The 255000-nt window shown below is 44.0% G+C and overlaps 7 protein-coding genes and 2 long non-coding RNA genes across 10 annotated transcripts in view; 3 read left to right on the top strand and 6 right to left on the bottom strand.

Moving 5' to 3' along the window:
- Nucleotides 1-17196: 17196 nt before the first annotated feature.
- LOC130111805 (CD151 antigen-like) lies at nt 17197-49461 on the bottom strand. Its single transcript, XM_056279093.1, has 9 exons — nt 49155-49461; nt 48149-48409; nt 43513-43597; nt 31930-32121; nt 23916-23990; nt 20605-20709; nt 19087-19245; nt 18811-18897; nt 17197-18687 (listed from the first exon to the last, which is right to left on the bottom strand). The coding sequence occupies exons 3-9, from the start codon at nt 43594-43596 to the stop codon at nt 18628-18630; spliced, it is 762 nt and encodes a 253-aa protein (XP_056135068.1). The 5' UTR covers nt 43597; nt 48149-48409; nt 49155-49461; the 3' UTR covers nt 17197-18627.
- Nucleotides 49462-50126: 665 nt separating this feature from the next.
- LOC130111807 (uncharacterized) lies at nt 50127-71828 on the bottom strand. Its single transcript, XR_008810173.1, has 3 exons — nt 71648-71828; nt 54071-54160; nt 50127-50660 (listed from the first exon to the last, which is right to left on the bottom strand). It is a non-coding gene; the product is annotated as an uncharacterized LOC130111807 (long non-coding RNA).
- LOC130111804 (solute carrier family 25 member 44-like) lies at nt 60726-65127 on the top strand. The gene is made up of 4 exons (XM_056279092.1): nt 60726-60883; nt 61507-62174; nt 62346-62473; nt 62971-65127. The coding sequence occupies exons 2-4, from the start codon at nt 61547-61549 to the stop codon at nt 63160-63162; spliced, it is 948 nt and encodes a 315-aa protein (XP_056135067.1). The 5' UTR covers nt 60726-60883; nt 61507-61546; the 3' UTR covers nt 63163-65127.
- Nucleotides 68633-74902, top strand: LOC130111806 (cellular retinoic acid-binding protein 1). Its single transcript, XM_056279094.1, has 4 exons — nt 68633-68768; nt 70081-70259; nt 70948-71061; nt 74273-74902. The coding sequence occupies exons 1-4, from the start codon at nt 68699-68701 to the stop codon at nt 74321-74323; spliced, it is 414 nt and encodes a 137-aa protein (XP_056135069.1). The 5' UTR covers nt 68633-68698; the 3' UTR covers nt 74324-74902.
- Nucleotides 74903-75894: 992 nt separating this feature from the next.
- Nucleotides 75895-118317, bottom strand: LOC130111803 (paired amphipathic helix protein Sin3a-like). The gene is made up of 21 exons (XM_056279091.1): nt 118196-118317; nt 103625-103841; nt 102384-102566; nt 100025-100131; nt 98833-99148; nt 97136-97387; nt 94614-94766; nt 94282-94437; nt 93618-93704; nt 93411-93529; nt 88305-88515; nt 88069-88185; nt 87360-87598; nt 84043-84226; nt 82790-83375; nt 82365-82534; nt 81583-81756; nt 81296-81388; nt 80930-81024; nt 78239-78425; nt 75895-77438 (listed from the first exon to the last, which is right to left on the bottom strand). The coding sequence occupies exons 2-21, from the start codon at nt 103817-103819 to the stop codon at nt 77214-77216; spliced, it is 3849 nt and encodes a 1282-aa protein (XP_056135066.1). The 5' UTR covers nt 103820-103841; nt 118196-118317; the 3' UTR covers nt 75895-77213.
- A 3520-nt stretch (nt 118318-121837) lies between these two features.
- On the bottom strand, nt 121838-136423 carry LOC130111863 (uncharacterized). The gene is made up of 13 exons (XM_056279161.1): nt 136305-136423; nt 135150-135254; nt 134686-134824; nt 132970-133111; nt 132530-132662; nt 130189-130341; nt 129934-129971; nt 129701-129730; nt 125589-125755; nt 124353-124825; nt 124077-124176; nt 123324-123603; nt 121838-122827 (listed from the first exon to the last, which is right to left on the bottom strand). Exons 4-13 carry the CDS (start codon nt 133049-133051, stop codon nt 122763-122765), a joined length of 1521 nt encoding a protein of 506 aa, XP_056135136.1. The 5' UTR covers nt 133052-133111; nt 134686-134824; nt 135150-135254; nt 136305-136423; the 3' UTR covers nt 121838-122762.
- On the bottom strand, nt 136421-139345 carry LOC130111864 (uncharacterized). The gene is made up of 3 exons (XR_008810175.1): nt 139278-139345; nt 137111-137264; nt 136421-136495 (listed from the first exon to the last, which is right to left on the bottom strand). It is a non-coding gene; the product is annotated as an uncharacterized LOC130111864 (long non-coding RNA).
- Nucleotides 139346-139699: 354 nt separating this feature from the next.
- Nucleotides 139700-164696, bottom strand: taldo1 (transaldolase 1). The gene is made up of 8 exons (XM_056278771.1): nt 164521-164696; nt 159886-160009; nt 158383-158490; nt 149528-149659; nt 142359-142534; nt 141363-141560; nt 140390-140535; nt 139700-140238 (listed from the first exon to the last, which is right to left on the bottom strand). Exons 1-8 carry the CDS (start codon nt 164618-164620, stop codon nt 140206-140208), a joined length of 1017 nt encoding a protein of 338 aa, XP_056134746.1. The 5' UTR covers nt 164621-164696; the 3' UTR covers nt 139700-140205.
- Nucleotides 164697-210388: 45692 nt separating this feature from the next.
- Nucleotides 210389-255000, top strand: part of tspan4a (tetraspanin 4a) — a 99944-nt gene continuing 55332 nt past the window's right edge. The window contains exons 1-2 of one of the 2 annotated variants that reach the window (XM_056278630.1): nt 210389-210525; nt 240044-240123. In XM_056278630.1, the coding sequence (XP_056134605.1) occupies nt 240061-240123 (63 nt within the window). In that variant the 5' untranslated portion in view covers nt 210389-210525; nt 240044-240060. Of the gene's footprint in view, nt 210526-239802; nt 240124-255000 lie in introns of those variants that run through there. The other variant, XM_056278629.1, reaches the window with a different exon arrangement.

Consider the following 255000-nt stretch of genomic DNA (forward strand, 5'->3'; position numbering starts at 1 on the left):
CTGAAGGATGATGTGAGATCTGGCATCCTCGTGAGATAATTTGCCAAACAAGCTAATGGGAGCACAGAGCAGAAGATATATTGTGATCGTCGGTCCAGCCAAAGAAATTGACCCATATCTGTCAGCTGCCCAGTAGATCATTTGCCGAGCAAGCCGCGCCAGGTTGTGATGAATGTACCTGTTCCCTCTAACTCAATATGATGCCGGCCAGCTTGCTGTCCATTGCTGGGACCCCAGACAACATCAGGGGCCTTCGCTAAGCAAAACCTAGCAAAGGCTCACAGCGATAACAGTGTGGCGGTGCTATACTTCAACTGGTTTTGTTTTTTTTCCCAGCTAATTTTGCATCCACAATATATGTTGATGTTGTGTTTGCGCTTGCATCTCACATACATGGTGATATATTTAAATAAATAAATAATAAAAATAAATAACATAAAAATAGATAATATTTATTTATATTTGTCTTCATATATTTTGGGGTGTCCTGACGGGACGACCGAGGTGAGGAGGTGAGGTTCATATATTTATATTTATAAACAGATATATTTATATAAATACATTGTAAATATACAAATATTGTTATAAATATCTAAAAAATATACTTATATTTGATGCTTTTCATACACACCTTTAACATGCTGTTTAACTGTATTCTACATTAGCTGTGTTGTATGTCTGCTTTTCATATATATTATTTTCTGTATTATCTTTATTATCTTTTTCTACATTATTTGTATATTCTGTATATCATTTATTTTTTGTTTGCTCTTGTTGTTCTTGTATTGTATATTAACTATGTTGTATGTTTATTTTTTACTTTATTTTTCTTTTATTTTTGTACCATTTTATTATCCTAGGATGCCTAACAACATCAGGCAAAGGGGCTGCCAATGGAAACTAGCCTGTTAGTTAACTCGGGTACATTTACATTTGTTTTGACTGTTGATTAATGTGCATCGTCCCTTCCCAAATAAACGTTTAAATTTAAACTTAAAAAAATCCACTGAGGGGTTATGAAAACAGATTAAGATGGAGGGGACAAAAAAACAAAACAACACAACACAATGCTTAGTGGGACTAGGGGGTGAAAATAAACCAATATCCATGACTATGAGGGGCTTGGGTGTGGACAGGTATCCTACATAGGATGTGGCGGTGTCATGACCGCCTTATCAGCTAATAGTGGGTGGTCGCTAACACTGTCTAGCATGATTAGTGTAGAAATTAAAAAACAGTATATCTGTCTTAATTTCATAATTAGTACAGCAAGAAGTACTGTGAGTCAAAACTAACAATATGCTAGTTACGTTTTCTCCAAAACGTGTCTGGTGATATGTGGAGGGGACAGACGTAGGCTACATTAGCCCATTTACTACAAAATGCCCATCGAGACAAACGTGCTCGTCTCTTAAGCTGGCTGAGCTTCCTGTTGCATGAAGTGGACTGTCCATCGATTGGTCCTCTGCTGCACGGCCAAGCCCCTGTTATTTTGTCCTCTACCTTTCACCTTAACAGTGTTCGTTGGCTGCACAGAGGCCAGGAGTGGTATACTGGTGTTTGGTGACAGTCGGGTGACCTCTGGATCACCTGTGGGTGGAGGAGTTGGGCTCTTTGTGTAACAGCGCTTTGGCCTCTCGGACCACTCTGTGTGACAAAGCAAGCGAATGCTCTTGAAAATACATCCACCACAAAGCCCGCTTGTGGAAAAAAAAATATGACTGAGGTCCAAACCCTTCGTTTTATTGTATAAGGTTAGGATGCAATGGACACTGGAGGCTAGCATACGTATTTCCAACAGCACCTTCATTTCTATCACTATACCAGACCGGATCCTAATACTGGGTATATAGCCAGTACACTTATAAGATGATCACAGAATGAACCATGTTCATTATGCATGTAACGCACAAAAACCCATGTCCTCCAGCCATCCTGGCCCACTCTGCAGTCAAATGTGAAAAGGTGGCATCTCTGCTTAGCTGGATTTGTGAATCCAGAACGACTCAAAACTAAGCTGCTCCTAAGCTCGTGGCGGATATGATGAGGGGAAGATGAAGGAAAAAAAAGTCAAATTATTGCCAGCTATGTATACTGACTGATATGCAAATTAAGATGAGATATGTGTGAGTTTTAGTGGGATGATGGGGAGTTTTTACTGTGTGAGTGGGGGGGGGAGCCAAATTTGATGGCGAGTCCACTTGCTTAGCTCCACGCTAGTTTGCACTGCTGCATCTGTTCCTCGCGCTCATAAAACACCACAAACGCTCCCAAAATGTGATGCTGTGAATATGTAAGCAGGGAACTTTGCGTTTGAATCTGCAAGTGGTGCATTTTGCTGCCGGAGTGTATTCTCATGTTGTCAGGCTGCCAGTGTACACGCGAGCTCAGGATTCTGATACCTGCTGCGTAAGGGAGAGGTGAGGAAAAAAAAGATGTGCCTGCGTCGGTAATTCATTTTAATTAAAGATGCAAAATAATGCTGAAGCCTAGGATGTGCCAAAGTTTGCCTCATGAATCCCCAAACAAAGAAAAAAAGATCCTAATCAATCAATGTTTTGATTATGAGCCACATTGTCAACATGAGGAGTGAAAGGCATAGCTCAAATGGGCCTTTCAGCGCCGCCCGCGAGAGCCGAGAATAACAGAAAAGTGGGAAAGGACATGTTTAAGCAGAGGACTGTGGGAAATCGATAAAATGGAGGACAAGATAATGAGCGTTGCTTAGGCTCTGGACTTAATGTGATTTTAAATGAAGTTGAAAGTTACAGAGGTTTTTGTCAGTATTGTATGCATGAGTGTGCATGTGTGTGTGTGTGTGTGTATTTTAGCATTCAAGCAACTGTCAAAACAACTCCCTTACCGTGGCCATGTTTGAAAAAGCCACTCAAAATTAATTTGTCTTGGAACCAGCTCATGCCAGATTCATAAACATTTACTCGTGCGCAAGATCTCCCCCTTCACCATCAGCTGTCCGGGCAGCAACGACAATGCCCTACGTGCCCTAGAATACACCTGACAAGCTATTAATCATATCCGGCCATTTATCTGCCGGAGTAGACTCTGCCCATGGGTACTGGGACAAGGATAGACAATTTCTCACAACACAATCAGACAGAAGCACCTCTGGCTAGCTAACTGCCTGACCGCCAGCTCCCTGGACGACACGTTTCCATATTTGGTCCATCTGAGAACACCAGCTTTCTGACTCAGGCCTTGTTTTTCAGTTGATGATGACGACGATGATGATGATGATGATGATGATGTCACTAGGCCGATCTGATGTAAGCACCGCAGTCTTGTGCAGAGGAGCAATGTGGTGCAGCTCCTCTATACAGAGGTTTGAGTTTGGTTCCCAGACCTGTTCTGCCTGCAGCAATGCATTTTGTGTGTGTGTGTGTGTGTGTGTGTGTGCGTGTGTGTGTGTGTGTGTGTGTGTGTGTGTGTGTGTGCGCGCGCGCACGCGCGTGTGTGTGTGTGTGCGTGTGCGTGTGCGTGTGCGTGTGCGTGTGTGTGTGTAACACAGAGCATTTTTTAAAGGTATGCGCGTCGGCTGGAAACACCATTATAATTTGCAAAGCCACTGCAGCAGTGCTTCGTCGAATGAAAATCAATGCACCGTACTTGCATATGATTTTGTATATATATATATATATATATATATATATAAAAAAAAAGCTTCAAACTGCAGACAGTGAGGTTGTTGGATAGCTGAGGCCACCGTCAACACATATATGCAAGCAAATAAAACATCTGTTCCCCTGATCTGGATTTAGCAGAACCCTCTGAGTTCGCACTTGCGCTTTGAACGCCAGATTTCCCCTTCAGGTAGCGTTCAGTTGCAGTTTATTGCGATATTAGACCTGTCAGAACAATAATAACGTGTAAGACGCTTTCGAAGGGTGGTGCACAAACACACTTGCGTTCCACCCCGAGGTAAAATGAATCACTGCACAAAAATAAAAGACAGGCAGCACCAAAATAGCATTCATCATGAATATAAATAACTTGTGTAACTGAATACGAGTCAACGCTCATCAGGTAGAGACTCGGTTATCTCCGAGTAAGTTGAGGAGATGTTACATCAGCAGACACGGTTCCTGGTTAACCTTATTGCCGTTACCACCAAGTTGTGTATTTGATGTAAAAGATGGGTAGAAAATATATAGCGTGTCAAAGTAGATATTGAGAAATGCTCTAAAGTGTTTTGTCTTGCTTGCTTCCTTGCTTGTAAGTGCTGTATGGAGGACACCGGTGTTGGTAGCCTCCTGACACTGGCCAGGAAGTGGATGGTCAGACCATGCTGGGTTGTTTACAATACACAGACCTATGTTCCAGCCAACTAACCATTGATTTCTTGGGTGGGGGCGCCAGTTGTGCAGCCACCTATTAAATGGCACATTTATGATTCCAGTCCTCTGTCATCATTTCAGACCCATCAGGATTAATCTGATCACATCAGGATAAAACCAGTCAATCAAGCTCTAACATTGTGTTGATAGGACAAAATGTTCCAGTCCTGCAAAAGCAGGAGGCCAGAGGGGGACACTGTGGTCAGACGAGTTTACACACAAGTCCTGGGGGCTGGTGCAATTAAATGTTCAGTACTAATCGATGCATGCAAAGTGAAGCATGAAAGTGTACTAACTGGGATTCTACAAAGTGTTGCAAAACAGCACGACCGATTTGATGTGGAGATTCAACCAAATGCCATGCGACCAAGAGGGACCCCCATTTCCCTCCCCAATTGTATCCGACCAATTACCCCACTCTTCCGAGCCGTCCTGTTCGCTGCTCCATCCCCTTCTGCCGTTCCGGGGAGGGCTGCAGACTACCACATGCCTCCTCCAATACATGTGGAGTCGCCAGCCGCTTCTTTTCACCTGACAGTGAGGAGTTTCACCAGAGGGACGTAGCGTGTGGGAGGATCACGCTACCCCCCCCCCAAACAGGTGTCCCAACCGACCAGAGGAGGCGCTATTGCAATGACCAGGACACATACCCACATCCGGCTTCCCACGCCCAATCAAGCCAGGAGCAAACACGTGTTGGTAGGCCACGGAATAGACCGCTACGCTAGCTGGGCGCCCCACAGGACATCTTCTAAATACGCTCGTATCCTCAAGGTGTTTCGGAATAACACCACACAAGTTCGCTGGGTCTGAATTTGATTTCTCTTTCTATGTAAAATCAATCACAGGTTCGTTTTAACGCTAAAAAAATATGCAGTGTTTCATCGCAATTAAGTTAATCAGTTGTCTCATGTTATATTTACTTAAGTTGTTTTCTTTTGGGGTGGCGCAGAGGTTAGTGCGGTCGCCTCATAGCAAGAAGTTCCTGGGTTTGAGCCCCGGGGTAGTCCAACCTTGGTGGGTCGTCCCGGGTCGTCCTCTGTATGGAGTTTGCATATTGTCTGCTTGGGTTTCCTCCCACAGTCCAAAGACATGTAGGTCAGGTGAATCGGCCATACTAAATTGTCCCTTGGAATGAACGTGTGTGTGTGTGTGTGTGTGTGTGTGTGTGTGTGTGTGTGTGTGTGTGTGGTGGGGGGGGGGCCCTGTGATGGCCGCCCAATGACTGCTGGAATAGGCTCCAGCATCCCCGTGACCCTGAGAGCAGGATAAGCGGCTGAGATAATGGATGGATGTTTTCTTTTGAAAATGGGGCAATTTCATAACTTCACACTGAGAAAGAAACATGTGGTTTCGTGATTTCGTTCTTAATCTCGTAAGAAAAAAAGACAAAAAATCTCCATGTGCAGCAAGGGGCTCAAATCCAATTTCTCCTCTCTTCTCTCAACTGCAATCTGGAATCGAGACGCCGAAGAGCACTGACTCTCCGAGAGCAGCTTTCACATGAAAACAAGAGAAAATGTAGTGTATATTCTAAGCAGTATCAGATAACACGTCCTCCTGCAGCCGCAGACAACGGTAGAAATGTGGTTTTGCTGGGGTAACAGGTTCACGCAGCGATGTCAAGTCCCATCCAGCTCACTTGCCTTGTGGATAGCGCGGCCTCCCTGGGACTGAAAGTTAGTAAGGTCAGCTCCTGCTTACATCACTGCTTGGCGCTCAACCACATGAAAGCGCCGCAGGGCCGAGGCGCTCCAACAGACAAATGCCCTGGAAAGGGAATGTACATGTAATGTAACTATGAAACTATATAACGCCGTGTAGTGTGTATACATTTCATAGCAAATCCAACTTTGTTGTTCAGTGTTCTGGCACAGAGGGGGTTTCAAAGCATGCAGTCTGGAGCTGTTAATACGTTCTCCACAAAATGGTTTTCCGAAGCACAACGTCATGTGTCAAAGCTTGTGCCACAGCACAACATTTATGTCTAAAGAGGAAAAAAAAGAGCCTGCATTAGTGTAGTGTAGTTGCCAGTTGTCACTATCCGGGCCACAGAACACAATAACAATGATGTTGTGTCTGCTGTAGCATCGACATTATGCAAATGAGCATATCTGGACATAGATCGAGTAGTTCACCTGCTGAGCAGAGCTGCTGTCTCTCTGCAACGCTGACAGCTGGGGGGGGGGGGGCGAAGAGCAACACTTGTCTTTCTGCGGGGGTCTCTCGTGGAGCCACTGATGTAGACCTAACCCAATTCCAAATGAGCATCCAGCGCAAGACCCTTGTTGTCAAGGCAGATAACATGGCTGCACAAAGTCGTGGACAAATGGTGAGTGCGCTGAGCTGAAAACAGAGTGAGAATCAGCAAGAGAGACAGGGAGAGATGCTGAGAGAGAGACAGGGAGACAGAGAAACAGAGAGGGGGGGGGGACAGAGAGAGAGAGAGAGAGGGAAACAGAGAGAGAGAGAGAGATAGAGAGGCAGAGAAACAGCAAGAGAGAGAGAGAGACAGAGAAACAGAGAGAGAGAGAGAGAGAGAGAGAGAGAGAGAGAGAGAGAGAGAGAGAGAGAGAGAGAGAGAGAGAGAGAGAGAGGCAGAGAAACAGCAAGAGAGAGAGACATAGAAACAGAGAGAGAGGGAAACAGAGAGAGAGAGAGACAGAGAGACAGAGAGAGAGAGACATAGAAACAGAGAGAGAGGGAAACAGAGAGAGAGGGAAACAGAGAGAGAGAGAGAGAGAGGGAGAGAGAGAGAGAGAGAGAGAGAGAGAGAGAGAGAGAGAGAGAGAGAGAGAGAGAGAGAGAGAGAGAGAGAGAGAGAGATGCAGCGGGAGTGAAAGGGGGGCTTCACGCCGGCTAACACAGCTCTAACACGTTTGGCGTGTCCATATTGTGATTTTGTTTCGTGTGATGAATGAGTGTGTGACCCACATGTGAGCGCGAGGCTCAGAGAACACTGAACAGATATCATTAGTTGGCCGCTTTCCTCCACTTGTTCAGCACTACAGCCATTAAATGGCCATCCTTCAGGGAGGCCCCCGCTTAGCTAGCTGTGCGTGTGCGCTCGGATGGGTCCGCCTCCCTATCCGTGCGCTCGTCTCCGTGCGCGTGTGTTTACGCATGCGTGTGCACATGTGTGCGTTTGATGAGAGGCACATTACGGCTCGGGTGTGCGTCGCAAGAGTTTTGGGGGGGGGGGTTGCGATAGCCGAAGTTTTTCAACCGCAAGTCACTTGACCCCATAAGTCTCAAGACACACATGTCATGCTGTTGATTTTACCCTGATTTGAACGGAGAACGAGAAGAAGAAAAAAACAACTTTTAATTCGCGACTGCGTACAGCGTTTGACCCGCAGGGGGTCGGTCTGCAGCGGCGGACACGGACGCACAGGAGAAGCCCTGAGAAAACTGTCAGTTAAGACACACCGACGCCCCGCCTCGGGAGCTGAGCGGCTCGTCGGTATTTCAGGACTGGCCAATTACTTACCATTAACGAGACGCTCGTGTATCGTGACGTCTACGGATGGCAAACATGTTGTCGCGGGCCTCCCCGAGGCGCCACGCGGATAAACTGCGTCTCCGCGCGCGCACTACATCACCGAATTAGGTTTGGCTTAATTTGCCCTCCTGGAGAGTCACTATTCCCATCATTCATACGGCGAAAGGCTGCATGAAGTCCTTTAATACAAATGTTTTCAATGGGCCTGCAGTTGGAAGTATGAGCGCACCACTAGAGACCGGGAGCGGGGGGGGGGGGGAGTAATGTAATTGTGGGAAATATGGATTGTGGTAACCCAATGCTTCCCAGCCAAAAAAAAATCATATTTGAAATTATGGAGCCGCCAGAACCTTCAACAAAACATAAACAACCACACATATATACACACACACACCCTTGCGGCTCACCCAATGCTCCTGAGCCCTGCACATAGCCAGATCTGGCAGCTTCCATCCCTCCAGCTAGAAAAGCAGCAGTGCTGCCAAACAACAACAACATGCCATCAAAAGGATGAATGGCGTTACTCATGGCCACATGGAAGGAGACTCTCCCCATGGGCTACCCAGCAAGAGCAATGTGAGAACAGCCCTGGGTATACAATGGCAACGGTTGTCGGTTCGACGCCAGTTTGGTATAAGCGGCCCTTTGAATGAGATTTTGTGGTTGGCACATCCAGGCGCTGAAGTGATGCGGACATGTCGGATGAGATTAATGAGTTGTGAATACAATATGGCAGATGGGAGGCTGGCACAAGGCGGCAATATGGCCCTCGAAACCCTGAGCTGACCTGTACATGTCCCCTGTCAGCCATAGCTTGATGTCATACTTGTTTGTATTCATGGGTGCCCGTGTGTGCCCCCCCCCCCATTTGCACCAAGGACACTATAAATACATGCACAAATAAATAATTTATCCACTTAAAAAACAAAAAAATACTCAATACTGATCACTGGGAAATGTAGTCCTGCTACGCTCTGCTGTGGAAAACGTGATGCGAGATGCAACATTAACAAATTACACAGGCTGCTGAAAAACTATTGAGACCCCATAAACTTATTGAAAAACCAAATGGTTCCAGTGTAGGGTCAGTGTACCTCTGAAGATACTGAATCAAAATTCATTTTCTCTGGGGCGTCCGGGTGGTGTGGCGGTCTATTCCGTTGCCTACCAACACGGGGATCGCCAGTTCGAATCCCCGTATTACCTCCAGCTTGGTCAGGCGTCCCTACAGACACAATAGGCCATGTCCGCGGGTGGGAGGCCGGATGTGGGTATGTGTCCTGATCGCGGCACTAGCGTCTCCTCTGGTCGGTCGGGGTGCCTGTTCAGGGGGGGGATAGCGTGATCCTCCCACGCGCCACGTCCCCCTGGTGAAACTCCTCACTGTCAGGTGAAAAGCAGCGGCTGGTGACTCCACATGTATCGGAGGAGGCTAGGAAGAGTGGGGTAATTGGCTGGATACAACTGGGGAGAAAATGGGGGAAAAATCCCCCCCCTAAAAAAAATGTTTCTTCTTATTTTCTCCCACATTGTATGATATAATATAAAAGCTTTGTCCTACTATCTCAGATGGCTCTGCCTTTTAATGAGGAGAGGCATGTAGCTAAGCGTGGCTCTTTGGTTCAAATGAGGCTGGAATACCAGTCAGGTGCAAGAACATGCTTTATAAATTGATGTGCTGCCACACATGTACGGTGCACCAAAAATGCAATGTAATCTTCACATAATTTGCATACAAACTCATTTACATTAATAACGGTGGCAAAGCTTTCGGTTAAACCATTACCACATGTGGATATAACACATTTTCAGTGATAAGGAAGAGTCTGATTTCTGCAAGATTAAAAAAAAGACACCCAGGACAGAATTAAGAATGATGACCTTTAGAAATGATACTCTTTGAGGCAATCTGCCACCTCCATAATCCTCAAATGAGCAAAGTCAGGATGCAACTGTGAATAAGAAAAACTCAGCTATAGCACCCACACACACCCACACACACACACACACACACACACACACACGCACACACACGCACCGCACATACATGTCCTCTTCCACTCTCTCAGTTATATAACCTTAATGCAAGAGACAGCTTGACTAAGACGTGCCCATGCCCGTCTTGTGATTGCCGTTTAATTCAGCATGCTGAGGAATTCATTCATTCATTACCATGTTCAGCTGATGATGACCTGTGTGTCAGGAAAATGAGGAAATGAATCATGTGGAAAGGAGGGACTGGCCTGGGGGGAGACTAGCGTGCATGTGCGTGTGTGTGTGGGGGGTCTGTCTCCTCTTTATCCCGGCTTCATTATTATTTGTAGATGTATATTTGAATGCATTTGGATTATTATTAATTTTTTACCTTTATTAGAGGAAGACTGTGAAAGGCAGACAGGAAAAGAGAGAGAGAGAGTGAGAAAGAAGTATGACAAGCAACAAAGGTCACAGGCTGGGATCGAACCGGCGACGGCATGTGGTATGCCCCGTAACGATTCTGCTGTGGTGGCGCCCGAGTGTATTTGGATGAATGTATTCTTGAGTGCATCAGGTAGCACAGGTAGGTAATTATTGTGATGCTCTTTACACACACACACACACACACACACACACACACACACACACACACACACAAGCCCCTCCCTGCAGTGGCGAGCAACAGGCGCTTGGAGGTTCCTGTGTGGCAGATGCGCACAGTGAGAAGCAGGGCTCCCAGAGGCCTTTGCTGCGGCGGGCATGCGGGCGCCACTGACAGCCGGGCACCGAGTCGACGGTGACAAATAGTAGTGGACTTGTTCCGCCCCAGCAACTCGTCCCCCCTGCCCCCACTCCACTCCCTCCCCCACTCCAACCCCCCGCAACCGACCTCTTCCATCTTCTGCTCCAATGATACAAACACAGAGATGGGAGGTCTGGCCTATCAACGGCTCCTGGGCTGCAAAACAAATACCGTTAAAATAAGAAGCACTGGAAATATACACGAAGCACAGTCCGAGCCCGCTCTGCCTATATGTGGGAGTGCAGTTCTGGGGTTATGGTTTCAGGCAGGCTGAGCTACAACGAAGGTGAAACACGTGAAGCAATACAGAGGGGGGGGGACTGTCTTTCAAATACAGCAAATACAAATACAGCAAGCTACTATCAGCTCGGTGTATGAAGAACTGCAGATTTGGTAATCCATTGCATGTAATAGCGTGCATACATGTGATACATGTGATGCGCATGCACATGCATCACATGTATGCATGCACGCTATTGCGAGCCAACCCCATAAGGATCAGAACCAGAACTCCCTAATCTCAGTGCTCCACAAGAAATAGAGAGGAAACTGCAAGGGAGACAAAAGAAAACAGGAAAGAAGTACACGTTCCGATGATGAAGCATGCATAAAATATTAATTCATTATTTTGACAATGTTGTGGGGTTTTCAAGTCGGACACCCTGTGGGGATTTGTATCCCCTTGTGCGGTCACAGACGAAGACTGCGAAAATAAAAAGCTTTGCACTGTACGCCACTACTGCCTGTTTACTCAGCTAGACCACAAAATAATCAAATGCAAGCGAGGGGGATGGAGGAAGATGGTATCGGGGTGCTGTAGTATATGAACGGTATCATCTTGAAGGCTATTCTTTATCCATCCATCCATCCATTATCCAAACTGCTTATCCTGCTCCCGGGGTCGCGGGGATCCTGGAGCCTATCCCAGCAGTCATTGAGCGGCAGGCGGGGAGACACCCTGGACAGGCCGCCAGGCCATCACACACACACACACACACACACACACACACACACACACACACACACACATTCACACCTAGAGACAATTTAGTATGGCCGGTATCTGGTATTGAAGTGTTCTGGTTTATATTTCACTAGGCATGGCAGATCGATGACAGTATTCCTCCGGTCATGCATTGGGTTTGCCTTCCTCATGAACAGCATTTCTGGTGGCACCAAGACCTCAAAGGTAAATTAACAATCTGCTATATAAAAAATGCAATTATAATGTGTCAAGCTATATCTAAAGGCCCACACACCAGTGCAAAACCCAATTTTCAGCCATCTGGGTGATTTGGTGGCAGTTTGGGTGTTTGTGCACTATTTTGAAAGAGTTTCCAAAACCCAACTTTTTAACCAGTCTGAAATCTCTGCTGAAAAAAAGCAGATTGGCGTCTTTGAAATGGGTGAAATTTGTGCAAATGTGTTCAAAAATGTGTTCAAAAATGCAAGGAGCTCAGACACGGCTGATGTCTGCTGTTGGCTGATGCCTGCGTGTCAAGCTACTGTACCCCAAGAGCTGGTGGGCACGACATTTCCAAAGAGGGAATTCTGCAGCAAGTGTGTGTATCTTTGATGGTAAAAACATTTGATGAATCCTTCTGAGCCAGATCCCTTGCAGAGGAATTGCATTTTGTCAACACCACACAAGGATTTGCCAAGTGTGTGAAATTGACGCACGATGTCAGTTTCTCCAATCTGCTCTAATGATGATAATGAGTTACAACTGGTATGCCGCCAACTCTTGAGCCAAGCATTATCCTGGAGCCATCATTATCTACAGCTCTGTACATAACACGCGGTGAAATGGCCCACTAGCCTATAAGTTTCATATTTACTATCGTCTACTCTCATTTTGGTTGCCATTTTTGCACCCCACCACCAAGCTGTGCATTAAGTTGATATTCACCCTCAAAGAAAGGACTGTTGATCCAAATCCATTTTAATCAATATCATCATCATTATCATCATCGGCGGTCACACGGGGTCGAGTATGACCATCCTCCCTCTGGGTCCTTTTGGGTCTTCAGGTGGGCGTAGAGGCCGATCCTGGAGCCGCATAATGGGAGGGTGCCTGCACGTGACAGCTTTTTATGTGGAGAGGCTTGGCTGATGCGCCTGCAGCCACCACATGGTCCATAGCAGGGGGTGGCTAGAGTCCAATGGCATGGAGAACCAAGATGATTGGGGACCACCCACTGTTGCAGCCTTCACTGCCTTTGCAACCTGGAGACATCTTCCACCAATTCCACCATTGAGATCTTTGTTGGATCGCACTTAATCTCGAACCTCCCCCTTGACCAGTCCGCCATGGGTGACCCTACCAGGAGCCCAGCTCCCGATGACATAGCTATTGGGATCATTGGTAAACGCAAGCTTCTCCACCACGGCAAGGTGGAGATCCAGGAGAAGATCAATGTACAACTTCTATACAGCAGTGGCGCCCAATGATGTACCCCGAAGGGCTGTGTAATACAGGTTTTCATTGCAAATCAAAGCTAACCAGCCGATTTAATTCAGTAGCACACCTTCATCCAAACAGGACAGGAGTACTCAGTGAACGCTGGTGTGGTGCTGGTTTGGACTGATGGAGGGTCATACCAGATACCATCGCTACAGTACATGCAAGATGTCCTGTGTTTACCACTTATAAGTGTTCCCCTCGAGTGTTTGACTCGCCGTCAACTTGTAAATCAAGTCGCAGGGATACGAATATTTTTGTACATGAGAAGTTACAAAAAGTCTTATCTTTATAAAAACAAGTGTTCTCGAGTTGAACAACACTTTTGCTTCAGTGATTTATTGTGATACTGAAGGGAGAAAAAAAAACTATTCCAAAGGAACAAATTATGGGAAAAAAAATCCAAGTCGAGTCCTCTCTGAAGGCGTTGCACATGAATACAGACCCACAGACATACATACAGTCACACATGAGAAATACATTACAACTTTATCCCATAGGTCTGGGTATTACAAGCGTTAGAGGCTCCATCTGCACCAACTTCTTTACTTGCGGCATGGCTCAGGAGGTAGAGCGGGTTGTCTAGTAATCAGGTCGCTGGTCTGATCCTCGGCTCCTGCAGAGAGCATGTCAAAGTGTCCTTGAGCGAGACACTGAACCCCTAACTGCTCCTGATGAGCAGGTTGGTGCCTTGCATGGCAGCCTCCACCATCAGTGTATGAATGTGTGTGTGAATGTGAGGCGTACACTGTAAAGCGCTTTGGATGGTCGGTAGACTAGAAAAGTGCTATATAAATGCAGTCCATTTACCATTTACTCCCCCCTCTAATTAAAGCTGCCCATCTCTAAGTTTGGCCACAATGACAAATGCAACACTGTCTCCAACCCCGAGGAGCCACACCCGCAAACATCCACACACCCTTGAGGAAGATGGAAAGCCAGCTGGTCAGACCACCTTCTAACCTCCTCAGCATTAAAAACCTCCTCTGCCCGGGATGTGACCCAGACAAGGTGGAGGGGAGAGCCAGATGTCATGATGGAGCAGTGCTTCACGGGGGCGAGCGAAGCTGAATGAGTGCGAGTGCCGGGGTGGAAGATATGTGATAACCTGAATTTGCGAGCACGAGGATAAGAACCAGCGCCGCTCCCGTCAGCATTTAATCCTGATCAAAAATGCATCCCTGGAGCAGCTTTCCACGGCTGCATCGGTGACATCTTCGGAAAGCTGAGACGGGGGAAGTACTGTAGGCAGCTCGGTGAGGGAGTTTCATTTCATAGCATTCATAAAAGTCTTTGGGGGGGTTGAAAGCTGCCAGTGCCTCAGAGCCTCTGACTTAGCTGAGCCAATCACTGTCAAACTGGTGAAAATGGAAATGACTTACATAATCAGCACCAACCCCCCCACAAAAAAAGACAAAAAATTTGAAGTCAGCATTTAAAAGCATTCGTGATGAAGGGGTAAAAATAGCCAAACATAATCAGTCGTGTGCAGCGAGTCAATTTGCAGTTTGATAAAGCGAGAAAAAGTAAATTCATGCACCTTTCTGACAATAATGACGTAGTAATGAGACCGAACATCACGTTCATCATGTGACTGAGGTATCACTTCCTCGTCAGACTTTGCATGTGTTTATTCCTTCATGCACATTGTGGATTTCAGCACGAGAAAATATGAAATGTCCACTCTCTGAATTAAAGGTATGGCTTCGTAACTATCAGTACAGACCTGTAATGGCTTCCCTGGCTTTAACACCGCATAATGAAAACCCACTGCCAGCATGGAGATCTACTTAAGTGTTGCAGGGGAATGTTATTTTACTTTGGCTTGATTTTTCAATTAATTTCAATTTTAGCCTGCAAATCTTGACAGCCCAAACAAAAGCCTTTCTTGATGCTGTCGAGACAGGTTGGCCAAGGCTGTTGCTGCCATCTAGGGACTGGAGCGTCCACTTTGTGCACACAAACACAAAAAGCACACAGTCAAGGTCTTGTATGAAAATGAAAAGGCTTGAGTCCTACGGGCACTACAGTGTACTGACGGCAGTAAGGATGATGTGCAAAGAGCCTGTGGATAAACACGAAAGCGGACCACGTTTGTCACCCTTGTATTCACCTGGGTCAACAGAGGAACAGCTCGCTGAAAGCCATAATCACAGCTGTGCAGGTTGTGCACATAGTAGGTCTGGCCTTGTCGCTGAAGTGTTTTCATTCTTACACACCCACCCACACACACACACACCCACATACTCTATTACCAGTTGTTCCCTCTTGACAAGACAATCGTATGCAACTGCAGATTCACACAGTCTCTCTCCCCCTCTCGCACGTGTACCCTTGGATTCCTTTGCCTTTGGGTCACCCTGGTAGTAAATGCCTACATGATCCAGCTGTCATCAGCCACAGACAAACTATCAGAGCAGCCTTTCTACTCGTGTGTTGCAAAGCCACCGCAGGAATCAAATCACCTCTGGGAAAGGTGAAGGGTTTGTGGGGGCCCCAATTCAAAATAGCATACGATCCCTTGCAACTTATTGGGCCTGCAGGAAGAGACTGACTATCGGGCGTTGAGTGGACACGTGCTCACGGAGTTATATTAGCATTTGGGAAATATCATGCACGAGCATTGTTAGCAAGCCGCCTATAGGCAATGTGTCACAGCGGGCCAAGCTCCACACTGGTGCTTTGCTGAACAAGCAGAGGAATACGCAGTGTGTTTTTTTTTACCCACAGTACTTCACTCTCTGACAAACCAACCAGTGGTTTAAATGATTGTTTTTGTTGTTGTCAGCCATTTACACTCAAAATTTGGATAACAACTTAAGGCAATGATAGCTTGTGTCGAGAGACAGAGAGACAGGCCAGACGTCTGTCTGGGAAAAGCACCCCGTTAAACTCACCATGCATTGCAGTATCTTCACTGCGATGGAATTGTTCAGTGCTGTATTTCCAGTCCCAAAAAATAAAAAAACAGGTGACTCAGCTTTTACAGCATGCGTGCCACTGAAGGCACATTAAAGTGATGACATTATAAACTGACCTGTAATTTTACTTTGCCATCTGCAAAGTAATGCATTGCATAAAGAAGAAAAAAACAAAACTATGCCATTGCTCTCCTCACTAACCAAGCAACAGCTGTGCTTGGGTTATCTGGCATGTTTGCATAATTTCGGTTTGATGCCTTGCTTTTCCTAAAAAACGTGACAAGACAATGCGTCCTTAGGCAACAGAATGGCAAGCAGGATAAGTTAAATGGCCAATTAAAATTATCTTTTGCAGCACTTTTCAGAATTTTTCCACAAACGCATCGATTTTCTCTTCGGCGGTGTGAGAAGCGGCACACTTGATTGGATTTCTGCCACCCTCACGTGGAAAAATCAATGAGGGCAGACCGGCGGACACGGCGTGAGCTCGTCATCACAGGGCTCAGAGGATGGTGTGAAATCTTTCTCTTTCCAGTTGTTGTCATCAGTCTGTGCCTGCTTAAGACAAAGCGCATGGTGTCACAACCGTGAAAGCCTGGCAGGTGCTGCCCCCCTGTGTTTACCCGGAGCAATTGCTGGGAAATACAACCGTGAATACAGATAGGACATTAAAGCATAGTCATCCTCTAAATTATGAAGGCTGGAACAAGCCAGCCTTGGTGTTTTATGAATATGAGAATAATTCAGATAACAGGCTATACAGCGGTCATGGTAAAAGCAGTAGTCTGACATAGCCGCAAAAACTATCGTAGGGAATATGGGCGGCATCCTGAACCTGCATCACCAAAGCGGAATAACATTAGGGAATTGATTTTGAGTTAATATGCTAATGCACTAGTAAGCTGGTGCCAACTGTGTAAGGGCCACAGGTTGCATGTCTTGGTTTGTTTTTCCCTGTGTAACGACGTGACTTAATGTTAAAACGAAGGACTTTTCTTGTCAATCATTGTGCAGCACCGAGGCTTTGGTGGGGTAATGCAATGCACAGAATTATTTTGTAGTTTTTTCAAATCAATATTCATCCTCCCACAGCCTGCCCGAGTGTCAAACACAGCAAAGACAACAGCGTATTTGTTAAGTTGCAAACCCTGCAATGGAGAACATACAGCGAAACAAAAGAATCTCGTGTCGAGTTGTGTTTATTCAAACTAAAACATCTGGTGAATTATCACAAAGATGCAGAAATACAGAAGGATTTTTTGGATTCAGTGATATCTTTTTGAGGCACACGTTGGAATAGCTCATACCAGCAGTAAGTGACAATCATTCTCCCGTAAAAGTCTGTTAAATAAAACAATATTTACGGTTTATACGAAAAGTAAACAAAATCTTGATTAAATAGACATCAGAAGACGTAACAGGATAGCAGAGCATTTGATACAGTAGGACCTTAAGCAAAGTTACTGTTATGAACTTTGGCATCAGTGGATCGATCCCTCATATAAAAAGATAACATTAAGAAATAAAAAGAGGCACCTTCGTATGAACAATATTATTGTTGGCATTGCGTTATCGTATCATGACTGTAGTCGTACATAACAAGGAAAACGTTACAACATCAACTCTAATTCCTTGTGGCTACCGTGACCTTAGGCCGACTGAGCATTATTCTGACGTTTGCAAGCATGAATCCTCGTGCCAAGGTGGGTAAGTAGTGAAACTGATACACACTGGCAATAAAGAGGCTGTCTGCAATGCATTACACAGTAGTCAACCTCTGGCACTGTGCCCTGGAGCAAAGCACTGAGGCACTTTTTTTTTGCGGCAGCTGATACTTCGGTATGTTGCTCTCAACATGTTGTGTTTACATAATGAAGCAGCAATGATTGGAAAAAAGGCTGACATTACTCACTGATATTGCAATTACCACAAATTAGGAAATGAATTAGAAAAAAAAATAGTTCATAGGGAAGCACCTCAATCACTACCGGAAAAACATAATTTACAAAACCCCAAAAATGTAGTTCAAAGATTTAAAAACCACTAAAAAAAACAAATAATTAAAATGCACGGTTGGGTACTTGAAATGGAAATTAAGTGTTGTTGTGGTTATGACGGAGCCCAGAGGTGGTCTCTAGTTTGTAAAATTATGCTGGTAAATAATCTGTTAGTGCACAGCACAGTACAGTTTCAGTCCACAGACCTGTGTACAACTCTCTGGTCTCTTTGGCCCACAGCCATTTACATTAAGAAATCAGTTGGAATGAAGAACACTACAATTTTTTTAGCCCCATATGGGCTGTCCCACTCAAATATCCAGAGCCAAGTGTGAGAGTGGCCCATCACAGCTTCTCTCAGACTACACTGATCTTGAAGATCTGGTTGGGACAGCAACTTGGGTGCCATATTTACTTCAAAAACATCTTGTAGTTTATTTCCAACCTCTGCTTGCCAAAATAAGATCTTCAAAGGTTGCACTTAATCTACAGCTAGTTTTCTCTCCTCTATCTGAACAGCAGAGAAATAAATCTAAGGCTACTTGAGCATGGGATGTGGTGGGGAAGACAAGTTACCTCTCTCTTCCACAGAAAAATAAAAACATTCTTCTTTCCTTAGTAAGGCTCTGCCTTCAGGCTTCGATAGAGGCAGCAGGTAAACACCATCCCTATGACCTGAGGTTGGGGTAGGAGAGTATGAAACATAGAAATCACATAGCCTGCTATGGCAGCATAGTTTACATTTCAGTTTTTTGCAAATGTATTGTCAAATTCAGCCAAAAGGCCTTCTGCACTTACCTGTACACAGGCAATCCCAATGCCCACCGCTCCAATAATCTTCAGGTGGTCCAAGATGAAGTTCTCCAACTTAGTGATGCAGCCACCCTTAAGGCGGGGGGGGGGGATACATTAGAGAGGTTGTGTTAATTGTTAATTACTCCTCATCTGTAGCTGGAACAATACTGAATGCTTCATTGAAAGAATGCATGTTTTTTCACTTGGATCTGGCCGCTACCTCTGAAGATGCAACCGTTTCCATCCCAAACCCTTCCCCTGTGACTGCATGTCGCTCACCTCCACCTTGTAGATGTTGGAGGGGTGGTCCCTGTGGCCGCAGCCCTCAGTGAGGGTCTTACAGCAGCTGTCAGGCACCATCCTGCCGTTTGCCTCACTGGAGCGGATCCAGGTGCTCTCAGCCCAGTCGGATGAATTGTTGCTCCCGCAGCATTTGAACTAATAGGAGAGAGAGGAGGAAGGTACATTTTTAACAATGGGAGGGAATCACTCATTTTAAATGGACCAAGAAGGGTTGATAACAGCAACTGATCACATTACATCACTACTAATTCAAAACCATTTTAAAAGGGGACATATGGAATATTTTAGCTCTCCTACATCATAATCTGAGGAGTAAATATCAGCAGGGTTTCCATAGCAGTCGTGATTAAAAGAAAGTACACGGCTCATTTAAGCTTCTTACACAGCCTTTTCAAGGCGGGAACATCACGCCATTAATCCGCCTCGCTGTTCTGTGTAAAAGGTACGAACACGGAATTGGGGGGGGGGGGTCATTGTTGCTCCGGCGTTAAGCAGGCAGTGGAGGCAGTCACAGAACCGAATCAACGTCTGTGTAAAAAGGAGGGCCGGCAGGACAGGAAAGCTGACGCTGTTGTGTTACCCATCCACGCTGCCTCTGCTTGCAGAACGCCGGCATGCTATTTAAAAAATCACACACTGGGGCACGATTATGCCGCCTTTGTTTGGTTCAGCATAAAAAAACAAAGCCGGTGTAAAAACGGGTCTTCATTACTGCACTATTGTGAGATCTCTGTGTACAATCGCTGATTGTCTCACCATTTTCTACATTCAAAAACACAGGAGCCAAGCCAAAGAAATGGTTTGTTGTTGTCTGACAACCCGTCCTGGAAAGACTTGGCTCACACTCACAGTCCTCAGCAAACTATGCAGCAATTGCAGCACAGATATCTACTGAAGGCGTGTGAAAATAACAGATGGCTAACGTGCTGGGTATCCGCCACTTTTCCATTGGAAGTTACTTACCTTGTCCTATTTTGATTTGTAGTTGTTCAGGAAGAAATTACACAGGGCCTCAAAGAAGTATGTGATTAAGAGCTATCGAATACTCACAAGCAAAATGTCCCATCCAGTGTGCAGCTGATATCATGAGAAAGGGACAACTATTCCACAGTAAAGCTTCAACTGCACTTCCATGAAATCCATGCTGCCGTGGTGAATATAGCAAGCTACTATTCCATAGTCTTCATTTCACATACATTGCTCAAATTTGCTCTTCCTGTTTTACTAAACATGATCAGGCTGACATGTTCTCACGTTGTGACGATGCATTTTGAGACTCTGTGAATATAATTATTCATATTTTCTCACTGTTAACTGATTAACATGTTTACTGTGTGCCATTTTGGTTGCATTAACTCTGATGTCCCTTTTTGCCTTCATTCTATCTATATCCCGTCTTCCCTTGAGTGTTTCCCATTATTTGCTGCCGTGATGATCCAATTTCTGGTTGGGGAATAACTGCATTTTCATCTCATCACTTTGCATCTATCTCACCTCCTGCTGCAACTTGTCCACAGCCCTGGTGATGTGGTCCTGGTCTTTCTGTTGGTACTTCTTAACCAAGGTCTCCCTCAAGGTCTGCTTGAGCTCTTCATTCAGCTGTTCCATAACCACCACACATGCACGATTGTGCACACATGTATAAATACACACAGACATGCACATGCACGCAGACACGCAGACACACACACACACACACACACACACACAGTAGGGAAAGGGGAAATAGCACAGACAATCAAGAAAGAGGTATCACATTTTTGTTAAGCTGAAAGATGATTTAAAGAGCCAATAAGAGATGGATGAAGGCAACAAGAATCAAATCATCAACAAGCAAAGAGATGGATCTTACAGCTACATAGTAGCAGCAGACTACCTACTAATAGCAAAGGTCATCATCACCACAGTTCCATGTAATAAATTATTAGCTGCCATTTTTGGTTTGACGGCCGCTGAGCTTAAGTTCAGAACACAGCATCTGAGACTGAAGCCGATATGGATCCGCTGACGTCCGACTGGTATTTCATCGACTGGTGATCCAAACCCAGCGGCGAGCAATAAGGGAGATTGCTGGGTGAGGGTAAAACGAAGTCAGGCTATTTTGTTCTCTGGACCAGAGGCAGAACAGTCACTGGGGGAACTAGGGGGTCTGGGGGGGGGTGTTTCTATGGCAACAAGCCAGCTGGGGAAATCACAGAAAATATCAAAGCATGAAGTAGAGATCAAGGAAATGAGTGCTGCAGAGATGGAGGGAGACAGGGAGGGATGAGAGTTTAAAAAGAGAAAGACAGGAGGAGGAGGGGAAAGGGTCTAAGAGAAATAAGGGAGGGATGAAGGAAGTATGGGATTTAACCTGTTGACAGTGTGCAGGGACATACTGTGCTGATGAGATGACTACAGATATGCGGTGTGGGGCGATAACTCAGCCGTTGAAACGGCTAACAAACGTACAAGATGGCAGGTGGGGTGAGCGAGCGCCGCCATTATGACTATACTTAGCGATGCTTGCATTAATCATACCCGAGCAGTTCCCCGTTCATGTTATTCATGCCATTTGAACACAAAAGAAAGCTGAAGCGTGGTGAGTTTTGACGCAGCAGGCAGAGAGCAAGCCAAGACAGATGAGGGAAAGTAAGATGCTAATGTACCGTCATCACAACTCATTACCACGGCATTAAGAGGAAGAAGCAAAAGGGAAAATGAATGAGCGGTAACAACAGGAAGAGATGAACAGAGGGAGGGGAGCTGCTTTGAAGATGAAAGAGGGACTCTTTTTGTAGAAGCCCAACTCGGCACCAAAAGACGAGTGAGAAAGAGAGGGAGTGTGTGAGGTAGAGTGAAAGAGACAGGGGGTCGTAGTGCTCGATGGCTATTCACGTTCACAATAGTTGTGTATTATGAATGAGGCAGTTATTACGGCAGTGCACCTTTAGATAGGGAGGAATATTTTGTTGCGGGGCTATAAGCCACCAGGCACTGGAGACAAGGGTGGAGGAGAGTAACACCAGTGTTGGTGTGACATCATGTTGGGTGTTTCATTCCTATCTGTGCTAATATGTATTTACACATGAAGCTGGAAGGCACTTTGGATTAAGCATCCACCGAATTGCATTGTTGCGTTAATACTGTATAACATCTTCTACAACTGAATAAAAACGTCTCCTTTGAAATGGTTTCCATGCACTTTCCTCTTTTGCTTGCGCTTGGGATGCATTCAGCCTTAAACTGCACCACTAAAGACGTCACACATATAGAAACTTGTTAAAAATTACACTTGAAGGGGGCGCCCCCGGTGGCTCACCTGGTAGAGCGTGTACAACAAAGGCTGAGTGCTTACCGTAGCGGCCTGGGTTCGAATCTGGCCCGGGCCCTTTGCTGCATGTCATCTCCCCTACCTTTCCTGTCTCTCTCTCCCTCTCTCTCTCTACTATCACTATCCAATAAAGGTGGAAAAATGCCAAAAAATAATAACAAAAATACACCTGAAAATATTGCTAACATTTTAATGAGGTACACGAATAAAGCAGTGGTATACTGTCACATAAAATCAGGCGTTTTAGTGTTGCAACAGAATTAATAGGATTTTTTTTTTAAAAAGTGCTCAGGCCTTAAACATCTGCCCTTGTTATGTACTTAACTTGAGATTTGTTTTCAACTCCATTTTGCCCTTGGAAATGTACTGCAAGTGACGCAGTTACCCTGAAATTATCTTTTTAGTAGCCTGTCTCATATTTCTTTCTCTCGATGTAATTTTTCATGGTGGCTTTTTCCTGGCCGAATTTATAAGACTGCATTTGCATTAACCGTAGGAGAAGTAAGATAGTTGCTCCGGGTCATTTGGTATAAAAGTGTAGTTATTCATGCTACTTTGATGGGGTTTAAGCAGGTGATGGTTGTTGAATGGCTTTGCTCCAGCCAAGCGCAATTACATTTTCAGGAGACTAGCTATGATCTGACAGGGCCTATATTCTCACGTCAAACTTTTTGATTTTTCAGCCTGCTGTAATTCATTCCTCTTTATTATCCATGTTTACATCAACAGTTAGTAATTTTTTTTCTGGGAAAATCTGACAAGTCTCCAAAAAATCTTGTCTAATCTTAAAAAAAAAAGTTCATTCATTGTCAAAGTTAATTTGGAAATCTATCTAAAATTACTATCTTGAGAAAAACCCAAAATCTAAAAACCATGTTCATATTAACTGTTTTTTTGAAACCATTCGATTTTGACAGGAAGCAGCAATTGCTGGGCAATGAACGGTGCCATCACAGCACCTCTGTATTTTCTAACAGGTGAAATAACAGGACATTAACTATTAAGGTACTTATCTCAACTTAACATTAGATGACATGAACAAAACATCCACCCATACAATATCATATCCACCGCGTTAATATCGCATGTCTGATGATACCGATTCAGCTGTCTACATCTGAAACTCCCATTCTCACACTGAGAAAAACATCTGGAATCGTATCCAAATCCTAGCAAACGTTTGTGACGTCTCAAAAGGTGGATGGAAATCAGATAATAAGGAATATTTCTTTAAATGTGAGTGGATGACCTTTGGATTCTGACAATATGCTAATATCAATCATAAGTCAATGCATTTTTCCCCATTTTTAATACCCAAATTAGAGCTTCTATCCGACCCATTTGACAAATTTTTTTAGCCGTCAGACATTCAAAGTGTGTTTCCTGGACCTCTGAGGCACAGCTGTGGAACTGTCTGCTAAAAAGCATTTTCCTCCCATGGAAATCATCTTAGTGGTGAGGGGGGGAAAAAAGTGGGAAAAAATGCCATTACCTGTTGGTAGTAGATGTAAGCCAGGACACCAGCCAGGATTTCCAAAAGGAAAATACACAGCAGCAAGACAAAGTACTGGGGAACAGAGATGAAGAGAGGAGAGAACAGATCATTAGAATCGAATCACATCAAAAAGCGGAGAGACGGACGACTTCACATGCTATTGTGGATGAACTCTAGTCTGGAACTCGTATTTACTTAAAGGATGGGTTCACCACCTCCCCACAGACCTAAAGAAAACATTGTCGATATCATTTAGAGTCGTACAGACATCATCACCAATAACTTCGGTACTAAGAAATTCCAATTTGGTGAATCTTTTCGTTGCAACAGTCTATGGGGGGCAGTCATTAAAACCTTCAAATGATGATGTGTAGTATATATATCTCCATCCATCCTTTATCTAAACTGCTTATCCTGCTCTCAGGGTCACGGGGATGCTGGAGCCTATCCCAGCAGTCATTGGGCGGCAGGCGGGGACACACCCTGGACAGGCCATTACAGGAGACACACACACACACAGACACACACACACACACACAGGGACAGTTTAGTACAGCCAATTCACCTGACCTACATGTCTTTGGACTGTGGGAGGAAACCGGAGCACCCGGAGGAAACCCATGCAAACACAGGGAGAACATGCAAACTCCACACAGAGGACGACTCGAGACAACCCCCAAGGTTGGACTACTCCGAGGCTCGAACCCAGGACCTTCTTGCTGTGAGGCGACCACACTAACCACTGTGCCGTCCCAAAAAGGAGACGTATACGCCTCCCATGTTTTTTAATGGGGATTTGAAAAAATAGAAAAGAAAAGAAAAAGCAGAAAAAGCATCAAGTTAAAATGACAATTATGTACTTGAACAAATACATTACCCTTGTTAAATCTGGGAAGCAGTGTCTGGAAGAGGTGACTATAACTATCACTACCGGCCCGCCTGCTCTAGTCTGGAAGCTTACAGATGGTTGGGACGTTTCAATTGTAAAATGTCGTTCCAAATCAAACTGATTTTTTTCTCCTATTAAAAACATATTCTGCATCAACATAAAATAAATGAAAATGTGTGTAACTGTACCACAAGCTTCCTGTATTCGCAAAGGAGACACATCATGGTATTAGCAGGCTTGAACGACTGTCCCAGTGGACTGTGTTGAAAACCTCCAAGAAGATTCTGCAAAGTGGTTCCTATATAGTGAGGTGATGGGTGCAGTTTTTCTGTCTGCAGCATTTCAGATGATCCCAGACCAAGTTGTAATGGGGAGTAATGGTTCTGATGGCTTCAAAAACACCCATCCTATCTTGTCAAACAGACATACTGCACATCAACTTCACAACAGAGCTACAAAAATAAAACTGTAAAAGCAATTACGTAATCAAGTCAGCAAGGTTGAAGGGAATATGAAATAAGTCAAAAAGGGACAGAAACATGTATCAGATGGGGGAGCAACGAGTACAAATAAATAAATAAATAAAGCAATTTATTAAGAAAACATTTAAAAGCCACCCTGAAATTTAAAAAAAAGAAGAAGAAAAGAAAAATGTTTTATCTGTGTCTGGGTAGCGTAGTGGTCTAGTCCAGTGTTTCTCAACCGGGGGTCCGCGGACCCCTAGTGGTCCGTGGTGCAATTGCAAGGGGTCCGTGAAAATAAAATATCTTTAAAAAAAAGATCTTATGACATTTATAGAAATAGGATTATTTTACTCAAATGTGACTGAGACCTTCATCTACCTAAACTATAAAGGGTAACAGGACTTTTTTCTCTAATTACATCTGTTTCACAAGTGTAATTTATTGTATTTTAATAAGAGATCTCGCTCCTGTTTGCATTGTTAAAAGTTACTGCATAAAAATTCTGTTGTTACATATATCTCAAAGTTACTGAATACATATTCTGTTTTGTTACGTATATCTGAAAGTTACTGCATAAGAATTCTGTTTTGTTAACTATATCTAAGTTACAACTGAAAGCTCTTATTTTTGCCCCAAAGAGTGAATAAATGCTATAATGCAATTTAAAATGCAGTTTCTACTGTTTCTATCAAATTGCAACCCTCCCCCAAGATCAGGTGGAGGGGTTCTCAGGGTAGATCAAAAAATACGCAGGGGGTCCAGGACCCCAAAAAGGTTGAGAACCACTGGTCTAGTCCATTGCCTACTAACACGGGGATCACCGGTTTGAATCCCTGTGTTACCTCCAGCTTGGTCGCGTGTCCCTATAGACAAAATTGGCTGTGTCTGTGGGTGGGAAGCCGGATGTGGGTATGGGTCCTGGTCACTGCACTAGCGCCTCCTCTGGTAAGTTGGGGTGCCTGTTCGGGGGGGGGGGGATAACACGATCCTCCCACACGCTACGTCCCCCTGGCCAAACTCCTCACTGTCAGGTGAAAAGAAGCGGCTGGCAACTCCACACGTATCGGAGGAGGCATGTGGTAGTCTGCAGCCCTCCCCGGATCAGCAAGGGGGTGGAGCAGCGAACAGGACGGCTTGGAAGAGTGGGGTAATTGGCCAAGTACAACTGGGGAGAAGGGGGGGGGGATCCACAAAAAAAAATGATCGGATGACACCGATCTGAGCTCCACTTTTGTTTTTTAGTTGGGCAGCCAGTAACAAGAATTTGGACCAAAAACAAGATAAAACAAAGCAAAAAACTATCCTGCCCTCCTATGGTAGTCACAATGACTAGCAACTGTAACGCGTCTCACAGAGTTAATGAGCTAAAACCTACAGGTATCCAATGCACGGGGCACACTGCACACACCACCTCTTTAAGGTCAGCTGTCTGCAGTTTTATCAGCAGTATCTGCCTGATGAAGCTGACACATCACAGTTAGAGGGCACAGGGGGGTACAGGTCCGCTTTTCACACCAAGCTCCTTCAGAATTACGGACAGGATTAGATGTTATCAGAGGAAAACCTTGAATCAGATTCCTCTGGCCCCCGTTGCTATCAGGGGGAGAAAATCAGCCAGGCTGAGTGGACTTGGTGTTGATTTGTTAGCCGGAGCTGATTGGATCTTTACGTGGTTCTGGGGTTGAATACTGAGCGGGCTGTTTACATGGGGTTTGATGCAGTGTCAGGAGTTTGATGGAGGAGACGGATAACAGAAAGACATCTATAAACGCACACAAGTCTGGACAAACAAAATATAGTTAAGACGTAAGCACTGGCATACAAGCATCGAATCACACATCTCTCTCTCTCTCTCTCTCTCTCTCTCTCTCTCTCTCTCTCTCTCTCTCTCTCTCTCTCTCTCTCTCTCTCTCTCTCTCTCTCTCTCTCTCTCTCTCTCTCTCTCTCTCTCTGTCTGTCTGCCTGCCTGCCTGCCTGCCTGCCTGCCTGCCTGCCTGCCTGCCTGCCTGCCTGCCTGCCTGCCTGCCTGCCTGCCTGCCTGCCTGCCTGCCTGCCTGCCTGCCTGCCTGCCTGCCTGTCCTGAGTGACAGTGATCTGACGTGAGAAAGAACTTATGTGTAGGTTGAAAGCCGGGCTAGCAGAGTGTTTTTTTAAGGCCGGTTTCTATGACACCCCCCCCCCCTTGATACTTGCAGTCTCCCTCACTCAATCTCTTTACATCTCTCACTCTCTGACTTAGTCTCTTACTCCCTCTATCTCCATGTCTCTCACACTCGCTCCGTCTCTAACTCTCAATCACTCAATCTGTTGCTCCCACTCTGGATGTCTCTCTCACATTCTTTTACATTCTGCCCATCTGTCTCTCCCCTTCACTGCCCCCCCCCCACACACACACACAACCCCATTATATTCTGCCTCCTGAGCAATCGCTTGCCAGTCTCCTCCTACCTGACAATTTCATTTCTTCAATGTGATTCATCGCCCTAATCTCAACTCTTCAGGATGCACTTTCCATTCTAAAACACACACACACACACACACACACACACGCGGTTGTATGGAGATCTCAATCTCAACAGGAATACTAAAATACAAACCTATATGTCTGAATAAATATTTTCTTTAAGTAAAAACGGCAGCATTTTCTGATAACCATTGAAAATGTTGTTAGTACAACAACACAAAGACTCCGTTTACACAGAGTTTGGGAACAGCTACTTGGAAAGTGTAGTATTACATGTAACCAGTTACTTCACACTGCAAAGCTGCCCTCAAAAGGTTGCAGTGTAGGCTGCAAAAGATGATTTTAACCACATTTGCAATGTCAGAATACAAAATCAAATACCCCTTTTTTTAGGATGTTGACAAGAATTGTTTTTTTTATTTTATTTTATAAAGTTAAACAACTGTAGCAATTAAGTCTGGATGCAAATGCAAAAAAAAAAAAGTGACTCTCAGTTCATCACAGTAAAGCTGTCCACCAGAAGCTACAGCGTGTTGAACTAAACCCGCATCCGATACCCTTCTTTGTTTGCTTTGCAGGAACACTGGGGATGCAGTTTCTAACACATCAATACAAATAAATAAAAGGGAGAGAAGTGCTGTCTGAGGAACAGCCTCTGCTCCACCTAAAATCAGATGCAGGAAACCCAGATTGGGAAGAGTTCAAGTACATTTTTTCCGGCACATCTTCACAGCGGAAAGAAAGAGGAGAAGGTCAAAACGTGGTGGAATCAAGACAATAAAGGGCTGAGTAATGAAAAATAAGTACCTTACAAAACACAGATGAAAACACGCAATTCCCTCCATTCCTTCACAGCCAAAAATAATTGGTAGTTGCAACGGTTCACTGTGTGGCAATAGAATAATTTTTTAACAACAAATATTTTCAACGACAAAAAAAAAAGCGAAACTAACAAAATGTGAACTATATTCAACTTCCACCAACGTATGACAGAATGTATAAGTCTGCTGAATACACTCAAAGGAGCACACAGAAACATCTGCATGGGCACACATGCAGACACATGGCTCACTTCACTTACGCAGCCCTCCAATCTCTCATAACCGGCATTAACTTTGCTGTCAAAACACAGAGCTCATGACACAACAACCCATTTGCAACTTCATGCCCTGCTCTTGTGCCGCCCTGACACCCCAGGGTCTTTGTTGCAAGAAACTCTGTCATGCAGTTAAATGCGGTTAAAGGAATGTCCCATGCTGACGAGGGGAAGTCATAACGAAGTCATGAAAGGCTCATCAGGTTGCAGAACAATTACACGACGCGCTTCGCTCCATGACACAAATGAACTATGAAACCGCGATCCTTTAATCTTTGCTTCCGTGTGCAGCCTTGGCTGAGAGGAATGGGGAGTGACAGAGAGAGAAAGAGAGAGAGAGAGAGAGAGAGAGAGAGAGAGAGAGAGAGAGAGAGAGAGAGAGAGAGAGAGAGAGAGAGAGAGAGAGAGAGAGAGAGAGAGAGAGAGAGAGAGAGAAAAGTGTCGGGGAGGGAGACAAACAGAGAGACACTGAAAAGCAAAGACGGACTGGGGGAATACGAATACAGACGAGTCAGGAGAGGGAGGGAGAAAGAGAGACAGAGAGAGGAAAAAAAGAGGATGAAATGGCACCTATTCCGTTGCCTACCAACACAGGGGTTGGGGGTTCGAATCCCCGTGTTACCCCCGGCTTGGTCAGGCGTCTCTACAGACACAAGTGGCCTTGTCTGCGGGTGGGAAGTCGGATGTGGGTATTTGTCCTGGTCGCTGCACTAGCGCCTCCTCTGGTCAGTCGGGGCGCCCCCCGGATCGGCAGAGTGGGGTGGAGCAGCGACCGGGACGGCTCAAAACGAGCGGGGTAATTGGCCAGATATAACTGGGGAGAAAAAGGGAGAAAGTTGGAATAAAAAAAAAAAAAGAGGATGAAAGACTGCAAAACAATAACTACAAGTAGTGGTGAGAAAGATCGAAAAAGCACAGGGCCAGAGCGATAGACGGGAAGAAAAAAGGACAGACAGAGGGAGACTTTGGCTAAATTGTGACCAACGGCAACACATGAGGTCAGTTTCTCCACAGGTGAGTCAGGCCTCCACTTTCCATTTGGCCCTGAAGTTCCAACGAAAACAACTTCCTCTGGCCGTCCCGCCACTTCTCCCCTCCAGTACACTGGAGCTATGTGTTGGTGCTCACACATCACACCTCTCCTACAGTGAGTCAATTTCTCTTTTCCTCTTTCCCTTTGTTTGTCTTTCTCACCTTATTCATACCATCACAGGTGCAAGAAAAGGGCTGAAGAGACGTTTCATAGAAAAACCCACTGCAGTCGTGAACCCTTGCAGCTCAGTTCAGCTACACCAGGTTTACAAAACTCACATTTAACTAATGATGACTTGAATCCCCCCCCCCCTTTTTTTTCTCCCCAACTGTATCTGGCCAATTACATACCCACATCCGGCTTCCCATCCGCAGACACGGCCAACTGTGTCTGTAGGGACGCCCGACCAAGCCGGAGGTAACACAGGGATTCGAACTGGCGAGCTCTGTGTTGGTAGGCAACAGAATAGACCGCCATGCCGCCTGAACACCCAATGACTTGAAAAGTAGGTGTTGTTTCTTTTGGTAGGAGGTTGTTTTTTATTTCCTAACTTTTTTTTTTAATAAGACAAATCTGTATGGCCATATGCTGGCTTCAGCAGAGGTCAACCTTGTGTATTTTATGCTAAAGGACAGTGTCTAATGGCTACCCCCCCCCCCCCCGCTCAGCACTACATTTTCCAACAAATGCTAAACACTCATTAAAAATTGAACCGCATGCGTGCACGCCTGCTCCTGTATGCCTGCGTGCACATCCACACAAACACACATGCCTCCCATATATAAATATTCCTTGTTTAGCAATCTCAACAACAGCTCTCCCTTGCAGCAAGCTCTTTTCATCAACATGATTCATTGCCCTAATCTAAACTCTTCGGGACGCACTGCATCCAAAGTACACAAACATGGCAAGTTATGTCAAGATCTCAAAACACGGAGAGTTGGGTAGAGATCTCAATCTAACAGAAGCCTTCATCTAAATAACCTGGGAACAAGCTGCAAAATTAATAATGGGCCTTTTTCTGGACAGATATGACAATAAATCACATTTCGGGAAGTTTGATGACTGATTCAGCTCTGTTAAAAGAATTTGTGTGTCACAAGAACTTGACAACTCTTGCAGTACAACAGCATGTAAGTGACACTGACCTTGAAGAAAGGCACGGGCACTTGAATGGAAAAGGAATTTGGGTTTACTGTTACTGTCTTTATATGATGCAAGGTTCACCTGTAGACAACTGTATGCTAGCTCCCCTGAAAAAAAATAAATGGTAGGCACTGTGGACATTATGACCTCCGCCCTTTCCCAAAACAAAACACATCTAGCTCCACTACATCCACTTTGGACTTGGTCTACAATTTACAATTTCATTTAGCAGATGCCTTTATCCAAAGCAAAGTATATCTGTCTCGGGTGAAAAATGGAGCAATGCCGGAGATGACACATATATGGGCAAAATTGATGAAATACAGTCTGTGCAACAAGCTGAAATGGCGTGCTTGAGCGAATTTCTTATTTCTAGATGCATGGATGAGGGCCAGTAATGCATATTTATATATGTTTGTGTTCGTGTGTGTGTGTGTTCAGGCTCTAACAACGCCCTGCAGTTGTGGTTGTCAGCACAGCCATCTGCTGTGTCTGTATATAAATATGTGTAGAGAAAACACTAAATCAGTCGTGGGCAACAACGGTTACACAATATTTATGTTAAATTGAGAGGTCAAGCTGTTTAACAATTTTTTTATGTTATTTCAACACATGCTCATAGTATGTTAGTGTTTTTTGAACCACTACTTTGGAGGAGCTGTAATTATGTCCCATGTAGCAACAAGCACTGTTGGACATACAGCAAAAAAAATGCTTACCACATCAGTTGAGGGCTTAGTTTTGTTAAATGATTAGTTTACATTTGCCTCTAGTGCTGTTTAGTTTACAGTACACAAAGCAAATGTTTAATATTCAGAGCAATTTTTGTCTTAATAAGTTGGGCAAGTGCTATATCAAGTGCATTTGTGTGTGTTAATCCCCTGTTAGATTGGTCATATTGACTGAAATGGTGTCTTACCACTCGCAGCAGCCTCCTCTGCTCCTTGAAGGTGGCACAGCAGCCCAGCACGCCTGTTACCATGACAATAGCTCCAGCCAGGACCAGGATGTAGGCGGAGGCAGCGTAGGTCTTTGAGGACAGGAGGCTGATGTAGTCGCTCTTTTCAACCAAGGTCCAAACACCCACAGCCATCACTACGCCCCCTGCCAGCTAGGAGAACACATGACAGTTACAGATAACATCTGTTAGTTGATCATCCTGACACGACAGAACCGATAATATTGTCCCTCAAACAGCCAACATGGCCTCTCTGGGACCTGAAGGAGACTGGAACAATGGTTAGCGGTGACAAAAAAAGGTTTTGCTCATCACTCATTACCCTGGACTACATCGAAGCGACAGTGAAGGAGCCAGAAACCATTAGGTATCAATGGAGGAAAGTGACCTGGTAGTCACATGCATCCCCACCTTAGAGGTCATTGTCTGAAATAAGTGAGTCTTGCATCAATATAAGCTGTGGGATGATTGTGAATGAGATGATTTAAAGGGTGCTGGTTAGTGATGCTAAGTCATTTTTATTCATATTTTGAGGGGCTTAAAAAAGATGAAACTATCTATTCATTCGCAGTTAATAAGCGACAAGGCTAAGCTTCCGAGAAATGTTTTTGATTATAAGGTATGAAGTTGGATGCATTCACTGAGCCCAAAATTAGTTAGGATGCACTAACCACCATCATATCCCCATGATAACTTGAGCAAAGTTTGAATTTAATTTACGATCAATGGCCTTATCTGATGCCTTGCTGCTACAGTGCATTTCATCTTCTTCGATATTATCTACTGCTTTAAGACTGAGGAATGATGAAATAGATACACCATCGCAATGATTGAGTCAGTACTGCAACAAAAACTTGTCTCCATGCCAAACCAATCCTTTTAACAGCCCACTTAATTGACATTTAATGTACAGGGGAAAACTTGGGAAAAGACAGCCAGGCAGTGTGAAAATGAGAGGTTTGAACTTGTGCAGCCAAAGACAAGTTGGCATTAAAGCTGCTGTAGCTAACTTTGGAGAATTGTGCATCCCCCCTCCTCCACAAAAAAAAAAATTCCCCCTCCTCTTCTCTGCCTCCTCCTTCCCTCATGCAACCCCTCCCTCCAAACTAGGTAAGTGCACTTGCATGAGTTTGCCCAAAGTATCTTGGCAAAATTCTTATTGTCGTTGGTCATCTATCTATGCATGTACAATGTTTTTTCACAGAACATTTCTTAAAACAATATTCTTGTGAAGCACTGTTTTACTTAGAGGTTAAGTATTTATAAAGCTCGCTACTTCCAAAGTACCGGCAGAACCTTGTGTGGTGACATCTGTCCTAAATCTGTACTGATGCTGTGAAGACAGTAAAATGGATCCCATTGTTAACCTTTTTTTTTTTTCAGCAAATCTCTTAGAGAGCCAAAAAAAAAGTGCTTTTTGTGAACCCACATTGTTCACAAAAACCACTTTCTTTTTTTGCTGGTCTGCTGCGTCCGGTGGGCCCAAGGACCCCGGCCCTGCTCGGAGCTGTGCCCGAAGAGGAAACATTGAGGGTGGTCCGACAGGACGTGGAAGCGGGGCAGGCTAAGCTAATGGCTAGCCCACGCAGACCAGCAGTTCCAACAGTTCCAACAGTCATCCTGGCTGGTGTTCGTTCTCTATGACAGTGTATTTTTTTTTTTTTTTGTGGATATGTTGGATATATGTGTCTTTGTAGTTTTGTAGTTTTTTGTTTTAGTTTGGATATATGTGTTCTTGTAGGTTTTGGATATGTGTTTTTGTCTTTGTGTTGCACTGCTGTGGGAAATGATATTTCATTTCATTTCATGTACGGAAGCACATGAGATGAAATGACAAATAAATGTTCCTGATTCCAGATGATACCTGATTTTTTGACCAGCAGTGATTGGATGGGGATGTGTGTGTGTACACAGTGTGATTGGCATCGAGTTAGGGACACTCCTTAGCGGTGATTGGTTGTTTCATTGGGACTGAATGGATTTTTGCGATCAGAATACAGCCCAGAAGCAGCCAGAGAGACCGGCCTGTTTCACAGTACAGTTACTTGATGGATTCCTGTCGGTATGTCATGGGAATTTCACCAAACATGACAAAATGGTTTTAAAGGAAAGTTACCTTCTGCAGCTTGAAAACAAAAATAGCAAAGTGGTATACATTCATTACCATTCAATACCAAAATATTCATAATCACACACACACACAACCACACACCCCTCATTCTTGATCTGATCATGTTTCGTTGATGTTTGTTGTTCAGTTAGTCAGTAATAGTAATTATTTGTTTCTAGAAAGTGGCCCTCCTTGCAAGTCAGGTTAGCTGTAGTGCACAGCATGTTGCATTCTGGGTAATGAAGTCTTATATGACATGAAAAGGCATAACCTAAATGTATTTTCTAGTTAAAACAGTGTTATCAAAATGAAGAACATGAATCGAACATACACATAAAACAGTGTTGTAATGTGTAAATGAAATTACCATTGTACTGTGAATACTGAAATCCAATAATATATGTGTATATTAAAGCAAGTTGTGACTTAACATGATGAATACTTAAAGCCTTAAAGTACAAATATTAACCAAGGTAGCTGAGATCTTTCATAATTAACACAAACGCAAGTAGTATAAAAATTAAAAGTGTGATTATAGTGTTTCAGTATCAGATAGGCTTGTCCTGACGGGGGCCCTTGGCGTAGGATATTAGAGCAGCATCTGTAGTGTTAACTGAAAACCCTCAAAACCTGTATAATGTTACTACAAAATCTACTACTACTTTCGGCTGCTTCGGATCATCAGTTTCCATTTTCCCTACAAAATGAAAGTGCATATTGTTACTCCAGCACTAATATTAGATGTCTAAGTTCAATTAATTCATCGGTGCAACAACTTCACTAACATGTTCGCTAATCAACAACAGCGCAAGACATGCAGTCACTTTTGTCACTTGCTATTATCACATTATAAGCCAATTATGGTTTCACAGGACGAGAGGTGTTGCTAAACTTTGACAGTTATCATGTGACACACTATGTGGCAAGATTGCAAAAAAGTCCAGTAATAATGATAACAAATGGCATTATGGCGGGCGTCCGGGTAGCGTAGTGGTGTATTCTGTTGTATACCAACATGGGGATCGCCGGTTCGAATCCCCACGTTACCTCCGGCTTGGTCGGGTGTCCCTACAGACACAATTGGCCGTGTCTGCAGGTGGGAAGCCAGATGTGGGTATGTGTCCTGGTCGCTGCACTAGCACCTCCTCTGGTCGGTCGGGGCGCCTGTTTGGGGGGAGGGGTGAACTGAGGGGAATAGCGTGATCCTCCCATGTGCTACGTCCCCCTGGCGAAACTCCTCACTGTCAGGTGAAAAGAAGCGGCTGGCGACTCCACATGTAACGGAGGAGGCATGTGGTAGTCTGCAGCCCTCCCCGGATCGGCAGAGAGGGTGGAGCAGTGACTGGGACAGCTCGGAAGAGCAGGGTAGCCAGCTAGATACAGTTGACCTTTCGCAAAGTACTGCTCCAGAACGGTGCTTGTCCAATCCTACCTTAGCAACGGTCCGTCAAGCTTTCAAACACACAACAAAATGCTGAAACGGTGTGCCTATGGGATCTGCAAATCGGATACTAGATATCTGAAAAGTTTGGAGGGGGTGTCATTTTCTTTCCCTTCCCAAAACCCAGAATGCAAGAAGCGCAATGTCGGCAATAGATTTTGCAGTATAGCAGACCCCATGGCCAGCTTAATCCATCCAAAATCAACAAAAATATCTGTCTGCTCCAAGCTAAGCTTGCTACTAGCTATTATTGATAGCTAATACAGCTAACGTATTATTACTGTTACTTTTACCCACACAATGCGCTGATTTCTTCCTTCATGTTTTGGTGTTTTCCGGCTACTTCCTGGATAGTTCTGAAATGCTTGACGGGCATAGCAACAGTAACTAAGGGGGGCAGGACTTTGCGAAAGGTCAGTTGGGGAGAAAAAAAAGGGGGGGGGGAATTCCACCAAAAAAAGGGGCATTATGGGGCAGCATCGGTGTATAAGTGGTACCACTGTGACAAGTTTAGTCAGAGCCAGATTTACACATCGACTGAGTTTTCATATTATTGCCGGGAATGCTCTGTAGGACAAAACAGAATCTGTACTTGTACAAATGTACAAATTAATCTCTTCAAGAACACATGAAATGTAGATGACTGAATGACATTTTATTTTTTTTTTTATAAATTTATTTCTGATTTTTCCCTTTTTTCTCCCAATTTAGTGGCCAATTGATCCCTATTTTAATTCAAACACCCACCCTCGTATTGCATGCGTTCGCCAACTGCATCTCTCCGGCCGGCAGTCTCGAAGGAAAGCGCCTCCCCACTTTCGTGACAAGGCGAATCCAGGCCGAACCACTGTTTTTCCGGCACACACAGAGACGCATTCACATGACGAACACAAGCCGACTCCGCCCCCCTCCCGAAGACAGCGTTGCCAATGATTGCTGCTTCATCGAGTCCGGCCATAGTCGGATCTGACGAGACCGGGGCGCGAACCCCAGTCCCCAGTGGGCAACTGCATCGACTCCAAGCCGATGCTTAGACCGCTACGCCACCGCGGACGTCCTGAATGACATTTTAAACCCCCTTATACAGGAAACACTAAAGCCATGACACAGAAGTTGTGTCTCTTTCAGCTTGTGGACTGCATGTGCAACCTTGACCTCTGAACTCTCTCAGCTTTGACTGTGATTTATGTGAGATGGACTTAGATGTATGGCCACAAGAAACAGTCATACTGTATGCAACTTGGTGTGTCATATGGAGAAAAATCATTAATAAAAAACACAAGCATGATCAGCAGATGCAAACACACACGAGAAAATGCAGCCATACACATATGCAATATTAAGTGACAAACAAGAGAGACTGAGTGCACAAATACAAAGGTCAAAGATGCATGCATGGATGGAGTCACATTTGGCTAATTTTACACCTTATAATAACTATATAAACCAAGTTATATGGGTTTCTCTGAGTTTTCACAATATTTTTCTCTTAACTTTGAAAAAAGCATGTTGAGTGGATTTTCAGAGAGCTCATTAGAGAAAAATGTCAAATGATTGCAAAAACTGGCAGCCGGGTGGCCTTCAACCAAATAAAAACCATCGAGCGGCATGGCTCACGAGGTAGATCGGGCCATCTAGTAATCGGACGGTTGCTGGTTTGATCCTTGTCTCCTCCAGAGAGCATGTCAAAATGTCCTTGAGCAAGACACTGAACCCCCATCTGCGCCTGATGAGCAGGTTGGCACCTTGCATGGCAGCCTGTGCCGTCAGTGTATGAATGTGTGTGTGTGAATGTGATGCATACAATGTAAAATGCTTTGAGTGGTCGGTAGACTAAAACAGCGCTAAATAAATGCAGTCCAATCACCATTCAAGTTCCAGCAGCTGTGCTCTGTAGCTGACCACATGCTCTGACCCCATGAAAAGTTTTTGCTGCATGGATTAATAGGGTCTCACTTTAGTTACCAAGTAAACTTTTGAGTAAGACTATAGATGAGTCTCACAAACACAGGCCAATTCAGCATTGGAGCTCTAGTCAGGATGCTCAACAGAATGAAGAGATTATCATTTCCCGTTCTCCAGTTAACCTACAAAATCTTGAAGCAGAAATTTCTTCTGTCCATTCAAACTCGAGGTGACTGGTCTGTGGCAAGCCAAGGCTTTTTAATTCAATAAACATCCACTTTCCTGATTGGAACGGGTGCTTCAAAGTCTCCCCGAACTTACACAAATCTAGTTCTATCAAATCTATACCAAAGGAAAACAAGGAAAGCATATTGCATGTTAGTCCTAATATGAACAGACAGCTGTCATGTAGTAAAATCCTCAGAAGAACATTGGCAAGGGCAGATGGGTGCATCACAGAGTGTTGGTTCTTACTGGGGTTCAACATGGGATGATTGGCAGAAATGTGCTGCAGCATCATTGGGATGCACACATTGGTACACTGGACTTTTTTTTCCCCCCAGAGTGTATCAATTCTCTTGCCGTACAGCACAAATTAAAATTTTCCCTGGCATTGTTCTTTATGGAAAGGCTATTTCCACAAAAGCAGCATAAGGGAAATAACTGCAAGGTAAAGGTCAATGGATTTGGACCCAAACCATTCATATGGTTGTAACTTGTGCATCTGGCATTGAAAAGGCTCTCTTTGTCAGCCAATCTATGACCTAATCAAGTCTTTTGGCAGGCAGATGTGATTATTACATACAGTGCTGCTTGAAAGTATGTGAACCCCTTGAGCAGTTTAGATTTTTCTGTTGTTTTACCATGATTTTCTTATTCCATCATCACCAGTTTTTATGTATGAAATGTCAGATATATGTTTATCAGTTGCAGGTACTTGTTTAGTGGGACTTGTTTAAGTAGCCCAAAAACTACATGAAACATGGAATTAGTGTATGTGCAAAAGTAAGTGAACCCCCAGCTGCATTGGTTAAGTCAAGCAGGTAACAGACTCGGGTGAAACACATTTGGGTGCTTAATTAATCATTTAAGCAGACCAATGAAATGAGACATCCTTGGGAAAGGGTTTGGCCTGCACTAATTAAAAGAGAGAGGAAACCAACCAAACCACTGTGGTCCCATACAAATCAACAATGCCAAGAGCAAAGGAGATATCCGAGGACATGAAGAAGAGGGTAGTGATAGCCCATCGGTCTGGGGAGGGATATAAGACCATCTCCAAAAGATTTCAGCTCCATCCATCCACTGTAAGACAAATAATTTACAAATGGAGGGCCTTCAACATGACAGCAACTCTGCCTAGAAGTGGACGCCCATCAAAACTATCACCCAGAAGCACCAGAAAAATAATAAATCAGGTAAAGGCCAACCCACACATCACCTCTAGAGAGTTGCAGACCTCTCTGGTAGCATCTGGGACAAATGTGCATGCGTCTACAATCAGACGAAAATTGGATAGCCATGACATTCATGGGAGGGTTGCTAGAAGGAAGCCTCTGCTCTCAAAAAAGAACAAAGCTGCCCATTTCAACTTTGCCAGAGAGCACTTAGACAAACCAGAGACCTTCTGGAAGTCCATTCTCTGGACAGACGAGTCCAAAATAGAATTATTTGGTCACAATCAAAACCAACATGTTTGGAGAAAAGCCAACACTGCATATGAAGAAAAGAACCTCCTCCCAACAGTGAAGCATGGTGGTGCAAATGTGAAGGTCTGGGGCTGCTTTTCTGCTTCTGGACCTGGACGACTCCATATTATCCAAGGAACCATGGATTCTCTGGCATATCAACAAACTCTTGACCAGAATCTCCTGCCATCAGTCAGGGAGTTGAAGCTGGGACGAAAATTGATTATGCAACAAGACAATGACCCAAAGCATTCCAGCAAAACTACAAAGGAATGGCTTCAGAGAAAGAGGATTCGTACTCTGGATAGGCCCAGTCAAAGTCCGGATCTTAATCCAATTGAAATGTTGTGGCGAGACCTGAAGAAGTTGGCACATACCAGATGTCCCTCCAACCTCTCTCAACTGGCGGAGTTCTGCAAGGAGGAGTGGGCAAAAATCCCCATAAGCAGATGCGAGAGACTGGTTAGTGGTTACAGAAGACGTTTGGTTGAAGTAATGGCTGCAAAAGGAGGAGCCACAAGCTACTAATACAAGGGTTCACATACTTTTGCACATGTTAAATTTTCAATTTTTGTGAAATAAACCACCTTTGTTGAATTAAATAATGAAAATATATCTCTTTTTGTGTGTGTGTCCATTATTTGAAAGGTGTGCTTTACAAATTGGGATTTGGATGTATGTGTAATAAGGTTATTTTAATGTTTTTTACAAAAACAGTGACCATGTCTGGAGGGTTCACAAACTTTCAAGCAGCACTGTATGGGCAATTTTTCAAAAACAGGGTTTTTCCTGAATCCTGTGTTCTCTGTTAAAAAAAACAAAACAAAACCCACATTCATTTAGTTGTAAAGGGCTTGGACAGTTTACCAGTTAGCTGTTGCCTAGATTAAAGAAAATAAAACTAGACTGAGGATGTCAAAGGATTTGCCAGAGCCAATACTTTATACCATGTAAAAAGTATATTCATGATTAATGATGAGCCGCCTATCATCGATGTTGAGTGACGGTCTGCTGTACTCAATGGCCATGGTCCATTTTGTCTTTCTATACAACCCCTGCCAGACACCCAGCTACATAACTTTTCTTACACACTTCTAAAGAATTTAGCATCAAAAGTTATAACATAAGGGTTTTATAGGCTTATCTGGCCCACTCAGCTTGTTTAGTTACAATACAATAAACAGACTAATTTTAATCCATTAGGATTAAGTGGAGCATGTCTGAGAGCAAATGATGGTAGGGTCAATTCATGTATGTAGCCAATCAAAATACAGATTCACTCAATACCTAATCTGTGTCAAGATACAGTTCCCATTTGGTTAGTCATTCGCCCCAATATAATTTTAAATAATTATCTATTTGATGGAAATCAGTTCAAATTATATTAACTGATCGAACCCAGGCTGAAACTAAATGCCATCTTAACTGAGATGTGGAAAAACAATATAATTATAGGCTGTGAAGTGTGTGTAACTTGAAAATTATAAAACCATATTAATGACGTAATACCCTTAGATTTTAACACCTTTGAAATGAAACAATATTCATTCATTTTATTTCCACGATTCATCTTAGATTACCGTTTTGGGTTTTTTTTTCCACCCTTTTTCTCCCCAATTGTATCCATCCAATTACCCCTCTCTTCCGAGCCGTCCCAGTCGCTGCTCCACCCCGCTCTGCTAATCCGGTGAGGGCTGAAGACTACCACAAGTCTACTCCGATACATGTTGCCCTTTTTACAACTGAACAAAGACAAGACAGAAATACTTATTTTTGGTGCAAAGACTCAGAAACAGAGAATTGCAGCTCATCTCAGCTCTCTGTCTCTGGAGTGCAAAGGTGAAGCTAGAAATCTTGGTGTAATCATGGACCGTGATCTAAATTTTAAGAGCCACATCAATCATCTCACAAGATCAGCCTCCTACCATCTTAAAAATATTTCAAAACTAAGGGGCTTTCTATCAATATCAGACTGTGAGAAATTAATCCATGCATTTATAACAAGTAGACTAGACTACTGCAATGGACTATTCACCGGCCTCCTAAAATCAGTGGTGCGCCAACTACAGTTAATTCAAAATGCGGCAGCACGTGTTCTGACCAGAACTAAAAAGTATGAGCACATTATACCAGTTCTTAGATCTCTGCATTGGCTCCCCATCAAAACTACAATTGATTTTAAAATTCTGTTAATTGTATACAAAGCGCTAAATGGCCTTGCACCACACTATATAAAAGACATGCTAATTCCTTACAAACCAGCAAGAACTCTCAGGTCCAATGGCAGTGGTCTTTTAACCATCCCTCGTGCTAGGTCTAGAGCAGGGGAAGCTGTATTTTCTATTTACGCCCCAAGTAGATGGAACGCCCTGCCTGAGGACCAGGGAGAGGCCCCCACACTGGACACGTTTAAAAGCAGGTTAAAAACCTTACTTTTTAAAACAGCCTACAGCTAAATTCATAGTGTGTGTGTGAGTGTTTTATATATAATTTGCTATTTTCATATATTCTGCTCTGTTGTTACTTTTAATTAATCAGTGTTTATGGCACTTTTATTTATTTTACTAACTCAGTTTTAAACTTGTCTGTACTTTTATAAAATTTGCCTGTACTTTTATTTATTTATTTTTTGTGTGTGGGGGGGTATTGATTTTATTGTTTTACTGTGTGAAGCACTTTGTGTTACATTTGTTTGTATAAAAAGTGCAATACAAATAAAATCTGACTGACTCATTGATTGATTGATTGATAGATTGATTGATTGACTGATGTGGAGTCGCCAGCTGTTTCTTTTCACCTGACAGTGAGGAGTTTGCCAGGGGGACGTAGCATGTGGGAGGATCACGCTATTCCCCCCAGTTCCCCTTCCCCCCTGAACAGGCGCCCCGACCGACCAGAGGAGGCACTAGTGCATTGACCAGGACACATACCCACATCCGGCTTCCCACCTGCAGACACGGCCAACTGTGTCTGTAGGGACGCCCGACCAAGACGGAGGTAATGCATGGATTCGAACCAACTAGCCCCGTGTTGCCCTAGATTACCATTTTTAAAGGGGTAGCTGGCCTTTATTTAACACTTTTTAGAGATGAAAACAAGTTGTTATGGGCCTACGATGGCAGAACTGATCACCGTCATGATAAATTCAATAAAATACACGAGATGTAACACATGTCCACTTTGAAGGAGAATATCTACACTTTCTCTTACGTCCTGGGAAAAACACATTATGATCAACCCCCTCTGGTTTGTCTACTTAATACGGGGAATCAAAGACCTTGAGACCCATGTGACGTAGGCGACCATCGTGGGATCCAGTGTGTAAGACCAATAAAATATGAGTAGAAAGGCGACACGCCGGCATTTGCCATTTAATCTCTCTGGGTAGACTTGTGAGCAGCTGGGATGAGGTTTTCTGCTATAATACTCACTGCCACCGTCAGTCTAACCCACACCACCATCACTGTCCTCTACAGCTACACCCATTTATCCTTTTTATACATGCGAGTAGGTGGACATGGGCTAAACACAAGTGCTCACTCACTCGTTAAACACCAGGTTTCTCCAAAATACAAGGTGTTTTTGGTGCAAACCAGTAACAGTGCAACACGAGGGAAACTCCTTACAGGGGTGGCAGTGGTTCAGGAGGTAGAGCAGCTGAGCAGCAATTGGAAGGTTTTGCCGGGTCGATCTTGGCTTCTCCTCACCTCGTGTCATTGTCCAAGACACTGGACCCCTAACTGCTTCCGGCGAGCTGGCTGTCACCTTGTATGGCAATATGTGTGAACACGTATTGTGCGAACTGGTGAATGTGATGCATTAACTGTGAAGCTCTGCAGAGTAGAAAAACACTATATATAAATGCAGTCTTGATGCATGCTCAACAATCCAGGTAAGGAAATCCCAGAAAGTTGAATCCGTTCATCTGGACACAACGTTTAGTGGACCTATCAAGGATGAGGATGTGCACGTCACTGAACCAAGGGGGGACTAAGAGTACATCTGTCGCCATCTTACAATGCTGTGATTTCCAACTATTCCCATATCCTCTGTGAATAGTACACATGGCCATTGTAACTCTAGTTAATGGTCAAGGCAATTTGCATATGAAACCAATCGTTGGTTTGGGTTGTGACACAACTGTATTGTTTATAAGGATGGGGATACCTGCAGTCAGCTGAGACTTGATGAAGTCACTCAAATGAGGAATTAAACATTTCTTCCACTAAACGCTGTGTCCAGATGAACTGATTTAACTTTCTGGGATATAAATGCAGTTCATCTTTACACACAACTGCTGTGTGTTAAACAAAAATGAGTCTGAGTACTGAATACAAACATGTACGGTTGAGCTCCATCAAATCCCAACTTTGTGGACTAAAGGCGACCAAGAAACTTACCCAGAAAAGAAAGTTGAAAGTAAAAAGGAGATATTTCAGGCAGATGGTTCCACATGTTTCCTTTTTCTCTTCATACACCCCCATGCTGTAAAGGATTAAAGGATTTCAGGAGTTATAATACAGTTAAAGTGACAGTTTTGTACAAAAAACAAGTCAGTTATGTAAAAAAAAAAGAATTCCAATCTATAGGTTGTTTGCATACGACGTCACGAACTACAGATGGCGAGCAGGAAGTGATTTTCTACATAGGAAGCACTATCACAAACTTTCGAAATGTCTACGTTTGGTGTCATTAACTGAGCAACCACAAGGAGTTTTTATTGAGTACCAAAAGTTGTTGTTCATGGGGGGGGGGGGGGTGCAGGAAATTGACCAAACCATCATCTGCGGTCGGGAGGAGCAGAGTCAGGTACCACACGTGTGCAGTGACCACTTCATCAAAAAAAAGAAATCACTCTTCATAACATAAGGACCATGTCCAACATATCTAACTTTCTGTTTATACCTTTCCCTCATAATATCGTCTAAACTAGCACAGCTCGGGCTAAACTAGCTCCATCTCGTCCATTCTGCTTTTCACTTCCTGCCCTCCGTCTGAATCTCGCGCATCATCAGAATCACCTGACTGCAAACAAGCTATACACATTATTCCTGTAACAGCCCCGTCAGTTGCTGCAAATATAACAAATCTTGAGCTGCTGCATAGAGAATGAAAGACTGGAAATCTTCAAGGGATCTTCTAGGTAGTTTAAGGGAACATTCCTTTAAATGATAACTGATAATATTACAATATAATTAAATTCATTTCTTCTGAAAATCTCAAACACTGCATCCAAAATTAATGCTCCCATTTATAAAAAACTATTTTAATCGGGCACAGGAGTAACATGTGAAATAGTTTCTCCTTATAAATTGCTTCCCTTCAGGTTTCGCAAACTACCTCAACAAAGCAATTCCATTTGAATGGGAGACAACCTATTTGTATGAATGCAAAAAACCAAGAGCAGAAGTGAGAGTGGCATATATCACACAGAGCCATCTAAAGACCTGCCTTCCCTTTATTGTTTGGTGCCGTCAACAATGGAGAAGTTACGGGGATAATGTGGACCCTGGGGGAGTTGATATGAGATCAGCAGTGTGGGCAGAGAGAGTGCGAGCCAAAACCAAGCTAATACTTGTTTATCCAGAGACATCCATGACTAAGCACCGAGTAGGAGCTGAGAGACTGCCAAAGGCTAGGAATCACGACCAACCACTGCCCCGGTCCAACTTACAATACACTGCTTGGCATCCCCCTCATCACATTTTCTTTTTGTGTATCTTATAAATCCATGTAATTTGGTTATCCTGTTATAATGTTACATCCTTCTCTCACTAAGATGTGTGACTAATATATATGTGTGTGTGTGTATATATATATATATATATATATATATTTATTTATTTATTTTTTTTAATTTTTTTTTAACATGATGATGCTGATCGCATGGCTCGGGTCCTGGGCTGTTCCATTGGCGTTTGGACACTGCTTGGCATCCTCCTCATCATATTCCTCATATATTTTATAATTCCATTATAATTGTTATCCTCCTTCAATTGTTGTATTATGTAAATTGTGTAAACACAACATACATTGCACATTGTCTGTCTCAGGTGAGAGAGCCCTCCTCTGTTGCGCTCCCTGAGGTTTCTTCCTATTTTTTAGGGAGTTGTTCCTTATCCGATGTGAGGGTCTAAGGACAGGATGTTGTGTTGCTGTAAAGCCCCTTCAGGCAAATTTGTAATTTATGATATTGGGCTAATACAAATAAAATTGACTTGACCACCAAAGGCCAAGAAGTGAGGTCTTCTTTTAACACCGTCAGGAAAGTTTCAAGCAAGATAGGTTTCACAACTGATATGAAATCTTCGCATTGTTCTTATCATGCAAATAGTCTTTCAAGCTATTGTGCTAAAAGAATGGAAGTGGTTCGCAATGCAGACTGTCAATGCAAGCTTCTAGTTGGATTAAGTATCTGCTTTGTTTTCACATACCTGGAACCTACATACAAAAACAGGTATGTGGAATTTGGATTTTCATTTACAACAATTCTGAATTCTATATGTATTAGCGAAAATATTACAGCAGATGATGCCAATAAAATCTATGTGAGCACTAATATAAAAAGCCTATAATAGCAAAAATGGAAAATAGATCGTCTCTACCATGGATTACTCACTATACAGAGTTCAACATCCACTAGAAACGTCAATGAAATGCTTATAACAGACACTAGCGACACTTCTCACCCTAACAACGGACTGTTCAGGCTACTGAGGTCTGGTAGACACCTCTGTAGTCTTAGGGCCAAAACAGAGAGACTAAGGAGAAGTTTATATCCACAGGCCATAAGAACTCTCAATATATATGACCTTTCACATACTTGAGACAGCTAGGTTTTTATTTGTTTTATTTATTGTTTGTTTATTTTGATTTAAGAATGCACTGATCTTTTGTCTTTTATCTCTATACTAGGCCTATGTCTTTTTTCACACAGTGATAGACTGAGTACCCCCTTTCATTTCACTGCATGTTTTACTCTGTATTTCTGTGCATGTGACAATAAAGTACTTGAACTTGAACTAAAATACACTATTATTTACAAGTACATTAAAACTACGTTATTTCCAAAAAAGGCAAACTCCCAAGTAGAGACTCCCACAAAGTTTGAATGCCATGTGAAAAATCCACTGATAACCTCATACAACAGAACATGCCAACACCGTCTTCACCTGACCTCCCCCCAAAGTCTAACATCTTTTTTACTCCACAAATTTTCATGCTTACTTACTAACCAGTCAGGTCCAGGCTCGCCTTTCTCAGGATGCCACTCAATTATCTGGCTAACCTCTTCTCCTGAACTCCCTGCTGCCTGCTCCCTCACTCCTACATTGTGTGTGTATGTATATATGTGTGTGTTGTGAACTTGTGTCTGTTGACCATCTGCTGAGGTGGACTCTTTTAGCGAGCTCCTGTTAATTCAGTTCAAACACGGCCTTGTTGACAGTTGGCCATTGTGGTGATTCTCAGACTCGACAAAGCCGTAGCTATATTTAAGGTCAAAAGTTTCAACAGGAGGAATATTCCTTTCAATTTTGAATTGATGAAGTTAAGATAATGTGATTAACACAAGTGATGGGCTAAATGATTCGGGAACATGACATCAGACAAGACTACTGTCAAGTAGCAAACAAAGCCCAGACATCCCGCCTTCCAACAGACACGGACCTTAAATTCCACAACTGTGACTGTAATTCATGAAAGATCACAGTAGTGGAGGACTTGGCAAAAACTACTCTGCTACTTTTACCCTGAGAAGTGGCTGTTATTTAAACAGAGGCAGACAAATTCATAGAAACACTGCTCATTAGTGACCCCCAAGTTAGATACAGTATTTTACATCCCAATGGCAATAAGCGGTTTAAAAAAAAAGTCATTTTTTTTAGACAATCCAGTAGATTGGAGATTTGTGTTTTACTTTCAAACTGACAATTTTATTTGCCAGTGATCAGTGACATTTTATCTGCAAAGACATGTAAAAGTCTCCTTTGTATCTCTATCAGGATTCACCACACTTGGCTCTCTGCAAGGCTCTGAACACCACTTCAGCTTTAAAAGCATCCATTATGACCCAGGTGGAGTTTAAAACATTTTCCTCCTGATTTTCCAATACAAACACTAATTTACTTGTGCTCACATGTATGAATGGACACGGACACACAAAAGAATACAGAAAGCTTGTATTACACACACATTATATCCTATATCCCAGTTTTTCTTTTTTTGGAGGTGAGGGGGGGGTGAGAGACACAAATATATATATATAATCCTAAATAGAGAATATACTGTATCGATCAAATGTTTTGTAAATGACCTTAGTCCATATTCATACTTGACAGATGAATCACTGAAAGACGAAGAGTTGCCTGTTAATTCACATTTATTTGTGAAGCTCGTTTTACACAGAAGCGTTGCACCCTTGCCTTGAACCCCCATGTTACCATATAATCACAATAATCAAACGGAAACGTACACGACGCCAATATAAATCGTGGTATTTGTGCTTGATTGAACTGTTTGATCGTGTTAAGTATATCAAACCAAAACTAGTTTTCGAATAACAATAATCCCCCAAAGAACGCATTTTGTGTGAGAAATAAGATTCTCGTTATCATTCATTAAGACGGCTGAAGTGTATAACACGATGTGACAATATCCGAATTTCATCCAACGACCGTCTACAAAAGGACAGATTGTCACTGACAGACAAACGAAACCAGTCTGACATTACTAAAGAAAGCTAATCTGCCGTTGCTAATACAGCATCGGCTAGCCGCTACGGACGTGGATGGGTTCGGTGGTCCCGTGTGTTGGTGCACCGGGCACCCAAAAAATCGGAATAACGCTACGACTTAGACGGGGTGGTGGACCATTTAGTTAAGTCTCATATATACATGTAAACAAAAAGCAAGGACCGGGACATTAAAAAAACAACAACAAAAAAATCAATCAATCAAAGACAATGTTCGCTTGTTTGAGCAATGCGACAGCGCAGCCCCCCCACAATAGCCGGTGAAGCACTTCCTGGTTACGTACCTGCTGTTTCTCCGGTCCTCCGTCGGCTGGAAGAACTATTGTCTAAGGTAAAAGTACAGACGGCTTGTTTTCATCCCAGGGTGTCTCGATAAAAGTCCTTCCCGACCGTATAAAAGGACTTGATAGAGAGGCAGAATAGCTGAAGCTGAACTCACGTTAGACCCGTGTTGTGTGCCGTTGACTCCACCCCAGGCCACCTTTTCCCTTTCATCCGGTTTTCTTTTTTTCTGTCCCGGGGCAATTTCATTCCTCACCGTCCTTCTGGCGGGACATGGTAACGGCAAGCAATCGGAAGAAAATCAGAAAACGTGAAAAGTGGAGGAAAAACTTTTTTTTTGAATTAATCTTATCGATTTTTTGCTGACATTTTTATTGATTTGTATTTTAAAGTATTGGTAATCGGTTTCTCAGTCGTTGTGAGAGATACAGGTGAAATATAATGTAACGATCACGGATGAATGGGCTCGGTAGCGCTCGGCTAACGGGTCGGACCCTTTAGTCGACTGCGCTAAACGTCGTTGCTTGCGGAGTGGGAGACATTGGTTCGCGTCCCGGCTGTGGCGACGGTCTCCCAGACTGCCCCCCGAATTCGCTACATTGATGTCAGAAGTGGGATACGCGCGGACGCGCTTTCCCGAAGGAGGGGGATAGTGTAACGTGCATGGATAAGTAGACACGTTGGTCCTTGACTAACGGGTCTGAGCCTTTAGTCGACTGATTAACGTTGTCGCTTGCGGAGCGGGAGCCCCATGTTCGCGTCCTGGCTGTGGCGATTCGTAGGGACGCGAATCCCGAAGGAAGGGGGCAATGTCACGATCACGGAGGAATAGGCTCGGTAGCCCTTGGCTAATGGGTCGGAATCTTTAGTCGACTGGTTAACGATGTCGCTTGCGGTGTGGGAGCCACGGAATCCCCCCATGTGGTGCTGTGACTTTTGTGCCCAGTCTCTACACTGGCTCAATCTCAGATCGAGAACTCACTGAACGGTGTGGAGTACTTGACTTACTGGAGCTGGGAGATGCTGGCTGACTGTGGATCAAAGCTGATCATACCCCCTGTTAAAACCGCAGCGCAATTCAGCAAAGAAGATACCCTGAAAAGACAAGCCAAAGATCAGCTTCAAATTCTTGTTGAAAGAGCAATCAGAGGAGTAAAAGACTCAGTGTACTCGAGTCCAGGACTCGGACTCGAGTCCGACTTGAGTCCTGATTTTCAGGACTTGTGACTTGACTTGGACTTGAGCACTGATGACTCGGACTTGGACTTGGACTCGGTCATTGACTGCATTCGGACTCAGAAGTTGGAGACGAGGACTCAGACTTGTTAATTGATAAAGACTGTTATTTTTTTTGTAATAGGCCCCAGTAATTTGGCATAAGATATTGATAGCTATATTAATACCGTAAAATTATTCAATTTCGTGCAAGGGCAGGCACTTGTGTTTTTTACAGTGCCAGAGTGGCGCACTGGAGCCCATCTTGGAGCTCGACTCAGACTCAACCTTGATGACTCGGACTCGGACTCAGGTAATGGGGATTTGACTCGGATTCTTCTTTGGGGACTTGGACTTGGACCCGAACACTGGGGACTCGAGACTCGACTCGGACTTGAGGTTAAGTGACTTGACTACAACACTGAAAAGAGTACCATATTTGGGACAACACTCTTCCTCAAACTTCGTCCAGGACAGTCAACCAGCTGAGGACCAACTGCTGCTTGATGACCAACTTTCAGGGACCACTTGATTTTAAAGGCTACATACCTGTTGCATAGAGTATGGATGCATTATTGTTAAATATTATAGCCACTAATGAATTATCCTTTAAAAACAAAAAAAGTTTTAATTTATTTATGGTGTAATGTGTTGATTGATATATAAGTTAATGTATCTACAGTAAGCTTAATGCTCGTTAGGCTAAGAACATTTAGCTAGTGCAGTTTACCCATTTGTTTACAATTGTCTTTATGTAGTTCTGCAGTAATACAAATACAATAATACAGTAAGTACAATTGTGTGTGTGTGTGTGTGTATATATATATATATAAAAACTGTCACTCATGTGAGCTATAATAGCTTTGATATGAATTCTCTTTGAAGAAAAAAAAAAGGGGGGGCGGCATTGTGGCTGTTACTCAGCTGGCGCATTTCTTTCCATAATGGACACTCAGACTGCTTTCATGTGCCCTCTATCATAGCGGCAATCCCCCGTGTGACAGGCTCTCCAAATGGAGGAACTGGTGGCAGTTTGGGACAAAGTCTAAGACAGTGGAAAATGTGGCACCATCCACAGGGAGTTTGAGGAATACTGAGGCATCTGGGTGTTTGACATGACTGGTGGCCACAACAGGAGGACACTGATATGACAGTGGTGAACCTCGTGGCACAGATCCAAACCTGGAGTAGACCAGTGAAAGCTCAGACAAGCCATGCAGCACTGAGTATATTAGCAGTTGGGGTCTGAGACTTTTTAGTCCTTTCCCAAGGGTCACGCTGATGGGTCAGGGAAGGATCCTGAAACAAATGAAGCATAAAAAAAAACATAAACGTTAGAAGTACACATAGCCGTGGGAACATATTTTGAGCAGGGGGAGGCGAGAAAAAAAGAGGGGGGGTCGAGTTTTGCCAGGATTGACGTTATGACTGTGCATAGCCTAGACGCTTAAGTAAAACATTGATAAATGACTAGAATGTGAGATTAGTTGCTGCCGAGTGACAAATAGACTCTCTCTCTCACACAAACACACACACACACACACACACACACACACACACACACACATACACACGTGGTGGTGACAGGCCTAACGTTATGGGCACTGCTTTTCTATGCAGAGTGCTTGTACGCTGACCGTGATGCTGAACATCAACACTCATTTCTGCATGACACACAAAAGCATATCACCACTTAATGCAGACTGCTCAGCGGCAGCATAAAAAAACAAACATAAACACACGTAATATGTATGCCTATAGCCAAAGCACAATCTCCAAAACACAAATGCAGGCTCCACGGCAGCAGCACATAGCCTAAAATCAACCTACAAGAACACATGGGCCTATCAGCCACATGCAATCTCCAAACACAACTGCAGGCCGCACAGCGACAGCATATAGAAATCAATTCATACACGTAGACCTATCAGCCACAATCTCCAATCAAGAAATATATAATTGCCTTGCCTTACTGCCGGCCTGCATGCAGAACTCCAAATGTGGCCTTTCTCTCCAGGTTGGCATTGATAAAGTCCCTCATGAGGGCATCAATGTCCAAACTGTCCAATATATCTCCATGCATCTGAGCAAGGTGAGTCAGTCTTTTTTGTGCCATAGTTGTGCGTAACTATGTCTTCAGACGACGGAGAGCGGAAAATGTCCTCTCCGATGAAGCAGCTGAGATGGGGAGACTTAGGCGGAGTTTGATGAGGTTTTCAGCTTCGTTGAAAAGAGCCCTTGTTTGTGGATGGAGTTTAGACATGGTTGTTGCGATGTCTTTTACTGTCTTGGGAGAATCACTGCAGAGTTCTCCCATCATTTTCAGCTGGCTCTCCAGTCGGGCTTTGTCAAAGTGCAAGTGAAGGTGAAGGGAATCTATATCCACTATTGGTTGTTTGTTGGCTGCCTTAATAAGCACCTTTTCTCTCAGAGCTGCTGTTTTCATGCCATCTTGATCAAATCTCCTCTTTACTTCTGCTGTGACCAAGTCCACAGCTTCGTAGAACTCTCGTCTCCATGAGTGTTGCGCAACGTGTGCGTCTGCCTCTGGCTCTGCTGTGTGTCGATAACAGGCTGGGGTTTGTGTCACCCTGTGCTCACCTGGCATTTTAAGTCCCACTGTGGATAGTTTGTTATAGCATGTTATCCACCACTGTATCATCCAGAAGGGCCTCCATGCACCTTCCAATCAGTTTGGCACACTCAAGGGCGCCCGGTGCGCTGGCTTTGATATGCTGCAAACTCCTGGACACCGACTCACATGGCTCAAATATTGCTTCACAACAGAGGAGGCCATAGTAGGTTTTAGCCTTCATTGCTTGCTTTAGCAGGCCTCCGATCTTAGCTCTGGTCTCTCCCCTCATACTTCTGTCATCCTTAAGCTGCTCCAGTGCTTTGATGATTTCTCTGTAGGCACTACACACACGTTTGAGAGCTATTGTTTGTATGCACCATCTTGTTGGATATGTGGTCAGTATGGTAATATCTCATTGCAGCCAAACATGGACTCAGAGCTCCTTGAGTTTTGCTGATTCAAGGATTACCACAGCTACAGTGGCTTGCAAAAGTATTCATACCCCTTGAACTTTTCCACATTTTGTCACATTACGACCACAAACATAAATATATTTTATTGGAATTTTATGTGAAAGACCAACAGAAAGTGGCACACAATTGTGAAGTACAAAGAAAATTGTACATGATTTTAAAAAAAATTTATAAATAAAAAACTGAAAAGTGCGGTGTGCAAAAGTATTCAGCCCCCTTTTCTCTGAGTGCAACCAATTGCCTTCAGAAGTTGCCTGATGATTGCTGAATGATCGAATGTTGACCTAATGACTAAATAGAGTCAACTTGGGTGTAATCTAATCTCTGTACAAATACAGCTGTTCTGTGATGGCCTCAGAGGTTTGTTAAGAGAATATTGGGGAGCAAACAGCATCATGAAGTCCAAGGAACACACCAGACAGGTCAGGGATAAAGTTGTGGAGAGGTTTAAAGCAGGGTTAGGCTATAAAAAGATGTCCCAAGCTTTGAACATCTCACGGAGCACTATTCAATCCATCATCCGGAAATGGAAAGAGTATGGCACAACTGCAAACCTACCAAGACACGGCCGTCCACCTAAACTTACAGGCCAAACAAGGAGAGCACTGATCAGAGATGCAGCCAAGAGGCCCATGGTGACTCTGCACGAACTGCAGAGATCCACAGCTCAGGTGGGGGAATCTGTCCACAGGACAACTACTGGTCGTGCACTGCACGATGGAAGAGTGGCAAGAAGAAAGCCATCGTTAAAAGAAAACCATAAGAAGTCCCGTTTGCAGTTTGCCAGAAGCCATGTGGGGGACACAGCAAACATGTGGAAGAAGGTGCTCTGGTCAGATGAGACCAAAATTGAACTTTTTGGCCTAAATGCAAAACGCTATGTGTGGCGGAAAAATAACACTGCACATCACTCTGAACACACCATCCCCACTGTCAAACATGGTGGTGGCAGCATCATGCTCTGGGGGTGCTTCTCTTCAGCGGGGACAGGGAAGATGGTCAGAGTTGATGGGAAGATGGATGGAGCCAAATACAGGGCAATCTTGGAAGAAAACCTGTTGGAGTCTGCAAAAGACTTGAGACTGGGGCAGAGGTTCACCTTCCAGCAGGACAACGACCCTAAACATAAAGCCAGGGTTACAATGGAATGGTTTAAAACAAAACATTCATGTGTTAGAATGGCCCAGTCAAAGTCCAGACCTAAATCCAACTGAGAATCTGTGGCAAGATCGGAAAACTGCTGTTCACAAACGCTCTCCATCTAATCTGACTGAGCTTGAGCTGTTTTGCAAAGAAGAATGGGCAAAAATGTCAGTCTCTGGATGTGCAAAGCTGGTAGAGACATACCCCAAAAGACTTGCAGCTGTAATTGCAGCAAAAGGCGGTTCCACAAAGTATTGACTCAGGGGGGCTGAATACTTTTGCACACCGCACTTTTCAGTTTCTTATTTGTAATTTTTTTTTAAAATCATGTATAATTTTCTTTGTACTTCACAATTGTGTGCCACTTTGTGTTGGTCTTTCACATAAAATTCCAATAAAATATATTTATGTTTGTGGTTGAAACGTGACAAAATGTGGAAAAGTTCAAGGGGTATGAATACTTTTGCAAGCCACTGTATGCCCTGAACAAAGTTCATTGAATCAGCAATGAAACCCACCTCATGCGCAGCCTCCTGAAGAATTAGGTCAAGTGAATGGTTGGCACAGTGGACGCAGAGGGACTCAGGGCATGTTTCTTCTAGCTGCACCTGAACACCCGAAAACAGTCCTGACATGTTAGAAGCTCTATCAAAACAATGGTGTGGAGCATGAAATCAAATACAATGCTAGTAAGTGTTGTCATGATCTGCAGAACCAAAGAGGTCAGTCATCTAAAATTTCCTGATTTTAAATTGTCTGATAATAATCTTGGGGTATGTAATAAGGTGAAATATCTTGGGCACTATATTACTGAACAAATGACAGACAATGATGATATTTATAGGCAATGCTGCATGATGTATGCACAAGCAAACACTCTGTCACGCAAGTTTGGTATGTGTTCAGTTAGTGTGAAGATGTCTCTGATCAGAGCATATTGTACACGGCTTTATACTGCACACCTGTGGTCAAACTATAAAAAAGCAAGCTTACAGAGGCTTCAAGTAGCTTATAATGATGCTACGAGAATACTACTAAAAAGACCTAGATGGTGTAATGCAAGTGAAATGTTTGTGGCTGCAGGAGTCAGTACCTTTCAGGCTCTTCTAAGAAAGCTCATGTATAAATTTATTTGCTGGATCAATGACTCTGATAATGTAATCATCAACAGTTTAACTAATATAAGATTCAGTGCCATATGCTACCAATCCCGGCAGTGGGACCACTGGTATAGCTGCCTCCTTATAAGACACTGATTTAATTCCATTTGTTATTTATTGTGTTTACTCTTTGTATTGTCTGGGGTTTGTCTTTTACCTATTTGTCTTTGTCTGTTATGGACCCTGAATCTGCAATGAAGTTTTGAATTGAATTGACTTGAGTATCCATGGAGACGCTCAACTGGGATGTTCAGCCTGAGAAATACATCTTTGATGCACTTGAACAGGGTCTTTCCGCTCCTGTCAGGGGCATTGTAAAATCCAGTGAATTCAGAGTGAAACTCCAATTTCTCATCCACATACTGCAGCATCAATGAGAACTGCTCTGTTGTACTGGAGTCGGTGGTACCATCAGCTGTGAGTCCATAGTACGGACTATTTCTGGCACGGGATACAATCTCACGTTGAATAGCGCAGGCACATTGCTGAATGACTTCATTCTGGATTGTGCCCGAGAGCCAGTTATCTCTCCTCTCAATCCACTGTCTCTCTCCTGGGAGGTTGTAGGTACGTTCAAGCATCAGTTCATACAAAATGCCATCACGGGTGCTGTCACCCCGAAAAGCCACCCCCTTCTTTCCCAGGAAGAGCACTGACTTGAACATCAGCTCCAAAACATGCCTTGCTGTGTCTTGAGTTTGGCGGGCAGCGTCAGATAAAAGGGCAGTAATTGGGGTGTTTTGTTTAGAATGGTATCACTATGAAGTTTAGACTTTTCATGCTCGTTGAATTTTTCTATGGCTTTCCGCCAGTTTGTGAAGCCTCCCTTGACAAAACTCAGCTTAGGCTCCAAGTCTGCTTCCTCCTCCTCCTCGGCTTGATCCGCCAACTCGAGGCTCAGTCTCTTTTTGTCTTTTTTGGGCTTCCCAAAAAACTCAGAAATGCGTTTTTGTGCCATCTGGACTGGTGTTCAGACACTTGACTTGACTGAGTCACTGACGGGTGCCGTCATGAGACAATTGTTGCTTGTTGTCATAGTGGCTTAGGCCTCTTACTTTTTAAAGTCAAATCATTAATGTTTCCAATTAATTTTAATGAATAGAAGAATGAATGAAATTAATTTTATTTATTCATTTGTTATTTTTTTTAAATTTATTTATCCCCCCAGTTTTTCTTGGGCTCCCTGCCAGGGGGTGCTGCAGCATCCTCAGGGCCCCTACTTCCCGGGCACTGGAAGTACAGGTATTAAATGCATCGTCCTTCCACATGTCTCTTGCAAGTTCAAATTGGTATCATAAAATTATATTACAGCGAATTCCGGGGGGGAGCAGTCAAGAACCGCCACAGCCAGGACGCGAACTCGTGTATACCGCACCGCGGGGGACAACGTTAACCAGTCGACTAAGGGATCTGATCCGTTAGCCAAGGGCTAACGTATCTATTTATCCGTGCACGTTAAAATATGATCATGAATACACAGTAGCCAACAATACTGTACAATAATAATGGCCATCTCCTGTGTATGTTTGATGATTATTTCAATACATACAATAGTTTATGAGGAAGTGATTATACTGATAATAATGGTGCGTTGATTGAAGAAATGATTGACACAAATCTTGTATGTATAAACAATGGTAGAGGAACAAGATTTTATCTCATCTCATCTCATCTTCAGCCGCTTCTCCGGGGTCGGGTTGCAGTGGCAGCAAGCTAAGTAGGGCACTCCAGACATCCCTCTTCCCAGCAACGCCCTCCAGCATCTCCTGGGGGATCCCAAGGCGTTCCCAGGCCAGATTGGACATGTAGTCCCTCCAGTGAGTTCTGGGTCTACCCCGGGGTCTCCTTCCAGGTGGCCGTGCCCGGTAAACCTCCAAAGGAAGGCGCCCAGGAGGCATCCTAATCAGATGCCCGAACCACCTCAACTGGCTCCTTTCGATGCGAAGGAGTAGTGGCTCTACTCCAACTCCGGATGTCCGAGCTCCTCACCCTATCTCTAAGGCTGAGCCCAGACACCCTACAGAGGAAATTCATTTCAGCCGCTTGTGTCCGCGATCTCACCCTTTCGGTCACTACTCAAAGCTCATGACCATAGGTGAGGATGGGAACGAAGATTGACTGGTAAATTGGGAGCTTTGCCTTCCGGCTCAGCTCCTTCTTCGCCACAACGGCCCGGTACAATGCACGCATTACTGCTGATGCTGCACAAATCTGCCTGTCAATCTCCCTCTCCATCCTACCCTCACTCGTGAACAAGACCTCGAGATACTTGAACTCCTTCACTTGAGGCAACAGCTCATCCCCAGCCCGGAGGGAGCAATCCACCATATTCCGGTAGAGAACCATGGCCTCAGACTTGGAGGTGCTGACTCTAATCCCGTCCATTTCACACTCAGCTGCAAACCGTCCCAGTGTGCGCTGGAGGTCGCGTTCTGATGAAGCCAACAAAACCACATCATCTGCGAAGAGCAGAGATGCAATTCTGAGGTTCCCAAAACGGACACACTCCTCACCTTGGCTGCGCCTTGAGATCCTGTCCATGAATATCACAAACAGAATCGGAGACAAGGGACAACCTTGGTGGAGTCCGACACCCACCGAAAATGTGTTTGACTTTGTGCCGAGAATGCAGACACAGCTCTCACTTTGGTCATACTCCCCCAGTACACCCCCCCCACACACACACACACAGAGTGCCCCGGAGTACACGGTCGTAAGCCTTCTCCAAGTCCACAAAACACATGTAAACTGGCTGGTCAAACTCCCATCCATGCCCCCCTCAGCACTTCCGCAAGGGTAAAGAGTTGGTCCGTTGTTCCACGGCCAGGACGGAATCCGTATTGTTCCTCCTGGATCTGAGGTTCGACAATCGGTCGGAGCCTCCTTTCCAGCACCCTAGAATAGACTTTCCCAGGGACGCTGAGCAATGTGATGCCCCGATAATTGGAGCACACCCTCCCTTCCCCTTTTAAAAACAAGATATATATATATATATATATATATATATACTATATACTATATACTATATATAGTAACTGCCCCTGGTTCTCGAAAGCAAACGCGGAGAGTCTCGACTGGTGCTCGATAGGGTGTTTATTTTTTCCTCTCTCTCCCGCTCTCCTTCACCGTCTCGTAACACCGTGAAAACTAGACAGATACACAAAATGGCATCAATATACCGTCCTATCTAGCTTCACATAACAAGAAACATAAAGGGAACATAAATTTCACTGTACAAAACAATTACACTGAAATAAATTGTACATGAACACGTTTCCATATTACAGCAGACAACGTAAAGTAGCTAGCACTGTTAGACAGATCCTGAATATGAAACGAGGCGAAATAGCCATTTACCTTATTCCGCAGACCAAGGGTGTTAAAAGAAAAGGAAATCTGCTGCTTTCTTCGTGAAAGAAGGTAAGTAAAAAACATTTACGCTTGCAATAAACTTAGGTAAGTCTCTTTTTTAAAAACATAAAGGAAAAGTTTGTCTTTTCTTTTTAGGTTCGTTACTTGCCATGTAGCATCTCCTAGCCTTCACGTGCCACCAAGCTCTGACTCAATGACACAATTCCGCTCTACAGGATCAACAACAAGGAAAAGATCGCCCTCACGTGGACATAACAGGTAAGTACATGAAATAAATCAATGTATATATTGTGCCAACAGCTTGCGAACAGGTAAATCAATAACAGGTAAGGGAAAATGTCCAACCACCGTAAATGCAAATCTGTATATTAAACATAAATATGGCACCAAAAAATGGCAGATCAATAGTTGCCATTTACATATATGAATAAGATACATTGATTTAACATTGATTTCTGCAAATATGGCTACCCTATGTGAATGGAAAATATGCAATAATAACATGGGTAGTGACCATTTTCAAATTAAATACTGATAAACATACCCAAGAAAGTGCTCCTTTAAATAGCTGGAGCTTTCAAAATGTTCAATGGGACAAATTTAAAGAATGCTGCAGGGAATTAGCTAACGGTGTTAAAATGACTGGTAATGTGGATGAATGCACTAGTTAAGTTACCTATATGATAATTAATGCTGCCTCAGAAAGTATGACTAAAACTCTGATAACAGGGATTACGAGAATTGTGCCATGGTGGAATTATGTGTGTAGCTTAAAGAAAGAAATAGTGCTCTCAGAAACCTCAGAAATAACCTAAAGTTTGAACATTTTGATAGAATACAAAAGAAAGAGAGCCACAGCATGCAAAATAACCAAAAGAACTAAAAGGAATACCCGGAGACAGTCTTGCTCTTCTATTGGAAGAGAGAGAGATGTGGGTCATGTATGGATTATGGTAAAAAAGATGAGTGGGAGGATAACTAACAAAATACCAGTACTTGCAGATGGAGACAGTCTACTAATAACAGAAATGGAAAAAGCCAACCTTCTAGAAAAAGTATTTGCCAGTTGTTCATGATGGAAATCACCTTACTGATTGACATACATAAATAAAGGAAAGAAGAGCTCCTAAAAGATAATTAAATTGTGCATGGTGAAAAGGTAGACATCAGCTCAGCTATGGATAACTTCAACTTGAGGGAAATGAGAAGGGCATTAGGGGGCAGTAGGTGCTCTGCTCCGGTATAAGCTCTATTAAGTTATGTCATGTTCAGACAATTACCAGAGGAACCATTAGAAATAGTGTTGAAACTCTGCAACAAGATATGAACAGAGGGAAGATCACCTGTTAAATAATGCTGTGTCCAGATGAACTGATTCAACTTTCTGAGCGTAAGGGTAGAGATTATTACACAATTCAAAAGTCTGCCAGAGTGAGCAATAATAGAGGTAAATGATAGAAAGAAAATTCTCTTTAGGTTGAAATTAGGACATGCAGGATTCAATGTTACTTTATACACCATGAAAAAGACCGTGTCAGATAAATGTGAGACTTGTAACTGCAAAGAAACAGGTGAACTTGTGCTGATAGGTTGTAGAAGGTTCAATGTAGAAAGAGAAAGACTGAAAGGCAGGGTGGTAGATAAGAGATGGGGGTGGAGCATCAAAGGTCTGTTAGAGACAGGGGGCAAACAATTACACGAAACAGGTTTACTATCCATAATATAACTTCTTTATAAAGTCATGATGTTGACATGATGTTAACATAAAGTCATGATGACATTACCTGTGGAGGCATGGAGGTGTTTAGGAGATGCAGTGGAGTTTTTAACTAAATAGTTTAACACAATCTCAGTGTTAAACAAACATAGGTTAAACATAGCCGTGGACTATGATGTTCGCAGATGATATTGTGATCTGCAGTCAGAGTAGGGTGCAGGTTGAGGGGAGCCTTGAGAAGTGGAGGTATGCACTGGAGAGAAGAGGAATGAAAGTCAGTAGCAGCAAGACGGAATACCTATGCGTGAACGAGCAAGGAAAGCGAAATGGTGAGGTTGCAAGGGGTAGAGGTGTCGAAGGTGAATGAGTTTAAATACTTGGGGTCAACTGTTAAAAGTAAGGAGGAGTGCGGAGGAGGTGAAGAAGAGAGTGCAGGCAGGGTGGAGTGGGTGGAGAAGTGTTGGGGAAAGACAGGAGGTGGGGCTGGAGGTGGCAGAATTGAAGATGCTAAGATTTTCGTTGGGAGTGACGAAGAAGGACAGGATTAGGAACGAATATATTAGAGGGACCGATCAGGTTGGATGGTTTGGAGACAAGGCAAGAGAGACAAGACTGAGATGGTTTGGACATGTGCGGAAGACAGATGCTGGGTATATTGGGAGAAGGGTGCTGATGATGGAGCTGCCAGGCAAGAGGAAAAGAGGAAGGCCAAAGAGGAGGGAGGACATGCAGGTGGTTGGCGTGACAGAGGAAGATGCAGAAGAAAGGAAGAGATGGCGACTCCCAACGGTAGCAGCCGATAGTTATAGTAGATAAAGTCATGACGTTACACACTACGGTACAGTAGGTGGCGGCATGTATCTTTAAAGTTGGTTTGTAGTCCACCAGTAAAACCGACAAAGAAGAACTAGATAGCCCAGCGAGGTTAGTTGCTAAGGAAGGGGTTGGTATTCCAATATCATTCATTTTTTGTTGATCCTTAGTCTTGTCTGCATTGTTATTTTTTCATGACCCGTCAACATGAAGTTGCAGTGGAGACCGACATCGAGGGCATGGCTTTGAAACAACACCTGTCCAACAAGGTTAGTTAACGACTAAGGGCTTGCTAAACTATGTGCTACGGTTAGTCTGAGAAGCTAGCTCAGCATTTAGCTGAATTAGCTAGCTAGCCTTGGGCGTGAGCCACCGTTAGACGCTAATATGTGCCATGTGTTTCCAATTCTTTTTTCCCTACATTCACACGGTCAATAGCTTTAATCAACAGGAGTGTATTTTAGCGTGGCATTGTTTTTTATGTTGAATTTCATTTTTGCCTGTAGCGTTACACCGAGCTGGAACACGATGTCCCACGACCTGTGTTGTAATTAACCTGCTCAGACGAGTATTATAACATTCATGAAACGACTCATTTCGAAACTTGCCTACAATATAACGACAAACAAAATTATCTTGATAAAGCAGCTTATACCCGAAGCCAGTCGATTACGGAGTTAGCTAACCTTGTCAAGTGAAACTGTGACCTTTAAACCTTCTAACACACACTAAATATGTATAAACATTGCTCTCTCCCACTCCTCTCAATTGGAAATGGGACACAACAGTTAATTTCAATACAATACTAAAAAAATACGTTTGCCTTTGTTTTCCTGACACGGTGGGTTGGTGTGCACAGCATTTGTTGACATAATGTGTTTACCTGTTCAAGCACCAGTTTGTCTAATGTGGGGCCTCCCCGAGCTGGAAGGATGCAGCAGAAGAGGAACATCCAGATTATCGAATGGGAGGACCTGGACAAGAGGAAGTTTTACTCCTTTGGGGTGTTCATGACTATGACCATCAGGGCAACTGTCTACCCAGCCACGCTTATCCGCACACGGCTGCAGGTGCAGAAGGGCAAATCACTATACAGTGGCACCTTTGATGCCTTCTTCAAGATTCTGCGGACCGAAGGCATACGAGGCCTGTATCGTGGCTTCATGGTCAACACCTTCACACTGATCTCAGGACAGGCCTACATTACCACCTATGAGCTAGTGAGGAAGTATGTCTCCAACTATTCCACTGACAATACATTAAAATCCCTAGTGGCAGGTGGCTCCGCATCACTGGTGGCCCAGAGCATCACTGTCCCCATCGATGTCATCTCTCAGCAGCTGATGATGCAGGGCCAGGGGGAACACCTTACTCGCTTTCAGCTCCAGCCCAGGGCAGAGGTGGGAAAGCCCAAAAGGATGTTTGGCCAAACCAGGAACATAATAACACAAATTTTTGCAGCTGATGGTTTCAGTGGCTTCTACAGGGGCTACGTGGCCTCTTTGCTCACCTACATCCCAAATAGCGCTGTCTGGTGGCCTTTTTATCATTTTTATGCTGGTAAGTTGGAATTTATTCACTTCCACGATAAGGGAACAGAGCATTATTTCCCAAGTCATTAGGCATCTGTTAGTTGCGTTATCCACTTTTGTCAAGATTAAGCCCTCATTATGTAGCTTTGACCTTTGTCTAAAGATGTTTGATATAAGCTTATGTTATAATGATTAACAGAACAGCTCTCCAAACTGGCTCCCAGTGACTGCCCTCATCTTGTTTTGCAAGCCATGGCTGGACCATTAGCCGCTGCAACTGCCTCTACTGTTACCAACCCAATGGATGTTGTCAGAGCCAGAGTGCAGGTAAATTCCAAATAGAACAGAGAAGGATGGTACTCACAAGGTGTGCCATTGTCATCAAATACTTTAAAGTGGGGTTCACTTGGGTTAAATTGCTTAAACGCCACTGCGGTTATCATATATCACCATAAGTATAAGGGAGTTAAACAAAAACAACTGTTCTCTAAACTAACTTGAAAAACGTCCTTACTTCAAGAGGAATTTTTTTACATTGAGCAGTCCCTGTAGTTTGAAGGTTCTGGATAATTTTTTTTTCTTTTGCTATTTATTAATCAGTGTTTTTACACATTTGCACATTTGTTATCCTCATCTAAATCCAAAATCCAAATCTGCTGATTTGACATGGAGCCTGTGAGCAATGGTGATGCAAAATGACTCAAATGAGCACTCAGTGGAGGTGTTACTGAAAAAAATCCTGTACCATACAGTGTTTTTTATTTTTATCCTGGATAAAGTTACCCAGTCATGGAGTTTATGTATTCTGTCTTTGTATCAAACAGGTGGAAGGGAGAACTTCAGTGATTGAGACTTTCAAGCAGCTGATTGCAGAGGAGGGTTTCTGGGGGATGACCAAAGGACTGTCGGCACGCATCATTTCCTCCACACCCACTGCCATTGTAATGGTGGTAGGCTATGAGACGCTAAAGAAATTGAGTTTGCGACCTGAGCTGGTCGACTCAAGACACTGGTAGAAGATATCTGGACATAGATGACATGGAACAGTGTGCCATTTTACCCCTCACCCTGAGTCTGAATAGGTTTGAAAGAAAGCTATGTTGTAGAATATTAGCTTGAGGACCAATCTAGACCCAGGCCGCTTTGCCTATATTCTCACCTCTCCAAACCGGCTTTCATATCTACTGTGTTCTTCCTTTTTCTCGGCCTTTTTTTTAAACTGTTGCCTTCCTTGTGTGAAATCAAGATAAGTACTGTAAGAACTCACCAAATGTGATCAAGAAGAACTGTTTTTTTCTTTTTTAATGTAAGGTATAAAATGCAACTTTTTGGTTTATGTTGGTACATTTGCTTGGCATTTGGCTTTTACTGTACAGAACCTGTCCATCCATCCATCCATTATCCAAACCGCTTATCCTGCTCAGGGTCACGGGGATGCTGGAGCCCCCGCGACCCTGAGCAGGATAAGCGGTTTGGATGATGGATGGATGGACAGGTTCTGGTATCTGTACAGTAAAAGCCAACTGCCAAGCAAATGTACGAACATAAACCAAAAGGTTGTCTGCATTTCTCTTTTGTTTATATTATAGGTAGCAAAATTGAGGTGCTGCATTTGTGAGCATTTGATTTTCAGTTAGTGGCTAAAACCGCAGTATTTTACTCCACGCAAATTGATAAGCCTGAAACCCAGTGAGCTAAAATTATTTGCAAATTATAAAATTATGCAAATTATATTCATAGAGGAATTATGATGATAAGCATTGGTTTAAAATTGTTAGTAGCTTTCTCCCAATTATTTTTTTCTCCTTTATAATAAAATAGTGGTGTAAGAAATGGAGCCACATTAAATGCCTATACAAGTTGCTTGTCAAGCCATATACATGTTAGAGGTGTTGAAATATAGCTTTGCTTACTGGCAAGCTAAGTGACAATTTGCCAGTAAATTGCAAATCTACAGCATCATGGGTCTCTAGGTAACAGTCTAGCAGGTTCAAGTGTCCAGCATTTTCCTTGAAGGTGTTGGGCCACCAGCTAACAACTCTGAGTGAGGGCAGCTATGGGAGATAGAAAGGCATCAGGTTGAAACAATGCTCTGCTTTCTTACTGTGGCAGTAAATCTTCTGAGTACAAGCAATGTTTTCTCTTTGTTTAACACAAAATGTGATTGTATATTTCTTGTCAATTGTGTAGATATGTTTTGTCAAAGGAAGGCATTCATTTCTCACTAAATATTTATTTTGTTCTTGTTTCTAGTCTTTGTAACTTGAATTTGGATGAAGCCAGCAAAACATCCAACCACATCTGGATTTCATTAAGATAGACTTCTTAACTTGGTGAACCATCACTTTAAAGAGCCCTTGCACTAAAATCAAAATGTGATGCTCTTTGGACCTCTAATCCTATTCAACAAGTAGACTGCATTGCTGTCTGAGGGAAGTTACTTCATTTTATATAAGAGGATGTTTTGCCACCATTGCAGTGCAGACTGCATTTTAAATTATTTTGTCGTGGAAAAACATCCCATTCGATCAATACCCGCACCTGATCATTGTCATCCAGCTAAATGCATTGGTCATGCTTTAGAAATGAATAGTTTTTAACTAAGAAATGCCTTGTTATATGATGGACTCATACAGATTCATGGCACATGGAGGATAGCACACATGTCATCTTAATTTGTGTAAAGGCAAATTTCAAGCCTGAGAGAGTGTTGGTAATTGCCCAGAAAGAAGCCAATGTGTACGTGCAGAATATTTTGAATTTAAGGATTCACCTTTTCAGAGTCTGTCATAACTCCTAGATTGTGGTCATGTTGGGTTGACGATTTGTTACAGCTTTAGCATAGACACTGGTTCAGAATCTGTGGTAGTAGTCAGCAATCACAGCGCTGTATGTCATTGTGCACAATACATGTGGTTTTCTGTTTGCCCATCTGAATAGGTCTACTTCCTCGGTGGTCAATAAAATACCACAACTTGTAAAGTCAACTTGTGAATTCTCTCTGCAACGCAGGCAAGTCAAACTTCACATTTGACATGCATTTTACTCATCCTTAATGTACCAATTCTTTTGTTAGGCATACACTACCGTTCAAAAGTTTGGGATCACCCAAACAATTTTGTGTTTTCCATGAAAAGTCACACTTATTCACCACCATATGTTGTGAAATGAATAGAAAATAGAGTCAAGACATTGACAAGGTTAGAAATAATGATTTGTATTTGAAATAAGATTTTTTTTACATCAAACTTTGCTTTCGTCAAAGAATCCTCCATTTGCAGCAATTACAGCATTGCAGACCTTTGGCATTCTAGCTGTTAATTTGTTGAGGTAATCTGGAGAAATTGCACCCCACGCTTCCAGAAGCAGCTCCCACAAGTTGGATTGGTTGGATGGGCACTTCTTTGAGCAGATTGAGTTTCTGGAGCATCACATTTGTGGGGTCAATTAAACGCTCAAAATGGCCAGAAAAAGAGAACTTTCATCTGAAACTCGACAGTCTATTCTTGTTCTTAGAAATGAAGGCTATTCCATGCGAGAAATTGCTAAGAAATTGAAGATTTCCTACACCGGTGTGTACTACTCCCTTCAGAGGACAGCACAAACAGGCTCTAACCAGAGTAGAAAAAGAAGTGGGAGGCCGCGTTGCACAACTGAGCAAGAAGATAAGTACATTAGAGTCTCTAGTTTGAGAAACAGACGCCTCACAGGTCCCCAACTGGCATCTTCATTAAATAGTACCTGTTAGAACCTGTTTGTGCTGTCCTCTGAAGGGAGTAGTACACACCGGTGTAGGAAATCTTCAATTTCTTAGCAATTTCTCGCATGGAATAGCCTTCATTTCTAAGAACAAGAATAGACTGTCGAGTTTCAGATGAAAGTTCTCTTTTTCTGGCCATTTTGAGCGTTTAATTGACCCCACAAATGTGATGCTCCAGAAACTCAATCTGCTCAAAGAAGTGCCCATCCAACCAATCCAACTTGTGGGTGCTGCTTCTGGAAGCGTGGGGTGCAATTTCTCCAGATTACCTCAACAAATTAACAGCTAGAATGCCAAAGGTCTGCAATGCTGTAATTGCTGCAAATGGAGGATTCTTTGACGAAAGCAAAGTTTGATGTAAAAAAAATCTTATTTCAAATACAAATCATTATTTCTAACCTTGTCAATGTCTTGACTCTATTTTCAATTCATTTCACAACATATGGTGGTGAATAAGTGTGACTTTTCATGGAAAACACAAAATTGTTTGGGTGATCCCAAACTTTTGAACGGTAGTGTACATTAGGAAAGATTCAAATATATTTAGTTTTTCCCTTCTTAATTCATCTAACATCGTATGACTCATCTGGCTCAGTTTGAGGTTTCTTGATCAGAGCAGGCCACCCTGTTATGGCTAACAAATAAGCCAAAAAATAACACATTCACAAAAAATCAGAACTGCAAATTGCACTATCTACTACTGCTGCATCAAAAATTGACTGAAACTGTTTTGGGTTTTTTTGCAAGCTGCAGAATCACTTGCTAGTGGCGTGTATGGGTTATTTGCCATATTATAAGCCATATTATATCAATGTTGTGCAGTCCTGTTCCGTAGTCTGTTGTCCAAATAAAGAGATTTAGGAGGGTTTAATGTAATTTGGCTGTCTCAGTGGCTAATGCCTTCTCTTGATACTCTTATAACCAGGGGGGGTGTGTACCAGTACTTCTTATTGGGGCTGACATTTTGACACCTAAGGTCACATCTCATTATGCCACTTTGGCAGTAAGATGAAGAGATCTATTAGTGAGAAATCAATTTTGAAGGGGAAAAAAATTTAAAAGGAAAATTAAGGCCAATAAATGTAATAACAGAAAAAAATCAAAAGCAGAATTATAGTATGTATATATATATAATATAAAGTCTTAATATTCCACTCATTTGTTGAGCACTTTTATCTACACCATTGATGATTTCTGGGGGAAAAAACGCTATATATATGAGATAAGGCATGAAACAGGCTTTTACTGTCTCATAAAGATATAATTTATAATGCCAAAGCTGCTTATTAGCATTTCGTTTTAAAGTGATGTGCGATGAAGGGAATGCGCCAAACAGTTTCTTAAAATGTGGTTGTGTTTAGAAGAAAGAAAAAAAAAATTGCTGTCTCTGCTGAAAACATTTCATGATGTTATAATGGTGGAAAAAAATTATTATTTTTTTTTTTTTGGTGACATCTGGCTTTCAAAAAATAGCACGCCAAAACCGTGATTAATTTCAGATTCTACTCGTTTAAATGAAAGTTATCTTTTGCAGGGCGACAGATGGAAGTACACTATACACAAATGGCAGTGCACTATGCGCTCAGTAACCCATACGTTATTGCTTTTTCACTGCACCCCCTCGCGGCTTTTCCCCCCTTTTACTTGATCCAAATTCTGAAACTTTCTTCACATGAGGCCACATGTGCTTCTTCTACCCTTTAGAGGTAAAATCACCCCAAAGACTGACAGACAGATGTAGTTGTGAATGAGACAAACTGGCAGGCCGGGTGAAGTAGACAGAGGGCTTTTCTTAAAGCTGACACATCCTGGTGGGATGACGGAGAGCTCCTTGCTCTGCTCTATACATTAATTATCAAGCTGCTGTCTAGAAGACACTCTGTCAGAGAGACGGATGAGGAGCTGTCACAGGGGCAACAAACCTGGCTTGGCTGGGGTTAGGGAGGGGCGGGGATGGAGGCCAGCCTCTCATTCTCATGGGATGTGATGATAACATTTGTGTGTGTGTGTGTGTGTGTGTGTGTGTGTGTGTGTGTGTGTGTGTGTGTGTGTGTGTGTGTGTGTGTGTGTGTGTGTGTGTGTGTGTGTGTGTGTGTGTGTGTGTGTGTGTGTGTGTGTCTCCTGGTGGCGAGGTGGGGTTAATTTTTAAAAAAATATCTTTTAAGAAACTATTATAAAGGCAGTGTAGTTTGATCTCCTAGCCATCGCCACACCCTCATATTTAGCAAGGAAGACGGACAATGTGTGTGTGTGTGGGGGGGGGGGCAACATAAGAAAAATGTGTAGGAAATTAAAATAATTGTTGCCTTTTTATTGCACAAGCTATTAATAATTAATACAGGCTTTGACAAACTACCACTTAGTGTGTAAATACACAGTGTGTTTTTATAAAGGATTGCTGCACAGTTCTCTGGTGGCTTCATTGACATTGCAGATGATATATCGATACTACTTACAAGCCCGGCTGAACTTATGCACAAGTCACTTTGACTGGCCATTGGGAGAAGGGCGTTTAATTCTCTAATGAGAATAAACCATTAAGGGTGTGTGTGTGTGTGTGTGTGTCAGGAGAAGTGATAGAAGGGGTGAGATTTGTGGTGTGGGATCATTACACATGGAGAAAGGGAGGAGATAGGGCCCAGGCAAGGAGGGGCAGGTTATGTGTGGGAGGACTGGGGTGGGGGGTGGGGGGGTTATAAGAGGGGGCTGAAGAGAAAAAGAGACTTAGAAGCACTTGAGGAGGCGAAGGCTGGTGCAGGGAGTCAGACGCACGCTCATCAACCCACAAGAAAATGCCCAATTTTGCAGGCACTTGGAAAATGAAAAGCAGCGAGAACTTCGACGAATTGCTGAGAGCCCTTGGTAAGAAAAAAAAATCATCCTTTATTTTTGCCATTTTCAGAGAGATTTCTCGTGCATCGCTTTTCGCTCCAGTAGCAAGACATTAAGTTAACTTCGACTGATTCTTGTTAGTAAAGGAGAGTTTCCAAATAAATGTCCCTCTCTGCAGGAGTTGTGTCAGATTCTGATTATTGGTTTAGATTGTAATACATTTTTGGTATGGTTTCATATGGTCTTCATTATTTTTAATGCCATTGCATGGTTTTTGCACTGCAAAAATAAATAAATAAATAAGACCGGGGGGGGGTGTGTGTGCATGAGATACATCAATATGGTGGTACGCGTGTCATATCACATACTGCACGGGTTTTAAGGAAGTTGTGAATTAGTTACAGCTCAGCATAAAGTCTGAATATATTTTGGCAGCTGGTGATAAATGTGTGATGCATATCACTTCATCCATCCTCTGTCCCAAATATTTTTTTTTTTTAACTCCTCGTGAGATTCCACTGGATCCAATCTGTATCTAGATATCACCATATTCAGCATGGACAAAGCAGTTTTTTCATCGCAGCGGTTTTCCTTTCCTCGTAGGAAACAAGTCGCAGCAGACAGAGTGAAGATTGCGAGTCTCATATTACTGGACATGCCAGTATGAGTATATGAATGAGGATCTGTAAATGAGGATGAATGGGAAACAGACCCAAGTGTTGTCTCGTCTAATCGTTTGTACTGTAACTGTTTGACAGGGAGGGTGAAGAGGGTTTGCAGTCATTTGCAGGACAAAAATCTATCATGAGAGCTAAACAAAGAGAACAGCGCCAGCATTCCTCTCTCTCATCAGCCTGTCACTGTGCTCCCTCCCATATTTGCAACATCTACTGATAACCATCTCTAATGTGGCTGCTGGAGAATCCTTTCATATGAAAACTGACAGGATAAATGCTGCAATATCTTCCTCTGGCTCCCAAAAGGTGACATGGATAGCTTCTTTTCACCAAGGCCTGGCTGCCTGAGACACATGCCTCTGTCAATATTTCTCCCCTGCGAAAATAAGCCAAATTTCCCCTCCGCAGGAGAAAACTCTTGTCTTTCACCTTTCCGGGACCCTGAGGAGACATGCTAAATGTGCAGCCACTCACACTTATCATCAGACAATAAAATATGGAGCAAAGCGGGGCTCATAAATGAGTCCGAGCTTTGAACTTTTCCATTTTTCAATGCGCCAAGAAATGCATGTATCAATTACAACCTTTCACTTGCTTTCACAACTCATCGGTTGTCCTGCCTGATAGCGATGCACTCATGACACAGTCCTTGCGTGTCTTCTCAGGAGTGAATGCCATGCTTAGGAAAGTGGCAGTGGCGGCTGCGTCCAAACCCCATGTGGAGATCAAGCAGAACGGTGAGCAATTCTACATCAAGACTGCCACCACCGTCCGCACCACTGAGATCAGCTTCCTCATTGGCCAGGAGTTCAACGAGGAGACAGTGGACGGCAGAAAGTGTAAGGTAATTATTCTGTGCATAAGAAGTCTGTGACACACTCCTTTTTTTCCCAAGAAATTTTGCCTTACTGCAGTTTTATATTTTGATTTCATTGGTATTATTTTCTATATTTCAAAGCAGCTTTCCCCTTTAGTACCTGCTCGTTTTATTTTATTTTATTTTATTTTAAATATATTTGAGGCTTAATGCAGTAAGGGAGGGTACACAACCCATGTCAATTCATCTGTCTCTACACTGTTTACTGCTGCCATCTGGTTAGCTATGAATAAGGTAAATATTCTGTTAGTTAGACATCTGGTTAGCTAGGAGCTATGCATAGTTGTTCTGTTAGACATCTGTCTAGTTATGCGTAAGGTAAGCTATTCTGTGTACACAAAGTCTGTGATATGCAACTTTTTCTGAGCAATTTTGCCTTACTGCAGCATCTATTTGGATTTCATCAGTGCTATTTTCCATTTATTTCGAAACACCATTCCTCTTTGATACCCGTTCATGTGCTCATATTTGAGGCTCAGTGCAGTAGAGGAGGGTACAGGAAGATGAACAAGAGTGTTGATACATAACAAATGTTGGCCCATCCTGTTTCTAGTCAGTTGTGCTTGATAAAGAGGACAGTACAAATAAATGAATGATTACATTTGGGAAATTGCAGACTCAGGGTCTCACTCAATCCGACTTATCTGTCTAACAGAGTTTGGCAACGTGGGAAACAGAAAACAAGATGTTCTGCAGACAAACCCTTCTGAATGGGAGCGGCCCGAAGACTTTCTGGAGCCGAGAACTCCGAGGGGATGAACTCATTCTGGTGAGGAAGACACTTTTTGTCTGATTTTTTTCCCCCCTGCAATTATTGCATACAATGGGATTAGGGAACAGGGTGCATGCTAACTACAAGTGAAAGTAGTGATATATCTTATTGAATGGATGGGATATTTGGAAAGAAGGTTGAAAACTTTGCAACAATTAATTGGATTTGACCGCTCGGGCCATCGGGGGGCCTTCTCTTTGTCTCCAAATAAGTGCACACAAATGGGCACACTGCTGAGCAGATAATGGCATTGGGAGATTTATTGTAATAGGAACAAGGACGGGGGCACATTTTTGTGGGGATCCGGGACGAGGAGAAAACGATTTCATAAGCGCTCGGTTGAACTTTTTACCCAAATAGTTTGAAGAATATGTACGAGTTGTTCACAGAGTTTTGGATTTCAATGAGAATGAGCGACAACATTGCCAATTTGTCATCGTCACTTCTTGTGCCACACTGAAGGTGTGTGTAGGTGGTGTCTGCATCTCTGAAGGTGCGATCGAAACAGATCTATACTGTTTTCTAAAAGACCGAGTTTCTGTATTATTAGCTTTGTAGGTCGAAGAAAAAGAGAATTATTTACCCCAAAAAAGCCGAATCCTCAAATGAATTCGTTCACACCGTTGCTCCAAACACTTTCATCATTTGCTGCGACACCTCTTCATGGACTCCGTGGGATTTGAACGGCTGTGGCTGCGCTGGCTAGATGACATTACACCAGCAGACGTTTGCTATTAGAGCAGCCAGCAAGGACACTTCTTTCTCCGGTGAACAATCCAAATGTGGGGGTTTTGTGTAAACATCTGGGACTGCTTGGTTTTATAGGCCAGATGGACAACAATATCCGGGTCCAAAAAACTGTTGAGTCCGGTTTATGATGTGGATGGAGATGTCCTGTCCTATCTTCTCTGACTGACCGCAGTGGAAAACTAATCAAGAAAACACCGAGGCTGTTTTCTTTGGACTGGATGCCAAGCTGACACACAGGGAAACAAAGGCCTTGGACAAGTGTGGAGCCCACCTGTTTCTGTTCAAGATAAGGGTGTGCGCTTTTTGTCTGCACTGGAATGATCAAATGCACCATGATTGGCCCCGCAGAGTTATGTCACTGGGAAAGTTTTTGATTTTTCAAAATGCACGAGTTTATTAACTCTGATACCAGAGAGGGACGATAGGTCAGAGGAGAGGTCTTTATTCCAGCCCACTCTTGTAATGTGAAACTTTTTTTTTCATCATGTCACACTTCTTTTTTTTGTTTGATTTTTGGTGGACCAAAGGCTAATCGCTTTTCTTGTAGAGCGTTGGTTTAAACACGATGGATATGTGGAAAGTACCTTCTGGTTTTTCCGACTGTGTCATCATCAGTGAACACCCTGCTTGTTAAACTGTGGCAAGCTCCAAGTTTCATGCCTCATCCACCAGAAATACAGTTCTCATCTCTTGTCCAAACCATCCCGAATGCACCTACAAAAACACAACAATGCCTAAAGGCTTAAATCCTAACATTGGCTGGTAGTTGACGAGGACAGAAAGCTTTGGAAGAGTGCATAATGTGCTGCAATCAAAATGCAAGAGCTTATCCACAGTGAGCAGACTGCAGAATATATTCACAATAACCATTTACAAGAGTCTGAGGGATGCGTGGACGAGGGTATAAGGGCTGTAGGAATGAGCTACATGCTTGTTCTGGGACTTGTGCATTTTTTGGATTTTCAGTCAAGCCATGAGTTATGGATCTGTCAGATTATTTCTCTTCTTATAATTACTGGTGTAAAATGGGACGTGTGTGAGGTGAGAGGGCTTTGTGTGTGTGTGTGTGTGTGCGTGCGTGCGTCTGTCATCTGGCCCTGGTCCAAGTCTACATGCTCCTGCGGGCTTTAATGGGCCTCATTGATCATGCAGTTGAGAAATGCCAATGGACCCTGATGCTACCTCCAGTTAATGTCTCCCCCGGCATCACCGCCGCACGCCAGATGGAGTCATCTCAGCCCCATTTTTTATAGCCTCGGCCTGTCCTCCCTCACTCTCTCACTTCACAGCTCAGGATAATGATGATCTGTGGCGCTGACAACTTCAGATGCTGTATTGCTACGCTCCTGAGACCCCCATAAATCTTTAGGATTTGGACCCACCCCTAACCCCAGGCACATAGCCCATTCCCCCTCTCTGACACCTTTTCTGTCACTCTGAGTTCTTCTTCTGCAGCTACCATATTCCTGATTGAATACAGCATCCGACTGGAATCAAATCCTTAATCTGACACTATCCCATTTAGCGACAGTGATCTGACTTGGTGAAAGGTGAGGTTTACGAAACCCTCTGCAAAAGCCGTGCAGCGAAGGTCTACAGCACACGAGGCTGAGGACAAATCAGACTATTCAGAAGACTAGTGGAAGGTAGAAGGTGTTTTTTACATTTTACAGAGGATAAGAAAGGCGGGAACCTTCGAACATTTGGAATATCGCAATATGTATCAAATTGGTATGAAATTATTGGTTTGATATGGCTGAGTGGTTAAGGCGATGGACTGCTAATCCATTGTGCCCTGTGCGCGTGGGTTTGAATCCCATCCTTGTCATCACATTCGGTTTTAGTGGTTAGTGCGGTCACCTCACAGCAAGAAGGTCCTGGGTTCAAGCTCTGGGGTAGTCCAACCTTGTGGGGTCATCCTCTGTGTGGAGTTTGCATGTTCTACCCGTGTCTGCGTGGGTTTCCTCCCACAGTCCAAAGACATGCAGATCAGGTGAATAGGCCGTACTAAACTGTCCCTAGGTGTGACTGTGAATGTGTGTGTGTCAGCCCTGTGATGGTCTGGCGGCCTATCCAGGGTGTTTCCCCGCCTGCTGCCCAGTGACTTCTGGGATAGGCTCCAGCATTCCCACAACCCTGAAAGCAGGATAAGCGGTTTGGATAATGGATGGATGGATGAATTATTGGTTTATTGTGGCAATTAAATCCAGTTGTATTAGCTGAGAAAAGAGTCTGTTTGAGCTTGGTTCTCCAAAATAAAACAAAATTGGTTGTCCACTTTTATTGTATTTTGAAAGGCCGAACAGCTTTATTAGTTTAAATCAACCACATCCGTCAGAGGTGGAAAATGTTCGATCCTGATGGGGCACGGTGACTGAGGGTTATGGCTGCAGGCAAAGGGAAACAGAAACTATATAGACCGAAACAGTATTTACAGATTTTTTTTTTTCTGTTTCAGATGTTTGGAGCCGACGATGTCGTGTGTACACGGATCTACACACGGGCATAGTGGAACTTCTACATCTCACAGCCGCCAGCGTCCTTCAACAACATCCCAGTTAAACCTTCAGAAACATCCGGGTGAAACCTGACAGTCGGTGCTGAGAGATTTCAGGAAACAACCTGCTATTCACAAGTCAATAACAGCGGTCCAGAAATCATAATTTGTCCAGATATCATACCTTTCCTGTTTGTATTTAATTTTATTAGCTTTGGAAAATGAACTCTAAGAAGTGTGGTTTGTTTAATTATTACAATATATGGCATAAAAACATGACAGGGTTGCAGTCCATTCAAAGGATCTTTTAATGCCAAACACCATACTATACTCGTGTACAACATCATAAAAGTCAAAAAAACACATGGCAAAGAGTAGAGACACAATAAATTGGGTAGAAACACAGTCTTTATGTACAATCTAGCTCCCCGGTTGTTCATGTAGTATTCAGTATTAAACACGGTCAATAAAAAAATAAAAACCCAAGTTATAAACTGCTCCGAGATTGTCTGTAGCTGTTTGAATTACTGACAGTTGCCTTTATGGACCTCCTTGAAAAGGTTGCAGGGTATTTTTTTTCCTTTTAAGTTGGGTATCTTCATTTCGGGAGAGCGATGCCAGTCCTTTGGGTCACACCAAACATCTGGTGGTGTTGCCTGCAGAGGTTATATGGTCCATGCATGACACTGTTTTGACCCAGGAAGGTTTGAACAACATCATTCGATGGGCTTTGGCGATGTGGGGAAAAGAACCGCTGTTTTCCTGTCGATTTCCATTGCTTCATATACTTTTATCATTCAATGTTTTACATAATGCCCAGTTTTACAATTCAAAATCAAGGTATTCTATGGACAGATATGCAAGTTTTGATCAGGCAAGGCAAAGAATAAGAGTATAATACGACGTAGCCCTGACTAGCCCAGTAGCCCCGGATCACAAACATGCAAAAGGTTTTTGGTCTAATCCAATGTTATGCAATTCCACACCATCGATAGGTCTTCACACCTACCAAACACTACAACAACCTATTTCAACAACTAGCACATCTTCAAATCTGAGAAGGGAGGTACGAATTGGTACAAGATGGCGCTACTGACGATGGAGCTAAATAATACCAGGTGGTTTTAATATATGGTTGGAATGAAAACTTGAATTCTCTTGGGCCTGGATGGCACAAGGTAAAAGACCCCTGGTCTAAAACTTTCCATTCACCTTCACCCACAATATCTACAGTGGCATTTATACATTTACAAAACAGACTGCTGAAGGGACTACAGCAATAATAAATCATTGACATCCCAGTTTTCAGGGAAAATAACATTCACATTTATACTTCAGCAAAAACAAACAGGTTAGACATACTGCAGTTAATCTGATTATTGCTTGCATGTTGTCCTGATGCTACAACTGTGCAGAAGTTGCATGTCTGACATTCACATAATGGCCTTGTTGCTGTTTGGTGACACTTGGTTATAAAAAAAAACAAACAAAAAAAAAACATACAACACACAAAAATATATAAATCATGTACAGATTTCATTGGTCACACATAGCAAGTTCATGGTGTCTGTAAATTTGACAGAGGGATTTTACGAGCCTGTCCTCTTACACGACATAACCGTTTGGTAAGGGAGTCAGGATCACCACACACGGAGAAAATAAGAGTACTTAACATCAGCACTTTGAAAAAATGCTTTCAAAAAAGCATCAACTGTCGCTCAGCTACATTCAATGTCCATAAAGCCACAAAAAATAAAATAAAATAAAATAAAATGCAGAAACAGAAATGGAAAAAGGACAGTATGGCCTTGAAAAATGTATAAAATGAGTATTTTCAAGAGAATGAAAAAAGCTATTCTAGCAATGTTAAGGACAACGCGTTCAACAGACCACAACAGGGAAAGGGTCTCTAATAAACATCCTTTGGTAAAAAAATGTAGTTAAAATGTCCACAGTTTCTTAATATATTTCTCAGCAACCTCTACCTAAAAGATTGATACTAAGTTTGTTAATGTATGCTACACATCAATGACAATCTCTGATATATTAATAAAAAAAGACTATATCAACAAGTTATTTACAGGAAGTGTTTGGGCAGTTGGAACTTAATGTCCTTAATACACCGAAGTGGCATTGTATTATTGCCAAATATCAATCCAGCACTTGCAAGAAATATTGAATATATAGTGTACTACTGCCTTATTCACCAAAAACAAAACCTTGACAAGCTATACAATTTTACAGCTGGAAGCCAAAATAAGCCACAAGTCCTTGTACAAATACATGTTCATAGCGGTCACAGATTTGTATTTGATCTTGTTACTCATCACAAAGAGCTGAGGTTATTCATTTTTCTTTTGCTTATTCTCAGAAACTAATTGTGAACTTGGTGGTCCGTAAAGAAAAAAAAAAGCATTTTAATTTGTTTAAACTTGGTGTGTGGTCGTCACAAAATGTTTTGTGAGATATTTTGCTTTCAAAACAGAATTGCTATAAACAGGAAGATATCACAATCCTGGCAACATAAACTAGTGTTTGATTTTCCTTGCGCATAGTCTGTTGACCCATCTCATCCGAAGCATCTGCATCAAACCTTACTGGACTGTTCAGATAGGTGAGATTTTATCAACATGCTACTGCAATTATTATCAAATTATAACCTCAGGAACGTTAGTACATCGTTTCTGAATAGGTTACACCATATAATGAAAAAAAAAATAACTCAATAGACTGGTGATTTGTAGATAACCAACAACCACCTTAAAGTTAAAGTTTTGGCAATTTACTCCAGCAATGGCAGCTTTGAAAAATCTATATGAATATGTATAATAAACTACTATTGGCTAGTAATATTGTCTCTTGTGTATACCCTCTTCAATTCTTGAAAACAGAACAATGTTGATTAGGGTGTCTCTGTCCCATACCTCACCAGGTACTTGTTTATGCTGAGGTAATGAAGGACCTCTGGCATGCAGGTGGTAGTGCAGGACACCAGGCCCTCTCCTCCCAGTCCCATCAGCCACTTGTGGTTCTCATCTGCCATGTCGCTGGTCACATGCTCCTCAGCCCAGGCATCCAGCCACACTTGGAACTGTCTGTGCAGTCGATTGTTGACCCGCTGGTGGGACTGGAAGAGGTATATGTGTGGAGATGCACCTCTGAATCTCAGTTTGTTTCCTTTTTAAGTTTCTCCTCACTGACATCAGACTATCTTGCAATCTCAGGTAATACATTAACGATCAGGTTTGGGCTGCCCGCCAGGAATAAATATTTCAATGTAAAGAAGAGCGGCACAACTATGCTTTTTTTCCCCCTCATTGAAAGCAGTTTGTTGAATTTATCTCGACTAATACTGAAATTATGTTCAGTATTGAAATGTTTCATAAGGTAAAAAGCATGTCAACATGCTCACAGCTCAAAAATTTTGGTTTGATTACAGTGATTGCCAGTCCACAAATATAGTAGTTGCTCTTTTTAATGTTTACTTCCGGGTAGGACTTTGGCGCAAAAACAAGAGCAAAGTGCTCCGTCTTCAACATGGCAGCCAAATGGAGAGCAAGAAGATATATAGCAGAGAGCTTGTAGAGTAAAAAAGTTGTTGTGGCTAACAATCAACTCATTAACACTTGAGTAAGCTAAGGGTGAATGTGCCATTTTTGCACCTTTTCTTAGGTTAAAATCCAAATAAGTATACTGATATTCCGCTCCTCATTAGTTGAGCACTTATAACACCATTGACGGTTTCGGGGAAAAAAAAAACGCCCTCTCTCTCTCTCTCTCTCTCTATATATATATATATAAAACTAGCTAAAATGGAAAATTTGTAATTGTTTTCTTAACTGGCTACACTGGCTCAGAATGACAGAACAACAATGCTGTTATATGAATATGAACAGGTAGCATGTGTTACTGATCATCTGTGCTTACCTGATGAGCCCGTGTGAGTGCTGTATGTCTGTACATGTAGTCCTCTGACTTGCAGACATACACCATCTTGTATGAGTTGAGCTTGAACATGCACTCTATCTTTGATTGGTCAGAGGTCGCTTTGGTCGTCCTTTCCTGCTGCAGCTGTTCCCGCCCTCTCTGGCACTTCCTGATCCTCCTCAGATTTCTGATGGCCAGAACAGATGAGACTTCCATGATTATACTGGCTGTTTCAAGAAAAATCCTGTTTGTGCCCCTTTATCCCCACATAATATAGATTACATCACGTTTCGAGGGAAAGTTCGCACAAATTTCTATAAATTGTCAAACTTTTGTTCTTTATCCTTCATCGTACTATACAGCATTATTTTGTTTGAAATTATTATCATGAGGGATTTTGTTGGCCTATATGGGCCTATGTGACATAATCACTCATATTACACACAGATGTTTAAAAAGCTGATTTCCCAGTATGGCAACATTGCAAAATTTGAGAGGACTGTCCCTTTAAACAAGTGTTTTGAAACCCATGCATTGCAACTCACCGCGTTATAGAATTAGATAGGGAGTCAAATCATTCGTGGGAAATGTGGATCTATAAGAGCAGCAGAGGCAGCAGTAGTAATATTTCTATACAGTGCACTTCCGTTGCACATCTAAGTAGTGATTCTCTTGGTTAATTTCTAAATATGCTTCGCAAAACAATATTTTGTTTAGTTGGAAATGATCCAGATTTTGTGCAGGCATTAAAAATGCAATTATTCACCCCGCCTGAATGAAAGTCTTAAAAGGTGTACTTACCACTGAGGGTTGAGCGAGGACTGAAACCATGAAGTGATATATTTTTTTTGCATTCAGGGCTCCACTTAAAAGACATGACAGTGAGGCCAATTTCATATAAAAACTCGAGAAACAACACTTAGAAATATTGCTGCCAGATGGGCTACCAATCAAATATATGAGCTGAGAATGCGCACATTTTTTTCACCAACAATTTAAAGGCGTTATGATCATGCAATGAAGACCAAATGTAACTGCACAAGAAAACTGCCAGATTTTCAGTGCTGTTGAAAAATCTTTTGGGCAAGTGTCAGTCTACTGACTTCTTGAGCTGCTGACCTCATAGATTTAATGTAAAGGGCAAAAAAAGGACAAAACGTGGGTGAGCCCACTGATAAATCACAGCCAGACAAGTAACAGATTTATGCAATGGGTTAAATAAGAGGAACATTAAAAGCAGGAGTTTTTTTCTTAAGGCTTTTTTTTAAAGGGTCTGTATGAATGTTTATGGTAATGGACAGCCATCTCAAAAAACACAACAACAACAACAACAACAAAAAGAACAAAAACACAACAACAAAAGAACATGTCAACAGGCACTGACAGCTAAAGACATACTCTGATGTGCAACACTCACTTTGGGCTTTAATGACAGAGAGCACCCAACTACGCTCCCACCCCAAACCCTAGCCCCATGCAAAGCTCTGCGATGTCTGGAAAGAAATACAGCAACATGTGAACATACAACTCAGACTGTTGTTTTATTTACAAGCCCCACTTTTCTCTGTACAAGTGTTGCAGATAATGTGCTTTACCAGTGTTTTGAAAGACATATCAGCACGCATCTCGTAAACCTGTGGAAAAAAAAACCTCACCCACAACAAAATGTTGCAACGGGAGTGCACTGTATCCACTGCAAATGATCACACACACAATACTGAATATATTAAGCACTCAAACAAACGGACATTTGAACATTTACATTTTGTCTGAACAGCGATTAAATAAGTCACATACAGGACCTTCTTCTATACGAATACAAATCACAAACACAAGGTATGGTAAGGCAGATAATTAAATGATTGCTTTCTTTTATGCTTAAAAATATCACCTAGACAAGGTCCTGGTCAGGGGCCCTAGCTTCTCGGTCTTATATCAAAGTCAACAGAATTAAATTTTCAGAGTGAAATAAAATGACAAATAGGTATGACTCACTGTTTTGTTTTCAGCTTATGCATTCAAGCACTATGTCTTGAGTTGTACAATGAAAATAACGTATTTGAAATGCAATACATTGTGAATATTCAAACCCAACACCTCAACAACTGTGTGCTAAGATGAAAATCCAAAACATGATTAAGCCATCGCTGTTTAAAAAAATGATATTCATAAATAAAGCGTCCCGTTAAAAAGGAACTTGATCTACACATAAATAAATTCCCTGTTTTAAAAAGATGGACATAAAAAGTGCAGTCTTCATGTGAGAAAGAGGTTGGAAATGAAAAAAAAAACAACAAAAACAAAAAAACAAAGGAGCTCTTCAGTTCATAGCCAATGACATTCTTTCCAGACAGAAGGGCAGTCAGGCACTGCAAGCATTGCACCTCAACCTCGGAGTTATTCTTGTAAACCACCCTTCCAAACCCTTGCCAAGATTGGCATCTGTCCGTTACAAGTAAGGCAGAACTCTTGGACCCAAAACATTTATGATTACAGGGGGCCACTTAAGTTGGGCTTGTGCAAAAGTGCCACTGGCTCTAGCTCCAAAAAATGAGCTGTATTTGGCAGCTGGTTTGGCTTGTCAATAGTGGACTGGACTGGACTTGACTGGCTGGCTGGCTGGCTGACTAGCGCCTTAGGACAGATGCTTAAAGGTGTGTAGACAAGAGGGACACACAGCTGGGGCCTCACCTGGGGAGGAACACAGGCTTCTGGGCCAGGTGTTCGCGCAGTTCTGGGGATGCAGTGTCTGAGTTCAGGTATCTGCCTACGTAGTCTGACCACCTCTGTAGAAACAAAAACAAAAGGAAAATTAGTCAGAATGCATAAGTGCATCCGACTTCTGATCAGCTTGGACATGGGGATGCAATCTAAATTGCCTTTCCTTAGGACATAGTCTTGTGATTAAAAATTCATTAAATTTCAACCCTCACCATCATACAGTCAGGATCTTCATTGGGGATATGTTATTGATGTATAATTGATAATGCTTGATGGATAAAACCATTTCCCCTGTGGACAGAGTGCACTACACTTGAATTCTAAACACAGCCTTACCTCTACCTCGGCTGGCTCATCAGAATTATCCTCTTCTGTGTCCAGCAGCTCCATTGACAGAGTAACACTTCCTCTGTTCTTCACAAACATCAACTGAAACAGGATCACAGACAGGCAAAAATATAGCATATATAAATACTATTGCTAAAATGGAGGGAACCGGGAAGATGGGTCCAGACAGCAGTATAGAAGGCTTGGTGGCACAAAGAGGGAGTGCATGTGTAATCACACGTGCAAATTCCACAACTATACAAACAGACAAAGTTCCACTAATGTGCTTATGGTACCTTGAAGCAGTTTTCATCCGACATAAGCTGTTCTGCCTTGCGCTGGTAGCCCCCTTCTGCAGCAGCCCTGGATGCCTGGGTGGACAGTGTGCCCCCGGTCGCTTTGCTGCTACTCTCACTCAGGTACAAGTTGGTCACGCGTACACAGACATCATCACTCACAATGTGTTGGAGCTGTGAAACACACAGGGGTCAGTATGTCTCCACTGCATCCACTGAGAACACACTGTGAAGTGTGCTGACATTTCCATGTCATGTCATGCTGAACAGTTTGTACAACAGCATACAGAATGGAAAGTATGGATAAGGGTTACTATAAGGATTGTTCATTTACTTGCAAACAAATACAAAACCTCTGTATGTTCTCAAACCTCTTCACATATCACCCAAGGTCTGGCCCTGAGCATTCACCTTTTTGGTTACAGGTACTGTGTTAGCATTTGTATCTCAGGGCAATATATGGAAAATAAATTTCATTGTTATGATAGGTTGTAATAGTTACAATTACTGGGTAGTCTACCAGTTCTCAACTTTAGTCCTTGGGGAACCCCAGCAATGTTGGTTTTCTATTGTACTTGCTATCGAGCCATTTAATTAGGGAGTTTTTAGACTTGGCGTTATAGGCGAACATAATTAACTACCTGCCAGAATTGGAAATAAGCAGCACTATGACTCCTGTGGAGTCAGACGAACCACTGCTCTAGAGTTTTAGTTCCAATAAAGCTACCTAAGGATTTTGTCTTTAAACTCAGAATTTCTAATAAAATGTTTGATGCACTGACCTGCCGTACTATGCTCTGAATAAGCTTGTCCATAGTGAAGGCAATGTAGGCATGGATGGTGAACATTTCCCTCAAGGAGTCCTCATACTGAGCAGGCTCCATATTGCCGTCCAGAAGATTCCGCACCATTTCAAGAAAGGCTGAGTAGTAGTCTTCCACATCAACATCCACTGGAATTAACATTTTAACAGTCAGTATAGTTAACAGGGAGAAGAAAATGTACCCACTTTGAAATTGGGCAATGAAAAAAACACCAAGTTATATTTTGGGATCAGTAATCTTGAGGACTGGAAAACATTAGTGAACCAAGTACAGTTACTGTAAGATTCTAAAATCAGAATGAGAAAAATGTATTAAACCTAAATCTTTAAAAGACCGAAGATGAAAAACACACAAGTCTTGTCTCTCAAAATTTCTGTACTTACAAGGCTCTTTCATCCTCAATTGGACGGCCGGATTCTCATTTTTCTCCCGTTTGAGCCCTAAGACTTCCCTCTCCCACTCTCTCTCACGGGCATCTTCCTCAATCTGCCTCTCAGCCTGAGTATAGATACGCAGCAACCGAGAGCAGAGGATCTGGTGAAGACGTAGGAAGATGTACCAGTTGTTGTTGACATAAAACAGGTTGTAGGCCTCATCCTGGGCTCGCAGCTTCTGGGCCCCTGTGTTGCTGAAGAGAAGCTTGGACTTGGTCAAGCTGTTGCTCGGGAGGCCATTGTGCTTCTTGCTGCTGATTTGGTCCATCTCCGTGTCCTCTTCCTCCTCTTCTTCCCCCTCCTCTTCCACCTCAGAAAGCTCACCCCGCCGTGCGAACAACATGTCTGGGATGAAGTGGTGAATAATCTGTTTGATCTTGTACTTGTCCTCCTTCTGGATGCCCACCTGTCTCTTGACATGGTAGATGATTAGGGCAGCGGCATCCTCTAGAATCTGGCTGTCCTCATATGGCAGGGTCATGTGTGGGCCACTGGCTGGTGGTGTGGCAGTATCCTCAGATGCCCGCTCCTGACGCTGTAGGACACAACCAGGGGAAGAATACACTGAATCATCGGACACTTCTCTGCTTTGAAAAATATATTTCTGACGACTGACTAACATTATCCTTCTGACAGCAACTGGTGATGAAAGCTCCAGTCTTGAATGTATTCTGCAAAACAAACTTGGATAAGTTCTCTTAAAATGTTTGAGGATAACATTGTAAAAATTAAACTTTTTTCTAATCACCATCACTCAATAAGATCTAACGTGCTTACCTGTTTAAGACCATACTATGACCTGCTTGAGGGGTGCATAAACATGCTTTGTTTGTTAAAGGGGAACATGAGAAAATCGATAAAATCTTGTTACTGTGTGTTAGCCTGGGTAAACGTGGCCATTGAAAGAAGTTTTCTTCACAAAAGTCACTTCTATATTCTGCTATTTTCATCAGAAAATAAAGTAGGGAGTTTTTACTTATTAACATTACTAAACCTTTAATATCTTCAGCATAATTTCAACTATTGTATTTAACTGTTGCATAATGTAAATTCTTACATCAAAACTGCCGGTCAGCTCAATCAATAAGAAAAAGGATTTAATCATCTTTTACGTCTGTGCCCTGTCGTTAGTCACCCTCTTCTGTACCCATCAATCTGCAAATTAAAGTCAACAGAATGTCATAAGACTTTTGTTTCCCTACCTCATCATACAGCATCTCAATTTCATTGAGCAAGGTCTTTGAGCGAAACACTTTGGTGTCATTCTGCTTAAAGTTGATGCCTTGATGGTCGAGTGACTTCAGATAATACTTCTCGTTCTGGTCCCTCCAGATTTTGTTGAAGCCTCTCTGAGCTTCTCTCCATTCCTCCTCTTTCATTTTTAATCTAAAATAAAGTGGTAAGAACAGCACACACAATGTTTAGGGGTACAAATTTGAAACTAGAACCAAGTTTGTCAATTCTCCAAAACCTTGAACCACATGGTGACCAATAAGTGCACTCGCTTAACCCGTTTAATCCCACCGGTCACAATTGTGACCGCGCGTTAAAAAAACTACCTACATCTCCAATAAAAATACTTTTGTAAAAAAAAAAAGCATAAAAGTTTTGTTGTTGGTTTGGGCAAGAAATTCAACTTTTAAATTAAAAAATAGATTGGCTTGATTAAAATGTATCATGTGACTAGGCATGTGACTAGTGTGAAAGGTCACATGAACAGATCAGTTTAGTTCCTGCTTGCGCCTCTGCAAGATGTCTTCCTCAGACTTCTACAAAAGGAAACATGTAAAACACCTTAATTAACAGACAGAACTATCATATTTTTACATATATTCTTTAAAGGCTCTTCTACTGGTATATTTTGAGAATTATACTCCTGCATATATATTTTGCTCACAAGTGGTGTACATTTGTTAATGATCACAATTGTGACCGGTGGTGTAATCACAATGAGAATCAGAAATACTTTATTCGACCCAGAGGGGACTAACACAGTGTTTCAATTGAAAACACAGGTTCTGGCTGCTAATCCTAGATATCATTTGTTTTTTCTTACACAGTTTAAAACTATCAGATGTGTTGGACCTCCAAGACCCAGGTAACACCCCAAGTGCTGTGAGCAGCATCGCCATCATTCCTACACTTGAAAAAGAGATAATTGAAAGTGACTGACAGCGATGGCTCAGCTAGGGAGTACCAGGGTGAAACGGGCCATTTACCAGGTAGACTACTGAATGGTGATGCAGAGGTGAACTATCTGGAGGATGAGTCAGATGTCCATGAGAACCAATTGGTGCGCCCCATCCCCCCCACCTCCCACTGCTGCTGCAGCCAGTGTTGAAGCAAACTCACCACCACTGCCATAGCTTGGTGAGTCTCCCACTGTGACCAGCCCAAAAAGGAGATGCCCTGAGGAAAACGAGACACCACGACGCCACAAAAATCAGAAAACATCTCTTGAAAATATCCCAAATAGGTACACGGTTTTTAAATGATCAAAACAACCGGCTGCGTCCACGATTCCAGATTTCGTGACCTATGGCCCAACCGCAGCAGAGTGCATAAAGCAAACTGAACCTGATCCAGTCGATTTGTTCCTGTTGATGTACCCTGCTGTTCTGAGGGAGTTCACTGTTGAGATGTCAAACTATTCAATGCAAACCAAAGAGAAGATAGTTGATCTGACCATGGATGAGTTGCTGACTTGCTATGGGGTTCTTATGACATCTGGCTACAGTTCTGTGCGGTGGCGCCACATGTTTTGGTCATATGACACTGATGACCACAATGTAGCCATCTCAAATGTAATGAGAAGAAATTGCTTTGATGAGATAATGGCCTCAATTCATATCCATCTGGTAGATAACTCAACAACAACCCTCTCTACAAAGTACAGCTCATCTTCAGTGCACTGAATGAGTCTTACAAATTGTGCCATACTCAAAATGGTTATCAGTTGATGAAAGCATAATACCTTATTATGGCAGGCATGGTTGCAAGCAATTCATCAAGGGCAAACCAATCCGGTTTGGGTATAAACTGTGGAGCCTTGCATCACCTACAGGGTACATGAATCATATGGAGCCCTATTGCGGAGTGCACACGTCTCCCTGAAACTGGGCTAGGACAGGGCCAAATGTAGTCCTTGGTCTAGCCGAACAAGCGGAAGTTCCTCCAGGGTGTAACTTTGTACATGACAATCTTTTTACCTCACTTAGCCTCCTTTATGAAATGACAAAACGACGTTATGGATGTTTTGGCACTCTGAGACAGTGCTGCCTGTGTGATATCCCTTTCACAGATGTGAAGAATTTCCAAAAAATGCCTCACGGAAGTTCTGAGGTCCTTACACAGGGGGAAAAGATACTGGTATGGTGGAAGGATAACAGTATTGTAACCATGGCAACAAATGCTGCTGAGAAGCATTCCGAGGTGCCTGTAAAAAGGTGGAACAAAGAGAAAAAAGTCTATGACAAAGTTCCACAGCCTATGTGTACCCTCACATACAACCAAAACATGGGGGGCGTGGATCTGCATGATCTTCAGGTGTCAAAATACAGGGCTACAATAATGTCAAAGAAGTGTTGGTGGCCAATCTTTCTTGGTCCCTTCACAGTGCAGTAGTGAATAGCTGGTTGTTCTTCAGAGATGTTGTTGGTAAGGAATGTGACCTCCTGGCCTTTCAGTGATCTGTGTCCCTGTCTCTCCTAAAAAGATACGGAAAACCACCTCTTGGCAATGGCAGAAGATCTCTGATTGCAAAAACTGTCACTCAGGATTCTGCAAGAGGTGATGGTCAATCTCACTGGCCTGTGAAGGAACTGTTTCCACAGATACAGATGTTGTGACAAGCGCACTGTATGTGTGTGTGAGAAGTGTGATGCACTCTCCCCATTGAGCGCTTCAAGCGTTTTCATGGCCAAGTAAAATTGGGGAGAAGGGGGGGGGGTAAAAAAATGTTGAAAATGTGTTATGAGACTGTGAAATAAGTACATTGTTGTCACTGGTAGTACCTTACTGTATGCACTGCCCTCGTACATTTTGCACTATACTGTTAAAATTTTACATTATTGATGAATGTTTTCCTGTTATAAAATGTTCAGAGATGATGTATTTTATTTTACTTAATGTTATTTTAAAGTGTTAATTCTACATGGTATATAGTTTCTATGTCCTGGCTTCTGTTTGTCAAAAATCCCTCAGATGAGTTTGCCAACGGCAGTGTTTGTAAGTTCAAACATGTGTTACATGAACAATAGTAATAGTCATGTGTTACATAAACAATAGTAATGGTGCATATGTTACTGTTATTTTATGATTTTAAATGTGTAAATAGTTCTAACTGAAGAATTTGTATGAATTCTGACCATGCTGTTTTCCACCGGTCACCGAGTATAAAACCTAATATTTCACTAATTTAACCAAAATAAAATAAAATCAAAAGGGGCATAAAGTTTGCGTGGGATTAAAACGGGTTAATGAAGTATATGTCAAGTAGACAATCACTGTCACCACAAACCTCTTGAGCACTATGGGGACAGAAACAGCTGGGTTCTTCTTGAGTCCGTCAATGATGTCGTGAGCTTTATCCCCGTATATCCTCTGGATGGCCTTACGGTGGATGACCTCAGAGCAGCCGCCAATCGTGTTGTCCAGCCTGAAGCGCAGCTGCTCCTCAGCAGACATGCGTGACAGCCTCCGCTGCACAGTCTCAAGGGCTCGTATTGTGGCTAGATTAGTTTCCAAGACCACATCCAGCTGAAGGGAGGGTGGGGTAGCAACAGTGTTACACAGAAATCCCTGGCCTCCCAGAATGTCCCCAGGTCTCCACAAAAGCATTCAAATTTTAATATTATATTATTAAATATACCCAAGGGAATGCCCGAAACTTGTCCCAATGTGGCCAATGACTCTCAAATATCATATTTTTTGTAACACTGCCATTTGGTTATCTGCCAGTTTTAAAGCAAACTAGGTGATGCTAATGAAGCAACAAGACAGGAGGACTAAATCATTCCAAAAGCAAAAGTTGTTGTTTTCACTGAGAAAATACTAAGTACATGTTTTCATTCAGGTAACTTGAAGACTACTCAGTCTCAGAATTTGTATTGGCAATATCATGACCAAATCTGTACATAGTCCAAATCCAATGTGCTCAAATTGATAAGTGCATTTGCCAATCAGAGTTTATTTAGGGACGGACTAGATTACTGGCCTGTCAGTCTCACCTCAAAACGCTCATCCTCACATCTGTAAATGTGCTCTTCATACTGAGTCTTCTTGGAGCTGACAAATGTTGAATCCTCAGACCAGGATGGAAACGATACCCAAGTGTCATTCAAAACCTGCAATGGCCCATTAACTTGTTAGAATGTTCCCTTTTGCATTCGTTAATATTTAAAGAATACTGTCATTAGCAGAGAAAAGAGGTTCAGACTTACTTCAGTGTAACTAAAATTCTCACCTCTTTGCAAAGCGGGGTCCTTCCTGTGCATTTAGGCTGCTGGTAGCTCTTGGGCAGTGCTCTGTAACTGGACCCTAGTCTCTTGCAGGAAGCGTAGTCAATCTCCATGGCTATGCCCTCTGTAGCCCGCTCCTTGGGAAAACTTTCCACGTGGCTGGACTCTCTATAGCCCAGGAAGTTTTTGAACCAAGTGAAAAGCTCTGGGAATTTCCTGTCAATCATAATGTATGTGACATACATAGATAGCTATTATTGTTACGATGGCCTCCTGTTTGATATATATATATAATAACCAAGGACACTGCAGGCCAACATTTAGAAATTTCTGTTCCATTATCAGCTTTGGCTAGAATCCAGAAACATAGTTTTAAGTACAAATACATCAAAAATAGTATTGTATTGTGTTATGCTAACTAATGTAAACACAGAATGAAATCAATTGTCATCACCATTTTCCCTTAAAATACATTTCAGTGAGTGACGCAAGGATTACAAATACATGTAAATCAGTGATGCAACAGCAACCACAATATTGTTGATTTCAGAGTAATTGGTAATATTGCACCATAAATACTAACCATCAGCAGATGATTAACTATATCGGCAGGCAAGCGTAAATAATTTGCCTCTCCGGCCCTAACTGTCACAAAGTTGTTGCAGTATTAGGTCACCAACGCTGTCACACCTGACAGTGATTAAATCCACTTTAAATACAGAAGGCATACATTTAGGACTTCTTGTAATAAACAAGTGCAGCTCATCACAGTACCATCAAGAACATTAGCAGACAGGATTTTCAAAACTGCACATTATCCTGTGTCGTTCAGCCAGTAGATGTTATGGCGCCATATACCTCGAACATGTTACCGATACTGCCAAATGTTAGGGGTTTGACTCCTACTGGGTCCACTCATGATGTACTGTGACTAAGTTGTTTCACTGTAAAGCACTTTGTGTCCTTGGACTAGAAAAACACTATAGAAATGTTGTCATTTAATTTAAAGTCAAGGCGTGCCATCTTTGGAAAGAGAGAGTGGCACATACCCTATATTTTCAGGAGGTGTTGGCTAATGGTGATCAACTAATAAAAAGTCAACAGACAGTTGCACACTCATCATCTGCTCCAAAAATCCAATTTATTTAAACCAATGTTTTCGCACAAAATGCCTTTGCCAGGGTATGTAGAATAAATGCTTAGTGTAGCCTTTTTAAAGCACTGTTGATGAGATGACAGGTGTAACTTCTTGGCACAAGTGAAGAGGAATAATACTGAAATCTGTAAATTAATATGTGAATAAATAGCTGACAGTTAAAACTATGAAACTGTATATATAAAATAGATACATATTAAGGTCTGTCAGTCAATCTTTATTCTACTTAGTGACATGAAACATAAATGTGTGTGTGTTTAAAAAAAAATATATATACACTACCGTTCAAAAGTTTGGGATCACCCAAACAATTTCGTGTTTTCCATGAAAAGTCACACTTATTCACCACCATATGTTGTGAAATGAATAGAAAATAGAGTCAAGACATTGACAAGGTTAGAAATAATGATTTTTATTTGAAATAAGATTTTTTTTACATCAAACTTTGCTTTCGTTAAAGAATCCTCCATTTGCAGCAATTACAGCATTGCAGACCTTTGGCATTCTAGCTGTTAATTTGTTGAGGTAATCTGGAGAAATTGCACCCCACGCTTCCAGAAGCAGCTCCCACAAGTTGGATTGGTTGGATGGGCACTTCTTTGAGCAGATTGAGTTTCTGGAGCATCACATTTGTGGGGTCAATTAAACGCTCAAAATGGCCAGAAAAAGAGAACTTTCATCTGAAACTCGACAGTCTATTCTTGTTCTTAGAAATGAAGGCTATTCCATGCGAGAAATTGCTAAGAAATTGAAGATTTCCTACACCGGTGTGTACTACTCCCTTCAGAGGACAGCACAAACAGGCTCTAACAGGTACTATTTAATGAAGATGCCAGTTGGGGACCTGTGAGGCGTCTGTTTCTCAAACTAGAGACTCTAATGTACTTATCTTCTTGCTCAGTTGTGCAACGCGGCCTCCCACTTCTTTTTCTACTCTGGTTAGAGCCTGTTTGTGCTGTCCTCTGAAGGGAGTAGTACACACCGGTGTAGGAAATCTTCAATTTCTTAGCAATTTCTCGCATGGAATAGCCTTCATTTCTAAGAACAAGAATAGACTGTCGAGTTTCAGATGAAAGTTCTCTTTTTCTGGCCATTTTGAGCGTTTAATTGACCCCACAAATGTGATGCTCCAGAAACTCAATCTGCTCAAAGAAGTGCCCATCCAACCAATCCAACTTGTGGGAGCTGCTTCTGGAAGCGTGGGGTGCAATTTCTCCAGATTACCTCAACAAATTAACAGCTAGAATGCCAAAGGTCTGCAATGCTGTAATTGCTGCAAATGGAGGATTCTTTGACGAAAGCAAAGTTTGATGTAAAAAAAATCTTATTTCAAATACAAATCATTATTTCTAACCTTGTCAATGTCTTGACTCTATTTTCTATTCATTTCACAACATATGGTGGTGAATAAGTGTGACTTTTCATGGAAAACACAAAATTGTTTGGGTGATCCCAAACTTTTGAACGGTAGTGTATATATATATATGTGTGTTTGTGTGTGTGTGTGTGTGTATATATATATATATATATATATATATACACATATACACACACATACACACTCACCGGCCACTTTATTAGGCACACATGTCCAACTGCTCGTTAACGCAAATTTCTAATCAGCCAATCGCATGGCAGCAACTCAATGCATTTAGGCATGTAGACATGGTCAAGACGATCTGCTGCAGTTCAAACCGAGCATCAGAATGGGGAAGAATGGTGATTTAAGTGACTTTGAACGTGGCATGGTTGTTGGTGCCAGACGGGCTGGTCTGAGTATTTCAGAAACTGCTGATCTACTGGGATTTTCACGCACAACCATCTCTAGGGTTTACAGAGAATGGTCCGAAAAAGAGAAAATATCCAGTGAGCGGCAGTTCTGTGGGCGAAAATGCCTTGTTGATGCCAGAGGTCAGAGGAGAATGGCCAGACTGGTTCGAGCTGATAGAAAGGCAACAGTAACTCAAATAACCACTCATTACAACCGAGGTATGCAGAAGAGCCTCTCTGAACGCACAACACATCGAACCTTGAGGCAGATGGGCTACAGCAGCAGAAGACCACACCGGGTGCCACTCCTGTCAGCTAAGAACAGGGAACTGAGGCTACAATTCGGACAGGCTCACCAAAATTGGACAATAGAAGATTGGAAAAACGTTGCCTGGTCTGATGAGTCTCGATTTCTGCTGCGACATTCGGATGGTAGGGTCAGAATTTGGCGTCAACAACATGAAAGCATGGATCCATCCTGCCTTGTATCAACGGTTCAGGCTGGTGGTGGTGGTGTAATGGTGTGGGGGATATTTTCTTGGCACACTTTGGGCCCCTTAGTACCAATTGAGCATCATGTCAACGCCACAGCCTACCTGAGTATTGCTGCTGACCATGTCCATCCCTTTATGACCACAGTGTTCCCATCTTCTGATGGCTACTTCCAGCAGGATAATGCGCCATGTCATAAAGCTCGAATCATCTCAGACTGGTTTCTTGAACATGAGAATGAGTTCACTGTACTCAAATGGCCTCCACAGTCACCAGATCTCAATCCAATAGAGCACCTTTGGGATGTGGTGGACCGGGAGATTCGCATCATGGATGTGCAGCCGACAAATCTGCAGCAACTGCGTGATGCTATCATGTCAATATGGACCAAACTCTCTGAGGAATGTTTCCAGTACCTTGTTGAATCTATGCCACGAAGGATTAAGGCAGTTCTGAAGGCAAAAGGGGGTCCAACCCGGTACTAGCAAGGTGTACCTAATGAAGTGGCCAGTGAGTGTATATATATATATTTTATATATCAAGACCAAAGTATTATTGAAGTAGAGCATCTGACCTTGTCATCGGTTAGCAGAGAGCAACAGTGCAAAGACTGAGGAGCATCTAATTATCTAAGTGAAGCCGCATTTTAACAGGCTTGCACAACTCATATTACTCTTAATGCTATAATGCCAGAATACATTTAGGAAACACTCGTGTTTATTTCATGTCATTGCAAACTATGATTTTTGCAGTATTTTGTCTTCTGCATTTACTTTACTCTTATAAAGAGACTGACATGCCCTTTCTGAACACATTTTTTAACACGGAGTTTGAATCATAACCGAAAATAGGTGTGGTTTTATGAATTCAAAGCTATTGGCTACTGTCTTCCTGGGTGGGTGGAGCTCGGCACTGCTCATCACTTCTTATTTACAAAAAATGTCAGATAGCGAACGAGAGGGAGATCCTCTGTGAGGATTACAGTTTTGAGGAGGAAGATTCGGTGATAAAAATAACTGTTAGATAGATAGATGATATATATTTATATAAATAGATAGATAGATAGATAGATAGATAGATAGATAGATAGATAGATAGATAGATAGATAGATAGATAGATAGATAGATAGATAGATATCAATATGTCGTAGCAAGATCGATAATAATGTCTCAGCCAAAATAGCACAAACTCGAGCCAAGTAACTAGCAGGAGGGGGTGAAAGAACGGCTTCTCCGTGGTTTTATAGCATCTCGCTACGGACACACCTTATATGCAAACTGACTGGTGTCTATGTATCCGTCGGCACAATTTGTAATTGGACACCATCTACATTCAATCACAGATCTCTCTCGTGTGGCCGCAGACGTGCTGTTTTGGCCACTGACTTTTTCCGTGGTCACATTCCAACTTGGGAATATAGCCTATCAATAGGAATTTTCAGATTTTGATGTCAGTATCACTTTAACAGTCAAAGCTGGCACAAGTTTGACTTGAATCAGTACATGACACTAAAGAGAATCCAGTGCATATAACAAAAAATGTCAGGCCTACATTATCAATAACAATAACGAGGGTGAAGTTGTTAACCAACAAATTTCCTGCAGGGAACTCATGAGCAACCAGGGTTTAGGTCAGCAATGTACAGATAGATTGTTTTTGTGTGTGTGTGTGTGTGTGTGTGTGTGTGCTTACCCAAGAAATGGGATGACTAACTGTACCAGCTCAGTACGTGAAATCACCTCCTGGTTGAATAAGAGCAGACAGCGCAGGAAGTTGTCATATGCCTCGGAGCTCCTGAGGGCTTTCTTCACCTATAAAGAACAGAACATTTGAAATAACAAAAAGTAATATCATCACCATCATCATCTTAGTATAATAAGACTAAACAATAATACTGACCTTTTCAAAGAACAATGTTTCAGTGCCAGTACTGTGTTTGCTGGCTTCAGCCATGGCATGGTCCTTCCCTAACATCTTGGGTTTCTTCTACAGGGGTTAAAGAACAAGGATAAGGTTAACAAAAATATCTAGGGTTATTGTACATTAATTTTTTAAAATATCCTAGCAAACTATAAATATCACAGGTACTCACATTTTATCATGAGACCGCACATGAGACACACAAGTTCTTTATATCATGTTGTTTTAGAAATAGTATACTTCTATATCATTATTTACGAACATACAAGTTTAAATGTAAGAAATCATTCAAATTATCCTTCATATGTACAAAATGCAAAATTAAAACATTTAAGTGAATAACTAATTGAATTTTCTGAATACATTGTTAAATACCGTTTACATAATACTGTTAAGTTTTCAGTTTTACAAATAAAGTTTCAAAAATTAGTCAGTTTTACAGATTTTTTTGACATATTTCAGGATAATTTTTTTTAGCCTGTGCAGTCATAGAAAACCTTTCTAAAACATGTACGTGTTCAATCTGACCATTAGCTTCAAAGTTCTCAATATAGAATATTTTCAGATTTGTTGTGGCGGAAACAATTATTGCACAAGCAACATGAACACGATCTCTGTTGTCAACATGAACAGGGATCTATACCTTGACAGGGGGGGTGGCTCCTACTCCAGAAGGTCTCCTGATTGGCAAACCGTTCTGGTTCAGCCTCTGCTTGCTGGTTAACAAGGGTCTCTTCACTGTGCCGCCATGGTCGTTACGCACCGACTCCGCTCTGTCAGCTGTAGTCTTGCTCAGCAGCTGAGGAGAGGGTTTCAAATCATAAATAGTTCTGATAACCTGTGGAACAAGAGGGGAAAAGGAACTAGGAGCTCTTTGGAGTTCTGAGCATGACCACAGCACTAGCCACAATTATTTACTTGATAAAGAGTCTACTACGACTATTACAATGGGTCAAGTGTGTGTTCTTCACTCACCACTGAGTTATTTGCATCTGGCAGAAACTGTCCAAACTCCGAGAGCAGGTCCTCCTGGTTCTTGAAGAGCCTAGCCACCTGAGCATAGACCTCCTGTTCCGTCAGGGCTGGGGTGTAATTGCCACCTGCTTCTTTCGCATTTCGCTGCTCTTTCTGGAGGAGAGGAGTTGGAATAAAGAGAAAGGTTGTGAGATTTTTCCTGGAGGGTAAGTCTTCTTTTGCACCAGTTAGTAAAACTTGGAACTTACATTATTATTGTAGTAGTTTTCCATTAAATCAACAGTTTATGTATACAAACTCCATGAAAACTCTATCAATCTACATCGGTAAGCATGTATTTATCTATTTCAGGGCTCCAGGCTAAAAAATAAAACAAAAACAAAATCTAGAAGCCAAAATATTTAGGAGCCAAATCAAATTTTCAGGGGCCAAAATATAGTAATGTCATATGCTACACTGTTAAAGTACTGCCTTACATTGCCTTTTCTTTCCCCTCTGTACTGTCTGACTTTGTTTGCTCTGCATTCCATAGCCTTTTTCCCCCCCTTTTTTTCTCCCCAATTGTATTTGGGGTTTGCCTTCCATTCTTTACATATACAATATTTGCAATACACTGCAATCATATTCTTTTATTTATTTATTAACTTTTTTATTCAACTATGTACAGTTAGTTGTTTCCTGTTTATTCAGGCTCAGAGTTCGTATCTCCCACCACCACCGTGTCACAGTGTCACTTGGCCAGCCAGTGTAGTCAGGTCTGCGCCTTTTTTTGCTTGCAGACAACCAGCGCATCACACTGGGCTCTGGGTCAAACTGCTCAAGTGAGGGGCCCGCAGTACTGATCCTCACCAAGTCTTCCAGTGTTGTAACACTTAGGGAATGGCGCACTTTTGATTTGATTCTATTCTGTGCTGAGAATCCTCTTTCGCACTGAGCTACAGATATGGGAAGCACCAGCATAATCTCAACTAAGTGAAGAATGCTCTTAAAATCTGTGCAGAGCGGCTCTTTCCTTTGCATCACTTTCCATAACTCAGTGTATGTCTTATCCATGAACTGAACTTTCATTAATGTTTTCAGCATTTTCCACTCCCTTTGGACAGCTGTAACATCACATCCACTGTTTGTCAAAGCTCTCTGTACCAATTTACTAATGTGTCAATCTGCTCCTCGCCATAGGTAACAACATCTTCTGGCCATGCATCATGACAGAACACTAAAAAGGACCCGATGACCTCTGATCCCTTTGAATGTCCTTTCTCTGTAACATTCATCAGCATGTTGCCAAACTTTCTCTCTAGTTCTTTAACAGTAATATCCATAGTTTTATCAATGACTGCTTTCAGACCATTTGTGAATGTGGCATGACTTTGGGGGCCCTTACTTGCAGCTCTCCGCCTCTTGCTTACTGACAGAACTTTCTGCTTCTCTATACCTTCAGAATCTTTCCCTATGTGCTGTAAGAATTCCTGGCGCTTCCCTTCTCTCAGTGGCTTTACCTCAACTTTTTAACCGTCTCCAGACAACTCTCAACTGCTGCAACCGCTTGTAGGAGGATCAGAGAATTTCTCTGAAGTGTGAGGCTGAGTTTTGAGACCTCTGAAAAAAGATCATGCAAAAAGTGACAGAAGGCAACAAAAGACAGGCTTTCCATTTGCATGTATCGCAGGAGGTATGTGGTAGTCTACAGCCCTCCCCAGAATGGCAGAGGGGTGGAGCATTGACTGTGATGGCTCGGAAGAGTGGGGTAATTGGCCGGATACAATTGGGGACAAAAATCCCCCAAAAAATTTAAAAAGTCAGTCGCATTGGCAACCATCTTAGTCACCAACTGGATCCCTGTATTTCAAAGGGATAATTTAGGTTTCCATGGTTTTGTCTGTGCGAGCAGCTTGAAGGTAGTTGAAAAGTGAGTTTAGCCTATCTTCATTGCTGAATGTCCACTGGGATCATTAGCAGCTTCACTCAAAAGAAGGGAAATACACCTTCTCTGAAACCAATCGTAAACATTTTTTACTTGTTGGCTTAGTGTTAACAATTTGTCCGAACCAGCATTTTCACAAGTTTATGCAAAATCCTAAAAATAAGATTATACTTTAAACCACATTTTCTGTAATAACAGATATCCATCATCGTTTCACCATAGAAGAATGCCATATGTGTATTAAGGAAAATGTGATCTAGTTTTTAGGATTTTCCATGTAGGATTTTTTGGATTTTACTTATGAAAACGCTGGTTCAGAAAAGTTAACACTAAGCTAATGAGTAAAAAGTATCAACAATCAGTTTCGGAGAAGGTGTAGTTCCCTTCTTTTGAGAGGAGCGTCTTATGATCCTGACAGACGTCCAGTATTTGGGCTAAGCTAGGTTAAACTCAATGTTCAGCATACCTTCAAATTGTATGCACAGACATAAAAAAAAGGTATCCAAGAGTTTGTCCAACTCTATGCAAGCAGGACACATAGTAAAAACCCCGGAAACCGAACTACCCCTTTAACTGAATCAACAAGGGGTACTTTTACCTGATAGGTGTGCAGGATCTCCAAGAAGGCTTTGTAGATGTCTGGCTGGCCCTGGAAGCGATTCTTGATTTTGTTGACGTAGTTGATGGCATGGTTGAACTCCACGGGCTGGTTGTTCTGCAATGGCGGGCCCCCAGAGGGTGTGCTGCTCACTGGAGTGTGGGGCTGGACTGAAGGTGAGCGGGGAGAGGCATATGATGGGATCGAAGGGTTGGGCTGGCTGGTGGGGGTCAGGGCTGGAGACTGCACTGGCTGTTGGGGAAAGGTTTAAGTCAAAATAACAAAGTCATCAGTTCTGGTGCACATGTGACACCAGGGCAAAAATGTGACATTGTTCAGTCAGAAGTTGAATGCTTGTGCAGTACAATAAGCTTAACATAAAAACTCAAGACTTTTAGGATCCTGAAAATTTCTATTTTTGTGTAACTAGCTGACATCTATCGTAAAACGTGCTAAACACATTGGTGTTTGAGCAATCAAAATCTCAAGAGATCCATTGGAAATGAAACCAAGCCACTGATCCCGTTGCCGTTTTAGCTGTGGATGTTGTGGCATATGTTAATAAAGCTATTTTACAAGCTGGTTCAGCCATATCTGCTTGCCAGTCAAAACACCTGTGTCTCTTCTTCAAATTGCCACTACTGTCTTCTTCCGCATTTGACTGCTGCATTTAAGACATAAATGTAGAACTTTTTTTATGCATGCTCAATAATCCAGATAAGAAAATCACAGAAAGTTGAATCAGTTCATCTGGACATACCGTTTACTGAAAGAACGTGATTCTGTGCACTGTATCATTCTTTCTGGGAGTATTCAACACGGCAGTAATCAAAATGAAGCAAGTACAAAAATGTTCATGATTTTGAAATTTATTGGATAGTGACCATAGGTGGTTAGATCTCTGGTCAAACTATATTCTGTTAACTTACCGGTGTCTCTTTCATTTTATTTTATTGATGTTATTCAGTTAGTCCTCGCATAAGGCTATATTTTGATCACATGATAATCAATGAGTTGATCCGAGTTTTTTCTATGCTGCACCCAAACTCTGGAACTCCATTCCCCGTCACATCCGCTTACTGGACTCCATTACAGAATCCAAAATTGCTCTTAAAACCCACCTTTTTAACTAGTACACTCATTTTAACAGCATCAGATTCATTTTTGTGTGCTCCATTGCCTATTGTGTGTTTTATTGTTGATTGCACTAAAATTTTTACTGCTCTGTTTTATTGTATTTGATGTAAGGTGACCTTTAGTGTCATGAAAGGTGATTTTAAATAAAATGTTTATTATTATCATCATTATTATTATTATTATTATAAGAGCCCTGTGATGGACTGGCAGTCTGTCCAGGGTGTCTCCCCACCTGCCACCCAATGACTGCTGGGATAGGCTCCAGCATCCCCGCGACCCCGATTGGGATAAGCGGCTTGGATAATGGATGGATGGATGGATATTTGTGTTAAATATGCCAGCAACAGTAAGTATCAAAAAAGTTTTTTCTTTTTCTTTTTTTTTTGCATTTAAATCTTAAGGGCAGTGGCTATTTCAATACTTGGTTCAGTAAAGACTCTCATTGACACAACCGTGGAATCTCAGACCATGTAGACTTTGTGTTAGGTAAAATAATTAATCTTGGAAACAGGTCTATTGTCAGCCAATATAGGGGCCTGAGATAGTTAACTAACGCTTACCTTGCTGGTCTTGGCTGGCGTGGGCTGAGTGGGCAAGGCAGGCGTGGTGGTTGTGTGTGTACCAGCCTGCGGCAGACTCTGGTGCTGGTGGTGGCTCACAGGCTGGCTGGACGCTCCACTTACAGGGATGTTCTGGACGGAGATGCCATGGGGGGTGATGTAGTGAATTTGGCCTGGTGTGGTTACGTTCACCAGATCATTAGTCTGCACCTCAATCTTGTAGCCCGGTGGCAGGAAGGTGTTGAAACCCATAATGAGGTCTGGGTGGCCCTTGAAGAGCTGGGACACACGGTTGATAACTCCAGGGGTGTCTATGCTGTGGTGAGAGAATGTCAATCACTATTTCAGAATCATGTTTATTGGCCATGTAGGTTTACACATACATGGAATTTGACTCCGGTTTTGTGGATCTCTCAGTGTACTTAACATAGAATAACAACACTACAACACAACAATTTTCAGATATACATACACAAGGATTGACTTTCATTCAACATCTACTTTTCATAGTAAACCGAGAGGTCTGCTCTGTCAAATCCGATCTCAAATCAGTCCATTTTTTGGGGGGGGATTTTCCTCCTTTTATCCCCAATTCTATCTCCCGAGCCGTCCTAGTAACTGCTCCACCCCCTCTGCCGATCCGGGAGGGCTGCAGACTACCACATGCCTTCTCCGATACATGTGGAGTCACGAGCTGCTTGTTTTTCACCTAGCAGTGAGGAGTTTCGCCAGGGGGACTCAGCGCATGGGAAGATCACGCTATTCGCCCCAGTTCCCCCTCCCCCTCAAACAGGCAACCTGGCCGGCCAGAGGAGGAGCTAGTGCTGCGACCAGGACACATACCCACATCCGACTTCCCACCTGCAGACACTACCAATTGTGTCTGTAGGGACGCCCGATCAAGCTGGAGGTAACATTGGAATTTGAATCGGCGATCCCCATGTTGATAGGCAACAGAATAGACCGCTATGCTACCCAGATGCCCCAAATCAGTCCATGTTTAACAAGACAACACTAACATGCTATAAATTAAAGCAACCTGTGGTTGGTGTTGTGCTGTAATTATATACATGATAAAAAAAATTAGATCACACTCTTACCATACAATGTTAATGCTACAAATCATCAAAAAAAAAAAAAAGTACTAAAAGAGGTTTTCAGGAAGGAAAATGGTATCAAAATTTGAACTGACCTCTGGGACTTAAATTCTTTCATTATATCAAGGAAGTCATTATAAACTTGAGGCTGGTTCCCAAACTGCAGTTTCACTTGGTCCAGATAGGACAAGGCATCTTCAACCTACAATAAAAAAATCATTACTTGAGGGAAAAAAAGCTTTTGCAACTTGAAGTAAGAATTAGACACTGAATGACCATTGCATATGTCTTCAAAACTTAATTCATTAAAGAGAGACTGACATGCCCTTTCTGAACACATTTTTTAACATTGGGAGTTTGAATCATAACCCGAAAATAGGTGTGGTTTTATGAATTCAAAGCTATTGGCTACTGTCTTCCTCGGTGGGTGGATCCACGTCAAACGTCACCGTGCTACTGCTACCGCTCATGTCCGCCGACATGATAACTGACCGATAAACGTCGATTAATATCCCAATTCGGCGAGTACTTTGACTTCATAACTCAAAATCTGTTACAAATGACAATAACACACAGGTACGTGGATATAAAGTTTTTATTTTAGGGTTTTAAACATGAGCGGTAATGCGGTGACGTTTGACATGGATCCAGTTATCCACAGCTCTCATACATAGTATATATAGAGGGCTGTGTAACCCTATATTCAAATTGACTAGTGTCTAAGTATCCACCGGCACAATTTGTCATTGAACACCATCTACAGTCAATCACAGATCTCTCGAGTGGCCGCAAATGCGCTGTTTTGGCCACTGAATTTCTCCGTGGTTACATTCCAACTCGGAACATAGCTTGTCAATAGGAATTTTCAGATTTTGATGCCAGCATCACTTTAATGAATTCAGAAAATGACTTGGGGCAGCAAATCAAATTAAATTAAACTTTTTTTCTAACATGCAACAATCAACAGGTTCCAGTTGTACGAGCATTTGCTTCACTACCAGCATTAATTTTGCCTTAGCCTGCATCTTTCTGCAGGTATGCAGCTTGGTTCAGGGCATAATCATCAGAAAGTTCTGAATATGCGTGGTAATAATTGAGTGGTTTCATCCATCACTTCTTTAGTTACCCATTACCCTTCTTACCCCTTACTCTGTTAAGGGATATACCCTTCCTGCTCGGATAAGATCTCTTAACAAAATATGTACACCCAGTATCCCATACTCTGCCTTACAACTAATGGAATGAAAAAAAAATACTACAAAAGGTAAAGGGAGAGAGCTGGCTGATATGATGGAGAGAAGGAGGTAGGTATACTAGTATGTGTGCAAGAGACCAGGTGGAAGGGGAATAAGGCCTTACATGGATTACTGAGCATGCATAAAGACATTTTGACTCATTTCGACGAGGACTGCCTTAAACTTGTACGCGAGTTCGAGTGAATGGCATGTAAGATGGCAGCTGTCGCCATCTTACATTGCTGTGATTGCAGCCATTCCCAAATTGTATGTGAATAGTACACATTTGCCATTCAAACTCTACTTAATGCTCACAGCAATTTGCATATGGAACTGATGGTTGTTTTTGGTCATTATGCCACTGTATTGTTTATAAGGGTGGGAATACCTGCAGTCAGCTGAGACTGAAGAGGTCACTTAGATGAGTGATGAAACATTTCTCTCCCAATAAACATTGTGTCCAGATGAACTGATTCAAATTTCTGTGATTTTCTTACCTGGATTATTGAGCACGCATCTCCTGTCTAGCTTACTGTAACTCCCTCTACTCTGGCCTCAACCAAGCTATTTTAAATCGTCTACAGTTAGTTCAGAATGCAGTTGCTAGACTACTAACTAGAACTAGACCTAGGTCCCATATCACCCCTATTCTTGCATCCCTCCATTGGCTTCCTGTAAAATTCAGAATAATCTATAAAATCTTATTTATTGCATTTAAAACACTGCATGATCTTGCCCCCAGTTACATTTCTGATCTTCTCATTCCACTTCCCGACCACTCCGATCCTCAAACCTTGGTCTTTTATCCATCCCTCAATCCAACTGCAAAACAAAAGGTGACCGCGCCTTTGCAGTTTTAGCCTCAAGCCTCTGGAATAATCTTCTTCCATCCATTAGATTCACTGAATCTTTGGACTGTTTTATGCGGCTTCTAAAAACCCATCTTGTCAGGCAAGCCTTTTTATAGTTTCCCATCCTTGCCTTCTGTTTTGTTTTGTTTTTAGCTTGGTCATTACTCCCTATGCCATATCTTATATTCATTCAATTTATTTTATGTATTTATTCGTATTTTGTGTATTGAGTGTAAAGCACTTTGCAACTATGTTTTTAAAAGTACTATATAATTAAAGTTTTGCTTGCTTGCATAAAGACTACAAAAAGTGAGGAGAGCTAATTCTAATACTTTGAATGACATCAAGGAAGGTTTGTATAAAAGCACCTTCAGCCGCTGAAACTGCTGCTGCCCCTGGGTAGGGGTCATAGGAGTGGGCGGATGAATGTGGCCTTGGACCACTGCAGGCCCTTGGGATTGAACTGCTGGGCTGTGAGAATGGGGACCAACATGCGCAGCAGAACTATTGTTGTGTCCATGTCCACTGGAGCCCTGAGGCATTGTAGGCACCTATAAAGGGAAATGACACTGGCATTTAAGATCTGAAAACATTAAAGCAACAATTAACAGACTGAGACAAAAGTTCAATTTAATGCAGTTACACAACAAATGCACTGCTCTGTTTGAAAACTTATTTATAAACTTATTTGTCATGGAATGAGATCCAGTCCATCATAAAACCTATATCAGGCCAAAAATGTTGGATGATTTCATCTGACCACAATTAAGTTATTTTATTTTTGTATTTATTCATTTACTTATTTGAAGGGGGAGTTCATTGTTTATCATAATTTGCTTACAGAACACAGTAGTTCATCATCGTTATCTGGAAGGCAACATAATATACTCAAGCAACATTTCACACATGATACATTGTTATTTTTATGAACAAACACACCACCCCTGCACCTAGGTCAACATCCTGTGATCGTTCGACATGAATCTGAATGATGTCATGCAAGGGTATTACATGGAATAAAGTCAGAAGACAGAGAAAAGGGATCACGGTATTTTGACCAGGTTTGTTAAAACCAATGATACTCCAATAAACTTCTTTTTCTTTCGGCTTACTCCCTGTTTTTAAGGGGTCGCCACGGTGGATTTTATTGTTTCCATCAGTACCCTGTGAGGGCATAGCACCAATAGCGGCCGTTGTTAACCCGGGACTCGGCTGATCCGTTATGGAGCCTTGATCCGGTATGGTCTTGTCAGCCTGCATACTGATTTGGCCAAATTTTACGCTGGATGCCCTTCCTGACACAACCACTAAACCCATGGACAGGACACAGGTAAAGCGCCGGATGCCACCCCAGTATTCATGGACTTGCACCCATGCCTGTCGCCAATAATACTCCAATAATGATTTGATTAAAACTGATGGAGATAATTACAGTGAGGAAGTTACTACATTCATTATGATGCTTCAAGATGACAATTTTTTTTTTCATGGTTATGGACTCTTCCCTCCACAGCCATGACATAAATTGTCATGTTACTTGGAAAGAACATTTCCTATTAAGCTGTTTTGCAAGGCAACTACAAAAAAAAAAAGAAAAAAATTCCCGTACCTGGTAGCCCTGTGGGATGGAATACTGAATGCCAGTGGAGGGCTGCATATTGTCTGCAACTGCCTCTACCGCAGCAGGAGCTGGAGCTAGGACACGGTGCTGGAAGTTCTCTGCAGTACCTGAAACTGGAAGGCGGCGCGATTGCTGTTGCTGGGATGCAAATATTGGTTCCTGGTCCTCCACGCGCCTCTTCATTGTATACTCATACTCAAAGAAGCTAGAGAGGAAAAGCAGAGGGATCCAGAGTTTTATATAAAATAATAAAAACTAAATCTACACAAAGAGCAAAACTAATAAACAATTTCACAAAACAATATCAGTGATCATGATATACAGCCCTAGTCAATAAGTCAATAACAGGGACATAATCATCATTATCAGATCAGCATCTTTGGTTTTATTCAACTTTCTCTGAATCTGGGCCTGCCCCTTTCTCAAAAAGGACCAACAAAATTAAACAATTATACTGTCTATACTACAATCATTACTATTTATTGTCATGGTTATGTTTTTATTTCCTGGTTTACTTTGAAGGCTCACGGTTTTGCCATTTCTGTTTCTGCCCCTGCTTTGCTCCCCTGTTCCCCATTCCCTGATTGGCGTACCATTTCTGCTCCTGCCCTGATCACCTGTTCCCCATTTCCCTGACTGGCTCCCCAGCAGTTACATTCATCCGGCTTGCCCCGACTCTTTGTCAGATAATTATGTTTAACTTTTGGGAGCCGGATGCATCACGTCTCATCTCGAGCCCTCCTTGCTGCCTGTATCTACGTTTCTGTTGTTGCAAGTTTGCTTGCCTTATTAAAGCATTGTTGTGACCAGCCTGTCTCCACTGTCTGCATTTGGGTCCTCAATTCCTGCTTCTGGCGTGTCAGTTATCACTTATCAAGCCATGTTTACTATGGTTTGACAGTTTTACATTTGATTTTAACAACATATCTAAACATTAGAGATTGAGTTTATGGTACATCTGTCCAAATCATTTTATGAGATGAGACTGCATGCTACTGTTTCCATTTTCTGATTTTTGTTAGAAGATATTTTGTCAAGATAGGGCTTACATTCACACTCTCACATTTACACATTACTACCTTTTAACAGTTTCTGTAAGTAAATTGCTATTTTGCTGCTGTAACAATATCATCATACTCAAAATATGCTCGAGTTGTCTGTGTCAGCAATGTAGCAACAAGAACGGGGATACCCGTCACTGAAGTGTAGGAGACTACCCTTAAGTGGTACACTTTGCGGGTATCACTTAACAAAATATTTCATTGTTGGTAAGTAAATCCAGCACAAGTTACATTTTCAATTAACTGACATTTAAAACATTTCATTGGACTAAACCAGAGCAACTAACAAGTGAGCAAGTATATGAGAATAAAAGGTAGGTATATGTAGGCACTGCTGTCAATTAAAAAAAAAAATTAAAAAAAACAGGCGTCCAGGTAGCATGGCGGTCTATTCTGTTGCCTACCAACACAGGGATCACTGTTCGAATCCTTGTGTTACCGCCGGCTTGGTCGGGCGTCCCTACAGACACAATTGGCCGCGTCTGCGGGTGGGAAGCCAGAAGTGGGTATGTGTTCTGGTCGCTGCACTAGCGCCTCGTCTGGTCGGTCGGGGCACCTGTTCGGGGGGAGGGGCAACTGGAGGGAATAGTGTGATCCTCTCATATGCTGTGCCCCCCTGGCCCCCCTCACTGTCAGATGAAAAGAAGCGGCTGGCGACTCCACATGTATTGGAGGAGGCATGTGGTAGTCCACAGCCTTCACTGGATTGGCAGAGGGGATGGAGGAGTGACCGGGACGGCTCGGAAGACTGGGGCAATTGGCCAAGTCGAATTGGGGAGGGGGCAAAAAAACCCAAAAACCACAAAACCTTGACAAGCAATATACATAAACACATACTTCAGAAAGTATTCAACCATCTTAAATCTTTATTTTGTTCCTGTTACACCTCCAAATTTTAATGCATTAAAATATTTTTCTCCCTTCAATGACAAAATAAATTGAACATGTTCATGAATCAAAATATACTTTTTATTCAAGATCATTTGCTTTACTTTAACCACAGTTTGTCAACACGTTGTATATAGGCCTTTGGCATCAATTACAGCTGTATATCTTTGTGAGTTTTGCAGTTACATTTTGGAGTTTTTGCTCATCCAACCATGCAAATTTGTTCCACCTCTGCCAAATTAGATATGAGTGTGTTGGTGAACACTAGAATGGAATTTTCAGGTCATACTACAGGGATTTATATGTGGGCTATTCCAGAATATTAACTTTTTTAAAACCATTCCTTGGTAACTTTGACATTTGCTATGGGTTATTATTCTGTTGGAAGATTAACCATAACCATAACAGCATACACTATATGGCCAGAAGTATGTGGACATCCCTTTTAAGGAGTGGATTTCCCTATTTCAGCCACATCCTTTGCTGGTTGAAGCATAAAATCAAGCATATAGCCATGCAGTCTTGATAGACAAACACTGGCAGTAGTATGGTGACTTTCAACGTGGCACTGTCATAGGATGGCACCTTTCCAAATAGTCAGTTCATCAAATTTCTGCCCTGCTAAAGCTGCTCTGGTCAACTGCAAGTGCTGTTATTGTGAAGTGGAAATGTCTAGGGGCAGCAACAGCTCAGCCGTGAAGTGGTAAGCCCAACAAACTCATAGAAAGAAACAGCCGAGTGCTGAAGTGTGTCACACATAAAAATTGTTAGTCCTCGGTTGCAACACTCACTACAGCATTCCAAACTGACTCTGGAAGCAATGTCAGCACAAGAACTGTTTGTCAGGATCTTCATGAAAGGGGTTTCCATGGCCGAGCAGCTGCACACAAACCAACACAGAAGATCAACATGTGCAACGGCAACAATCATCTGGAGTGGTGTAAAGTAGGCCTGAGCGATAAAACAATAGCGATATGTACTGGCGATAGACACTTCAACAGCAATAAGAAAGTTGTTCGATAGAATGTTTGACAGTTTCGCACTATGCAAACCACCATAAAAGCACACAATGGACACACGGGATCTGTCCATGGCTCATAAACAGTCTATCATCATTATCATCTTTCTTTGGCTGCTCCCGTTAGCGGTTGCCACAGTGGATCATCCATTTCCATTTCTTCCTGTCCTCTGCATCTTCCTCTGTCACACCAACTACCTGCATGTCCTCCCTCATCACATCCATAAACCTCCTCTTTGGCCTTCCTCTTTTCCTCTTGCCTGCCAGCTCCATCTTCAGCATCCTTCTCCCCATATACCCAGCATCTCTCCTTTGCACACGTCCAAACCATCTCAAACTCGCGTCTCTTGCTTTGTCTCCAATCGTCCAACCTGAGCGGTCCCTCTAATATATTCATTCCTAATCATGTCCATCTTCGTCACTCCCAATGAAAATCTTAGCATCTTCAACTCTGCCACCTCCAGCTCAGCCTCCTCTCTTTCCGTCAGTGCCACTGTCTCCAAATCATACAACATACACTATATGTACCAAAGTATTGGGACACACCTCTTAATCATTGAATTCGGTTGTTTCATTCACACCCATTGCCACAAATGTATAAAATCAAGGAGCTAGCCATGCAGTCTGCATTTACAAACATTGTGAAAGAATGGGTCGTTCTGAAGAGCTCAGTGAATTCAAGTGTGGTACTGTCATAGGATGCCACCTTTGCAATAAGTCAGTCAACTGTAAGTGGTATTATTGAAAAGTGGAAGCGTTTAGGAACTACAGCAACTCAGCCATCAAGTGGCAGACCACGTGAAGTCACACAGCGGGGTCAACGAGTGCTGAGGCGCATAGTGCGTAAAAGTCATCAACACTCTGTTGACTCAATAACTGCAGAGTTCCAAACTTCCTCTGGCATTATCATCAGCACAAAAACTGTGCATCGGGAGCTTCATAGAATGAGTTCACATGGCCGAGCAGCTGCATGCAAGCCTTACATCACCAAGCAAAATGCCAAGCATCGGATGGAGTGGTGTAAAGCACGCTGCCACTGGACTCTGGAGCAGTGGAAACGTGTTCTGTGGCGCGACAAATCAGTTTCTCTGTCTGGCAGTCTGATGGAGGAGTCTGGGTTTGGCGGATGCCAGGAGAACGTTACCTGCCTGACTGCATTGTGCCAACTGTAAAGTTTGGTGGAGGAGGGATAATGGTATGAGGTTGTTTTTCAGGGGCTGGGCTAGGCCCCTTAGTTCCAGTGAAGGGAAATCTTAATGCTTCAGCATACCAACACATTTTGGGCAATTCTATGCTTCCAACTTTGTGGGAACAGTTTGGGGAGGGCCCTCTTCTGTTCCAGCATGACTGTGCCCCAGTTCACAAAGCAAGGTCCATTAAGACATGGTTGGGTGAGTTTGGTGGGGAAGAACTTGACTAGCCTGCACAGAGCGCCGACTTCAACCCTATCGAACACCTTTGGTATGAACTAGAATGGAGACTGCGAGCCAGGTCTTTTCATCCAACATCAGTGCCTGACTTCACAAATGCTCTTCTGGATGAATGGGCAAAAATTCTACACAGACACACTCCAAAATCTTGTGAAAAGCCTTCACAGAAGAGTGGAAACTGTTATAGCTGCAAAGGGGGGACCGACTCCATATTAATGCCTATGGATTTAGAATAGGATGTCATAAAAGCTCCTGTAGGTGTAATGGCCAGGTGTCCCAATACTTTTGTACATATAGTGTAGCTGGTCTCACTACCATCTTTTAAACCTTCCCTTTCACTCTTGCTGCCTATCATATCCCTTGATAATGGGAGCATGCTACGAGTGACACGCAAACAGCCATTCATTTAAAAGGTGTGTTGTGGTGTCCGGGTAGCATAGCAGTCTATTTCGTTGACTACTAACATGGGAATCGCCAGTTCGAATCCCCGTGTTACCTTCGGCTTGGTCGGGCGTCCCTACAGACACATTTGGCCGTGTCTGCAGGCGGGAAGCCAGATGTGGGTATGTGTCCTGGTCGCTGCAATAGCGCCTCCTCTGGTCAGTCAGGGCACCTGCTCTGGGGGGAGGGGGAACTGGGGGGACAACCTGATCCTCCCATGCACTACATTCCCCTGGCGAAACTCCTCACTGTCAGGTGAAAAGCAGCGGCTGGCGAATCCAGGGGGAAGCATGTGGTAGTCTGCAGCCCTCCCAAGCTTGGCAGAGGGGGTGGAGCAGTGACCGGGATGACTCTAAAATAGGTTAATTGGCCAAGTACAATTGGGGAGATAAAAGGGGGGGGTGTTTTTCAGCTGCACCATCGACATGTGACACAACAGAAACAGCGTGGAGTGAGAAAATTAGTGCAGATGGTGAGGGAATTGTTGATAAAAAAGGACAGGTCAGCTTGCCAGTATGACAGTTTGTTTTTGTTTTTTTTATTCTGACCGATATCAGAACGCTGTGGTGGTTAAATTCAAAGTAAGGCGGTTAAATTCAAAATAAAGTGGGTAAATTCAACCTTTTTTTGTCCTGGTCAATAACTGTCGATATTGACCGAAATGAAACATTTTCCAACCTAGTGTTAAGTGGACTCTGAAGCAGCGGAAACGCGTTTTCTGGAGTGATAACTCATGCTTCACTATTTGGCAGTGATGGACAAATCTGGGTTTGGCAGATGCCAGGAGAACGCTACTAGTCTGAATGCATAGTGCCAACTGTAAAGTTTGGTGGAGGAAGAAAAATGGTCTGCGGCTGCTTTCATGGTTTGGGCTAGGCCACTTAGTTCCAGGGAAGGGAAATCTTAATGCTAAAACACAAAATGACCTTCAAGAGAATCGTGTACTTTTGACTTTGTGGCAACAGTTTGGAGAAGGTCCTTTCCCGTTTCAGCACGACAATGCCCCAATGCACAAAGCGACGTCCATAAAGACATGGCTTGCAGAGTCTGATGTGGTAGAACTTGACAGGCCTGCACAGAGTCCTGACCTCACTCCCATCTAACACCTTTGCGATGAACTGGAACGCCCAACTGCGAGCCAGACCTTCTCCCCTGCATCGGTGCCTGACCTCACTAATGTTCTTGTGGCTGAATGGGAGCGAATCCCCTGGTCAGCTGCCATTTTGGCATAGTCAAGACCTATGTGGACAGCCCCCACAATGGCCCGGGAGAGGCAGTCGGCAGTGAGGCTGGTTTGCCAGCAACATGCTGTACATCCATGGTGAACTCCGAGATGTAGGAGAGCTGTCATTGCTGGCGGGCAGATCACAGCTCAGCCACCTTGGCCATGGCAAACATCAGTGGTTTGTGGTCCACAAATGCCGTGAACTGGCAGGCCTACAGCAGAGAACGGAAGTGTCAAATGGCAAGGTAGAGAATGAGGAGCTCCCAATCAAAGTTGCTATACTTCCGTTTGTTGGGGCATAACTGTCTGCTGGAAAAAAGCGAGCAGCTGCCAAATGCCGTTCACCCACTGCCCGTGCACTGCCCCAACTGCGCAGTCTGAAGCATCTGTGGTAATGGTGATCGGAGCCTTGGGTGATGAGTGCGCCAGCATTGTTGCATCAGTCAGAGCAGTCTTAGCGTCCACAAATGCCTTGTCCATGGTGTGTTTGATGGCCTTGCCTTTCAGGGCCTCATAGAGTGATCGCATGAGTTGAGCAGCTCGGGGGATAAAGCAGTGGTAAAGGTTCACCATGCCAAGGAACTCCTGTAGGGACTTGACTGTGAGTGGTCACAGTAGCTTCACGATGGCGTCCACCTTTGACGGGAGGGGTACTGCCCCATCTTTAGCGACTCGGTGGTTCTGCAGTGCCGTGATCTCTTTCTATGTGACAACTGCGGAATATCTCAAGACAAACCTTCCACTAGGTGATGAGCTGTTGTCACACCCTCAATTCATTGACTTTGATCACCGGGCCTTACATGGTTTTGAGTGTGCGCAGTTCATCGCACACAAATTCAAGATGCATCTACAGTGGGATGACAGCGCCATTGACAAGCTGTGGGAGGAATTTATGGACTATCAAAGTTTGCGAAAAGAGGAAATTCCACAGCATGTTTGGAACAAAGCAGAGATCAAGCTGGAGACTAAAGATGGTAGTAACCGCAGTGTATCATCAGATGGATGTGGTATGGGCTTTTCTATCGCAAGGTGCCAGGATCCGCTATTAATCGATTTGGTCGTCTATCGCAACTAGCACGCTTGTTGCTTGCGAATCCTCACAGCAATGGGGACGAGGAGAGACTTTTCAGTCTCGTCCGTAAAAACAAATCTGACTTCAGAGCTAGCTTTGACATGGACAGAACACTCAGCTCGGTGATTGCGGTCAAGGTCAACAACAAGGACCGCTGTTTTAAATTCGCACCCGATCGAGAACTTCTAGAAAAGGCTGAAAAGGTGACCTGGGAACATAATAACGCAAAAAGCACGACCACAGCGACAGCATCAATTTCAGCGTCCATGCAGCCTTCCTTATCATAGGTCATGTAAGTAACTCAGCTTTATTACTCTGCTGCTATAGCTTATCTACTTGGCCATTGTTTGTTCTGCGCGTTATGGGTGTACTGTGTGCGTGCCGTCTATGATGCAGTTTTCTCTGAATGTACGGACTGTTTTTACTGTCTAAATGTTTGTGTAGTATATGTTACTTAAAAAAATAAAATGTATAATAATAATTGCATTCTTCGATTTTTGTTAATAAAACAAACAATAAATAAATATTCTTTGGTCTGTCCGTCCATGCTATGTAGTCATGTTCACGAAGAGCTGTATATGGAAACGTCCGGCAAACAAACGTCGGGGTCACCAATGTAGAAATTGCAGGAAAGTAGAGACGGACAATTTCTCTCACCGACCACACGAACGCGTGACATTTATTTCTTCATACAAAACCAACAGCCCCGGCAACATGGCGCTGCCCCGACCAATCATCGTCGTAGCTCACCCTGTCAACCGGGAAACACTTTCTTAATGTGACCGGAAGTGATTACGGTGAATTACGTCCATAGACTCCGCCAGCGTCCGCTACACTATCTGTTTGGGCACGGGACAGCCCTCTCACGCACAGCAGTGACGTCACGCTTCAGTTTACGTTCGCCTTTAAAGGGGAAAATAAAATGCTGAAAACCTCAGCTGTGCTGCTGTTATTATAAATGCGCTACCTTGTCTTATTTATTACAGTTCGTTCATTTATTTTTTTGTTCTTTACTGTGTCGGTAATTGGTAAAAATAACCGTACTTCTGAGTGATGTATTTGTCAGAAACACATGTCGTAGTATTACACCATTAAGCCCACTGTTACAGCTATCTCATTAAAAGTATTGTTACAGCAGAAATAAGCGTGCTTTTGTATCTGTTTGACTATTGTTGGGTCCAGACAGGCTATGCAAACAATACTAACCACGGTTAAATGTAAAACTAATGCAAATACCCAAAACGTTAGTCGACGCTTTGCCAATCTGCATGGGATTCGGGTGGCGACTACAAAGTACAGCACATTCTTGAATCACAGAACAAACAGAGATGAGAATAGCGGCTCACAGCATCGCAAACATATTGCGAAGCCCTCTTCCCACTTGCAACGGCTTACCAACAGGAAATGAATGTTTGTTTCAGAGCAAATAATTTAGTGAAATATGGGAATATTTTAGTACAACCATCAGTTTAATTATTTTTCAGTATGGGCATTCTAGCTAGCACATTTGTTTAACGATACACAATGAAACAATGATTTTGATCATAAGCATCGAGTTTGCGCTATGTCGCTTTGTTGCACTCTCGACGCTACAATGTAAACACGAGGCACATGTTGCACTCTTTAATTGCTACAATGTAAACACAAGGCGCAAACTCTTCAAACCGGCATTGGGACACATTTAGAAACCACCCCCGACATATTTAGTACGTTTATATTTGTAATATCTATGGCTACTAGTCCCTAGCATACGAAAAAGGCTTCTGCTTCACCTCCAGGTTTCTTACACTGTCTATGTCGCAGACTGTGAAAGTATGATGATGTTATGGTGATACTACACAAGGTTAAGTCACTCATATAATGCGAATTGTTTGAGTCCGATTATTTCAGGTCACTTGCATCAATGGAAAAATCAGTAGAGACAGTAGCTTGGGGCCCCACATCAATAGAGACTTTGTAGCTTGGGGCCCTGCATCAGTGGAGACCGTAGCATGGGGCCCCCGCATCAATAGAGACTAGCTTGGGCCCTGCATAGCGACGTAGGGTTGGAACAAATGCCCCTTGTAGGGTATGACTGGGGATCCCTACTATATGCGAACACAATACCCCTGACCTTTTGGGGGCCCTTGTGTTCCGGGGCCCCGAGGCACTCGCTCGGCCCATAATCCAGCCTTGGTTATAGATTTAGGGTCATAGCTGACACAATGTGGAATTGGAGTTGGCCCCGCCCTCCTAGTGTGTAGGAAGGGTTAAATGCGGAGGACAGATTTCATGTCAACGTATGGGAATACTAAGAAATGACAATAAATTATAATTAAATATAAATCTTAAATCTCAAATTTGTCAGAGCCAGTGAGCTGTTTCTGTGCTTCTGTTTCACAGTGCTTTCTTGGGTGTTGTCTCGGATTCAGAGCCTATTATAATTAGCATTTATGTAGGTCTATAATTTATCCATGATAAGAAAAAATTGTCGCAAGCTTCCATGTCACTAAGAAGTGCACAGATAGGACCTCGTTTAACTAAATCCCTCGGGATTACAAACATGCATAAAACATACCAAACCTCTAGGAAAATGTTTTTTATTAACAAATGCCGAGAACAATACTGTTGAATAACAGAATTCTTAACAATATCTTTAATCAAACCGAAAGGCACATGTTGCACCGCTATGCCGTCCATCTCAGCCAACAATGGAGAAATGTCTGGCTGACTCCTTCGACATGTGACACAACAGAAACAGCGTGGCGTGAGAAAATTAGTGCAGATGCTGTTGATTACTACCGGCGCTCCAAAGCCCCCCCCCCCAAAAATGGTATTCAGAACAGCCCTAAGGCTGTTATAGCAGAAAAGGGGGGGGGGACTCCATATTATAGTCCGTGTTTTGGAATGAGATGTTCAACAAGCACATATGGGTGTGATGTTCAGGTGTCCACATACATTTGGCCATGTAGTGCATCTCTTGCTGACAACTGGCTTTCCTCAAGAATTTGCTTGTATTTGACTCTATTCATCTTGCAATAGATCGCAACATGCTTTGCAGTCCTTTCTGCTGAAAAGTAAACTCATAGCATGATGCTTCCACCACAATGCTTTATGATAGGGATGGTGTTACCTGGGTGTTGGGACTGTTTGGTTTGTGCCAAACGTAGCTCCTTGCTTTCGCATCGCAGATCAACTTTAGAACACAAAATCTTCTAGGCCCTCAAATTTGTCACACCTTCTAGCCAACTTCAGGCATGACTATGCTGGCCAACTTGGCCTTCCTCGGAAGGGTCTTCCCTCTAGCCACTCTCCCAAAGAGGCCAAAGCAGTGCAGAGATCGTTTATATCTGTGCAGTTTCTCCCATTTCAACCAATGAGCTCTGTGACTCTAACTGTTGTCGCCAGTCTGTCACTTCTTTGACAATCACCCTATTCCATCCAATTGCTCAATGGATGGCCTGATATTGGTAGTCTGGTTTGTGCCACAGTTCTTTAATTGTGTTATAACAAACTTTACAGTGCTCCTTGGAAAGGTTCAAAGCTTTGCCAATCTCTTTATAACCTTCTCCAACCTATCTGCCTCCTAAAAACTTACTGAGGTCCCACAGGCAGCTCCTTGGTCTTAACCATGTTGAAGTCAGCTGACAGCTCTAGCAGCAATAGAGCTGAGGAGACTGACCAGCAGCCCAATATATATATATATATATATATATATATATATATATATATATATAATGATATATAAAATCATTATAAATAGCCCTGTGATGGCCTGGCAGCCTGTCCAGGGTATCTCGCCATCTGCCGCCCAATGACTGCTGGGATGGACTCCAGCATCCCCGCAACCCTGAGAACAGGATAAGCGGTTTGGATAATGGATGGATGTTTCAGATGTGAGACCTCACAGGAAGTGATATTTATTGTGCAATCATAAAAATTAACACAAATGGAGTTGAAATCAAGATAGGCAGACCTTATTAACATATGGAGTCTGATCAGGATGACAGAACACACCTGGCCAAATGTATGTTGTTAATACGAAGGAGGTGAATACTTATCAACTAATTTCTGGGTTTTTATTTTTAATACAATAGTATAATTCGCAAGACTAATATTTCATTTAATTTTGACATACAAAATTAATGATATAAGAGCACAAAAAAACATTTAAACATTTTAATTTGACTTTGCAGAACAGCAAAAACAAGAAATACTCATTGGGGTGAACACTTTCTGAAGCCACTTCATAAATACAATGTGTGTAATGTATGTATATATCAACCTGAACCCACTTGAATTAATTAGGCTACAAAATGATAAAGCCAGCTTCTTAGACATATCACTGAGAAAAATACCAGAACAAAGGGCAAAGTGTATATCAACTGTTAGTCCTAAATTCTGGTTGCATTACACAGACTCGGTCCTCTTCGGGGCTTCATGTGTCACTTTCTGAACAAGCTAATCTATTAGGCATAGGGCCTATGAACATAATTTACTGGCACATCGCTGTTTTGTTCCAAGACAGCTAAACTGGGATTGACTCTTGTGTTAATTGTAATTGGTGTAGCCAGCGACAAAATTGGCACTTGTGTTAAATTGCTTCTGATTGCTGCAGGCTGCTGCAGGCTCTTGACTTCTGCCCGAGAACCGAAATCCTACCTCTCACCATATTCTATGATGTTGGTTAGGGCTCGTAAATAGATGTAGTTAGATAGATAGTTGACTTGATTAATCTCCAGAGGGGAATTAAAACCTCACAGCAGCCAACTACATTAAAATACAAATGACAACAGATAAGGCTAATAAAAAATCTAAGTTTCAGATGTTCACAAGCAGTTCAATGTCAGCAGGCCTGGAAAACGCCGATGAATTGTAAAGTCTGATAGCCCCCGGCAGTTATGACCTCCTGTGTTGTGCCTTAAAACACCGGGGTTGGATGAGTCTGTTGCTAAAGGTGATCTTTAGCTTGGCTAACATGTTGTGTAGCGAGGGTGGGAGGCATTGCCCAGGTAGACAGTAGTTCAGCCAGCATTCTGCCCAAGGTAATATGCACTATTTTACAACAACATATGCAGAAGCCCGTTTCATATCAGCTGTATGAATGAAGCCAATAAGCAATATTGTAGACAGTTTCAATCAATTACTGCTCATTTTGTCATTCATGCATGTAATGTAAATAACTGATGGTTCCGTCACTAGGTAAAACTTCCAAGTTACATGAATTACAAATCCCAAACAAATTTCAAACTAGCTGGTCGAAGACAAACATCATTCATGGTTTTGCTTTTTTTGTAAGTCATTTGTTTATACCATATAATCTGCCAATGTTAAGATTTATCAGAAGATTCAAAGCTAGATTACCAACAAATTCAAACGAGTAAAAAGTATTATAGCGAATTCGGGGGACAACGCAACCACAGGAACTGCCGCGGCCGGGAAGCGAACCCGTATCGCCCGCACCGCAGGAGGCATCGCTAACCGCTCGACCTGCGAGCCAGCGGCCAGCGTGTCTTCTTATCCATGCACGTTACAGTATTAAGAAGTTGGATGAATTCAAACATCATCCAAAACATTAAGTTTTAAGATTTTAAGTCACATAGTGTATTATCTATGCACAGGAAAGGGGGGGGGATAATTCTCAAAATTCACCTGCCACTTCCGACTCACATGCCGGGCCTATCAAAATTGGCTTGTTAACTTCCAAAACCAACATTTTCCACCATTTGGCTGAACTTGCACATCAAACAGGTGCTAAAGGCTCAATAAGGATGCAAAAATGAGAATAAGTTTATCTCGAGTCAATGAATTTGCCAAATTGTGTGAAAATTACAGCTTTTTTTAACAGCCTCGGTCCATTTACCATTTGCTGAAGACTCCAAACTTCTCAAAACGTTCATTTAGAAGCCACGTTCACGCTACATTTTTCAGACACGTCGTTAATGTCACATTAACATTTTCCAAACGACGTGGAATCTTACACTCGATTAATCTTATCGAGTATCGCAAAGAATACAATTTCTGCTGTTGCGACCGGATGATACGCGCGCACAAGTGGCTAGCTCTACCATCACATCAGGTACGCTAGCTTAGCGCTTTCACCTTTCACCGTTAAGTCTCGACATCTAATTCAAAGCTCTGCTTCCCGGTATGGCAACTCTCACCGGCGTCTCAGTTTGAGAGAATCAATAACGTGAGATATGAGGAAATTCAGCCAATACTCAAAAGCGCACACCGTTGTCTGGTCACCCCCTGACAACCTGTAACAGTAACCGGCCAGCGGCGACATTGTGTCTGTCTCTCCCTATCTGCCCACCAAACAGTGACAAAATGTGCGTTTGAACCGCAGAGCTCGTGGGATCCGAACATCTGGCAGGTAGGCTGCTACCTCAACCGCGTTAACAGCTACTTTGCTAATAAAGTAGACCGCAACTAACTAACGAATAACCCCACAAACGCTAACTTTAGCTTGCCACCCGCTAGCACTAAAACGTCTGCAAGGCAGAAGCTGTAGCCAGCTCCGTCCCCTCCCCCTCTCCGCCATCCGTTCTCGGTGAGGTTACTATTCGGCCGTCGGATCGCTGACGTTGGCTTTCGTCCGCGTACGAAGTTATGTGGCAGGTTAACTAAAACACACGCAAGCTAGCCAACACGCCCCGGGCGTCTCGTTTGCAGCTTAACTTACCTTTATCAGAGGCATGTCAAAAAGAGCTGGAGACACCGCTGCCGACCATCGGTTCAGGAGGAAAATCAGAAAGAAAATATAGAAATACTTATGTACAACTGGCCCGAGCGATTTGAGAGTCTAAACTCGGCTAAGAAGAGGCGGTCGCCGGATAACTCAACATTATCAGCCGAGCGGTTGTTACAGTAGCGCAAGGACTGTAGTGAAGTGTCGGACGCCAGCTACGCTAACCATTCTTAAGTTAGCTAACGTTAACATTGCGCTACACATCATTCTATCAACCTAGGTTATTACCTCGATAAAGAGATGGGACTTCGGCTTTCAAATGAAAACAGGCATTTAAGTTAATGCCGGCCTGGAAAATTTCAGTCATGCACCCGACTAAGTTAACCCCTCGAACAGCAAAATGCAAAATGTCAGAACACAATTTGATTAGCTTTAGCATCTCTGCCAAATGGTCGCCGCAGTTAGCGGGCTAGCCTCAGTTAGAAAGACTAGATTGACAAACTTATTGACGTTTCAAGCACGCAGAGGCACAACTCGCATTTCACGAGTTATTTCGCTGGCGAGACCAAAACGTGTTGAAAATAATGCGATTTGGGAAAGGTGATCGGCGTTTCCTCTCCGGTTGCCAGCTTGTGCGACAAGGTTATGTAGCTAACTAAAAGCTATATTAGCACAACAACCAACCCCCATCATCATTGGCTACCTCTGGCTGGGTAACGTTAATGTTGACGCTAGCTAATACTAGTTAACTTACCTCGCAAGACAGCGACCAGCAACAAATTGAAACGCCAAACTGTTGGAGCCCTGACCAGCGAGCAGTTACTCTTCCAATCACTTGACTCTACCGAAATATTAAGTTCGATAAAGTAATCTCGGCTGGAAATGTCAAAAAATGAATTGCCCGTGCTAGCTACGGAGCTAACAACAATCTATGAAGCTATGTTCCTTGAACATAGAGGCGTGGTTTTGATGGAGGCGGGCTAGTCTCCTCCCAGACCAAATTACGATTGGTCAACCATCTAGAATGAAAACAAATAGAACATGGGCGTTACATAGCACTGACTTATTTGCACCGCGCCACGTTTGATGCTACATGTTGCTTCTCTGCTATCGTCAAAAGACTTTTTTCTTTATGAAAAACAGGTACGAATGTTTAATTCTGATTTTTGAAATCATTCAAATGCGGATGTTGCTATCGCATGTATTTATAAGGATCCAAGTAAATCTAAATGCTTACTAGACTTATAAGTCCAAAGCACCGGGATTGTGAAAAAAACATAACAAGTAGCTAGTTCGCAAAAGACTAGGACAGAACTATTTACAGTACCAAATGTCATCAAAGGTCCGACCTGCTCCCATATAGAAGTATGCTTCAGAACACCCTGGTACAGTAGACCCTAATGGAGATGGAGGTAATCGTTGGGACATCGAAGTGGGTTGGTAAATGATGTACAAAGAAACTCATCTCCAACTTATCATGGCGTGTATGGACGATATAATAGCTATGACCACATCGAAACCTTTTACGAAAATGTATCTTGCTAAATTAAAAACTAAATCTAAAACAAAGCTTAACAAGGTGGCATGATTTGACTTTTACAGGCAAAGAGCACATCTATGGATTAAGAGAGGGCAATATTTAACCAGGTCAGCAAAAGTTTTCACGTTTACAATTCATGCTGACATCATGCTCATTATAGCCATTTGAGTTACCCTGATATATGGTTATGAAATGAAATTATCATGAAATGGCAAATACACTTCTCAGTGTGGAGAAGCAGCCATTGGTAGAAGAGGCCCCTAATAAAAGACCCCTTCCCTCTTTAAAAGTGTCATTAGCTTATATATACCTCGTGGGGAATGACACTGTGTATGGTCTTCCTCAGTGGACAAAACACAAACATATAGAGCAGGGGTGGGTAGTCTTATCCAGGAAGGGCCAGTGTGGGTGAAGGTTTTTCTTCCAACCAAGCAATTTACACACGTGTGTCTCCTAATCAATTTCTTCAGCAGAGACTTTACTGGTTGATTAGTGGGATCAGGTGTGTAACTGCTTGGTTGGAACAAAAACCTTCACACACACACACCAGCCCTTTTTGGATAAGCTTGCCCACCCCTGATATAAAGGACTGTTAAAATGTCAAAATGCTGAAAGTCATGTTCAAACATTGAAACAATTTCCCCCATAATGTGGGCCAGATACATGTTGAACAGTCCCGGTTAAAAACAACTTCAATGCTTCCTGAGATTTATGCAAAAGCAGTACAGTGAAAATGGCAGCTTTGAAAGAATGCGGCAGCGTTCAGTTGAATTTGAAAAGACCGCTGGAGAAGAAGTGGGCGGCTTCTGCAAATATCCTGTTACGGGGCCCCTCCCTCTGAGCTTATGGGGGAAGAACCTTCAGCCAAGCGCTACGCTGGTGCAAGGAGTCCAACAGTGTCTTGGTGGGATCACGATATAGGAAGAGATCTTAGAGTTTACCTCCATCTATCTCAACGGGTGAATTTAAATGTGCACAACTAAGGCTGGTAAAAAAAAACAATCATAAAAGCTAAGTGGCTACTCTTGCAACTGCCTGGGAAAGAAGCAGTTTAGTCAGTGTCATGGGTGTGTTATCTGGGTCATCGGGGCTTGCCTGTTCCCCATCCCCTGATTGGTGTTTTGGTTCACCTGTGCCCCATTTACACGAGTAACCTTGATTGCCCCTCATTGCCCATGCGTTACTCACCTGATCCCCAGCCCCTTATTTGGCTTGTGGTTCTGGTTCCTGCCCTGCTCACCTGTTCCCCATTCCCTACTTGGCGAGCCCGTTCCTGTCCTGCCCTGCTCACCCCGGCTTCACTCACCTATTCCCCTTTCTCCGATTGGACGCAGGAACAGCGCAGCCAACCTCCCTCCCCTTTCTCTGATTGGCTGTTCTGTTCTTGCCTTGCCCTGCGCACCTGCACCCAATCTCCCTGACTGAGGAGCCAATGTATATTCCCCCTGGTTGCCCGGGCTCCTTGGCGAATCGTCTCAGACACACACACACACACACGCACGCACGTGTTGTGTTGACTCTTGGTTCCGGGATGCGTCACGTCCTGTTGCGGGCCCTCCCCGCTGTCTGTAAATTCTTTGTTCAATTAAAGCGTTGTCCAAGCCCAGTCCATCTCCGAGTCGTGCACTTGGGTCCTCCATTCCCGCTCCCGGCGTGACAGTCAGCAGCACAGAGACTCTGTCTTTGTTAAATAATGTAAAGGTAAATTCATTTTCATCAATTCACAAAGTGTATTTAAAATTCAAATACACAATGGAATCCCTTATTTCCCTATTGGTTAGTTTGAACTAACCGAATATTTTTTCTGTTTCATACTAGGCCTATGGATGCATTGCTCCTTTAAGACTGTCACCCTGTATAGTAGGTTGCAGTATCACGAGGAGGCAAGATATAAGTTTACTGGTTTAATAGAGTAGTCCCACAACACACATCCCAGTTTTGAAACCCTACTTTTCTCTCCATCCGTCCTCAAACTGTCATACACACACCACACTAACGCTATCCAAGACACATGGGAGCTTAACAAAGTATTTTGCCATTCAACTCTGGTGTGTGTAAGCCGTACCTACACCAATGAATACGCTACTTATTACAAAGGAGTTGTTGGTAATGCCTTATTGTATTGCGTACTTTGACCATATGAAAATATATTCTTCCATGTCACATGCACTTGAAAAGACAAGGTCACGGTGGCCAAATCCCTAAACCTGTTGGGCATAAACTAGTTAGAACCACTCATACAGCGCAAGGAGATGAGAATTTTGATGGAGGAGCAGTGGTTGCTGCACTTTCTCAATTAGATTTCACTCTGTGCTCCCCCATTTACAAAACAACCTTGTGCAAATAGTGTGGTTTTAATATATTGTACTATTACAAGACATTTGTGCTGTTTGTCTGACATTTATGTTTTAGGAGCTATGTTATTACCTGGATTTGTGATTATAATATGGTTATAGTGGTTACATTAGGCTTCCTACATCCATCCATTATCTGAACCACTTATCCTGCTCTCGGGGTCGCGGGGATGCTTCATAGTCGGACGAAATGATAATTGAACTGATTAGGTGCACAAACAGTTAAAATGCTCAAGACCATGGCAACACACCATCAAATTGAAGGGAAACTGTGAATAGTCAGACTTGTTAGAAATATAGGTCTAAAATTATATTTAATGTGCCAACTCGTATCAATTCAAATGATTGTACATTCACACCCATGTTGTAATTGCTTTGGAAGGGGAAAAAATGTAATATTACATCAAAACTGCTTGATTTGGACAAAGGTAAACCAAATGCTATGCATGTTTATAATACCTGAAAAATGCTTAATCCTTTAAACAATGTACCCAACTCTCCCATCTTTTTTTATTTTTATTTTAGAGCAATCAGTATTCCTCCACAGAGCTTTAACGTATACAAAAATTTTATTAACTGCAAATAGACTCAAGATAAGGAATAGAATGAGGGAGAGTTGTGCAAGAGCATCAGCAATATGGTTGGCAGCTTGCATTACAAGGCAATGCATGCCTTGGCTGTTGAACAGGAGGGTCAAAGGTCAGAAGCACAAAAATAGAAAGCAAGAATGGTATATATTTTATAATTGTCAGGGTTTCTGATCTGATGCCTCTCAGATTACAGGGGTATTTAAAGTGATACAGAATATGAAGGAAAGATGCCATTCACTTGACTTTCAGAATAATGATCAATTTCTGAAATGTTGGGGATCTCGGATTTTTAGATACATTTTCCTTCATCGTAATATTATTTCAGCAACTGTTCTCAAAAATCGTTCCCTCTTTTGCTTGGTGTAGTGGTAATCGAATTTCTTAAATTTGTTTTTAGCCTGTATCTGCCTTGCTCTATTACAAGGCAGGAATATAAAATTTTTATGGTGTCTACCTGATCAAGCGTTAACTATAATGAGGAAAAAATATTTACAAATTATGACCATAATTTTTCATCTGTCACGTTGACACAAGGTATTGCATGTACACAAAATTACACACATTTTGAAGAAATATATTAGAGATTTAATATTCAGTAAATGGTTAACAAGGTCAGTTTAGGATGAAATGGCTCTCCAAAAAGGTCATCCTGAAGAAAGGAGCTCTTATAGGTAGAAATGGATAATCAATCAAATATTGTTTCTCTGCAAATGATTCAACTTGCCAGGGGTTCTCTCATTGTAGCGTTCAACCCTTTAATGTATCAAGAAGTCAAACGGACTGTTGCATTTGCTTGATGAATTTCATCCTCAGCTGTGCTTTGCGAAGGAGAATGTTTCAAAGAGATATACAAATGACTGTCAAAATCACTGCCATAGACATGGCTGAGGCCTCTTCTGGAGCTGAAGAAAGGGGAAAAGAACATGAGTTGAGTCGATGTCAGAGAATGAGTGTATACAACAATTTCCAAGTGAGCATTCTTCTTGTTTTGCCATCAGTGATTACTATAAAATGAATGCTTTTGACTCTCATTTAAAACATTTTCATAGACTTAATGGTAGAACTTGGCAGGCAGCTTTTCTTTCAACAGAAATGATGGTTACTGGAAATTCGGGTAAAAATGGTGAAATTAACACAGTGCCAGTCCCTACAACCCTGAACCGGATTAAGTGTGTATAGATGATGGATGGATGGAGGGAGTGCTTTAACTCCACCTCCAACACTCCAAAAATGACATTCAGCACAGTAAAATGTGATGCAAAGGATGATGTAAAAAGGTACTAATTGACAGTCATAATTACAGTTCAGCAATTTCTTGTAATCGGCTCACACAGCTAGATGAATATGGTTTGGGGAAAAAATAGAACCATGTTCTTGTAAGTTTACAATATAGCTTACCGTTTGAAGTGGCTGTTGTTGTCGTAGTAGTCACAGTAACAGCAGGTGTAGCAGTATTAGCATTCATAACTTGGTGAGTAGCAGCGGTCGTGATGACTGCCGTTGGTTTTGGTGTAACATTGTTGACCTCAAGCACAATGGCTTCCGATTGAACGGTGTAAGTCCTGCTGAAAATATTCTCAGTCAGCATCCTGCTACTATGGGAGGCAGCACATGGGTCAGGGCACTTCTTGGACGGCATGGTGGAGATGCAGAGATACACCGTACACTCCAAAAACATCTACAGAGCATAGAGAAATGAAGAGATAAGCATTGATATAATGTTGGGAGAAAGGGTAATTTATCAGTTCATGAAGGTGGATCACTGCTTAATATAACTACACATTTTTATCACTTTGAAAAACAGTCAAGCTAATTAAACTGAAATGAGCAGATTAGAAAATGGATGAATGCTGAAAGAAGAAAGTAGCCATGGTAGGCAGGTGTAAGATGTCGATGCTGGGAGAAAATGATCATGTTAGATTCAATTTTGACTAATCAAAATTTGTGTGGGCTGGTTTGACTGTGGCTAAATTGGATTAAGGTGTTTGATAAATGAGAAAATGCAAAATGGATATGGAAATTCAAAGGTATTAATCCACTTTCCTTCCAGCTTTAAACTTTTCAAGGTATAGTGAGAATCAACAGGCAGCAGAGAGGGAGAGTTTGACATGTTGGCATGTACGAGTGAGAAAAAAGATGGAGAAGACACACCTTTGATCCCTTTGCGTTTATACCGCTTAGGTCAATTCTGTAGACCCTGGCAGTGGATGTTACTAGAATAACCTCTAGTGTGCTATTGGAAGCCATACATCTGAGAGAGAGAATATGAGAGAGTGGTCTACATGGAGGAAATACAGTGATGTTTCAAACATATATTAGTGTATGAGTTGTGCACAAATAGCCAATCCCCTCTTAGACTATTTCAGATTCATCGCTGAAGCTGTCATATTGAACTTTTCCAGTAAACTCGTGAACTGCCACACTGACCCGTTTTCCAGAATGGGGTGGGGGTCAGCAAAGTCCTCCGTCTCTGACTCCATACAATTGCCAATGAAGAGCTCTGCACGTCTCACATGGCAACTGGACATCACGTGGAGATCCAGTTTATTGCTGCTTGACCCAGTGGAGCCACTGAAGAATCTGGGGCTGTCCACTGACAGGGCAGGCATTGCTTTCCTGTGTACATGACCAGGCAGGAAGCTGTGGAGTTTATGAAACCTGGGGATGCGTGTAAATTCTGAAAAGGGGCCCTCTCCTGGCATGTGAGTCTCCAGCCAGAGAGTAAAATTGCCAAAAAACTCCTTTTCTTGGGGCATGGCAATCTTGTACTTTGGTCCCGTGGCTTTGAGTCCTGGTATCCGGCAGGCCAAAGGGAGGACAAGGGAGGGCAGGCGGCTGACCTTGGTGTATGGGCGCACACTTTTCAGGGTGTTAGTGTAGATCAGCTCTGAGCCAGAGTGCTTTTGGGCAGGAGGGGAGAGGTTGAGGAATCATTCTTGTGTGTGTGTGTGTGTGTGTGTGTGTGTGTGTGTGTGTGTGTGTGTGTGTGTGTGTGTGTGTGAGAGAATTAATTGTAAAGCGCTTTGAGTGGCTGTTGTAGCTAGAAAAGCACTATATTGAACTTGATTGATAGATTTAAATCCTTTTCTCATTTTAAATCGCTACTAAAGTCCAAAATGTTGTCATTTTAAATACCGATATGACCAAGATTTAACTTTAGAGGAGACCTAGCTTGAACCAAGCCAAATACTTAACTGCACTTTTTTTTCTGTTGTAACCCCAACAGCAAGGATAGAAGGAGGGGTAAATAAATAGCAGGGAACGGATTTAGCTTTTGTATCTTGGCTTCAATCACTGCATTCCAGCATTCACAAGCACTTTTTACTATTTTCGATAGCTAGATTATTAGAATGGAACTGAACTTCCAAATAATAGTTGGTTACCTGCTGAAACGGCTTGTACAAAGAAAATTAACAGCAACAAACAAAATTTACGACCAATTTGCTAGTGCCTAGCATGAACTTTCCACCTTGGTTGAGTAAATGAGTGAATCAAAATCAGGGCATTAACATTGCATCCTTTTGCGTCCAATTTGCATCCAAAAAAAGACAACACTTTCATGAAATAAAAACTAGATGAGAAAGGTAGCAAGCATGCTGATCAGTTTAAATGACTAAGGAATGCAGTGTCAATCTGTATTGAAGCACAGGTGCAATAACCTACCACTTTCTTAGTGCCGCAGCCTGTAAGGGGGATACGTGCAGTCAGGTGAGTGTTGTTGTAATTGACAGGACAGGTGGGGCTGTTGAGCTTCAGTTCGGCCAGGTTGACGTTCTCCAGAGTGGCCAGTGGGAGCAACAAAGTCATCTCCGTCTTCTCACACCTCAGCTCTGATGGTAGCGTGAGTATAAATCAACAAATAAACAAACAAGGATACAGTTAGCACACATGGCCAGAAGAAATGAGAGGTATGTACAGTGCTGTGAAAAGGTATTTGCCCCCTTTCCTGATTTCCTCTATTTTTGTATAGTTGTCACACTGAATGGTTTCAGATCTTCATACAAAATGTAACACATCGAGAACCAGAGTAAACACAAAAAAATGTTTTTAAATGATCATTTCTTATATTGAAGGAAAGACGTTATCCAACACCCATATCACCCATGTGAAAAATTAATTGCCCCCCTGAACTTAATAACTTTGTGCCACCTTAAGCGGCACCAACTACAACCAAATGCTTCCTATATTAGAAGATCAGTCTTTCACATTGCTGTGGAGGAATTTTGATCCATGCTTCTTTGCAGAATTGCATTAATTCAGTGACATTGGGGGGTTTTCAAGCATGAACTGGCCATTTAAGGTCCTGCCACAGCATCTTGATGGGGTTCAAGTCAAGACATTGGCTAGGCCAATCCAAAACCTTAATTTTGTTTCTTTTGAGCCACTGTCTACTTCTACTACTTCCGGCTGCTCCCGTTAGGGGTCGCCACAGCGGATCATCCGTTCCACCTCTTCCTGTCCTCTGCATCTTCCTCTGTCATGCCGACCACCTGCATGTCCTCCCTCACCACATCCATAAACCTCCTCTTTGGCTTTCCTAGTTTCCTCTTGCCTGGCAGCTCCATATTCAGCATCCTTCTCCCAATATGTTTATATTGTAGCAAATTTGGGGGGCAACCACTGGAACTGCCGCAGCCGGGACGCGAACCCGTATCTCCCGCGCCGTGGGAGACATCGCTAACCGCTCAACTAAAGGGTCCGACCTGTTAGCCAAGGGTCAACGTGCCTACTTATCCATGCACGTTACACTATGTTAGGCGGCATGGTGGCTGAGTAGTTAGCACTGTCGCCTCACAGCAAGAAGGTCCTGGGTTCGAACCCCGGGGTTGTCCAACCTTGGGGGTCATCCCAGGTTGTCCTCTTTGTGGAATTTGCATGTTCTCCCCGTGTCTTTGGTGGGTTTTCAGTGGGTGCTCCAGTTTCCCCCACCATCAGAAAAACATTCAATTCAATTCAATTTATTGTCATTAAAAACAATGTGCAGGCACATGTTAAAAATGAATGTCATCAGAAAAACATGCGTGTTAGGGTTAATATTCTTGTCTGTGCCCCTGACTGAGGCATGGCAAGACAAACGAGTTGGTCCCCGGACGCTGCTCACTGCTCCTAGCTACACAGCTAGGATGGTTTAAATGCAGAGCAGAATTTCCCCACGGGGATTAATAAAATATATCAAAACATTAAAAAATCAACAAAAAAAAACATATACCCAGCATATCTCCTCCGCACATGTCTAAACCATCTCAATCTCGCCTCTCTTGCTTTGTCTCCAAACCGTCCAACCTGAGCTGTCCCTCTAATATACTTGTTCCTAAGCCTGTCCTTCCTTGTCACTCCCAACAAAAATCTTAGCATCTTCAACTCTGCCACCTCCAGCTCCGCCCCCTGTCTTTTCATCAGTGCCACTGTCAAAACCATATAACATAGCTGTTCTCACTACCATCTTGTAAACCCTCCCTTTAACTCTTGCTGGTACCCTTCTGTTACAGATCACTCCTGACACTCTTCTCCACTCACTCAACCCTGCCTGCACTCTCTTCTTCACCTCTCTTCTGCACTCCTTGTTACTTTGAACAGTTGACCCATGTATTTAAATTCATCCAACTTGGTCACCTCTACTCCTTGCATCTTCACCATTCCACTGTCCTCCCTCTAGTTCACACATATGTATTCCATCTTGTTTCTACTGACTTTCATTCCTCTTCTCACCAGTGCATACCTCCACCTCTCCAGGCTCTTGTCAACCTGCTCCGTACTCTCACTACAGGATCACAGTGTCATCCACGAACATCATCGTCCACGGAGGCCCCTGCTGGATCTCGTCTGCCAACCTGTCCATCACCATTACAAACAAGAAAGGGCTCAGAGCCCTTCCTTGATGTAATCACACCTCCACCTTGAACCTGTCATTCCAACCGCACACCTCACCACTGTCACACTTCCCTCATGCATGTCCTGCACCACTCCTACATACTTCTCTGCAACTCCCGACTTCCTCATACAATACCACACCTCCTCTCTTGGCACCCTGTCATGCTTTCTCTAAATCCACAAAGACACAATGTAACTCCTTCTGACCATCTCTATACTTTTCAATCAACATTCTCAAAGCAAACATCGTGTCTTGTAGTGCTCTTTCTTGGCATGAAACCATACTGCTGCTCGCTGATCATCACCTCCCCTCTCATACGTAGCTTCCACTAATCTTTCCCATATCTTCATGCTGTGGCTGATCAATTTTATACCTCTTTTGTTGCTACAGTTCTGCACATCGCCCTTATTCTTGAACATTAGTACCAGTATACTTCTCCACTCCTCAAGATTGTGTTAAACAATCTAGTTAAAAACTCCACTGCCATCTCTCCTAACCATCACCCTGCCTCCACAGGTAATGTCATCTAGACCAACCATCTTTCCAGAATTGCTTTAATTCAGCAACATCAAAGGGTTTTTTCGAGCACGAATTGCTCATTTAAGCATCTCGATGGGGTTCAAGTCAAGACTTTGACTAGGCCACTCCAAAACCTTAATTTTGTTTCTTTTGAGTGAGTTAGGTAAACTTATTCTTGTGTATTGGATCATTGTCCTGCTGCATAACCCAATTACGCTTCAGCTTCAGGTCAAGGACTTAGGACCGGACAGACATTGTCCTTCAGAATTTTCGGATAGAGAGCGGAATTCATGGTTCCCTCAATGATGGCAAAGCTTCCAGGCACTGAGGCAGGAAAACATTCTCACACCATCACACTACCACCACCATGTTTGGCTGTTGGTATGATGTTCTTATTGTGAAATGTGGTGTTTGCTTTAAGCCAGACATAACAAGACCCATGTCTTTCAAAAAGTTCCATGTTTTACACATCTGTCCACAGAACTTTATCCTAAAAGGCTTGGGGGTCATCCATGTGCTTTTCTGCAAATGTGAGACAAGCACTAATGTTTCTTAGTTAGCAGTGGTTTGCGCCTTGCAACTCTCCCATGAATTCCACTTTTGCCCAGTCTCTTTCTTATTGCCGAATCATGAATGATGACCTCAGCTGAGGCTAGTGAGGCCCACAGTTCTTTAGATGTTGTCCTGTATTTTTTTTGTTTGTGACTTTTTGTGACTTTTTGGATGAATTGTCGTTGCACCCTTGGAGGAATTTTGGCAGGCTGGCCACGCCTGGGAAGATTCACTACTATTCCAACTTTTCTCCACTTGGAGACAATGTCTCTCACTGTGGTTTGCTAGAGTCCCAGAGCCTTAAAATGGCTTTGTAACCCTTTCCAGACTGATATATCTCAACTTTTTTTCCATCTCTTTCGGAATTTCTTTTGATGGCGGCATAGTGTGCTGCTAGCTGAGACCTTGCAGCCTGCTTCACATTTATGGTGAGGTTCTATATAAACCATGTTTAGATTCAAAAGGCCTGGCAGTAATCAAGCCTGGGTGTGTCTGGTCTAACTGAGTCCAATGATAAATTAAATGTGGTTAATTGGTTGACTGAGTAACTAAGGGGGCAATTGCTTTTTCCACACAGGGTCAGTTGGTGTTGGATAACTTTTTTCCTTAAACTAATAAAATTACCATTTAAATACTGAATTTTGTGTTTAATCAGATTCTCCTTGTCTTACATTTCGTATGATGATCCGAAACAATTAAGTGTGACAAATATGCAAAAAGAGAGGAAATCGGAAAGGGACAAAAACTTTTTCATGGCACTTTGTGTACTGAGTTGCATACACTTTTTATGCTACATGCAAGACTTTATAATAATGAAGTTTATACTCTCAACCTGTTCCAGCAGGGAGGGTCTTCATTTCCACTAGAATGGAAAAAGAAACATGTCTTTTAAAATCTTCAGCATTTTATGAAATACCTATTGATAATTACAAACAATATGAAGCCTTTTGCGTCTTTAAACAGCCCTAGCCCTTAACAGTCTTCTCAAAGTGATCCCAATGTAGGAGTTGTAATTTCTAATCAAAAGCAAAATTGTTATTTCTATGTAGTTGCTAAAATTCTTACGTTGGAACAGCCATACACATCTCGAATGTGACTGCAAACTGCACAGACAAAAGGTAAAAATCAGACCCAAGCTTCAGAAAATGAATATAGTTTTGTTTAGACAGATCATTCATTTCACCTATGTCTTAGTTTATGTGTGTGTGTGTGTGTGTGTGTGTGCATGTGTGTGTGAAAACAATCTATGTATGAGTACTGTGCACATACAGTGAGTGTAAGTGCTATTCTCTACTCATTGTGCTGTACAGGACATCTTACCTGTTGGTATTTGCAGCAAAGCAAATGGGCAAGAGAGGAGCCAACTTGTTTAGGTCGCGGACCCATGCGGTCATCATGGTAGTTATGGAGCCATTTGTTATGAGCCCCGATCTAAAGAGGTCAGGTGGGCCCACCACTGCTATTTCTGAAACACTGATAATAAAGAAAGATAGTCTATCAACTGTATTTCTATGCAACTTTTTCTTAACAAAGTTGAAAAGTGCAATTCAATATAGAGCTATATTTTTTTCAGAATTAATTAATAACAGAATTAAAACATTGCTATAATCTAGTCTTTATATCTTGGTCTTTATATCTCCTGTTGCAGGAAACAATGAGGGCTTTGTTCAGCACAGTAACATGTGCTCTCATACCCATATACAGCATCATTTGCAGACTGATATTATAAAAAGTAACAGTGACCCCTTCCCCAGATCCCTTCATGCACCTAAAGGTAACCTTTCTTGGTAAGTACTTCCTCAACAGTTTTTCTTGCCCTAAAGCCATAGACCGAATTGGGGTCCCAATAATTTCATGTGGAACAACTCTTGGCCCCGTTTGGTTTAATATCACAGGTCACTTGCTTTTGTAGTGTCCAATTTACAGTTATTGATTTGTTATTGTCCTATGTCCTATAACAATATAGGAATCTTTTGTACACTTTAAATCCAAGCTCCTTCCTGTTTCACATCAGGAACCAATCTGAGTCTCTTGCTGTTACACTTCATCTCATCTCATCATCAGCCGCTTCTCTGGGGTCGGGTCGCAGTAGCAGCAAGCTAAATAGGGCACTCCAAACATCCCTCTCCCCAGCAACACCCTCCAGCTCCTTTTGGGGGATCCCAAGGTGTTTCCAGGCCAGACTGGACATGTAGTCCCTCTAGCGAGTTCTGGGTCTGCCCCGGGGGTCTCCTCCCAGTTGGACGTGCCCAGAAAACCTTCAAAGGAAGGTGCCCAGGAGGCATCCTAATCAGATGCCCGAACCACCTCAACTGGCTCCTTTTGACACAAAGGAGCAGTGGCTCTACTCCAAGCTCCCTCCGCATGCCCGAGCTCCTCACCCTATCTCTAAGACTGATCCCAGACACCCTACAAAGCAAACTCATTTCAGCCACTTGTATCCGCGATCTCACCATTTCGGTCACTATCCAAAGCTCATGACCATAGGTGAGGGTTGGAATGAAGACTGACTGGTAAATTGAGAGCTTTGCCTTCTGGCTCAGCTCCCTCTTCACCAAAACGGTCTGGTGAAACATCTGCATTACTGCTGATGCTGCACCAATCTGCTTGTCAATCTCCTGCTCCACCCTACCCTCATTCATGAACAAGACCTCGAGATACTTGAACTCCTTCACTTGAGGCAACAGCTCATCCCTAACCCGGAGGGAGCAATCCACCATTTTCTGGTAGAAAGCCATGGTCTCAGACTTGGAGGTGCTGACTCTCATCCCAGCCATTTCACACTCAGCTGCAAACCTGTGCAGTTGAGTGTGAAAAAGAAAAGTGTGCGCTGGAGGTCACGTTCTGATGAAGCCAACAAAACCACATCATTTGCGAAGAGCAGAGATGCAATTCTGAGGTTCCCAAAACAGACACACTCCTCACCTTAGCTGCGCCTGGGGATCCTGTCCATGACTATCACAAACAGAATGGGAGACAAGGGACAACCTCGGCGGAGTCCGACACCCACCGAAAACGTGTTTGACTTTGTGCCAAGAATGCGGACACAGCTCTCACTTTGGTTATACAAGGACCGGATGGCTTGTAGCAACTGCCCTGGTACCCCATACTCCCAGTGTCCCCCACAGATTGTCCCGGAGTACACAATCATAAGCCTTTTCCAAGTCCACAAAACACGTGTAGACTGGCTGGTCAAACTCCCATGCCTCCCTCAGCACTTCCACAAGGGTAAAGTTGGTCCGTTGTTGCACGGCCAGGACGGAATCTGCATTGTTCCTCCTGGAGCCGAGGTTCGACAATTGGTCAGCGCCTCCTTTCAGCACCCTAGAGTAGACTTTCCCAGGGAGGCTGAGCAGTGTGATGCCCCGATAATTGGAGCACACCCTCCGGTCCCCTTTTTTAAATATTACACTTGTGGAAATGAAAACAAGTTTTTATTCACTCTTTGTCTGGAGGTAAAAAAAAAAGGAACTAGGGTTGTAATCTGTTTTGTGTCCCAAGTCTCAGGTTTGACCAACTAGCTGGGGTTGTTAGCAGATAACCCATCCATAAATACGATTGAAATTTGAACCACATAGTATGTGAGAATGTCCCTTTGAAGCACTGCATTTTAATCTGTCGTCACATCACAATAGTAAGTACATATCAGAATCAGTCGCACCTCTCCAGCTCTGAGACGAAGCTGACGGTTATGTCTGTCTGCATATAAGGGAGAATGTACAGCATCGTGCCCTCTCTGGGGGTTTGACCTGAGGGAACAGGTGCTGCACTGCAGCTTGAAGATCCTTCCTCCACTGAAAGGCACAAAAGGAAAAGGTTTATGGATGATTCAGTGACACATTTAATAAATGCAGTGAAGGTCAAGCATACTAAAAGCAGGTGCTTCAAATTTGGGTAGATGAATAGGGTGTGTGTGTGTGTCTGTGTGTGTGCGTGCACGTGTATCTATCTATGATATACATGTGTGTGTAGAGAGGTAGATAGATGGATGGCCACAAAGATAGATGGAAAGACAGACAGCCATGTTTACACATTCTGTTCAGCTATGCAAATGTGAAGCTGCTTCCTATACACAGCACATACTAGGCTTGCCCCACATACCAGTGAGAGAGAGGTGCACAGGGATGGAGCTAAGAGGTTTGACGTCTTTAATGCGGTTGGTTGGAATGAAGTCTTCTACCATGACCACGACCGAGAACCGGCCTGCAGACACAGCTCCGTTGAATGCCAGCACACATTTTTCCTGGTTAGGAGGTTGGGTGAAACACATTCTGACTTACAGTAGAAAATTATTTGGAAATGAATAGGAAAATTAATACCAGAAAACTGCAAGTTTTCAAACGCCTTCCTTGAATTATTATATTCAAGACTTTAAAAGGTCTCCAAAGGAGTTCATATATTTATCCTTAAGTTTTATTTGAGTTCTGTTCACTTTGGTAATGAACAGGTAGAACTGGTATTTAGGTCTTGAAATATTTCAGTGGCTCAAATCAAAGTTGCAACAACAAATGCAAACCCTGTGGATAAATTCACTCCAAGGAAAATAAAAGTTAGCAAAATGCATCTAGAAATAGAAGTTGAGGATACAGAGTGTGTGTGTGTGTGTGTGTGTGTGTGTGTGTGTGTGTGTGTGTGTGTGTGTGTGTGTGTGTGTGTGTGTGTGTGTGTGTGAAAGAGAGACACCACAACTAGTCTACTGAGAAGTCAGGTGGCGAACTGCCACTATGTCAATGGGTCCTCCTCTGTATTTTAATCAAGTCCCCCCTGTTGGGTATGGAAACCCACTTTATGACAATAAAGAGCTATGACATATTTTAGGATAGCATAGCTGTGCTGGCCTTTCAGCATAGTCGATAGGTACCTGCCGATTTTGAGAAAAATACCGAGTGAAACCAAGGTGTTTTCTGTCAAACTGGCATGCTTTTGTTCAGTCAGAGGGAAAAGTAGATCTTTGTGGCAGCTTGCATTATAAAGCTGTTTTATAGCCTTACACAAATTCTACCCACAAATTGCCCACTCCCCTGAATAAACCGGTGGTAGACATGCTTAAAAAACATCAGTAGCCACTGTGGAGGTTATATAAATACCAGAAAGGTGAATCAATTCATCTGGATACCAAGTTTATTGACAGAAACATTTCATCACTCATCTAAGTGACCTCTTCAGTCTAAACTGACTGCAGGTATCCCCACCCTTATAAACAATACAGCGGCATAACGACCGAAACCGACGAACATTTTCATATACAAATTGCTGTGACCATTAACTAGAGTTTCACCGCCATATGTACTATTCACAGAGGATTTGGTAATGGTTGCAATCACAGCCTTGTAAGATGGCTACAGATGTACGCTTAGCCCCCCTCGGTTCAGGGATGGTCATTCCCTCTTCACATAGATGGCCTCTTTGAGCACCCATTCAAGCCAGCGTTCCTACCTATCAAGGATGTGCACATCCTCATCCTTGAAAGAGTGGCCACTGGCCTGTAGATGTGTGTAGACTGCAACTATTCCCCAATCCTCAATAGTACATATGGCCATTGTAACTCTAATTAATGGTCATGGCAATTTGCATATGAAACCCATTGTTGGTTTTGGTTGTTATGCAGCTGTGCTGTTTATAAGGGTGGGGATACCTGCAGCCAGTTGAGACCGACAAAGTCACTTAGATGACTGATGAAACGTTTCTCCCACTAAATGTTGTGTCCAGATGAACTGATTCAACTTTATGGGATATCCTCACCTGGATTATTGAGCATGCGTCAAGACGACATAATATAAAGTTAGATTTGTTGATACACAGAGAGTTTGGCCTCACCTTGTCCAGTTCTAGAAATGAGTGCTGAGTGCAGTTAAGGCACTCTCCCTGGTCAGCACGGGCAAAACGACACTGTACTTTATCCCTGTCCAGGTCCTTTACCGAAAGATAGAAGTATTCAGGACAGTTCACACGGGCCCTGGTCAAATGACAAAGGCCTTGTGTTAAGTACAATCATAAACTGCAGAAATAAAGAGAATTGCAGGCCCCAGAAAAGTGCAGTACATTTGCAACAAGGAAAACGAACAGCAGTGTGTCTATATCTAAAAAGGGAGTTTGGAGCAATACTGTGGGTACATACAGAGGTTGAGGATAGCATGGAAAGATCAAGGGGTAACATAAAGCACTACCTACAGTTAGCACAGCTTCGAAGAAGCAAATGAAATAATAATATAAATGTGTTCATTGCACCTTTTCAACATCACAAAAAGACATTTTTGTTGAAGTGAGGTGTACTGACTTACCTCAGAGGGGGTGTGAGGGCAACATAAGGAGGTTGGTTGAGTCTGCCATTGTTACTCCGAACCTTGGGTCCTGCTTTCACTGATACATAAAATTCCTCTTTGGACCTAATTGAAGAAAAAAACAACATAAAGGAGAACATTTTGAAAAACATTTCTAATGATTTGACCTTAAGTGGTACATACTCAGAAATCAGGAACACTTTGTCATTTCATATTGTTTCCCCCAGCCCACAACAGTGCAACGAAAAGAGGAAAACCAATCCAAAAACTACAAGAACACATATGTCTAAACTAACGCATATATCCAAACTAAACAAAAAAAAATCACCATCCAACGGAACGAACGCCAGCCAGGATGACTGTTGGAACTGCTGGTCTGCATGGGCTAGCAGTTAGCTTAGCCTGCCCCGCTTCCGCATCCTGTCAGACTGCCCTCGGTGTGTCCTCTTCGGGCACAGCTCCGGGCAGGGCCGTGGTCCTTGGGCACACCGGATGCAGCAGACCAGCCTTCCTCAGTCAATCCAACACCAGCTCTCCCAGCCAGACACCTTCAACACACCTCCCCGCACTCCACACGACAACACTAAAAACACAGTCAACGCTACGTGAGGCCGCCGCCAGACCACCCTCGGTGTTATCGGAACTGCCATCTGCATGGGCTAGCAGTTAGCTTAGGCTGCCCTGCTTCCGCATCCTGTCAGACCATCCTCAGTGTTACCTCCTCGGGTGCAGCTCTGGGCCGGGCCGTGGTCCCTGGGCCCACAGGACGCAGCAGACCAAACTCTCCCAACCGTTCCAACACCAGCTCTCCCAGCCATCAAACAAAGACACAAACTTAGACGTGGACAAAGACACTGCACGGGCAGTGCTGGGTGAGGCCGCCGCAAATGGGAATTCGCACTGCCACCTTCCCACACCAGTACTGGGTGAGGCCGCTGCAAATGTAAATTCACGCCACCATCTTCCCACACCAGAAGTGGAACCCACTTCTCACATCTAGCAACACATTAAGCTAAGGAAGTTCTAGACGTTCTAGATAATCATTGACTCGTGTCTTTCAGAACGGTGTATCTCAGGCGAAGGTGTTATATGAATGAAAGGTTTTTATGTGTTTGCGCACAAAGACAAAATTTTCACATTTAGCGAATCACGTACCCCAAATTGACTGTGGCATTGTAGTTACTGGGGATGGTCTTCTGCCACTGGCGGACGCACCATCCAGCGCCGGGCTTTGTGCCTGTGAAGGGCAATGAGGTGAGATGGACTTCACAGTCCTCTCCTGTGGCACACACGTCAGACAAATCTGGGCAAGGATTGGACACAATCACACTGAAATGTGCCCTCACCTGCAATAACAGACCATCACAAAGGAAACACAAATTCAGCAAAGCAAATGGAATTCAACTAATGTCGATGGGTCTTGGATAGAATGTCATTTTCCTCTGTACAATGCAGCTCATCTGAATGAGAAACAGAGGCGTTGTATTTGTTTATAATCAGGCCAGTGTATTGCTACTTGTCCCCATACATAATATACTGTGGAGGAACTCTGGCCCAGCTTCAATCAATAAGATCTTAAGTGATACAACATGTTGTTGAACAGACAAAATAACACAGATACTGATACCTACACACCTGGAAAGAAGAAAAAAAAGGGATCTAGTAAATGGTGGAATACCATGCATGACTGTGGTTTTCCATGTTGTAAAGGTGCCAGCAATGCAATTTCCCCTATCTGAAAACAGCCAGGATCAGACTTTTCAATGCAAAAGAAACAAATCTATAAAATTAAAAGCTATTTCACCACTTGTTCTGAACCTGTGTCGATTTCTGTCCTTCACTGCACTCACATTTATTTCCTCTCCTCATTCTTTCCCTTCAACACACAAGACTTGGGGGAGCTCCGGGGAAACATAAAAACGAGAATAACGAGGACTGAAAAAAAGAAAAGTGTTGCTTACTGTTTTTCCTTCGGTAGCTTGCAGGGGCACAACATGTACCACTGCTCCCATGGAGGCGGCACCGCAGGTCACGCCTAGCAAGAATATAGTCAGGCCCTGCAGCAGGTATCTCAGCATGGTCCTGTCCCACATCTTAGGTCTTCTTCCTCAGGCCCTGTGGGAACACGTAGAGACACATTCAATTGTCAGTGCTCACTACATAAAGCCAGAGCAACCGTGATATTCAAAACTAATTTTCTGCATGCAGAACAAAGTCTCACGATCAGACTGCTAATTACTCATTTTCTCTAATGCACCTTAAACCAAACGCAATGCCAATTTGATTATGTAATATAAAACCTGCCAGACATACGGATGCCGTGGTATCTTTGTAAAAAAAAAGAAAGAAAAAAAATCAACTTAAACTACACTTATGATTACAGTAGAGTTGTTGGCCTTTCCACGGTATGTCCGCATATTTTGGTCTTTTAATTCTAATTTCTAAGGACAATGATTTGAATGGGTCTTCAGTCTTCATGACAGTAATAGAAAACAATGTCTACCAAATGTTTTGAGATACCCATAAATGTTCACTTAACATTATTTCTAGTTATTATCACCAAAATGATGAACTGCTACTCTCCAGGAGAATTTGGGAAGGGTTGATTTTTACAGGTAAAATCAAAAGACAAAATTATACCTGGTCGTCTTAATCATTAATGTCTCTCCCTCGTCACAGGCCATGTCCCATTCTTTTTTGAATGTTGGTTTGTTTTTTGAGCATTCTCAAGAAAATTGGCAGCACAAACTAGATGATTGCCATTTTGTAAGAAATCATTTTGAAAATAAGATGTGGACGGAAGGACTGTCCCATGTGTCTCTGCTGTCTTCATAAATCTCAGGATGTGCTTGTTGTGGATGACAGATTTCCTCCAGTCCATCAGTAAAACCCAAAGCCATCCCATCAGATCCAACTCTTGACTATAATCCATCTCACCTTTAGTGGCACATCCCCCCTGTTCTCCTCAGCCGCCGACGCCGGCTTCAGATTCTACCTTCGCTTCTCAAAACAAAACACAAACAAAAACCATAGAAAACCCCTTTTTACCATCTGACATTTTTAAAACTCTTTTCTACACCACCTCCAGCTGACTGAGGAGGCGCTGGTGCGATGTAACTCTAGTGAATTGTTGGCAAGAGGCTCCTGGAGAGAAGACACATACAGGAAAGCGATGCCAGGTGAAACACCGACATATTACACCCATCCTGGCTTAAACCACACTTTCTCCTGACCCACAGAGTGAGTTTAAACCCCTCTCCTGACTTCCCAGCGGGGCCATTTGGATGCCCTGTCACACTTCGAGGAAATAATTACTCCACAAAAAAGCCACTTGCACCTTCGTGCCAAGCAAAGGCCTGTTCCTCCGAAACTCGGACTTTACTTTTGCACCTCTGTGATTGTGTGACTGACTGTGTGATCACCCTGGACTGGACTCATGAAACCTTGTAGAAAATGTATTTTCCTATGAATCGACTGCCTCTTCTCTGCTCTGTACCCCGCCATCTTCTACGTTTCAGGGTTTTACCAGTTATGTTTTCTGTAGGAAGTCTGAAAAAGTCTCATTAAGTCTTACTGATGAGATGATTGTGTAGTAATGAGCTCAGATGACGTTAAATATTGAGAGTTAAAATCTCTGAGCAGCAAGGCCTTATCAGATACAGGACTTAGCAAACTGTTCTGCTTCGAAGAAAAAGGTACTTAAACCTCAGAGCATAGCTACCAAGATCAACACAAACACATTTCAGCTGATCAGCCCAAGATTTCAAGAGGAAAATTGACTACATACAAAAAAAATAAAAAATAAAAAAATGTGGCTAATAATTTTCCTTTTGTGAATACCTAATGATATATCCTAATGGTTTGTGGACATGATCGGTCTCATTTATAAATGCTGACCATTTTCAATTTTTGTAGGCATTACAACTATAAATATATAATCAATATATAATCATGACCAGACAATCAAAACAAAACGCAACATCTCAGAAGGATCAATGCTTAATCAAATCCTTGCAGTCTACTTTGAAATGGATGGTAAACTCAAACCTACACACATCCAACACATTTAAATATACCAATGGCAAAAACCAGGCAGACTTGGTACAGAGATGAGAAACTTCTTGTTACCTTAGCAAAAAATTGCCAGCTGCCAAGTAGGTTTCTTGGGACACTTTTCTCCAAAAGCTCAATATCTCGCTTCATCCCAGGGACTAAATTAGTTTAACAAGGATGGCTAGGGTTAAGAAAAGTTTTTCTTGGCTTCGCATCCGCATACTTTTCCCACATCACTTTACACAAATGAAATGGGTGGAGTTTATTTTTGGCATTCACAGATTGAGGTTAAACTGGTTTGTCCAGAAATGAAGGGGGAAAAAAGTAAGACAACATAACAATGGTCAATTTCCAGGAAACCAAAACCAGTAAATTCTTTGCTTCAAATTAGTTTGAAATTTTAAACAGATTTGTTTAACTGAACACCTGAGCAATTTCATTGTTCATGGATTTATTAACGTCTATAAACTAGAAATTAAAAATAGAGAAAAGAGACATTTTCACCAAGGAAAAGTTTAATTAGTGAAACAGCAAAAGTTTTTAAAATAGGAATGATGTATTTCTAAGTCTCCCCATCAACTCTACTCAAATAATCTTGATCTTCAACTCGGCGTTGGTCCTTTCCTGTCAAGAGTCACATGGTCCCCTAGTTTATCGTCTAACACTATCAAAACAACACAAGGCCCTGTCTGATTAAGAAACTACTTTGTCAATGACTTATTCTCCTTTTCATCTTACCAAAATCTCAAGTCAGACAATATCTCTCAACCAGAACATTGACCATTTACATTATCCATGACCAGAATACAAGAGGAAAGTATATCGGTCAATCGCAGCTTTAGCAGTCTCCATTTAGTGGGGAAAACATTTTGAGGGTGGTGGGATCAAAGCAGAAAGGTTCCCCTGATGTCTTGAACTCATTCCCTTCGGTCGAAGCAGACGGCGTCATTCTCTGGACACGTCACAGCTCCAGTCAATGGGCTGAGCGATGCTTCACCCCCCACTACTGGCCGTTCTTCACATTAAGCATTTTCTCCTGTGGGAAAGAAGACAACGATGAGAGCCCTGCAGTGTCAGTGGCACAGAATCAGACAGAAACATCTGGAATTAAACCCTTTTATGCAGGGTGAGCCCACAGGAGTCTACACTCCCGTTAATGAATGAGAAATCTCATTGCCTTCTTTTACCTTGATCACTGTCTCCAGTTTGACAGCGTCAGCAGCAAACTTGCGGATGCCATCAGACAGTTTTTCAACAGCCATGCGGTCCTCGTTGTGCTGCCAACGGAAGGTCTTCTCGTCTAGGTGCAATTTCTCCAGGTCACATGCCTTTGCTGTAAAACAAATAAATTAGGAGTTACGGGGACAACACAAAAATGCTTGAGGCCCTTTCTTTGAGCTTTCATTAAAGACAATAGTAGGTGACACAAAGTAAGCAAGTTAAAAATCATATTTACAATACAAAAGAGACTATGGCAATTCTACCAACATTAATACCAACAATTTCATTTTGCTTTCACTGCAGGTTAACTTCACATTTGGCATGAAGCCTACTGCAAGAGCAACCATTATAATGTGTATTTGTATAATTCAACCCCAACTTATCCATTTATGTGCCATCCATGTTCAGTCGATAATTTTCATAACTAGGTGAGTGAGAGAGCCATTCTTGTCTAGAAATCTAATTTGTTAAGGTGTCTGCAACATAAAAGGATATTTACATCCAATTGTCTTGGTTGACACCAAACTTCCAATGTCAACACATGTCATAAAAGGGTGCCATTTTCCCTCAATGTTAAAGCAGCTTTTGAATATTTTGTAGTATAGTTCAAATATTCCTCATGATGCATCCTGGAAAACCCTTTTTTCATTTATTTGAACTAAATGGACTGTCTGGTCAAAACGGAAAGCAAAAGCTGACTGAAATGATTTGAAATTAACAAAATGAGAAGGATTTAGAAAGGAAAAAAAATCCCAATTTCTAAATTAGAATACAGTGTTTCGTGTTCAACAGGGAAGATTACTCCGTCATTTCAATAAATTGAACCTACAGACTTTTCCTTACACCATACATGATCGTGAAATGCCAGCGAAATCAGCATAAAACAAGACTGTATTCACCTTATAACCAAAAAGCACCATTTGAATTATAGGGAAATACCTTTCTCCAAATTAAGCATTTGTGTGACAGAGGCGTGGTCCTGGTTGAGCTCTCCCAGCAGGGCAGGGGAGATGGTGAGCAGGTCACAGCCAGCCAGGGCCTTCACCTCCCCTGTGTTTCTGAAGGAGGCCCCCATCACTACTGTGCTGTAGTCAAACTTCTTGTAGTAGTTGTAGATCTTGGTCACACTAATCACACCTTGTTAGGTGGAATTAAGGCATAAAAACAGAAAGAAATTAGAAGTGCCAGTTTTGTACATTGAACAGATATTACACAAGGAAATTAAGTCAAAACATCTTGGTAACCAAATCTGGGTGTGACAGGTAGTCTTCAAATATAGGTTGTTGGCGTCAAAGTACTTTTTTACTTTAGCAGACTAAAAACTTCACTGAGTTGGAAATAAATGCAAGATAGTTAGCTTCCAAAAAATTCAAAATAAAGGATAGCACACACCCCATTAGTCAACTGAATTTATCATTCACTCAACGAAGTACTTTTTTCCCCTCACGAAGTGCTCCTCACAATAAAATATAGCGCTCCTGTATACAACTTCCAGAAAAAAAAAAAGGTAAATTCCATCCATAACCAAATCACTTTATCCTGCTCTGAGGATTGCAGGAATGCTGGAGCCTATCCCAGCAGTCATTGGGCGGCAGGCGGGGAGACACCCTGGACAGGCCGCCAGGCCATCACAGGGCTGATACACAGACAAATTCAAAACTTCAATACTTCTTGACATTTTGATCTAAACTGCTTCAGTATGCCACCCCCCCCCCCAAAAAATAAAAATACTGAATAAGGTTGCAATTTTACTTAGTTGATTAAATGCCCCTAATAGCAAACTGATGGGATCAAATTCTCATCGAACATTTGTGAAACACATTCAGGGGACAACATGCGGGAGACAATGCAGATTCAAAGGGCCCACATGCACGAGTGTTGATGCTACCAACTGCTTGGCCTATTTTTCTTTAATAAAGGAATTCACTTTCTTACCTGGGTCCTCATGTGGCTCATAACTTTTGCGGTCTGTATTCTCCTTGTGCCAGTCGAGGATGCGTCCCACAAAGGGAGAAATGAGGGTGATTTTGGCTTCTGCACAGGCCACAGCCTGAGCAAAGGAGAACAGCAGGGTCATGTTGCAATGGACACCATGTTTCTCTTCTAGCTCCCTGCGCGCACACACACACACACACACACACACACACACGTAAAAAAAGATGTTGCACATTTCATTTAAACCAAACAGGGGTATTATGACAACAAAAAAAAAGAAGAAGACACAAACGCATACTTCCCGTCTTTACAGCACTACAGCTGTGTACCCCACTTGAAATGCAAGATAAGCCAGCAGATTTTGTCATTTGGGCTGCAAATACTTATGCCAGCTGCTGCTCAGCCCACAGTCCTTTTGGTCACCAGAAGGCAGGTACAACTGCCTTTTTAACTTGATTTTATATATATATAAAATTTTACAAGACTGGGAGAAACAGTCTAGTTGAAAGAAAATTATATTATCTGGCGTAATTATAATTATCCACTCCGTCGTAACGTATGGTCACCTCAAAAATGTAACTGCGTTGAGGTGATGCGGACACCGCAAGAGTCAAGTCAAGTTTATTTGTATAGCCCAATGGTTTATTATTTGGGCTTCTACAACTACAAAACAATCCCATATCTTTACACACTGTTACTGACCAACCAACTGTCAGTAAAGAACATCCGGCTATGCCATCATGAACTCATTGTCTAACTGGTAGTGAAAGTCACTATAGTTACTCAAGCCATTACAGGGTTCAGTGTGCATGTGCAGACACACCAATGGGGTTATCAATTGGACACATTCACTGATGTTTTCCCAGTTTAGGAATCAGGAACATTTATTTGCCATTTCATTCCATGCACCTCCATCCATCCATTATTTTAACCGCTTATCCTGCTCCAAGGGTCGCACATGAAATGAAATAACATTTCCCCCAGCAGTGCAACACAAAGACAAAAATGCATATCCAAACTACAAGAACACATATATTCAAACTACAAAGTATAAAAACTACAAAGCACATATAGCCAACTTATTCAACAAAAAAAAAAAAATTCTCTGTCCAAGAAAGCGAATGCCAGGATGACTGTCGGAACTGCCAGTGTGCATGAGTTAGCAGTTAGCTTAGCCTGCCCTTCTTCCGCATCCTGTCAGACTGCCCTAGGTGTTTCCTCTTCGGGTGCAACTCTGGGCAGGTCCGTGGTCCTTTGGCCTACTGGACGCAGCAGACCAGGCTCCCTCAGCCGATTCAACGCCAGCTCTCCCAGCCAGACACCTTCAACACACCTCCCCGCACTCCACACGACAACACCAAAAACAGTCAACACTAGGCGAGGCTGCCGCCAGACCACCCTCAGTGTTATCGTAACTGCCAGTCTGCATGGGCTAGCAGTTAGCTTAGCCTGCTCCATTTCCATGTCCTGTCAGACTGCCCTCGGAGTTTCCTCTTCTAGCGAAGCTCCAGGCAGGGCCGTGGTCCCACAGGATGCAGCAGACCAAGCTCTCCCAGCCATCAAACGAAGACACAAACTTAGACGCAGACGTGGACAAAGACACTGCATGGACGGTACTGGGTGAGGCCGCCACAAATGTAAGTTTGTGCCGCCATCTTCCCACACTGGTACTGGATGCGGCCGCTGCAAACATGAATTCGCGCCGCCATCTTCCCACACTGGAAGCGGAAGGTTTATGGTTACGATACATCAATTACAGTTAACAGTGCATTCAAGGGTCCCGCATCTGCACTTTATACAAGTGTTTAGCGTTTTTTTCCTGGAAACCATCAATGGGCTTGGTAAGAATGCTCAACAAATGAGGAGCAGAATGATAGATGTAGGAAAAAAAACAAACTTTAATACATAGCAGAACAAGCCCAGTGATGTGCAGTCAGGGGAGGCAGGGTAGGCAGTGCCTCACCCAGGCTAACAATAAAAAATTAAAAAAAAGAAATATCATGATAGTCAAAAAAGATGTATTTATTTATTTATTTTTTATTTAACTTTAATTTGTTAAGATTGTTGTAAAAAATAATAATAATAAAAAAAATCATGTAAAACTTGTTTTGTCAATAAAAGGCATGCCCCATTCAGGATGGCTTGCTCCCAAAGCTAGCATTCGTGAATGCAGGCTGCTGAGGCAGAGTCTGCTTGTGCCTCTCTCTGGCGTGTGGAATGAAAGCAAATGGTTTCGGAGTTTTGCGCATGTGTAGTCTGTTCTTACAGTGTCAGTATCAATGATGAGGCACATCGCTAACCCGCCTCGCGTTTTGTGAACAGATGTATTTTGACTCCCTCCCACCCTCTGGCTTGCCGTCTTCTGCTGTTCACGTGCGTAACGTTTTCGCTAGCTATTATTTCAGTCTAATTTCACCAGTCAAAATGGATATTACATACTTAAAAAGATTTTCAACATTTACTTTTGAGGAAAAAAGGAATGTGATCGCAAATGGTAAGCCAACACCTGACCTGATGCATCTCACCCAAAAGGAAAGGATAATACGGACTTTTCAAATGGAATGGTATCAAAAGAAGGACTGGTTTTATGGCTGTGGCCAGGCTAGCAAGCTGTTCTGCTTCCCGTGTCTACTGTTCTCGACCAGTGACAGCGTGTGGGTGAAAGGGGGTTACTGCGACTTCAATAATTTACCAAGGGCTTAGCTGAAGCACGAAAATTCCACATCCCACATACACTCTCAGATAGCCTTGAAAACATTTGGTAAAAGTCGCATAGACATGGTCCTTGACGAGCAACACAGGCTGAATGTTACTGCACATAATAAAAAAGTAAAGGCTAACAGGGAGGTATTAAGGTGAGGTTATAAAGTTTCAAAGCGCTATGCGATCTGAGCACTGGCTGCTGCGTTAATTGACTATCATACGCATAAATATAGTTCACCGCCTAACCAGCAATGGACCTCACTGAACAAGCCTCAAATAGCCTTCTGCCATGTCCATCCATCCATTATCTGAACCGCTTATCCTGCTCTCAGGGTATGCTATGTATTAAAGTTTTTTTTCCTACATCTTATATAATATACAGTGCATCCGGAAAGTATTCACACCCCTTCACTTTCCCCACATTTTGTTATGTTACAGCCTTATTCCAAAATGGATTAAATTCCTTTTTTTCCCTACACACAATACCCCATAATGACAAAGTGAAAAAGTTTTTGTAGAAATTTTTGCAAATTTATTTAAAATAAAAAACTGAAATATTGCATGTACATAAGTATTCACACCCTTTGTTATGACACTCAAAATTGAGCTCAGGTTCATCCTGTTTCCACTCATCATCCTTGAGATGTTTCTACATCTTGATTGGAGTCCACCCATAGTAAATTGAATTGATTGGACATGATTTGGAAAGGCACACACCCGTCTATATAAGGTCCCACTGTTGACAGTGCATGTCAGAACAGAAACCAAGCCATGAAGTCAAAGGAATTGTCTGTGGACCTCCGAGACAGGATTGTATCGAGGCACAGATCTGGGGAAGGGTACAAAAAAATTTCACAGCTTTGAAGGTCCCGAAGAGCACACTGGTCTCCATCATTCGTAAATGGAAGAAGTTTGGATCAACCAGGACTCTTCCTAGAGCTGGCCGCCCAGCCAAACTGAGCAATCGGGAGAGAAGGGCCTTGGTCAGGGAGGTGACCAAGAACCCGATGGTCACTCTGACAGAGCTCCAGCATTCCTCTGTGGAGATGGGAGAACCTTCCAGAAGGACAACCATCTCTGCAGCACTCCACCAATCAGGCCTTTATGGTAGAGTGGCCAGACAGAAGTCTCTGCTCAGTAAAAGGCACATGACAGCCCGCTTGGAGTTTGCCAGAAAGTACCTAAAGGACTCTCAGACCTTGAGAAACAAGATTCTCTGGTCTGATGAAACCAAGATTTAACTCTTTGGCCTGAATGCCAAATGTCACATCTGGAGGAAACCAAGCACCTCTCATCACCTTGCTAATACCATCCCTACAGTGAAGCATGGTGGTGGCAGCATCATGCTGTGGGGATGTAATTCAGCGGCAGGAATTGGGAGACTAGTCAGGATCGAGGGAAAGATGAATGGAGCAAAGTACAGAGAGATCCTTGATGAAAACTTGCTCCAGAGCGCTCAGGACCTCAGACTGGGGCGAAGGTTTACCTTTCAACATGACAACGACCCTAAGCACACAGCCGAGACAATGAAGGAATAGCTTCGGGACAAGTCTGTGAATGTCCTTGAGTGGCCCAGCCAGAGCCCAGACTTGAACCCCATTGAACATCTCTGGAAAGACCTGAAAATAGCTGTGCAGCGACGCTCCCCATCTAACCTTACAGAGCTCGAGAGGATCTGCAGAGAAGAATGGGAGAAATACCCCAAATATAGGTGTGCCAAGCTTGTAGCTTCGTACCCAAGAAGACTTGAGGCTGTAATCGCTACCAAGGGTGCCTCAACCAAGTACTGAGTAAAGGGTGTGAATACTTATGTACATGCAATATTTCAGTTTTTTATTTTTAATAAATTTGCAAAAATTTCTACAAAACCTTTTTCACTTTGTCATTATGGAGTATTGTATGTAGATTCATGAGAAAAAAAAAGGAATTTAATCCATTTTGGAATAAGGCTGTAACATAACAAAATGTGGGGAAAGTGAAAGGGTGTGAATACTTTCAGGATGCACTGTATATCTGGTGATTCAAGTAAATTCTGTATGAGACAGTACAAGCCTGTTTCATGCCATAAGCAAACATCAGCTGGCATGAAACAGGCTTGTACCGTCTCAAAGAATTTACTTGACTCACTGGATTAACAATGTGTGTGTGTGTGTGTGTATATATATATATATATATATATACACACACACACACACATATATATATATATATATACATATACACACATACATACATACATATATATATACACACATACACACACACGCACGCACACACACACACGTGTGCATGTAACATCTTAGCACAATAGGGACAGCAACGCAACAGCTGAGAAGCATTCACAACCTAAACGAACAAAGGACACAACTTTATTAAAACACAACCAGCTTTTCAAATGAGGAGCGTGGCATTCTAAGGCATTTAGAAGAGGTCCAACAAGACTTCAGGATGAGCAATTTTTCTGCCACCTGTTGAGGGCCCCACCTTTGACATGTTATATGCAGTACTGCCTTTCACCAAGGGGAATATAATATAAGCAATCCAGTGGGCCTGTAGACTGTTTAACAAAAGTCATTCAACTACAAGAAAAATCAAAAGCTCCATCTACTTACAGTGTGCTTTCAATACCCTAAGGAAGAATCCATTTCATTTCTCAGCCAGCAGCTGAAGCACTAGTCTGGTCTTATTCATGTTATTGAACCATCTATTAAGTTATAGACATTGGAATGTCTGCACACGGTATGTATGCGTAGGTCTGCCAACCTCAGATCAGACCACTTGTCTGTATTGGATTGGCCATTGGTAAAAGCATTAATATAGCAAATGAAAAAGCATCAATTTCAGACATCCAGACTACATTTTTCACCAAGGGGCCACTGGATCCTAAACTTAAAAAGTAAAGGAGTGCCCTCTCCAAGTCTTTCCAGGGCCAGTATTAGTGGTAAATTCACCAATTCAATTTGTTTTTTACTCCCCTTTAGCCTAGTTGATCTTTTGTTCTGTCAATCTACTTTCTTCTTCTATTGATATTTATGTCAATGAATATTACCTCCCTTCTTAAAGGCAAGTTTATTTCTATAAAATAAGGGCGTCCTGATTATTAATTAATATTATTATTATAAGGGACGTCCTGACAGACGACCTAGGTGAGGTGGTTATTTATATAGCACATTTCATTCAAAAAGGCATTTCAAAGTGTTTTACATAAGTCATATAAACATTAAATAAGACAGAGAACGATTAAAAGTAATTCTAAAAATAAAAAGAGGGAAAACAAATAGACCAAACTGGTCACAATAATTTAACAGATTACAACTGGCTCCTTTTGCCAGATTCACTTAAACATTCTGCCATCTTGTTCAGCATCTCTGAATAATGAACTTCAATTTGCAAAGAGGGGTTTTGGACTGTTGCTGATTTTGCATGATGCTGTGAACAAAAAGACACAGTGTTTCATGGAAGAATGATTTCACTGTTGCCAAGCTCTAGAGTCAGTGGTCTATGTTATAACAGTATATGGTTTTATTTTCCTGGGCAACAATGGCTCGGAGGTAGAGCAGGTCGTCTGGTAACTGGAGGTTTGCCGGTTGAACCTTGGCTCCTCCCTGCAAAAATGTCGAGGTGTCCTTGAGCAAGACACCTGACTGCTCCCATTGAGCTGGTTACCTTGCGTGGTTGCACCACTCTCAGTGTATCAGTGTGTGGGTGGGTGAATGATTGTGAAGGGCTTTGAGTTGCTGTTGCAGCTAGAAAAAGTGCTATATAAATACCACCCATTCATTTACATTCACCTCCTGGTAGCTTGAGCAGTTGCTTTGAAGAGAAGAGTGAGAGATGTAAGGTGTATTGCCCAGTTAGCTGGTTAGCCCGCCCAGCTAACTGCTAGCCCATGCAGACCGGCGGTTCCGACATTCATCCTGGCCTGCGTTCGTTCCCTTGGACAGTTTTCTTTTGATATATGTGTTAGTTTGGATATGTGTGTTCTTGTAGTTTTTGGATGTGTTTTTGTCTTTGTGTTGTACTGCTGTGGGGTGGGGGGAAACAGCATTTCGTTTCATTTCATGTACGCAAATGCATGAAGTGAAATGACAAATAAAGTGTTCCTGATTTCTGGTTAACTTTTGAATATGATGGAGAGGTTTTGAAAGAGCCTAATTATTAAAAACAAAACATGTAAACATGCGTTTTAGAAAAATCATGTTATTTCCAATCACATCAAAAGCAATTTGCATGCAACATCTGGTAGACACAGGTGAACCCTCTTGCGATCTTGGTAATTGGCAAACCATATTGGAGGTATTCCCACACTGCCAATCTACAAGGATGAAGGGTCCCCTAATTCAGGATTGTAATCTCTACTCACCATCAACACTTCAAATTAGATTTCATTTTGTTAATTTGGTCCAAAAAACATGATCCAGAAAAAAAAAAAGTTTAAGCAAGAACCACAGAAATCACATGCTTACTTGCCAGCCTGGATGCCTTCCCATGTCGATGACAGCTTGATAAGAATGCGTTCCTTGCTGATGCCCGATTCCTCATACAACGCGATGAGCCTCAGGGCCCTGGCAACCATTTCATCTTTATCAAAAGACAGCCTGTTAGGAGAACGGAAGGATAGAAAACTTAACCACTGAGTGTTAACAATGTAGAGTAACTTCAGGATGCACAAGTTATTACATTTAGACAAGCTGTACCTTTCAGTAAAGGGAAATAAATATCGGAATGGTCTACTACTCGCAATAAGGAAGTGCCCTATATATCCCACCTTTAAGACTCAAACAATAGCTCAAAGCAAACAAGAGCTGTGATCACTTTTGACCGGACATGTGTACAATGTAGTTTTGTCTTTTTTTGACTTGTCTATTTGTATTTTGCATATTGTTACCTATACCGTTTGTTACCTGCCTACAGACTATGGATGTAAATGCACTCTTGCCAAGTCCAGCATGTTTACATCTTGTATTATACTGATGTTCATTAATGTGCTCTGTCCCTACCAAATAAAGAAAATAATTTTACTCACATCTGCTGCTGAAATTATGAATCTCAGTAACTGATGAATGGGCAATAACACAATATAAGCAATATAAGCTAAACACCCGTGTGTGGATACCTATATCAACATTCCCTCCGATACATAAAAGAGGCATCTTTTCCTGACAACTGCTGGTTAGACAGCCCAGTGCCGATCTTTCATAGATCTTATTGAGGTTCAAGCCCAAAGGGCTTAAATCCTATCGTTTTTGTGCTGGTTTATCATTTTTCCTCAGAAATGTTTGCACAAATTCCTGTGAGACGGTAAATGGTAGAGAGATGACCCCAATCGACCTGACGGGGGCTAAAAGTCAACTTTGAAAAGTCATAACTCCTACGCTGCAAGTCCGATTTACATGAAACTTGGTACAGACATCCATCTATTCTCGCTCTACAGATTTGCCATAAGAACCACTAAACCCGACTACATTTTCAGCCATTTTGAATTTCTTGAAAAACATATTTTTGACATCTCCTAAACCATAGGTCCGATTGCTACCAAATTTTAGGTGGATCCTTATTGGACCAAGCTTATCACCTTATTTAGTTTTCATGATACTGACCAATGAACTTCAAAAAGGCGTGGCTCAGGACATAGTGCAATGTCAACAACCGTTGGGCCAATAATCACAAAACTTGCAGGATATGTCCACATAGTAAATACCTGAAACCAGGTCCAATGGCAGTGGTCTCTTAACCATCCCTTGTGCTAGGTCTAGAGCAGGGGAAGCTGCATTTTCTATTTACGCCCCAAGTAGATGGAACGCTCTGCCTGAGGACCTGAGAGAGGCCCCCACACTGGACACATTTAAAAGCAGGTTAAAAACCTTACTTTTTAAAACAGCCTACACCTAAATTCATAGTGTGTGTGAGTGTTTTATATATTTTGCTATTTTTATATATTCTGCTCTGTTGTTACTTTTAATTAACCAGTGTTTATGGCACTTTTATTTATTTTACTAACTCAGTTTTAAACTTGTTTGTACCGTTATAAAATGTGCCTGTACTTTTATTTATTTTATTTTTTGGGGGGGGGGGGTTATTGATTTCATTGTTTTATTGTGTGAAGCACTTTGTGTTACATTTGTTTGTATGAAGAGTGCTATACAAATAAAATCTGATTGATTGATTTACTGATTGAAACATACCCTGCAAGATTCATTGAAATCAACCACTAGGGAGCGCTACAAATGCAAAAAATTGGCGTGGCATAACAAGTGAAACTATAAATCAGAAATTGTTTGTTTAGTCATTACAAAACTCACAGGACATATTTCATAACAATGTTATACTACCTGTGTAAAACTATTTCACTCAATAGGGGGCGTCACCAGTTCCAAACACATGCATGGGCCGGGCGCAAATTTGGCCATAAATCAATGACAGTTTGTCCAAATATCACCAAACTTGGTGGATATTTTTATCATGAAGCTTTGAACTTCTAATGGCCTACGTTGGCTTGAATCCCAGAATCGCCACTTCAGGATGTTTTTTTTTTAAACTGAATTTTTCCATTAGACACTTTCTACACATTTGGCATGCAACATTTGTCAGGCCTTCAAAGGGGTTTGCTACCATTGCATCTCATCCAACTCAGAACCTCCTAAAGTTAAGATGAAAGTGAAACTTGTGAATTTGCAATTCATGCATCTTTAAACACGATGGAATAGACAGTAACATGACATAAATTGTCAAGTATGTTAAGCCAACTTAAACTGTGTGAATGAGTGCAATACCACAAAACAGACTTGCACACTGCCACTGCTTGTCAGTTCCAATTGGACCCACTGACCAGATAAAAGACAAGGACAATTAGACAAGACTTGATACTGTTATATTGATGTTAATTATAGTAAGTGCTGTGTTTTGCCAGGAACAATAAGACATCTCTTGCAAGCTCACCTGGCTTTATTGCCTTACCAGGGAAGACAATTCAATTGGTCATTACTTTGTGACTTCAGAAATCCCATCTTATCCAGAAGAAACATGTAAATGATTCCTACCAGTTACCCCGAATTTCTGCCTTTAAACCACTATCAATTCTGACTCAACTCTCGATGTCCTAGAGTGATTTTAACCCCATCTTAGCTTTTACCTAGGGTTTCATACAAACAACTGTGTGCACCTCGATGCCTGACTAAAAAACACCAAATAACCAGAGGTGGGGTACAGAACAAAAGTTCTTACAGTCAGTGGAGAGATAGCCAATTTTTAATGACATTTATAAATACAGGTGTTTGGATCGTAAAAGTAGGTGACAAATTTGCATAAGCTTGTTCTTGTATTCACGGTTCCCAGCTCCATTATTTTACCCTCCAGATTACTAAAATTGTCTTAATGCACTTGGTACATGGTAACCTAGAGTATTTCTAAGGTAGCCTGCTTTCTTGCATCAGTGTGAATTCTGGTATTTCAACTATGTGCTTACTAGAAGAAAAGATCTGATGGCACCAGTTGCACAAAGACAGAAAACACACGGAAAGGTACAATAAACTGTCAACATGCCAAAGTATGATTGGGTATTAAGGAGGAAAGCAATCAATGATTGTGCAGAAACTATTTGTGCACACACCTCTACACGCAGAAGGTCAAACTCTTGCCACAAATATGTAGCTAACTGATAGCTTACGCATGCTCAATAATCCAGGTAAGGAAATCACAGAAAGTTGAATCAGTTCATCTGGACACAACATTAACTGAGAGAATAACTAACTGATGAATTTGGGAATAGTTGCAATCACAGCATTGTAAGATGGCGACAAATGTACTCTTAGCCCCTCATCAGTTCAGGGATGGTTGTTCCCTCTTCACATAGATGGCCTCTTTGAAGAACACATCTGTTGCCATCTCACTATGATTACCACTATTCCCCAATCCTCTGAATAGCACACATGGCCATAGTAACTCTAATTATTGGTTACAGCAATTTGCATATGAAACCGATTGTTACGGCCCTAGTGCCGTGTGTCTGTAATTTTCCCTCTCCAGGTGATGCCCCGCCTCCTGTGGAGCTGCTGATTGAGCCCAGGTGACCCCAATTCCTCATCAGCTGGGTATATAACTTGGAGAGAGACACCCAACAGTGGGCCATTGTTGGTAGCAGTGTGTGGAGAGAGATGGCCAGGGGGCCACTGTTGCCAACCAGAGAGCAAGCTCTTGTGTATATACTCCTTGAAAAAGGATGGTGAAGCTTATTAGTGTCCTTGTTTCGGTTTGGTTTGACCTGAGTCTTTGTTAAAGCCTGGTTAGTTAAGAGCCAGCATCTTTAGTTGCCTGTTTATCTTATAGTTTGACTAAAGGGTCTTTTTATTAATAAATCTGTTTTTACACCTGGTTCCGCCTCCCACCTTTCTTACCCCCCCCCCCCCCGGGATACTTTTATTTTCTTTGTTACTTCCCCTGGACCTTTAACGGGGAACGTAACAAATGGGGGCTTGTCCGGGATAATTTTCTTTGAATAAGACAGTAAGGAGGTGGATACCTATTAATTGTTGCTGTGTGCAGCTTGTCTCCAGTGGCGGGTACGGTAAATTCGTTTGGTGTTTCAGACAGCTTCCCTGGTTAGAATAGGGGAGTGTCCAGCTGCACTGTGACCAGTCCTTCCATCGGACACTCTTTTGTTATTTTGCCTTTCTTGTTTTAGGAGTAATCCTGGGTGGGGACAACGCTCCCTGGCGGGGGTAGGTTTTTCGGGGCTCAGGCCGCCGAAGTTCAGCCTTTAAAGCCGCCCAGCACGCTCCAAGAAAACAGATAGGCGAAGCTTCAACAAGGTAGGAACGGGGGAAGTTTGTTTGTTTGGGCTAGCCATACGTCTAATTTCAGCTTGCCGTAATTTGCCACAGGTGGATGTGACCTTTTGAAGGTGTGAGGTTGAGTGGTGGTAGCTGAGGCCCGTACATGGTGTTATCAACTATGGCTACGTTTGATTTGTGAATTTACAGCTAATCCTACATTAGCTCAGCTGGATGATTGTAGGGAAAAAAAGAGCTGTGATATTGCGGTGCATTATGGCATCTCCATCTCAGGTTCTCTTTCTAAAAGGGACCTGAAAGCTGCGCTTATAGATGCGTTAATTGTTGGAGGGATTCTTAGCTTACCGGCGCCTCGTAGTGAAGCCGCATTGTTCTCGGCTGACAGCCGCTCTGATTCTCCGGCAGAGGAGCCGGCTGAGCAAATACCAATTAGTTTTACTCCGGGTTCCCGTGGTGTGACAGAAGAAACCGGTTACCCTACCCCCCTTTGAACCTTTCTCCGTAGAGTCCACGCCTGGTTCTAAACTGGAGGTGCGGTTAAAAGTCCGTCTTGCTCGTCTCCAGTTGGAAAAAGGGAAAAGGAGAGGGAACTTCAGCTTCGTAGGGAGTTGGAGGCAGAGACAGCCGTCAAAATGCGACAGAGCCGCAGTTAGGACCGGGCTTGGCTGTTATGAGTGAGTTGCCGACACCAAGCTCTACCGCCGCTTTTGATGTGAGCAAAAACATCACGTTGGTCCCTGTGTTCCGTGAGGCCGAAGTTGAAACCTACTTCGGTGCGTTTGAGCGCATAGCCGCCGCTTTGAGCTGGCCGCAGGATGCCTGGGCTATATTGCTGCAGTGTAAACTAACTGGGAAAGCTCTGGAAGCTTGCGCCTCACTTCCCGCCGCGGGTAGCATTGTCTATGAAAAACTCAAAAGTGCCATTCTGCGGGCATATGAGTTGGTGCCAGAGGCGTACCGACAACGTTTCAGAGGCCTCAGGAAAAGCCCAAGTCAGATGTATACTGACTTTGCGTGGGGAAAAAGCCTTCTCTTTGAACGATGGTGTTCAGCTTGCAAGGTCCACGACTTGGCATCCTTAAAAGAGCTGATGGTGTTGGAGGATTTTAAAAACTGTGCCTGACCGCATTGTTACTTATTTGAATGAACAAAAAGTGTCCACTCTGCATCAGGCAGCAGTGTTGGCGGACGAGTTCGCGCTAACGCATGTGTTTTTGTGCCACGTAATATTTCTTCCCCCGGCGGCGGCGACTCACGAAATCCTAACCTGCATGTTACCCAAACGTCGCGTGTCGGTACCCCTCCAAATCCTAGGGTGGAGAAACAGTGTTTTTTTTTTTTTTTTTTGTCAAAGGTCTGGACATGTGGTGGCAGATTGTGAGGCCTTGAAACGGAAGCAGCAGGCAGCTGCCCTGAGACAGCCAAAAGGGGTGGGGTTGATAAAAACGATGTCCACGTTCCCCCTTAACCAACCTTCCCTTGCCGAGGGGCCAGAGGAGTGTTTCGGCCCTTTCATCTCTGAAGGGTTTGTATCGCTCACCGGCAGAGCCGAAGATCAATGTCCGGTTACTATCCTGAGATACTGGTGGTTCCCAATCATTCATTCGTGCTACTGTCTTGCCTTTGACTAAAGACTCTGCCTGTGATGTGAGCGCTGTTGCGAGAGGAATCTGAATGAGTTTTGTGCCTGCACCGCTTCATCATGTCCATGTGAAATCGAAACTCGTTAGTGGTTTGTTTCCCATAGCTGTTCGCGCCTCTTTACCAGTCAGCAGCGTTGATTTCATCATGGGGAACGACATAGCAGGAGGGAAAGTATACCCCACACCTGAGGTCATGGATGTTCCCTTGTCTGTGACAGAGTCTGATGACTTGGCAAAGAAACATCCTGGCGTGTTTGGAGTCTGTGCATTAACTAGAGCTCAGGCCCAGAAACAGCCAAAAGAGGTTGATCTGGCTGATTCGGTGTTTGTTTCAGCCTTGTCTGAGGACAAGTTGTCCTCTGTTGGTGAGTCAGCGAGTGATGGGCCCAAAGCCCACAAGAATGCAACATTACTGGTGAGAGAAGCCCTTTCCGCCTCCCAGGATAAAATGAAAAAACGGTTTGACCATAAAGCAGTGGCGCGTCGGTTCCGTCCCGGTGACCAAGTACTCGTCCTACTGCCGGTGCCTGGATCTGCCCTCACTGCATGATTTCTGGGTCCATATGCAGTGGAAAGAAAAGTGTCTACAGACTATTATTCTCACTCCTGAGCGTAGGAGGAAGACCCGGTTATGTCATGTCAACATGCTTAAACCTTACTTTCCCAGGAATACTCCTAGGGTGACACAGGCGAGTCCCGAAACGTCTGCTTCCTTAGTATGTGTGGGTGTCTTACCTGATGATGGACTCCACCTGCCCTCTGGTGGCCAACTCTGACTTTCTATCTGATAACTCCCACCTGTTGTACCTCCCTGTGGAGCAGCGAAGTGACGTCCTCAGTCTATTTCCCACTTTATTTGGTGATGTGCCGTCCTATACTAGTGTCTTACAGCATGACTTAGACGTTGGTAGTGCTGTGCCCATCAAACAGCATTCCTACCGTTCTACTGATAAACATGAGGTAAAATGCCTGTCCGGTTACCATACAAAAAGGTGTGAATTTGAAAAACGGCAAATGTTATCCCCATCCATACTTACGAGGAGTAAGTAATTAGCAATGGTGTAATTTGTTTTTGTGTGCAAATACCCTCTTACAGATAAAAACCTAAAGTTTGTATTTATAAGAGGGGGTGTTACGGCCCCAGTGCCGTGTGTTGTGTATGTAATTACCCTCTCATATATACAAACCTAGGGTTTGTACTTATGGGAGGGGGTGTTACGGCTCTAGTGCCATGTGTCTAATTTTCCCTCTCCAGGTGATGCCCCGCCTCCTGTGGAGCTGCTGATTGAGCCCAGGTGACCCCAATTCCTCATCAGCTGGGTATATAACTTGGAGAGAGACACCCAACAGTGCCAGTGGGCCATTGTTGGTAGCAGTGTGTGGAGAGACGGCCAGTGGGCCACTGTTGCCAACCAGAGAGCAAGCTCTTGTGTATATACTCCTTGAGAAGGAGGGTGAAGCTTATTAGTGTCCTTGTTTTGGTTTGACCTGAGTCTGTGTTAAAGCCTGGTTAGTTAAGAGCCAGCATCTTTAGTTGCCTGTTTATCTTAGATTTATTAACGAAAAGACCCTTTACTCAAACTATGTTTTTACACCTGGTTCCGCCTCCCACCTTTCTTATCCCCCCCCGGAATACTTTTATTTTCTTTGTTACTTTCCCTGGACCTTTAACAGGGAACGTAACACCGATCATTGACTTCAGTAGTTATGCAACTGTGCCGTTTATAACATTGTGGGATACCTGCAGTCAGTCGAGACTGATAAAGTCACTTAGATGATTGATGAAATGTTTCTCCTACTAAATGTGTCCAGATGAACCGATTCAAATTTCTGCGATTTCCTTACCTGGATTATGGAGGATGCATCAAGACAAACAAAAGACAGAGATAATGCTACACAAGGGGAAAAAAAAATAAACAGAGCAACTGCTGCTCACCAAGCTAAAAAGACTTAGTCCGGGTGCTGGAGTCAAACTCCTCAGGGGAAAAAAAAAAAAACGACACACACCTATGGCCTTAAAGAGTTATCCCTTTGGGTGAGATTTATTTTGGATTATCAGGTGTTCCAACTATTTTTAGGAAATCTTGTTGCCAGGACATTTCCCATGATGCTTGGATACACATGATAGCACTGACTCACAGGTCATATCACATATTCAGTCAGTATTAACCATCTAGAGGAGGTCTCAATTTTCTCTGCTCGGAGTGTTAACTTTTATCTGGTCATGGAACAAATCCCTCAAACTTCCAACTTCATTTGCGATCTCGGCTGAAAAAAATATGGATAGAAATGTCATCTCAGCTAAAAATTACCCTGAAAATACACCCAATCAGCAGATGCTTTTATAACCTAATTTTCCATGACAATATTTCCAGGATATCTGATCACGTGTATCATTCTCCAAGTGTTTTTCATGTCTGGAAAACTAGTGTAGAAATTTCTGGGTTTTCCAGGATATTTGTTAACCCTGATTATGCACTGTAGTATGACTCCAACATGATCTTATTTTACAAAGAATTCTTAAAAAAGAGAAAAAGCATTGATCAAAGTGTGCTATGCACCACTTCTTAGAAAAGGCAAAAAACATAGCCATAGAGGTGGGGCTAACAATATACAAGACTAACTGAAGTAACAGGACAGGAAGGAAGAGAGGGAATGTGTATGTCATCTTGACACTGCAACTTGTGCATGTCTGCAAAAAACCTCAGCTTGACTACTGGAATATTTAGTGACCTTTTAACTTTTAGAAAAGTCACGTTCTTAAATCATGCCCAACTTACATCTTTCCTTGCTTTTAAAATTAAAAACACAAGGAACTGTTTTGAAAAGATAGAAAACATCACCATGCAGCGGTTCACCACAGCCTTGTAACACGGTGCCTTTACATACCTTGCATCCACCTCAGTGGAGACCCTGCCTGGGATCTTCTTGAGGATCTCTTGGCCAAAATTCACAAACAGCTTGTCCATGATGTTGGTCACCTGCTCCTCCTCAGCACTAAAATCAAAAAGGAGGGGAAAAAAGTGATGTATTCACACCTAATCTACAAAAATCGACATGTAATAGACTTTAAGTATGAGATCAAAAATGAATAACAGAAACGCAAAGAATATTCACACAACATATAAGATGCATACAGGAGGAAGAAAAAAGTTAGATGAATAGAAATGCTGGTCAGGTTAAAGGCCAAGTGTAGGAATGTAATGATTCTTTGCGAGACAGTAAAACCGCACCTTTTCAAACTGGCATATTCAGTCTGAGCCACTCTTCATTGAGTTTTGTGCAGATTTTATACTTGTCTGTTATATTAACTTTTTATTGTCTACCCTGCTTTGTTTTGATTTTATGCTGTCTGATACAGTGCCGATTGTTTTTAACTGTATTCTGTAAGGTGTCCTTGAGTGCTCTGAAAGGTGCCCACAAATAAAATGTATTATTATTATTAGTAGTAGTAGTAAATTCCCGATACAAATATGTGACAATTCAAATCGGTGATGAAAAATGACTCGCAATACTCTTTTACAACAGCAGAGGGTGCCATCTAATTTTGAGGTCACTTCAACTCATCATTCACTCAGTAGCTGTATCAAGGCACAAAGACATGGCAGCCACAGGTGGGACATGGTGAATGTCCAGAGATCTCAGCTTCTGCTGAAAATTTAGACATTCCTTAAAAAAAAAGAAGTAAATTCCAAGCTAGGAACACAGGCCAAGCCTTGCTTTGTTTATTTCAAGAGATTTTCTTTGTATTATACATTTGTTTAGTTGATTTGGGATTTGTTTTAAAATGCACTTTAGTTTTTTTATTTAATACAACAGATATTTTCAGTTTCACTTTTACAAAGGAAATATGAACGGTTTTGCATAGTTTATAACCTACCTCAGAAATAAAAAAGGATTCTTTAATTTGACAAAGACAGAAAATGTTTTGTAGATTTTTTTTGTCTGAGGAATTCAATTTAGTTTTTATGTTATTTAAGACAATATATTTTCAGGTTCACCTTTACAAGGCAAATGAAATATGCATTGTTTTGTATAGTTTATACCCTACCTCAGAAATAAAAAAGGGATTCCCTAATTTGATAATGATAAAAGAAACTATATTTTTTTAAGATTTTTGTCTGAGAAATACAGGAATCTTTTTCAGTCATAATGTCTTTAATCTCATTTAAAAAAAAATCATGGGAAAATATTGTGAAACCAGTATCATGAACTGTATCAAATTGTGAGTTCCCTAACCAAATAAATGTACACAAGTGCGATGATGGGCAGTGTTGGGCAGAATATGGACGGGGGTTGTGAGGGGCATCACAGATGAGGGAGGAGTGAATGCCTTCTTGGGATAATGCATGTATATTTGTTTGTTATACCTCAGTTTTAACGGCCACTTACCCGCCTTTGGCGATACCATATTTAATGGCCTGGTCCACAAGGTGCTGGTAAGCTGGCATCTTGGAAGCAGCCAGGATGAGAGACGGATTGGTGGTGGCATCTTGTGGTTTGTACTCATCAATGGCTAAAGGATATGAAGGTAAAACTGATTAAAGATGGTAAATAAGAATTCCTGCTTTCATTACTAAACAGCTTGAAACTAGTTATCTCAAATGGCCATGCATTAGCATTCAGGCGCAAACTGTAGGCAGAAATTAAAATGCCCTGTATTAACATATCAATAAAGTACTGATACATCTGCTGACTCTATATCTGTGTTTTTGCTAGAAAAGTTCTATTTTTTAGGTGGGGGTGGTGAGATGTACTTATGGTGTGGACCAGGGAGAATATCATTCAAATTTTTGCCTGGCTCACTTCCTATAGTCCATTTCAGCAGCCTTCCATTACACTACACTTACAAGTAGGCAGTATCTACATATTGTGACTAGATATTGTTGTCACCAAGTTTGTAATATCGATATCACAATATCACACAATTGTTAATAGTGATATTGGGCTTTACAAATAAAATTGACTTGACTTAAGTAATAAGCCATCCGCCGCAATCCACTGAACCCTATGTGACATCTGCACTGTCAGTGCTGCAACTTTGTAGGGCGTATGCTTCGGTACAGCAAAGTAGAAAAGCTAAAGAAAAGCTCTAGCAGCGAGGTGGCACACGGTAATCCAGCGCCATCTACTGCACAATAAGAGTGCTACAGCCAAACTCCAGCTGATCCACATCATTCACAGGAAGTCCCAGACCTATGTATTTTGGCCCTTTCCTAATAACAAATATCTTCAATTTCTTCATGATCCTAAAGCACATTTTGTGTTTAGTATTCTGGACAGTTTTATTAGACTCATGGACATTACAGAAATGTTTGTTCTTTGCTGTTGGAAATTTAGGTGTCGTAGTAACCATGGCTAGGGGGGGAAAGAAAGAAAGAAAACTCACTGACTGGCAAAGAGTTTGATACATGCAACCATCACCTAATAAACATCTCTTGTAAAAAATTAATTAGTTAAAGAGAAAACATTTTTTTTCCAAATACTTAAAACATAAAAATCTGGGAGCTGTAAGATCTTGTTTCCAGCTGAAAATATGAAGTTCATGTAAACCATTGCAAAAGCTGTTTAATAATGACCTACGGTGTAGCAATAGAATCTTGTTTCTGTTTTTAAACTATAGGCTACATTTATCTAGATGTTTAAAATTTATATATTTTGAAACCAGGCAGGGGCAATTGGTCATGCACAGCAACTTTGCATGTGCAGAAAACTACCTACCGAGCAACATCCCACAGTTGTCTCACTGGGACTTGGCACTCAGTTTGGGAAAGAACAAAGCCTTCCTCTGTTCTCTAAAAAACAGTTCCCTCACCAACAAACCAGTTGCTTCCACTGCATTAGTGGGTATGGATAGGATCCAATTAACAATAAGCACAATACATTATGATGATGATGGATTACATTTATATAGCACTTTTATCTAGAAAACCAAAGCGCTTTGCAGTGAAGGGGGGAAACTCACCTCAACCACCACCAATGTGTTGCACCACCTGGATGATGCACGGCAGCCATTTTGTGCCAGAACGCTCACCACACATCAGCTTGAGGTGGAGAGGAAAGAATCATTGAGCCAATTACACAGGGAAATGATTAGGTGGCCAGATGGAGAGCCAAGTTGGGAATTTTGCCAGGACACCAGGGGAACCCCCTACTCTTTGCGATAAGTGCCATGGGCTCTTTAATGACCACAGTGAGTCGGGACCTCAGTTTAAACGCCTCACCCGAAGGATGGCATCTCCTACAACAGTGTCCTCGTTAGTAGATTTTAGGTCAGTCAGTGTTGCAGCAATAACTCCAAGAGGGTGTGCTCCGAGGACTACCTGCCCAAGGGTGTCCAGCACTGAGGACCATAAATTCCTCACCATAAATCATTAGTTCACCCAATATTATATATTTTCTATTGAGGGAATACAACCATAACTATGGATTTCACTCCCATCATTTTCATTAGTAAGCCTCATCTTCATGGGAGTTTGTGAATAAAGTCAATTCAACACTCCCAAAAGCCACGTTCAGAGAAGGCTCCTGAACAACAAACAGATCCACACATTAAATCTGCTGGCCCTGGTTTAACTACAAAGAATTGGGCTATGTTGTGTGGTGGCCTATGATGGACCATGGGCCTAAAGAGGGTAAGGGGCTTGTCACCGACAGCACATAACTACAGTAGATCTAAATAACAATCCAATAGACTTGTTTCACGACAGTCATATTGACATGAAATAGCAGGTAAACACAGGTTTAATTAGTAAAACAAGTAGGATTTTCCTAAAAATTAATGTATAAACTTGTACATAAATAATCCCTCCCACTAGACATGTGTGGCGGTGTCTGTATCTGCAGAGACCCTGTCCTCTGCCTGCATTTCCTTATCTTGCTGTGTACGGGACATTTCTGGGCCTTAACCTTTGGGTGCCAGATCAAGATCGTAAGCATGCACCCAAGAGGAAGCTACGACAATGACAGACAGCGCCAAAAAGACACAAATATAGTGAGGCGAAAAGCCATGCGGGTAAAGCTCATTCCAAAACAAGAGTGAACCAGGGTTGACTTTCAACCACTGGGAAGCACTGAAATAGGACAGGAATGAAGCGCGACACGGAGTTTGCCTGTACACAGGGATGTGTTCTGGCAACTGCGGTCAGGGGTGCGCGCTTCCTACTTGGTTCTACCTTTAAGGTTCCGTTCCATTTACTGTAGCAGAGCCTTCCCAATGAAACAACAGACAATGGAATGGACTCTTATTAGCTGGTAAAACCTGTTTATCCTACCATTTCATGTCAAAATGGCTGCTGTGAAAAAGGTCTATTACATTTATTCAAAGCAGCAGGAAAGGAAAGCAAAATATTACCGACGGCTTTGTCAGCATGCCTGTTTTAAGTGTCTTGTGTAGTGTGTATTTACATTACTACATCACCTACTTTCAGTTACCGTTCTTTAATTTTTGTTTTGAAGGCTCTTCTGTGGGTAGTCAACCTGACAACTGTTCAGCAGACCAGCAATTTTAAGAAGAAAAAGTGAACGAAGACAGAAAAAAAAAACCCTCCGGAAATCTTATTTTGAACATTGTTATTAATGGTTAATCAGACAATCCTATCAGTCCAAATTTTCATTAAGTAATAATATTTAGCAAGAGACTAAAATATTTTAGCCACAAGTGTGTAAGCCTACACAGCATGTAACATTGTAGACATTCAACACCTGATGCCCTTTAACTGCGTCATTAGCTTACTTACATTGAAACCTTCCAGATGAATTGAATGCTTTCAAGAACCTGATAAAATTTACATACCTTAGACAAAGGACATCCATGTGGTATGTCAGCAGTCATAATCAATAACTATGAGGGCCCATTAGTCAACAAATAAATCCATACGCCTGTGTATCATGTCAAAGCATCAGCTCAGCAACTTGTCTACTGCAGTGGTTCTCAACCTTTTCAAGTCACGACCCCCCCCCAAATAATCAGGTTGGTGTTTTTGGTCTTCAAACTGGTTCTCAGGAAACTACAATACTGCCAGCTTCTCTTTTTTTGGGGGGGGGGGTGTCAGATATTTCAGTCATCTTACCAGAGAGGTTTTAGCCCTTGGTGCAACAGACATTATTCAGTACCTTGGCAGAATAGAAAACCGGCAGTAGTGTGGCTCCCTGAAGACTGGAATGAAAAGCAATGCTCAAGACCATTTGTGTATCATGTATGATGCATCAAGAGTTCACAAACCTCGAATAGTACACCACTCCTTAGGTAACATCAGTGGCTGTTCAAGGGGTCACGCCAGGGTAACATTACACAGCGTGAATGGGGAACCATTTTTGTATTGTCATCCTGACTTGCAAGCCAGACATGAGGAAATTTGTTTGCATCACTATCTGACCACCCAGTTCCTCATCTGACGACACGCCTGTGTTGACACTCTGAAGACAGTCGTTTGCAATAGCTTCTTTGAGTTGAATAATCAAAAATATGGGGTTTGGCTAGAAACTGAAACACAAAGTTACAGGAAAGTTACTTATTAGATATCTATGCCACTTGAAATCTGCAGCAGTTCCAACACGGGCGTGCAATGACATGTTGAAAAAAAGGAGGCTAACATCGCCACCGTCTATCCAACGAAATACGCCCATCACCACTTTACCCGACCAATCAATAAAACCGGTAGTCAAGATCAAGCTCAACTTACTTTCAATTTAGCCGCCTGCTTTGTTCGCAGAAAATCCTAACGTAATTCACTAGCGGAAGCACCCAAACCGAAGGAAGATGCTACTTTAATAGCTAGCAGTGGGATTATGAGATCAGACGTCGTCGTTCCGGCGACCACGCAATGTTCTGATAACATCAGCTATGGAGATAAAGTAGTACAAGTGTGCAACAAAGTTTGCTGCTGAACATTTTGAGGCATCGTCTTTACTAATTAACCGTATTGATATCGTGGTTCTCGTTACGCAACTCGGGTTAGTTGGTGACATGGCGGTCACTCACATTAACGCTGGCTAGACCCTCCGTCCTACATTTAATCATTTTACCGTTGAAATCTCCGGTGTCCGCGACAACCACGGTGTACTTCTTCAGCTGGTGCAGCGCTGTCTCCATTTTCCTCCGTTTGTCGGGTGATACACTAGACATGGTGGCGAGAGACAGGGACCCTTTTATACACAGAAAACACGTGAGTCCTGGAATGTGAGACACACGGACGCGCAGGGGAACCGGAAGCAATTGACGGGAACGGAACCCGCAGGAACAGGTGGTCCGCCGAGTTCTGCCTGACCGCTGAGAATTGCATGCACCTCGCGGGAGCGCGCACAGCGAAAGGGAACTAGACGTTGTAATGATGTTTAAGGCAAAGTACTGTTTAAAAACGATATAATCTTTGACATGTTTATCAGTGACGATAAATGGTCTGAGTTCTATAGTTTCTGAACGTTTAGAGTCATCAATGTTTGATGACTACTACTACTGAGTCATGACTCAGTAGCATTTCCTTGATAAGATTGGTCTGAAATTTGCAAGGTTTCCTTGAATCTTCTACTTCCGGAATCGGCTCAGAAAAAAAATTCACAGACCGTCAAGATCAGAAGTGAATGACTAGGTCTAATTTTGCATTTATCAGTAAAGGAACAAGAGGGTAGATTGTTCTGAGTAATATTGTAGCGAGCTGGCGCGGAGAAGGAGTCGAGAGGCAGAGATCTCTTTAATGGCAGCTTCCGTGTGCCATACACCGCACGACCCTGGGAGTGCTCTTTTATTTGCCCCAAAAATGGCTGCCGAACAATGCCCCCCCCTCGACTATTAAAAATATTAGTCTTAGTCATCGTTGTACAGTCAGTCAGTCAGTAAAATTGTCATCTACTTTGTCCAAGTCGAACCCCCAAACAACATATCCCAACATGAACCAAACATTGGAACAGATAAATTATAACAATTTCAACCCAAACATTAACAGCCCCATGAGCCCCTGCGCTCCCCCAGTGCAGAGCCACCGACAGACAGAGCAACCCCCTCCTCCAGTCGCTACATAGCTCCAACCTGAGGGGTCAGTTGTCCTCGACGACAGGCTGCCTGGGGCTCACAGGAAGTGCAACTGGGGGAGAGGCACACTGATTGGCACATGGGGTGGTACTATTGCCCCCGGCCCCAGGCGGAGCAAGCGGACAGTATATAGAGAGTCTGTCCTGGTGCAGCAACACCATGCGCCCCTGGCTGGGCATGCGCACCCAGTACACTGCCCCAGACGCCCGGCCCATGACCTCACTTGGCCCCTGCCAGTGGCTGCGAAGCTTGGGGGAAATCACCTTCTTGCAAATGGGACAATACACCCATACCTTGTTCCCTCACATGAAGGCCTTTCCAAGGCACCGTATGTCATAAGCCCTCTTCTACTGCACTCTGGAGTTCCCCCGACAATCTCAGGCTCAGGCTGGGCCCCGAACATCAAGTCCACAGGTGTCCGGAGCTCCCACCCAAACATGAGGGGAGCAGGAAATGCACTTGCTGGGCTCCTGGACTGCAGTCCAGTAGGACCACAGGACCAGAGGCAGGTGGTGGTCCCAGTCCTGCTGGTGTTGGCTGGGGAGGATGGCAAGCTGGGTGACCAGAGTGCGGTTGAACCGCTCTGCCAGCCCATCACTTTGAGGATGGAGAGGTGTCATCCTCGTCTTTTTTACTCCCAGCCACTGGCAGACCTCACTGAAGAACTGGGACTTGAAGTTCCAGCCCTGGTTGCTGAGGAGCTTGGCAGGAACTCTGAAGCAGGCAAACATATCCTCCACCAGCCTTTCCGCTGTTGTGGTGATGTGCTTATCCGGCACCGCATATGCCTCTGGCCACTTTGTGAAGTAGTCCATTGCAACGAGGACGTAGTAGACCCAAGGATGTCATCATCATCAGCGGTCACTCGGGGTCGAATATGACCGCCCTCCCTCTGGGTCCTGAGGTTGGCATAGAGGCCGATCTTGGAGCCGCATAATGGGAGGACGCTTGTGCATGACATCTTTACATGGAGTGGCTGATCTGCTTGCAGCCACCACATGATCCTTGGCAGGGGGTGGCCAGAGTTCAATGGCAAATGACCAAGATGATTGAGGACCACCTTCTGTTGCAGCATTCATCTACCTTCACTGCTGTTGTGACCTGGGGACATCTTCCACCAGTTCTACCGTTGAGGTCTTTGTTGGATCGCGCTTCATCTGGAACCTCCCCCTCGACCTATCTGCCTTGGGTGACCCTACCAGGAACCAAGCTCTGGACGGCATAGTTCTTGGGCTCATTGGTACACGCAAGAGAAGTACCCAAGGATGTCCATCCACTGGAACCCCCACCAAGTACTGCTGCAGTTGGGCATGGGAGCACTGGGTCAGTCGCTTCTGGATGGTGCAGGAGTCATAGCAGTGCACATGTAGCCCCATGTCTCATCGACAGCTAGGCCAGCAGAACCACCTCATTGACCATTTGGAGAACCTACGGACGGGGCACACTGGGCACCAATATCTGCAAGAGGTTGCTCCCTCATCCGGGAGCTTACCACTTCTGGTGCAAAAACCCATCACGGAGCTCAAAGTTGCCCCATTGAGAGTGATAGGCCTTTGCCTCAGGCCCCAGCGCTGACACCTCTGTCAACTCGGGGTGCTGCCCCATCACCAGCCAGTCTCTCACCAGCACCAGGGTCACATCTATACCTCCTGCTGCTGCCTCAGTTGCCACATGGTCAACAGGAACCAGCTAACCTTGTTGCTGGTGGTCTGGACAGCCACCACCATCAGCATCATCTGGCCCTGCTCCTTTTGCCGCTGGCAGTAGTGGCACTTCAATGCTGCACAGGGGCACCGGGAGGGCGTGTCAGTATTGCCATGATGTCGCTCCGCCTGATGCTGGATTTTGAAGTCATACTCTTGAAGGGTTTCCAGCCATTGGGCCACCTGGCTCTCAGGGTGCTTGAAGTTCAAGAGCCAGATAAGTGAGATGTGGTCGGTATGGATGAGGAAGTGGCTGCTGTGCAAATACGGCCTGGGGTGTCATACTGTCAGAACCACTGCCAGCAGCTCACGTCAGTTGATGCAGTAGTTCTTTTCCCCTCGACTCAGTGTGTGGTTCACGACTGAAGTAGGCCACAGCATACTCCCAATTTTCTCCCTGCTGGGGGAGGACAGCTCCAATCCCCACATTACTGGCATCAGTGTCCACAAGGAAGGACTGTTGGGCATCGGAGTAGGCCAAGACTGGGGCTTCGGTGAGAGCCGCCTTGTGTCGGGTGAAGGCTGCAGCACAGGTGTCGTCCCAGTCGAATGGCCGGCCCTTGTCGGTCAAGCAGTGGAATGGACTGGCAATGGTGGCAAAGTCCCGGATGAAACGGCAGTAGTATGATGTCCACCCCAGGGAACTTCTCAGCTTGCCAGCATTAGCAGGGGTTGGCCAGTCTTGGATGGCAGCCACCTTAGCTGGGTCGATGGCTATGCCACACACACTGACTACATAGCCCAGTAACTTTGTCTCCCTGGTTAGCAAGTGACACTTGACAGGGTTCAGCCACAGCCCGGTCCAACAGATGGCGGCGAGGACCTCGCGCAGGTTGAACAGGGCTCTGTCAAAGTTGTTGGCAGTACCAGCAGGTCATCAAGGTACACAATGCAACAGCTCTGGGTACGTCCATCAGCACCCTCTCCATCAGCCACTTGAAAGTAGATGGTGTGTTGCAAAGCCCGAACAGCATGACCCGGAACTGCCAGAGACCCTGCCCGATGGTGAAGACAGTCTTTGGTCTCGCGTCGGAGGCCAGCTCCACCTGCCAGTAGTCGCTGTGCAGGTCGAGGGAGCTGAACCAACTAGACCCCGCAATATGGTCAAGGGAATTGTTGTTTCGAGGGAGCTGGTAAGAGTCATTTTTTGTGACGGCAGTAATGCATTGATATTCCACACCAAGATTGCCGGGGCCACCCATGGACTGTCGGAGGGCTCAATCACCCTGGCAACAGCCATCTCACAGATTTTGTCCTCCGCCTATTGCTTAGCGAGGGCCAGCCGATAGGACTGCAGACGGATGGGCTGGGCAGGGCCGGTCTCGATGGCATGCTGGACCAGCCCAGTCTGCCCGCAGTCTTTGTCTCTAGAAGTGAAGATGTCCACATAGTCATCAAGGAGGCGTTTTAACTGGCGGTGCTGCAGTGGGTCAAGGCCATTACTGCTGCGCTGCCATAAGTCGCGTATGGCCTCAGTTGTCTCAGCAGATGGTAGGATGGCAGGCTCAGTGGTCAGCGCTGAGGTAGGTTGGGGTGATGCAGGGTTACTGGGCATGCTGGCGGGCGGCTTGGACTGTGGTCTGGGCTGCTGGGGCAAAGAAGCACAGGGGCTCTGTGCCTGCTGGGCGGCGGCTGCTTGGCCACTGGCTCATTGATCTTTGGGTCTGTTCCTCTCCCAACTGGACTGGAGCACCACAGTCTTCATGCCAAGGGTGATGGTTGCCCTTGAACAACAGGCTCCCCAGCAGGTCAACAGGTCCAAGCCAATGATGCAGAGGTCCTGGTTGTTGACGAGCCAGAACTCGTGTGCCAGCACCTGGTCTCCAGCCTGGACTCACAGTGACTCTTCTCTCTCATGCCAGACTTTTCCCTCTGTCACCATCATCAACTGGGTGTTGGTTGGTGACCATGACACTGAGAGTGGGCTGGTGGTGCCCAGGAGGGTGCTAGGTTGCACCAGAGAAATGGTAGACCCTGTGTCTGCCAGGGCCTGGCAGGATCGACTGTCAAATTGGCAGTCCAGATACAGTCCTTTGGTGGGACCTAGGCAGCCAACCAGCATGCATCGGCCTTGAAAGGGGGCTGGAGACTGGAGTGCCGGTCTCCTCACTAGAACACTCCGCCGTCATTTCCCCACCAGTCAGTTGACTCTGGCTTTTGGCGCCAGTGCTGGACAGTTGCAGGCTATGTGACCAGGCTCGTCACACTGGTAACAGTGATCAGGTCGGCCAGGTGGACGTTGCCTGGATGTTGGAGACCATCGCCGAGACTGCTGTGATGGAAGCTGAACTTAGTAGACCTCGTTTGCCCCTCCTCCTCCTCACAGTTGGCCCCCCTGATGTGCGGTCAGAGGGTGGGAGTCTTTTGCTGGGTAGGCTGTGTGGAGAGTACCACCTCGGCCCATTCAGCTTCGAAGAGACTCCCGCGGAGGGACTGGGGCATGGCGAGGCGAGTATGCTGGTGCAAATACTCCGGCATGAACCCCCGCAGGAAAGCATGAAAGGCCAGTTCCTCTTGGGCGGCTACGTTGAACTGTGGGTAACCGTGTTGGGTGAGTAGCTTCACATCTGTGGCGAAGGTACCCAGGCTCTCTCCCTCTTGGTGGCGGCGGCTGTCTAGCTGCTCCCTTCTCTGGTCAGTGAAGGGTCGTTGCCTGACTCGCCTCTCCAGTGCCATGGTCAGGGCCTGGAGGTCCCACTGTTCCACTGGGGCTAGGTCGAGAAGCACCTGTAAAGCTTTTCTCTCCAATGCCAGGGCCAGGTGAATGGCAGTTTCTTCGTTGGACTTGCAAGAGGTATGGCTCTAGCTGTGTCATCTCGTACTTGGGTAGCTTGGCTAGTGTTCTATGTGCAACTGCGGGGTGTGATAGGCTGGGTGTGGGGACCAGTGGTGGTGCTTCATTGGCAGCAGCCCTCCTGGTCTCCAGGGGGCAGTTGGTGGCGGCAGACAGGAGATGATTCCCTGTATTGGCACGTCTGGCCTGTAGGGGGTGGTGGGGCAATGGTGCACTGGAGCCATCAGGGTGGGCTGGAAAACTTCCATCTGTGGTGGGCTCCGTCTTTTGTCATCCCAGGTTTTCAAAGCGCCAATGGGTCCGATCAATGTCTCACTCTGGGTTTCTCTCTCCATTCTTCAACCCTATACTTCTGAAACAAATGAAGTGAGCCTGCATGGAAGAATGGATGACAGAGGTAAGCTTCTTTTTTAATGCTAAACCTGTGTCCCATACACCACATGACAAACAGCAGTGGCTTTTATTTTGACACCTCTTAACATTTAACAGAACCAGCATTACAATGATTTCCCCCTCAAGGTAACAACTGGCGATGTCATCTAAGTCACAGTCCTAACGTCAGTCAGTCAGTAAACATTCTTCTACCTAGTCCGAATCAAACCCCCAAACAACAACACATCCCAACATGAATAGAACACCCGAACACGCAAAAATACAACACAAATCGCAACAATCCCAACTCAAACATTAACAGTTCCATGAGCCCCTGCGCTCCCCCAGTGCAGAACCGCCAACAGTCAGAGCGACCGCCTCCTCTGGTCACATTAATATTGTATTTGCATTGTTTATATTAACATTACTGATATTTAAGCTGTTTATTCCTATTCTGCAGATAATCATATGTGAATTAGATGTTCTGGATTCATAAGTTGTATGGAGTCCAAGTTATGTTGTATGGAGTCCAAGTTAATGCTGCTTTCTGTTGACTTAGCAGGACATGCAGGCATACACATGACAATCGGCAAGGACACCTTTTGTGTTAAATTATATTTTGATTATGAAATCACCTCCCATTAATTTTTCCTATAGCTGGTCCTCTTCTTTCCTTTATCCCTCCATCCATTATCCAAACTGCTTATCCTACTCAGGGTCACGGGGATGCTGGAGCCTATCCCAGCAGTCACTGGGCGGCAGGCAGGGAGACACCCTGGAGAGGCCGCCAGGCCATCACACAGGGCCCCCCCCCCCCCACACACACACACACACACACACACTCGTTGTTATATTCCAGGGTTGTCCCTAGACTCCCTGCTTATTTACCTTTACAGTTCTTGTTGCCCAGGGCCAATTTTGTAAACTAGAATTTCCTGTATAGTGAAAACTTTCCTCTTATCTTCTAGTACTTTCAACACAGAAGTTGGCTCATTGGTTAAGTGCTACAGCTACAGAAGCTTGTATGAATAACTTTATATAGTGTGTATGTATGTGTATATATATATATATATGTGTGTGTGTGTGTGTGTGTGTGTGTGTGTGTGTGTGTGTACATACACACAGGGTGTTGTGATGCGTCTAGTGCAGCAGTGTGTAGTTGGAGGGAAGGTGCATGTGTTCTTCCAACCCGCTTGTGTCCTACCTGCCCTTAGCTTGCTGCCGCTGCCTAGCCTTTGTGGCGAATAGGGAAGTATCCTAGCGTGTAAGCCTTCCCTTGCCAGTACATAGCCTCTCCTTCACCAAGACTCCTGCCAGGCCTCCCCGTGGCCACACATGGTAACTGGGGTCTTGCGGCCCCAGGCTAACCTGGCAGGGGATCTCGGAGCAGCAGTGGGCCCCAGAGATACGGTGTGCAGGCCCACCCTGGTGGACACGCCCTGGCACCTATCAACCACTGCCCTGCTGCCTTGTGGGTGAGTCTGGAAGACATAAGGCTAAGGGAGCTTACCCCAACAGAAAAGCAAGCTGTGGCGGCACGCTTCAAGGCGGTTTCTGAAAAACTGGATTTCCGGCAGCCCCCTGCAGTTGTGTGGAGGTGCCGGTCGTCTAGGGATCCCCCTTGCCATCGGAACCATCTCCTCTACAATCAAGTCATGTGGCGTTGGGAGAAGCGCACCCCCCATGCCACTTTATAAACCATCTCTGCGCAGGTATCTTCTGCTATCTGAGTCCCCGACCTCACAAAGTCTGGCGGCGATGGAGTATCCAATGACGGGAGCAGGTCTGAATGAGCTGGGAGCTCTTAGTTGGAACTCTGCACACCAGCGGCACCGGGCAACGGTCGTTAGCAGCTGGGATTGAGTGGCAGCTGTTTCCGGCAGACCCCTGTGCATCTGAGCAGCCCTATTTAGGGACTGCACGGCTCACCCCTTTCGGGGAACGGCCTAGAAAAGGTGGCCCAAAAATTGCCCACTCAACACTGCGCCTGGGCAGGAAACCGCACCTGCCGGGCCATTCCACTATGCGGTCGAAAAACAAACATTATACCACTAAGATTTGCAGCATGGAACATAAGAACACTCCTGGACGTCAGCCATGGTACGGACAGACCTCAACGCAGAACAGCACTTATTGCCAGCGAGCTGAAGCGCTATTGTGTGGATGTGGCGGCACTCAGTGAGACCAGGCTCCTTGAAGAGGGCTCGCTCAACGAAGTAGGAGAGGGCTACACCTTCTTTTGGAAAGGATACCCCCTAGGAGGTCAACACATCCATGGAGTTGGTTTTGTAATTAAGAACAGTCTCTTACCCAAACTCGAAGAAACACCAGTGGGCATTAATGAGCGGCTTATGACCCTCCGTATACCCCTTGCAAAATGTCGATACATCACCTTGATAAGTGCCTATGCTCCAACTTTACCATCTCATGATGAAGAGAAAGATCGCTTCTACCAGGCACTCGATGATATACTCATCAACATCCCAAGGAGCGACAAAGTCATTTTGCTTGGTGATTTTAATGCCCGAGTTGGGAAGAATATGCAAAATTGGAATGGAGTGATTGGCGCCCACGGCATTGGAAAAGTCAACCCCAATGGCATAAGACTTCTTAGTCTGTCCTCGGAACATGACCTCACCATCACAAACACCATTTTCCAACAAAAGAATAAATACAAGGCATCCTGGATGCATCCCAGATCCAAACACTGGCACCTGCTTGATTATGCTATCGTGAGGCGGGTTGATCTTAAAGACGTGCTCCTTACAAGAGCTATGCGAGGAGCAGACTGCTGGACAGACCACCGTATGATCCTGACAAAAGTCAGAGTACATGTCCGACCCTTGAGACGCCAATCTGGGCCAAAAAAGAAACCACTCCACTGCGCCAGACTATCCAACAGCGACACCCGAAACACCTTCCGTCGTTCTCTAGCTGACAACTTAGTTGACATTGAACAGCTGATCAACTCAGAGTCTGGGATGGATGAAAAGTGGACCTCTCTGAGCACCACCCTCTTTGACAATGCAGCCCAGTCCATTGGCTTCAAAACCAAGAAACATCAGGACTGGTTTGATGACAATGCCGGAACGATCTCCACCCTCCTGGACAACATGCATAAGGCACACAGAGCTGCCCTCAGCAACCCACTATCCCAACCTCTCAAGAAAAAATGGCAAGACCTCCGCTCTGAGGCCCAAGCAACTCTGCGGAAACTGCAAAATGAGTGGTGGATTTTGAAAGCCAACGAAATCCAGGCTCATGCAGACAGGAACGACATGCATGGTTTCTATGATGCAGTTAAGGCCATCTATGGCCCCAGAAACTGCTCCCTGACACCCGTTAGGTCTGCCGATGGAACAACTCTCATCAAGGATCAGGCCCTGTTAGTGGAGCGGTGGGCCGAGCATTTTAACACCCTGCTCAACCAGCCCACCCCAGTGGACTCAACTGTACTGGCAGAACTCCCTGAACAGCCTACCTTGCAAGACCTAGACCTCCCACCATCTTTTAAAGAAATCCTACATGCAGTCAAGACCCTGAAAAACAACAAAACCCCTGGACCTGATAATATTCCAGCTGAAATCCTCAAGGAAGGAGGCTACCTCTGTACGAGGACACTGTATCTCTATATCCTTGAGGTGTGGAGTCGCGAGTGTGTCCCCCAACAGTGGAAAGATGCCAACATTGTGGCCATTTATAAAAACAAAGGAGACAAATCCATCTGCTCCAACAGTAGGGGTATTTCACTACTGGCCATTGCAGGAAAGGTTCTAGCCAAGATCATGCTCCGCAGACTAACACTCGCAGTAGCCGAACAGGTCATACCAGAGTCACAATGCGGCTTCCGAAAGGATAGAGGGACCGTTGACATGATCTTTGTGACACGCCAGCTCCAGGAGAAATGCAGAGAACAGCACAAGGATCTATACATAGCATTCATAGACCTCTCAAAGGCATTTGATACAGTTAACCGGGCCCTGCTGTGGCAAGTCCTGAAGAAATTTGGATGTCCACCCAAGTTTCTCACCATTCTTGGACAGTTTCACTCAGGAATGATGGCCCAAGTGGTAGTGGGGAACCGCAGTTCTGAGCCCTTTGGTGTGCAGACTGGAGTCAGACAAGGCTGTGTGCTAGCCCCAGTCCTGTTCAATATCTTCTTAGTCTCTGTTACAACACTGTTACGAAGGAGGCTGGAGAAGCAGGCTGGAGTTACCATTGACTTCAGGCTCGATGGAAACCTATTCAACATCAGGAGGTTTCAGGCAACCACCAAGTTGACCTCTGAGACCATTATTGAGCTACAGTATGCCGACGATTGTGCCCTGGTAGCTCACACACCAGAAGCTCTACAGAGCACTCTGTCGGCAGTTGTAACTGCATACAGGAGAATGGGACTGATTATTAACAAACAAAAGACAGAGGTAATCTGTCAGTTGACTGCCGGCCTCCCAAACCACCCAACAACCTTCACAGCAGAAGGGCAACAACTGGCCACTGTTTCTGCCTTCAAATATCTGGGAAGTATGCTATCCGACACCTGCAAAATAGACGATGAGATTCAGCACCGCCTCAAACAAGCCTCAACATCTTTTGGCCGTCTAATGAGAAGGGTTTTCCAAAACAGCAACCTCAATCTCCACACTAAAGTGCTTGTTTACAGAGCAGTGTGCATCTCCACACTACTCTATGGGTGTGAGGCATGGACCATCTACAGCCACCATCTCAGAAGCCTGGAGGCCTTCCATATAAAATGTCTCCAGAGGATCCTCGGCATTACTTGGGAGGACAGAGTGCCACACACAGAGGTGCTGGAGCGGGCAGGCAGCTGCAGCGTGGAGTCTACCCTAAAACACCATCAACTCAGGTGGCTTGGGCATGTTATCCGCATGCCCAGCGAACGACTCCCATGAAAAGTCCTCTACGGCCAACTACGCCTTGGCCAACGCACTGCTGGTGGGCAGAAGAAGCGGTTCAAAGACCAAATGAAGACCACACTAAAAAGATGTCAGATCAACCCCTGTTCTTTGGAGGAACTTGCTTTCTGCCGCACAACCTGGCGCTCTCACATCTCAGAGGGAGTGAAGTACATGGAAAACCAGCGCACACAACACCGTGTAGCAAAGTGTGCGAAGAGGCATGCTCGCAAAGCTACCCCTACCCCCTCCAGCACCACTTTTACATGCCCGGTCTGCAACCGCAGCCGTGCATCCAGGATCGGACTATTCAGCCACCAAAGGACCCACAAATAGAAGAAGATGGTCATCATCGGGCACGATGGACAACCAGCAAGCAATATATATATATATATATATACACACACACACACACACACACACACACACACACACACACACACACACACACACACACACACACACACATATATATACACTACCGTTCAAAAGTTTGGGATCACATTGAAATGTCCATATTTTTGAAGGAAAAGCACTGTACTGTTCAATGAAGATAACTTTAAACTAGTCTTAACTTTAAAGAAATACACTCTATACATTGCTAATGTGGTAAATGACTATTCTAGCTGCAAATGTCTGGTTTTTGGTGCAATATCTACATAGGTGTATAGAGGCCCATTTCAAGCAACTATCACTCCAGTGTTCTAATGGTACAATGTGTTTGTTCATTGGCTCAGAAGGCTAATTGATGATTAGAAAACCCTTGTGCAATCATGTTCACACATCTGAAAACAGTTTAGCTCGTTACAGAAGCTACAAAACTGACCTTCCTTTGAGCAGATTGAGTTTCTGGAGCATCACATTTGTGGGGTCAATTAAACGCTCAAAATGGCCAGAAAAAGATAACTTTCATCTGAAACTCGACAGTCTATTCTTGTTCTTAGAAATGAAGGCTATTCCATGCGAGAAATTGCTAAGAAATTGAAGATTTCCTACACCGGTGTGTACTACTCCCTTCAGAGGACAGCACAAACAGGCTCTAACCAGAGTAGAAAAAGAAGTGGGAGGCCGCGTTGCACAACTGAGCAAGAAGATAAGTACATTAGAGTCTCTAGTTTGAGAAACAGACGCCTCACAGGTCCCCAACTGGCATCTTCATTAAATAGTACCCGCAAAACACCAGTGTCAACATCTACAGTGAAGAGGCGGCTGCGGGATTCTGGGCTTCAGGGCAGAGTGGCAAAGAAAAAGCCATATCTGAGACTGACCAATAAGAGAAAAAGATTAAGATGGGCAAAAGAACACAGACATTGGACAGAGGAAGACTGGAAAAAAGTGTTGTGGACGGATGAATCCAAGTTTGAGGTGTTTGGATCACAAAGAAGAACGTTTGTGAGATGCAGAACAAATGAAAAGATGCTGGAAGAATGCCTGACGCCATCTGTTAAGCATGGTGGAGGTAATGTGATGGTCTGGGGTTGCTTTGGTGCTGGTAAGGTGGGAGATTTGTACAGGGTAAAAGGGATTCTGAATAAGGAAGGCTATCACTCCATTGTGCAACGCCATGCCATACCCAGTGGACAGCGCTTGATTGGAGCCAATTTCATCCTACAACAGGACAATGACCCTAAACACACCTCCAAATTGTGCAAGAACTATTTAGAGCAGAAGCAGGCAGCTGGTATTCTATCGGTAATGGAGTGGCCAGCGCAGTCACCAGATCTGAACCCCATTGAGCTGTTGTGGGAGCAGCTTGACCGTATGGTACGCAAGAAGTGCCCATCCAACCAATCCAACTTGTGGGAGCTGCTTCTGGAAGCGTGGGGTGCAATTTCTCCAGATTACCTCAACAAATTAACAGCTAGAATGCCAAAGGTCTGCAATGCTGTAATTGCTGCAAATGGAGGATTCTTTGACGAAAGCAAAGTTTGATGTAAAAAAAATCTTATTTCAAATACAAATCATTATTTCTAACCTTGTCAATGTCTTGACTCTATTTTCAATTCATTTCACAACATATGGTGGTGAATAAGTGTGACTTTTCATGGAAAACACAAAATTGTTTGGGTGATCCCAAACTTTTGAACGGTAGTGTATATATATATATATATATATATATATATATATTATATAAAATCCAGTGACTCAAGTAAATTTGGATTATTTGGCTATACAACAATAGCCAACTTGGCAGCCGATGAGTGTGCGACGCACGAAACAAGCTTGTACTGCTATGTATTACAGTTTTTTCCCTACATCTATCTTAATATTCTGCTCCTCATTTGTTGAGCATTTATATATATCTATATATCTATATATCTATATAAAATGCCAATGGTAATGTTGCGTGAGGCCCTCCATTTGTGGCACGTGCAAAGGTATGCAATGTTGTAAATCAATGAGATTTTAAATTATTTTTAATACAATTCAATTGTCTTGTGATATTCTCATTTTTTACTGGATTATCTAGAAAACCCCACTTACACCTGGTACTAACTTGCGACCTCTGTCTAGATATCATCCATGTCAGTTCTTTTAGGTTTTTTATATCATATCTGTATATCATGATATCAGATCTTTTAATAGATTCATAATTAGGATCATTATCCTGCCAGAAGACCCAAGACCTTCGATGAAGACCCAGTTCAGGACATACCATTGGGCATTATGCTAAAAAATGTCTTGATAATCTTCAAATACCTTGGGCTCATCATCCAAGGGTTCCAGTACTAGAGGCAATAAGCAACTGTAATGAATGAAAGGTCACGTGTTTAACTTGACCTACTCACGGATGTACGTGCAGTGCGTGGGACGTATACAGGAAGTTAGAAGCGCATGTTATGAAGGTTGTATGTCGGATGAACGCTAGTAAAAGCTACACAGTTAAGAACCTACGAAGTCGGCTCGTTCTTGAATTATTCTTATGTCAGTAAGACAAGGCGTCTACGGACATTACATGGTGTCAGAATAGTCTGTGTATCGGAACACGAGCGGTCATGCCGAAGTTTAATCCGCCGAGTGAATTCAAGTTTGACTGCCCCGTTGAATGGCCGGAGTGGAGACAACGGTTTTCGCGCTTCAGGCTCGCGACAAAGCTGGATAAAGACGACGGGGAGATTCAAGTGAGTTCGCTGATTTATGCAATGGGAAGCGAGGCTGAAAAGATATTCAGCTCGTTTGACTTCGCGGCGGAGGGTGATAAAGTGGACTATGATATCGTACTGAAAAAGTTCGACGGCTACTTTATTCCCCGCCGTAACATCATACATGAGAGGGCGTGCTTCTATCAACGTAGCCAGCAGCCAGGAGAGACAGCGGAGATGTACATCCGGACATTGTATGAGCTGTCTGAACACTGTGAGTTTGGGGACAAGAGGGATGAACATATCAGAGATCGTCTGGTAGTGGGCATAAAAGATAAGGTGCTCTCCCGTCAGTTCCAGCTCACAGCGGACCTTACTCTGGTGAAAGTCATTGAACAAGTGCGCCAGGCGGAGGCAATAACAAAGCAGCTCAGCCTCCAAGCTAACCAACCAGAGGCCCTGCTGGCTAACGTCAATGTTGTCCGATGGCGGGACGAACGCCAAAACAAAAAGGGCGGACAGCGTCATGGTGGCGGCAGTCCGGCAACCAACAAAGTAGACGAATGCGGGAGGTGCGGCAAGACGCAGCACACCGATGAGCGGAAGTGTCCTGCAACGAACAGTAAGTGCAACAAGTGTCATAAAAAGGGACATTGGGAGCGTGTATGTCACTCTAAAGCGGTGAGAGAAGTCACTGAAGAGGTTAAACAGCTGTACTTTCTGGGAGAAGTTGGCAAAGAGAGCAGTCAGGAAGATTGGACTGTTAGTTTAACAATAAGTGATGTACCAATAACCTTTAAAATTGACACGGGGGCTGACGCTACTGTTATCAACCAAGGGACATTTAAAAAGCTGAAGCCAAACATAAAACTGGGACCTCCTGACACATGCTTCATAAGCCCAGGTGGAAACATCAGCTGCATAGGACAGTTTCAAGCCACAACCAAATACAAGGAGAAACAATACTCCTTTCCAGTGTATGTGATCAAGGGGAGAGGCAGCTGTCTGCTGAGTCGTCCAGAGGCAGTGGAGATGGGTCTAGTGAAGCGGATGAATGAGGTCAGTGGAGTTTTCGGTTCAAGGGGACTGCTGAAAACAGACCCAGTGAAAATAGCTCTGGTGGAGGGTGCCCAGCCATACGCGGTGCATACAGCCAGACGGATACCACTGCCACTTGTACCACTGGTTAAGAAAGAACTGCAGCGCATGGAAAATGAGGGCATTATTGAAAAAGTGACTCAGCCCACAGAATGGTGCGCCGCTATGGTGCCGGTGCTGAAACCGAACAAGAAAGAGGTTCGCTGCTGCGCTGACCTCAGGAGGCTGAATCGAGCGGTGAAACGTGAGAAATACGTGCTGCCCACTATGGAGGAAATAATGCCAAGGCTCGCAGGGTCAAAGTTCTTCACAACGTTGGATGCAGCAAGTGGGTTTTACCAGATCCCCTTGCATGAAGACAGCAGGGGGCTCACCACTTTCATCACCCCATTTGGGAGGTATGCTTTCTGCCGCCTTCCATTTGGTATAACGAGTGCTCCAGAGATTTTCCAGAGAAAGATGGCGGAAACTCTGACCGGGCTAGAGGGCACAGAGGTGTACATGGATGACATCCTTATACATGGAGAGACTGAGGAAATCCATGACCGGCGCCTAGCAGAGGCGCTGGGGGTCATTGAAACAGCAGGTCTCAAACTGAACCAAGCGAAATGCAAGTTCAAACAGAAACAAGTCCGCTTCCTTGGTCATATCATCAACGAGGCAGGCATCAGACCTGACCCGGACAAAGTGGCCGGAATAGAGAACTTTCCTCAGCCCCAGAACGTGACGGAGCTCAAGAGGTTCCTCGGGATGGTGAACTATTTGGCAAAATACGTCCCAGAGCTGTCCACTGTAGGTCAGCCGCTTTATGGACTGCTTAAAGCAACGACAGAGTGGCTGTGGGGACCTGCACAGAACACAGCATTCCAAGACCTTAAAGCAGCACTCGCCACCGCCCCGGTACTCACCTTTTATGATGTCACTAAGGCTACGGTGGTGTCAGCAGATGCCAGCAGCTACGGGCTGGGAGGCGTTCTGCTCCAGCAGCACGGGGAACACTGGAAGCCCGTGGCCTACTGCTCCCGACGGCTGAGTGACGCAGAGACAAGGTACGCACAGATCGAGAAAGAGTGCTTAGCCAGCGTCTGGGCATGTGAAAGGTTCGAGAAGTACTTGTTTGGGCTTGACAATTTCAGACTTGTCACCGATCATAAACCACTAGTGCCTCTCATGAACAGCAAAGACTTGGATAATGTGCCCATTAGGTGCCAGAGACTGTTAATGAGGCTGATGCGTTTCAATGCAGTGGCTGAATACGCACCAGGCAAAACTTTAGCTGTGGCTGATGCACTCTCCAGAGGCCCAGAGCAGTGCTACGGAGATGGTGCTTCTCATGATGATGTTGCAGCGCACATTGATGCCATCGTGTGCCAGGTGCCTGCGACACCTCAAAGGATGCAGGAGATAAAACAGAGCACGGATGGGGATCTGCAGCTCCAGACAGTGTTGGGCTTCATCAGACACGGCTGGCCTGAGTATGTCGATAAAGTGCCGGAGACAGTCAGAGACTTTTATCAGGTGAGAGGGGAGTTATCTGAGGTAGATGGTTTAGTCATCAGAGGCAGTCGTATCGTCATTCCCACAGAGATGAGGGAGGTGATCTTAGACAGAATACACGACGGGCACCAGGGGATAGCTAAGTGCAGAGAGAGAGCTAGCCAGTCAGTGTGGTGGCCCAAAATGACAGAGCACATTACAACAAAGATACAGCAATGTCAATTCTGCAGAGAACACAAGAACACACAGAGAAAAGAGCCTTTAATGTCAAGTGAGCTCCCATCCAGACCATGGCAGAAAGTTGGCATAGACCTGTGTGAGTACAAAAAGCAAAACTACTTGATAGTGTCTGACTATTATTCCAGGTTTTTGGAGATCCTAAATCTACCAACAACTACTAGCAGTCAGGTTGTAGCTAGGCTGAAGGCTACATTTGCACGTTTTGGTATCCCTGAAATTGTAGTTAGTGATAATGGGCCACAGCTAGTTTCAGAAGAGATGAGGAGGTTCAGTGAGGATTATGATTTCATCCATGTGACTTCAAGCCCACACTACCCCCAGAGTAATGGACAGGCAGAGAGGGCTGTTCAGATAGCCAAAAGCATATTAAGGCAGGAAGACCCTCTCCTCGCCCTGTTGACATACAGAGCTACACCCTCTTCTTCCACTGGAGCCAGTCCAGCGGAATTGCTCATGGGTAGGAGACTCAGAACCACCTTACCCACATTGCAGCATAACCTGAAACCGGCCTGGCCTAAAGAGGAACTGATCAAAACCGCTGACGCCGCAGCCAAATCGAGGCAGGCTTTCTACTACAACCGCAGGAACGGCGTGCGGACACTGCGCCCACTGAACTCGGGTGACGCAGTACTCACCAAACTTGATGGACAGAAAACATGGACAATGCCAGCAGTTGTTCACAGTCAGAGCTCCACTCCCAGATCCTACATAGTGGAGACAGCTCAAGGTGAACATTACAGAAGGAACAGGCGCCACCTGTTGGCCACACCCAAAACACTCACCTTTGTCAGCAGGGATCCTGACCATGTCACTCCAGGGGAGAGTGGAAACACGGATGAGTCCCGAGCAGCAGAAATGCCAACTTCCACACCATATGTTACTCGCTCTGGCAGGGTGAGCAAGCCTGCAATCCGGCTGGATTTGTGAGGCGTATGGACTTGTGTATTGCGGGGGATTTTTTATTTTTTGTGAAAAGGGGGGTGATATACAGGTTAAAATTGTTGGCAGTAAATGTTCAGAGAAATGTTTAGAAAATCATCTTAGAGGGGGAGATGTAATGAATGAAAGGTCACGTGTTTAACTTGACCTACTCACGGATGTACGTGCAGTGCGTGTGACGTATACAGGAAGTTAGAAGCGCATGTTATGAAGGTTGTATGTCGGATGAACGCTAGTAAAAGCTACACAGTTAAGAACCTACGAAGTCGGCTCGTTCTTGAATTATTCTTATGTCAGTAAGACAAGGCGTCTACGGACATTACAGCAACCCCACAACATTATTGTACCTCCTCTGAGTATGACTGTGGGGAAGGTGTCCCTCCTGAATTTTGTCGCCTGTAGACAAAGGGTTACTTTGCAATTTCAAAGAGTTGTAATCTTCTGTTCATATGTCCACAGACCACTGTCCCAGAAAGACTTAGCTTAGGCTTGCTTAAATAAGATTTTGCAAAAGTCAGCCAGCCAGGCTTTTTTTTTTTTTGCATCTTTCCTTCAGCAGTGGAATCCCTCTACTCGTGTTGTTCTTGCAACAACGTAAAAGTCCTACACGGGGTTTGCTTAGTGTTGCAATAGGACATGATTTTTATGTGCTGGCAAATTGTGAAGTCAGTACTACTTCCCATTTTTATGTTTACACCTGAAATGTTCCGTGCAGTCCTAATGATGTCACAAAAGCATAATCTAATCTGACTGGTTTATGTAAATGGCAGTCATGGAACAACAATTTTGATGTTGTCAGTTTGTGAAACCGGAATAACAAGTACTTATGAAATAGGATACACAGCACTACAAACCTGTGTCCAATATACATGAACTGTCCTTTTGTCTTAATTTTCAAAGAGGAAAGTTGCAGAACTGCTTCAGTACCTGCTGAATTGCTAAATTGGCGGTCAACTGCAATTGTAATACGAGTTGGGTGAGGTTATGAATGATACACAGAAAATAAATATCACGTCTCGTCGATGTTATTTGAATTCTTGTGAAGGGTGCCAATAATTTTGAAAAGGCTTTTTTTTTAAAACAAAAATATTAAAGTTGACTTTTCCTTCTTTAGTTGTAAATCAACACCACATAAGTGTTAGGGCCCTTTTTTTCCCTTTTTCAGTTTATTTCGGATGATGTGGAGAAAACCACTAGAGTGCCACTAGTTATGTCCACAATTGTCTGTTTTAATGACTTGAAATATTATAATACTAAAACCCAGTCTGGCCTATCTCTGACTGATGCCAAGATCCTTCCTTATTTGTGTTCTTGTTTCAGCCAGACTAGAATTTTGCAATGTTCTTTCTTCTGGCCTGCCACGTATCACAAACCTCCAGATGGTACAAACCCCCACTGGTGAAACCCTGACTGAAATAGAACGTCTGACTATATTACACCAATCCTTACCCCCCTTCATTGGCTTCCTATCCAAGCCAGATATTACTTCATACTGCTACTGCTAGCATGAAAAATCCTCATGGGCTTGCTTTGTCTTACCAATTACTATGTACCATCTCACCCCCTCCGATCCCAAGGTGCATGCCTCCTCTCTTTAGTCCATGGGCCAGAGCCCAAAATTTCCTATTTCGGTACACTCAAGGTGGCAAAACTTACTTATAATTTTTGAAAGGATCCATGTCTGTAGATGATATTTTGGTATGATAACCATTCCTGAGTGGCAGCTGTATCACAGTTATCAGCTCATGAAGTTAACCACCCCCTAAAGTAAATTGCATTTTAGACGCTGGTGCATATCCTGGTTTAGCCTCATGGTCAGGACATTTTTCAATGTTCTATAATATTGTCTTTGGTATCATTTTAAAGGGGACCTTCTTAGCTTTCATTCAAGCCCTGTTGTGGATATTTCTCATAAATATAGAGGTCACTTGAGCTCTTCAACCCGTCAATAACACACATCTTTCTGCAATGTTCGCCTAAACTATATACTTTCTTTTAGCCCTGTGGCATCTAGGAATATCAGGGACACAAAACACAAAAACTGGAATACTCACAGGACTGTAAAGATTCAGGAAATGTATAATATACCCATACTATTTCATTGTGTGAGGTGATTGTGAACCTTAAATTAGAAGGGCATTATTACTAAGAAACTAACTAGACCAAAGCCAGTTAGTCCATGGGTCAGACCAGATATCGATATCACCCAAGGTGACACAACTTCACTGGTGCCATTTTATTTGGTACACTAACAGAAGTAAAATAATACATGATAACCTTTCCAAATGACTAGCTATTTCATTTTTCTTTCAGGAAACCTGTTTCTGTGCCTCTCACGATTGTGTATTTGCCCAGATTTTTACAAATATAGCATTTCAACACCCCTTGTACTGATTAGCCTAGCTTAAACTCTGGGACAGTTCTTAGTTGGCCAACAACCAAGGATAACCAGTACTGTATACTTCCATTCATTGTGCTAAGCTAGGCTAACGTGCAGCCAGATAGCTTTCTACTAAACACATATAGAGGAAACTGGTATCTATCTTCTTGTCTCACTCTGGAGAAGATTGTAAGCTAATTTCCCATAATGTTAGCATGTTCTTTTAATGTATATGTTAATATGATTAGTTAAAGTGGCTACGAGGAACTTTCATCTTGTGTTGATTTTAGCGGCCTCATGTGGACAAAATACAGCTGTTGCATAGCAACTAGGTAATGTATCTATTTGTGGCTATGTAAGATAAATAATGGTAATATGACGCTGGTGAAGCAAAGTAAACTTTGTTTTAGTAGTGTTCATACACCTAAGTTACATGTATTTGTTTGTATGTGGCAGGTGAAAACTGACTGAATATGGCCACTGGTGAACAAGCAAGTTTTTACCCAATACCAAAGCGCCCACGGGTGGAGTGCATTATCCACTGTTCTGATGATACAGATAAACTGGTTTCACTACAAAGTGTCGACTCATGGAGAACTCTGCTCAGGGCAGCTCAGATACGAAATCATGCACCAGTTTTGAAACTGGCAAAAGACATTCCTGAGGGACAGATTCCAGCAATCTACTACCACAGAAAGTGTCGCAGTATCTTCACTATGTAGCAAATTCTTGATGGCCTCCTTGCAAAAGAAAAGAAAAGTTGTGTCTCTGCTGAAGAGAAACAATCTAAGAGAGTAGCTCGACATGCTCCAAGTACATCTAGGACTTATGATGCAGAGTGCATATTTTGTCAGAAAAACAGCAAATATTCCAAGAGACAGAATACGAGAGAAGTACTGGTGCAGTGTCGAGAACTGCGAGCTGATGCAAAGATCAGGAGTGCAGCCACAAAGAAAAGGGACAGCAGAATCCTTGCCATTGTGAGTAGAGACCTTGTAGCAGCTGAAGGGCACTACCACAGGTCATGCTATAGACTTTACACCAAAGAAGAGGTTTCCAAAGGAGAGGTTGCCAGCAATGAAGATGATGATGCTGCAGCCCAGTATGAAGCTGCTGTGAATAAGGCATACAATGAGCTGTTCCTCTTCATCAGGATGGAGCTTTTTGGCAATCCTCAAGTGATGACAATGACTGATCTCTCTTCTAGACTGGTAGCTTCAATGAACTCCCAAGGCATTGCCCAAGTCAAGGAATCAACCAAGAAGCACATAAGGCGAAACCTGGAGAGTGAGTTTGCTGGAGCCTTGCAGATATTCCCTGATGAGAAAGGAAAATTCCTCCTCTATCCCGATAACTTGTCCATGAGGGAACTTGCCAAAGAAAATCAGTCTCTCAAAAGGGAGCTGCAGACCCTGAAAAGTGTCAGTGCACAAGATGTTATAGCCAAAGCAGCCATCAAATTGAGAGCAGACATTAAAAGTCAAGATGTTCCTCAAACCTGGCCGCCTGAAGTCAAACCAGAAGCAGAATGTCCTACCATTCCAGAGTCGCTCATTATCTTCCTGTACTCTCTACTCACAGGCTCAAATGATCCTGATCATGCATCCCAGAGAGTGCAGTGCCTTCTGCAGTCATTTGGCCATGACATAGTATATGCAGTGACATGTGGAAATGCCAAGCCTTCCAAGCACATTGTTCTGCCATTCAGTGTCAAATCGTTGACAGGAAATGTAGAGTTGATAAACATCCTCAACCGACTTGGTCACAGTGTGTCCTATTCACAGATGGAAGAGATCAACACTGCCCTGTGTCTCCAGAAACTCTCATCATCAGGGAGTGGCATTGCCCTTCCAGCTAACATCCATCCTGGCATATTCACAACTTTAGCCTGGGACAATATCGACCGTCTTGAAGAAACTGTCAGTGGTGAGGGAACATCTCACAGAGTCCATGGGATTGCTGTGCAAGCAAAGCCAGTCAACCCACTTCCTGTCCAACCCATGCCCACTGTTCCCAAAACAAAGAAGAGAAGCATTGATGGACCCCCACCAATGTTACCAACTTACAATGCTGGACAACGGGTAGGGCCACCACAAAGCAAAAAGTCAGATGCCGATACTGCAGCCAATACTAAGCTTGCCAGAGAGAAAAACCTTCTTTGGGTCCTAGCACGCATGTCACAACAAGAAGAACAGTCAGTCAGCAGCTGGACAGGCTTCAACATCCTGACTCGAGGAGAGATGACGGTCATCCCCGACAATATAGGCTATCTGCCTACCATCAGTGCTCCAGCGACACAAATGTCTACTGTCAACGAGGTGCTTAACCAGTCACTGAGCATCATGCAGTGCTTAGGCCTGAGGAAGATTGTCTGTGTCTTTGACCAAGCCCTGTATGCGAAGGCTGTCGAGATCACATGGAAACACCATGACAAGTTCCATGATATCATCATTAGGCTTGGGGTATTCCACACCATCTGCACACTGCTGGCAATAATAGGAAAGCGTTTCCAAGATGCTGGACTCAAAGACCTCTGCATTGAGTCTGGCATGATTGCAGAAGGCTCAATTGCTGGTGTTATGGATGGCCGCAAGTACAACAGGGCAGTGCGACTACACAAGCTCCTGTATGAGGCTCTCATGCGACTGACCTTGAATGGTTTCCTGTCCTGGTTGGAAGAAACTCACAGGAATGACATGGTTCACCTGAATGAGACACTGAAGACCATTGGCAGCCTTGGGAAAGAAGTCTCACAACATGCTTTGAAGGAGGTCCTCGAGAACAGCTCTTGTACACGCATCATGGATCTATTTGAAGTCTACCGTGAGTTCCTTAGAGGTGGAAACGGCAGCCTCTCGAACTTCTGGATGTCCTATTTGGACATGGTTGAAATCTTGTCGGGGCTCATCCGAGCATCCAGAGGGGGAGACTGGATGCTACACTTGGCTAGCATTCGAGCAATGATCCCATGGTGCTTTGCTTATGACAGGATGAATTATGCACGCTACCTCCCCTACTACTACGCCCAGATGTCTGAGCTGCCCATCACACACCCAGATGTGTACACAGAATTCATGGAAGGAGGCTTCTCAGTCCAACTGGGCTCCACCAATCCCTTTGGCCGAATCCCTGTTGACCAAGCTATAGAAGAAACGGTGAACAAAGACACCCAAACAGCTGGAGGGACAAAGGGATTCAGCTTGAAGCCAGGAGCTGTGACCAAATATTATCTCACAGCTGAGTATAGAAGCATGTACCTCAGACAGCTGAGAGATCTGACAGGTCAAGGCAGGTGCAAATGGTCTCATCCAGATCTACAGAGTCCAAGGATCAAGAGAGATGAAGCAGATGTCCAGTCTCTCATGGACCTTATGGAGAATAACTGGCTCAATCCTATGTCCCCTGATGAGATTGATTTGGTTAGCCTCTCCACTGGCAACATGGCTCCACCTGATGTGACCATAGATCTCTTGAGGGCTCTTGAGAAAGGAGAAGAGGCCTACCAAGCATTCCAGCAAACAAGGTTAGATGCAGACCCACCACCTGTGAAATTCCACGACAAGATGACCAAGCAAAGTCTGAAAACATTCTCCAATGTCAGCACAAAACAAGCTCATGGAAAGAAAGCACAGGATGTGGTTCTGAAGGCAGATAGAAACCTTTTCAGTCACATGATCCTGGTGGCTGAAAGCAGGAAGGTGAATCTGAAGGATGTCCTTGCCTACCCATTGGGCCCACTACCATGGGCACTGGCAAATGCTGATGGGTCCTTACGAAAAACAAACAAGGCTGCACTTGCCAGAGAGCTTGAAAAGAATGTATCTCCTGCAGAAGACATCCCAATCCCATCTACTTCCATCATTGATGGGATGAGCCTGGTCCAAAAAATGAATGGCAACAACAAAACCTTTGCACAGGTGGCAGAGTCAGCCTTGACCCAGGTCCTCCATGAGGGAGCACAGAGTGGGAGGATTGATGTTGTTTTTGATGTCTATCACCAGACTTCGATCAAAGATGCTGAACGACTGAACCGGGGTGGAGACATCACTCTCCAGTACAAGAATCTTGCAGGGGGACACCACGTCCAGCAGTGGAGAAAATTTCTGTGCAGTTCCTCCAACAAGACCAGTCTCATCAAGTTTCTGGTGGAAGAGTGGAAACTCCCACGATACAGAGCTATGCTGCATGGCAAGGTGTTGTACATGACCTGTGAGGAAACCTGCTACAAGTTGACAGAAGATGGGTGTGAGGAAGCAGCAGAACTGCACTCCACACATGAAGAAGCTGACACCCGTCTGCTCCTGCATGCATTGCATTCAGCAAATGCGGGCTCAAAGTCAGTTATCATCACAGCTGAGGACACTGATGTCATGGTGCTTTGTCTTGGCTTCCAGAAGGACATCACCTGTCCCATCTACCAGAAGTGTGGGACTCAGAACCGCACACGGTTTGTCGACATCACCAAACTGGCAAGTTCACTTGGAGACAGCATCTGTGACAGCCTAATTGGCTTACATGCCTTCACAGGCTGCGACACTGTCAGTGCATTCGCTGGTCGAGGGAAGCTGAATGCCCTGAAGATAGTGAGAAAGCATACTTCCTGCCAAGAGACTTTTAGTCAACTGGGACAGACATGGAATGTGAGTGATGAGCTGTTCCAGAAAATTGAGCAGTTCACCTGTCGGATGTATGTTGCTAATAGCAGCACTGCTGAGGTGAACAAACTGCGTTACCAGCTCTTCTGCACCAAAAGGGGAGAGGTTGAGTCCAGCCAGATGCCACCATGTAGAGACTGTCTCTTTATGCATGTTCAACGAGCCAACTATCAGGCAGCAATATGGAAGTGCTGTCTGCAGGCTAACCCTGTAGTGCCAAGCCCTACTGAGTATGGATGGACAGACGATGAAGGCAAGCTGGCCATTTACTGGATGCGCTCCCCACCTGCACCAGATGTGGTCTTGGAAATGCTAACATGCAAGTGTGTGCATTCATGCAAAATGCCAAGCTGCATGTGCCTGTCAAATGGACTTCCATGCACAGACATGTGCAGGTTACAGACCTGCAGTAACCAAAAACAGCAGGATGGTCCAGAACTGGACTTTGAACTTGGGGAGTCAGATGATGAGAGAAACGAGCAGTTTGATGAATGACAGTGTGATGATTCTGATGGTATTACTGTGGTAGTAGTCTATTGATGCACAGGATGTTGATTCTGGACTTGGTTACCCAGAGCTTGATAACAATAATGTAACCATATTCACATATACCAATTACCCTACCCATTACCATTACATATACCCACTAATGATATGGGATTACATGTATCATTGACTAAGTATATGTAAATGTCAATGTTGTTTAAAATATTAAAATAGTTCATTACCTCACTATGGTATTCCTTTTTATCATGTATTTTGATTGTGTATTTAAACAGATGTATAGAGACCAGTTTGTGACCTAACTGGCTTTGGTCTAGTTCTCATTTAAGGCTCACAATCACCTCACACAATGAAATAGTATGGGTATATTATACATTTCCTGAATCTTTACAGTCCTGTGAGTATTCCAGTTTTTGTGTTTTGTGTCCCTGATATTCCTAGATGCCACAGGGCTAAAAGAAAGTATATAGTTTAGGCGAACATTGCAGAAAGATGTGTGTTATTGACGGGTTGAAGAGCTCAAGTGACCTCTATATTTGTGAGAAATATCCACAACAGGGCTTGAATGAAAGCTAAGAAGGTCCCCTTTAAAATGATACCAAAGACAATATTATAGAACATTGAAAAATGTCCTGACCATGAGGCTAAACCAGGATATGCACCAGCGTCTAAAATGCAATTTAGTTTAGCGGGTGGTTAACTTCATGAGCTGATAACTGTGATACAGCTGCTACTCAGGAATGGTTATCATACCAAAATATCATCTACAGACATGGATCCTTTCAAAAATTATAAGTAAGTTTTGCCACCTTGAGTGTACCGAAATATCGTCTGGCCCATGGACTACTTTCCCCAGAGTTAAAAGCAAGTCTGCAGAGTCCATTCTTATCACGCCCCCCTTGTCTTTCCAATAGTCCTCAGTGAGTCTGATTCTGTGGTGTCCTTCAAATTTAAATTTATATCAACTTGTATATTCACTATCATTTGACTAGCCATCATTGCTGAGTTAATTCACCTTAGTTGATACTTATCCTTAGCACCTCCTTTTGGGAGGGTCTCCATCCCTCCGGGAAGAGCTATCCCTCCTCTGATGCTCCTCTTGAAATTTCTCCAATTTTTTTTACATTTTTTTCCTGAAAAGGGTTCTGTGGAGTTTTTCCTTATCCAAATCCAGGTTCTAAGGATAAGGGGTGCTGTACATTGTCATTTACTCTACAGTATTTACCTGTGTTGGAGAATGTAATGTGAATGTAACACCCCCCCCCCCCCCAGACTGAACTGTGATGTCAAATTATTCTTTGTCAAGGATGAGTGTTGCAGTCTAGAGGCAAAAAAGCAGGACTTAAAAATCAACTGGAAACGACACAGAGATAGGGAGAGACCCAGAGCAGCTACAGCCGCAGCGATCTAAGAGTCACTGTCAAACTACCAAGATAAAAAGTACCATTAAATGAATGAAGATATGCAAAGGCTTTGTCAGCTCCAGGCTTCAGTAGGGTGTGACGATCTGGTACAATAAAATGCATCAGATGTCATGAGGTTCCAATGGGAGTTCATGAAAGCAGCGTGGGGTGAGAAAATAACTCAGAAGGAGTTGACGAAGGAAAAATAACCTTCTGAATGTGACACTGTGTTTATTCACACAATCAACGGAGTAGCTGTATTTCGAAACTTGGGGAAGGGCTCAGCGTCAAGCAGCTTTCTACGAGTAGCTTTTGATTTCCACAGAGCACCAAATGTCATTGAAAATATTTCTGAGATGTAGAGTTTACTTCATAACCAAGGGATTTACTGCAGCGCCTTTGAAACAGTATTGTGGAAGCAGAATTACAATCTCCTCTGTGTCATTGATAAGGGAATCAAAGTGTGTCCTAGCAACATGGATAGATTTGTCTCCCAACCATGAGGGGACACTTATATGAATGACAACATGGCCCTACACAGAAGATGAATTTACAGAGCCAAAGAAACAATTCGAACAGTTATGGAGAAGACTGTCAAAATTTAGAACGATGATATAATTTTACAGAGATGAAGTAGATTCAGGCGTTAAGATAGGACGTGATAAGTAATTTAGGGAGAAAAACTCTCTTGTAAGTGGCTTTGGGGCGGGGAGGGGTGTCTGCTAACAGAGTAAATGTAATGTGAATGCAGCACTGCAAGATCCCTTCAAAAAAACAAAAACAAACAACAAAGTGATTTCATGAAAACTTAAAGCGTGCAAATGTAACTCTGGAGTAAAAGCTTACAAAGTCTTCAGACAAAACAGTAGGAAGTGTGGTAATTAGCAAGTAAAAACCATACTCAAATGAATTTCAAAATATGGAATCGTCAAGGATAAGATGCTTGTGGTGTTGCCCCCACCATCACCCCTGAAACTCATTGAAGTAATGATAGTCTTGCCCTGGAGAAATGCAGGTATATTCCAAGTGTTGAAGTACCTTGCAGCAGTGTTCAAGAGCAAAAAGAGATCAGGTTTTAAGTGAGAGAATACCATGCAACAGTTTGGTTCTTTGTATGTGAAGGTAAATAAAGTCAAAGAATAGCATGCATTATTGAGTAGTATACACAAGACCAGGCAGATTGGAAAATGTGACTGCACCAGCCAAAGACTTGCCTCAGTGTTGTGGTACAAAACTCATTGTGGCCTTTTGTAGAACTCCCTGTGGCACAGAAAGATTTAACTGAAAATGGATACCAAAAGAAGGTGCAATAACGTCACAATCCTTGTGCCATTCTCCAGGGTGAGACCTCACACAGAACCCCAACTCAGAAAATAAACAGGTTTACCAACCCATCAATAGTCCCTGTAGACAATATCAGGCGATGCCATCATAAATTCACAGAGCCATCTCACATGAAACATCATTAATTTACTTTAATGATCGCAATATTATAGCCCTGGGTGTGCGAGTATGTTTTTTTCCCCCCTGGATTAATTATTGGAGTTATGAGTTGGGCACTTTCCCTCATTAATGTTTTATTTAGTTAGGCCCGTGATGACACTTCATGAACACTCAACAGTGCATTCTGCAGACCGCCCCTCTCGCTATCCACTCCCTGCAGACTCCACACAGCTGTCCGCTGCAACCAAAGACCTGCATGACTAACAATCACATAAAGATGATGATGATGAAGAAGAAGGACAGATGGAGATTACAGAAAGACATAAATCTTGGCACAGTTATGGTAGCAGAAAGTAGATGCCGTACACTCATGTATGCCATTGATTTTCAGGTCTGCCCTCTTGATACTGACCCCAATGACATCCCCAAAAAATGTCTTAACGAATAGATCTGTACTCCGTGGCTATTATGATTCATTTTGGAAAATGTGAGTCACAGTAATCTAGCGGTAGGTGGGTAAACTATGAAATCGAAATACAACATTCACTATTGATCAGTTGGATGCTGTTTTCTTTTGACGTATACTATGGTTTATGTCAACCCTAAAAAGTGGGTAGATTATGATCCTCAAACTAAAAGGTGGTTTAACTGCGTTTTAGGTTACAGGTTATGGGTACGTTCACCCTCCACCCCACCGCAACTCTGCTTGTAGTTTGATATCTCAATTACGCAGGCAATCTCCAAGACATGGCATACAGCCGCTGAAACGCTGACATTATGTACCACTAGATGTCACTGTACCGCTGTTTGAGCAGTCGACAGCATGTGAGTTCAAGTTGAGAGAGGAAGAGAGTTGGTTGATAGACTTACACACCCGATCAGCCAAAACATTAAAACCATCTGCCTAATATTGTGTAGGTCCCCCTCGTGCCGCCAAAACAGCTCTGACCCGTCGAGGTATGGACTCCACAAGACCTCTGAAGGTGTCCTCTGGTGTCTGGCACTAAGACTTTAGCAGTAGATCCTTTAAGTCCTGGAAGTTGCAAGGTGGGACCTCCATGGATCGGACTTGTTTTTCCAGCACATTCCACAGATGCTTGATCAGGTTGCGATCTGGGGAATTTGGAGGCCAAGGCAACACCTTGAACTTGATGTCATGCTCCTCAAACCATTCCTGAACAATTTTTGCAGTGTGGCAGGGTGCGTTAGCCTCCTGAAAGAGGCCACTGCTAGGAAATACCATTGCCATGAAGAGGTGTACCTGGTCTGCATTGATGTGTAGGTAGGTGGTACATGTCAAAGTAACAGCCACATGAATGCCAGGATCCAAGGTTTCCCAGCAGAACATTGCCCAGAGCTTCACACTGCCACCCTCGGCTTGCCTTCTTCCCGTAGTGCATCCTGGTGCCATCTCTTCCCCAGGTAAACCCACACGCACCTGGCCGCCTACATGATGTAAAAGAAAATGTGATTCATCAGACCAGGCTTCTTTCTTCCATTGCTCCATGGTCCAGTTCTGATGCTCATGTACCCATTGTAGACGCTTTTGACAGTAGACAGGGGTCAAGATGGGCACTCTGACCGTTCTGCCAGCATTAACCTTTTCAGCAATTTGAGCTACAGTTGCTCTTCTGTGGGATCAGACCAGACGGGCTAACTTTCATTCCCCACACGCATCAGTGAGTCTTGGCACCCATGATCCTGTAGCCGGTTCACCGGTTGCCTTCCTTGGACCACTTTTGTTTTTGCTTTTTTTTGTTTTTCTCTTTTATTCTATAGAAAAAGCATTCAAAATACAATACACATATAGCAAACCAATAGGGAAATAAAACATTTCACAAACCCATCGAACTCTACAGAATCAAAGAGGACAAGAATCAAAAATTACAACACAGGTAGACGAAACAGAAAATAATGAGGTAACCTGTAAGCCTTGGCATGGCTTCCAGCCTGCAGACCCCCCCCCACTAAATCAAAGAAATCAAACAAAAAACACACATATACCACACACAGTATACTGTTTAACCCAATTCCAACATCACCCTCCCTCCTTCCCCAATCACAACAAAAGTGCTCCCCTCTACAAATCCACCAACAAACTCTTCTTCTCTAACATAACCATACAACATATTAACATCTCTTTCCATTATACTCCTAAAATATTCCACACCTCAGCTTTCCTCTTTTCATAAGGGGCCATATTCCTCCTTAGCTTGACAGCAAACTTTACATGGCTTAAAACCACTTTTGGTAGCGACCAGTGCATAAAAGGAAAACCCCACAAGACCTGCCATCTTGGAGATGCTCTGACCCAGTTGTCTAGCCATCACAATTTGGTCACTGCTGTAAAGTTCGGACTTTGCGATCAAATATCTTTTTTTAAGCAAGCCACAGGGATAAAAAAATTATATATTCTAAATCAGCTGAGCATGTCTAATGACTCACTTGTGCTGATACGCTGAGTTTCAAACAAGTTGGTTTTCATGTTGTTTACTGGGGAGAAGTATGGCTGCCCGTAATTGACCTTTCGCAAAGTCCCGCCCCCCTTAGTTACTGTTGCTATGCCCGTCAAGCATTTCAGAACTATCCAGGAAGTAGCCGGAAAGCACCAAAACATGAAGGAAGAAATCAGCCTATTGTGTGGGTAAAAGTAACAGTAATAATACGTTAGCTGTATTAGCTATCAATAATAGCTAGTAGCAAGCTTAGCTTGGAGCAGACAGGTATTTTTGTTGATTTTGGATGGATTAAGCTGGCCATGGAGTCTGCTATACTGCGAAATCTATTGCCGACATTGTGCTTCTTGTATTCTGGGTTTCGGGAAGGGAAAGAAAATTACACCCCCTCCAAACTTTTCAGATATCTAGTATCTGATTTGCAGATCCCATAGGCACACCGTTTCAGCATTTTGTTGTGTGTTTGAAAGCTTGACGGACCGTTGCTAAGGTAGGATTGGACAAGCACCGTTCTGGGGCTGTACTTTGTGAAAGGTCAATTAACGGACCGTCTGTAAACTACAGAAGAAGCGAAAAAGTGAAAAAAGAGGAAAGCCAAAAAATGGCAAAATTGAAACACCATCGCCTACACACATGAAACCCCTTCAATGCCCTTCATTAAAAGAAAATCAATGCGTGACAGTGTTCTTTCCAGTTTGGGGTTGCTTTGTTTGTAAATGTATAGCGACCAAGTCATTATAAAGCCTATTATGAGAAAAGGAGCAAAGGTACGCAGCAATAACAGATACAGCCATGGAAAGACTTTTTTGTATTGCTCAGAAATCTGATGTGTGGTGTTTTGTAATTGCATCAGAATTTTAGGTCAGACACTTTTTGCATCCATAATCCATTATCTAATTCTATAGAATACGGATATATCTAAATTTAGCACAAAAAGTAAGGAAATGTGTGTTTGGTAGATTATTTCTTTGTTGTAACAATGCTTCTTGGCAATATATCTTATATCAGGCACCTGATTGTCAGCAGCTGGGGTACCAGAAGCTCAAAACAGAGTTAATAGCAACAGCAAAATAAGCTGTTGGGCATTGGCAGAGAAGATTTGGCAAATTTTTCATGGGTGCAACTCACATACTCAGCTCTGCTGCTCATCCCACAAATGCATGTTCCTTACAAATGTGGCACCATTTAAAAGGGAAATAACCCGGCTTTCCAACATTGTAAGATTTATTGCCAAGAAGCATTGTTACAACAAAGAAATAATCTACCAAACACACATTTCCTTACTTTTTGTGCTAAGTATAGAATTTTTGGCCAACTAGAATATTCCATCCATCCATCTATCCATTATCTGGACCGCCTATCCTGCTCTCAGGGATGCTGGAGCCTATTCCAGCAGTCATTGGGCAGCAGACAGAGAGACACCCTGGACAGGTCACCAGGCCATCACAGCACAGGGCCCACACACACACACACGCATTCATACCTAGGGACAATTTAGTACGGCCGATTCATCTGACCTGCATGTCTTTGGACTGTGGGAGGAAACCCATGCAGACACGGAGAGAACATGCAAACTCCACAGAGGACGAACCGGGATGACCCGCCAAGGCTGGACTACCCCGGGGCTCGAACCCAGGACTTTCTTGCTGTGAGGTGATCGGGCTAATCACTGCACCACCGTGCCACCCAACTAGAATGTGGACATTCGAAATAGTTTCTGTTCGAGGCTGTGATTCAAAGAATGGAAGGATACTTGTAAATAAAATATAATATGATGTGCTGGACATAAATGAAACTTTTTTATCTGCTAATTATTAATATTTATGTTTAAGCAACCCACACCCTTGATTTATAGGGGATGTTGCATTCAAATTGGAATTTGATAGGCTATTAATGATTCCTTGGCTGGTCTCATGTGAATATCATAATCTGATATTCACATGAGACCAGCCAAGGAATTAAACAGTAGGCAATTTATTATACACTATAATGTAGTGTCTTTACCTTTGTATTAACCTAAGTACCCTGAAATTCCTCTATGCTGTTTAACCTTTTTAGCATGCCATTCCAAGATTTTCACTGGCCCCATCTGCCCCCCCCCCACACTAAATATTTTATGTAGGCGCCATTGTGGGTGCCAGAGGGCTTTGGTCTTTTTGACATATATCTGAATTAGGCTACTGATGTAAATCATATCACGTTTCAAGACCAGTGTCACTGGGTCAGATAACTCCCCCACAATAAGGTAAGTCTAACTAAGGGCAGGTTATGCTGTGGGCAACCCAGAAAATAGGGCCTTTTTATAATGGGCTGTGTAGTTATGTTGTTGTGGACTTTTTTTTGGTCATATTTTGAAACAATAGTATTAAAATAGTACTATCCACCCATCCATTATCCAAACCGCTTATCCTTACTCAGGGTCACGGGGATGCTGGAGCCTATCCTAGCAGTCATTGGGCAGCAGGCAGGGAGACACCCTGGACAGGCCACCAGGCCATCACACAGGGCCCACACACACACACACACACACACACACAATCACACACACACACACATTCACACCTTGGGACCATTTAGTATGGCCGATACAACTGACCTATGTCCTCTGTGCGGAGTTTGCATGTTCTCTCCGTGTCTGCGTGGGTTTCCTCCGGGTGCTCCGGTTTCCTCACACAGTCCAAAGACATGTAGGTCAGATAAAACAGTCCTAAAAAACAGTAAAAGTAAAAAATTTTGAATTTTTTTTTCTTCCTTAATTTGGGGTGCCCCGATGTATGGACGGCACCGGGCACCCCTAGCATTCACCTATACCGCCCATGCCATAGGCCGGCACTGTATTTCCCGTTCTGTATGAAGAGGCGGTCTAATGGACTAATGAGTTCGTCGTTTCATCAAGGATCTTTAAACCACCGTTTTTTGCCAGTAGCCGCCAAGTGGTCAAATAAAGAATTACTCTTCTGTCAAACGGCTGTAATTACTGTCCATTTAGACTTCATGATCAGTTGGTTGACTTGTGGGATGTCAAAATGAAGCTTTTAATGTCACCTTTCCTCAGATGAAACGTGATGTTCACTAGATTACGATTTTCTTAAAGGGTAAGTACACACTAGACATTTTATTTTTCTAAAGGTTATAAAGCGCCTATAGGTTAAAAACATGCTAGACTGGTATTGGTACTACATGATGTGATGTAAACATAGCTGTGCTTACATTACATTGCAATAAGATGAGCCTACACTGAAAAAAAAAAACTGTGGACCACTTAAGAAAAGTAATTTGTTACCCATTTGTCTCAATAAATACACGATTCAAACAAACCAATTATTTTTTTTAACCGTAAAAAGGAGAAAAACATAATTTTGAATCTGACCATTAAATGAGAAACAGCACCAATTCATTTTTTTACATTCATTTTTAAATGCATTTAAACCAATACATATTACTGCCACCCTTGCAGACTTAATCAAACTATTGACATAAATTATTTACGAAGTGGATAAAAACATGAACACAATAAAATTACACTTATAGCAAAACAAACAAACTACCACACCAATGGCGCAGAGAGAACTTGCAGACATTGTCTTCTGAGGATCCACAAAGTAAACTGCTCTGGTAAATACTGCCACTGAAAGCCATGGCATGACACCAGATCAGAACCACAGAAAGCCACCGCGACAGTTAAACAAGCAATTACACAGCATCCCTATGCAAATAGCACACACAGATAAGCAATTACACAGCATCCCCATGCAAATGGCACACAAAGAAAAATGCATTAAAACCAATGAGCTAAGGTGTATTGTGCTATAGTATCCATGAAATACTCAGTGAAATTATGTGGCATCCCAGTGCTAATGCGTTGCATGACTTTGCGGAGGGACACCTTGATCACCATGGAGAATGTCCATCCTCCCGACGCAGGCCACTGGGGATGCTGGAAGGCAGCTGCTATTCAAATTACCTGCTCTCCACCTGTTGAAGCAGACACTGATGAGCTTTATCCCCGTGATAGCTACTGACATACTTTGAAGAACAATGAAGCAGAATAGAGCATGTCAGGACTCATACTGTCACTTCCCATAATCTCCTCAATTATTTAAATAAATGCCTCCATATTTAAACATGATCACTTACTCTGGCTTCTTCTGCTCCTGCCTTTTGTTTCACTAGGCCCTGCATCCCACTCAAACAACTGAACATTTTATAAGGCTGCATATATTGTAATAAGGTAGCGTATTGCATGTGTATTCATGGGACAAGTAATGTAAAGCTCGAATACAGGGAATGTGTATGTAAGATACTTGCTTACATGTCAGTATGAGCTATGCTACTTGTCACTTAGGTTAAGGGAGGTTACAAGTTGAATAGACACTTGTGAAAACAACCCTGATAGAAGAAGAAGACACTTTATTATTTGTCATTGTACATACATACAACGAAATTTGCTCTCTGCATTTAACCCATCCTATTGCATAGGAGCAGTGGGCAGCTGCAGCGCCCGGGGACCAACTCCAGTTCTTCTCTCCATTGTCTTGGTCAGGGGCACAGACAGGAGTATTAACTCTAAACATGCATGTCTTTTTGATGGTGGGAGGAAACCGGAGCAACCCCACGCAGACATGGGGAGAACATGCAAACTCCACACAGAAAGGACCTGGGACGGCCTGGGGTTTGAACCCAGGACCTTCTTGCTGTGAGGCAACAGTGCTAACAACTGGGCCACCACCATGCTGCTTTGAGAAACATGAGAAAGAATACGTTTCTCATGTTTGCCTATTGTATTTATTAGTTGTCTTATTATGCATTTAATAATGGCACAAGAGAAAAATAGAGAAAATTAGTGACCGTGTCCAAGACAAGGGAGTATTCTGAGCAGTACAAAAGTTGTTTCATGGCTGTAGCTATTACGGTAATTACCTTTGCTCTTTTTCTCATACCTGGCTATACTAATCATTAGGTGCCTTACTACATTTTTAATTAAGATGCAATCAAAACTCAAACAATTATAGGACAGAATTTTCATTTGAGAACATTTTTCCATGAGCGGTGTGCATTTTTTTTGCATACCTGTTGGAACCATTGGAATGGATTGTGCTTTATATTTTCACAAGTATTCTGGGTTTTTTTTTTCACCATACATACTTTCAGGTATTTCATTAGGCTACTTACATCACTACTCAGGTGTGTCTATATATTGTGACACACACAATAGAACAGCACCAAATCAAATGCAGCACTGTCGATGTGTGCAGACATAACATTTCCCCCCCCCCCCCCCGGCAGGATTTCAAACATGAAAGGTTGACACAATGTCCTCTAGGTGGCCAGGGCGTAAATGTGTGCGAACAGGTCGCGGGGCGGCCTGAGGCTGGGCAGGCCGAGGTGGGGAGGGAGATGGCAGGGGGAGCTGAGGCCCAGGAATGTCTGGGGCCCGTGTAGGAGCTGCATGAAGCCCCGGGGCGTCTCGCCATGCTGAGGGAATGGCTAAGGTTGTGTCACCAGCTGTGTGTGGCGGAGCTGACACCTTCCTTAGACGACTGGAGTGCCACTGAGTGCCATCGCTGAGGAGGTAAGTGGCTGGGCCCAGCTGACGGGTGACTTGGAGAGGAGAGGACCAGTATGAAGCCATTTTATTGTCCCTGTGGGGCCTGCAGACCCTGACCCAGTCTGACACATTGATGTCTGGCACCCTGGTTCGTTTTGACTGGTCAAACCGTTGCTTCATCCGCGTCTGCTGACGAGTGACTGAGGCTCTGACCCCAGAGGGAGGTGCCTGAGGTGTGGAGGGGCGGAGCCTGTCAAGGGGCATGCACAGTTCCCGGCCTAGCATGAGAGAGGCTGGGGAGATGCCTGTGGTCGAGTGCTGTGTGGCCCGATAGTGCAGCAGAGTGTGACGGATGGCCTGCGTGAAAGAGCACCCTTGGGCCATGTGTGCTCTGAGGCCGTTCTTCAGTGACTGGTGAAAACGTTCAACGCCGCCATTGGCCTGGGGGGGGGGTAGTACGCAGTGCGTATATGACGGATGCCCTTGCTTTCGAGATAAGCAGTGAACTCAGCAGAGACCAGCTGAGGGCCGTTGTCAGTGGTGATGGTCTTTGGGAGGCCCCAGCGAGAGAAAAGAGAGTCCAGGAAGTCGATGATGATCTGTGAGGTCACAGTGCTGGAAGTGCTGAGTTCAGGCCATTTTGAGTGTAGATCGTAGGCGACCACCATGAAGCGTTGGTGGTGGGGAACTCCATGGAACTCACCACAAATGTCCAACTGCAGGTGTTCCCAGGGCTGAGAGGGCCAGGCGACAGGTTGCAGGGGTGGGGGAGCCTGGTGGCCAGTCTTGCCACTCACAAGGCAGGCAGAACAGTCCTTCACCAGAGCCTCAATATCTCTGTCTATCCCCGGCCACCACACCTGGTCTCGGCAGCGCTGTTTCAGTTTCACAATGCCCAGGTGGCCTTCATGCGCCGTATTCAAAACACGTGCACGGAGAGCAGCTGGGACCACTGTGCAAAACCCACGTGCCACGCAGGTGTCGTTCCAGCAGGAGAGCTCCTGTCTGACTCGGGCGAACGCAGCCAGCTCCTCTGGGACCTTGTGAGGCCAGCCATTCTGGATGTAGGTGTGGAGCTGGGAGAGGACAGGGTCCTGTTCGGAGGCTGCCCTCAGCTCCTGCAGAGAGACAGTGGCCTGGAGGGGTGTGTGTAGCATTTGGACAATGTCCTTTTCCACACAGTCAGTGTCCGTCTGTGGAGCTGGGGTGGAGACAGAGCGAGAGAGCAGGTCGGCGACAACATTGTCTCTGCCTGGGGTGAACTGCAGGCTGAAGTTGTACTGGCGGAGGCGGTCAGACCAGCGGTGCAACCTCAGGGGTTTGTGGCCTGTCCCAGATGTGGACAGCAGCGCTGTCAGGGCCTGGTGATCTGTCCTGAGGGTGAAGGAGCGGCCAGAGAGGTAGAGGTGCCACCTTTCACAAGCCCAGATACAGGCTAACGCCTCACGCTCACCCATGGAGTACTGCTGCTCGGTCAGGTTGAGGGCACGGGAGGCGAAGGCGATGGGCTTCTCCACACCGTTCTCGGTTTGAGACAGCACAGCCCCTATCGCTGTGGCTGATGCGTCACAGGTCACAAAGGTGGAGCTGGAGATGTCGAAGTGAGCCAACACTGGTGGTGAAGTCAGTTGAGTCTTGAGATCACGCACAGCGTCACTGCATGCCTTTGACCACACCCATGGCTCGTCCTTACGCAGCAGCTGGCGCAGGGGGGCTGTGGTCGCAGAGTACTGGGGAAGAAACCTCAGGTAGTAACTTGTCATACCCACGAAGGAGGCGACCTGGGCAGTCGAGCTGGGCTCAGGGATGGCCTGAATGGCGTCCACGTTGGATTGTAGTGGAGTTACACCGCTCGCTGACAGCCGGAACCCCACGAAGTCGATGGCTGGCACAGAAAGGACACATTTCTCAGCATTGAGAGTTAGCTTGTGCTTGGACAGGGCTGCGAAGACCATGTTGAGGCGCTTGTCGTGGATTTCACTGGTGGGCCCGTGTACAACTATATCGTCCAGATAAATGGCCACGCCCAGTATGCCAGCCAGCACGGAGACCATGATTTTCTGGAAGCAGTTAGGGGCGGAGCTGAGACCGAAAGGCATCCTGGTGTAGCGAAACACTCCTGCATGTGTCACAAAGGCTGTGAGGTTTTGGCTGCTGGGCTGGAGGGGCACCTGTAAGTACCCCTGTCTGAGGTCGAGCTTGGAGAACACCTCAGAGCCATAGAACTGAGCAGTGAGTTCTTCTGAGGTGGGCAGTGGATACTTATCAGGGACCACTGCCTTATTTACTGAACATAGATCGATGCAGACACGCAGGCCCCCCGACTTCTTCTTAGCCACCACGAGGTTTGAGACCCAAGGTGACGTGTCCAGCGGTTCAATGATGCCAGCTTCCAGCAGTTGTTGCAGCTCGGTGGAGACCCCATCACGGAGAGCCAACGGGATGCGGCGCAGTGGTTGGATGACAGATTTCACAGCAGGGTTGAGGAGAGGTTGATGGGCGAAGGCGGAGAGGCAGCCCAGCCCCATAAACAGCGATGGCCACTTCTGCTGCCAAGGTGTGGCAACAGTCAGGATTGCTGCCCCCCTTGTGTCTAAGAGGGAGAACCCCAGAGCGGAGAACAGTTCCAGGCCCATCAGGTTGGCCCCACGGCGTGCCACATGAAAAACTGCATTGGGCACCAGCTTGGTTCCATAGCGGACAGTCACTTGGAGAGAGCCAACCAGATCGATTTTGGAGTCACCATACCCACAGAGGACAGCTGAGGGTGCGGACAGTGGCAGTGAACCGAAAAATTGACTGTAGGTATCAACATTCAGGAGAGACACACCTGCACCGGTGTCCAACAGCAGGGGGATGCACACATCCTTAATGTTGACTGTGCATGATTTGAATGACACTGGCCCAGAGCTCACCTTGTGAATGACGGCGGTTGAAGACTGGGGGGTGTGGCCCTCTGACCCAGCCGGGGAAGATCGACAGACGTTGGCAAAGTGATTGTGCTTACCGCAGCTACGGCACGTCTGGCCACGGGCAGGGCAGTTCTGAGCCCTTGAAACATGAGACCGAGACCCACAGTTACCACAGGACTGTTGAGGGCGGGGCCGAGAACGCCGTCGTTGCAGTTGCAAGACGTCCCCAGTGGAGTCGGCGCCCGCCTCTCTCTGGCTGGGTTGCGTCCCGAGGGGCAGCCGTGAGTAGAGGGAGGAGTTGTTGGCAGCTTGACTGGAGGTGGCCACTTGCTGTGTATTTAGCATAGCAGCACACTCAGCTGCTCCCTCAACCTGTAGTGCGATGGTAATTGCTCTGGACAGCAGCAGATCGTCTTCTTCCAGCAGGAGAGTCTCACGCACCTTTGCGTTGTTGGTGTGTTCGATTAGCTGGTCGCGAACCATCTCGTCCTGAAGCGCGCCAAACTTGCATGAGCTAGCTAGCCCTCGCAAATTAGCTACGTACTGCCGCACAGACTCACCAGGCAGTTGGTGTCGCTGACGAAATATAAATCGCCGAAGGAGGGCACTCTGTGGAGCAGCGAAATGGGTGCTCATAAGTCCCACAGCTTCGTCAAAGCTTGTGACGTTCCCCAGAGTCCCGAGCACACGATGACCCTCTGCTCCCAAGCAGTGTAGCAACAGAGCCGTCTTCCTAGCCTGGCTCACGTCGTCGAGCCCTGAGGCGGTGGTGTAATTTTCAAAACTATGTAGCCAGCGAGTCCATGGTACCGGAGGCTCGCCAGGTAATGCCAGGAAGGGGGCAGGTGGTGGGAGAGATATCAGCCATCCTCGTCGCCAATATTGTATTTAGAAATCACGTCAGGACACAGCGCTGTCGCTCGACACAACCTCTCCGTGGCATTCTTTATTTAGACTCACACAGCATCAAAGGCAGACCCGATCAAACAACCCAGAGCCCGCAGGCATCACCAATCGATCCCAGCACAATAGAACAACACCAAATCAAATGCAGCACTGTCGATGTGTGCAGACATAACAATACCATTTATTGCCTTGTCTATATATGTATAGATAGATTTAGGTTTTTTTTTGGAAATGTGAGTTGATTTTTTTAAATTTCCCTTTGTGTCGGAGATTCGGCTAGGATTTAACAGCGATCGGTAAATTGCCGACCTTATTCGGGTGACTACGGTCACTCAGTCTTTTGTCCTACGCCAGTGGATCATAAACATTTTGTAGCGAATTCGGGGGACAACGCAACCACAGGAACTGCCGCGGCCGGGAAGCGAACCCCTACCAACCGTATCGCCCGCACCGTAGGAGACATCGCTAACCGCTAGACTAAAGGGTCAAACCCGCCAGACAGCGGCCAGCGTGTTTACTTATCCATGCACGTTACACTACCCCCCTCCTTCGGGAAGCGCGTCCCCGCGCTTAAGCGTATCAGCTCCTTCACGCCTCAGGGCGCCTACGCTTCCGATGGTATTACGGTCGCTCCATCCCACTTCTGACACCAATGTAGCGAATTCGGGGGACAACACAACCACAGAAACTGCCGCGGCCGGGAAGCGAACTCGTATCGCCCGCAACGCAGGAGACAGCGCTAAACGCTAGACTAAAGGGTCAGACCCGCCAGCTAGCGGCCAGCGTGTAATCTTATCCATGCATGTTACAATATCATTCTTTTTGATCGTTTTGGTTGAATTAAGGCAAACTCTCAAAGTCCGAATGCCATATATAAAAACAAATTTACCGCAGCAATAATTTGGCCCTTGTCCAAGTCGTCGCTCAGATCCTTACTGTTATGTATGCACACATCGACAGTGCTGCATTTGATTTGGTGCTGTTCTATTGTGCTGGGATCGATTGGTGATGCCTGCGGGCTCTGGGTTGTTTGATCGGGTCTGCCTTTGATGCTGTGTCAGTCTAAATAAAGAATGCCACGGAGAGGTTGTGTCGAGCGACAGCGCTGTGTCCTGACGTGATTTAAAAATACAATATTGGCGACGAGGATGGCTGCTATCTCTCTCCCACCACCTGCCCCCTTCCTGGCATTACCTGGCGAGCCTCCGGTACCATGGACTCGCTGGCTACATAGTTTTGAAAATTACATCATCGCCTCAGGGCTCGACGACGTGAGCCAGGCTAGGAAGACGGCTCTGTTGCTACACTGCTTGGGAGCAGAGGGTCATCGTGTGCTCGGGTCTCTGGGGAACGTCACAAGCTTTGCCGAAGCTGTGGGACTTATGAGCACCCGTTTCGCTGCTCCACAGAGTGCCCTCCTTCGGCGATTTATATTCCGTCAGCGACACCAACTGCCTGGTGAGTCTGTGCGGCAGTACGTAGCTAATTTGCGAGGGCTAGCTAGCTCATGCAAGTTTGGCGCGCTTCAGGACGAGATGGTTCGCGACCAGCTAATCGAACACACCAACAACGCAAAGGTGCGTGAGACTCTCCTGCTGGAAAAAGACGATCTGCTGCTGTCCAGAGCAATTACCATCGCACTACAGGTTGAGGGAGCAGCTGAGTGTGCTGCTATGCTAAATACACAGCAAGTGGCCACCTCCAGTCAAGCTGCCAACTACTCCTCCCTCTACTCACGGCTGCCCCTCGGGACGCAACCCAGCCAGAGCGAGGCGGGCGCCGACTCCACTGGGGACGTCTTGCAACTGCAACGACGGCGTTCTCGGCCCCGCCCTCAACAGTCCTGTGGTAACTGTGGGTCTCGGTCTCATGTTTCAAGGGCTCAGAACTGCCCTGCCCGTGGCCAGACGTGCCGTAGCTGCGGTAAGCACAATCACTTTGCCAACGTCTGTCGATCTTCCCCGGCTGGGTCAGAGGGCCACACCCCCCAGTCTTCAACCGCCGTCATTCACAAGGTGAGCTCTGGGCCAGTGTCATTCAAATCATGCACAGTCAACATTAATGATGTGTGCATCCCCCTGCTGTTGGACACCGGTGCAAGTGTGTCTCTCCTGAATGTTGATACCTACAGTCAATTTTTCGGTTCACTGCCACTGTCCGCACCCTCAGCTGTCCTCTGTGGGTATGGTGACTCCAAAATCGATCTGGTTGGCTCTCTCCAACTGACTGTCCGCTATGTAACCAAGCTGGTGCCCAATGCAGTTTTTCATGTGGCACGCCGTGGGGCCAACCTGATGGGCCTGAACCTGTTCTCCGCTCTGGGGTTCTCCCTCTTAGACACAAGGGGGGCAGCAATCCTGACTGTCGCCACACCTTGGCAGCAGAAGTGGCCATCGCTGTTTATGGGGCTGGGCTGCCTCTCCGCCTTCACCCATCAACCTCTCCTCAACCCTGCTGTGAAATCTGTCATCCAACCACTGCGCCGCATCCCGTTGGCTCTCCGTGATGGGGTCTCCGCCGAGCTGCAACAACTGCTGGAAGCTGGCATCATTGAACCGGTGGACGTGTCACCTTGGGTCTCAAACCTCGTGGTGGCTAAGAAGAAGTCGGGGGGCCTGCGTGTCTGCGTCGATCTACGTGCAGTAAAAAAGGCAGTGGTCCCTGATAAGTATCCACTGCCCACCTCAGAAGAACTCACTGCTCAGTTCTATGGCTCTGAGGTGTTCTCCAAGCTCGACCTCAGACAGGGCTACTTACAGGTGCCCCTCCACCCCAGCAGCCGAAACCTCACAGCCTTTGTGACACATGCAGGAGTGTTTCGCTACACCAGGATAACTTTCGGTCTCAGCTCCGCCCCTAGCTGCTTCCAGAAAATCATGGTCTCCGTGCTGGCTGGCATACTGGGCGTGGCCATTTATCTGGACGATATAGTGGTACACGGGCCCACCAGTGAAATCCACGACAAGCGCCTTAACATGGTCTTCGCAGCCCTGTCCAAGCACAAGCTAACTCTCAATGCTGAGAAATATGTCCTCTCTGTGCCAGCCATCGACTTCGTGGGGTTCCGGCTGTCAGCGAGCGGTGTAACTCCACTACAATCCAACGTGGACGCCATTCAGGCCATCCCTGAGCCCAGCTCGGCCGCCCAGGTCGCCTCCTTCGTGGGTATGACAAGTTACTACCTGAGGTTTCTTCCCCAGTACTCTGCGACCACAGCCCCCCTGCGCCAGCTGCTGCGTAAGGACGAGCCATGGGTGTGGTCAAAGGCATGCAGTGACGCTGTGCGTGATCTCAAGACTCAACTGACTTCACCACCAGTGTTGGCTCACTTTGACATCTCCAGCTCCACCTTTGTGACCTGTGACGCATCAGCCACAGCGATAGGGGCCGTGCTGTCTCAAACCCAGAACGGTGTGGAGAAGCCCATTGCCTTCGCCTCCCGTGCCCTCAACCTGACCGAGCAGCGGTACTCCGTGGGTGAGCGTGAGGCGTTAGCCTGTATCTGGGCTTGTGAAAGGTGGCACCTCTACCTCTATGGCCGCTCCTTCACCCTCAGGACAGATCACCAGGCCCTGACAGCGCTGCTGTCCACATCTGGGACAGGCCACAAACCCCTGAGGCTGCACCGCTGGTCTGACCGCCTCCGCCAGTACAACTTCAGCCTGCAGTTCACCCCAGGCAGAGACAATGTTGTCGCCGACCTGCTCTCTCGCTCTGTCTCCACCCCAGCTCCACAGACGGACACTGACTGTGTGGAAAAGGACATTGTCCAAATGCTACACACACCCCTCCAGGCCACTGTCTCTCTGCAGGAGCTGAGGGCAGCCTCCGAACAGGACCCTGTCCTCTCCCAGCTCCGCACCTACATCCAGAACGGCTGGCCTCACAAGGTCCCAGAGGAGCTGGCTGCGTTCGCCCGAGTCAGACAGGAGCTCTCCTGCTGGAACGACACCTGCGTGGCACGTGGGTTTTGCACAATGGTCCCAGCTGCTCTCCGTGCACGTGTTTTGAATACGGCGCATGAAGGCCACCTGGGCATTGTGAAACTGAAACAGCGCTGCCGAGACCTGGTGTGGTGGCTGGGGATAGACAGAGATATTGAGGCTCTGGTGAAGGACTGTTCTGCCTGCCTTGTGAGTGGCAAGACTGGCCACCAGGCTCCCCCACCCCTGCAACCTGTCGCCTGGCCCTCTCAGCCCTGGGAACACCTGCAGTTAGACATTTGTGGTGAGATCCATGGAGTTCCCCACCACCAACGCTTCATGGTGGTCGCCTACGATCTACACTCAAAATGGCCTGAACTCACCACTTCCGGCACTGTGACCTCACAGATCATCATCGACTTCCTGGACTCTCTTTTCTCTCGCTGGGGCCTCCCAAAGGCCATCACCATTGACAACGGCCCTCAGCTGGTCTCTGCTGAGTTCACTGCTTATCTCGAAAGCAAGGGCATCCGTCATATACGCACTGCGTACTACCACCCCCAGGCCAATGGCGGCGTTGAACGTTTTCACCAGTCACTGAAGAACGGCCTCAGAGCACACATGGCCCAAGGGTGCTCTTTCACGCAGGCCATCCGTCACACTCTGCTGCACTATCGGGCCACACAGCACTCGACCACAGGCGTCTCCCCAGCCTCTCTCATGCTAGGCCGGGAACTGTGCATGCCCCTTGACAGGCTCCGCCCCTCCACACCTCAGGCACCTCCCTCTGGGGTCAGAGCCTCAGTCACTCTTCAGCAGACGCGGATGAAGCAACGGTTTGACCAGTCAAAACGAACCAGGGTGCCAGACATCAATGTGTCAGACTGGGTCAGGGTCCGCAGGCCTCACAGGAACAATAAAATGGCTTCATACTGGTCCTCTCCTCTCCAAGTCACCCGTCAGCTGGGCCCAGCCACTTACCTCCTCAGCGATGGCACTCGGTGGCACTCCAGTCGTCTACGGAAGGTGTCAGCTCCGCCACACACAGCTGGTGACACAACTATAGCCATTCCCTCAGCATGGCGAGACGCCCCGGGGCTTCATGCAGCTCCTACACGGGCCCCAGACATTTCTGGGCCTCAGCTTCCCCTGCCTTCTCCCTCCCCACCTCGGCCTGCCCAGCCTCAGGCCGCCCCGCGACCTGTTCGCACACGTTTACGCCCTGGCCACCTAGAGGACTTTGTGTCAACCTTTCATGTTTGAAATCCTGCCGGGGGGGGGGGGAATGTTATGTATGCACACATCGACAGTGCTGCATTTGATTTGGTGCTGTTCTATTGTGCTGGGATCGATTGGTGATGCCTGCGGGCTCTGGGTTGTTTGATCGGGTCTGCCTTTGATGCTGTGTGAGTCTAAATAAAGAATGCCACGGAGAGGTTGTGTCGAGCGACAGCGCTGTGTCCTGAAGTGATTTAAAAATACAATACTTACTCCTGCCCGTTTCCCCCGCTTCCAACATCTAACTTCAAGAGTGACTGTTCACGCGCTGCCTAATAAATCCCGCCCCTTGACAGGTGCCACTGTAAGGAGATGACCAATGTTATTCACTTACCTGCCAGTGGTTTTAATGTTTTGGCCAAGAGAGAGAGAGAGAGAGAGAGAGAGAGGAGCGAGATTTTTTTTTGACTTTCAACAATACTTTAATAAAAATCACAAAAAAATTACAACACAAAGACCAACATGGTCAGTAACCCAAGATTTACAGAAGCTAAATCATCTCAAGACACTCCCCAAGTTCGTAGATGGGCTGTAGTATTGTAGATAAGCTCATCCACAATACAGCAAAGTACATTTTTACAACACCACACATTGCGAAAACTTTCCAGATCGTCCATCATTTTGAAGTAGCAAAAAATCTACTTTTAAACGAGCTCTTAACATTTTTATAAACCCAAAAACAGCAACATCATCCCCAGCTTCCTCCAATCTGTTTCTTCAGAATGGAGAGGAGCGAGAGAGCGAGAGAGGAGGGAGAGCGAGAAAGCGAGGGAGCGAGCGAGCGAGAGCGAGAGAGAGAGGAAGGAGGAGGAGGAGGATGAGTAGTTCTGCGGTCGGTGAAGCGCAAGAAGTCAACTTAAAGTTGTGAGGCTGTTTTTCTTTTTCTTTTCTTTTTTTGCCACTGAGGGGGGAAAGACGTCCGGGAGAGGATACGGCGAGCGACAAGTGAGAGGTAAGTCCTGTGCCGACTCTTACCATTCAGGGCAATAATCTCTCGCAATGAAACGAGTCAGATATGTTTTTATTGTGTGTGTAAAGAATGGCAGACATAGTCCCTCTCGTCCTCTCTTGTGACGGTATACCATCTCCATCACGCTAGCGTCCATCATCCAGCTCTTCACACACACATTCAGTTACAGAATCGGACTTTAAAGTTGAACTTAAAAGTTGTCCTGTTACTTTGGCTGAAATGTTGGACGATTTTTTTCAATCGTTATTGTTCTAATTGCGACTCTAAAAAAAAGTAGCCTTTCTTAAATGGTTTGTTCCCCATAAAGTTGGTCAGGGGTTCTTTTCTTTTCTTTTTTTTTAAACAATGTCCCCTTTTCCACTGTAATTTGGTTTGGGGAGCCATAGCATGGCGCTGATAGGCTGAGGGTTAGTCAGCACTGACTCAGGGTAAAGCACACCTGTGTAAAACGCTTTACTGGCCAGTTAATGTTCACTTTTCAGAGCTTGTGGAGGGAAAACAGCCTTGAGTGACATTTGATGATGACGGTCTGCCCAATATTGCCAGAAACAGATCTTTCCCAGCATTGTGATGAAACCAGTCAGACATGTCACAAGAATGTAGTCTTTATTGAAAAGTAATGCACAGTAGGCTACATGATGGTGCATGTGGAAGTGAAGATCCCTGATTTTGCTCAGGAAGTTCTCCCAAATGTCTGCGAAAGATAAAAATAAACCTTTGGAGGAGAATAACATTTAAGAATACCAAGCATTCCAGAAGCCGTTCCCTCCCATCGGTCTTCCTTTTTTTCCCCTTCTCTCGGTGGGGTTAGAGGAAGTTTTGGGCCTCACCGTTCACAGAAATGTGGTTTACTGGCACCATATTCCGGAACTCCACTACAGTACAATGTATGTCTTCTGTTACCCATGTTGTGGTCTCCCAGGTGACTGTTAAATGACATCCAAATGAATTTCAACATTATAAAGACAACGAGCCAGTGTTATGTGAGCTAATGAATGCATATGTCTTAAAGTTGCCATACTCTCTAGCAAACAGTGGCTGTCAGAGGCTGGTACATTGCAGGATGAAATTTTACACCGTAGAGCGACACAAGCCTCTCTTCCCCGCGCCTCCCACATACCATCTCTCTCAACATGAATGCACTAACGAGCCCTCACAGTTAGCAACTGTCACCTGCTTGCATTTAACTTGCAATAAGCAAATTGTGAGCAAAGTAACAGTCACGCTGAGTTTTGGTACAGATTCCCCCCCGTTTCTTGCCTCCTAACAAGCGTAGTGTACATAACGTGTAGGCCTGGAAGTTTTGATGTAACAGTGCTGTTTTTAAACCAGGTCTGTGGCTGACTTGTGGGCTACTCTAGGTGTGTCAACTCTTTGGGTGATGCCCTGAACACTGGCTCTACAGAAAGTGAATTTAGTCATACAACACGACATTGTACTGCCTGCAGGTGTGTGTGTGTGTGTGTGTGTGTGTGTGTGTGTGTGTGTGTGTGTGTGTGTGTGTGTGTGTATGTACCATCTTTTTCCATTAGGATAGAAAATCTGAAACCACCTAGCTTGTGGGGACATTTCGTGGGTCGCCATGAGGTAAAGGGTCTATTTTAGGGTTAGGACTTGGGTTTAGGGTTAAAATTAGAATTAGGATTAGGTTAGGGTAAGGGTTCAGGTTAGGCATGTAGGTCTGATGGTTAGGGTTAAGGGCTAGGGAATGAATTTAGTCAATGAGGGGTCCCCACAAGTATATGGGTGACATGGTGTGTGTGTGTTTCTTCAGCCAATCCTCTTTCAATCCCATGTATCTTAATATAGCAATTTTTCTCAGCCATTTGCTCCCACAGTTTATTTTTATTCTTTTTTACCTGTAATCTTCAGCACCACATTCACTTACTTCTCTGTGCATTCATCAGTCCTGCCATGGGAGGAAGTGGCTGAGGAATGAAAGCTATGTTTTGGGAAATTAGGGTTAAAGGAACATAATATGTTTTGATCATACAATTTTCATTACGTGGACCACTGTTACACACTGGAGAGGCAGAAGTTAGAATAGGCAATATACTGCTTCCCATTCCTTTTTTATTGCTTATTTAAAATCGATGTAACATATCTAAGAGTTTATTTTGTATTTTTTTTTGTTAGCCTATCCTGACTTGAAATAAATTGATATATTTGCCTGTCTGGACTCTTAAACACGCTGCAAAATTGCAAAAATTAATAATGGCTGTTATGCTAACAGACATAATAATACAGAGTGGTAGTAACAGGGAGCAGGCAATTTTACCACACAAGTACCCATGTGTATATCCGTACTGTGCACCATCTTTGATGAACAGCACCGATAACAACAAAAGTTTCTGAAACCTCCTATAGGGAAAAGATTGGTTTCATTGCAACCTCGACAACAAAAATTGGAAAAAGACAGGCTGACTGCTAAAGAGGAGAAGCAGTGTTTTGCACTACGTTTCACGTATTGGACAACAAGTAGCCTACCCTGGGTTTAATCTTTTTTTTCTTTTTGCCTTCCTAGCACCATCTGAAGCACTAGCAAGACAACTTTTTACCCTTTCTTCCCTTTTTGAGAGTTCTGTTGAGATGTTGTCCTGCAGACCGGTTGAAAACCACAAGCCTCGACCACATTATTCCACTCTTGCCGACTCCCAGAGTCTCACGCCCAGTTATGCACAGAAAAATAAACATATGAGGCACCCTTCTTTTTCCTCAGTATACATTATATAAACTTGCCCCCCCTCTTCCAGTCTCTCCTTAACGCTCACCCTGCTCACCCCCTTCCTCTCTCTCTCTCTCTGACCGCTCTCCTCTGCTTTTGGCTGACAGCTACAGCTTTGCAAGATTTCCAAGAGCCTTTTTAAAAGTGATCAAAATAGCAGCGGGTAAACATTAACATAGTGCAGAAGGTTGTGTTTTAGACCACTCGGTGGAGCAACTGCTAACTAAGGTTCCATTAAATCTGCTCTAACGTCGCAATAGTCCCCCAGCATTTAAATTGTGAGGGGAATATTTTAACCATTCCAGCCATCCCAAGCAGTTTATGTTTCCTTGTAAATTCATACATTCTGGATTTGGTGGCCAAATAATTTTTTTTTGCTTTGCTGTTTACTCCGACTTCTTACTTAGCATTTTTTATGTGCTTTAAAAGATTTTTTTAAAAATTTTGGGATACTTTATTAATCCCTATAGGGAAATTAAGCTCTGCCTTTAACCCATCCTAGCTGTGTAGCCAGGGAGCAGTAGGCAGCTGCTGTGCAGCACCCGGGGACCAACTCCAGTTCTTCTTTCCATTGCATTGGTCAGGGGCACAGACAGCAGTATCAACTCTAACATGCATGTCTTTTTGATGGTGGGGGAAACTGGAGCACCTGGAGAAAACCCACCGCAAACATGGGGAGTATATGCAAACTCCACACGGAGGACGACCTGGGATGACTCCCAAGGTTGAACAACCCCTGGGTTTGAACCCAGGACCTTCTTGCTGTGAGGCGACAGTGCTAACCACTGCGCCACTGTGCTGCCCCAATGTTTGCTTTATTAAAGAGTTACATCACAATCAAGCTTTCACTTGAAATGTTTCATATTTAATCCAAATTAAACAAGGTAGTGTCTTGGACACAGTTACCCATTTTTCATGAAAATTTGATGAGAGAAAATAAATCCTCAGCACGGATTGGCTGAGTCTCATTTCAGTTTGTTTCAGAATAACTGACATATGCACATCTATGATGACAGAAACAAAACTAAATTCTCAGAACTGGAATTGAAGCAGTGGCTGCATGTTCCACCTGTTATGCAACAATGAAACCCCAAGGATATCTCTACTACCTACAAACCCTGTTAAGAGTGCGCAGCACCACAGCCTACCAGTTCCATCAAAGCTTGCATCATGCTGTGAGTTCTGGTTTAGAACTTACCATTGCATTTTCCTGATAGGCCCATGTCTCTGTAAATACAAACGGGAAAGTAATGTTAACAACGAAAGCCTATCCCATTTCCGTGGCAGTTGGGGATGGTTTATCTAATCATATCTTCAATTAGCCTACTGTTGCTGATGTCGCGCCTCATTAGCCCTTGTTAGCGGGGATATTCCCTGAACTGTGATTAACTGCCATACAGAAGCTGTCATTTGGCGGTGTTTGTTTTTTGTTTTTTTTTACCTTGAACAGACCTAAAAATGCACACACACGTGCACACACACACAAAAGTGATGATGACAAAATCACACAAATGTAAGGTTTGTTCTTACATGTAGTATCTGGCTAGATGCTGAATATAATTAACATGCACAGTCTGCCTCTCTGCAGGCCACAGTGACTTGTTCTCATTGAAAAGTTCACAAGGTACTTTTTTTTTTACTGCCACAGCCTACGGATTAGTTGCCATGGAAACAAAACTGTCAGCCTTCATGTTGAATAGTTAACTCACTGCTAAGTGCTCACATTAGCCAGTTAAGGATCAGTTTTTGAAAAGTCTGAAGAGTTTTGTTGGTGGTGGTACAGTGATGTCTAAGGCCATGTGGCCCACCTTTACCTTTATTGTTGTCGTTCATTCTTTTACTTTGCTATTTCCAGTTTAAGAAAAACATTCTTATAATGACGGGGAATAGCAGACGTACACAGGAAAGTCAAAGAACATACAATATTTACTTTATAACAGTTCTTCCATCTTTACTTCTCACTGTTATTACTAGTAATACTGTAGTGGTAGCATTATCTCCAAGGCTGCATTTGTTCTCTCTTTTTTTACACCTAAAACTTTAATCATTAGCACTCTGCTAATAAATAACATAGCATTTTAAATGTGTATTAAATAATAACGTGTTCATGTTTGCAAATTGCAAAAGTTTAAATGTAATAGTGGCAAGATGTCTGGGAGCTTTGATAAACCGAGCAGTTACATATTCAATGCTTGGGTAACTTGATCCAACATGATAGTTATGACACACTTATGTCACTATTGCTGGGCAACTAGCAGTGTCTAAGCTAATCAGCAGGGATTAAAGAACCATTGCCCAGGCTCTTGTAAAAGTACGACGCCGGCATGAATGAGCTCCTCATGGACAGGATTCAAACAGGCATTAAAATGAGGGAGAGAGATAAAATAACATAACAAAAAGTCAGCAGCCAGGATCAGGGAATTATGAATGCATTTTTTTTGTGGCATTGTTTTTTGATTCATTAGAGGCTGTATTATTCTCCTATTCTGCAGTTTTTACATCAGTAATAGCTTTGGCAGATTGATTTGATTAATTATGAAATCCACCCAGTTACATACAATGGCAGTTTTGTATGTGCAAAAAAAAAAAGTGCATCTCCTTAGTCAAAAAATTTCCAGAGAGGACTTTGTTTACCAAGCTCAGCAAAATCAGTAGTGAAATACATAATATGCAAAACTAGACCTCACTCCTAACAGACCACATAAAATATGTTTAGGAATACTGGGGTTTTCTCTAACCTTGGTAGCTAGTGTTTGGTTAAATAAAATCTAAGTGTTTTTGCCCCCCTCCAAATATTTTATTTATTTATTTATTTTGCTAACAACAGCTTTTGATAAAAGTTCCGCCTGAGGGTCCTCGCCATTATAAGTCATTTTATATGGTGTTAATTAATCTTCACAACGTCTGTTCAAATGATTTGAAATGTGAATAATCACCCGATAAGGAGTGCAAATGAAGCGGATGTGTTAAGAAAAGTGACTTTGACAGCTGACAGTCTATTAAAACGAGTCTCTCTCGCTCTCCATGTTTAACTGGCATTCTCATTAAAATTGGACTTTCCCCCAACATAACACAATCTCAGCTGACAATGCTTATGATGTTGATAATTAGGTGGAGGGGTGTGTCTCTTAGACTTGAAAAATGGCCTAAGAATAGAATATCCACTGTGATCAAATTTTCCACATACACCCCACAGCTCTTAAAGCTACTCTAATAACCTTTAATTTGACAACACAGGCTCTGTAAGCTTTTGACTGTCAAGGGTGATTAACGAATAAGGTTTATGTCTTTTTTTATGATAAAGAATTGTGGTTCAAAGAGTGCTGATACTGAGGGACACTGCCAAGCTTTGTCTCTCTCCTTCAAAAAACAAACTCCTTTTAACAACTTGACAGAGTTCAATGCAACATTTAACGACATTTCATCAACATTCACACATTTGATGAGACAACACTTGGCCTCTCGTACAGCAAACAACATGTGCAAGTGCCTCTATACCTCAGATAGCTACGGTTGGTTGGATTTGATCGGCCTCCAGCTGAGGACTGAGACTTCATCCCTTCACAGCATTTTATTTTGGAAGCATGCACAAACAAGCCTGGAAAACATGTTCTCTAATATACTTCACCTGCTTCTGAGATGCAGCTCTCCTGGTTATGCTTTAATCCATGCCTTGTCAAGTTTATGGCACGAAGTGGAAATCACGTCACTCCAGGAAAAGATCAGTGCCCAATTGCTCAGATCTGAGGGGATTGGATTCTTTAATATCAATGTTCAAAAGAAAACCCGTTGTTGTTGTGATTTTCATTCTGAATACATGCAAATCCTTTGTAATTTAAAAAGTCACAAGCACCGCTGTTGAGTACTTGCCTGTTTATAGGCCTTTACACATGGCATAGCATGTTTGTTTGTTTTTTTGTGCGCGATTAATTCACACGTCGATATATTTTTTCGAACTGTTGTTTTTGTCACACGAATAAATACAGACAGAACACTAATATTAAGCGGCGAAAAAGCGACGTTTTTTTTCCGGAACGTGGTCGATTTTCTGAGCTTTCGCACGGCGAATAAAGGCATCATCCAATCACGTTGCGCAAAACGGACGTCGCGTCACAACGGAGGACCAAGATTGTTTCTCATCACCCTGTATTGCGTGACAAAGGACACGAAAATTATAAAGAAAATGACCTCAAGGACAAAGTGTGGCGCAACTAGGCCACCAGGGTCGTGAGTAGCTCGTGTTGTTTACTTTTGTATGTAACTTGGTAGCAAGGCAACCCTTTCTCGCCGACCCAGAACCGGCCATGGCACACCGTAACGGAGGAAGTGCCCCGATCCCGAAGGGAAGAGGAAGAGATCCCCACGCACCGCACCGCCGTACCTTAACCCGCCGATTTGAGTCCGTGGATTGATTATAGTAGACGATGCCGGATCTAAAAATGGCGCCTGTTCTTTCCTATGAGAATGGCTTGCTTGGCACATACGCCGAAAATGTTTCTGGCTATCGAGTTACTTCCGGGCACATGCGGCCCACTGAATATGCATAACAGTGTTACTCCCATCATGCCTGCGTAGGCTATAATGAACGAGCGAACTGCGTTTAGAATCCGGCGCTGCGCGTTCATGAATGCTATGCTAGCGGACTTCGTGGATGCATAATAAGACCGCTACGGGACTTATTTGGGATGGATGTATTTATACAAATGGCAACACCAACCAAAAATGAAGACAAAATTCCAAAAAGCGTTTGTTTAACCTAGCAAAGATCCTCGTTCCCGAGACACATGATCGCGCGTCGAGTGCTCGTACACCGCCGTGATGTCATGCAGAAAAAGTTTTTTTTCTGGACTTTTTCTGGGCTTTGAAAAAAAATAAATAAAACCCCGTGGCTTAAAAATATACAATACAAAGAGTAATAATTGACCGTGATTATAGCTGCAGGTGTCCTGTCAACAGTTTTACAGGCGTCTCTTTTACAATGGTGGTCTATGGGGAAAATGCTTTTTTGGGCCGCAGGGGATTTTTCGCTGCAATACCGCGAGTGACCACTGGAAAAAATTGGCTGCAATGCTGAGCGGCGGCGCCGTATCCAGTTCTACTATAATACATCCATGGTTGAGTCCCCCTCGCGTCTCGCGAATTTACGACAGAAAAATTCGTATTGATGCCAGTATGAATAGTTTTGATGCGAACTATTCACAGGCGAGTATCTAACGTTTTCGTGTTGTTTATTCGTCACGTCCCCGGTGTGTAAAGGCCTTAAGGACATCTAGCTGCCCTCTGGGAGGGAGCAAGGCAGGGTGCCTTTAAATGCCAGACTCGTCTTCAGCTGTGGCTGTGTCTCAGACTGGCAGTATTGACCGCAGTTTCAGGAGCGTTCAATGGATAAAGATCCCTGACGAAAGACGGCCACATGACACACACACAAACGCACGCATGTGTGTCAATTGATGTGGCTTGATCCTAGTTGTTTCCCATGTGCTCCATGATCTTTATTGGTGGTTATCTCTCTTTCTCTCTGTATAGAAGCAGGTCCATGGAGCTGCTCTACCAATGCACAGCCGCCTGTCTGAAGCATCTAGTGATGAGAATACTCACTGTGGGATTTTAAGTCTTTTTCTGTATTCACTCACCACTCTCTTATTGTAGTGCACAGGGGAGGACGTGTGTGTGTGTGTGTGTGTGTGTGTGTGTGTGTGTGTGTGTGTGTGTGTGTGTGTGTGTGTGTGTGTGTGTAAAATCTTGGGGTTGACAATCACCTGCCTACCTGTTAATGCAGTGGGTAACAACAGGCAAGTGTGTGTGTATTTGTGTGTTTGAACACTGTTTACTTCATGGGATTTTTGTGTATCGTGTGTGTGTGTGTGTGTGTGTGTGTGTGTGTGTGTGTGTGTGTGTGTGTGTGTGAGAGAGAGAGAGAGAGAGAGAGAGAGAGAGAGAGAGAGAGAGAGAGAGAGAGAGAGAGAGAGAGAGAGAGAGAGAGAGAGAGAGAGAGAGAGAGAGAACGAAAGAGAGGGGTTCTGTTAGTTGAGTCTGAAGGTCTGTATAAAGCCATTGTGCCATTGTGTGTGAGTTTCTTTGGCTCAGTATGTGGTGTGTGTATGTATATTTAGAATGGATGGATTACATTCCAGCAGTCCCAACACCCCTTCTCATGGGGGATTTTCTCCCTTAATCTCATCTAATTTTTTAGGAGACAATAGCATCAGGATTATACCACCACCTCCTCCTAACCCAGTCTTTATTCTTTTATGTGGCATGCACATACACACACACATACACACTCGCGCACACACACACAAATTCAAGCACACGCGCGAGGTCCTCATTACAACTGTGGTATATACACCAGTGTCATGACCAGAAAAGACTTGGTCTGCTATTGGTCAACACATTACTGACAAATAGGATGGCAATAGCTCTCATGCTTATGCGTTAGCAGCAGAATGCAAATGAAAGATCTGACACATGCACACATCATGATTACGGGTTGAGATAGTTTTCTCGTTGGCTGTTCAATAGAGTGGCACGGAGGTCAGAATCTGTAATGCATCTGCTGACAGCCCAGAAGCGGAGATGGCTGATTAACAGATGGAAATCGCCCTCTCACCCTCCCATGCCATTCATCACAGAGCCAAAAGTGAATTTATCATGGTCCTCATGACATTTTTTTCTGTGTTAGTAGTGTGTTGTCTGAAGGTCACACACAGCAATGGAAAGGTCTAAATATGATATGTCACCACACGTGGTGGTGTAATTACAAGTCAAGGCAAGTTCCCAAAAGCAATATAAGTTAAAAGCATTATGAGTTCCCCAAGTACATGTGTAGTAGATGGTTTTATTAGACTCAGATCTATCCAGGGTCACTAGTCCCATTTGGGCTCATGAAGAGGCACACACCTTTGATAGCAGGACCCAATTAGTTTTGATTCTGGTGGAGAGAACGGAGGCGGGCTGTGCTACATAGATTCTATAAATAATTCAAGTTCAATTTCCTCAGTTCAGGCTCCCAGATGATGGGTAATCTACCTTTACGCTTGGCTGGCATGAACACAAAGGGCAAATTAAGCTATTTCATTGTATTCTATCTACCCAGATTGGCTGTTCGGTAGACCCTGGCACTAAACACTCAGAAACAGTCCAGTGGTAGCAAAGAAAATTTCAAGTGATTGTTCCTTACATGGAAGCCTCAGTTTGGTTGCTTTACCAGAGCGTAGCCCTTGTGTATGTGTGTGTGTTTTTATGGAATGTGATTGGCTATGTAAAAAAATTTCTTAACAAGAGGAACTTTGGTGAGTAAATGATGTATCCTATTTTTTTCTGCATACATGTTTGCTACATAGACAGATGCATTTATGATTGGGAGCGCAAGAAGTTGTCTACAACTGGCTACTGGGCAGCACTTCGGGGGCAGTTTGTAGGCTAGTGTCATTGTTGTGTCAGTAGTTGAGAAGAAGTCCCTTGTTCAGTACGGACTGTCTCTTTAAGAGACCTCAGTGCTGATGATGTCATCTCGTGAAATCTCGCGGGAACAAGGTAATCTCGCGGTAGTTCGCAGTAGGTAGAGAATAAGCGAGAGTTCTGTAACCTTCATGCGCCCTGCATGAGCCGACAGACAGGTAATGGTGAATTAGAGGTAAAACGACATCTCCCAGGCAGACTGATCTACAGCAGATGAGACCAGTTCCACTGCTACATCGTCACGGCGCAGAGCAGGCCAACGCAGTCTATGGACAGGTATACAATACATCATGGAAGAAAACAAAACACCATCTGACCGTTTCTTTGGTACCATATCAAAGGTCTCCTCATCATCTAAGCCAGTGTTTCTCAACCCAGTCCTCAAGGAACACCTATCCTGCAGATGTTCTTTGCAACCCTGAATAGGTACCTGTTTGTAGTTATTCAACCAATCAGCAATGAATTATGTCAGATGTTGCACACCTCGCATAATTAAGTGCTGTGAGATGATTGGTTGAGTAAGTACAAGCAGGGCTACCTATACAGGGCTACAATGAAAATCTGCAGGATAGGTGTTCCTTGAGGACTGGGTTGGGAAACGCTGATCTAAGCGCTCTCATAGCTCTACTAGTAGCGCAGCTGCAGTTAAAGTCCAGTTTGCTGAAAAAGAGACGGAGATGAAAATGGCAAAAGCCCGTTTGGATGCAGAAAAGGCATGCTTGGATGCACGTTTAGATGTACTAGATGTTCAAAGAGAAGCAACAGTAGCAACAGCCAAAGCAGACGCCTTTGCAGCGGCACTTTTGAATGCTAATGAGTCAAGCTGAAAGTACCACAGTGTGCGTAGAGGTCAGTCTTTTGATTCCTCACACGTGTTGAAGAGTATGTTCAAGAACAAGCTGAATTACAGGCTGGGTGTTTGACACCAGAGCTATAGCACAGGGACCTTACACCTGCAGAAATCCCTTTGCAAAGTAGGCTGTCCATGGACAACATTCCTAGTTTCAAAGTGGATCTCTCTCATCAACATACGCATAGAGTTGGGAGATAAGTAACTAGGGCTGCACGATATTAGGAAAGCATGCGGTATGCAATAATGTTGTTGAATATTGCGATGACGATATGACTCGCGATAAATAAACAAATATTGACATATACATTTTTAATGTCTTTCTGCTTTAGGTTTGCTGCTAACACAGACCCCAGACAATGAACAGCCTACGCACACTGAATAAAAAAATGAAATGCATTATTTCCATTCCAGCAACATGGTTTTATTGAAGAAAAAAATGCAATTGGCTACAGCCGCTATGTTGACAATAAACAAATACCATCAACTTCGTTGCATGGCCATTTCTTCATCACTTCAACACAACATCTAGGCCTATTTAAAGCAGCTACTAGGAGTTTATATTATAAATGATTATGTAACAGTCTCAATTTAAAACTGATGTCTTACCAGTTTTGCAGAGTGAGTAACTAATGTTAGAATTTTATTTTTTACATTATATTTTGCTGCTACTGAGGCAGAATCAGCCAACTGACACTACCACCTTTTTTCCAGAAAGGGGCACCAAAGTCAACACAAACTCCAAGTAGTCTGCAGAGTGTGAATGCATGGCACGTGCATATACCATTTATCGCAGTTCAAGCAGTCTTTTGCAATACATGAATCGTGCATGTTGATATCGCGATGAAGGTAAATTTTCGATATATTGTGCAACCCTATGAGTAACTGACATGAGCGTAAACACTGCTAAGTTAACCCCGAGCAGGCAGCATTCACCCAAAAGAGAAGTGTCTTATAACCTATCCTATAGCTATAGCCGGCAACCAGATGATTATGATTATCCGCATTCTCATACTCACCAGTGTGCAGCTTCACAGCTGTCAGCCTCCCCATGCTTACCACCATGTAACAGCAAAACAGGCAAACAGAGATGAGCAACAGAATATGGCAGACTTGTCAAGTTTATGGCGCGACATGAACTCGTCGCTACGGGTCTACTGCAGTTTGACGAACACCCTGAAAATTACAGAGCATGGACAGCATCATTCTTAAATGCAACCAGAGACCTCAGCCTGACAGCAAATGAAGAGATGGACCTCTTAAGTGGTTAGGCTCAGAGTCAGCAGCACAAGTGAAACGCATAAGATCTGTGAATGTGAACGACCTAGTAAAGGGCCTCCAGATGATTTGGGAACGTCCAAATGAATGTTATGGAGCTCCTGAGGTCATTGAGAACTCACTACTCGAAAGAGTTGACAGCTTCCCAAAGATTTCTAATAAGGACTACAAGAAGCCCAGACAGCTAGGGGACTTACACTGATGGAACGCCAAGCAGCAAAATCAGAGAGACACCTTTCAGGCCTAGCATACCTAGACACAGCTCGAGGTATAAGTGGTATTGTGCAAAAGCTACCATTTAGCTTACAAGAAAAGTGGATGACACTGGGTTACATACACAAAACGCAACATAAGGTTGCTTTCCCACCATTTATGGCGCTTGTTGACTTCATCTGTCATCAAACAAAGATGCGTAATGACCCAAGTTTCTTCTTACCCAGTGCTGATAACAGTAAGCCAGAAAGACACACTTTCAAGACCACTAATCAAGTGCCCATCTCAGTCCACAAGACGGAAGTTTCACCGGACATCTCCCCAACAGATGATAAGCATAAGACAAAAATTGATCTTGCCAAGCTCTGTCCTATTCATAAGAAGCCACATCCTCTGTACAAATGCTGTGTGTTTAGAGAGAGGTCCCTCAAAGATAGAAAATCCTTTCTGAAACAAAACGGCATCTGCTTAAAGTGTGTAGCATCGACAACACATCAAGTAAAGTGTTCAATACATTGAATGCAGCAGTGAACGACATCACTCAGCACTACACCCTAGGCCTGCCAAAGAGTACACAAAGGCTCCCACCCCTTAAGAGGAGCATGGCGGGGAGGAGAAAATTGACCCCTTCCCAGACGCAGTGTCATCCAGGTGCACTGAGGTTTGTGGCAGTGATCGCTTTAGAAAATCTTGTTCTAAGGTTTGCCTCGTCAAAATCTTTCTCAGTGGTCAGCGAGAGAAGGCAATCAAAGCCTATGTGATTGTTGACGATCAAAGCAACAGATCACTGGTGAGGTCAGACATCTTTACCCTTTTTGACATTAAAGGTGACAGTGCTCCATACTCACTTAGAACTCATGCTGATACAGTCGAGACTGCAGGGGTTCAACGTGGAATCAATGGATGGACAGGTCACCCTCCCTCTACCGACCTTGATAGAGTGCAACCAGATTCCAAACAACCGTTCAGAGATTCCCATGCTGCAAGCTGCCCTTGGTCATCCACACCTGCAGACTATTGCCAGTCAGATCCCGGAAATTGATCGTGAAGCCCTAATCTTGATTCTACCCGGAAGAGACATCATTAGGATACATAAGATGCATAAGCAGATCAATGGACCACATGACGCCCCCTATGCACAGAAGCTAGACTTAGGTTGGGTTATAGTGGGTAATGTCTGTATTGGCAAGGTTCACAAGCCAGACAAAGCCAATGTCTTCTTTACAAATACTCTGGAGACTGGTCGGCTGTCTCTTTTCAAACCATGTCCCAATCTCTACAATGTGAAAGAGAAATTCAATAACAGCAACATGACAGGTTTCCACACAGGTGTTCACATGGAGAAGTCACCTGAAGAGGAAAAGGGAGACCATATTGGATGTGATGTGTTCAAGAGGACAAAGGATGATGACAAGTTGGCTCCTTCTGTTGAAGATGCCATCTTCCCCAATATCATGGAGAAAAGTGTCAATAAGAATGAAGAGAACAACTGGGTAGCTCCTCTTCCCTTCAAACCACAAAGACACAGTTTGCCCAACAACAAAGTTCAGACACTGCAGTGCTTTGGGTCATTATAATGCTCTTTCAGTAAAAAGCCTGAAATGAAAGATCATTTCTTTGGGTTCATGGAGAAGATTTTAGAGAAAGGTCATGCAGAGGTAGCCCCTGTCCTTGAGAAAGATGAAGAATGTTGGTATTTACCCCTTTTTGGGGTTTACCATCCCAGCAAACCGGGCCAAATCAGGGTCGTCTTTGACTCAAGCTTTCGGTATGCTGTTGTCTCTCTTAATGACAGCCTCTTAACTGGCCCTGACCTAAACAACAGCCTCCTCAGAGTACTCCTCCATTTCAGGAAAGAAGCTGTTTCTATTACCGCAGATGTACAGTAGATGTTCCACGGCTTTCTTGTTCGATCTGAAGACATAAACTTTCTTCGCTTCTTCTGGTACAAAGATAACGACCCCAATAAGGAAGTTATAGAATACAGGATGAAGGTCTACATCTTCAGCAATAGCCCCTCACCGGCTGTGGCAATTTACGGTCTCAAACGGGCAACACCTGAAGGAGAGTCGCAGTATGGAACGGGCACTTGGGAATATGTAGAAAGAGATTTTTACGTCGATGATGGGTTAAAGTCACTACTGACTGCAATGACTGCCACTGATCTCCTGCAAAGGACACAAAGAATGTTCACTTGTTCTAGCATGAGGCTGCATAAAATTGCCTCAAACAGTGAAGAAGTGATGAGAGCGTTTCCTCTTGAGGATCGTGTCAGTGATCTCAAGGACTTGGAGCTTGGTGTCGACTCTTTATCTATTCAGCATAGTCTTGGGATCAGCTGGGACCTTAAGAATGACACATTAATATTCCAAGTGTCCGGTGAGATAAAACCATTCACGCGTCGTGGAATCCCATCAGCAATGAATAGTTTGTATTAGGGATGTGAACGTGTACTAAAATCTGTACACGTTTACACGGTGCAATGTTTGCCGTTTAAACGTGTACACGTTTCAGGATTTCTGTGAATTTTGAAAGTATGTCGATACTACACCGCTAGAGGTCGCTGTAGCCTCATCATTCCATAGATTCACCGCTGTTAAGGTCGCCGATGTCGTATGACACAATTAGGCTACACCGTTTACAAAAGATCGAATATCTCTGGATGAGTATGCGTTAGAAACTTGCTGTTTTTTGGGGGAGCTTACCGCTTCCGCGAAACCCTTCGATGCAATTAGATCCCGCTGAGAGGCTTTCTAATCCAACCTCCCACATGGGGCTTCGCAGATTTTTACTAGCCGCCATCCCATGCTGCAATCGCGTTTGCACTTGTCACGCAGCAAAGAATGATGACGTCATCACGCATTATATAAAAAACAAAAACCTTTACATTTATCGGTTAGGGTTTTTTATTAAACGGTTATGGTTTCATTTCCGTGTAAACGTGTACACGTGTACACTGACATGCCCCTAGTTTGTATGACCCCCTTGGTTTTGCAGCACCGGTCATCATATATGGGAAGGCCCTGCTTCGAGACCTCACAGCTGACTCGTGTGATTGGGACATACCATTGCCTCCAGAGAAAGTGGAACAGTGGGAACAATGGAGAGATTCTGTAAAAGAACCCCAACTCCTTCAAATCTCTAGACCTTATGTTCAAGCGTCTCTACTGACTGTACAATGCAGAGAGCTTTGTGTCTTCTTCTTGCAGAGCTCATTACCTCGGAAATTGACTTAAAATTAGATGCAGTGACCTTCTTCACGGACAGCAGGGTCGTCCTTGGATATATCTACAATGAAATGTGTAGATTCTATGTCTTCATGAACAACAGAGTCCAAAGAATAAGAAGATGCTCCCACCCTAAGCAGTGGCACTATGTATCTACTGAACAGAATCCGGCAGATCATGCGACAAGGTCTGTCCCAGGAGCTCATCTCAAGGATACTACATGGCTTACAGGTCCGACATTCTTGACGCAACCAGGGTGGATGTCTCCTAATATGACCTTGTGGATTCAACTGACGATGTTGAGATTCGTCCTGAGGTGTCAACTCTCAGTACTGCCACTAGAGATGACTGTCGTAGGTCGCAGTGCTTTGAGCACTTCTCTTGTTGGAAGTCACTTTCTCAGGCTATAGCATGTCTCATACACATTGCTCGTCTCTTCAAGGGAGACAAATCTGAAGATTTGAGATTCTGCAAGGGATGGCATCATTGTGAAAATGCTTACACTTTGGATGTGCTGACACAAGCCAAGAATGTCACAATCCATGCTGTGCAGGGGGAAATCTATGCAAAGGAATTTCAGGGCATCGGAACCCTCAAGGATGTACGGAGGGACAGTCCCCTTCATACACTGAACCCCATCTTAGATGAGAATGACCTTCTGAGGGTAGGTGGGCACACATCTCAAGCTAAAATTAGATATGAGGAGAAGAATCCCATCATAGTTCCAGGACGACACCACATCACAACTCAATTGGTAAGGCACTATCACCAGCAATCACAACATCAAGGGCGACTCTTGACAGAGGGTGCTGTCTGTACAGCAGGTTTTTGGGTAGTGGGTGACAGGAGATGTGTGTGTTCAGTTATCTACATATGTGTTACTTGCCGCAGGCTTTGTGGAAGCTTTCAGGTGCAGAAAATGGCCCACAGACATAGAGTCTGACAGACTCAGCGTTGACCCCCCCAATTCTCCTATGTTGGTATCGACGTACTATTTGGGCCCTGGGCAGTCTCCACCCGCAGAACCAGAGGTGGCCATGCTAACGACAAGAGGCGGGCCATCTTATTTACTTGTCTGAGTGTCCAAGCCATTCACGTGGAAATCATTGAGTCCATGGATGCTTCTTATTTCATAAATGCTACATGTACGTCTTCACCCAAAACAAGTAAAACACACATTAATACAAAGATAGTATAAATCTATGATTCACTATCTCCATATTAAAATGTGAGGCTGCACCCTAGATGATGATACTATTTGGTGCTCTATAGTGTTCCTTGGCAGGATTTTCTGTTGTTCGGTGGCACAGCGTAGCTGAGACGGCTACAGAAGAATCCTGTTGCTTTTTGCCAGAACTGCTGCTGAGTTGACAAACAGAGCTACCAGTTGCCGAAATCGCTGCCGAGTTGACTGAGTGGAGCCGCCATGGTTTACCCTTTCCGGGTACTGACAGCTGGGTAGACTTTGCCCGGGGATTTGAATTCAGAGTTACCTTCCAGCTTTTGCCTGAAGAAGCATCAACCTACAAGGCAGCAGGTGGTTTTGTTGTCAGTGTTTCCTTCTCCTAGCCTTTGCCTAAAGGGACATCAACCCACAAGGCAGCAGGTGGATTTGAAATCAGAGTTCCCTTCTCCTATCCCAATGTGTTGGCTGGACTGGGCACCATGGGAAGTACCATACAGGCATGCAGGAGGACCAGATCTGTCAGTAGGGATGTCATCCTTAGCCAAAGGGCCTTTGCTGAGATAAGGTGCTACCCCTCTACAGCCTGCGGTTGCAGTTTAGCGTCTTACTAGTCTTGGGTAAGATGCTTAGTCATAAATGCCCTGAGGTGTTTTGTAGCCATCCGTGGGCCAGTCAGATATGGTCAGACAGGGGAACCAACTTCATTGGAGCCTGTCGCAAACTTAATATGCTTTCTAACCTTGACGAGACCAAAGTGAAGAGATTTCTCACAGATCAAGGATGTGTTTGGATTTTCAATCCACCCCATGCATCACATATGGGGGGTGTGTGGGAACACATGATCGGAATCACCTGGAAAATCTTGGATTTTATGATCTTTCAGTTGGGATCTTCTAGGCTTACACATGAGGTCCTTTCTACCTTGATGGCTGAGGTGACAGCTATTGTGAATTCAAGACCTCTGGTCCCAATGTCCACAGACCCGGAGGAGCCTTTCATACTGACCCCCACGACACTACTCACTCAAAAAACAGGTCCTCCTCCTATGCTTCCTGGTGAATTTGACAACAAGGACCTCTATAAGCGTCAGTGGAAGCAAGTATAAAGTCTGGCCAGCACCTTTAGGACTGCTGGCGGAAACAGTATTTGTCTACGCTCCAACCAAGATCGAAGTGGCAGTCTGACCGGCAGACATTACAGAAGGGAGCCTAGTCCTCATGAAAAACTGTCAGATTAAGTGAATTGAGCGGCCTTTGGGACGCGTCAATAAGGCTTTCCTTAGTAGTGACGGCAAAGTTTGTCTAGTTGAAATTGCTCCTTAGACCTATATCTGAAATATTCATACTTCTGCCCTCTGACAAACCAGGAGAGTCTACCCCCTCACGTTCAGGTAAGTGTAGTAGTGGTATTCTAGGATACCAGACGGGGAGTGTTGTGTCAGTAATTGAGAAGAAGTCCCCTGTTCAGTACATACTGTCTCTTTAATAGACCTCAGTGCTGATGATGTCATCTCATAAAGTCATGCAGGAACAAGGTAATCTCCCGGTAGTTCACAGTAGGTATAGAGAATAAGTGAGAGGATGGCAGATCATCTCATGGCTTCAGTATTCTCCGACATCCTGCTACATTTCAGCCTTTGAGAGTATTGTCATTTTACTGTTCTGTAACCGTCATGCGCCCTGCATGAGCCGACAGACAGATATCTTCTCCCTCGTGAATGTCATCGTCATCGTGGTGATTGGGGAGGAGTTATCTGTCTGTCGGCTCATGCAGGGCGCATGAGGGTTACAGAACAGTCATTCTCAAGGGCACTTGTAGAGGGAGTAGTGAATGTTAAAGAGTTCAGGACCTTACGAATACACATGAAACCTGTCCTCCAGTACCTGTCCTCCAAGGGCCAGCAGTAGCTCAGGAGGTAGAGCAGGAGGGTTGCTGGTATGGTCCTCGGCTTCTCCTTGTAAAAATGCCAAGATGTCTGGGCGTCCAGGTAGTATAGGAGTCTATTCTGTTGCCTACCAACACGGGGATCACCTGTTTGACTCCCCGTGTAACCTCCGGCTTGGTCGGGCGTTCCTACAGACACAATTGGCTGTGTCTGCGGGTGGGAAGCTGGATGTGGGTATGTGTCCTGGTCACTGCACTAGCGCCTCCTCTGGTCGGTTGGGGCGCCTTTTCAGAGGGGAGTGTTAGGGTTTGTGGAAGACCCCAAGCGCACGACACCAGACAGAGATGGGGTTAGCCGAAAACTGGCGTACTTTATTCCTTACGCGTACAAATAGTCAAACATAGGAAGGCAATGAGCGACAAGGAAAAAACGGAAAGTCCAAGGGGGAAAAAAAACTCGCGGGTAATCCAAACGGGAACACGGCAGGATACTTCCACGGGGAAACTTTGCAAGGGAAAAACATGAACCAAGGGCTGGGATGAGTTCGTAGAGAAAAGGACCGTGAGAGGAGAGTAGCCGCTACTGCGGGTGCGGGGAGGTTACAACACGAACTGACAACGGGCACATGGGAGGCCACCAAACTTAAGCCCAGCCCTGATGACTAAGCCCGGCCCTGACGAGCCGATTGGCTGCCGGCGCGGGGTGGGCGGGTGGGCCACGGCACGGGGTGAGCGAGCCATAACAGTACACCCCCCTCCACGGGAGCCACCAGGCGACTTGCCCGGCTTGTCGGGATGGGAATGATGGAACTCAGTGAGCAGCCCAGGGTCCAGGATGAGCTGGCGGGAGACCCAGCTACGTTCCTCCGGACCGTAGCCCTCCCAGTCCACCAAATACTGGAACCCCCGTCCTCGGCGCCGGACGTCCAGCAGCCGGCGGACCTTCCACTGGGGGTGCCCATCCACGATCTCAGGGGGAGGCAGAGCCAGGGCCGGAGGCATCAGAGGACTGTGGGAGACAGGCTTAACCCGAGAAACATGAAACATGGGATGGGTCTTCAAGGAAGCCGGAAGCTTAAGACTCACCGCCGCAGGGCTGAGAACCTTCCTGATCTCAAAGGGCCCGACAAACCGGGGGTTCAGCTTCTTCGCGGTGGACTGAGGCGGGAGATCCTTCGAGGACAGCCACACCCTTTGGCCTGGTTGGTACGTAGGTGCTGGGGACCGGCGTCGGTTGGCTCCCCGACTGGCGCGCTCAGCTGCCTGGAGCAGAGCAGCTCTGGTCACCTCCCAGACGCGACGACACCGGTTCAGATGGGCCTGCACGGAGGGAACCGCCACTTCCGACTCCTGCGCAGCAAAGAGAGGCGGCTGGTAGCCCAGGGACACCTCAAAAGGTGAGAGGCCGGTGGCAGAGCTGACCAGGGAGTTGATGGCATACTCGACCCAGGGGAGGAACCGGCTCCAGGAGCTGGGCTTCTTGGCGGCCACGCACCGGAGGGCAGACTCCACGCTCTGGTTCATCCTCTCTGTCTGTCCGTTAGTCTGTGGGTGATAGCCAGAGGAGAGACTAACAGAGGCACCCAACCCCTTACAAAAGGCCCGCCATACCTGGGAGACGAACTGGGGCCCTCGGTCCGAGACGACGTCCAGGGGAAGGCCGTGGAGACGGAACACGTGGCTCGTCAGGAGGTCCGCCATCTCAGAAGCCGATGGGAGTCTGGGGAGGGCCACCAGGTGCACTCCCTTACTGAAGCGGTCCACCACTGTCAGGATCACAGTGTTACCCTAGGAGGGAGGCAGTCCGGAGACAAAATCCAACGCCACATGGGACCAGGGCCGCCTTGGAGTTGGGAGGGGCTGCAGCAGACCCGCGGGTGCGTGGTGAGAGGCCTTGCTGCGAGCACAGACGGAGCAGGCCCCTACGAAGTCCCTGACGTCGTTCCTCATGGTGGGCCACCAGAAACGCCGAGCCAGAAAGGCGAAGGTGCGGTGGACACCCGGGTGGCAAGCAAACTGACTGGCATGGCCCCACTGGAGAACCCGGGGCTGGACTGCATCTGGGACGAATAGGCGGCGTGGAGGGACGTGGCTCGGGGCGGGATGGGAGCGCAACGCCTGTCTGACCACGGTCTCGATGCCCCAGGCAACGACGCCAACCACCCTGGCCTCAGGAAGGATGGGAGTCGCTCCTCTGTAGCTGGCTCCCTCCTCGGGTGTTGTCGGGACAGGGAGTCTGCCTTCGTGTTGCGGGACCCGGGGTGATAAGTCAGCGTGAAGTCAAACCGACTGAAGAAGCTGGCCCACCGTGCCTGCCGACCATTGAGGCGCTTGGTTGCCCAGATGAACGTCAAGTTCTTATGATCCGTCCAGATGGTGAACGGCTGTTCCGCCCCCTCCAGCCAATGGCGCCACTCCTCCAGAGCAGCCACCACTGCCAGCAGCTCCCGGTTCCTGACATCGTAGTTCTCCTCGGCGAGGAGGAACCGGCGAGAGAAGAAGGCGCATGGGTGGACCTTCTGGTCAGACGCTGACCGCTGGGAGAGGACAGCCCCCAACCCGGTGTCCGAAGCGTCCACCTCTATGATGAACTGCCTCTTGGGGTCAGGGTGGAGCAGGACTGGGGCGCTGGTGAACCTCTCCTTGAGGGACTGGAACGCAGAGCGGGCAGCCGGGGACTAGATGAACGGCTGGGAGGGGGAGGTCAGCCTGGTGAGAGGTTCTGCCACGCAGCTGTAGTTCCGGATGAACCTCGGATAGAAGTTCGCAAACCCGAGGAAGCTCTGTAATTCCTTCCGTGATGTGGGATCGGGCCAGTCCACCACAGCCTGGATCTTGCGGGGGTCGGCCCGGGTCTGTCCCCTCTCAACGACGAAGCCCAGGTAGTCAACGGAAGGGGAATGGAACCGGCACTTCTCTGCCTTTACGAAGAGCTGGTTCCGGAGGAGACGTTTGAGTACCCGGTGGACATGCTGGACATGTTCCTCGAGGGTCCTGGAGAAGATGAGGATGTCATCGAGGTACACCACCACAAACTCGTCGAGCATGTCGCGGAGAATGTCATTCATGAGAGCCTGGAATACCGCCGGGGCGTTGGTGAGGCCGAACGGCATGACCAGGTACTCATAATGACTCCGGGGCGTCTTAAAGGCTGTCTTCCACTCGTCCCCCTTCCGGATCCGGACCAGATGATAGGCACACCGGAGGTCCAGCTTAGTGAAGACTGTAGCTTGGGTGAGGGGCTCAAGGGTGGAACTCATGAGAGGAAGGGGGTACTTGTTTTTGACGGTTATCTTATTGAGTTGGCGATAGTCAATGCAGGGTCGGAGGCCCCCGTCCTTCTTCTTCACGAAAAAGAATCCAGCTGCCACCTGGGAGGACGAGGGCCGAATGAGCCCCGCTGCCAAGGACTTGGAGATGTACTCGTCCATCGCAGCTTTCTCGGGGATGGTCAGACTGTACAGACGACTGCTGGGAAGGGGTGCCCCAGAGTGGAGGTCGATAGCACAGTCATAAGGCCGATGAGGAGGAAGAGATTGGGCCCAGGTCTTGCTGAAAACCTCACCTAACTCATGGTACTCAGGGGGAACATTGACCCGCCTTGAACCGGGCCTCCCGTTCGGCCGGACTAAGGCGCGTGCGCCTCAGCTGCATAGGTTCCTCCCCCATCGTGGTCTGGGGCGCGGGGGGAGAAACGGCTACAGGGAAAGTGGGGCGAACAGGAGTAGGGATCCTGTTAGGAGTGCTGGACGACTGGGGAATGGACGTGGATCCACGCAGGGCTCGCTCGCGCCTCCTCTCCCGGAGGCGTCCGTCGATGCGGATGGCGAGCTTGATCAGGTCCTCGAGGGAGGTGGGCTCCTCCCGGGTGGCTAGCTGGTCCTTGACAGCCTCGCTGAGACCTCTCCGGAAGGTGACCCGAAGTGACCGGTCATTCCAGCCGCTCTCAGCTGCCTCGTTAGGTTACCCACACAGGCCTGGAGGGGCGGGACCCAAGTCTGAAGATCTCTCACCGCGGCGGAGGCCGCCTCTAGCTGCTGGGTGTGGGAGTTAGTCAGTTGGATCTGTTCGATGAGAGCCGCTCGAAGCGGGCTGGCCGGTACGCTCTCTGTGTCGGCTGGGGTCGTCATGGTCAGTTCGTACTGTTAGGGTTTGTGGAAGACCCCAAGCGCACGACACCAGACAGAGGTGGGGTTAGCCGAAAACTGGCGTACTTTATTCCTTACGCGTACAAATAGTCAAACATAGGAAGGCAATGAGCGACAAGGAAAAAACGGAAAGTCCAAGGGGGAAAAAAAACTCGCGGGTAATCCAAACGGGAACACGGCAGGATACTTCCACGGGGAAACTTTGCAAGGGAAAAACATGAACCAAGGGCTGGGATGAGTTCGTAGAGAAAAGGACCGTGAGAGGAGAGTAGCCGCTACTGCGGGTGCGGGGAGGTCACAACACGAACTGACAACGGGCACATGGGAGGCCACCAAACCTAAGCCCAGCCCTGATGACTAAGCCCGGCCCTGACGAGCCGATTGGCTGCCGGCGCGGGGTGGGCGGACCACGGCGCGGGGTGAGTGAGCCATAACAGGGAGGGGGGACAGAGGGGAATAGTGTGATCCTCCCACATGCTACGTCCCCCTGGCGAAACTCCTTACTGTCAGGTGAAAAGAAGTGGCTGGCGACTCCACATATGTCAGAGGAGGCATGTGGTAGTCTGCAGCCCTCCCCATATCGGCGGAGGGGGTGGAGCAGCATCAGGGACAGCTTGGGAGAGTGGAGTAACTGGCCAGATACAATTGGGGAGAAAAAAAGGGGAGTGGGAGAATCAGGGGAATCAAAACGAAAAAAAAATGCCAGGTGTCTCTGAGCAAGACACCTAACCCCTCACTGCTCCTGATCAGCTGGTTGTTAGCTTGTGTGGTTGACACTGTGTGTATGTGTGGGTAAAATGTGAGGCATTAATTGTAAAGCGCTTTGAGAGGCTGTTGCAGCTGGAGAATTGCCATAAATGCAGTCCATTCCTGTCAATTCTTTAAAAACATTATGTGGGCTCCAGGGCCCTTCTTGCTCATTGTTGTAAATAGTTTCAGCCAATTTTGAAAATGACAGACAAACAAAGGGATTGATAAATCAACGGAACATGCAGAACACAGCGCTCTCCACATTGTTGGCTTTAACTTTATAGCACTAAAATGTCTAATGATTGCATTTATAATTATCAAATTTTGGAAGCATTAAACATTTCACTCTGCTTTAATTACATGCGATATTTTATCGTTATGCACGCAATACTCTGCCTTACTGCTCTATTAAACCAAACAGTCCCAGTAATTCAAGTGATTACTGGCTGATGTCGGTGACTGCACATCTAAATCTCTCTTTGAATTGAATTAAGACAAGACGGAGGTACTAATGACATACACAACCCAAACACAAAGCTTAGTCTCTTGTTATGACTGTACATTAAGTTTGTTATAACAAACTTAGGAGTCGTTTTTGAATCATGTTTGAATTTAAGGGGCATTCTGAAAAGCATGCTAAAATAGTGTATGTGTAGATGGGACAGATTTATTTTTGTTTTTAAATCTTTCCAAAGATACTTATCCATGCATTTATATAATCTCATTTCATATAACAATGCAGAAAGGCTTTTGCATAATTTGTTGATATGTGTTTTATTTTGTATTTACCTGTTTCACCCTTCTTTAACCCTATTTTTCAATCATATGTGTCACTACTGACTAGTTTCCAATTTTGTTTTAGTGCCTGTAGCAAATAATTACCGTCAGGGTCGCAAATAATTTATTCTGTATGAACTGGCTTTGTTCTGTAACAGTGACTGCATTTTTCCCTCCTCAATACAAATTCTTATTTATCCTCATGACTTGGATCCATACATGGTCCTGGGTGACATTTCCTTCCAGTTTGCTGAGCTTCTATCGTAGTTGTCCCATTTTGCTTCTTTTACCAAGTCATGAAAGTATGACAAAACCTGCATAATACCAGCACCTTTGGCACTCAGAAGTTTCTCTCCTCTTTCACGTCCAGCTTTGCTAAATGAAGTGTGTGAGCACTGATCATTTTCCGCTCATCAATTTGCAAGAGCCTGATCTACACATTTTGCATGTGTAGTACCTGAGAGCTAGAGGTGCTGGAGGAGGTTATTCAAGTGGCTCTTTTCTTGTGATTTTCTGAAGCAGAAAACACTAATTTTACCGTGGGTTGTGCTGTTTAATGCCCTAAGAATTCATTTATTAGTTTCTGACAGTGTGGAAAATTAGTGTACCACTGAAACGAAGCGAAAGGAGGAAGAGGGGGATGATGTACTGCTTCAGGCAAAGAAAGGAAAGAATATGTCATCAGTTGTAAGTCAATGAAATAGGGCATATTTCATGTCTTTATTTAATTTTACTAAACATTATAATATATGTTAGTAATAATCGTTACTGTGATTTAGTGGTTAGCTCTGTTGCCTCACAGCAAGTGGTTCCTGGATTGATTCCAGTCCACTCGGGGGAGTGTGCATGATTTCCTTGTGATTGTGTAGATTTCCTCTGGGTACTCTGATTTCCTCCCACAGTCCAAAGACAGGTACTAAGGTAAATTGGAATCTACAAATTGCTCGCTGTGAATGGTGTATGAGTGTGTGTGTGGGGTGTGTGGGCCCCACAAGGGACTGGTGACCTGTTCAGGGGGTTGCTGTGCAGTCTCCCCAATGCATGCTGGGATAGGCTTCAGCCCCCTGCATTCCTGAATTGGATTAAGTTGGTGTCAACAAAGGATGGATGGAAGTCAGTAAAAACTTCCTCTTTGTAAAACAAACCAAAAATTTGAATAAGTACAATGAAATACAACCTATTCTTGCCCTGCCTGACAAAAGATTTTAAAAAATATATATATGACAAAGTTGAAATGTGCACAGACCTGTCTTCATGTATTTTTCACAATTGACCCTTCACTAAGGCCCCCCTCCCCCAGTTACTGTTGCTAAGTCCATCAAGCTGTAACATTATTTTACGGTCAATAAAAGTAATTACTTACGTTGGAGCAGACAAAGCTGTGCTTGTTGATCTTTGAGGGGTTCAACTGGATTTGAGGACGTCCACATAGCTTTATCCACAGCCTACACTTTTCAGGGTTTGATTTTGGTTTTGGAAAGGGAAAGAAAAACGTACCTCTCCTTCCAACCTCTCCGGGTAACGAGTGTCACTGTTACAAGTGCCTCGGGCACAACGTTTAGCCATAAGTAGCTAAAAGTCCACAAAACCAGCTCGAAAATGAAGAAAATCTGAAACTTTTGCATCGGAGTCAACGGAGCGCCGCCATGAAAGTGTCGGACCGCTGTGCTATGCTGCGCTGTGACTTGCCAGTCTGCGTTTTGGGGGCGTGGCTTAGCGAAGGGTCAATTGCATGATATGTATTCTATCAAGCAAACAACTCTAGATGATAAGCTGATCTTTGGACACATTTTCATATTCTTATGTATACTTGAGTTGTAACTGTACACGTGGTGCTTATCCTATCTGAGAGACTCATAAGAGACTCGTATCACATATCTAAATAGGGAAAAGCAGGCAGGCATCCTATTCCCTTTACAGGTGCATAGTGAGGATAGTGCATTTGAGTATATGTAGATCATAGTAATAGATTTGTGCATGTGACTTAAGCACATTTGTTCATTTATATCCATGCTCCACTTTACATACTAGTAAAGAAAAGTACCTGAATATGTATATTCGCAGTGTTTTGGCAAAAATAAGATGTGTTTAACATGCTCTATTTTTGCTACGGCTCAAATCCTTTTATTCAGATGAAGTCGGGACATTCTGGAAATTTCCTCTTTAAGTCCCGCCACTGCTTTGCTTGTGCGTTTGTGCGTAGTCAGTATGTGGGGAGGTTTGAGTGTATTTAGATAGGCAGGTAGGCATTTGCACTGTGGTGCTACAATGTCTCGTAATAAAAGCATCCATTTACAGATAGCTATCGTGCTGCACGAGTCGCCTGAGCCTATACAGTAATCTGAACTGACACCCGATTAAGTTGAGTTAATTAGCACATCAACTGTTTAAGACAGAATTAGTTTGATCATGCTTCATTTATTTTATGTGCTAATTGTTCGTATGGATTTCAGATTATGCATGCAATTAGAAAATTTCTGCATCAAGTGACAATTATCTTGAAGTACATTTGTGGTTAAGAACATGATTGATATGATTTTACTGCCTCCTATCAAACCCGTAATCAGAGAAACTCAAACAAGCAGGAAATATACATACATTCACAGTAGACCAAAAAAAAAGAAGACATTTACAAATATATCTATAGATTCATAAATCTTGAATGAGTATATTTGAAACTTATAAACCTTCATGTGTGCTCGAAGGCCCTTTCCCAGATGTTTACTAGCTTGTGGAGAGTACACTACCTAGATTCATTTTTCATTGTGTTAGCGTCAGTGTGCACTGACCAAAATGTTTATACATGTGCTTGCATTGCATGAGTGGTATTGCAGGAACCTGAAAGGATGGCCTAGCCCCATGTCTGGGGGACAGAGAGAGACACATGAACACGCCAGCCATACAGAGCCTTGCCTGGTTTCTGTAAAAATATGGAATGAGTCCCAGGCGGGAGAGTGAGAGAGAGAGAGAGAGGAAGAGAGAGAGAGGGGGGGGGGGGAGAGAGAGAGAGAGGGAGAGAGAGCTTTAGCGCTGCAGAGCACTGGTATGTTAACCACAGACCAGGTTGTGTGCGTGTGGCGTGTGCCTGTTGTGTATGTGTATGTTAGTGGCTGTCTGAGTGTATCTGGCACGTGTACACGAGGGAGGATGGGCTGCAAGACACTCATTGGCTGTACTGCATAGTAGGGGTGTGGCTGGAATATGAATGACTGCTCCAGCCTCTCTCACAGCCAGGTTTTGGGGACAGTTACCAGGGAGGGATGGGGTGTTTGAGATTGTAGATGTGGAGGAGAGAGAACTGAAGCTTATGAGAAGAACAACGAAGAAAGGGAGGGGGGAAAAAGAGAGAGGGGAAGAGAGAGGAATGGGAGCTTGCGAGCAAAACGGGCAGGGAGGGGATGTGAGGGAGCGCTAGGCAGCCAGGCTGGACTGCCGCTCAAACACTGCAGTCTTTCTTGCACTGCTCTGAGGAAACTGTCTCTTGTTTCTTTTTCTGTTGGCTGCTTGACCATGACCCCGATGGACACGCCGGTCTCCTTGCCCGCCTGGAGAAGAGGAGAGCACATTAAGGCAGAGGATGAGAAGAAGGGACGGAGCACTTTCCCTCACTAAAGAGTCTGGAAATTAATTAATCGACATCAGCGCAGAGGGGAAGACAGAGAGGGAGAGAGAGGGAGAGAGAGAGAGAGAGAGAGAGAGAGAGAGAGAGGAGAGGTGTGGGAAAAGCTAGAGGTGTGAGAGTTGCAGGAAGGAAGCTGGTGTATGTCCGGAGCAAAACAGCCTCAGAAAAGAGGTGATATCCCTCGACACTTTTAGAGATCACAGAGCAAGTTAAGGCAAGGTAAAAGAAAGACGCCAGAAACGAGATTTAGAAGAGCTGAGCCGAGCTCGGCATTTAAGAAGCCAAACAATGCTTTTGTCATGTGCGTTTTTCTTTCTTTCATGCCTTTAATGTTTCTAGTTCATCCTCTGACGGTCGTTACATCACCCTGCCATCTCAACATGTTGGTTGATACTCAGTTTTCTTCTGTCAGCTTTTGATGCATGTCAGCAAAAAAGCACGTCGGCAATGAGACGCATCGGTATTGCCGAAGAGCCAGACACAACTTAGGCATGATTGTCGAGTTCATTCGTAGCGGATGTGATTTGTAAAGGCAGTGGGGGGCTGACAGAAGTGGGGTCTTCATAACCCCGGACCACAGTAGCCACTTAGGTAGGGTGTGTCCAGATCAGTCTTTCAGCCAAAAGCAGGAAGAATTGGATTGAAGGTTCAGCGATTTGTCTCATTAAACATTCATATAATGGAGTTGAAAACAATTGTCGCTTATCTTTCAGTGCGCGAAACCTGCGTTTAAGGGACTGGGGCTCGGAGAGCAAGGATGTGTAGATGTGCACGTGTGTTAGGTTTGTGCCCTAAATACACAAAATTACCCAGGTGTTGCAAGGTTGTAGAAAGACTCTAGATGAATACAGTTGTGCTGTAGGATTAAGGGAAGGAGTTCACATGTACGGCAACCCATTTTCATCGGCAGACGAACTTGGATCGAGTTCGTGACCTTTGCGTTGTCTTTCTCAGATGATATCTGACAGCGCTCCGGATTGGCTGTAAGCTAAACATTTTTGAGGTTAAAAAAAAATCGACCCTCGAAGGGGTCATTTCATTTGATTCAGGGCCCTCGTTCTGGACTTTGACCTTGTGCAGAAGCCAATCAGAGAGCAACAATATTAAAGATTCCCAGCGTCTCGTCCCAGCTGTTGTAATGAGACGCTCCAGCACAGATGAAACTCCTTACCGGCGCAGTCCGTCTCTGGACAGCAAGCCTGACACGCCGCCGTTCAGCTCTGGCTTTCACCGCTACAGTGGCGAGTTTGAGTACAAGCGGCCGCCATTTGCGTTTGGCTTCCACACGGCGAAGGGGCCCCAGTCATCAAAGGGACGCTACGGCCAGGGGAAGAAATATGTAGTGTTTTACCTGGACCTGTCCTTCATATTCCTCCTAGAGTTGCGTCGCTGCAGGATGGCCGAGGGTTGCATGATTGGCCTGCGCTATGGGATGGTCTTCTTCAACCTCCTGTTCTGGGTGAGTACGATATCTAATAATCTTTTATAAATGGGTGTGTGTGTGTGTGAGGGGGGGGGTACTTGTTAGTTTTAGGAAAAAAAGAATGGGTCTAGCTTTAGTCTAGTTTATGAGACCATGTGTGGTTTGGTTTTACCTTCTATGTGGGTTGTTATTGATAATATCTGCAACTACGTCTGTTAAATTTGTGCCCCGCAATATATTGTGTATGTGTGTGTGTGTGTGTGTGTGTGTGTGAGAGTGAGAGAGAGAGAGAGAGAGAGAGAGAGAGAGAGAGAGAGAGAGAGAGAGCGAGCGAGACAGTGAGAGAGCAAGAGCGAGAGAGAGAGCGAGACAGTGAGAGAGCAAGAGCGAGAGAGCGAGAGAGAGCGAGAGCGAGAGCGAGAGAGAGAGAGAGAGAGAGAGAGAGAGAGACATCATGCATTTAGATTATGTGTACAAAACCCACTGTGTGGGTGAGTCAAGGTTTTCTTCAGTTCCCTATACTCCCAGTGTGGGTGTGCTGCTTTGTTGCGTATAAGCTTTGGCATGTTTGGCGGTTGTATCACGTTCGTGCTAGTTTATTTCCATCTTATTGTCTCAACAAGATACTGTAGTTCCCCGCGTCACATTTTACCCTGTTCCCCTGCCAGCGGCACTTCTCAGCCCTAACCCGAGCGCCGCAGTCCGCTCAGTCTGACTGCTGCTATCTGTTTACCCATAGGGTCTTTTGACAGGCTGTGCCTGTCCCACTCTATCAGCCCCATTCTGATAGCCTCACGTCGCATCGCTGTCCATTCACTCTGCAACGCTCATCAGCTGCGGCTGCTGCGATGCTGGAAATCTTAAGGTTCCTACCTGTCACTCATATCCCTTTTTTTTATTTGTTGCTTTTTCTCCCTCTTTGTCAGTTGTAGCTATTTGTCATGGAGTGGTACAGGTGATAGTCTTTATAGTTCCCCTGTTGGGATTGTTTGAATTTATCTCACGTCTACCTTTATGTAAAATGAAGCCGTGGACGCAGAAACATAACTTGGCTGCCAAGCGCCATCCTCCTTTGGGGAGAGAGAGCAACCCGTAAACTATTATGTCTTGCACACTGCTGAGGAAAATGGGTCAATGTGTTTATCACAAGAAGGTGTGTGTTAAAAAAGTTCTTGTGAGTGTGCATGTTTGTGTGTGTGCACAGCTTTGTGCCTATGTGTGTGTGTGCGTGTGTGAGTGTGTGTGTGTGTGTGTGTAAATGACAGTTGACAGGGGCAGAAAGTTTCAGCCTCCGCTTGCAAAGGGCAAAATGACTGGTGACGTAAAATAGTAAGATCAAAAAATTATTCTCACGCCTGCAGTTTGATTGCAGTTGTGAGTGTGAAATAAATCGATGAAGAAGTCCGAATGCAATATAATCACTTCACTTCTCCCGCCATTTTGAAGTCCCCTCATCTGAGCCACCCGCCACAACCCTTCCCCTGATCCCCTATCCTCTACCTGCTGTATCTGAATTGTGGAGTCCAGAAACCATGGTTCACAGTTTTTCTGGACCAGAGGTCTGCATGGGCCTGATTTCTGGCCCCAGCCTGAGGGATTCAATCCCTGGTCTTACTCAAGCCCAACAGCTTATGCAGATTCTCAGCCTGAGAATTACTGACCTATTCAATACATTAAATCGCTCTCTCTCTCTCTCTCTCTTCCCCCCCCTCTCTCTCTCTCACTCTCTCTCACTTTCTCACTCACATAGTCACACTAAAAAAATTAATTCCGATTTAACAGTAAAGCCCACAACCCACAACGCACCCACCAAAACCAATTGCCAGCCAATATTTGAACTGCCTGGCAAAAAGTTAAATTCAAATCAAATGAAGTTAAAAAAAATATCCAAGTTCATTTAAATGAAACTGGTTAAATTCAATTCAGATTCAGTTTAAATGAAATGAAAATTAAGTTTCAATTGATCAAGCAGAACAACCAAAAGCTTAATCAGATAAATCAGTCAACAACCACGCTGCTTAATTAAAAACGGCAGAGTTACCATGTGACTAGACCTACTTCGTGATGATGAGCTGATGAGCCCCACTGAAGTTGATAACAAATTGCTAACGAGTTTTCTTTTTGTTTCGGCCACGGTGTTGTAATAATGTCAGTACAATTACTCTTTCTCACTCCATTTCTGTTACACATGTACACATGAGAAAGATTTTACAGAGATGTGTGGGTATGTGTGTGTAAGAGTGAATTTTGACACTTTGGGCTTGATTTTCATGAGACTGGGTGCAGGCACAAATGCAATCGCAATTTAAGACCAAAATGGACAGCAATCTGCTTCAGCTGCACCTTCATCTCGGTGCAAGTGGTTTCCTTTTGAGCAACAAAATTACCATTATGGACACAGGTGGGAAAAAGCCACATTGTGCTCAAGGGAATTGTCCATCGCCCTGCATTTGTGCCTCCACCGGTCCTGCTCCGGTCTTACACTAAAATCTGTGACCCGTGAGATTATGTGACCCTGCCCTTAAAATGCTCTTTTTCGGCCATCCCCCCATGCTAATCCTAATTTTAACCACACCAAACCCACATCTAATAAGAACTGTCTCCTACCCAAGACCTAAACTTAACCATGTTCAACTTTATGCCTAAACCTAACCTTATCTAAACCGCCGTATCCTGGCTGAAATAGAGTGTTTTAGTGGAAGGGTCACGTAATCTGACACGTCACAGATTTTGGTGTAACACCGGTATGAAACTAGAGCCCTCAGTCTCATTTAGGGCCCCTCTTGAACCGGGTCTGTATGTAGACAGGAAAATGGACCACAGCCTGGCCCGAATCTGGCAATGCACCAGATCACATCAGGCTCCGGTTGCAGATCTTTCTTCTGGACTGGCAAAGTTGCACTGTTTCCTTGCCCTGTGTGGTTTTATAAATCCCCGAACTCCAAACTCCCATCTATTTTGAAAGACTCATTTCTGCTATACTGGAGGGTGCCTGATAATATCGTGGTGAGCAGAGTTGAGAGAGTATTATCATTTCAGGTCCCTTCCTTGTGTCAGACATGGCTCTGGCTGTGTACTCGCCTTTTTAGCGTAAACTCGTGGCTGGGAGAAGAATCCTGCTAAAGGGACCTTTCTTTTGTTGATAGTTTCAATCTATATTTTTAATGCCTATACTTTTTTTTTTACATCGGGTGGTCTCTGAGCATGAGTGGTCAGTATGGTGGAGAAGTCATCACTTGATTTATTGTTTCCCTGCAGCTGCTTCTCCTTTTCTGAGTGAGAGTTCATACCACCAAAAATAACCTCATCTAAATTCAATAGCTGCCTGTTTCTTATACTGTTGCTTTCAACTATTCAATTCATTTTTCCAACTCACTTTATCACATTAAGATAAATGGACTGCATTTATATAGCACTTTACTGTTAATGCCGCACATTCAAGCGTCTCGCTCAGGGAAGCCTCGACACTTTTGCCAGAAGGAGTCAACGATCGAACCAGCAACCCTCCGGTACCATACAAAATGCCACCCACAGCATAACACAATGCATACCTGCACACACGCTATGAAAGTCAACATGAACTCACATACGGTACAAGAGGACAGCACATCTCAACCAATTGACAGGAATCATACATCAATTCACAAACTTACATCCTGTATTCAGGCAATCGCCTGGCTGCTTGTAATACCATACGACTGCCGATGTAGAAGCTGTTGGTGAGTGTCCATTAGCGCTGTGTATCATGAGGTAAACATACCAAAGCATGAAATAAGTTGCTGGCTTTATGGAGCATGGAGTGAGTGGTACTATTTCCTGGAGGTAAGTTTTTGTGAGGTTGGCAGGATGGGAGTCAGTCCTCCTCAGTGTCTTGCAGCTCCTTCACAGAGGGCAGCAAACAGCCAATCACCCGCTCAGCAGTGCAGGCAACATATTAAGGCTTCTTGTGAGGGAGAACCAAACTGTGCTGTAAGATAGCACTGGTAAAATGAGACCAGGACTGGCTATTATGCATTGAGCCTCGACAGATTAACCAAGGACATCGTTTGTTAATAAAGATCCAGTCCAATTAAAATCACGTTTTCCAATCTTGTATTTTTTTTCTCCCCAATTGTACCTGGCCAATCACCCCGCTCCCCGAGCCGTCCCGCTCCCCCCGTGGTGATCCAGGGAGGGCGACAGACTACCACATGCCTCCTCCGATACATGTGGAGTCGCCAGCCACTTCTTTTTACCTGACAGTGAGGAGTTTTGCCAGGGGGACGTAGCGTGTGGGAGGATCACGCCCCCCCCCCGAACAGGTGCCCCGACCAACCAGAGAAGGCGCTAGTGCAGCGACCAGGACACATACCCACATCTGGCTTCCCATCCCCAGACACAGCCAATTGTGTCTGTACGGACGCCCGAAGCCGGAGGTAACACAGGGATTCAAACTGCTACGCTACCCAGATGCTCCAATCTTGTGTTTTTAACAGAAGGTTTGTTAATATAAAGTAAGCCAAATTGTTGGAACTGCTGTTGTTGTGGAAATATGACTAGAGAAGCCATCCTTCTGGTTGTCAACATAATTAAATCGTTTCGGAAGACCAATCTGCTTCGGGTAATAAATTGCGCCATCAATACCCGAATTTGACTTGACAGTCAATTATTTGACACATTGTGCGAATGAGAAGTGGACACAGTTTAGCTGCTATTTTCAATGGTTGGCACGTGAGGCCAGTCATGCTTGACTTCCCGATGGGCTTCTTGTATGAAAATCACTGGAAACTGGCTAAGGATACTGAGAACCTGAGTGCAATGATTCAGTGCTGGGAATGCACAAGATAGCGCGCGTGCATGGTTGAACCAAGCCACTCGTGCAGGATGATGACATCAATATTTATACTGTTGGGGATAAATGCTTATTTTGAAACTATAAAATGATTTTCAAGGTTGTGATTAAAATGGTTGACTATTAAATTTCTCTAAATGATGACAAGGGCTTGTGATAAGATAAAATGTTTCAGTACTTTTTTTGTTATAATCGAAGGCAACTCGAAATGAATGGCTGTCAATGGGGAGCTTCTCTCAACTGAGCTTCTCGTGCTGAGAAGCCGACTTCCGCAGGCACACGGGAGAGGAGGAGCAACGGGGGCTTAAATTGTCATCATCAGTGTCTCAGTTGGTCTATTTTTGAATAGGTGCTTGAGCACATCATGCAACTTAGAGAACTTACTAGCTATCATTAATAAATGAAATGATACATCTGAAGCTGACACCTAACATTAATATTCCACACAAAAAAATTGTCTGACTGAATTGAAAATATTGGACTGGATCTTTAATAGCTTTGTTATTAAGAGCAGGAATGAATCAAGTATTTCATCTGTCTCTTGTATATTGACTCGTTATTGCCAGCAATGAGACCCACCATTGGGTGTGATGCTGACCACAATTTAAGTGGTGGCCGGCTCAGGCATTGTGGAGAGAGGGATAGGCTGCACGTAACCTGTGGTGCTCACAGAGATGGAGCAGATTGTAAAGGCCCCATCCATATAAACTGTCTTCATTCGACATTTAAAGAGCAACACTCAATTGGGGTGGTTTGACATTGTGAAGAGCTTAAATCAGCAAAAAAGATCCTGGCATAGGAGCCAGTTTTCAGGGACTTAAGTGTAAGCAATGTCACTCATTGACAAATTTGCCCTGCAGGCAAAGTGCGTAAAGTCAAGGAGTCCGTTTGTCATGGTTTAAATAGGGAGAATGATAATAATGGATCCGATATGGGCTTTGCTCATAAACAAGACGCTGGTTAATTTACGGGCATGTGGCAGGTTGACGCGGTGTTTGAGGATTCCGGCTGGGACTCCCAATGGGCCCTGCAGTTTTCTTGATGTTTTGCAGCTGAAAAAAAACATGTACATTCTCCTGTGATGGGGACAAAATAGGGAGGTAGGGTTATTGTGAATGAGGGCTTTGGAACACTTGGCCTGTATAACTTGGACCGAACTTAGACTGAATCTGTTTATTTTCTGAACCAGTTCTCAAAAGATATTTTTTTTACTACAGCAGGTAAACAAGATTTTGTAGCTTATTCCCTTGTTCTTCAGGTTTAGCCTTTTTCATATTCCTCTGTAAACTCTTGGCAGGGATGTCTTGCACTTCAGTTGAGCGCCGTATACTATTATTTCACTGCAAGTAAAATCACTTTCCAATATCCTTTTAAGATAGCTTATACAAGTTATTATTATTATTATTATTATAATAATCATTATTACTACTATTGTGGTGGTAGTAGTGCTAAAAATGTTCAAATGCAATCATATTAAATACTTGTTATCCAAGGTCACTTTGACTGACTGTCTCTTTCAACACAGACTTCTGAAACATGGACATGACAAGCAGTCTGAATTTTCAATTCATGTCAGAAAATTTCAACATTTTGCAGAATGTCACAAAATTGCGGCAAGTCCTTTTCAAGCATTGCATGAAAAAAGATTGCGTGTGTGTGTGTGTGTGTGTGTGTGTGTGTGTGTGTGTTTTGTATACCTTCACATACAACACACACTAGGCTGTTAAGACACTTGATCAACTGAGAACCTTCACTCAAATTGGAAACCAATAACAATTTATGTACTCGAGGCTATATTCAGTTATGCTTTTTTTTATTATTAATTTCTCCAATATCTTAAATGAGCCTCAAATTCTCCAACCCTCAATATTAGCATGAGAAGAGTGGGTAAGGGAACCTAGGATATCAGTCCTTCCCAGACAAGTTGTCCAAAAGAATTTTAAAAGGGAGAAAAGGGATTTTTTTTGTGGCCGAGGGCAAACAGCGTTGAGCCCCTAAATGTAGCTGCAATGACTTCACAGAGAAATTACAATGACAATGGGCCTCCCAAAAATATTCAGCAATTCACAACACTAATCGCTTTCAGAGGGAACTGCCACTGAACCACAAAGAGTGCCCTGCAGCCACCAAAGACCAAAATAAGGTTCTCAATTACAGCCACTTCTTAATTAATCTCGTTACCGTAAACTTGGCAATTCCACACTGAGGGGGTATGGGCCTGAGGGGGAGACCAAACAGGGTGAGAAATGGAGGGGGGGGGTGGGAATGCATGAAATAAGGATGAATTGGAGACGTGTCCTCAGAAGTTGTTTACTTGTCACTGTAATGTAGGTCACAACCCAGAGGAGCATCAGACTAGGAGCGCCTCAATGGGTTAGATCTGTCCCTCTTGATATCACCAGATCAATAGAATTTGCCAGCTTTGTGATCTGAGGTTCCTCCATCCTCCATCCCAGACTCCCACCTTCACAATGCATAGACCCACTGCAGGGAGGGGGATGTGACCAGCGTAGCTGTACACACAGTTTACTTTTGCTGAGTCTGGCATGTTTGTACACATGTTTGGACATAAGTCTTACAGAATGCAGCATCGTAATGACTGGTAACTGCTGTGATACTGCCAAAGCTATGCCTGGGGGATGAAGTCGGCTACCACAGATGCTTTCATTACTTCTTTTTTTTTTTATATGTCTCCTTGAGGAATCAGAAATCTGTGTAGCAGCATGTGGCGAGTGGGGTATGGTCATACATATCTCAAATCAGCCTAATTGGCTCGAGATGGATTATAACACGTCTGCACCCCCACAAAGTCACACCAGAGTTTAAAACGTGCTAAAAGCCTAAAAACAGACAGTTTGGTTATAATGTGGTGCAGCTGCGTTAAAACCTGTCTCGATTCAGCCTAATTGGATGGAGGCAGTTGACTGCACTCGACTCGCCACACAGCATTATTCCAGTGTAATGTTTAGAAATTATGATTCCCACTCCCAAGTTCATTCACCTCATATTATATCTTTGCGTCACCAGTGGGTTGCTCAAGTATGACAAATTAAGAGCCAAATCTGCTCGGGCTTATTTGTCAGTGATGACACACCCATTCCGTTTTGTGTTAATTATAATATTGAAGATCAAATATGCCGCATGTTTTTTGCTGGTTGTGTTGCAGAGATCAGAGAAACATTAGACCAAAAGAAAAAAAAAGAGATGTGGTTTGGAGTTTCAGATATTTAAATGGAATGATAAGTCTTTATTGACAGCATCTCGCAGAGTGGCAGATCGGATATGGAAGAATTTACATTTTATGTGAATATAGAATTTACAGGGCGTCACATTAATTCACCCAAAAAGACAGAATCATTGCTGAAAAGCCATCTGGGGCATTTATATGAGCAAATAAAATAGCAAAGTTCTCTCTCACCTGTCATGTTCTGAATAAGATGGTTAAAAAGTTGGGATTCAGATTGACATTTCACTCTGTAGGTTTCACGGTTGGTTTGGGTTTTCTCGTAACTATACAATCTTAGTTATGCAGCTGTTAATGTAAATGAAAACCTTGTTACAAACCCACATTTTCAACAGTCATAAGTTTTAAGTTCACCCCTATTCTAGCACCGTCCTCTACTCAAGAGCGTGCAGGGAGAAGGACGCTCATCCCTCTTCAACATCTTTGCAGACAAGGCTGGAGGCTGCGGGGAGGCACTCATTGAAGGATGTACTATCTATTTTGTCAGTACTGATTCGTGGCGCTGAATTCTCTTTGCTGCATCACTACGACTGCAGTGAAGCACCGCTCTCTCCACATAAATGCCATGGCTCCTTGCACCCTCACCCTGCCAAGTTTGGTCCAACAAATTAATCATATCTGAAAAAGGGATGGGGAAAACAGCACAGATGATAGCCCAAGCTGCATACATTTAGATGTAGTAACCATACAGATGATTCACTTCGCTCATTCAAAGTGCAAGTTAACCAAAAAGTCACAGCATATACTATGTCATCACATATTTTAGATTATTGATGTAGGCAAACTAATTAATAATCGCTGGAACACTGATGCCTGTACTTCAGGAATCTGGAACACTTTGTCATTTCACTTCATGCACTTGCGTACATGAAATGAAACGAAATGCCATCTCCCCCAGCCCACAGCAGTACAACACAAACACAAGAACACATCCATATCCAAACTAACACATATATCCAAATTAATAAACTTGGTCCATGACCTAAAGAAGTTAGTCAAATTCTCAACAAAGCTTGCAGAATATAGTGTCTGTTAAGGTTAAAGGGAAAATTCATAGTCATTCAATTTGTTTTTCAACCTTATCTCTGTCTATCTGCAACAGTAATAGCGCTTGAAAAACACCTGCAGCATTCCTGCATCTCTGGGATGGCAGTGAAACCGAGTTTTTTTTCTTGCCGCCAAGTGACAAATGACATGTTGCAACGTCAATTGGCAGGGTTTCTAAGGCTGCTTCACACTAGAGCTTTTGGTGCAGACCCGAGTCCGTTTGAGCTGTTAGTTTGGTTCGTTTTTGTCGATGTGAGAACTGTTTCCGAACTCAGGTGCGCACCAAGGGACCATACGCGAGTCCTCCAGAAAACAGGGGTCTGGGGTACGGTTCACCTGAACACTATTGCAGTTCACGTTTGGTGTGAAAGCTATCTGATCTAAAATCTGGAACTAAACGCTATTGATGATGTGTAATTTGTTTGATGGTCATACAATCTTCCAAAACTACTACTTTCAGCTGCTCCCGTTAGGGGTCGCCACAGCGGATCATCCATTTCCATCTCTTCCTGTCCTCTGCATCTTCCTCTGTCACACCAACCACCCGCATGTCCTCCCTCACCACATCCATAAGCCTCCTCTTTGGCCTTCCTCTTTTCCTCTTCCCTGGCAGCTCCATATTCAGCATCCTTCTCCCAATATACCCAGCATCTCTCCTCCACACATGTCCAAGCCATCTTAGTCATGCCTTTCTGGCTTTGTCTCCAAACTGTCCAACCTGAGCTGCTCCTCTAATATTACTCGTTCCTAATCCTGTCCTTCTTTGTCACGCCCAATGAAACTTTTAGCATCTTCAACTCTGTCACCTCCAGCTCAGCCTCCTGTCTTTTCATCAGTGCTACCATCTCCAAACCATATAACATAGCTGGTCTCACAACCATCTTGTAAACCTTCCCTTTCACTCTTTCTAGTACCCTTCTGTCGCAAATCACTCCTGACACTCTTCTCCACCCACTCCACCCTGCCTGCACTCTCTTCTTCACCTCTCTTCTGCACTCCCTGTTACTTTGGACAGTTGACCCCAAGTATTTAAGCTCATACTCCTTCGTCACCTCTACACCTTGCAACCTCACCATTCCCCTGTCCTCCCTCTCATTCACGCATATGTATTCCATCTTGCTTCCACTGACTTTCATTCCTCCTCTCTCCAGTACATACCTTCACCTCTCCAGGCTTTCCTCAACCTGCACTCTACTCTCACTACAGGTCACAGTGTCATCTGCAAACATCATAGTCCACAGAGACTCCTGCCCGATCTCGTCAGTCAACCTGTCCATCACCATTGCAAACAAGAAAAGGCTCAGAGCCGATCCTTGATGTAATTCCACCTCCACCTTGAAGCCATCTATCATTCCAACTGCACACCTCACCACTGTCACACTTCCCTCATACATATCCTGCACCACTCCTACATACTTCTCTGCAACTCCCAACTTCCTCATACAATACCACACCTCCTCTCTCGGCACCCTGTTATATATGCTTTCTCTAAATCCACAAAGACACAACATAACTCCTTCTGGCCTTCTCTATACTTCTCAATCAACATTCTCAAAGCAAACATCACATCTGTAGTGCTCTTTTGTGGCATGAAACCATACTGCATATGACCGTTTGAGAGTCATACAATCATGAGGGGAAAAGGTGCGCTATAGTCGATGGAGGAAATCTCCACTTTATTAGAATTTTGGGTGGATGAACATGTAAAATGTCAAATGGAGAATACCCACAAAAACTCAGGCACTCTCAGACAGCCTTATCCAATCAGGTCACAACACTCTGAGATAGTGGGATGCATTTATGGCATACTGAAAATGCCAAACACGGTTATTTTGGTGCTGAGTCTGACACCAATGAATGAATAAACCAAAATGGATTGAAGAATATAAAAATGAATAGAAGAACAAATCTAGTGTGACTTTCCATTTTGCCTCCCTCTTGCATCGTTGCCTAGCGACATTGGTAAATAAAAGGTGCACGTTCCACATACCAGGGTTAGCAACCAAATAATGTAATGTGAAAAGAGAACACGGGGGCAGGGGGAGGGGGGAACAATCTCACTTGAGTTCAGACCAGCAAATTGGACAAAGTGTGAACGCGACATAATACTCAAAATACGCTGTTGATTAGTCTGGGAGCAGGGGGGCAGGGGGGGGGGCAGGGTACCTGTTGATTAGTCTACGAGGCAGGGGGCCAGCGAGCTAATCACCAGACCTCTTGCCCCCCCCAGGACTAATCAACAGGTTCCGTGCCCTCCAATTATATATATATATATATATATATATATATATATATATATATATATATGGCCCTGTGATGGCCTGGCGGCCTTTCCAGGGTGTCTCCCCGCCTGCCATCCAATGACTGCTGGGACAGGCTCCAGCATCCCCGTGACCCTAAGAGCAGGATAAGCAGTTTGATAATGGATGGAGATATATATACGTGTGTGTGTGTGTGTGTGTGTGTGTGTGTGTGTGTGTGTGTGTGTGTGTGTGTGTGTATATATGTATATATGCGTATATATATATATAAAATCCAGTGATTCAAGGAAATTCTAAATTCTTTATGAGACAGTACAAGCCTGTTTCATGCCATAAGCAATCATCAGCTGTCAATAAAGTTACATGGGAAAGAACATATCATTAACTGCCTCATCATGCACACCATGTGCACAACGTCCAGTGGGGAAGGGAGAGGTGCCTACATTCAAAAATTTAAAAGCACGTGATCGCTAACGGTCCAGTGAGGGGGTTGGTATTTGTCTACTGGCATGATTTATTTATAATTGCAAAATAGGTGCTTATATCTATGTCTGCAGCTGCTGGCCAATTCATTCCTGTTATTCGATGTAAACATTTCTGGTTTGCAAATGATAAAATATTTTTCAGTTAGACATAGATTGCCCATTTTACTACTGGTTAAATATGCTTTTTTTTGAGAGAATTTTCCAGGTGGTTGAATAATTAATCTTTCTGTCCGCCAATGACCAAATATAAGGGCTTAAATATGTTACATTCTTTAAACGGCTGTTTCTAAAGCTACACACGTGCACATTAAACCTCTTTTTGAATCTTCCCTCTGTTAGACCAATGTATGTCTCTGTTTTGCCGTTTCATTTCTCTTCACTGTAGCTTGGTAGATAACTCATATATCTACATAACGTCCTTAAAAGAAACACAACGGTAGGTAAAGTGCTCTGATTCAAGTAAATTCTTTATGAGACAATACAAACCTGTTTCATTCCATAAGCAATTGACAGCTGATGATTGACAGCTGATGATATATATATATATATATATATATTTATCTATTTTTTCACATACGTATTTTACTTTATTTTTATTGTATCTTATTTCATTCTCTGCACCGGCAACACATAGCTGAATCTAGTACATGTAATGCACATGGCAATAAAATAATTTCTGATTTAAAAAAACACATCCTTGACTAAGCTATGTTTCCGATGGTGGAAATGACGTCCTACAACACTAGCACACAGGATTTTATGGGCGGACAAAGAAACAGAAAGTTGCGTGCAATGCATCCTGGTATGTGTGGGCACTGTGGGGAAGATGGTGAGCAGGACAGCAGTGATTTCTCTGTCAGTATTGTACACAGAGGGGACTTTGTTTCTTCGATCAACTGCATTACTCATCAGCACTGATTGCACTTACACAAAACCATCAGTGAAATGTCCCTGTAAGGAAGCTACGTTGAGTGGTCCCAGTTGGCAGACCTCAGTCATCAAAACGTAAAAATACTCATAGAGGACACCTAGATGTGTAAAGGTGTGTGCACTATGCCATAGAAAAACAGTATGTCCTCAATTACACAAATACAGCTGAGCTGCAGTAGAACTATAATGGTAGTCTATTTTTCTTTTTTTTTAAACTGTATTTTTCTTAATCTAATAAATGGAAAATGTGATAAATTTATCATTTTGTAAATTACCCAGTTCTGTCACATTATCCAGTGTCATATAGCAGCCTGTCAATTAAAGTACCACCAATGCAAGCATGTTTTGTATAGTTGTGCAAATATACGTAGGTTCTTTAGGCTGTATTAGAAAGGTGGGAGGGAGGCCATTTTTGAAAGACCGGCTTGATTTCGGGACTGAACATAACGTGTGGTCCAACAAGATTCCACCTTTCTCCAAACCCCTTGTGTATATGGAGAGTGCCTCTTTGTTAGCATACAGCAGTGGACTGTTACCCAAGTCATACCAGTGAGAGACACCCCCCCACCCCCACCCCACCCCCTGCAGATGGAGAGCAGATGGAACCAGCGAGCTCTCTCACCCCTGCCGACAGTGCTGACGCAGAGATGAAAAAGGAGCTCGATACACCTAATTGACAGTACCTTGTCGCCAAAGGAACAGCAGTTTAGGGTGCAGCGGAGTCCCATGTGGAATGCACAAACAGTCAAGTTACATTGATCAGTCGAACTGATCCTGGTGCAGCTGCGGAATAAACCCTGAAGAGATTCATTATGAGCAAAACTTCTTACCCGACGCAGCAAATAACAGGATCCATTGTAATCACAGACAGCTCTTAATAGAACAACCAAGGCCGTCATTTCGACGGTTTTGGATTTTCAAAGTTTAATAACTTTGTGGGGGAAAAAAAAAGATACAGACCTGCTGCCCCCTGAATGCTCCTAAAATTGCATATATTTGTATTAAAATGAATTTTAGATCAATTGCACAAAAAAAGCTATGAAAAGATATATCTAAAATGACCACGAATTTGCACGTCATGTCACTATTTGTGACGTGTGTTGGTCGCGTCATTTCCTTCGTGAAGTTCATTGCTGTGTCCTAGAAACACACTAGCGTTCTCCGGTGCAGAGTAACAGTCTAAACTGGATGTTTGATTATTTCCAACATGTCTGGTTCCAGACGCCGTTTCAGACGCACCATGACTACCACTGAGGCATTGCAGTATTTACAGGCGTTGGACAGCGGCGGTTTTAAATTGTTTGAAAAACGGTATTAAAGTTGTTAAAATGTTAATTTTGGTGTCAGTTGTTTCTTAACAGACATACTAACATATGCAATACATTAATATCTCAATTTGGGTATTTATCTTGGCAGAATATAGAGTTTAAAAACCGGCGGTCATTTTGACCGCCCGTTGTCGTTTCAGGTAGGAGTGAACTCCTGGTCGTTCTAGTGGCTTATGGAGACAGCCGAAAGACAACTTGGTTTCCATCTTTTTATGTAGAAACCGAGAAGAAAAAAAACCTGTTATGTTCGTCTAAAAAAAAGTATAACTCCTGTGGTGTGGATCGTTTTTTGTAATTTTGCTGTATTCTAAATGGAAGCGGGTCAGTGAAAATAAACACTCCTAAAAAAAACAAATAGCCAAGAAAAATCAAAACAATACAAAGAACAATTGAGAAGATGATAAAGGGAGTCAGCATCAAGCCTTGGTAACAAGTCTTCTTTTCCCATTGATAAAGCAGCAGCGGAGTGAAAGTAATGTCAATTTGAAGGGAGGCAGTACTCTCTCTGGCACAGTATTTTACTGTTCCCCCACACCTGATTCTATCTCACTGGATGTGTAAAATCTCCTTTATATTGTAATCTCCTGCTCCTCCATGGTTCCTGTTTCCTCTGGGAAGAAATTGAGTTGCCCGCTGCAAACTGTAAATGAAAGGCTTCTTCTACAGTTGCTTCAGGCTTATTTATTCCACAATACAATATATACAAACGTAATACGCAGATGTAATATGGAGAACTTATGTGATTTTATTAGCAATATAGTCAAAGATGCGAGTGAACAGAGTGCGA

Source organism: Lampris incognitus, chromosome 4, assembly GCF_029633865.1.
Source record: "Lampris incognitus isolate fLamInc1 chromosome 4, fLamInc1.hap2, whole genome shotgun sequence".
Classification (NCBI taxonomy): Eukaryota; Metazoa; Chordata; class Actinopteri; order Lampriformes; family Lampridae; genus Lampris; species Lampris incognitus.

What these genes read in the sequence shown, in the direction of transcription:
- LOC130111805 (XM_056279093.1), bottom strand. Translation starts at nt 43,596, where the DNA reads ATGGGGGTGTATGAAGAGAAAAAGGAAACATGTGGAACCATCTGCCTG. An exon ending in CTTTCAACTTTCTTTTCTGG is followed by an intron (nt 32,122 to 43,512) that starts GTAAGTTTCTTG and finishes GTGTTCTCCTAG; the next exon opens with CTGGCAGGGGGCGTAGTGAT. An exon ending in AGAGGAGGCTGCTGCGAGTG is followed by an intron (nt 23,991 to 31,929) that starts GTAAGACACCAT and finishes TCTGTTCCCCAG; the next exon opens with TACTTTGTCTTGCTGCTGTG.
- LOC130111806 (XM_056279094.1), top strand. Translation starts at nt 68,699, where the DNA reads ATGCCCAATTTTGCAGGCACTTGGAAAATGAAAAGCAGCGAGAACTTC. An exon ending in CGAATTGCTGAGAGCCCTTG is followed by an intron (nt 68,769 to 70,080) that starts GTAAGAAAAAAA and finishes GTGTCTTCTCAG; the next exon opens with GAGTGAATGCCATGCTTAGG. An exon ending in TGGACGGCAGAAAGTGTAAG is followed by an intron (nt 70,260 to 70,947) that starts GTAATTATTCTG and finishes TCTGTCTAACAG; the next exon opens with AGTTTGGCAACGTGGGAAAC.
- LOC130111803 (XM_056279091.1), bottom strand. Translation starts at nt 103,819, where the DNA reads ATGAAGAGGCGCGTGGAGGACCAGGAACCAATATTTGCATCCCAGCAA. An exon ending in ATGAGCCAGCCGAGGTAGAG is followed by an intron (nt 81,025 to 81,295) that starts GTAAGGCTGTGT and finishes TTGTTTCTACAG; the next exon opens with AGGTGGTCAGACTACGTAGG. An exon ending in AAGCCTGTGTTCCTCCCCAG is followed by an intron (nt 78,426 to 80,929) that starts GTGAGGCCCCAG and finishes TCTGGCCATCAG; the next exon opens with AAATCTGAGGAGGATCAGGA.
- LOC130111804 (XM_056279092.1), top strand. Translation starts at nt 61,547, where the DNA reads ATGCAGCAGAAGAGGAACATCCAGATTATCGAATGGGAGGACCTGGAC. An exon ending in TTTTTATCATTTTTATGCTG is followed by an intron (nt 62,175 to 62,345) that starts GTAAGTTGGAAT and finishes AATGATTAACAG; the next exon opens with AACAGCTCTCCAAACTGGCT. An exon ending in TTGTCAGAGCCAGAGTGCAG is followed by an intron (nt 62,474 to 62,970) that starts GTAAATTCCAAA and finishes TGTATCAAACAG; the next exon opens with GTGGAAGGGAGAACTTCAGT.
- taldo1 (XM_056278771.1), bottom strand. Translation starts at nt 164,620, where the DNA reads ATGTCTAGTGTATCACCCGACAAACGGAGGAAAATGGAGACAGCGCTG. An exon ending in TATGGTATCGCCAAAGGCGG is followed by an intron (nt 158,491 to 159,885) that starts GTAAGTGGCCGT and finishes TTTTGATTTTAG; the next exon opens with TGCTGAGGAGGAGCAGGTGA. An exon ending in TCCACTGAGGTGGATGCAAG is followed by an intron (nt 149,660 to 158,382) that starts GTATGTAAAGGC and finishes TTCTCCTAACAG; the next exon opens with GCTGTCTTTTGATAAAGATG.
- LOC130111863 (XM_056279161.1), bottom strand. Translation starts at nt 133,051, where the DNA reads ATGGTAGAAGACTTCATTCCAACCAACCGCATTAAAGACGTCAAACCT. An exon ending in TGTGCACCTCTCTCTCACTG is followed by an intron (nt 132,663 to 132,969) that starts GTATGTGGGGCA and finishes TGTGCCTTTCAG; the next exon opens with TGGAGGAAGGATCTTCAAGC. An exon ending in ATGTGTATGGCTGTTCCAAC is followed by an intron (nt 129,731 to 129,933) that starts GTAAGAATTTTA and finishes TTTCCATTCTAG; the next exon opens with TGGAAATGAAGACCCTCCCT.